The following is a 243,793-nucleotide window of genomic DNA, read 5'->3' on the forward strand; positions in this document are numbered from 1 at the left end:
ACGAGAGCAATGTGACGTTTTGATCGGCGATCGGTGCTGGAGTCATCATTGCCGGCGTCATCGTCGTTGTCGCCTTCGTCGTCGCTGGTTGATTCGATCGATCGTGTACGGATTTTTTTTTCTCGCGCACTCATTCTAAAAGCCCTTGAAACATCATTTTTTGATAGCATGGTTCTGGACTGAGATAGAAGCAAGTGAGTATCACTCTTGCAAGTGAGTATTCCCAACACTGGCTACCCGGTGATTGACCTGAACAATTGAAATTGCACAGGGAACCAACAAATGGAGCTTGGGAGTAGGTTACCGTTACAAACCTCAACAAGTATCAAATCAATAACGGTGCCGGCTTCATCCTAACGGTCATCGAGGAAGGGAAGTTATGTTAGACGCGCGTTGCTATTAGATATTAGGAAATGATTTTTTGTTAGTGAGAAGAGAGAAAAGCCACATGATCGCGATTCATCATGCTCAGCGGTGTGATATATGCAATATCTTTTTCAAACAAAACTCAACATCATTGAGCTCAACAAAAACGCTTACACCTAGTTTAGGTATTCTTGTTAATACTTAAACAGCTGCATTTAAACATTATTTTTCTGACAATACTTACATGGAACGAGCTCACCAATTTGCATCCACCGTAGGTCCACCGGAGAATATGCAACTGGACAATGATGCCACGGAAACTGAACACGACACTACAAAGCAGTGTGCTGCGCTGCCATCTAAACGACCGAACCTTGAAAAACTGAGCTCCTTTTCGACCGGGGAGGTCATTTGACCCCAAATGACGAGGAATGGCTGTATAAAATTACACACTTGATACAGGGTATGTAGTCTTAGTAACTGGCCCTGTTCCTGACAGGCTAATGTACCTGAGACCAGTAACAAGAAGAAGAATATGGATACTGTATTCAACAAAGCTGTTACAAATTTACACTTCGAGATGTTTTTAGGTTATATTAGATCAACCAAACTACCCTGGAATTCAGAAGTATCGTAAACTGGACCCAAATTGATCGCTGAGTTGAAATTGATCAGAAGAAGATCAACTCACACGTCTAAGGCCGGGTTGTAGATGTCAATCAGTGCAGGAGATAGAAACAGCCATCCGTAGCATGAAATCGAACAGGGTCCAGGGGTCGATCGCATATGAGCTAAGATGCTCAAAGCTGACCCCGTAGTATCCGCACAACTACTGCATCAATTATTCTGCAACATATGGGAAACCGCGACATTTCCGGCCGACTGGATGCAAGGTGTCTTAGTAAAGGTACCCAAAAAGGGTGACCTGATTGTATGCGATAATTGGCGGGGCATCATGTTACTGTGTACCGTTCTCAAAGTCCTCTGCAAAGTGATCCTTAACCGGATATAGGAGAAGATTGCCGCAACTCTACGACGGCAGCAAGCAGAATTCCGTGCCGGATGATCCTGTGTGGACCATATTGTCACGCTCCGTATCATTCTGGAGCAAATCAATGAATTCCAAGAGTCTCTCTACCTAATGTTCATTGATTACGAAAAAGCTTTCGACCGTCTCAATCACGAAAACTTTTAAGAAGCCCTCCGGCGCAAGGGTCTCCCTGAGAAAATCATCGGCCTCATTGAAGCACAGTCCAGGGCATTTTCGTGCAGAGTACTGCACAACGGTGTTCTATTCGATCCCATCCGGGTCGTTGCTGGAGGCAAGGATGCATACTATCACCGGTACTGTTCCTCATCGTAATCGACGAGATACTGGTAGATGCGATTGACCGTGAACCAAATCGTGGATTGCTGTGGCAGCCCATTAGCATGAAGCATCTAAATGACTTCGAACTGGCTGATGACGTTGCTCTCCTAGCTCAACGGCGCTCTGATATGCAGAGCAAGTTTAATGATCTTGCCAATCGCTTCTCAGCGGCAGGTCTTACCATCAACGTCAAAAATACCAAATCGTTGGATGTAAACATGATCAACCTTTTCAGCTTTACGGTAGCTGGGCAATCAGTGGAGAATAAATAAAAGAAAATCGCGTTAAGTACTGTTCCTTTGAATTCTACTAAGAATTTGCATCCTTTGACAGATACGTATTTCGACCTCAACTGTAAGGTCGTCTTCAGTGTCTTGTACTTGACTCGACTCTAAAATGTACAAGACACTGAAGACGACCTTGCAGTTGAGGTCGATATACGTATCTGTCAAAGGATGCAAATTCTTAGTGGAATTCAAAGGAACAGTACTTAACACGATTTTCTTTTATTTACAGATATTCCCCTAACAAGCCCAGGTTAATCATCATCAGTGGAGAATGTTGAAAGCTTCCAATATCTTGGTAGCCAAATGGCGGCCGATGGCGGCACCAAGATCGACATAGGTGCACGGATCAAGAAGGCGAGGGCTGCTTTTGCGAGTTTAAGAAATGTATGGAAAAACAATCAGATCATTCGACGCACCAAAACCCGAATTTTCAACTTGAACGTGAAATCTGTGTTGCTATACGTTAGTGAAACCTGGTGTGTATCAGTGGAGAACACGCAACGGCTGCAGGTCTTCATCAATAGATGCCTTCGGTATATAATTCGTGCATGGTGGCCTCACAATTGGATCTCCAACGTGGAGCTCTATCGTCGATGTCATCAAAAGCCGATAGCGACAGAAATTCGGGAGCGAAAGTGGAGGTGGGTCGGCCACACTCTACGCAGGGGCGGAAACGAAATCTGCAAACAAGCGTTAGACTGGAACCCAGCAGGACATCGCAGCAGAGGCAGACCCAGAAGCTCAGAGCGGCGCACCCTCAACAACGAAATCAAGCAAGTCGACAGCAATTTGACCTGGCCACAGGTCAAGGCGATGGCTGGCAATCGCTCTGGATGGAAATCTTTCAATTCGGCCCTCTGCAACACCGTGGGTGCCCAGGACTGAAAGTAGTAAGTAAGTACTCTATATAAACCATTGAAGTTGAATTGAATTGGGAAGTTGTCCCACTATTGTTGAATTACGCGTATACCAGGTGTTCCGTGCGGAACGTACCGCAAGCGAGTGCGACTTAAATTGAATAGAACGCCCGACGCCGATACCGCCCATCGCGTCATGTTGCAGGAAACGCTGTCTTTTCTAACCATCTTCATGCTATTTTCGTCCACCAATACACCGCACTCACCAGAATGCAACTCCCGAGACGACCCACCCTGTCAACGCCACTGTGACCGTGACTTCCCACCGCAACCGCAAGTGTCACCTGTGAGTGGCAGTGAGAGGCTCCCACTATCGTCATTGTCACCAGTGTGGTAACTCACTCAAAACTCACCACAGCAGTGTGGTGAGTTCAGCCTGCGCTAATTCGAGAAGTTTCCTCCCACGTCTGGAACACGTGCTGCGATATTGCGAGAATGTTCTAGACTCCGAATATGGCGATTGGTCCGCCGCAAAAGTTAGTCTGGTTTCAACCATCCGCGAACTTCGAACTTCAAACAGGATTTAATTTTTCTGCAAAATCACTTTTAATAACACAACAAAGTATTAAACTTACAAAGTATTTAGTTCAATCAGAATCATTCCCCTTTGTTTTGAATTACGGCCCGCAGACGCTTCTCGAAGTTATTACAAGTCGCACGCACCTCTTCGCCCGGTATTTCATCCCAAATTTTTACCAAACGGTTTTTGAAGGTATCCAAAATCAAGTTCTTTGCGTCGCCCAGGTTCCCTAGCATGTATTCCCATGTACAAACGTCCAGTAGGTTCAAATCTGGAGACGAAACCAGCTATTCCGATGAGCTGATGAAGCACGGTAAATTTTGCTTGCATCACTGTTCAACAACCACTACCTTATGCGTCGGTACTGAGTCCTACTGGAAACAAAAACTTTCTTTTCCAAACAGTTTCTTGGCACTGGGGAATGGGTGATCTTTGATGACGTGTTGTAAAAAGTATTCTTTGTTGATTTTTATGCCCCTGTTGATGAACAACAATGGTAATTGACCACCAAACCGGACTTCGCACAATCAAGTCGCGACGCGACCCAACTCGCGACGTTTTTTAATCATGTCAAAAGTAGTGCGCATCCTTCCCGTTGTTGTCAGCCACCCAGCGCACTAGATGCGAAACAGTTGCGACACTTGTGGACCAAGAAAATGGCAATTTTTGATTGAATGTCGATCTTGATTCCAGCCGGATAGACAATATCGTTGAACCTCTCGTTGTCGGCAGGAATTTCACGAAGACTTGCTTTATACACACGATCATTTTGTTTATTCAGAGACGCTTCCAAAGTAAAAAAAATCGTCCGAAAAAAAAATGTGAGCAGCGTGCGTCTTGAGCAGAACGCGAGATCAGGCAACCCTGTCGGAAATATTCTTCAGAGTCAATCCGTGAATCCTTTGTTTCTCAAAAGCCCCGTATCTAAGATCCCGTTTCCCCAAACACACTTGTTTTCAATGCAATAGCATGAATGCAACGTATGGCTCCCAAACTAGAGTATCACTTTCACGTTGCCACCCTGTACAGTCCACCCGACCCGACCGGAGTTGGCCACGGTTAACGCGCCAACACCAGGAATCAGAGTCGGAAAAAGTGAGTTTGTCGCAGGAGAAAGACTTCGGAATATAATTCCAGGTAATCGTGTGTGGCCAACGACGGTCCAACTTTCCGTGCGCCAGTTTCTGTCGAAGAAGCTTCCGACAATCACGTAGTGATTCGAGGAATAGCCTATGTTCATCAGCGCCTACGAAACGTACACAGGGGCGTGCAGATTTTCTAACGTCGAGAATCTAGCCCTACTGCAAAATTGTTTAAAGCGGTAAAATGCAGGCTCCTACTTCAGAGTTGTATACCGCAAATTATCAGAATGTTGTGGATGCTGTAAGGTAGGGCTGAATAGTTGCTATGTTGCTGTCGAACGTCCGAAAGTCTGCGTCTCTAAGAGCGGACAAATTGGCATCGTGCATCCAGTTCGGTGTGTTAGGGAGCTTACCGATCATTTGTAGTTGACAGAACTGATAACGAAGAAATTGCCGGTCAGCACGTAGCTGGTCGTTTCAGATCAAGCATTCCGGAAGAAAAAGGTGCATAGTGCCGAATCCAGCGGAGTTCCCCGTCAGGTTCCGAATCAGAAGAAGAAGCCCTGCAGGATCTGCGGCCGCTGCGATCAACGTATCCGTAACTGCTAGAGCTTCAAAAGAATGCGGTTGCTGGTGAGGTAGGAGATGATACGGAAGTGGAGTCACGGAAGCGCACGAATCAGTGCGAGCTCCACAATCCGCTGCTGAATATAGAGCATGGTATGAGCACCAACTGCAGCGTGCACCTCCATCGGCAGTCGATGATTTTCCTGATGATACGGATCACATTGTACAACGGGAAGCACAGTGTGGACGCGATATGCGTAGACTTTACCCGGGGTTCAATGGTAGTATGTACGCATATGACCTCCTCTTTAGCATCCTATTCATCGTCATACACGACTTCTAGTTTTGATGGGCATTTACGCTACTGGAGAAGTCGCTGGCGATCGCGTTGTAAATCCAAGGTGTAATGCAGCCATACTATAAGACCTGGGAAGCGTGTGTATCCATAGTGGTGTAGCAGTCCCAAAGTGTGAAGATCTTCGTATTAGTCAGAACAGCGGACAACGTGGACAGCCTGAAGTTGCCGCATTCAACGGTATTCATATCGGTCATTGGAGGACACTCCAACCTGCGAGGACTTTTATTGACTTTTTTTTTCAACTGTATTAACGAGATTTTTAGCCCTAGGCTAGTTCATCTCGGGGCCCACGCTTTACTTCCCTTCCGAAGGAAGAACTCTCATTTGTGAGTTTGTCGGGAGTGGGATTCGATCCCAGGTCCTCGGCGTAATAGTCAAGTGTTCTAAGCATCACACCAGGTCTGCTCCGCTATTCATTGGCTTAATTCCTGCGTAGAGACCCGCATATCCCCATCGGCCTTTGGTACGCTCCTTTGGAATTCGGGAAAGGAAAGTCTGACGAAACGACCGCCGTCCGATCTGAGCTAAGCTGGAAGATCATCGGGCTAAAGTACACAGATCGAGCTGAACCAGGTATAGTCAGTCATCGCAATTTCCAAGCGGTTGCGAATCAAGATTTGCACGACATGCTGCGAATCCATTACAGCCTGGAGGAGTCGGATTGGATGTTGAGCATCGAACATTGTTGTTTCCATCGAACTTGTAACACTGTGCAACTGTGGTGTGACCTACAAAAACCCCAAAATACGTCAATGACGTACATATTCGCTAACGTCAATCACATTCTTTCTAAGAAGATAGGTGACATCCAAAAAACTGCTTCATGAATCAATGACGACCACCAAGCATCGCGATTGGATCACCACAGCATCGTCCATAACTCGTTCTGCCGTCGGCCGTGTGATATTGGACTTGGTTGACCATAAAGTGTATACAGATGAGATTGACTTCCTCCGCTCACTCTCGGCTTGAACGAATAAGTGTTTATGAACTGCATCATCACCAACAGCACCAGAACCACCAGGTAGGTAGGTAGGCGTCCACCAAGGCACGTTCCGCTCTTCTGATGGTGGTGGGCTTTATGGTGCCGTTGCGTTGCGTTGGGGTGTTGTGAATGCGTAGTGAAATAATTTTTTGTTGATGATGGCGCTCATATGATGGCGATGACGACGACGACGACGACGATGATGATGCGTTAAATATTCATCGGAATCGGTGGCGAAGGAGTCGGAACTTTGCCCTTGTTGTTGTTCTTGCGATGGTCAGGGACGCCGGTTTTGCATGCTAACATCGTAAATTTTTGAAACGGCAATGGGAAGTTTTTCAATTAGTTTCCCTTTTTTTGTCGGTAGGTTGACGAGAACTGTGGACAGTATGTTGGAGTTCCTGGCTTGGTGAGGGTATTCTAAAGAATCGAGAATGAATGTCAACCAAGACCCAATTCAGTACATTAATTTGAATTCCGACAGCAATGTTCGGACCGTTTTTCTGGACGTGAAACCGATTTATCACGATGAAAACCGCGTACTGACTAATGGATTTAACAATCGAGTTGGATTTCCGCCAACGTCTCCCAAGAGAGCGTTCGGTTTGGAAAGTGAATTCAACACTCGATCGGTGAGTATGACGCACCACCAGACATACGGTTGGAACTTCCTTCCAGTAACGATTTCGCCATACCATACGCAGGATATAGTTTACGGCACCACGAAGCCAATCTACAACGTTCTTCGGATGCTGGGAGTGTTTCCTTTCTCGAGACCTTCACCCGGTGTGACATTGTTCGCTTGTGCGAGCCCGGCGATGGCGTACTGCGGTGTGTTCTTCATGGCACTTATGGTAATTTCCGCATTCATGACTAAGTTTGGGTGATATTTTACGCGGCGCTAACGTTTTTGGTCATATCCGTAGTCTTACGTCATCTACATCACCATCCTGAGGATCGACATCGTCCGCACGTTGGAAGGTCGCTTCGAGGAAGCGGTGATCGCATATCTCTTCATCGTTAACATCCTGCCGGTGCTGATCATTCCGTTGATGTGGTACGAGACCCGTAAAGTTTCCAGTTTGCTCAACCAATGGGTCGATTTTGAAGCGATTTATCGAAAAACAGCTGGGAGGGAACTGGAGTTGTCGTTTCGGACTAAGGCACTGTTGATTGCTATATTACTGCCGGTTTTGTCTTGTCTGGCGGTCATAATAACCCACGTAACAATGGTCGAATTTCAGCTGATTCACGTTATCCCTTATTGCATTCTGGACACGCTTACGTATATGATGGGAGGTTACTGGTATATGACCTGTGAATCACTTAGCATAACTGCAAACATTCTAGCTGAAGACTTTCAAAGGGTACTTTATATCCTTATCTATAGATTACCACCATAACCAACCACGTATCTTCCAGGCTTTGAGGCACGTTGGACCTGCTGTTATGGTATCGGAGTACCGTTCACTGTGGCTGCGTTTGAGCAAGCTGGCCCGGGAGACGGGATCGTCAACGTGCTACACTTTCACCTTTCTGTGTCTCTATCTGTTCTTCATCATTACCCTTTCGATCTATGGTCTGATGTCGCAGATTTCCGAAGGTTTCGGCATCAAAGATATCGGCCTGGCCGTAACTGCCTTCTGTAGCGTTGGATTGCTGTTCTTCATCTGCGACGAAGCTCACTATGCATCGTTTAACGTGCGAACGAAGTTCCAAAAGAAGCTGCTGATGGCAGAACTTAGCTGGATGAATTCGGATGCACAAACCGAAATCAGCATGTTTCTGAGGGCCACCGAGATGAACCCGTCTAGCATAAATTTGGGCGGGTTCTTCGATGTTAATCGGAATTTGTTTAAATCGGTAAGTGAAACTTTTAAAGGCAAAACGTTATTCTATCAAGGTGTCCTAATTTTAGCTTCTGGCAACAATGGTGACTTATTTGGTGGTGCTGCTGCAGTTCCAAATCAGCATTCCGGATGACTCAAGCATGATAGTTATGCATAATATGACGTTATCCTATCGAGAGTAATTTTTTTCAGTTAACTAAAAAATTGAGTTGATAAAGAGTAAAACTTCATTGACCATTGACGTAACTAGATTACGTTAAGTAAATTTGATATTGTAAAATAAGATTCGGAAATCGGAGAGATGAGAGAAAAAGATACACAATCGAAACTAGGAACAAAAAACAACTTAGAAAAATATAGAAAAAAAAAAACAAATATCACCTTCTCTAGAAATACCTTCATCATCGACAAAGACGCCTTTGTAGTCATCCCTCCGAAAAGACTCATTTCTCATGATATGTGCTGCGGTTATTAATTCTAAGTCATCTGCCCCCAGTCATTCATCTTCGATAATTTCCCATAAGTGCATCACGTTTCCAGTCGACGGCGGCCTCATTCTACGCCGCAACTCGTTGATTGCACCCGCACTTATTAGTCCACCACCACCACTGACTGTGTACTGTACCAACTAAATAGCCTCGCACTGCCCCCCTTCACTAACAGGGTCTCCGGTCACCTCGCGTTGATAAGTTGGGGATAATGACTGGCATTCTCGCTAATTGAAATCGATAGTGTATAAAATATCTCAATTAATTTACTCTGTCATTAGATCCGCACCAGCCAGCCTAGTTGACGAACGACGACGATGACGGCGGTTTCAGTTGTTGCAACTCTATATCAACTTGTGTATCACTCTTGAGTCCAGCAGGAGGGACACTTGTGTGCATCTGCACCACTAGGAGACCACGATCGAGTGCCACCACTTGCATGGGGTGTCTGTTTATTCAACCTCACGCTTCAGCTGCGCGTCCGGAATGGCCAAAATTTTACAACCATCATCAGGAAGTGTCCGTTGAAGTGGCTGCATCGAGCAAATCCACCATCCACGTTTGGAGGAGTGCTTAACCGTTGTTGTGGCTGGTTGAAACTTTGCGAGCAAGGGTGGTTTAAGCCCATATCGGAAAAGACAAAATGGATGCAGATGATCAATACTTTGTCCATGATTGATCAGAACCAGTGCAAATAATTGTTTTTGAGAAATGTTTCAGGCAAAACTTTCCGAGGAAAACATAAAGAGGAAGCTTTTCTGATTAACCCTTTGGGCCTAAGTTTTCCCAAGCTTCAACTTGAAGTATTCCGAATGTTTCGGTACCCCACTTTACAGAAAAGACAAAAGAACGTATAACCGGGGATGGAATCACTCACTTGTACTCAGATAAAATCATTTGCTATTCTCTCAGCTCAGAAGCCTGCAATCAAAAAACAGTGTATGGACTATGGAGGAGTTTTACTTTGTAGTTTTATCTCTCTTACGGCTTCAATATGCGTTTGCGATCCTTACTCTATTCGGCGAACTTTAAGATAAAACTGCAAGGTAACACTCCATAACACTGTTCCATTACACTGTTTTGTTTTCAGGCTTGGGAGCTGAGATTATAGCAAGTGAGTGTATCTTATTACAAGTGAGTGTTTTCATCGTGCCTATGCACAATACATCAACTGAATAGTTGGCTGGGAATGGTCAACATTCTCACTGTGCACGTTTCAGGGGTTATCTTTAACGGTACAATAATGGCGCCGGCCACGTCCTTCGCAGTCAGGTTGGGAGAGGGAAGGAATGTTAGTAGCAACCTTTGTTGTAAAGGACCGCGTTTACCGCTGCGTCTTCACCAAAGGCTGCAGGGAGGAATGCTTGTTAGTCGGGAGGGTATCGTTGGGTCTGGCTTGACTTTGATAAGTAATACATATGACCTTTTGAAGTTGAATCATGCCATGCAAACTGCAGCGTTGTTGCTTATTTCACGCAGGAAGCAAACAATCCACCACACGTCAGGTGATCACTCTATGTTTATTTATAAAAAAACACAGCAAATACACATAAACATTGGGTCTCCAGGTAGCCTCGTGGTTAAGGCTACGGATCGCCAATCTGGAGACAACGGGTTCGATTTCCGTTCCGGTCGAGAACATTTTTTCGACTTCCTGGGCATAGTGTACGTATCATTGTACTTGCCACACAATGTAAAAATTCATGCAATGGCAGGCAAAGAAAGCCCTTCAATTAATAACTGTGGGAGTGCTCTAAGTTGAAGAGAGGCATGCCAAGTTCCAATGCGAACGTCGAGCCATAAAGAAGTAAAAGAATATAAACAGATGCATAGAAAAACAGTATGTGAGATATTATCTGTCAGATTGCACAAAAAAGAGAAATTCAAGAAATAAGCAGAAGAGAATTTGTAAGATGCATTCATTAACAGTGACAAAATGAGATAAAAATCCAAGTAGACACTCATAATGACGAACTATACAAAATCAATGAAAAGATATTTCTAAAGAGAACAGCACAAATATGAGAATACAAACTATGATCTATGGTATAAGACTGAAATAATAAAATAATTGAAATAGAATCCACAGAAAGAGAATGACAAGGAACAGGGTAAGAAAAACGGATCACGCTGAAAAACAAACGCTTTGTCCTAAGCGGTGCATGTTGGTAACAAATGCGCTCCGCAACAAACGCATGTCAGGCGATGAGAGCAATAAATGGTACGTTCTCCAAGCAACCGAACGGTTCTGGCCGGAGTGAACCTTGCACTGACTTGCTTCCAGCTACTCAAAAAAAAGTGCAACATATGTTTGTGCTATATCAATCAAAGTGCTCTTGTCCTCCAAAATAATTTCTTTCACTATGGCACCAAATCTACAATGGATGCAACATCCTCTTTCTTTATTTAGATTTTCTTTCCAGTATTAATTCACCTACCTACTATGAACGTTGTTTCGTTCAAGGTTTCGTTAGATGCAGGATGATGCGGACATACCCGGGTAGAGGTAAAATACTGACGATCAAAACATGATATTGGTTTGATTGATATAAGAGATAAAAGATCTGAAAATAATATCTGAAAAATGTTCTTGGAACATCTGAACAATATCAAAATTTGATATTTCAAGATCATTCGAATAGCTCGCTGCTATTGGTTAGATCTTACAAAATCTAAATATGATTTTATGATGATGTTCCAGGAGTAAATTTTTGATTTTATTTTTAGATCTTTTATCTCTTATGTCAATCAAACTCATATCACTTTTTGATCTCCATATCAAAACATGCTATTATTGAGCACTTTTCCTCTACTCGGGTACCCTCTCTTCGGGATTTTGAGGGGATACTCGCTACCAGCCGCCGCAACTCTCTCTCTTTACTGTCTTTATCAAAGCTTGCAGGATTCCATCAGCTCCAGCTCCAGGTTATACTTCGCTCACCATGCCACGCGTCCAATTCTTCGTCACTGCTTCATCCAAAATGTAGGCTGAATCTTCCTGGCTGTCGGGCTGGTTTAAGACGCTCCGTCGTGGTACGTTTGGTTGATCGCCGTCGAAATATGCTCTATCGCTAGCTTTGGAACATTCACAAAGCGCTTCAGCGTCAACGCATCGCTGGCTTCCGAACCTGCACCGGTGTAAGCCAACGGACACGAATTTAAGTCCTCCGCTTCTGTCAACGTAATGAGCCATTTTACGAAGTGACAACAATGTTGATGATGATATTGATTTTCACGGGTTATTGGACGCTACCTCCTGTCAAAATTCATTCATAAAATCGGCTCGTAAAATGGACTATTAGCAGCACCTCATCTTTCCATTCCGTCCTGTAGCACCGCCACGACTACTTTCACGAACCGGGCCAGTCGCTCCCAAACGCCTCCCAACGCTGTTCCACCTCTTAACTGTCATCGCTTCACGTAAAGAAGCAGATCCAGCAGCTTTTCACCTATCCATACAATACCATTCCATTCCCTCTTCGTCCAATAAGATGTGTTGCTGCATAGACCGCTGCACTTATCAATCGGGTTTCACACGCTGCGTGGAAGCTCACGGTTAATCGTCATGATCTCTTCTTCATAGATATCGGCTTACGCCGATTGCGCAGACACATGCACTTCCGCTAGCTGAAACTTTTCTCACTCAGGGGCAGCATGGATTACAGTCCCGGGGCCTTCAGGAATCACAGGGCTGTGATACCAAATTGCCTACGAAAAATGTAAATAGTTAATTCGGCCCCGTTAAGCTTTTGGACGTATGGGCCTACAAAATAAAGAATTTGAAAAAAAAAAAATACTCGGACGTCTTGAAGGTGATGCGAAGCAACGCCAAGCTCGTGGATCTGGGAGCCGACGTGCGCAGTATTAGACGTACTCGCACGGGTGAAATGATCCTAGAGCTAAAGCGCGACAAGGAGAGAAAGGGCGCCGCCTACAAAAGTCTGGCGGAAGAGGTCCTTGGTGAAGGGGTCGAGATAAGGGCTCCTACAGCCACAGCTGAGGCGACTCTAAAGGTGAAGAACCTAGACGAGATCACTGAAGCGATAGAGATCATCACGGCACTTGGTAACAGTGCGAAATGCAGGAGGCCACCGCAGCCGGTCGGATACGGAAGGGGCTGGCAGGGACCTGTGCCGGACGTAAATAAGTCCGTTAAAGTAGGGAAGCTGTGGGTATCAGAAGGCCGGCTCTAGAGGTACGTTATCCTTCATTTGGGACATTTGTGCCATTAAGATGAAGGTGGGCTGGTTAGTATGCCAACTGACCTTTCATGAGCCACCGGTGGTTTGGTTCAGGTGTCTGGAACCTGGACACAAGTCATGGGACTGCAAAGGTACTGACACGAGTCCACCCATTTGTCTGATTTGTTCCGGGAAATGCGAGAACAACGGGCACCGAACGGGTGGTCCAAGGTGCCCGGCGTTCAAGAAAGCTGCAGTTAACAAATACCAGTGCAGGTAACGCACCTGAACTTGAACCACTGTGACGCAGCTCAGAAACTGTCCGGCAGTTTCTGTGTAGGGAACGGATATCGCCATCATAGCGGACCCATGCCGAGATAACTATAAACAAGGATGTGATCATTCATTTGCAATCAGTTACATTCACTTGCGAATAACTCGCTTCAGAAACGTCGGGGCAAAAACTAATGTATGGAGCACTTTTTCATTTTTGTTTTACCTGAAACTTTGTAGAACAATGTACTAGTGTAGCGCCAATAATAAAGTCAACAGAAGGCAGCAAACACAACTCTCCACGGCGTGAATGTAATTTACATTCACCGCGTGGAGAATTGCCTTCACAGCTCGTTCACGAATTTGGAATGCGTGTGCGATCCTAATGCTATTCGGCGAACTTCCAGATAAAACTAAAAGGTTCAATTCATCCATACATAGTTTTTTGATAGAATGCTTCTGAACTGAGATGGTATCAAGTGAATGTAACTCTTTGCAAATGAATGATCCCATCCCTGACTATAAGTTTAAAAAAATTGAATAATATTTAAAAATGGACTATGCCCGTACAATTTTTACATAAATGTAGAAAGTCAAACAAAATATCAAACTTGTTGAAAGGTTGATGGTAGCAGCAGTTTGCACGAACAAGCTAACGCGTTTTGCCGGTTTCCATTGTAATTCAGTACTTAGAGATACACTCAGCATTGTCTGTCGAAGTGTTCAGATTACGAAAATGGAAATCGGCTCGTAAAATATGGTCAAGTGCATTCGGGATTTGTCACCGAAGTGGGTCCACTTGATTGAAGCGTCTTCATCGTCATCGCTGCCGTTGCTGGAAGACAGTTTAGATTTGAGTGGCATTACTGGGCAACTGCCTTTACATTCCAGATGGAAGTGGGCAAGTTTTGGTTATGCTTTCAATTGCAACCCTTCTACACTTTTTATTGCAACCGACTCATGGACTCAGTTCTCGAATTGCAGTTCTTGATCTATGGTAAACCTAAGGAGTAACCAAAATGAATGTGTTGCACCTTTGGAATTTGCTGATGACTGGCCGCAACTGAAACGTTCTACTCAACAGCATTGGTTCCACTCATCCATCCGCTACGGCGCTTATGGAAATGCAATGTAATAAACCGTTCTGGGAATAACGATGTCGAGGCCCACTTCCAGCTGGCTTAAGTGACCGCACTGTGTGACGTCATGGATCGATCATTGTATGTACCGACCAGGCCGTTTGTACAAGCTGCAAGCGGTAAAACCGTGATTGTGCTAAATCAATAATGGAGGGGATTTGATAAACGGGGACGCGGATGGACATCAATTGCACTGTGTGCAATATGGGCCGCCAATCACCGAAACGGTTGATTCATATGCCGCGGTTAAACTACAGGCTTATCGGAACGTGTACATTGGCGTAGCTAGGATTTTTTTCTGGAGGGGCCCGATATGTGAATATGCAAATCGGCATTGCAGTTTTTAGGAATCGAATTATAGATTCGTAAACTATATGAATGTCAATAGGGTCTCCAGTTAGCCTAGTGGTTAAGGCTATGGATCGCCAATCCGGAGACGGCGGGTTCGATTCCCGTTCTGATCGAGACAATTTTCTCGACTCCCTGGTTGTTCTTGCCTCACAATATACAAATTCATGCAATGGCAGGCAAAGAAAGCACTTCAATTAATAACTGTGGAAGTGCTCAAAGAACACTAAGTTGTAGCGAGGCAGGCCAAGTCCCAGTGAGGACGTCGAGCCAGAAAGAAGAAGAAGAAGATGAATGTCAATAATTCCTCCAGGATTTTTTTCCATAGCCACCCAGACATATCATCGGGATATCTTTAGTGGTTCCTCCTCTTTGAGGTTTCCTTACAACTCCCATATTACGTGTCTACGTGTCGTACCGTTTATCCCGAAGCTGCTTTTGCCCCTCAACTAATTGCTTTTTTCGGTTGTTTTTAACGTTGGTTGAAGTTACGTTTAGATCGGACAACCGTGATTTAACATAATTGTGCCCAGTTTAGTGCCGTGGACATCGTTGCGATTCAGGAAATTACGAAAATACAAAATTATTTTGCTACGTATCTCTTTAGCAGTAACTGCCATTCCTGATCGGCAATGGAAAGAGATAGAACTTGCCGAAAATGCTCCAAAAGTGTGGACTCTACTACTGAACTATTCACAGTTTGCGGAGGAGATTGCGTGGGACTTTATCACGCTAACTGTGTTGGACTAAGCGAAGAAGATGTGTGCACCCTCTCCTTGAACATCATTTGGATGTGCGATATCTGCATCGATAAGTTCCGGAGAGTGAGAGACGGTATCTCATCCGATCCTACAAGCAAACCAACGAACGCAAAAACGATTGCAGAAGAAGTGAAAGAGTTAAAATCAACTGTGGCGGGAATTCTCGAAATGCTGTCGAAAGCTACACCACCGGCTCCAGCAGTCTTCTCGAGTCGTGTTTCGCTGCTTCATTCGACACCCATCGCATCGTCCGAACTATACAACGAAACCGATATGAATGCCCCACACACGCAGAGTAATGAGAAGCTGCGCACTGCAGATGACGACGACGACTTCTCATTGTTCGTCACAAATATTGATGAAAGTGTAACCGAACGGGATATACATGTGATGGTCTCTCGAGCAATAGGTACTCCGCAACCCGAGCGCATCGATGTAGTGAAATTGACTTCCAAATGGAATCGTTGCAGAAAACCCGATTTTATTTCTTTCAAAGTTGTCATTGATAAGGGATGGAAAACACGAGCTATGGATCCGGGTATATGGCCAAAGAATGTCAAAATAAGAGAATTTGTTAATCATCACAATGAAACGTGGAAGCCTCATTGTCAATGAATTTGAATGTTACTAGTTATATTGTCACAGATAGTTTTGTCTCTTCTGAATGTAAATGAAATTTGATGATGTTAACTGTGTAGAATATGATTTGTATGTGTAGGTTTGAATTTTATTTCTGAAAATTGGAAAATTTATGATGATTTTTAAATGTAATAGTTTTTTTTTGCAATAATTGTTTGTTGTTCGTATGCTTTAAATGTAGTTTTGTATCCATAGTTTTAAGTTATTCAATAAGACTTCAAAAGTCAGTTGAATTATGAGTAAATAAACAAATAAACAAATAAACAAAAATTTCTCCAGAGATCCATCAAGGTATTTCTTCAGAGATATCTTCAGGGATTTCTCCATATATTCCTTCCAGAATTCGGCTAGAGATTGCTCCAATAATTCCATCTGGAATGATTCGAAGTATTTTTACTGGAATTTATTTAAAAAATGCTTTCAGAAAATTATACCAGCGGTTATTTAAAAATAATCCAGGAGTTGCTTAAAACATTTGTACAAAAAAACTTTAGGGTTCCTAACAAGTATTCCTTCAATAATTCGTCCAGAAATTACTACAGGCACGGATTTCTTCAGATTTTTTCCAGGGATTCCTACAAAAATGCTTCCAGAAATTCACTAAGAATGCTTTCCCGAGATTCCCTAAGGAATTCCTCATGGGGTTTCTTCAGAAATTTCTCCAAGAATTCCTGCAGGGAATCACCAGCAAATTCATTCTATAATTTTTTCAGGAACAACTTCCAGGATTATTGCAAGAACTCTTCTTGGGATTTTTTCAGAAACTCCTTCAGGAATTAATCCAGGATTTCAGGATTTCCTCAGGAATTTCAGAAATTCCTTCAGTACGGAGATTTCCTCAGAAACTCCTTCTGGAATTCCCTACAGGAATTCCTTCAGAAATAATTATCGCAGTTCCTCCAGAAAATCCTCCAGGGATTCCTTAAGAAACTTCCTCAGGAATTTGTCACAGAGTTAGTCCAGTAATTACTCTAAGAATTCCTCCAGGGATTCCTGCATATATTCCTCAAGAAATTTCTTCAGGGATTTCTTCAGGAATTATTCCAGGTATTCCTCCAGACATTCCTTAAGGATTTCATCCAAGCATGTCTCCGTGAACTCCTCCAGGAATTCCACCGAGAATTTCTCCAGGAATTACCCCAGGTAAATCCAGAAATTTCTTCAGGAAATTTTCCAGGGATTTATCAGGAAATTTTATCAAGAATTTGTTCTCCAGGAATTTTTTTCATGGACCCTCCAAAAATTGCCCCAGGAATACACCAGGAGTTCTTCAGGGATTCCTCTGAGGATTCTTCCAGAGATTCCTCCAGGAATTCTTCCGATGGTAGTATTTCCTCCAGAAATTCCTCCAAGAATTCCTCCTGGAATTCCTCCAGAAATTGCTCTAGCGATTTCTCCTGGAATTTCTCAGGAAATTCCTTATGGAATTCCTCCAGATATTCATCTGGAAATTCCTCTAGGAAGATTTTGAAGATTCCTCCAGGAACTCATCAAGTGGTTTCTTCAGTATTACCCCAGGAATTTCTTTAAAAATTCCTCCAGACATTGATCCTGGAGTTCCTCCTGGAATTTCTACAGATATTGCTACCGCAATTTCCTTCAGAAATTCCCCCAGAAATTCCTCCCGGATTCCAGGAATAACTCCAAGAATTCCTCCAGGGATTCCTGCATGAACTCCTCCTGAGATTCCTCCAGGAAATCCTCCAGGGATTCTTTCAGGAATTACCCCAGAAATTTCACCTGAAATTATTTCAGATATTTCTCCAACATTTCTCGAGGAACTTCTCCAAAAATTTCACCAAGAATTCCTTCAAGAATTTCCAGGAATTCCCCTGCGATTTTTTTTTTTAGAAATTCCTACAGCAATTCATCTACGAATTTCTGCAGGAAATCCTCCAAGGATCTCTCTAGGAATTCTTCCTAGGGAATTCTCTACGGATTTCTCCAGGAATTCTTCCTAGGTTTCCGACAGGAATTTGTCCAGAAGTTCCTCCAGGCACTCTTCCTGAGGATTCTCTAGAAATTGCTCCAGGGATTCCTCCAGCGATTTTTCCAAGAGTTTCTCTAGAAATTTCTCTAAGGTTTCCTCCAGGAAAGAGGTTTTTTTTTTCAGAATTAGTCCAGAAATTTCTTTAGAAATGCCTCCAGGAATTCCTTTAGGTGTTGATTCAGGAATTTCTTCCGAAATTCCTACAGCAATTCCTCCAGGAATTCCCCCAAGAATTCCTAAAGGAATGTATCCAGGAATTCTTCCTGGGTTTCCGACAGGAATTGGTCCAGAAGTTCCTTCAGGCATTTATTCTGAGGTTCCTCCAAAAAATTTCTTCAGGAATTTTTTCCAAGAATTCCCAAAGGGATTCTTCCAAGAATTTCTGTAGAAATATCTCTAAGAATTCCTTCTGGAATTTCCCAAAAGGGTTCTTCTGAAATTTCTCCAGAGAGTCCTCCTAGAATTCATCTAAGGAATTATCCAGGAATTCCATCAGGATATCCTCCAGGGTTTACTCCAGGAATTTCTCCAGGGAGTCCTCAAGGAATTTCTCCTGGAATTTTTCCAGGGATTCTTCCAGATATTCCTGCATGAATTTCTCCAGAAATTCCTTTGGGAATTCCTCCTGGATTAATACAGGAATTCTTCCAGGGGTTTTTATAGGAATTCATCCGGAAATTCCTGGATTGCTATAGGAATTCATCTAGGGATTGCTCCGGGAATTTTTCTAGAGGTCGTTCCCAGAATTCCTCTAAAAATTTCCTCAAGAATTCATCTAGGAATTTATCCAGGGATTGTCCAAGGCATTCTTCCAGGAATTTCTCCAAGAATGCCTCCAAGAAATTCTTCAATTATTACTTCAGAAATTCATCCAAGAATTTCTCCAAGGTTTCCACCAGGGATTTGTCTAGAAGATTCTCCAGGATTTCCTCCAGAGATTCATCTAGGAATTGCTTCAGGGATTTCTCCAGGTATTCCTTCTGTGATTTCTCAAAGAATTTTTCTTGGGATTCCTCCAGAAATTCGTTCAGAAATTTCTCAAAGAATCCATCCAGGAATTTTTCTAGTAATTCTTACAGAGATTCCTGATGCGGTTTCAAAGGATTCCTCCAGGAAATCATCCAAGGATTCCTCGACTCATACTTTCAGAAATTCCTCCAGGGATTCCTACAGTATGTACTCCAGACTTACCTACAGGAATTCCTTTGGGGAATTTGCCACGAATTCCTTCAGGAATTACTCCGGGAATTCCTGTAGTGATTTCTTCAGAAATTCCTCTTGGGATCTTTTCAAAAATGTATTCAGGGATTCGTTCAAAAATTTCAGTAACCCGTCAATCATTTTTTCCAGGGAATCACCCAAGATTTTTTTCAAGTATTTCCTGAAGAGTTTTTCAATTACTTGAAGGTTTTCTAGAGGAATTGCTCCAGCGATTTGTATTGCAATTCTTCAATATAATTTTAGAGGAATACTACAAGAAGTCTACAAGAAGTCATCCAGGTATTCTTTCAAATTTATCTCCGAGAAATCTTTAAGGAGTTCATGCACAGATTTATTCAGGAATCCATCAATGAATTTCTTCAAGAATAATCCCTGCAATTCCTGCACAGAAGTTTCCTCATTAAGTGGTACTGCGATTCTTTCGGAAATATATCCTGTGATTCTTCAATGTAACTAATTTTTAATATACATATAAGTACTTACATGCTAGAAGCGCTTTCGGACATTTGTCCAGGTAATCCTTCAGGAATTCATCCAGAGAAGATTATTTCGGAATTCTCCCAGAAACTGTCCAGAAATCCTCCAGGGGAATTCCAGGTTTTTTCTCCGGAAATACTTCCAAGAAATTCTTCAAGAATTTCTCCATGGATTCTTTGCAGAGATTCTTACTAGGATACCTCAAACTTATATGGGAAAAACACGTATCAATAAGTTCGATGGGCACCCTTTTCAGTTCGTTCTGATTTTCAGCTTAATTCATTCACAGTTGAGCGGTGCTGGTGAGGTTTTTTTAACGTAAGGTACAAAATACAACAGCGTGAATGCTGAAGAATGCACGCAGTAATGCTTTTCAAGAACATAATGTTATTATTTTCAATTACATCGTGTTACGTTTAGTTATAAAATCAATTTGTTGAGGCTGCTCAAACCACCTAACCACGAAATTATCTAATTTTAGGCGTTATACGCAGTTAGATGCATTTTGCTTAACAAATAAATCCTATGAGGTACATGCTTTGTAAGAATTTAAACAACATATTCCTGATTCAAATGGTTATCCACCACTAACGAAAGAACCTTTACCTTCCTCTGATAACTGTGGAGATGCAGAGGCGATCAAGTCTAACAGTACTTCCCCAGGTTGCTGCATTGGAAATGTTGAAGTGCATCAATATAGTATCTCTATCTATAGCTTCATTAGTCTTCTGAAGGAGCCACCTTTCTTGCCGCTGAATGATTGACTTCCCAGTCATTTGAGACACCTCGCACATCACTTAGCAGCCACCATGTCTCTATTTTCTACACCCCACATCATTATTGCCCATTATTATTTGAATTTGATTAGGTAGGTATGCGGTGGTCTTCGGCTGCGATGCAAAGCATTTTTCCTTCTCCATCCATCTATCCATCCGTCCCAAAACGGACAAACAAGCAAATAGAGGTTAAGGTTAATTGTGTCGCTTTATAAACATGTCATCTGGCCGAATCGACCGATTGCCACTGAATCTACTACTGCTGCGGATGGATGTGTGTTTTCGGACGTTGTCCGCTCTTTGATTATGTGTGATATAAAAGGGATGACGGACGGCAATGACCGTCAACCATCAGCGACAGTTTATGCTACTGCAGCTCAAAGGCGAGATACCTATACCTAGCCTAGGTGCGGAGAGAAAACAGGTATGCATTAAAAATGCTTATATGCAAACTGAAACGAGTCGCCGCCACCGCCCCGAAAAAGTGTCAGTTGCTTGTTATGCTATTATTTATATGAACGTGTGATGCTGCGCTCCGAGATGTTGAGCTGCAAGACCGGATCCGCGGCTGTCGGCCACCGACCGCCTTACGGTTATGGACGTCGTTTTCACGGTCACTTTGGATTTCGGGTGGCTTTTGTGGCACACGGTTGAGGACATTCAAACTTCATCACCTCATGATTTATGGATCGGGGCATAGCGGACGGAAGACGGCATTACAAAGGGTACAGGCTGCAAGGGTTTATTTGAACGTTTTGAATAATTGGGCTCTATCTGAGGCGGTAACGGTTAGTATAATGAATATCAATTAGCCATGGTTAACCGAAAATGTTTTTTGTAGGTATCATGGCTCTCATAAATTCAATAGAGGATGGTACATGGAAGATGTAAAACGGTGAGTCGATAAGAAGAGCGTCCAACATAGCTAGCTCTGGTCATCACAAGTTCCTACCTCATTTTCCACGGGTCAAGCGATGACGAAGACCGCCAGCTAAGAGTTGTGTACTTAGCTGGTAGTGCAGTCTGGGCACTGTTGTCCTTCTGACTTCAGCTAGATTGAGGAGTTACGACCCGAGTTGTTGTTCACCAAGGAGGTGCGGCTCAAACAATGTCTGTTCTGGCATCCAGCTGGACGCTCGTCTTTCTGGCATCCAGCGGCTGTATCACACCCAGCTAGATCCAAGGTGGTAGCCCCATCCGTGTGGTCGTCCCGGTATTGGTTAGGACGTTAAACAGAACTGGCACGATGGCCCTCCGGCGAGACAGGAGTGTTGGCGTAGGCCCAATAAGCCACCCACAATCGGCAAAGACCCACGCGACGAAATAAGGACTACGATTGGAAACTTGGATCATGGAATTGCAAGTCACTTGGTTTCGCAGGATGTGACAGGATAATCTACGACAAACTACATCCCCGCAACTTCGACATCGTGGCGTTGCAGGAACTTTGTTTGACTAGACAGAAAGTGTGGAAAAGCGGGCATCGAGCGGCTACCTTCTACCAAAGCTGTGGCACCATCAAATAACTGGGAACAGGATTTACAGTGTTGGGCAAGGTGCGTAAACGTGTGATCGGGTGGCAGCCAATCAACGCTAGGATTTGCATGTTGAGAGTTAAGGACCGTTCCTTCTACTACAGCATCATTAACGTGCACTGCCTACACGAATGGAGAATTGACGATGAGAAAGAAGCGTTCTACGCGCAGCTAGAGAAAATATGCGATGGTTGCTCGCCACGTGACGTGAAAATCGTTGTCGGCGACATGAACGCACAGGTAGGAAGCGACAAAATGTACAGATCGACCAGCGATGCGTAAACTTTGCAGCCTGCCGTAGAATGGTAGTCCGACGCACCTTCTTTCGCCGCAAAGATATCCACAAAGCCACCTGGAGATCACCCGATCATCAAACATAAACCAAATCGACCACGTTCTAATCGACGGCAAGTTCTTCTCGGATATAACTAAATGTCCGCACATACCGCACTGCGATTACAGATTCGGTTCACTACTTAGTCGCTGTATGTATTCGCTCAGAACTTTCGACAGTTCGACCACGCGTCGAAGTCGAACGCCGCGGCGCATCATCGAGCAGCTGCGTAACGTAGAAGTGGCTCAAGACTACGCGCAGCAGCTAGCAGTGGCCCTACCAACGGAAGAGCAGCTTAGCGCAGCTACGCTTGAAGATGGCTGGAGGGACATCCGATCTGCCATAGGTAGTAATGTACCTCGGCTACAGCACTAGGCTTGGCGACTCCGAATCACAGAAACGACTGGTACGACAGCGAATGCGAACAGTTGATAAACGAGAAGAATGCAGCAAGGGCGAGAATGCTCCAACGCCGTGCGAGAGCGAATGAGGCACGTTACAGACAGGCGCGGAACTGGCAGAACTCAGCCTTCCGGAGAAGCGCCAGCAGGAAGAACGAGATCGCGAAGCGATGGAAGAGCTGTACCGTGCTGAGGACACACGGAAGTTCTACGAGAAGCTGAACCGCTCGCGCAGAGGCTTTGTGCCACAAGCCGACATGTGCCGAGACAATCACGGGAATACTCTCACGAGCGAGCGTGAGGTGGTCGAGAGGTGGCGGCAGCATTACGATGAGCACCTCAATGGCGTCGTTGCAAGTACCGAAGGTGGCGTGGTAACAGATCTAGGAGTACGTGCGCAGGACGACAACCTTCAAGAGATTGAGGAGGAGGATTTCCGGTTGAAAAAACAACAAAGCCGCTGGATCAGATCAACTACCAAGCGAGGAGCTTCTAAAATACGGGAGAGAAGCTCTGGTGAAAGCACTACACTGGGTTATTACCAGGATTTGTGAGGAGGAAGTATAACCGGAGAAATGGATGGAAGGTATCGTGTTTCCCATCTAAAAAAGGACTACAAGCGGGTACTATCGCGCGATCATACTACTGAGCACCGCCTACAAGATACTGTTTGAAATTTTATGCCGCCGTCTATCACCGATTGCAAGAGAGTTCGTGGGGTATCAGGCTGGATTCATGGGTGAACGCGCTACAACGAACCAGATGTTTGCCTTCCGACAGGTGTTGCAGAAATGCCGTGAACACAACGTGCCCACACATCACTTGTTCGTAGATTTCAAATCGGCGTATGATACAATCGATGGAGAACAGCTATGGCAGATTATGCACGAATACGGATTCCCGGATAAACTGATACGATTGATCAAGGCGACGATGGATCGAGTGATGTGCGTAGTTCGAGTATCAGGGACACTCTCGAGTCCCTTCGAATCTGGCAGAGGGTTACGGCAAGGTGATGGTCTTTCGTGCTTGCTGTTCAACATTGCTTTAGAGGGTGTAATAAGGAGAGCGGGGATAAACACGAGTGGGACGATTTTCACGAAGTCCATTCAGCTGCTTGGTTTCGCCGAAGATATCGATATTATTGCTCGTAAATTTGAGACGATGACGGAAACGTACATCCGACTAAAGAGTGAAGCCAGGCGAATCGGATTAGTCATTAATGTGTCGAAGACAAAGTACATGATGGCAAAGGGCTCCAGGGAGGAATCACCGCGCCCGCCGCCCCGAATTTATATCGACGGTGATGAAATCGAGGCGGTTGAAGAATTCGTGTACTTGGGCTCACTGGTGACCGCCGACAACGACACCAGCAGAGAAATTCAGAGGCGCATTGTGGCAGGAAATCGTTCTTACTTTGGACTCCGCAGAACTCTACGATCGAATAAAGTTCGCCGTAACACGAAGTTAACCATCTACAAAACGCTGATTAGACCGGTCGTCCTCTATGGGCGCGAAACATGGACCCTACGTGCAGAGGATCAACGCGCCCTTGGAGTTTTCGAACGGAAGGTGCTGCGTACCATCTACGGCGGAGTTAATTAAAATGGGCGATTAAAATGGTTCTCGAGAGTCATCCGACCGGTACAAGAAGACGTGGAGCGCAGCGTGCTAGGTGGGTCGACCAAGTGGAGGACGATCTGCGGACCCTATGCAGAGTGCGGAACTGGAGACAAACAGCCATGGACCGAGTGGAATGGAGGCGGCTACTATGTACAGCAGAGGCCACCCCGGCCTTAGCCTGATCGGTAAGGTAAGGTAAGTAAGGTAAGTAAGGAACACGGAGGAAGACGGCTATAACCGAAGGTCATCGACAGTCATCGGGGATGGCTGATCCTATGCTTTGATCTAGTCGGAACCTTAACGTTGAACAATTCGTCATTGAAATCATCGTCATCATCAAATATTTGAAAGCAGTTTTTTCGTTCAAAACAAAAGTCTTTGCTATGAAAATATATTCACTGTACTCCACATGAGGAATAGAATGCAGTGAATATATTTTCATGGTCGATATTTTGATTTACAGCGAGAAAACTGCTTTTTATTTTCCGAAAAATGATGACGGATGCTTGAGCCTTAAGCCGAGCATGCGACGCCGCAATGCCAATGCGATCCCTACCCAGCAATGAACGCAAACTGGTATACTGGTGGCGGTGTACAGATATCGTAGAACTCCGCGCATCCTGCCTAAGATCTAGGAGGAGGATGCAAAGAGCTCACACCGACTAGGGTAGAATGGCGCGAAGTGAGGCCTACTGGGCACTGAACAAAGAGGCCAACACGAGCCTCTGGGGTGATACCTACGGAGTAGTCATGGCCAAAACGAAGGGCGCATCAGCACTCCCAGAGCGCTCCCCCGAGATGCTGCAGAAGGTCGTGGAAACGTTGTTCTCGCACCACGATACAAGACCATGGGCATTGGGCACCCGTCTGCTATGGCCAAACCGGCCAAAGCGCGGTCGACCCAGTGACGAACGACGAGCTTATCGCAAAAGTGAAGTCGCTCAAGTTGAACATGGCTTCGGGTTCGGATGGTATCCCGACATGTTCAGAATGGTTATGCAGATGTGCCTAGACAGAGGCGAATTTCCGAAGTGGTGGAAAAAGCAAGGATTGGTTCTACTGCCCAAACCCGGGAAGCCACCTGGCGACCCGTTGGTATACAGACATATCTGCCTGCTGGACAACACCGGGAAACTTTTGGAGCGCTCCAGGGCGTCGTGGATAATGGCAATGGTAAGATGGCATATTGAGGCACGCATTTCCACTGGGCGTAGAACTGCTTGGTTTTGCCCTCATGGTATACGGTGACTGGAGAGTCAATAGAGGAAGTGGAGCTCACAGCAGTGCGAGCGTTAGGCTTAGTGAAAAACTGGATGAGGTCAAGACCGCTGGCACTCGTGCACCACAAAACAGAGGTGATGGTGATGAGATACCGTAAGTCTAAACGGCAGGCAGTGGTCATAACGGGCGGATGCACGATTAAATCCAAGCGCTCACTGAAGAAATTGGGGGTCATAATCGATGACAAGCTGAAATTCTGAAGCCACGTGGAATATGCTAGCAAATGGGCAAGCATTATCGCCATGGCACTGTCGAAGATGATGTCAAATTGCTCGGCAATAGCCTCGATCAAGCGTAAGCTGCTCGCGACAGTAGCGTTCTCCATACTACAATACGACGCCGCTGCGTGGTCGAGTGCGCAAATGGTAGTGATGGTTGATTTTATCCTATGAATCAACCCAGATTGAGGTACTTTGGGCAAACGTCGTTAACCCTAAATGAAGACTCGTCGTCCTGGACAAATGCGAATCTAAACACTAAACTACGAGATCAAAGTAATGGTCGTAGTGGATCAAATTTCAACAAAAAAGTGAATGCTTCCCCAAAATACCAAAATGATGAAAAAACAAAGTCAACACTGAAGCAAGAAATGGTTTTGACTGAACTACTGGTTTTTAATGAAGCATGGGCGAAAACCAGAACTTACCATAATCATCAATTTCCGATCCCGTCGACGTGTGTGGGTTCTTGCTCGGGTTCTTGTTCCCATCCGTGCGGGTCGTTTGCATATTTTTTTTATCTTAATTTAATTAATTTTTATAATCACTCCGCTGTAACACTAATTAATCAAGTTTACGCCAGGCGAGGTCTGTCTTTGCTTGTCTTACCTGATGCCCCAGCGAACTTGATTCAACACGGCCAACCGGCGTGGCAGAGCAAAGATCGTGTGCGCCGGCTTTAGTGACTTGGAAGCTCTGTCTGTGAGTGAGTTTGATCTGACATCGAAATTATGCGCTTTATTCTCCTTCGCAATTCCCCCGAGGGGACGAAATCGCGTTGCGTTGCCCAACGTGCCCCTATACCGGAGAGGTGAGGAAAACCTGGGTAATTTGCGCCACGGCAAAGGCAAAGGCTTGATTTCGACCAAGAAATAATTCAGGCATGATCGTTGTGATGTTCTGAATATGATTTTTTTTTTGTTTTTCAATTCTATATGTGGAAATACTTTACTACTGCACATTTTACCCCACTGTTCCCAATTCAGCTCTCCAAGATCAATGATCATTTAGGGGGTAGTTAGTTGGAACAGAATTTAGTTGCATTGCTCAGCACACTTGTACCTATCGGCGCGTCGTCGTCGTAGTCATCGTCGCGGGGGGTAAAGAGTCAAACCTAGAGCTCAGCCAACCAACCAGCCAAACAACCAATCGTTATCGTCAATCGATGCCTGGTGAGCGAGCTTTGTGGGTGATGAATATATCATTTCCAGAGCCATTATCCGCAACGTGAAATTAATGCAATCAAACGCAAAATCTGATGCCGAGAGTCCAAATATCATCAAGAGATCGCGCCCGGGCCCTCCTTCGAATGCTGACACCTTTTCTATTTAGCGAGACCCGAGCGAGCAGGCAGCCGCGGTATCGCAGGTATGCACGCGAGATCACATAATTACAGGTTGTAAATCCTCTGCGCTGCACTGCTGCTGCTACTGCTGCAAGTGAGGTGGTTTTGCACTCGCATGGCACTGGTGGTGCTACTGTGGTTGTTTGTTGAATTGAGTTGTTGAGTTGAACTCTGGGTCGAAGGATGGAACATTTATGAGGTTTCCACATCATATTTGGCGGTGGAAGAGTGGTACACGCTGGCGGTTACTTGTTCTACATTGCCACACATCATTCCCACAAGTGTGTCCTTAGCTTTCACACTCCGACTGCTACTTGATCCTTCTCGAGCATGGTGTTTGTAGGACTTGTGCTGCTTCACGTTTCAGGCGGAAGTGTCTGCAGCTCTGTCAGCGTTTCAAATGTTCTAGTAATAATTTCCAAATAGTCAGCAAAACAGACAAACTGACCGAATTTCGAATGTGCAGGTTGAAGATCAAGGACCGATTCTTCAACTGCAATATAATGAACGTGCACAGTTCACACTCCGTACTGATGATGAAGATCGGAGCGCCTTTTACGCGCAGCGTACTACGGTTCTCTAAATCTCGACGTCAAGATCATCATCGGAGACCCTTAGGGAACGCTTAGGAAGGACAGGAGGAGAAATTCAGACCGACGATTGGAAAGTTCAGCGCCTCATCTGATCAACGGCTGCATAATGTTCCACGGCAGAGTAGTAGTTCCAGGCAAGTTTCGACATCAAATTTTGAAACAATTTCATCGTGGACATTGTAACCGGTTGGTTCCAATTCTTAGGTTTTCTTGTGTATGGACACATTCTACCGTGACGTTACAACGTTTTGACGCATTCGTAGTCAGATTTTCCACTATAACTCATGAAAACGATTGTAAACCTAAAAATATTTTTTCATATTCGGATTCCTTGTAAAATTTCTGATATATTTGACCTATTGAACATTTAGTTTGCATTAGAAAAACGTGTTTAAAATGCGTATTTCTAGCGTGACGTTACAACGCGCTAGAATCCGTCCCTCTCTACCGCGCTACCAACATCTTAAAAAATCTGCTCGGATTTTTATGATATTCTATTTTTTTTCTCTACCATTGAAATTTATTGGTTGGCTCTTCAATTCAATGAAATAAAACATATAAATTTCGGATTTGTTTTTGGATAATCGACTTTTACATTTCGTGACGTTACAACGCCCGTTCAGTGTCAAACAGGGTTCTGCTCGCGTTGTAACGTCACGAGAATGCACATTATGTTAGAATCAGAATAATCAGCCAAATTTGCCCGAATTTGTGATTATGTTATTGCATTATCTTCACTGCTTCAAGGGGAACTTTATACTATTGAAAATCCGTTTTGTGATAAATGGCTCGGAGGGCCAAGTTATTGCTATCAGTAGTATGAATATTCCTTCATAAAGGTTAATGACAACGACACCCATCTTCAGTTTAGTACCATCCATATTCTTATAGTTTTGTCCCAAAGACTAGCGCGCTGAGATCCATTACTTCACACCGCCAGACATGTATATTTTTCAGCATATAACTCATCACGCCGTCGAGATAAACATTTTTTCAATAATCTATGCAATGTCATCTATTCAAGTGAAAATGCTTTAATTTGTTTGAGAGAATTTGTTGAATCAAAAGCATACCAGAGGATCTGCATACCACTTAGGACCCTAAGATCAACTTCTGTGATCTCAGAGACAAATAGACCTAACAGTGATAAAAAAAATCTTAATTACTTAGAGAGTTGGTGTCTTTGGAAAAGTTGTTTGATAAATCAAAGACTTACAGCTAATTTACCATTTGAGTGAGATTTCGCCACTGGGCGATGCAAATTAAAAGTTTGTAATAGTTTGCAAATGATTTCTCAAAAAGTTTCCTACAAGTTTTGACTAATTGAGAAACTAGCAGTCAAAATTTGTAAATTTTTGGGCACCTTTTAAAAAGTTCCAACTTTTCTTTTATAAATAAATAAATATAATTTCAACTACCACTAGGCAAGTACAACCTTAAACCAAACGACTTTTAAACTGAAGATACTTAAAAAGTTAAATAACTCTCTAAGTAATCAGGGTCCTGAGATATATGAGTCGGTGATTCTTGTGATATCAAAGACAGACGTAACACTGACATAATTTCCATTCCATAGGGGAGACTGGGTAGACTTGATCCCTTTTTCTTGATTTGCCTGTAACTTTAATTAAAACAAAAACTAGATCCGATTTTCGTACAGAGTACAGGTGAGCATCTATTGCAACTTAATACACAACATAAAGGCTTAAATTTATTGTTGAAGTTTTCAAAACTATGTTTTTGGGACATGTCTTATGATGTATTTTACAAAAATGGGTGAAACTTGATCCCCTTTTAAACACATGGTTAATCTTAAGGGAAAATAACTTCAGAGGCTTCCTATTTATTTTCTTTTCAAGTTTTCTTATTGATGATAAACCTGGGCTTGTTAGGGGAATACCCGCAAAGAAATTTACCGCACATAAAACGGTTCAAACCTTAACATTACCATTATTTCTGTTTTCACCCATTAACCATACGTTCCACGTATAGTGCGTTTGTTATGGTAGAACGATATTGGGAGTCGTTAATATTTATGTTACATTAAAAACTATTGTCCATTTATTGTCGCGAATGATCCCACTGTGTAGAGAGCTTATCGAACATTAGCAGTACCATATATACTTATAAGTACTGATGTTCGTCCCTGTTTCGAGTCTGGCAGTCTGGCGTCTGGTGGCCATATTTGTTTTGGAAATTTTTTTAGAGCTTTGCCGCAGCGATTGCTTTCCTAATTTTTCAAGTAGTTATTCCTGAAGTTTCCAGTTTTAATAAGTTTAAAGATCAGTGGAAAAGGTGATTGGATCGAGGATAGGACCAGGATCAGCATTCCGCTGAAATCTACAATTCCATCGGAGGTTGGCAGACGACAATACGGGAGGAAAAAACATACCCACTCAAAATGCATACCGTAAAACGGGGTATCATTGATCAGCGGGGTAACATTGATCGGCTTGACCGACCTCATGAAATGTTCGAACAAGCATTTTTCATTGAATCAGTTTCTGCTGTCGAATGGTATATCGTAATCTGCTGTTATTTAGCTATTAAATGACATGTAATTCTTTAAAATTCAATTTTATAAACACTGAAGTAAATTGATTTTTCCATAACTGTTGTTCGCGAAGATGCGCTTCCAACGTAGGCAGCAGCATGCTGAGATGCGCAACCAACACCAACCGTCGCATCGGAACTGTCATCGATGACCGTCACGAAGCACGCGCACTCACCCGAGCCGACGGGACAGCAGCGACCAGCAGCGAGAGAGTGAGTGCCGTGAGATCCAACCGTGAGAGCAGCAGCGAACGCCGCCGCCGTAGCCATCATCATCATCATCGCCCTGCAGCCAATGTGGTGATGGTTTGTTCCATACAGGTCGCGTGGGTTCTACGCGCGCGTAGAACCTTCCACGTGGTTCTGGAACGTTAGATTTTTGGTATATATATGCGACCCGTTTGCGGTCGCAAGTCAGTTCAATTTCGAAAGTGATAAGTGACAAGCGTACGCGTGGCTTGGACAACGCGAAGTGAAATTACCCACGTGTAAATAGTTAGCAGTAGAGAATAAAGTAGTGAAAGTGAAAGTGCTCAAGTGATTATTTCCTCCAAATCCGAAATCCAATTCTCTATCTGCCGTGCCAATACAGTCCAGTGGTTTCGCCTAAAATTTCTTGTGTTCATTGCCGAACAACTGTGTTTCGTAACGCAATGAGATACATTGTCAAACATTCATGCTTGGCATGAATACTGGATACAATATGAGGATAGAAATCACTGTATTACTTCAATTTGATATCCTAGAGTTGGATTTAATGAACGAAACTTTTATGATAATGCTCTTTTGCAATAAAATATAGGATTTATTAAAAGTAGCCTAGCAATTCCTTAAGCCATTGCCTACCTTTAGGCGTTATACGCGGTTTGGAGGATTTTAATCTTAAAATAACTCAAAAAGTACATAACTTGTAAGAATTTGGACAACATATTCGAAATCAGCGACCCCGAATTCAGTAAGTAAGGGTATTTTCAACACAAACGAACATTGATCACTGACATGATCAATGTTACCCCAAATCAACAAAATCAAAAATTAGATTAAAAAGCCTCTTTAACCATGTTTAAAAGTTTTACAATACTTTTTCGAGTAGCTTAACACATGATCAGAGGTCCAGTACTTGTTTTAAAAATATAAAACATGTAACATTTGCTTTAACAAGAGAATTATTTAAGAAAGATCGAAAATTCTGATCAATGTTACCCCGGATTACGGTACCGTAAGTTTTTCATCGATCGTGTAAATATATTGAATTGAAAAACAGTATTATTTTCTAGTGCCATCGAATTGCGGGAACGATTCGCAGTAGGTTCTGGGAACCTTCCACCCGTATTCGCCGGAGTGACTGAGCTCAACACCTGCAGTAGCACCGCGACTTGTAGGATCCGGCCGGAGTCACAAAACCTACAACTTCCGATAACTTCCACACAGGAGGAATATATACATTTATAACTACTTTATCTTATCGGGGCCCGTGGCGTAGTTGGTCACACGTTCGCTTCATATGCGGATGGTCATGGGTTTGATTCCCAGCCCCGGCACTTGCAATTTTTCGTCAGTTGCTTTTCCCCCGAGAGCAACTGACACTGACCCTCTTCTGAGCCCCATGGCTCAAACGAACCCGGATACCTGGACATCGGCGAACTGCTGCTACTCATAATGGACCCCCCAATCGGACTGGAAAGGAACAACGGCTATCCATCATCATCCATGTGCTCATCATTCTACTAGGTATAAAGTAGAAAAAGTGAAAGCAGCAGAAAGGCACCAGTTCGATAAAGTAGAATAAGATTCTAGGCGCTGTACAAAATGTAAGTACAGTTGTCAATTGAAATTGCTCACGTAGTGCCCCAGTGGACAATAGAGCTGTAAATTAGGTTAAGTGATTAAGAATAAAAAAAAAACTACTTTATCGGCGCTGCAGTCTTGGGGAATCAAAACGACTGTTTTAGATTTGTCCCGACGTTTCGACTCTGTTTCGAGTCTTCTTCAAAGGGAAAATTCTGACTAGTCGCTCTTTGTTCGAATGGAACAAAAAGCGACTAGTCAGAATTTTCCCTTTGAAGAAGACTCGAAACAGAGTCGAAACGTCGGGACAAATCTAAAACAGTCGTTTTGATTCCCCAAGACTGCAGCGCCGATAAAGTAGCTAGATCACACATATCAGTCGAACTCTCTTAAGTACCGCTATACATTTATAAATTCATCTGGTGCAAATCGCTTCCCCTTCCATTCTGTACTGCTGGATGATTTCGCGAGTTCCGGAACATGATTTATCGTCGAAGTTGTTGTTGCAAGGCAGAGGTAATGATTTGGATGTAATACATTGTCAATTTTAATTTAAAATTATACCTTTATATTTTGCATCGAGAAATGATAATAAAATATGTAAAATGAAAATTATTAGAATTTTTTTTTTAGATTTTTGTATAGGAAGAAAAACATTTATCGAGAACCATACCAACAATTATACCATCCTATGGTGAAACCATAACACGCAGGTTATTTCTGTACTATGCATTGAGTTTTGCAAACCATATATAATGTTTCAAGCATGGTCGCCTTTCAAATTTTGTATGGGGAAATCTCGATTTTGAAACGGTAAACATTCTTAACGACCCGTTCCTGATATGGTCGGATCACGAAAAACATCAATCATTACGGTCGAAACCTTACCCACGTATTGTTGATCTATGGTCGTAAGAACCATTTTAGGTATGGTTTTAAATGGAATGTACACCGTGTAACGATTTTGTACTTAAATTCAACCAATGTAATCATTTGCCATCTGATTGGCTGCAGTTTTAATTAACCGGCATCAGATTGGCTGAAAATGATGTCATATGTTAAAGTTTTCTAGCCATTCACAATCTATTGCGTAGTAGATTAGTAGGGAAGCCTCCGCGCAAGTAATATAAATAGAGGCTTTAGACGCGCAAACGAGATCAGTTTCTGTGCAAACCTTTGGACCTGACGACAACGACCCAACAAGCAGTCTCCACAGTGGATAGCAGTTCCTCTACCTTCGAGATGAACCCTACTGTGCTTGTGTGTCCAGCAACACAGTACTATTCGACGGATGTTGCGCACAGCCTAACCCGAGAGCCACAACTTTTCGAAGCCGACGGCACCTAGCAAAAAGAGTTATTTTATATTTTCCTATATCGAGCTGGTGCCCGTCGAGCAACCTATTGTTTTCTGCCGGCTCAGTGAGATGTGTAATGGATCGAACCGACTGCTCAACAGCAGTCGGTTTTATTGCCAAGCCTATGAAGATCTCTTCATCTAGTGGTCCCGGACACCGTAGTTCCTGACGCATGCATGAAAATTGGTGAAACTACTAGTGTTTGCACGAAGATTAGAATGATTTTACATTTCTAGTATTTGCGCGTCAGTAGGTTATCAAATTGAACAATAGCCTTAAGGAATCAAGTAATGTGCTGAAATGGCCAAAATACATTACCTATGTGTTAACATAGCAAAAGCATGTGATGGTGTGAACACTTAGCGAAGATTAAAGTTTTATGTTTGTGTGTCGATTTTGTTATTTATCATTTGTTTATTTTTCTTTTATTTTTTTTTTTAACTTTTTTTTTATTTTTTTCAACATAGTGCTTCCAACAATATCTTCTATTGAAAAGTGTTGGGATCGGCCTCACGACTGACCGACAGCAAGCTGGGCAACCTAAATTGGATTCTTGGCATTCCTAATTTGGGAATGGCGCATAAGCTGAGAGTATTAGAACGAAGAATTGTTGGAAACATTTTTGTGATTTTTTTTTATTGGCACACCGAGAGAAAACGTTACAACCGTTGCAGGTGATGTTTCCTTACGGTTTGGATCTATGCGGGTATCTGGAATAAAAAGAAAATCTGAACAGTACCCTTTGAATTCCACTAAGAATTCTTAGTGGAATTCAAAGGAACAGTACTTAACGCGATTTTCTTTTTACTTAAGTTTCCTTGTATTTTCTATGAAAGTGCATTTCAAATTGAACGATTTCCTTAAATTTTCAAGCATACGCCGCATTTTCAAAATGGGGAGACTTGATAATCATGATGTGTATTAAAATAATAATTATTTGACACATTTTATCATTGAATATACTAGAATTCCAAGTAAATCGTGGGTTCCAAATAGAATTTTATTTTTCATACATATAATGTGTGTGTAATCCTCGAAGGATCAAGTCTCCCCATATCAATATTGTATATACTAAGCTAAATTAAATAAGGCATGTTTATAAAAATCTTAGTTGGATAAATAAGTTTGATAGTACTTTATTTCAACTATGTGTTGTGGAACTTTGACACGATTTGGTTCATTTTTCACAAAGTTAATGAGACTTTTTGGAATCTTTTAAAATATTTCTGAAGGACTGAAAACAAACTGTCAGTCGTTAAAAAATAGTGGAATGATCAATTTAAATCACTTGTAGCGAAAAAAAAAATCTTTTGTATAGACGTAGTTTTGGAAAAACAAATATGTTGGAAGAAAACTGTTTTTGATTCCAAGAAAACATGGGGAACAAGTCTCCCCAGGGATCAAGTCTCCTCAGCCTCTCCTGTATTTTAAGATCCTTATTATTTAGACAGTTGGTGTCCTCGACAAAGTTGTTTGGCTAGTCAAGAACTTTCAATTGATGGGCCGTATGATTTCAAATCCTTCCACTAGAAGCGGTAGAGGGTATACACATTTTTAGTCTTGTTTATCTCAGGATCCTGAATAATTAGAAATATTGTTGCTTCGGTAAAGTTGTTTGGTAGATCAAGAACTTTCAGTTTAATAGCCGTTTGGTTTTGATTTCTGCCGCACCGTGGCGCTAGTTGCAAATTTAAAAAAGCATACCAATTTTATTAATTATCTTGAAAACATTCAACTAGCCGTAACTTAAAAAAAATACCAAGAATTTTCTAATTTTGACTGATAGTTCCTCATCTAGTTATCTGTAAATGCTACAAACTTGGACTTGTTTGGTTAGCTCTACACAAAGATGGAGTGCATTAAGCAGAATCAAATTTTTGACTATTGTTCTATTAACTCTTATATCTAAGGAATAAGTGAATCAAATCAAATTAAATTTTTAAAGTTAAGAATTATATACAGGCATACCTCGATAGTACGTACACCACCGCTTCGTTTAGTGTACGTACTATCGAAACGTGCGTACTATCGAATCACAATTTTTTATTTCAAATTTCATTTTCAAATCGAAGAATATTATTTCTAGAACGTCAGGATTGCCAAAAAATTACATGTGGCCTAAGGGTCCGTTTATTAATTACGTAATTTTGCTTGTTTAGGATCCTATCATTATTGGAAAAATCTTCTTGTGCTCTGGGGATTCTTCGTGGAGGCATCTCGTCTCTGGGAACTTATATTGATTTTATTTGAATTATCTTTTAGAACCATCCAAACTGGTCTAGATATAATTAAATCAATCTAGATCAGTTATATCTTGTTATAGAAACGTTCTAGAAATATTTTCTCCTGCAATATTTATTGCCGTAATATTTTCAAAATCTTCTGAACATTGCTCCAACACCTCCAAGACTTTAAATTTTTAGAGAAGGGATTCCTAGAGATATCCCGGAGCTCTTGGAGGAATCCCGGAATTATTGGAGGAATTCAAGGAAAAATTATTTGATGAATCTTAGAAAGAATTTCTGTAGGAATCCTGGAAGTCCCAAAAGTATTACAGAAGAAACTCTTGGTGAAGTTTCGGAAGGAATCTCTGAAAGAGAACCTGGATCCTCATAAGGAATCGCAGAAGAAACTCCTGGAAGAATCCCTAAGGAATCCCAGAAAGAACTCCTGGAGAAATTTCGGAACCAACGCCTAGAGGAACTTATGAACTGAAAGGAACATGAAACTTGAAGAAATCCTTAAAGTAAGCGAGAATGCGAAATGTCTTTCTCTGAATCCCACAATTCGGGTTCACCCAGGAACTATTGAATTGGTACAGCCTATTGGACAATACAAACCACGGTTTCTTAAGAATTTGTTTCTAAGTTTTTGATGTTTTGTGACCTTTTTGTTTACGTTCGGACTTCAAGAGATTTCTTCTAGAATTTCTCTAGAAGTCCCTGGAATCCTCCAGGAATTTCATCCGAGATTCTCCGAATAGTTTCGGTTGGGCTTCCAGATGGTATTCCTGGAAATTCTAGCAACTTCACCCAGAATTTCTCTAGGAGTTCTTCCGGAAATTGTATCAGAAATTCTTACCGAGATTCCTTCAAAAACTCCTTGCAATAATCCGTAAGGATTTATTCCTGGAATTTCATACGGGATTCTTCCCGGAGTATCTTCTTGAACTCTTCAGAAATTCCTACTGAAACCCTTCCAGAAATCTTACAAGATCCCTGACAATAACTTCATTCAGTATTCCTCTAAAAGCATCTCCGAGATGCCTCCAGGAACTTCTTCTGTTTTTTTTTTCGGGAGCTATTTCTAATACAAGTATTCCTTCTGGGATTCCTACAATAATTTCACTAGGTAATCTTTCTGGGATTTTTTCCAGGATTCTTGCGGAAATTCCTTCCGGGATTCCTCCGGGAATTTCTTCTGGGTGACTGTCAGGAATTATTTTTCAGGAACTTCTTCCGGGATTCTTCTTAGAGCTTCTTCTAGGAATTCTTTCAGAAACTGATTCCGGGATTTCTTTGAGAACTTTTTCCAGGAATCATCTAGGGACTGTTTTTTGGTTTCTACCAAGAGCTCCGTAAGGAACTTCTGCAGACCCTTCTGGAATTTTTTCAGATGTTTGTAATGGAAATCCTCCTGGAGTTCATTATGATTTTTTTCGGAGTATTTTGTTTATGGAATTCTTCGTGTAGTTTCTGTAGCATTTTCTTGAATAAAAAGAGGAAAAAGCAACTAAGTTATAGCTCTCTGAAGAATTACATAAATCCTAGAGGAATTCTAGAATAAGTTTGTGAAGAAACCATGGAAGGAATACGTGGAAGAGTTTCAGGAAAAATTGCTAAGGTAATCCTAGAAGGAGTAATGCTGAAGGAATCTCTAAATAAATTTCTTCAGAAATCCAGGAATCTTCGGAAGAATCTCGGGAACAATCCTGGCAAGAGCTTTTGACGGAACCCCAGGCAGAAACTCTTAAGGTATCTCAGAAAAAAAAATACTTCTGGGAAAACCCCAGAGGGAACTTCTGCAGGAATCCTACATAAACTTCCACAAGAATTCCATTAAAAGCTTACCGAATCCCAGAAGAAAGTTCTGGAACAAATTTGAGGACAAACCACGAGGGGAGTCCTGGATGGAATTATTGTGGAATCCCAGAAGAAACTCCATGAGGTGAGCCACCAAGCCATCATCAAGTTATAAAACAGCACACGCACGCATACCCCCATTTTGAATTAAATCCAACCACCCAGGATAAGCTGGCGTTTTTTTTTAATGCGAGAGCTGACGATTTTCCTAAGTCCAAATCGTAAACAACAAAGCCACGAAACGTCAAAAACTAAGAATATTTTCCTTAGCAACTGCGGCTTGCAGTGCCCTACAGTACTCAAAGTTGATTAAGTTTCCAAACTCATGGAAAATTGTCAAATATTTTATATGTATCGCAAAAAAAAACGTTAATTGTTGGAAAACGAAAAAAACAAGTAAGTGAATTGAAATCAATGGTTTGGATAAGTAACTTGATGGGTTTGATTCATATTTTGGAAAGCAATCTTCGCCGAGAAATTTAGTTTTTTTTTATTACCGCATTGGTAAAAAAAGCGTTTAGTTAATAACTGTACAAGTGCTTATAGACCACTAAGCTGAGAAGCAGTCCTCCCAGTTGGGATGTAACACCAGAATGATGATGCCAGATATTATGACTGGCAGAAAATATCTCTGTAAAGCGAAGAATACTGAAATCATTACATCAAACGTATTTGTTCATGCCTTTCATTTCGCTAAGTTTTAAAACTGTTTAATGTTTAATGAAAATCCGAGTTACTCCAGTTACTGCATAACACAAATTCATAGTATCGGAGTCTCTGCTATACGTCTAGGGTATGTGCTCCACCAGTAATCTCATGCTCCCATTTTAATCCTATTCGAAAACAAGCGATTACGGCATCGATTGATTCCGTTCTTTGTGTTTTCATGCGTGCTCACTCCTAACAAAAAATACAAAAATAAGAAACAAAACCAACAACGCTTCAATCCTTTGTTTTTCGTAGGATGAAAATGGGAGCCACATGCTTAATAAGGGAACCAGTACCCTATTAGTGATTCAAACTCATTTTTGTAGATTAAAAATTAACTTAATTTTGGTGTACGTACTATCGAGGCAAAATGTACGTACTATCGAGGGTACGCACTATCGAGGGTACGTACTATCGAGGTACGCCTGTATTGATCTTTGATTACAATTTGATTTGAATACAATATGTCCAAAGTGAAAAAAGTTCCAGCTTGTATAATACTTTTCAAGAAATTCTAATCCCTTGCCTGCAAAATGGAAACTAACGTCTTCTAGTGGCGAAATCTCGCATCTATTGGTAAATCAACTGCAAGTCCTTTACTTACCAAACAACCGAAGAAATCGTATTTCTTTGTAATTTCGTCAGTGTTTCGTCTGTTGGCCACTGATATCACAGAAATTTCCGGTTTGAGTGGTATGTGATTACGATTAAAAAATTTTACAATATCGCAGTTCAATTACATCGTAGATTTTGGCCAAACACCATCTCCCCCGTCCTTCAAAAGTCTACTTAGTTTATTAACCGGCAATGGTACGCAATTTATAAACGATATCTCGAAGAAAAGCTCATACACAATGAGAACGAAACTGTTTTGAATATAGAACTATGTTTGCCAGAAAGATTTGGTCTTTTCTACAAAACTTTTTTTCGTGACGTTACAACGCAAACTTCAACCAGGTTAAACTCAGGCTTCCGTGAACCGATTTTCTTTCTTTTAGTCTCATTGGAAAGATCTTTTCGAGTACAAAGAGCATACTAAATTTCATATTTGTAACGTTTTCCGGATTTGAATAAAATTTAAAAATGTTGATTTTCCGTGACGTTACAACGCAATAAAAACCCATACAGGTCGGACTCGATTATCCGGGTGACTCCAAAATTATTTCACCCCGGATAACTTCGTAACGTAGAAGTGGCTCAAGACTACGCGCAGCAGTTAGCAGTGGCCCTACCAACGGAAGAGCAGCTTGGCGCTGCTACACTTGAAGATGGCTGGAGGGACATCCGATCCGCCATAGGTAGTACCTCGGTTACAAAACTAGGCTTCGCGACTCCGAATCACAGAAACGACTGGTACGACGGCGAATGTGAACAGTTGAAAAACGAGAAGAATGCAGCATGGGCGAGAATGCTGCAACACCGTACGAGAGCGAATGAGGCACGTTACAAACAGGCGCGGAACAGGCAGAACTCAGTCTTTCGGATGAAGAAGCGCCAGCAGGAAGAACGAGATCGCGAAGCGATGGAAGAGCTGTACCGCGTTAAGGACACACGAAAGTTCTACGAGAAGCTGAACCACTCGCGCAGAGGCTATGTGCCACAAGCCGACATGTGCCGAGATAATCACGGGAATATTCTCACGAGCGAGCGTGAGGTGGTCGAGAGGTGACGGCAGCATTACGATGAGCACCTCAATGGCGACGTTGCAAGTACCGAAGGTGGCGTGGTAACAGATCTAGGAGTATGTGCACAGGACGAAAGACTTCCGGCCCCTGACCTTCAAGAGATTGAGGAGGAGGTTGGCCGGTTGAAAAACAACAAAGCCGCTGGAGCAGATCAACTACCAAGCGAGCTTCTAAAATACGGTGGAGAAGCACTGGTGAGAGCACACCAGGTCATTACCAAAATTTGGGAGGAGGAAGTATTACCGGAGGAATGGATGGAAGGTATCGTGTGTCCCATCTACAAAAAGGGCGACAAGTTGGATTGCGGGAACTACCGCGCGATCACACTACAGTAGACGTTCGCTCGGTGCAAACGCTTTAACTGCAATGCTTTTTAACTGCAAGTCCGCTAAGTGCAACAATTTTGCAGTTGCGGAGCGGACCTGGTGTGATGGTTAGGACACTTGACTATCACGCCGAGGACCTGGGATCGAATCCCACTCCCGACAAACTCACAAAATGTGGGTTCTTCCTTCGGAAGGGAAGTAAAGCGTGGGTCCCGAGATGAACTAGCTTAGGGCTAAAAATCTCGTTAATACAGATAAAAAAAAAAAAAAAATTTTGCAGTTATCGCACCGCTATCCGTCAAAACGAAACGTCAACAGCGATGCGATGTTTTTCGCATGCACTTTTGTTGCAGTGCGATGTTTTTCGTATGCACATTGGCTGCATTCTGCATCAACTGACAGTTCTTTGACGTCTGTCAGTCGTTGCAGTTATCGAATTTTATTCGCTAAGTGAAACGTAAACATGTTGCAGTTATCGAACGTCTACTGTACTGAGCGCTGCCTACAAGATACTCCCTCAAATTTTATGCCGCCGTCTATCACCGATTGCAAGAGAGTTCGTGGGGCAATATCAGGCTGGATCTATGGGTGAACGCGTTACAACGGACCAGATGGTCGCCATCCGCCAGGTGTTGCAGAAATGTCGCGAATACAACGTGCCCACACATCACTTGTTCATCGATATCAAATCGGCGTATGATACAATCGATCGAGAACAGCTATGGCAGATTATGCACGAATACGGATTCCCGGATAAACTGATACGGTTGATCAAGGCGACGATGGATCGAGTGATGTACGTAGTTCGAGTATCAGGGACACTCTCGAGTCCCTTCGAATCTCACAGAGGGTTACGGCCGAGGTTACGGCAAGGTGATGGTCTTTCGTGCTTGCTGTTCAACATTGCTTTAGAGGGTGTAATACGAAGAGCGGGGATAAACACGAGTTGGACGATTTTCACGAAGTCCGTTCAGCTGCTTGGTTTCGCCGATGATATTGATATTATTGCTCGTAAATTTGAGACGATGGCGGAAACGTACATCCGACTAAAGAGTGAAGCCAGGCGAATCGGATTAGTCATTAATGTGTCGAAGACAAAGTACATGATGGCAAAGGGCTCCAGGGAGGAATCACCGCGCCCGCCACCCCGAATTCATATCGACGGTGATGAAATCGAGGCGGTTGAAGAATTCGTGTACTTGGGCTCACTGGAGACCGACGACAACAACACCAGCAGAGAAATTCAGAGGCGCATTGTGGCAGGAAATCGTGCCTACTTTGGACTCCGCAGAACTCTACGATCGAATAAAGTTCGCCGTAACACGAAGTTAACCATCTACAAAACGTTGATTAGACCGGTCGTCCTCTATGTGCACAAAACATGGACCCTACGTGCAGAGGACCAACGCGCCCTTGGAGTTTTCGAACGGAAGGTGTTGCGTACCATCTACGGCGGAGTGCAGATGGAAGACGGGACTTGGAGAAGGCGAATGAACCACGAGCTGCATCAGCTGCTGGGAGAACCAACCATCGTCCATACCGCGAAAATCGGGAGGCTACGGTGGGCGGGTCACGTCATCAGGATGTCGGATAGCAACCCGACTAAAATGGTTCTCGAGAGTCATCCGACCGGTACCAGAAGACGTGGAGCGCAGCGAGCTAGGTGGGTCGACCAAGTGGAGGACGATCTGCGGACCCTACGCAGAGTGCGGAACTGGAGACAAACAGCCATGGACCGAGTGGAATGGAGGCGGTTACTATGTACAGCAGAGGCCACCCCGGCCTTAGCCTGACCGGTAAGGTAAGGTAACGGATAATCGAATCATGCTTTTTTTCTTTTATTTTTGATGTTTTTCAATCAAAAACTGTTCGTTCAACATAGAAGCTAACAAACATGACATTGTAGTGCCTAAACTGAACGTCTGGTATTATAAGGGGTCATTCAAATATGACGTCCATCGTTTAGGGAGGAGGGGGGGTCTGAGAAAGTGTGACACTCCATGTATAAGGTATACAAAATAGCGTGACAGAGGGGGGATGGTGGGTCCAAAATTCCCGAAAAATTATGGACGTCATATTTGAATATTAATGACCATGTTTTTTGAAAATGAAATTTTGACTGAAAAATGTGAAAACTAAAACAATTTTCAAATAGGCTAAATCCTATTTACAGATGTTGTATTTGATGTTCATCACATTTTTAGACATATTTTAATCTAAAAATTAGTAAACAAATCAAAAACAAAGTTTTCCCCGGATAATCGAGCCATTTTTTCCGGATAATCGAGCCCCGGATAACCGGGCCCCGGTTAATTGAATCCCCGGATAATCGAGTCCGACCTGTACTATGATCAGCCATATTTCATAGTTGTAAAGTCTTCCGATTAAAAATCTTTTTATGCTTTTATCTTTTTATCTTTTTATCTACAAATGATGGAAGACTTTTGAAAAATTAGTGTGTTGGTGCTTTAAATACGATAGTTTGGATTAAAAGTGTGCCTAAAAGACTTAAAATCACGATTTCAATGTTAATTTTAGTCGTCGTTCATTTTATATTTATTGTCACACTAATATCTTGTCGAATACATTTTTGGATGACAAAAGTAATGTAGAATGTGATAAAAATGTCAAATATGCCATGACTCAACTTTGAAAAATTGGTATTGATGATACGGGGGCCCGTAGAATGTGTCTTGACCGTTTTCAGATAGAGCAAACATCGATCTTTCGGATAACGGTGTTCATTTGCGTGGGCGATCTGCTGTTATGCCCTACGGAGCATTTTCGAAAAAAGACACAAGACCTCTTGGGCCCTTTTCAAATGTTGCTTCAAAATTGAGTCAGTCCGCGAGACCCAGGTTTAGACTCCTGCGCGAAAATTAGTTGCGTGGATTTTTATTGCGTGGGCCCACAGATATAAAAACAGACCACGTTCTGGTGAATATTTTACGTTGCGTTGTAATGTACACATTTGGCGATAGATTTGCATTGTAAACAAACATTTGCGCTGAAAATGAGCCTAATATTTTTTGCGTCGGAATCTATAAATCTCTGCATCGGGCAATATTTAGCAGACCTGATCACCCTAGCTGTTTCAAAAATATTAAATACGGTCCTGCAGTGCGGCCCTGATCACAGACGCTGTGAAATTCACCACGTGGGTTCATGTTTGACGTTGGATTTTCACACTGAGAAACCAAACTACTCTTTAAAGGGTAGAAAAGTACTCTCTTTGAGAGTAACTAGGTGAACTCATAAAAAGAGTAAAAGGCCTGTACTCTTTAAAGAGTACAGGCCTCGTACGTCAAACCAACGGATAAATTTTACCCTTTTTTCCAAATCGAAACGCATAGGAAAAAGGGTAAATTTCACTCTTTTTTCATTTTTATAGAAACATTTCTTGAATTTAGGTTTTGAAGAATTAGAAAACAAGAAACAACGAGAACATACACTTATGTGAAACATAAATTTTTATTTACATATCAACATTAAAATCCTTTATCTAGTGATTTTTCTGTAAAGTCCCGTCTGATGCCTTGCCGCTGCAACATGAGGTGATGAAATCCTTCGGGGTAGAATGTTGCAATGGCCGGAAGGAATACCTCTCGCCAACCTGGATCATAATTTGACGAGATGCTTCGCTCTGAAACATCCTGAAACAGGTGTCTGGAACTTTCCGGGATCCCTGCAAAAGGAGTATATAATTAATTAATAATAAATCCGTTTGAAAAGCTGGTGAAATAATATTTCAATGCAAACTTACATTTTAATTGTGTCCATCTTGCTATCTCCTGTTGCTGAGCGCGAGAAAAATATTATAACTCGATTTTCACCCATTAATGGGAATGTGATCGAAACATGCAAAAGAGCAAAAAATACCCTTTATTGAAAATTTTGAAGTACCCTCTATTTTGACAGTTTCATATATTTGTCGAAAGAGGGTATTTTTTACTCCTTAAAGAGTAGAGCTGGGTTCGCAGTGCACAGTGCACGGAAATCCAAAAAGGTCCTTATTTTAGTAATGTTAAGGGCGGACGGGACGGTCGAGGAAATATCCGCCATTGCTCTGTTGCTACTAAGATGGTAATCTCAGATTCTACTTCATATAATGGAACAAAAGTCTATCATTGTGGATGCTCACTTGCAGTGCATATGCTGATTGTTTTTCAGCCTCATCTGTGCGATAGAAATCGAGATTACCATCTTCAAAATCGCGAGGCAAATTGTTAGAAAGAGAGGGAAGATAGGAAAAATAACACAGCGTCCCGATTCACCTTAACATAATAATGTTATTTTACGTTTTTTATAAATTTTATATAATGTTATGTCCTCTGGACAGTTACTATCAATATAAACTTTCGTATAAAAAATTGCCATTTTTTTACCGATGAAAATATATCAGCGCTCAATTGCCTTCCGCCAACATTGATTTCTCGCGCATCTTTTTTTTTTTAATTACGCACTCTAGAGTACATACGTACATACCTACTACCATTTTTGCGTGTACGGGGAGGCGGTTTTGTTTTTTCCTCTCCCCCAGGAGGAGTCTTCTCAGGCTGTGAACCATTTCGCTTGTTCGTTTAACTTTTAGTTAAAATTTGACACTTTGATAGTTATTTTGAAAATAATCCTACTCCCGAGCAAGGTTAGTCTTGTTTTTTGTTCGCAATTATTTGGCTGCGTACTGTATTTTGTTCCAAATTACTACTCGTCTGTCAAATTTCAAATGGGCCGCCGTCGTGGTTATTTTTTAACAAACTTTTCGATTGCAAATAACTATCAAAGTGTCAAATTTTAACTAAAAGTTAAACGAACAAGCGAAATGGTTCACAGCCTCAAACTTCATCTGTCAACCGCGCAACATAAAGCTGCTGCGTGCCGTAACATTCTAGAAGGATTTTACGAAGGGGATAAACATCTGAACGGATAATTCGTGCAAATTGTTTGAAATTGTGCAGTTAACGAGTGTAAAAGTGGTAGCGGAACGGTAATTAACCATGGTCGATTACAGCAAGTGGAAAGACATCGAGGTAAGTGCGTTGAAAAGTGATGGAAAATGCATGTTATGATGTTTTCTTCCGGTTCAGATTTCCGATGATGAAGATGACACCCATCCGAACATCGACACTCCGTCGTTGTTCCGCTGGCGGCACCAGGCCCGTGTCGAGCGGATGGAGGAACACAAACGGGAAAAGGAAAAGCTCGATGAGAAGAAACGGACCACGGAGAAGAAGGTGAAGGAAGTCAAGGAGAAGCTGCAGAAGAGCGACGGAAATATGGATGAGTTGAAGAAGAGTTTGGAGGAGCTGGAAAAGGAGCAGGCTAGAATGCGGAAGGAGGAAGATGAGTGGAAGAAGAAGGATAAGCTGCAGCCGTGGAATGTGGACACCATCAGCAAGGAGGGTTTCCAGAAGACCGTCATCAACAAAAGCGCCATCAATAAGAAGCAGGAACTGACGGAGGATCAGAAGGAGATGAATCTGAAGGAGTTCATCAAGGCAAACGAGAAGCAACTGAAGCAATACGGAATGTTGCGGAAGTACGAGGATTCTAAAAAGTTCCTGCGTGACAATCACAAGTTGGTGTGCGAGGACACGGCGAACTATTTGGTGATCTGGTGCATCGAGCTGGAGATGCAGGATAAGCACGAACTGATGGCGCACGTTGCTCATCAGTGCATCTGTATGCAGTACATTCTGGATATTGCAAAGCAGGTGCGTTTTTCGAATTTGAGAGTTTTTGAGTGCGAATTTTAAAGTGTATTTCTCTTTTTGGGTTTCAGTTAGACGTAGATCCCCGTGCCTGCCTGGAGTCATTCTTCCAGCGCATCCAGGTGGCAGAAGCTGAGTACAAAAATAAATTCCAAGAGGAAATTGAATCCTTCAAGGAGCGCATTCGAAAGCGAGCTCAAGAAAAAGTACAGAAAGCAATCGAAGAGGCGGAAGAAGAGGAGCGAAAAGCTCGCTTGGGCCCCGGCGGTCTCGATCCGGTGGAGGTGTTTGAGTCGCTGCCGGAAGTGCTGCAGAAGTGCTTCGAGACGCGCGACATCGGTATGCTGCAGGAAGCGATTAGTCAAATGCCGGAGAAAGACGCTCGGTATCACTTGAAACGCTGCGTAGATTCGGGCATGTGGGTGCCGGATGGTAACACGGGCATGTTGGACGTTAAAGCTGAGACCGAAGCGACTGAGGATGGTGGAGAAAAATCGGAAGAAGCAAAGAGCGAAGATAAGAAAGATGCTGAATAGTGATCTTACTGATAGTACGGGTAGAAAGCTGTGTAGTCGTTGTGATGTGAAGCAAGAACCTTAAACACTAATCTACCTTCGGCAGAACAAGCTTTCAATGATGTTTGGGTTTATTTTTCGATTATAGTGAGACAGACGACCTCTTTACCTTACCTGGTGAAACTGAGCCGCCTCACCGCACTTCAAAAATAGTCCCAAATCACCTTCATCTATCAGGCTGCATACTCAATTGCAAATCTTCCGTTAAAACTATATGCTAAACCGACTATTCTTTTGTCCAAATGTCAGTGTAACCATTTTATATCTATATTCTACTATCGTATGTTAAATAAACACGTGTCCATAAAAATGCTGCGACGTGCCGCTTTTCTTTCCATTACCCGACTAAAAATGTCCGAACTAGAAAATTCCGAACTCGAGACAAATTTCAGAAAAAAAACTCCGTAAAACTACAGGAAACATTTACTTTCATTAATTCACTCTTCGGTACAACAAATGCGCTATACTTTATTGGCCATACGTGTTACAGAAGATGTCATATATTAGTAATGATTCCACTTTTGAAAAGCAAACAAAAATAATAACTGGAAAAATCCCCATTATAGTAATACCAAAACCCTTTCTACTTTCCAGCACTGCCACCCCAGCCGAACAGTCCCTTGACGAATCCGGACATTCCGGCAGCTTGCTTGCCGCCGGCACCCTTCTGTTCCACCTTGTCCTCCAACGAGGGAAACTCCACAAAGTTCAGCGCCAGATCGAAAAACAGCGGCTTGGCGGGAATCGGCTGCATCTCCGGCGTCAGCTTGAACACGTTCGGATTGCGGGAGTTGAGCGAGGCGTCCTCCTTGTAGAGCGAGAGGCGCTCGAAGAGGGGCTTGGAGGATTTGGTGGCCTTGCCGTAGAGAACCGATTCCTCGGCGGTGTCTTCCTCGAGGACGCTGTTGGCGTGCGCGGAGAATTTGCATCCCTCGATGGTCTGGATCAGTTGCTTCAGTTCGTTGCGGAGGTCGAAATCCTTGGAAATGGCTTTGGAGGCAATTGCTTCCGAGGCATACTTTGTGGACCGCTCGTACAAGGCCACGGCTTCGCGCCATCGCTTCAGCGCTACCAAGGTTATGGCAATGTAGTAACAGCGGAATGACTTAAAGGTGAGTGTCAAAGTTTCGATTTCCGACTGATAGGCCGAATCGGTTTCCATTCCTGGCAGCTGCTGCATTTCCGACACATTTTGGAGAATGATTTCATACAACCGTGACAAGTCCTGTGGCTTGGTCTTTTTGCATTCGATCTGGACCTTCTCCGGAGCGTTCGGGTCATCAAGACTCAGCTTTCCTTGAGCTACCATAAACAGGTTCCTCTCCAATGTCAACTTCAATCTGGTGTAAGACAAGTAAGTCAACAAGTACTGAGTGGCAGTCATTGTTCCGGACTCGCTGCTCGTTCTCAACTTGGGATCCTGCTTAATTTCATCTTTAATAGCCGAAATGGCATCCTTACAGTCCAAAAGAACATTCTCCAGCAGCTCAATCTTGCTCGGATAATCCTTCGCTTTCTCGATGCTCTTCTCCAAATCCTGAATGCTCAACAAGAACAAGCGGACCTTTTCCGGACGAACCGTAACCTTTCGGCCGCGCCATTCCGTAGTCTGGAACGCCTCCATGCTCTCGGTTTTCGTCTGCGCCACCAAAGTGCTCAAATTGTCCAGCATTCCCTGTCCACGCATCTCCAGCAAATCATTCATCGAGGCATTCTCCCCAACATTGTAGGCGCAGTAGCGCAGACTCGGCGTCAATTCGTCCACCTTAGCCTTGTAAACGACCTGCTCCTCCTCCGGAAGCGTCTGCGCCAAATTCTCGTAAATGATCTGCGCCTTCTTCAAATTCTCCGCAGCACTCTTCCACAGGGACAGCTCAAAATGCAACGAGCCATGGATCCAAGCCGAGTAGGCCTCCGCTTCCAACTTGGTCCTGGCATCGCAATATTCCGAGTTGCACAGTTCCTGCAGCTGCAGCGCATAGACCGTAGCCTTCCTCAGCTTGCCCACCAAATGGAACCGCTTTCTCGGTTCCGTATTAGACTCCTGCCTCAGCTGCATCGCATAAGCCCAGGCCCTTTCGGCCAACATTAGCGGAATATGGATCAACCTCTCGTCGGAATTCTCCTTCTCCAGGTTGGCCATCGTGACGTCCCTCTTCTTGTAGTGCCGCTTATCACCCTGGGGCAAATTCAATGTCTTCCTCAAACGCTTGACCCTTCGCGAGCAGTATCCACGATAGCGTTGAAAATCTCCGTGGCGGAGACCATGCTGCTGCTGCAAATCCTTGATCACCCGCAGAACTGTGGATGGAATCAACAAACACCCGTCGTCATCAGTCAAGAAAACCAAGAAGAAGAAATGCCACCCATCCACTTACTTTCGATCGTGAAAACCTTCGTCGGAACGTCTTCCTCCTCGTCGATTTCCATCTCCTTGGATGGATCGACGTTCTCCTTGTTCACGTCAGGTTTTTCCGATTTGGATTCGACCATTTTTCCGGTGCAGAAACACGATTTTCACTTGAGTGTTGGCAGTTTTAGCCCTTCTCCGTTGAATCGTTTGACAGATGGATGTCGTGTTGACGAAATTACGGAACGGATGGGAAATGAAACATGAGATAGTGTTGGTGACGAATCTGGATGCATTTTTATATGCCGCATCGGTCAAAATTCAATTGACCCACACTCAAAGAAAAATCTGTTGATCGATGCATATTTAAAACCAATGAGGTACACACTAAAAGATCAGCTCGGTATTTTCCCCATCTTTTTACTGAGTTCTCAACAGCAGATTTAACTCGGTACGCTCGGTTATCCCTTTTGATGAATACTCTGTAAATAAGTTAACGAGTTCTGCAAATGAACTGTCAAAAATTACAGATGAACGGTAAATATCGTTACTGATGAATGGTAAATGTTGGGTTCGGATATCTTTTTGCCACGCTCGAACACCTATTGATAGCAGCTTTTGGTGTAGCAGCTTCAATGCTGTAAAACATAATTTATTATCAAATTGTTAATACTATTTCTATGAACTTACATCTTAGTGTTGTTCGCGGCCTGCAAACGATCCTACTTCCAATCATTAACTGATTCTTTTTACCAATTCTCTTCTTTACTTTTCCACTCAGTGTTGCCAGTTTCACAGACCTAAATCTACCACAACAGTCTCCCCCCCGTGAAACTGGTAATTCTCATAGTTATTTGCTAAATCATCCATCCTATTGTAAACCAGTGTGTATGTCTCTATAAGGCCTGAAGAGACGATGTTTTGTTAGAGGGAATTTTGTGCATCCCTAGATTGGCTAGTCGGGCTCTGTAGTCTGTGTGACAAGTCAACGTACAGACTACTACCGCTCTTGAGATGTGGTATTCATTCGTGTGGAATCTGCCCAGAAATCAAGACGCGGTTGGAAAAGGCCGGAGCTCGGCTAGTTTGATCAATTAGTTTGGAGTAAATAGTGCGAATACTGTTTCACATTTCAGAAGTGGGATATTAGCACGTGAAGAAGGCTACGGTTCGCAATTGGTATAAATTATCGTAAGTTGGGAATATCATCCATTATTGGTGAGTATTATTGAACAGTAATCGCTTTAACTGAACATGAGAAAATTCTTGGTGACGTGTTCGCGACAATCGCGTTGTACCGTATATGTGCACATGTATGTGTGAGAGGATTACAGGCAACAGCAGAGCCTGTATTGATTTCCGGTGCACATACGAGGAAAACAACGCATGAACACAAGTAAAGTTTTTGTACCCATATTCCCAGTTATTTTGATCTTATATTGTTGACGAGTGTGCGTGTGTGAGTGGGCGCCCATGAATGTCAAAGAGTGTACATATTAGAATGTGATGTCGAGTTTGTGAATGAAGGTTGTGTGCGTGACTGGCGGGACGAGTTGCTGCAACTGCAGAAAAGGCCGCCATTGCTAAAGTTTTCCTGCCGTCGCACGGACGCCACGATAGACGCTCTGCGATTAAATAGAACATTTTGATCGTAAAAAGAACATTTACAGTGCTAGTGGAGCCAGAAAGAAATCTCCGTGCAAAATTCACTGTAAGTTCCAAAAATAAACAACCTAATGTGCACGTCCGAAAGAAATTTGTGTGTTAACTTTTTCAGCATTTTGTTGGTATTCCCAGCTACAGCTTCTTCGTTCAATTGATCCAAAACTCGCTTCTGGTTATTGGTAAGTGCTTTATCCGATCTAGTGGGGCATGAATGTATATTTCGACAACTTTCAACAGCAAACAGTCACTATGAATCGATTGCGTGTTGATTATGATCGTCGTCCGGGACGTGCCGCTAATGGAGACGATAATGATGCAGGTCTCGCGATGCGGTCGAATGAGGTGGAGGCCGTCATATCCGAATTTGATCCTGACACCAATCGCGGTCAGTCTGCCGAAGACTGGCTCAACGAAATTGACTCGATGGCCGAAATTTTCGGCTGGGACCAACGACGAACTCTATTGTACGCCTGCATGCGGCTCAAAGGCCCTGCAAAGTTTTGGTTTGATGGTTGCAAGCACGAGCTGCGCAACTGGCAGATTTTCCGAGAGAGATTGTTGGAAAATTTCCCGACCGTCGTCGACACCGCTGGAATTCACAAAAGACTTCTCAACCTGAAACGAAAAGCGGACCAATCGGTGGAATCATATTTCCACGAAACAGTGGCTCTGGGTCGAAAGATCAGACTGTCGGATGATTTGATCAAGCATTACCTGATTAAGGGCCTACCATATGCATCGACTCGAGCCGTTATGGCACAGGACCCTGCTGTAACCTTGCCGCAGTTCTTGAACGCGCTCATCCGGGTGGAGCGAGCGACGAAGGATATCGAGAAGCGAGATACTGAAGTTGCTGGGCGATATGGATCCAACAAAACTCCAGGACGGAAATCACTCGATGCCAGGAAGTCGATGGACACCAATCGAGCTGACGCTGCTGTACGCAACGCAACTCCAGCACGAGCGGAACCGCAGCCCGGTCCGTCGAAGACAACCCCATTAAACCAGAAACGCCAATGTTTCATCTGCCGGTCTGAAGAGCATCTAGCACGCAAGTGTCCGCAACGCAAGGATTTTCGTTCCGAGGTGGTATGCAACCGCGCCACCATGTAAATAAAGTGGTTTATTCAAAGATTGCTACTATTAAAGGCGTACAGGTCACTGCTTTCGTGGATTTAGGTAGTGAGAGAACTCTTTTGAAAGAACAAACTGCGAAAATGTTGGCGTTGGATATAGAAAACGAGAAGTCATTGCTGAAGGGATTCGCCGGTGGAGTATGCACAACAATTGGAGCAGTAACAGAAAAAATTGAAATGGACGGATACGTGAATAAGCTCAGGATTTTGGTAGTTCCCGATAGCGCGATGCAGTATGACTTGCTGGTGGGGGACGATTTCTTTGGTAGAGAAGGAGTGAGTGTAGTGAAGACCGCAGACGCGCTCGCCATCCAATGTGACAAGCCAGCAGTCCTGAGTGTAGAAGCATCGAGGAACCATATCACTACAGTGCCATTAAAAATCGACGATTTGAATGTTGGACCGTCTTCGGAAAACGCGAAAATGCAACTGGTGACCCTTGTGAATCGATATCGCTCCTGTTTCGCAGTAAACCTGAAGGAGATTGGTTATACGGATATTGAAACAATGCACATTTCGCTTAAAGAGGATAAGGTGGTTAGACATGTCCCTTACAGGGTGGCATACGGACAACGAAAATATTTGCAGGATGAAATAAAAGACCTGCTGGAGAATGACATTATAGAGGTTTCAACATCCGAGTATGCTAGCCCAGTAGTAATCGTACCAAAACGGACTGGTGGCCATCGAATGTGCGTGGATTACCGTATGCTCAACTCTGTCATCCAAAAGGAATATTTCCCCACCAACCTCGTTGAGGAAGAGATCAACAACTTGAGTGGTAAGCGTGTGTTCACTTTATTGGATATGATGAACGGCTATTTCCAAATCGGCGTTGCTGAAGATTCACGGAAATACACTGCCTTTGTTACGCCGGATGGACAATACCAATTCAAGCGTGTACCTTTTGGCCTTTCCAACTCTGTCAGCGTATTTTGTCGAACGATGAGCAAAATTATTGAACCGTTGAAAGAAGAGGGCATTTCATTTTACTTCGACGATGTACTGATTGCCACTGAGACGGAGCAGGAAAATTTGGATCTGCTGGAACGATTTCTCATCGAAGTGTCAAAGTCCGGGATGACGCTCAAGGTCGGTAAGTGTGAATTTTTCAAAACATCTTTGGAATACTTGGGCCATGTCGTCACGGAAGGATGCGTGTCACCTGGACAAAGCAAAACTGAGGCTGTAGATAAGTTTCCTGTCCCCGAAGATGCACGAGGTGTTAGGCAGTTTTTAGGCCTTACGGGATATTTCCGCCGTTTTGTACAAAATTACGGTCAAATAGCGGCTCCACTCACGAGGCTTACAGGAAAGGTTCCTTTTGTTTGGGGAAAAGCTGAACAGATTGCATTTGAAAGCCTTAAATTTGCCTTGACTAGACGACCAGTATTAGCTCTTTATGACCCTTCTCTCGAACACGAAGTTCACTGTGACGCAAGCAGTTTCGGGTTGGCAGGGATTCTCATACAAGTCAACGAGAGAAGTGAGGCTCAGCCCGTAATGTATTACAGCAGAGCTACGTCAGACCCAGAATCTCGATACCACAGCTACGAGTTGGAGGTTTTGGCAGTGGTTGAAAGTTTGAAAAAGTTTCGCTACTACTTGCTCAATAAGCACTTCACCGTTTATACCGACTGCCAGTCCTTGGCTTTAACGCGTGCCAAGAAGGAACTTAATCCTCGCATTGCTCGTTGGTGGCTGACTATTCAAGAGTTCTCCTTTGATTTGAAGTTCCGATCTGGTCGGCAAATGAATCATGTCGATAGTCTTAGCCGTAATGTAATACGTCGTGCTGGAGAAGTTGAACGCGTTATGGCAATAGCTGTCGATAGCTTCGATTGGGTAGCAGCACTGCAACTCCAAGATGGTAAAATCTGTAAGGTGAAAAAAATGCTTGAGGGATTATTAACGCCAGAAAAGGATATAATCAAGAGCTACAAAGAAGCTAACGGTCGCATTTTTCGTGTAACACCAAATGGCCTGAAATTCGTTGTTCCAACGAAGGTGCGTTTTCATGTCGTCAAGTCATTGCACGACGATATGGGGCATCCCGGAATAGATAAAACAACCGAGTTAGTGAATCAGGACTTCTGGTTCGAGAATATGAACGCTTTCATCAGGCAGTATGTGAAATGTTGTATTGAGTGCGCAGCAAACAAGCGAGGACTCGACGAAACTCGGATTACAATACACACTCACCTAAAGCAGCCTATTCCTTTCTGGGTAATGCATGCTGACTACTGTGGTCCTTTTCCGAAAAGTAAGAGGCAGAACACGCAGGTTCTCGGTATCATCGATGCTTTCACAAGATTCATTATTTTGCGCCCTACGAAGACTTGCAGTACGTCTGGAGTAATTTCGGTTCTGAAGGAAATTTCACAGTACTTCGGAACCCCGAAGGTACTTGTGACCGACAGAGGAGCTGCTTTCATGGCGAAAACGTTTGCTGAATTTTGTGAGGAAAGGGATATTAAGCACTCACCAGTAGCAGCCAAAACACCAAGAGGAAACGGACAGATAGAAAGGTGCTTTCAGTACGTCACCAACGCGTTGAAATGTTTTTCCATGGATACGGACGAGCGTGATTGGGATTTGAATCTACCAGCTGTTCAGTGGGCCATGAACACAATGAAAAACCGAACTACTGGGGAGAGTCCGCAAGTTCTACTGTTCGGATACCGCCCGAGAAATGTATTGAGCAACAAACTCCTCAATGCATTACATGATGAAGCAGATCTTGTTGAAGAAAAGGAGCTTCTTCCGGAATTAAGACAAAAGGCTCTTGAGAGAATGACCCGCAACTCTGAACAACAAGCTGAACGTTATAACGCTACTCACAAGGCCCCCCAATCCTACAACGTAGGCGACTTGGTACTTTTGCGATACGAACCTCCAGCAGATGGTGGTTCTAGGAAGCTGATGCCACGATATCGTGGACCATACGTGATTGATAAGGTTCTAGATGCCGACCGGTACGTGGTCAAGGATACGCCAGCTACTCAAGTAACGCAAAAACCGTTCGAATCCGTATATGCAGCCGACAAGATTAAGTTGTGGGGCCAGCCCCCGGAAGACAATTTCCCTGATGTCGAGGAAGACGATGACGAAATCAACGAACATTGAATCAGGTATGTTCCGGCTAAAAAAAAAAACGAATAATATGATTGAAATGTAATCGTTTATTATTTTTTTTAGTTTACAGATTTGAAACAATTCTTGAGAACCTCCCGAACAATTGAATTGAATTAGACGTTTTGGAAGGATGTCAATAAATAAAATCGTTTCTGTGAAAGTAAATGTAATGTGTCTTTAATAATTCCATGCCTGCTTTGACTAGAAATTTATCGTGCCGTGTGAGAAATGTGATACTCGAGATTAAAAAGGTTTAATAATGATTATGGAACAGATTTCTTAGTAAATGTCATGCGTGGAAGAGAGTGGTTTCCAATGTTATCATTAAGTGGTTCAAACATTCTGCATACAACGACTCTTTAGTATCGGTTCTTTGAGAGTTATTAAAAAGTTGTTGACAAAAACTACTTAAGTAAACAGTAACGGTTCTTTGAGAGTTACTTATAAACGTTGCTTATAATGGTCATGCTATTTATGACCCAATAAAGTCAATTAGTAACGGTGCTTTGAGAGTTACTAAGTTTACAGATAACGGAGCATGATGAGTTGTCTGTTAGATATAAAATCCTTTAAGCTGATTAAGGCTTTAGTAGGGCCTATCTCCGGGGCGGAGATAAGCAGGATGGCCGAATGTAAACCAGTGTGTATGTCTCTATAAGGCCTGAAGAGACGATGTTTTGTTAGAGGGAATTTTGTGCATCCCTAGATTGGCTAGTCGGGCTCTGTAGTCTGTGTGACAAGTCAACGTACAGACTACTACCGCTCTTGAGATGTGGTATTCATTCGTGTGGAATCTGCCCAGAAATCAAGACGCGGTTGGAAAAGGCCGGAGCTCGGCTAGTTTGATCAATTAGTTTGGAGTAAATAGTGCGAATACTGTTTCACACTATTTAGGCCCTAATTAACAAAATTTTGAAAACCTTTTTTTTTTCAATTTAACCACTAACCAACTGTCTAAACATCACTGTTTCTGCACCACATGGATGAACCCTCGTAAAAATCCCACCGGGATCGTAAGCTACGAGCAGTATCGCTATTATTGTGTAATTCACACCGCTGTATTGTTTCAACCCGATATACATTTCAGGTCTGTGGTCAGTGCTGGAATACGATTTCGTTGATTGCAGAGCTTGAATGACATTGCTGATCGTACTGCGCTGGTCGGTGGAGCAATACCACCATCCGATACTATCTTTTTCGTCGTTTTCGTCTCCCTTGCTGTGAGCTCTTCCAACTGCGCGCGAAACGTACACGGTATCGGTCGTTCGGTTCAAAACATGTTTGGATTGTATTGTTGAGGTTGGCTTTTGAGTGAACACGGCTTCTGATGGGCAAGAAGTGCAGACAGAGAGTGGTTTGCTAGGACCAGTAGTAGTTATAATAGAACTGCAGATTGATTCCTCACTAACATTTTCGTCACTAAACTGCCTTTTAACTTCATCCCTTCGAATAGAAAACTCCAACCTGATTGCTGTAATGGCTTTTCGATGGGCCTCTTTAATTTCTGCTAAACCACGTTGATATTCATCTTCTATTCGTTGCTCCTCGTCTTCATAATATTTTCTCCACATCTCACCTTGCTTCTCCAGCAATTCCAGTCTACGTGCTGCCGACTCCATTGCAGCAAACTGTTCAGTAGGTGATTAAGATCATTGAAGTTTGTTGGGTTCGGATATCTTTTTGCCACGCTCGAACACCTATTGATAGCAGCTTTTGTGGAAGTAGGCGATGGTGACGCGTAGCAGCAAGCAACCCTAGCAACCTTAGCAACCCTATTTTGTTATCTGTTATCAATAAAGAGAAAACTTGTTCATTACTATTCTGAGAGCCAAACCGATTAGTTCATTTTATTAATGCTCTACGGCCAACCCCCCCCCAATAGGTTATGGGCCTATAGAAGTAGTTCACGAAGATTATTTTCAAGTAGTGGGAGTTCTTTACGATAATTGGATTTACCGGAAGAATTCGAAGAGGTCTACGCTGTAATTGGATTTACCGGAGGACCGCAACATGGACGGGAACAAGTTCGCCGTCGAGAAGCTGAGCAACAGCAATTTCGAAAGCTGGAAGTTCAACGTTCAAATGCTCCTGATTCGAGAAGAGTTATGGAAGTATGTAGAAGAAGATGTCCCGATTCCGCTAACTGATGCCTGGAAGAAAGGTGACCAGAAGACGCGGGCTACCATTGCTCTACTGGTCGGAACGACCCAGCGAAGATTGATCCAGAAATGTACAACCGCGAAGCAAACCTGGGAAGCTTTGGTCAATCACCATCAAAAATCAAGCATCACTTCAGTTCTGGCAATGCTGCGCCGGGTGATCAACATGCAGTACACGGAGGGCGACGACCTGGAACGACACCTGATGGAGATGGAAGACCTGTTCGAACGGATCGCAAACGCCGGGTACGAGTTGCCGCCCAAGATAACGATGCTGATGGTGTTACGAAGCATGCCGGAGTCCTACGACAATTTGGGAATCGCATTGGAGAATCGCCCCGACACCGAACTGACGATGGAACTGATTCGCGGAAAGTTAATCGATGAAGCCCTGAAGCGACGAGACAACGCTCGAGGTGAGTCATTGCTGAAAGTACAATCCGGATCGAAGCAGGTGGTGTGCCATCACTGCCACAAACCGGGACACAAGAAACAAGATTGCCGACAACTGAACCAGAAGAGAGAAGTGTTCCCTGCCAAGGATCGCAAACCGTTCAAACCAAAGGCTCGTGTTGTGAAGGAAGAAAGCAACAACGCTGAATTCGCTTTTGCAACCGAATCGAAGAAGACGTTCAGGCCCAACGGATGGATAGTCGATTCTGGTGCGTCAAGTCATATGTGTGGAAACGAAGATTTTTTCGATGAGATGACACCGCTTTCTGGAACAACCGTTACACTCGCAGATGGGAATGTTGCAGAAGTGAAGGCCAAAGGAAGCGGACGATTGTTTTGCGAAGCCAAGGATGGGATGCCGAAGAAAATAAACCTGTCGGAAGTTCTGCTGGTTCCGGAGTTGGAAACGAACCTGGTTTCTGTTAGCAAGCTGACCGAGAAAGGAGCTGAAGTCGTATTTGCCGGAAACAACTGTGAAATTTCGCACAACGGGATGCCTGCAGCTACAGCCGTGAAGTCTGGAGGATTGTACTACGTCAAGCTGATGAAACCTGAAACCGCAGCAGCAGTTCACACCAACGAATGTCTGCATCACTGGCACAGGAAATTGGGACACCGAGATCCAAACGCTATTCGTCAAATGATCAACAGCAAGCTTGCCACAGGAATACATATTGAAGATTGTCCGGTAGAAGAAACGTGCGAGTGCTGCCTGGAAGGAAAAATGGCTCGTTTACCCTTTCCCAAGGAGGCAACAGGATCATCTCGGAGCATTCTGGAGCTGGTTCACACGGATATTTGTGGTCCGATGAAGACACCCACACCTGGAGGATCAAGATACTTCATGACCATGATAGATGACAGATCAAGATTCACGGTGGTGTATTTTTTGCAACGGAAGTCAGAAGCGGTTGACAAGATAATTCAGTACGTCAGGATGGTAGAAACGCGTTTTTGGAAGGAAGCCTTCAATCATACGATCGGACCAGGGCGGTGAATACAAGTCCAAGGCACTCGGAAGATTCTACCGTGCAGAAGGGATTACTCCGCAATACACTGCTGCCTATTCCCCGCAGCAGAATGGAGTCGCCGAAAGGAAAAATCGCAGTCTCGTGGAAATGGCCAGATGTCTCCTAATTGATGCGAAGCTCGGATACCGATATTGGGCGGAAGCAGTAAACACAGCAGCTCATTTGCAGAACGTTCTTCCGTCAAGATCAGTTCAGAAAACGCCGTACGAACACTGGTATGGAACGGTTCCTGATTTGAAGCACTTGCAGATATTTGGAAGTTCAGCATATGTTCACGTTCCGGATCAAAAACGAACCAAGTTGGAGCCGAAAGCAGTCAAGATGATTTTCATCGGATACTCGGACCATCATAAGGCGTACAAGTTCATTGATCCTGATACCGACAAAGTTGTGATCAGCAGAGATGCTCGTTTTCTCAAAGAGGATGACCGTACGAAAGAGGCTACCAATCCTGAAGTTGTTGAATTTGAATGCGATCCAGAAACACCGGATGAAACACCAGATGAAATACCAACCCAAGTCGAATTCGAAGAGGACCTGTCGGAAGCGGAATCTACACTCGTTCAGGAGGAGGAGGAGCAGTCCGAGTCAGGCGATAGCAGCATCGAGTTTCTCAGCAGCACCGAAGAAGTTCCTGATTCACCACTGCCACGGCGATCGGAAAGAAGTACCAAAAGTAAACCACCCGCACGATACTTTGAGTCGCTGAACATCATCTACAAGCAGCAATCCGAGCCGCGAACGTATGAAGAGGCGGTAACTGGTCCTGAGAGCGAGATGTGGATAGCAGCTATCGAGGACGAACTCAAGTCTCAAAAGGAGAATCACACTTGGGATTTAGTGAAGCTTCCTGCCGGGAGAAAAGCAATTGGATGCAAATGGATATTTAAAAGGAAACTGGACGAACAAGGCAACGTGGTGCGGTATAAGGCAAGACTTGTAGCTCAAGGATTCACACAAAAGTTTGGAATTGACTACGATGAAGTTTTTGCACCGGTTGTCAAACCCGTTACCTTCAAGATTCTTGCTACAGTTGCTGCCCAAAGGAAGCTGTTATTGAAACACGCTGATGTCAAGACAGCCTACTTACACGGAGAACTTCAAGAAACTGTCTACATGAAACAACCTGCAGGAATAGCCTCAACCGACAAGAACGCAGTTTGCCACCTTCGCAAGAGTCTCTATGGTTTGAAGCAGGCTGCTCGAGTCTGGAACACCACGTTTGATGCTGCGTTGAAGAAGATGGGATTTACGCAATCGAAGAACGATTCCTGCCTCTATTACCGTGGGACAGGCGAGAACACCGTTTATTTGGCTGTTTACGTTGATGACATCGTTGTGGCCTGTCGGACTGAGGAGGAGTATTCCGGAATCATCAAAGGACTAAACAAACATTTCACTGTAACGTCATTGGGCAACATTCGCTATTTCCTTGGAGTTGAAGTGAAACGAACTGATGACCGTATTTCGTTGAATCAAGCCGGATACATCAAGAAGCTGCTGAGTCGTTTCGGAATGGAGGAAGCGAAGCCATCCAAGATTCCGTTGGATCCCGGATATTTGCAAACCAAGGAGGAGACGAGTGAGATGCTACCAAACAACACGCAGTATGCCAGCCTAGTCGGTGGTTTGCTTTATGTTTCTGTAAATACCCGACCCGACATAGCTGCTAGCGTTTCGATCCTGGGACGAAAAGTGAGTTGCCCATCCCAAGCTGACTGGGTAGAAGCGAAACGGGTTCTACGTTATTTGAAGCACACGTTGGACCATGAGCTGATACTGGGCATCAAATCAGATCCACTAACCGTATACGTTGACGCGGATTGGGCCGGAGACGCGAAAGACAGGAAATCGACATCTGGATATTTGCTGCAACTGAATGGCGGTTCAATATTCTGGAGTTCCAAGAAGCAAACATGTGTTTCACTGAGCAGCACGGAAGCTGAGTTCATAGCGCTTGCAGTATGCTGTCAGGAAGTCCAATGGATTTTGCGGATTCTGGAAGATTTCTCTGTGCCAGTCAACCTGCCCATTACAATTTTTGAAGATAATCAATCATGCATTAAGCAACTATCATCACCAAATGTAAGTCGCAGATCCAAACACGTCGAAACCAAGAACCATTATATTCGAGAGATGCAGGCCAACGGAGAAATTCAAGCGGTATACTGTTCAACCGAAGAAATGGTTGCCGACATGTTAACTAAGCCACTTCATGCGGTGAAGCTACGTAAGTTCCGAGAAGCAGCTGGAATATTACCATCGAGGAGGAGTGTGGAAGTAGGCGATGGTGACGCGTAGCAGCAAGCAACCCTAGCAACCTTAGCAACCCTATTTTGTTATCTGTTATCAATAAAGAGAAAACTTGTTCATTACTATTCTGAGAGCCAAACCGATTAGTTCATTTTATTAATGCTCTACGGCCAACCCCCCCCCCCCAATAGCTTTTGGTGTAGCAGCTTCAATGCTGTAAAACATAATTTATTATCAAATTGTTAATACTATTTCTATGAACTTACATCTTAGTGTTGTTCGCGGCCTGCAAACGATCCTACTTCCAATCATTAACTGATTCTTTTTACCAATTCTCTTCTTTACTTTTCCACTCAGTGTTGCCAGTTTCACAGACCTAAATCTACCACAACAGTAAATATTGATTACCGAGTGTACCGAGTTAAAACTGCTGTTGAAAACTCAGTAAAAAGATGAAAAAATTACAGAACTCAGCGAAAATTTTACTGAGCTGGAAAATCAGGATCTTAGTGTGTACAGATTACAGGTGGCGCAGATAAACATTGCGAACCACTTTGTCTCTTTTGTTCTACCGCTGATCTAATGCAACTCAATTAGTGACGTCATTAATTGAGTTGCATAAGAACAGCGGTAGAACGAAAAAGACAACTAGTGGTTCGCAATGTTTATCTGCGCCACCTGTATCTGTACCTCATTGGCATAAAACCTTGCCTGAATAGAAACATAATAATATACATTGAATCCCCGCATAAACGATAACCATAAGATGTGCTTAACCACCCATTCGGGATACAATTCGAACAGTATGCGGTATTGTTGAACCGTTTGTATTACGGTCCGTGTATGGTGTTGGTTTATTAGGGTCGTTCGTATTATAGAGTGGTTATTCGTGGAATAATAATGATACAAGTATTATATAATAGTTTTGCAATCAAATTATTAGAATTGAAAAAATGTGATTATTTAATACTTTGCAAGTATTATAACATATATGATAATGATACATGCTATGATACTGGAATAATTTTGAATAGTTCAATTTCCTCCAAATGTATTCTCCAAAATTAATGTTCGTATTTTTACTCTGAATTATGGGTGTTGATGCATGAGGAAAACATGCTAAAGATAGTGTGTGTAGCTTATAGCTTGTAATTTTAACGAAAATCAAGCACTATTTCTACGGCGGCTGCTCTCTCTCAGTAGGTGCGACCCGTCGATTGTATGTTGAATGATTTCAAGCAAACTGCTTTGCCTACCTTCAATAGTCAATTTCATTGTAACGACTCCGACTCGGACTCCGCATGCTAGGCCTGTGGTGGAATCCATAGAAGATTCTTTACTCGGTTCTGGTCGGTGTTCTCTCGAGAGTTCTTTCTTATACTTCTTCCAGACACCAGATTTTTTTCTTACAGCTCACATCAATGCACTTCAAGAACATCATTGTCTTCAAACCACCCGCGAGCACTAATTGAATATGGTCTATGCAGTACATACACCGCGCGAAGATTGGTGCAGCAACTCCGGCTATCACACAGTTTGAATCCCGATTTTCCGAAGCATGACAAAAAACAAGCGAAAAAATAAAGAACGATTCACTCAATAATACACATAGTTGACAGGTTCAGAGAAATCCCGCAGGTGTGTGCACTTTTTTCGGGTCAAAAGCAGATCTGTGAAATGTTTATTATTCACTGTATCATAAAGTTTATGATACAGTAATCATACCACTAATCTTTCCACAAAATTTTTGTTCGAGAAAGTGAGCATTTTTGAATGGTAACGATACTTAACAACCGATTCAGTCTATCATTGAAACTCTGTAAACGATAACTGCTATCATTAATACGATTCGTTGAATCGTCGGTTTATAATCCAGTTCATGATAACACGGATAATTAAAAAATGATATCCTGTACAATTTCTGTATCATACCGTTTTATTCGGGAACTAGCTTGATGGAGAGCTTGAACAGGAATGAAAAAAACTAGCTCCGTTGTTTATTTAAGAAAACTAAGGTTGCTAAGTTTCATGTCCGGGGAAATGTAACTATGTGGGCGAATAAAACACTTCACACCCGGACATTACGATAATAAAATCATGCACATTTATTTACAGACTATGTACACAATTTACACAACATTACAATTAATCACAACATATTAAAAGTAACACCGCGGAGAGCGCGCGCGGGCAACATCTGGCTGCTGCTGCAGATGATGGCGTTCTGCTGTTCTGCTGTATGTCCGGCCGTCGTCGTCTATCCATCGTTGTGATAGACACGAGCCGAGCCGATCATGGGGTACACAAAAGCTCGTTCACAACATCTCCTCCTTTTAAGATGACGAACATGGAATCAAGAAACACTTCTTCATGCGACGAAGAAAGTCTTGACCAAACAGGATGCATCCGGTTACTCTGTACACATTCGCAATCCAAACCGGGCTGATGCAGAAGGACGCTGGCTGTGTGGCATCCGACTTCTGCATGGCTGCTTGATCCGAATGGTGTTGACGGATAACGGGGAGCAAACGACTTCAGGAACGAATCGTGCTGCCCTTGGAGGACACGCCCAACAGTGTACCACTCCTGATGGACGTTGATTGCCAATTCCTTTGGTCAATGCTGAAGGGAATATCCATCCTCCGAATCGAACCGTGCTGCCATGGGAGGACGCTGACTGTGCGTTCGGACTCCCACTGGACTTACACTGGGTTGCCAAATTCGGTGATGGCGTTGGATGATGGGGATGAATGACCATCATTCGGAAGCAAACCCGTGCTCCTGCAGGAACATTAGCGTTGTCCGACTCCTGCCAGGTTTTGCTGTGCGACGATGATCACTAGCGTGCGCAGGGTTCTTGCTTAGGGGGGGGGGGGCGGTGCAATACAATGATGGTGCAATATACAATCATGGTGTTACACGCAATATGAATTCCCAAGAAAGGTTTTCAACATGATGTGGTGCTAACATCGCCAAGTACTTCATATTGGGATTCTGTAGAAGGCTCCGGATGGTGATGATTTCAAGGCAATGCGAAGCTTTATTTTAAAGTCATCGACAAAATTATTATTTATAAAAAATAATGTCGTTGTGAGAAAATTTCAATCTTGGACAATTAGTGATGCTAGAAGTGGAGAAGACTTCATAGATTGAGTCAGAGTTCCTAGATCAAAAATTTCGATCGGAATCCTTGTTGCAATCTATAGAGATTCCTCCAAAGATTCGTGCATGAATTCCTCCACGGATTCCTCCAGAAAATCCTAAAGGAATTTCTCCCGGGACTTTTTCAGGAATTCCGCGAGGAGTTCCTCCAGGGAACCCTCCATAGATTTCTCTAAGAATTTCTCCAGGATAGTTTCCAGGAATTCCACCATGGATTCATTATTGAATTTCTTCAGAAAATCCTCTTAAAACTATTTTAAAAATTTCTCCAAAAATTCTTTCAGGAATTCCTTCATATATTTCTCCTGAATTACCTCCAGGAATTCCTCCAGAGATTCCTCCTGAAATTTCTTTCAGGAAAAATCCTCAAGAATGTCTGCCAGAATTCTCCTAAAATTTCCTCAAGGAATTGCTACACGGATACCTTCAGAAAATCTTAAAGGATTTTATCACGGATGTCTCCAGAAAATTATCCAGAAAATTCTCAAGAAATTTCATAAGGAATTCATCAATGAATTTCTTCAGTTGTTTGTTTTGTTTTATCTGTATTAACGAAATTTTTAGCCCTAGGCTAGTTCATCTCGGGACCCACATTTTACCAAGGGGAATGACATATCTTTTTCTAACCGGAATATCCGCCTTTATCCGTCTCTAACCGTCGTTAACCGCGTCTAACTGTTGCTCACTTAGCAGCTCGCTTAGCAACGGTTAGCGACGGTTAGAAACGGATAAATGCGGATATTCCGGTTAGAAAAGGATATGTCATTACCCTTGCATTTTACTTCCCTTCCGAAGGAAGAACCCACATTTTGTGAGTATGTCGGGAGTGGGATTCGATCCCAGGACCTCGGCGTGATAGTCAAGTGTTCTAACCTAGGGGCAGGACAGATCTAACGAGAGCAAATCTGTGTACGAAGTGTTGCTCGGAATTCCTCACAGTTCCTCAGAATTTCTCCCATTTATGCCAAAGTGTGATCTGGCACCAATGTCAAACTGCAAAGTGTTGCTTGTGCTGAATTGAAATTGCAGTTTTGGGGATGTCTTTCAACAGATTTCGTCGATCATCGACAGAAAGAGTTACTCAGAAATTCTCAGAGTTGCTCTCGTTTGCACAGTGTCTTGCCCCTAGGTTCTAACCACCACACCAGGTCCGCTTCACAATTTCTTCAGAAAGTCCTTCAAAAATTCCTCCACAAATTCCTCCAGAAACTCTTTCAGACATTTCTCGCCAGAAATTACACCAGGAATTCCTCCAAAAAATCATCTAAGTATTAATCCAGAAAGTCCTAAAAGAATTTCTCACGGATGTCTCCAGAAAATTATCAATGAATTTCTTCAGGAATTACTCGAAATTCATCCAATAATTTCTTCAGAAAATCCTTCTAAAATTCCCCCAGAAATTCTTTTAGAACCTTTTGAGGAAGTACGCCAGAAATTCCTCCAGGACTCTCTTCAGAAAATCCTAAATGAATTTCTCACGGATGTTTTTTTTGTCTGTATTAACGAGATTTCATCTTGGGCTGGTTCATCTTGGGACCCACGCTTTACTTCCCTTTCGAAGGAAGAACCCACATTTCTCACGGATGTCTTCAGAAAATTATCCAGGAAATTCTCAAGAAATTTCTTCTGGAATTCCTCGAGGAATTCATCCATGAATTTCTTCAGAAATTTCTTCTGAAATTCCGCCACAAATTCTTTAAGAAATTTCTCGAGGAAGTACGCCAGAAATTCCTCCAGGGATTTCTCCAGAAAATCCTTAAGGAATCTTGCCAGAATTCGTCCAGAGAATCCTAAAGGAATGGCTCCCGGAACTCTTCCAGGTATTCCGCGAGGAATTCCTCCTGGAAATCCTCCACGGATTCCTCCAAGTATTTCTCCAGGAATTTTTTCAGTAATTTCTTCAGCAATTCCTCCAGGGATTCAATAATGAATTTCTTCAGCAATTCCTAAAAAAAATCCTTCAGATATTCCTTCTGGAATTCCTTCGTAAATTCCTCGACGAGTCCCTTCAGAATTTCTCCAAAAATTCCTCAAATAATTTCTTGAGGAATTCCTGCAGTGAATACTCCAAGAATTCTTTCTGAGATCCCTTCTGAAATTTATTCTAGGAAAAACCCACTAGGAATGTCTGCCAAAACTCCTCAAATATTTCCTCCAGGGATTCCTCTAGGAATTGCTCCATGGATTCCTCCATAAAATCATAAAAAAATTCTCAGGGAACTCTTCCAGAAAGTCCTCAAGAAATTCCTCCAAGGATTCCTCCAGGAAACTTATGAAATTTCTCCAGAAACTCTTCTAGGAATTCTACACGAAATTCTCAAGGATTTCTTCCAGGGAGTGCCGCACTAGGGGCAGGACAGATCTAACGAGAGCAAATCAGTGCTCGAGGTGTTGTTCAGATTTCCTCACAGTTCCTCAGAATTTCTCCCGTTTATGCCAAAGTGTGATCTGGCACCAATGTCAAACTGCAAAGTGTTGCGTGTGCTGAATGAAAATTGCAGTTTTAGGGATGTTTTTCAACAAATTTCGTCGATCATCTATAAAAAGAGTAACTCAGAATCTCTCAGAGTTGCTCTCGTTTGCACAGTGTCTTGCCCCTAGGTGCCGCAGGAATTCCTTCAGGACTCCTCCAGGAATTTCTACAGAGATTAGATGAATTAGATGCCTAGATGATATGATAAACGCTGAAATGGTGCTTGAAAAGCTTTGATGGTGCATGCAATTTCATGATGGTGCATATCAGAATGATGTACACTGAAGTTTTTTTTTACGACGGTAATGGTCCCGCGTAAAAAAAAACCGCGTAAAAAAAACCGCGTTATTTCAAGACCCGTCGTAAAAAAAAACCGCGTTATTTCAAGACCCGTCGTAAAAAAAAACCGCGTTATTTCAAAAAACGTCGTAAAAAAAGTCAAGTCACGTTAGATGTGGTGCTGACTATTTTACGCGTGTTTTTGAAAAAACGCGGATTTTTTTTACGACGGTTTTTGAAATAACGCGGTTTTTTTTTACGACGGGTCTTGAAATAACGCGGTTTTTTTTTTAGGACGGACCGCGTAAAAAAAACCGCGTAAAAAAAAACCGCGTAAAAAAAAAACTTCAGTGTATTTGATACCTAATTGATTAAAAGATTAAAAGACATTGCTTGAGATCAGCATTATGCGCGGATACCTAGATCATTGTGTGGACATCATGATGGTGCATTGACAGCTTTGAAAAAGGTGCATGATGTTAGTGTCCTGTATTAGTCGTCACCGTTATTCAGTGATACACGTTATTTTGTATGGTTAGGTGCACGACCTGCAAAAATAGTGCTAAGAATCCCGAGATGAACTAGCCTAGGGTTAAAAATCTCGTTAATACAGACAAAAAAAAAAGTGTTAAGAATTCAATGTGGTGCTGAAGTCACCATGGTTCACGTACATCGAATACAGTTTTGGTGCATGTTATTCAAATGTGGTGCTGACATCACTAATTAGTTAAAAGATGGTGCGTGAGATCAGCCTAGATGATTCTGAGATCATTATGGTTGTGCATGGGGTACTAAGAAATTGTATGTGTCAGTGGTGCATTACATAGTTGCCATCATGATTCAGTGATTCTCAACATTGCATGCCCCCCCCCCCCCTGTGCACGCTAGTGACGATGACGATGCCAATTCGTCCATCTTCCCTCCCGCGTAGGATCCGTTGAGTCGGTAGTGCGCTTTCACAACCGACTGCTAAAACCTCGTCGCCACTTTCATGTCCGGGGAAATGTAACTATGTGGCCGAATAAAACACTTCACACCCGGACATTACGATAATAAAAACATGCACATTTATTTACAGACTATGTACACAATTTACACAACATTACAATTAATCACAACATATTAAAAGTAACACCGCGGAGAGCGCGCGCGGGCAACATCTGGCTGCTTCTGCAGATGATGTCGTTCTGCTGTTCTGCTGTATTTTCGTCATCGTCGTCGGCGGCGGCGGCCGTCGTCGTCTATCCATCGTTGTGATAGACACGAGCCGAGCCGATCATGGGGTACACGAAAGCTCGTTCACAACACTAAGGAAACCTTCGGTTTACAAGGAGGCAGTCAGTACACTGCGATGCCGATTTACTCCAACATAGAACTAGATAACTCGTTTTGGAAAGTGCAGATAAAAATGGCTGATAAAACTTATCCTCCCGAATGAAAAATACAGTAGAAAAACCGAACGTTGTATTGTAACAGTACTATTTAAAATCATATCAGGCCAAACATGTCTAAAGGTCCTATCTGCAGAAGAGAGGCTCTCTTTGGTTTCCCTCTCTTTCGTTAATATCTCAGCTGTTTATTTGTATTATGATTGTCTCGTTGCATTGAACGATGGTCAAAACAATCGTCTTTTGATTTGTACTGCAAAAATAGTTGAAAAGTGTACCATTACATTGCAATAATTGAAAGCTTGGGGCAAGACACTGTGCTGGAGAGTACATTTTCCTTCACAGAGTTGCTCAGAATTCCTCCGGATTGCTCCCGTTTTTGCTTGGATGTTGCCTGATTCATCGCAAAATCAAAACAATATTGCCCGATATCTTGCCTTTCTTGCAGTTTTAGGGGTGTTTTCTAACAAATTTCATCGATCATTGGTGAAAAGTGTTAATCAGAATTTCTCAGAGTTACTCTTGTTTGTACAGTGTCTTGCCCCTAGATTGAAAGAGAAATTGAACAAAGAGAGCCTCTCAAATGCAGATAGGACTAATTGAAATGTTTGGCCTGATATTTTTACAATATAGATATTGCGATTTTTTTTTTCACTTAGACTTCAGTGCAATAAATTTCGTCGTTCTCCTATTTCGCTTTCGATTTCGCTGTCGCTCTCTGCTGCCGGTCTTTAGCAACTCGCCCGATATAATGACAGATTTCGCCGGCCATCTCAATGTTTACACATTTCTCTCATTGTTCTCGGTCCACCAGCTGATCATGTTTACACAACAAAATCAGCTGGACATCCGATGTTTACGTTCATCGTCATTGTTCGGCAACCACCAGCTGATCTTGTTGCCATAACAAACTGCACTGATTTCGCCTGAATCATGGGTCGAAAGCGAAAAGCTGTCGGAGATGACAGATTTGTACGATTTTCGGGCGATTTCAATTTCGTCACGAAAGTCTGACTATTCGTAAAAAATACAATACCACTGTAAAAATAAAAAATACAAAAACAATAAAATGTAATGTAGACACCATACAGTAAATTGTAAATAAGATTTTCACAATATACTATACGGGTTGTTAAGTATCGTAACAATATAAAAAAATATTTTTCTCCATATATATTTTTTTGCAAAACCACACATTATATTGTAAATGAATTGTTATGAATACTGCTTGGAATACTGATACGTGGGATACTTAACAACCTATACAATTCAATGTGAAATGCTCATTCCCAATTGATTCTATTGTTAGAAACGTTTGATTCTATTGTTTGTCAATTGTTATTTTAACATTGAATTCTATTGTGAAAGCATGGTTTTCAATGTTACTGCTACATTGGAATCCTTTATATGTTTGCGGGGGATGACACCGGAAGAAAGTAAAGAATGCGAGCGTTTATAACTATAAAACTTGATTTACTCTCTCGAATAAATACAGCGTGTTTTCCTCGAGTCGCGAACGATGACAATGTTGACGACAACAACTTTCTCTGTAGGGTGGCTCTTCAAACTAGGGTGCGTCCATTTGATACCCATATGTTTTTCTATTGTATTTTATTCGGGAAAGGCAGCGGAAGTAATAGAAAAAACCCGATTTAATCCACCTATGGTGCACAGAACCCTTCTTACACTTATTAAAATTATTGTTGTATTATTTGTATTTAACATATTTGTTTTGTGGAATTGACCAAAAGTTCTAGAAAATATTGTGGATTTGGCATCTAGTGGATTGGTTTCCAAAATAGCATCATGGACCATGGACTAAACTACCAGAAATGCCAGACACTTCTTAGAGTCTCGTATGGAATGTTTAAAAAATAGCTTACATATTCTGGAATTTTGTATCTTTTATTAACTGCTAAAAGATCTTGAATCGAATAACAAATGGGTAAGAAAATCAGCGAGATACACTTTGTCTAAATCAGTCAATTAAATTAGCTCCGAAGTACTTGGTATTCATGGTTATGGTGTAAAAACGACAAAAATGATATATCTACTAATTTAATCAGTTTTGGCATTAGCTAGTTATTTTGGCTGTCTGGTTCTTCAAAGCTTTCATTTAACATATTGTTAGTTTCCATAAAATTCCTGTGTATTTGTAATTTGTTATTTATAATTTTGTTGATAACAATAACCTGCTAGTATACACTTTGTATGGGGTCAGCATCATTTATTGAAAAATAATTTCCCATGGACTGGTCAAAAACAAATGCACGATAACAAGTGAATATAATAAAAAAAAACCCGATTTAATCCACCTATGGTGAACAGAACCCTTCTTACACTTATTAAAAATATTGTTGTATTATGCGTATTTAGCAAATTTATTTTGTGAGATTGACCAAAAGTTCTAGAAAATATTGTGGATTTGACAACTAGTGAATTGGTCCCCAAAATAGCATCAGACCATGGACTTACCAGAAATGCCAGACACCTCCTAGAATCTTATATGGAATGTTTAAAAAATAGCTTTCATATTCTGGAATATTGTATCTTTTGTTAACTGCCAAATAATCTTGAATCGATTAACAAATGGATAAGAAAATCAGCGAGATGCACTTTGTCTAATATCTCTTAATCAGTCGAATAAATTAGCTCCGAAGTACTTGGTATTCATGGTTATGGTGTAAAAAGGACAAAAATGACATATCTACTAAGTTAATTAGTTTTGGCATTAACTAGTTATTTTGGCTGTCCGGTTCTTGCATTTTTCCCACAATATATAAATTCAAAGCTTTATTTAACATATTGTTAGTTTTCATAAAATTCCTGTGTATTTGTAATTTGTTAATTATAAATTTGTTGAAAACAATAACCTGCTAGACTACACTTTGTATGAGATCAGCATTATTTATTGAAAAATAATTTCCCATAGACTGGTGAAAAACTAATGCAAGTTAACAAGTGAATATAATAATAAAAAGAATTTATTGAAATACTCTTCGTAAGATATCTCAGTAATCAAATGTCAAATCGAAATAGAATTTCAGGGCCTTATACAAGGTAATTGTAGCTTTCATTTGGTGCTTAGAGAACCCAAATCGGTTGACAGATGGCTGAGATATTTATTATGGTACCCTTGGTCCAAAATCTTTCAAAAAGTTAACCTGTATTACTCCCAAGTACTCTTTGAAAGATATCTCGGTAATCAAATGTCCAATCCTAATGAAATTGTATAGGGTTCTACTAGAATGTTGTAGCTTTCATTTGGTGCCAGGGTAACCGAAATCGGTTGACAGACGGCTAAGATATTTATTATTATACAATTGGTCAAAAATCTCAAAAAGTTTAGTTGTATAAATCCTAAGTACTCTTCGAAAGATATCTCTGTAACCAAATGTCCAATCGAAATAAAATTTCTGGGTGATCTACTAGGATGCTGTAGCTTTCATTTGGTGCCAAGAGAACTTAAATCGATTGACAAACGGCCGAAATATTTATTATGATACACTTGGTCAAAAATCTTAAAAAGTTTAGAAGTATGACTCATAAGTACTCTTCGAGAGATATCTCGGTAACCAAACGTCCAATCGAAAAAAAATTCAATAGCGTTCTACTAGGATGTAGTAGCTTTCATTTGCTTCCAAGAGAACTCAAATCGGTTGACAGACGGCTGAGAAACGTGCGTGACTTTTTTTTGTAACGCACATACACACACACACATACACACATACACACATACACACACACACACACACACACACACACACACACACACACACACACACACACACACACACACACACACACACACACACATACAGACATTTGCTCAGTTCGTCGAGCTGAGTTCATTGGTATATGAGACTCGGCCCTCCGGGCCTCGGATCGAAAGTCGGTTTTTCGAGCGATATTTATACCCTTCTTATGGGTGTAAGAAGGGTAAAAAGAATTTATTGAAATACTCTTCGTAAGATATCTCAGTAATCAAATGTCAAATCGAAATAAAATTTCAGGGCCTTATACAAGGATATTGTAGCTTTCATTTGGTGCTTAGAGAACCCTAATCGGTTGACAGACAGCTGAGATATTTATTATGGTGCCCTTGGTCAAAAATCTCTCAAAAAGTTAACCTTACTCCCAAGTACTCTTTGAAAGATATCTCGGTAACCAAATGTCCAATCCTGATAAAATTGTATAGGGTTCTACTAGAATGTTGTAGCTTTCATTTGGTGCCAGGATAACCGAAATCGGTTGACAGACGGCCAGAACATTTATTATGATACACTTGGTCAAAAATCTCAAAAGGTTTAGTTGTATAAATCCTAAGTACTCTTCGAAAGATATCTCTGTAACCAAATGTCCAATCAAAATAAAATTTCTGGGCGATCTACTAGGATGCTGTAGCTTTCATTTGGTGCCAAGAGAACCCAAATCGATCGACAAACGACCAAAATATTTATTATGATACACTTGGTCAAAAATCTTAAAAAGTTTAGATGTATGACTCATAAGTACTCTTCGAGAGATATCTCGGTAACCAAACGTCCAATCGAAAAAAAATTCAATAGCGTTCTACTAGGATGTAGTAGCTTTCATTTGCTTCCAAGAGAACTCAAATCGGTTGACAGACGGCTGAGAAACGTGCGTGACTTTTTTTTTGTAACGCACATACACACACACACACATACACACACACACACACATACAGACATTTGCTCAGTTCGTCGAGCTGAGTTCATTGGTATATGAGACTCGGCCCTCCGGGCCTCGGATCGAAAGTCGGTTTTTCGAGCGATATTTATACCCTTCTTATGGGTGTAAGAAGGGTAAAAAGAATTTATTGAAAAACTCTTCGTAAGATATCTCAGTAATCAAATGTCGAATCGAAATAAAATTTCGGTTTTTACAAGCATATTGTAGCTTTCATTTGGTGCTTAGAGAACCCAAATCGGTTGACAGGCGGCTGAGATATTTTTTATGGTACCCTTACCCTTGGTCAAACATCTCTCAAAAAGTTAACCTGTATTACTCCCAAGTACTCTTTGAAAGATATCTCGGTAACCAAATGTCCAATCCTAATGAAATTGTATAGGGTTCTACTAGAATGTTGTAGCTTTTATTTGGTGCCAGGATAACCGAAATCGGTTGACAGACGGCTAAGATATTTATTATGATACTTTTGGTCAAAAATCTCAAAAGGTTTAGTTGTATAAATCTGAAGTACTCTTCGAAAGATATCTCTGTAATCAAATGTCCAATCGAAATAAAATTTCTGGGCGATCTACTAGGATGCTGTAGCTTTCATTTGGTGCCAAGAGAACCCAAATCGATTGACAAACGGTCGAAATATTTATTATGATACACTTGGTCAAAAATCTTAAAAAGTTTAGAAGTATGACTCATAAGTACTCTTCGAGAGATATCTCGGTAACCAAACGTCCAATCGAAAAAAAATTCAATAGCGTTCTACTAGGATGTAGTAGCTTTCATTTGCTTCCAAGAGAACTCAAATCGGTTGACAGACGGCTGAGAAACGTGCGTGACTTTTTTTTGTAACGCACATACACACACACACACACATACACACATACACACATACACACACACACATACAGACATTTGCTCAGTTCGTCGAGCTGAGTTCATTGGTATATGAGACTCGGCCCTCCGGGCCTCGGATCGAAAGTCGGTTTTTCGAGCGATATTTATACCCTTCTTATGGGTGTAAGAAGGGTAAAAAGGCTTTTCCTACATACATTCCGTGATATTTTTGCTACTGTTTATTAAGCTCAAATATTACAAAGAGATAGTAGCTTTTATGTATTTGTTGCAATTGCATTTTCATGCAGAGCTCCTTGAGAAACCAAATATGATCATAAAAAATCTGTTGAATCTGTTGAAATGTATTATGATACATTTTATCAAAAATCTCTCAAAAGCGTAAATTTAATTACTCCTTAGTACTCGTGGAAAGATATCTCGGAAACAAAATGTCCAAACGGCATGAAATTTAATAGCATACTACTTGGATGCTGTAGCTTTCATTTGATGCTGAGAGAACTCAAATCGATTGCACACGGCTGATTCATTTATTATGAAGCATTTTGTCAAAGACCTCTTAAAAAGTTAAGTTGTATTACTCCAAAGTACTCTCCGAAAGATATCTCGGTTACAAAATGTCCAATCGGAATGAAATTCAAAAGCGTTCTTCTAAGGTGCAGTAGCTTTCGTTTCGGGCCTTAAGAACCCGAATCGGTTGATAGACGGCTGAGAAATTTATGGTGATACACTTTGTCAAAAATATCTAAAATAATTAAGTTGTACTACTCCCTAGCACTCTTTGAAAGATATCTCGGTAACCGAACGTCCAATCAAAAAAAAATCAATAGCGTTCTACTAGGATGTAGTAGCTTTCGTTTGGGGCCTTAAGAACCCAAATCGGTTGATAGACGGCTGAGAAATTTATGGTGATACACTTTGTCAAAAATATCTAAAATAATTAAGTTGTACTACTCCCTAGCACTCTTTGAAAGATATCTCGGTAACCGAACGTCCAATCAAAATAAAATTCAATAGCGTTCTACTAGGATGTAGTAGCTTTCGTTTGGGGCCTTAAGAACCCAAATCGGTTGATAGACGGCTGAGAAATTTATGGTGATACACTTTGTCAAAAATATCTAAAATAATTAAGTTGTACTACTCCCTAGCACTCTTTGAAAGATATCTCGGTAACCGAACGTCCAATCAAAATAAAATTCAATAGCGTTCTACTAGGATGTAGTAGCTTTCATTTGCTTCCAAGAGAACTCAAATCGGTCAACAGATGGCTGAGAACCGTGAGTGACATTTTTTTGTAACATACATACACACACACACATACACACACACACATACACACACACACGCACATACAGACATTTGCTCAATTCGTCGAGCTGAGTTGATTGGTATATGTGACTCGGCCCTGCGGGCCTCGGATCGAAAGTCGGTTTTCCAAGCGGTATTTATACCCTTCTTATGGGTGTAAGAAGGGTAAAAAGGCTTTTCCTACATACATTCCGTGATATTTTTGCTACTGTTTATTAAGCTCAAATATTACAAAGAGATAGTAGCTTTTATGTATTTGTTGCAATTGCATTTTCATGCAGAGCTCCTTGAGAAACCAAATATGATCATAAAAAATCTGTTGACAAACGTCTGAGAAATGTATTATGATACATTTTATCAAAAATCTCTCAAAAGCGTAAATTTCATTACTCCTTAGTACTCGTGGAAAGATATCTCGGAAACAAAATGTCCAAACGGCATGAAATTTAATGGCATACTACTTGGATGCTGTAGCTTTCATTTGATGCTGAGAGAACTCAAATCGATTGCACACGGCTGATTCATTTATTATGAAGCATTTTGTCAAAGACCTCTTAAAAAGTTAAGTTGTATTACTCCAAAGTACTCCCCGAAAGATATCTCGGTTACAAAATGTCCAATCGGAATGAAATTCAAAAGCGTTCTTCTAGGGTGCAGTAGCTTTCGTTTCGGGCCTTAAGAACCCGAATCGGTTGATAGACGGCTGAGAAATTTATGGTGATACACTTTGTCAAAAATATCTAAAATAATTAAGTTGTACTACTCCCTAGCACTCTTTGAAAGATATCTCGGTAACCGAACGTCCAATCAAAAAAAAAAATCAATAGCGTTCTACTAGGATGTAGTAGCTTTCGTTTGGGGCCTTAAGAACCCAAATCGGTTGATAGACGGCTGAGAAATTTATGGTGATACACTTTGTCAAAAATATCTAAAATAATTAAGTTGTACTACTCCCTAGCACTCTTTGAAAGATATCTCGGTAATCGAACGTCCAATCAAAATAAAATTCAATAGCGTTCTACTAGGATGTAGTAGCTTTCATTTGCTTCCAAGAGAACTCAAATCGGTCAACAGATGGCTGAGAACCGTGAGTGACATTTTTTTGTAACATACATACACACACACACACACATACACACACACACACATACACACACACGCACATACAGACATTTGCTCAATTCGTCGAGCTGAGTTGATTGGTATATGTGACTCGGCCCTGCGGGCCTCGGATCGAAAGTCGGTTTTCCAAGCGGTATTTATACCCTTCTTATGGGTGTAAGAAGGGTAAAAAGGCTTTTCCTACATACATTCCGTGATATTTTTGCTACTGTTTATTAAGCTCAAATATTACAAAGAGATAGTAGCTTTTATGTATTTGTTGCAATTGCATTTTCATGCAGAGCTCCTTGAGAAACCAAATATGATCATAAAAAATCTGTTGACAAACGTCTGAGAAATGTATTATGATACATTTTATCAAAAATCTCTCAAAAGCGTAAATTTCATTACTCCTTAGTACTCGTGGAAAGATATCTCGGAAACAAAATGTCCAAACGGCATGAAATTTAATGGCATACTACTTGGATGCTGTAGCTTTCATTTGATGCTGAGAGAACTCAAATCGATTGCACATGGCTGATTCATTTATTATGAAGCATTTTGTCAAAGACCTCTTAAAAAGTTAAGTTGTATTACTCCAAAGTACTCCCCGAAAGATATCTCGGTTACAAAATGTCCAATCGGAATGAAATTCAAAAGCGTTCTTCTAGGGTGCAGTAGCTTTCGTTTCGGGCCTTAAGAACCCGAATCGGTTGATAGACGGCTGAGAAATTTATGGTGATACACTTTGTCAAAAATATCTAAAATAATTAAGTTGTACTACTCCCTAGCACTCTTTGAAAGATATCTCGGTAACCGAACGTCCAATCAAAATAAAATTCAATAGCGTTCTACTAGGATGTAGTAGCTTTCATTTGCTTCCAAGAGAACTCAAATCGGTCAACAGATGGCTGAGAACCATGAGTGACATTTTTTTGTAACATACATACACACACACACATACACACACACACACATACACACACACGCACATACAGACATTTGCTCAATTCGTCGAGCTGAGTTGATTGGTATATGTGACTCGGCCCTGCGGGCCTCGGATCGAAAGTCGGTTTTCCAAGCGGTATTTATACCCTTCTTATGGGTGTAAGAAGGGTAAAAATGTCGCTATTGGGTTTTTAAATTAAGAAAAATTCAATGATTTTCTATTTTTAAACGAAAGAGCACCTTTTTCTGAGCCGCTATGATTTTTTTCAGATTTTTAGAACTTAATTTTGGTATCTAAAATCAATTTCAAAGAGATTTTTTGAAATCACCTTTTGACAGCTGGGCAACTGCTTGACAGCTCCGCTCAGTACAAAATGCGACGAGGGGTGATTCGACAAATCGCTCCCATACAAATTTCAAATTGATTTTTAAATAGGTTCCCGGGCACCAAAATAGATGAAAATTTGGATTTCGGCTCAGTTTTGCATGCAGATTCAGAATATGGAATTATCTCAACACCACTAAAGAAGCCAATTGGGTTCTGAACTGAAAACATAGTACGACGGATTCACTCGGTTTTCGATCAGTGTAATTTCATCAATATTTTGGTCGATTGGGCCAATGATTTACTTTCTTGCTGCGCATGTATGCGTGAAACAAAATGTGCATCCCTCGTGCACGCGTGCGAGTGCACGCTGGCTGCAGCCGAAACGTCAACTGAGTTGTCATTGTATTTTGCTTTGATCTTTTTCGTCGCGAAAATCTCGTCTGACACGCACGAACTTTCGATTCTGTCCGAAATCCGTGAATTTCGACAGGTAAGTTGGTGAAATTAATAGATTTGTGATGTTTATTACGTAGTTTGATAATAGTATTGCGAGGATTTGATGAAATTCACTTGAAAATTCAATCAGAAGAGTGGTAAACAATCGATCGTAGGGGAGCCCTCCGAAGTGAGGTTATAACGTTTTGCCCAGCTGGCTGGTACAGTGAAGTGAAATTTATTTTGCGTTCTCCTTTCTCTTCCGCAGAATGTCGCGAAACCGAGCAGCTGAGGAGACTGACAAGCAAACGCGTATCGCCATCGTCAGCTCCGACAAGTGTAAACCGAAACGATGCCGTCAGGAGTGCAAGAAGTCCTGTCCGGTGGTCCGGATGGGCAAGTTGTGTATCGAGGTGGCGATGGACTCGAAAATTGCGTCCCTCTCGGAGGAGCTTTGCATTGGGTGCGGTATTTGTGTGAAGGTAAGGATGACCTTCAAAGAGTTTCTTTACAGTATTTTACTCAAATTCATGCTATTTATTCATAAGACTTTCCCAAAGATGTTGTATTTCCAATCAATTTTAAGCTAATGCTTTGTTTATGATTTCAGAAATGCCCCTTCGAAGCAATCACCATCATCAACATCCCGAGTAACTTGGACAAGCACACGACCCACCGTTACTCGAAGAACTCGTTCAAGCTGCATCGCTTGCCGATTCCTCGCCCGGGAGAAGTGCTGGGGTTGGTCGGTCAGAACGGTATCGGCAAATCTACCGCGCTGAAGATCTTGGCCGGCAAGTTGAAGCCCAATCTGGGACGTTACTCCGACCCTCCGGATTGGAGCGAGATCCTGGCTCACTTCCGTGGCAACGAATTGCAGAACTATTTTACCAAGATTCTTGAGGACAGTCTACGAGCGTTGATCAAGCCCCAGTACGTGGACCAGATCCCAAAGGCCGTCAAGGGCACAGTGGCAGCTTTGTTGGACAAAAAGGACGAACGGAACAATCAGAAGGAAATTTGCGCTATGTTGGATCTGACCAACATTCGGGATCGCGAGATTCAGGCATTGTCCGGTGGAGAACTGCAGCGTTTTGCCTGCGCCATGGTTTGCATCCAGGATGGCGACATTTTCATGTTCGATGAGCCGTCCTCGTACTTGGATGTGAAGCAACGTTTGAACTGTGCGTTGACCATTCGGTCGCTGATCCACCCGGACAAGTTCATCATCGTGGTAGAGCACGATCTGTCGGTTCTGGACTATCTGTCCGATTTCATCTGCTGTCTGTACGGAGTTCCAGGATGTTACGGTGTAGTTACTATGCCTTTCTCCGTTCGCGAAGGCATCAACATTTTCCTAGACGGTTACGTTCACACTGAAAACATGCGTTTCCGAACGGAATCGCTGACCTTCAAGGTCTCGGAATCGGCCTCGGAAGAGGAAATCAAACGAACTTGCCACTACGTTTACCCATCGATGAAGAAGAAGCTCGGAGGCTTCACTCTTACCGTCAACGATGGCCAGTTCAGCGATTCAGAAATCATCGTCCTCCTGGGTGAGAACGGAACCGGCAAGACCACCTTCATTCGAATGCTCGCTGGTAATCTGGAACCGGATGAGGAGTCCGAAAAGCTACCTTGTTTGAACATTTCCTATAAGCCGCAGAAGATCTCACCCAAGAGCCAGGGAACGGTTCGTTGGTTGCTGCACGAGAAAATCCGGGACGCCTACGTCCATCCGCAGTTCATCGCCGACGTCATGAAACCAATGAAGATCGAGGAAATCATGGACCAGGAGGTGCAGAACTTGTCTGGAGGTGAATTGCAACGTGTGGCTCTGGTTCTGTGCTTGGGTAAACCTGCCGACGTGTATCTGATCGATGAACCTTCGGCCTACCTGGACTCCGAGCAACGTCTTATCGCCGCTAAGGTGATCAAGAGGTAAGTGTTCTATAGCACAAGGAGAGATCCCTGGGCTGGTTGCGCCCTCATTGTCTTAACACATTGGGAAAAACTGACTAAATGTTGAAACCCCTCTCTCATTTCTCTCCACACAGATATATCCTCCACGCCAAGAAGACCGGCTTCGTGGTGGAGCACGATTTCATCATGGCAACCTATCTGGCCGACCGGGTCATCGTGTTCGAGGGTAAACCGTCCGTGGACACCACCGCGCACACGCCCCAGTCGCTGCTGAACGGAATGAACCGCTTCCTGGAACTGCTGGAGATCACATTCCGACGGGACCCGAACAACTTCCGGCCCCGCATCAACAAGACGAACTCGGTTAAGGTATGTACGGTTGGGTGGAATGGTTTCGTTGTTGGGATCGTAATTAAAATTGTAACTTCTGTCGAAATTTCACAGGACACGGAACAGAAGCGCGCCGGCCAATACTTCTTCTACGAAGAGTCCTAAATCGGTCGCGAGCGCCCACAGCAACCCATCATCTGGTATTAGTCTGAATCAGAAGAACCTGTCTCGTTTTACACCGTGGAAGAAAAATTGTATTCATTTTTTAACAATCCTACAATCAGCAATCGTGCTTGTATTCTTTTTTTGATGGAATAAACAGAGAGGAGAAAATGTTGCCTCTGTATCGACACGTTGGAAGGATGGACTGAATTTGGTACGTGGTGGTAAAACATCGGGCCCTTTTTACCACGGAATGACAAGAAACATTCGGTTCAATTAACGGGAAACATGTTCTTAATATTACGCATCAAGTGAGTCATGCTCTTGAAAAAAAAGTTAGGGAAAATAGTGTTTTACTAATGATAAAAAGTGGAGTTCATTATAATTATTGTTTATGCTTCTTATTATTTGTACAATAAATTAAGTAAAAACACAAACCTATACGTTGAACTTTCTTCACGTGCTTAGATGGCCTTGGCGTATGCGAGTTTCAGAAGGCATCTAAAACTGCCTCTTGGGTAGCATTAAGAACAAACGGAATTTATGATTGCTATAAAAATAGAACCAGAACTGGAACACTGCTAGAAATGTTATTCGCAGCCGCTGAATGCCAGAACAAACGCTGTCTGAGCCGCACCTCCTAGGCGAATAGACGCTCAGGACGTTCCTCCTCAATCTAGCTGAAGTCAGAAGGACAACAGTTTCCAGGCCGCACTACCAGCTAATCACGCAACTCTTAACTAGCGGTCTTGGTCGTCGATTGACCCGTGGAAGCAGGAGGTAGGAACTTGTGAGGACCAGAGCTATGTTGGACGCTCCCCCTATCGACTTGCCGTTTTGCAGCCCAACGCTCTACCGTTTCCTCTAAATCAGCACAATCCGGACTTTCGGGAGATTGATTAATTTAACTTTATAGAGACTTTCAGTCCTTGGCTGGACTTTCGGGAGAACCCACACTGCCGTTCTACGTCTTATGTCCCATTAGACTGAAGAACCCGATTATTCCCGAAGAACTTTGTTGAAGATGACACGTTTCTATTTCTATCTATGCACTCTGGATCCCGAGATAGCGGAGTTTGAAGCTTTACTTGACAACTAGCGCCACCTAGCAGCGAAATCACCAACTAATTGTTGAGTCACCAAATTGTTCTTGACCTACTGAACAACTTTGCCGAAGACAGCATTGTCCCAAATAAAGTAGATCTTGAGATATCGCATGTGATAACTTATGAGTGTTACTACTGGCGAGTGTTCAGTTCATAGCAATCACTTTTACATAGCGCATCTATCCAGCGCACTTTGCCCGACGAACGGTTTAGGAGAAATATCGATTTTCGCGTGTCAAAAATTCCGATTTTCAACTGCACGAACAATAGTGCTGAGCTGGGGAGCCAGAAAGTGAAATTAGAAGTGATTTAAGAAAAAGGTGTGTCGCACTCGTGGTAGCAAATAGTAATGTGCAGGCTGCATTTTTGCACAAAGTGGAGAAATTATTGCAAATCTTCGAAAGGAATACTTCACGAAGTGCATGGAAATCAATAATCTATCAGGGAGTAGCAATCACAGAGTATTTTGTGCAGGTAAGACAGCATAATTCAAAGTTTTTTTTTCTTGATCCTGCGTTGCCGGCAATTACTGGATACGGGAAGAGAGACATAGGGAACGGGTGGCTGCCATACCAGCTGCCATTTTGCCACTCCAGCAACTATGAACCAACCTTAAGAAGCTGTTATTCTACTAGCTCTGTTACTTGTGAGTAGTAAAATAGAGGGATGCTCATCTTGCCTCGGGGTGCCATCTTGCACCGTCCTATCCTTAATCATTGGCAAATCTGGAACTGGGCGGCGCTAGTGTGCATACAATACAAACTGCATGCAAAAGTATAAACGTATATGTGTGTATCTCAATAACGTGATAATTTAAGTAGGTGGTGTCTTCGACAGAGTTGTTGCCTGGGCCACGGGCTATCCAGTGACGAACCCAATACAGTCTAGACTCTTACTACACGGATGCCGTCTACACGGTCATCTATTGCACGGATTCCTGTTACACGGCAATCCGTGTTGTTATTGTAGGAATCCTAGAGCTTATGGGATTTCGCCTAATTGGCTTCTTTAGCGGTGTTGAGATAATTCCATATTCAGAATCTGCATGCAAAACTGAGCCGAAATCCAAATTTTCATGAATTTTGGTGCCCCGGAACCTATTTAAAAATCAATTTGAAGTTTGTATGGGAGCGATTTGACGAATTACCCCTCGTCGCATTTTGTACTGGGCGGAGCTGTCAAGCAGTTGGCCAGCTGTCAAAAGGTGATTTCGAAAAATCTTTTCGAAAGCGATTTTAGGTACCAAAATGAAGTTCTAAAAATCTGAAAAAAATCATGGTGGTTCAGAAAAAAGTACTCTTTCGTATAAAATCAATAAATTAATACATTTTTCTTAATTTAAAAACCCAATTGGGGGTGTGAGCGAATATCTCAGGCATAACCTAACTAACAATCGCATATACCAGGAACCGGCATATTATCGAACTTGAATGAACCTAAAATCTTCTCTCACAGAGTTTCAGTTTATGGTTTAACCTTTCAGAAAAGCCTTGGTTCAAAATATTCTATCGGTGAAAAATGAAATAAATCATATTTGAAGATTTTCTATCGAATTGTAGTACATTAGAGCATTTTTTTTGATGATCAATTTAGCTTTGACCAAATCTTTAGTGTATGATGGCCATAAAATTTGTGAGAAACATCTTACAATAGTATACTTTATTATTTACTTGCTACTTTTGAACTCGAATTCATCCCGGTCATCAATGCCTTATGGAGAATTAATATCCACTCACCGAGAAAATTTTCTACTCAATGACTGAGTTGGCCTTACTCAGAAATCCAAAAATCCTTTGTTTTCTTACTCAGTTTCGGCTAAAAGTGGGACAACCCATTGGCAATGGGTTGTCCCACTTTTAACGAAAACTGAGTAAGAAAACAAAAGATTTTTGGATTTCTGAGTAAGGCCAACTCAGCCACTGAGTAGAATTTTTTCTCTGTGCTGTACCGGTTATGGGTCAGACACCTTTTATCATCCGTTAAACCCTACCCAACTACAAATAATTCAATACCGTTTTCGAAACCAAATATAATCCCTATATCTTCTTCCCTTGTATTATGTTCATATTTCGTTTTGCGGTAGCCGTGTGAAGTGACCAGCCCATGAAAGTCTGCCGTGTATTAAGCTCATCAATTGTGTTAGTGAATTGCAGTTGAACAACATTACACGACTCAAGATGTGGTAGTCCTTGAATAATTATCTAGTCTCTGTGAAAGATCACTAGTTCAGATCATGTAAAGAATATGACAAGATAAGTTTAAATAAAAATAATACTGGAGTTCGATTTGAATAGGTCGTATGTGCTTTTGTCGATTAAAAATTCGATCAGTTGGATTCGCTTATTATAGCGAAAACCGTTGAAATTGAGCAAAGTTGATACATACAGCAGAATCCTCACAAAACAGGCTTTCTGTTCCATCATTAAAAGTTTGACAAATATCTGCCATATTGCTACAATGACTAAAATAAACTGATCGAATTTTATATCGACAAAAGCACATACGACCTATTCAAATCGAGCTCCAGAATAGTTTTTCATGCAATCATAATAATTTTCAATAAAAAGGGACTTAACAGTTTGAAAATCCCATACCGAACATACTTGAATAATGACAATTTTGCAATTCAAAAAATATTTAATAAAATAATCACATTGCAGTTTTAGCATATGTTTGCAATGCATTATATTCAAACTCATCGTAATTTAGTAAATATTCGTGGATATATTTAAGCTTTCTTGATGTCTACACCATTTTTGAATAAAATTGATAAAATAATACTTACTGTTAAACTGTAAATATGCATGTTAGTTCAGTGTGGTTGTATGTATTCTGCAGGCCAGAATATGTGAAATATATGCTTTTGTAGCTTTAGAGGGTCAAAAATGCCTTCGAAACGTATATTCGAAACTTGAAAGTTATCTAAATCGGTTATCACATAACGGTTGTTATCGAGCACCTTCTTCACCACATATGGTCCCCGAAACTTCGGCTTTAGCTTGTTTCTTTCACCTGCTGTATTCATCCTCCGTAACATTACCAGATCTCCTTCCTTATACTGGGTATTTCTCTTACAATGGCTATCGTGTACGCGTTTGTTATATAGATGCTGTTTACGCATATTCTGAATCGCCTCTTCCCTCAAACCATCGAGATCCCTACTGCTGTGGTCGTCCTGATCTTGTAAATATTGGGTTAGGTCATACTCGATGCGTCTCCTTTGATTAACCCCAAACAAAAGAGTTGAGGCCGTCTTGCCAGTGGACCGATTCACCGTGTTGTTCAACAAAAATTCCGCATTGCACATCATAACCCAAATATTCCAGACGCGTTTTGAAGAACTGGCACTTCCCGAATTGTAGCACCAAATGATTGTCTGCTAGTGTCTCGAGCACTTCTTCCAAGGTCTGGAAATGCTCACTTAATGTGTCTGATGCAATAAGCATGTCGTCAATAAAGACTATAACCCTTTCCTCTTTGATGAACGGCTCCAATACCTTCGAAATGTACTTCACAAAAATCGCAGGGGAATTAGCATAACCAAAAGGCAAACGGTTGAATTCATACTGTCCGCTATCAGTCACAAACGACGTGTACTTTCTCGATTGTTCGGTTAAACTCACATGATAGAACCCGTTTTTCAGGTCCAATGAAGTAAAGTACCTTTTCCCCTGAAGCTTCGCTACTTGATCCTCAATAACCGGCATAGGGAAATGGTTCCGTTCCACGATTTTATTCAAAGGCTTATAGTTCACACACATTCGAAAAGTATTGTTCCTTTTCCTTGTCAGAACCACCCGGGACGTATAAGGAGAATCACTTTCACGAATTATGCCTTGCTGTAACAAATCAGAGATAATCTTGTCCAGTTCCTTCCTCTCAAACACACTAAGACGCTGTGGAGAAGCAGAATAGATCTTGTCCTCTTTCAACCGAATTTCCGCATCAAACGACACCAAAGGCTTATCGGGTCTTGCACGTTTCAAATAACTCCGCTCCACTAGACTTTCCAATTGAACACGGCAAGACAACGTTTCTTTATCATCCCCCACGTCTAAGTCTATACCCAACGCAGAACTCTCGACCGACATACACTTCTCGTCAATGTTACCCAGCATGAACCACTCATATTCTGTCGAACGAACCATTTTGTCTGGTATGAGGTGCAACCGTGTAATGCGATTATCTATCAAAAAGCTTCGTCCCAAAATAACATCAACTTGCATGGTATCATTACATACAACCAGAAAGCGCACTTGGAACTTTCTACCCGTCACAAACAGCGGTGCGTCAAATTGGCCTAAGATTTTTACTTTTGAGCCGTTTACCCCCACAACCTCCTCATTGTTTACATTAAGTAGCAAACCCATGGGTAGCAAGTTCAATTTAATTAAATTTGTATAGCTACCTGTGTCGAACAAGGCCATCGCTCTGAAACGTTCGCCCGCTGCCTCGATTTCAATTTCCTGCTGAGAAGCCTGGTTCACCGTGATGTGGTCGTCAGGTCCGACTGCTTCGAATAAGGCATTGGTAGCCGATCGCTTCCCTCCGTCGAACTTGTTGATGACAACTGGTTGCTGTGTTGGCTGCTGCGAAGCTGTAGAACGATCCATACAAACGTCGGCTGCGTGACCCACACGAAGACATTTCTTGCATCTTTCTTTGCGCTGCGGCTTTGGACAGTCCAACGAGCGATGCCCAGGCTCACGACAGTTGTAACAAACCACACCTGTAGCCGGCGATGGAGCCGCCCGAGGGCCCGCCGAAGTTACCGCCGCATTTACTTTCGGTTGTCGGAAGGCGTTAGATGGAAGCATCTCCATGTTCGAGGCAATCCACTTTATGTGCCGCAGTAGCTCTAGCGTAGAGGTATACTGATTCGTCAGCAAGCTGCAGTACACTTTATCGTAGCGCAATCCTTTGATTATGTATTTGATGGTGGCTGACACACTGAAATCGCCCTTCTGTGCGATTGCATCCACACGGTACACATACGCTTCATAGGATTCTCCTTTCTCAATTTTTACTGCTTCCAGCTCACGATGAATATCAGCCTCGTCATACGTTTCCGGAAAAGCAACAATAATGCGATCCTTGAACTGCCGCCAATTGAAAATCCACTCCTCATGTCGTCTGTACCAATTTGCTGCCGCACCGGCCAGTCGTGTTGATGCGTACAACAGACACATTTGTTCCGACCAACCATATATCGCCCGGAAGTGGTCGATCCGCCGCAGCCACTTACCAACGCCGTCTCCTTCTGCATATTCCGGAATAAGTCGTCCCACGTCATACGGATGCAAGTTCACAATTTGCATTTCGTTTCGAGAAGTCCCACCGCTCACCGTCTGCGTCGGGAGCTGGCTACCGCTATCCGTTTCGTCGTTCTCTTTTTCCTGCACGTTTTCCGTCGGCTCGTTCTCGGCGTCGAAAAATGGCGGATCGGTTTGCTTTTCGGCCATTTCTTCCTTCGTCTTCGCTGCCATTCGTCTCGTCAATGGCATCGTCGCGAAAATCGTCGAATACCGAAAAACTCGAATTCACTGTTCCGGAGAGCACTTTCGGGACACCGGGATCCCACTTCTGAAGTTGAGGGCTCTTTTTCCGGTGACAAAAATAAAAAAAACGTCGACTGTTTTCAGGTGACAACTTTTATTACCACACCGTGGCGCCACTTAACTCGAACTAAACTTTCTGCTCTCGTTTTGGAGGGAAGTACAATAACCAAGGGGTTTTACAATTGTATAGAACATGTTTCGTTAAAATTCAAGGGGCTATTCAATGTTGTTTCACTAACGCTTACAATTCTATTCTTAAAAAGTGGTTTGGAGTGCCCGCCTGGCATACACGCACCAATGTGTGAACCTTCTGCCAAGCCAACCATATCCCATCAACACTCCAACATTCGCATGAATTTGAGTAGAGGCAGAGGTATTGCTAATTTAGAGAAAACGGTAGTACGAAAAGCTACCGCAGCTGTCAGATTACTGATTTTCACTGGGGTATTATCGATCTACCCTAGCGGTACCTAGGGTAGCCTTGGATACGACGCCGATGATCATTATTTGTTGTTTTCAATGCAATTAACTTTGCAAATTGCAATTATACTTTGATTTGGCCTACAGAGTGTAACATCCATTAAAAGTTGCTGTGGAGGCATTCTTTAGTGGTAAATAAAGAAGACGACTGAGGACGTTTGTGGTCAAACATAAACTGAATCTTTATTTCGTTTTCCTTTACATTGTGCGTAACTCTCTAATCGCATGAGAACCCTCTCAGAGGGTTCGCCGATTTTACCGAACACAACAACTCCTTCCTGCTTAAGTTGATTTTTACAAAAATCTATAGATACCGATCAACTAAAGTATTTCAGAAAATTCATAGCAAAAATATCCGTTTAAGGACAAGGTATTTGGAGTACATTGCTCAAAATTTCTAGAGCACCGTTTTTTAGAACCGTTGAACGGATTTGGATTAAAATGCATCACACTGTTGACAACCACTGAACAATTAGCGTGATGCATTTTCATCCAAATCCGTTCAGCGGTTCTAAAAAACGGTGCTCTAGAAATTTTGAGCTATGTACTCCAAATACCTTGTCCTTAAGTGAAAATCGAAATTTCAATCTTTAATCGAAAATCGTTAATTCGAACCTAACTGAAAGTATCATATTAAAATACAACATAAAATTAGCCAAAAACTATTATTCACATCCTGTCACTATGAATAAAAAATAAATTTAAAAAATCACTGCGCATCATTGATATTTTTTTTTAATGCACTAAAGTTTGCAGGCGTTTATCGCAAAAAAAAATGTACGCAAAGAACACAATTTCACTGGCACAGTTAACCATCTTTCACTACAAAAAATCACGCCAAAAGCTATAAAATGCTGGGGTCGTGATAAAAATAAAGCGGAGAAAAAGATTTAAAAAATCCACTAGGGTAGAAGCTTCAGTTTTGGCCAGCCCGGAGTTTTGGCCATAGTGCGGTATTCAGCCTGTTACGATCTAAATCGGCATAAATTTATTTTTTACTTAGTAGATTCTAATATAATATGATGATTACAGCTGTGAAAACCATACATTTTGATTAAAAAATGGAAGAAAAAAAATATGTTTTCTTAAAAAATTAGCTCCCATATATCTATTTTGGCCAGGGTGCTTCTAATTTGGCCACTCCCATAAGAAAAACACGCGATTGGCCAAAATAGAAACCAAAGCTGAGAATATGGCCAAAACTGCGGCAATGCTTCTATTTTGGCCAGCGCCACTTTTAATACGAAAATCATGTATTAACTTGATTTCTGCATTTTTCTAATGAAATATAGATTGAAACCTTTCATTTAACACATTGGTAGTTTTCATTGGATTATTGGTTATTTTTATAAAAATGATTTCCCTTAGACTGGCCAAAACCGGTGCCCGCACCCTACCTCGCACTTTAAACTCAGTTACTATCGAAAAGGGAAAAAATTCGCGCCATTACAACAGAACAAAACAAAACGGTGAGAAGCAGGCAAAAGAAAAATGCATTTACACAAAAAGAATCACTAGCGATTCAAAATGGCCTGTTCTTAAATGTGTTCTACTTGATTATCTTAGCAAATCAAAGTGAAAATTGTATATTTTAGCAGCGTAAATACAAATGTGTCAGGGCAAAATAAACTGTCGATTTGAATCAACCTCCTGACCGCCTAAAAATATTGTAAAAACACACACACAAAAGGATGCCACCGTGCAAAGTACGTTATACCGTACACCTTATGACAAAAATTAGCAAACACCATAATACAAAAAATTACAGGAAAAATATGGGCACAAAATTGAAAAAAAAAACACTACGCAAACTAGCACTCATTTCTTAAATGAAAAAGTTTCACTAAACATAGGCTATTGTGTTTGAAAAATATGCCACAGCACAATGGTTTGGAAAAAAAAACTCAAACACAAATTCTCGCCACACAAAGTAAAACAAAAGCACAAAATTGTTCTTCACACTAGTTGCACAAAATAAAGCACGCTATCCAAACGAATAAAAAATAAAAACTTGGTGGCCAAGCCACATTTTGATGGCAAAACTTTATCCTCGTACGCCACTGTAACATCCATTAAAAGTTGCTGTGGAGGCATTCTTTAGTGGTAAATAAAGAAGACGACTGAGGACGTTTGTGGTCAAACATAAACTGAATCTTTATTTCGTTTTCCTTTACATTGTGCGTAACTCTCTAATCGCATGAGAACCCTCTCAGAGGGTTCGCCGATTTTACCGAACACAACACAGAGTACTCGTCGTCCCTCCACAGCGCGTCGTCGGTCTTAGTATTAGTGTGGAATTAAAAGTGATTTTTTCAGCGGGAATCCGAACCGAGTGTGTTTTGGGAGGCAAAGTGGAAGTGCCGCTTTTTTTTTCTCGTTCGGGGTGCCCGCGTCGTCGTCGTCGATTTGACTGTGCGCAGTGTCGTAATCGGAGCGGTTGAGTGTTATTTCGGAGACGAAGCCAGTTAGTGGAAGATGCTGCAGGCGTTGGACACTTGGATGGATATTTATCGGTGAGCTCGTTCCAATTTATTTTTATTTTAATAGTTAATGCAGATGTATAAATTTGACCATTATGACATAAAATTTTGCTATTTTTTTGTGTATTTAATTAGCAAATATTGGAAAGTTCGTGACGTCATGTTTCGGCGCTAGTTCCCAGAGCACTTTTTGTTGATAATAAATATTTTTATTTCATTTTTTGCACTCACATAATAATTTGAATGGTTCGTCATCTTCGGTGTCGATATTTGTAATATTTCAGCTAAAATGAATAAATGTTTTAATTCAAATAAAGTGTCGCCAACAGTACCACCAGGTAAGCATTTTTGCTCGGGTATCGTTGGCGTCCCGACGTCGCACGTGGTTGCCATGCCAACGGGGTGCAACCCATCGCAGCGATCGCAGCAAGCGGCGATTCAAATTTATATATGTGAAAATTTTCCACCTGCGAGCACGCGTGCAACTGAACGCTCTGAATTGAAAAATCAAACAATTAATGTAAATCTAGACCTAAATTAGTGAATAAATCTTAAATTATAGTTAAAACTAGTGTGTTATTTTTTAATTAAACATAAGTGACTTTGGCGAAATAAACAGGAGAAAAGCAGGTGAGTGTGACCGAGGCCCCCGTATAGTGGCCTTTCGGGACTGCCAGCTGAATTTTATATTGGCCCTTCTTCCCCGGCAGGTGAGTGTGACCGAGGCCCCCGTATAGTGGCCTTTCGGGACTGCCAGCTGAATTTTATATTGGCCCTTCTTCCCCGGCAGGTGAGTGTGACCGAGGCCCCCGTATAGTGGCCTTTCGGGACTGCCAGCTGAATTTTATATTGGTCCTTCGAATACCAGGCGACAGTTTATATGGAGCAACAGTTGCGCCGCTCTGAAAGAGAAAACAAAGGTACAGTACCAAAGCGTTTCGAACATTTTCTAATAGGACTTCCGCGACCGTCGACCATGCTTCGCACACCTGTTAGTCAACAGCAGCAGGCGAAATCGAATCAGCAAAATGTCCCAGCTCCGACTCCGAATGACACGGAGAACAACTTTGTTCCTGGTTCCCGTGTATCGATCGATGCTGCCCTATCTGGTAGGCGTTCGAACAAAAGCCGATCTTCCCGTATCAGCGAAACCGACAGCCAACTGAAGGCCCTGTTGTTGGAGGAGCAGATCGAGGAGGATGAACTGAAGGCTTCAATCTGTTGGGCAGAGGTGGACAAAACACAACGGAAACGAAATAACCGAAGAAAGGGAACCGGACTCGGAATGAAACACTTCGTGTGAATTAAACTAGAAAATACTTTAATGCACGTCTGAACGGGTTTAACGTAGGGGACTGAATGAAATGCCATTCATTGATGCGCGCGTGGCGCGCTCGCTCGGCTCTGCTGTGGAGAGTTTTCGCAGGGTTGATCTCGCCTTCAATCTCGCCGAATGCCACACTGAGAGGAAACAGTATTGCATACTCCAACACAATCGAACGAGACAAAATCCTGGCTGAAAAACGATTAGCTGCGCCTCAGATTGAACAAGACCTGGTGCTGAAGACGGAAGAGAGGAAGGCTGAGTTTCTCAGGCGAAAACGTGAGCGTGAACTCAAGAAGGAAGAACTGAAGGCTGGTTCAAGTTACGGCTCGAGCATCTGCAGTAGCAGGGGTAGCAACTCGAGTGCGTACACCAGTGTATCCCAACGTGTCACCCAATGGGTCACCGAGACCACAAATGTGGAACCAACAAACCCGAACGATCTACGCCATGTAAACCTGGAACCATCAAATCACGTGGTTCGACAACCCCGTCGCGAGCCTGTGGAGAACGATTTGCGTGTGCCCGAGCCAGGAGTGAATGCGATCCTGCTCGAAGCGTTCAAGGCACTGCAAGGCAGAAACGTGAAGGATTTGCCACCATTTTCTGGCGACATCATGGAGTGGACGATTTTCGAGAACGAGTTCAACGCGTCCACTGAGGAGTTTCAACTGACCGATCGTGATAACTTGAGACGGTTAAACAAGGCGTTACAAGGTAAGGCACGAAAAACCGTGGAATCATTGTTGTCTTCCCCGGACAACGTTACTCAGATTATGAGGATGCTGAAATCGAATTTCGGGCGCACGGAATGGGTCGTGGCCAATCGATTGGAAGCGCTGAGGAACCTCGATGTCGTGAAAGAAGGTAACATCGAATCGTTTAGGGCCTTCTACAATGCTGTTGTCGGTACTATGGTCGCGATGCAGAACGCCAAGGCGAGTAATTATCTGCTCAATCCCGAACTCATTTCACACCTGGCTGAAAAATTACCTGTCTTCAGTAAGCAAATGTGGGTTCGACACAAGGCAGCACTAATGAAGCAAGATATCGTCGTGGATTTCGCCATTTTCGCTCGCTGGTTGGAGGATGAGATGGACAACCAGCTGGCAAGCCTGAATCCTGCGTTCGGGACGAAGAAACTGATCAACTCAGCGAAGCCGAAACCCGTCGTATTCCATGTCGATGATCGTGACGAAGAGGCAGCAAAGAAATGTCCGCTATGCTCGGTGGGATCGCATTTTAGTCTGGACAAGTGCGGTCAGTTTCGAGGACTCTCTGTTGCCCAACGTCGAACCACCGCTAAGTCGTGTAAAGTGTGCTACATTTGCCTGAAATCGGATTATGCTAGACGAAACTGTAAGTCTACGAAGAAGTGTTCGGTTTGTGGAAAGAATCATCACGAACTGGTCCACAACGATGAGCCACCACGTGAGTCACCTAGGAGCAACCAGTCTGCTATGCCGAATGTCTGCAACGTGAATGGCAGGAACGTCAACACACTGCTACGTGTAGGAAAGGTGAAGATCCTGGGTCCAAATGGCGCTGAGGAAGTTTTCGCTTTGTTTGACGAAGGTTCTTCTCTATCAATGATCGATGCAAACGTTGCTGCGATGATTGGGCTGCAGGGACCGGCATCTTCTGTGACTTATCGATGGACGAACGGTATTTCTCACAAGGAGGAACAATCGATGATGCTGTCCTTCGACATCTCTGGACCTTCAGCTCAAGCGAAATGGTTTAAGGCAAGTCACGTCCGCTCCGTTCAAAACCTCGATTTGCCACCCGTGAACTTCGACATCGAAAAGGTGAAGAGAATGTACCCGATGCTTGACGAGGATAAGCTGGTCGCAGTTCACGGCACTCGTCCTTGTATGCTTCTCGGCTCCAACAACGCTGGATTGATTGTGCCACTGAAAACAGTCCAATATTCGTTGCATGGCCTGCAGTTAACTCGTTGTCATCTAGGTTGGACCGTTCATGGTTTGATCGAACCAAGCGATGCAGGATCAGAGGACTGTCATGCGCTAATATGCACGGAAGATGACGACGTCGAGCTAACGAATCTGGTGAAGCAGGCGTATAAGGTAGAAGATTTCGGAATAACCGGACAGTCTCCGAAGATGTCTGATGAAGATCAACGCGCCGTTGACATCATGAACCGCACCGTCACTCGACGTGGAGAACGCTTCGAAGTAGGACAAATTTACAAGTATGGCAACTTTTCGTTTCCGGACAGCAAGCCTCAAGCGTTGCAGCGGCTACAGATGATCGAGAAGAAGATGGATTCTGATCCGGAGTTTGCTGAGAAGTATTGCAGCAAAATTCAAGATTATGTCGACAAGGGATATGCACGAAAGCTGGAGCCTCATGAAGTTGAAGAAACACCGAATACGTGGTACCTGCCGCATTTTAGCGTGGAAACGACCGGAAAATTCCGTCTAGTCATGGATGCTAAAGCGAAATCTCACGGTTTCTCTCTCAACGATTTGTTACTGAAAGGTCCTGATTTCGTACCCGCCCTGATCGCGATCCTAATGCGCGCTAGGAAGAAGAAGTTTGCGTTTGTGGCGGACATAAAGGAGATGTTCCACCAAATCCTTATCCGTAGAGAGGACCAGGACTCTCAACGCTTCTTTTTTCGTGGCATGGATCGCTCTGCTGACCCTAGCGTGTACATCATGATGGTCATGATTTTCGGAGCTGTGTCATCTCCTTCCATGGCTCAATTCATCAAGAATTTTAATGCAAAGGAATTGGAAGAAGAGTACCCTGGTGTAGAATGCGCTGTGGTGAATCAACATTACGTTGACGATTATTTTGATTGTGCCGACACTGAAGAAGAAGCAATTCGACTGGTGCAGCATGTGGTCAAGACGCACGAGCATGGTGGATTCCGGCTGGTCAAATTTGCATCGAACTCTGGAGCGCTCCTAGACTCCCTGGATCCTACGTTGGTTGCCGATCGAACAGGAAATGAAACACGTGTACTGGGTATCAGATGGGATCTACACTCCGATGAATTTGTCTTTTCGCTTGAATTTCCGAAGTTGGTCGAAGAGTTTCGAACCGGCGAAAGTGTGCCTACAAAACGACAACTGTTAAAGTTCATGATGGGCATTTTCGATCCTTTAGGCTTGCTTAGTCCCATCACTATACAACTAAAAATCATCTTCCAAGAACTGTGGCGGTTACAGTCCGACTGGGATGACGAGATTCCAGATGGATTGGTTCCAAGATGGAGAGAATGGTTGGATCAAACTGCGAAACTGAACGAAATCCGACTGCCGAGGTATTATTTTCCAGAGATTCCATCGTTCGCTAATGCTGAGCTGCATGCCTTTTGTGACGCTAGTGATAAGGCCTTCGCTTGCGTCGTTTATATAGTCCATCGTCATGAAGATAGGTCGCATGTCGCATTAGTCTACGCCAAGGCTAGGGTCGCTCCTCTGAAGAATTCGACAGTGCCACGTCTGGAGCTCCAAGGCTGTGTTCTTGCGAGTCAAATGATAAAAACGCTCCAAGAAGAAATGAAGATAGAGGTCACTAAGGTGTACTTCTGGACCGACTCCAAGATTTGCCTAAGTTGGTTGAAGACGAGTCAGAAGCTGACTGCATACATCGGGTCTCGTGTTATGAAGATCAAGGAGAATGGTCACAGCGTTGATTTGTGGCATTGGGTACCATCGCAGTTGAACATTGCTGATCTGGCAACAAAGTCAAGCAAATTCGGCAGTATGCAAGAATGGCTCAAGGGTCCGGATTTCCTGCCACATGTCAGCACCCGCTGGCCGATCGACGCGCCGGTAGAACTGTCGCCTGCTGAGTTTGTAAATTTCCACGCCGAGCTGATCGTCGATACTTCCGTTGATTCGTTGTGCTGCACTGTATCTGAAGATTGCTTAATGGACCTTCCCGAGATCGAGCGATTCTCCGACTTCAACCGCCTAATCAGGACGACAGCATATTACCTGAAGATGAGAAAAATATTAGTATTGCCGAAAACTGAGAAACCGAAACGTTTGAACATCACTGTTCACGATATGGAGGACGCGAGGAATGTATGGTACAGGAAGGTACAATCGGAGGTCTTCGGTGAAGAAATGCGAAGTCTGGTGCACACCGGTTTTGTGAAAAGCAGTAGCCGCTTGAAAAACTATTCACCGTTCATCTGTAATGGCATCATCCGTATGCGGGGACGTGTGCAAGAGAGTAGTAAACCGTTTGATGTCAACAACCCCGTCATTCTTCCCGATAACCATCCCTTTTCGAATCTCCTGATTCGCATGTTCCATATCGCCAACGGTCACCAGGGTCTTGAAACGGTCGTCAACAACATTAAACAGCGTCATCGAATTCTCAAGATCCGTTCACAGGTGAAAAAATACACGGTGTCGTGCATCAAGTGCCGAGAGCTCCGGGCAAAACCAACCGTTCCACAAATGGGTAATCTCCCCCCAGAACGAACGACTCCGTTCGTATTTCCGTTTTCGAATACCGGAATAGATTATTTTGGCCCGTTGTCAGTTAAAGTTGGTCGCCGTGTCGAAAAGAGGTGGGTGGTGCTCTTCACCTGCATGACTTCCAGGGCTGTTCATCTTGAAGTTGTGCCATCTTTGGACACGAATGCCTGCATAATGGCCATCCGATGTTTTATGTCCATTAGAGGATTGCCGCAACGTATCATCACAGACAATGGTACAAATTTTACTGGCGCAGACCAAGAGTTGAGAAGGCTTGTAAAAACACTAGATCATCCACAGATCGAAGATTCGTTGTCTGTCAGAGGCATAGAATGGAAGTTTATTCCCCCTGGTGCTCCACACTTTGGCGGTTGTTGGGAGCGATTAGTTCGCTCCGTGAAAGGTGCTCTCCGTGCGATGTTGCGAGAAAGACACCCGACAGATTTGGTACTGCGCACTGCTCTGTGCGAAGCAATGAACATCGTTAATAACAGGCCGCTAACTCACGTTCCAAACGATCCTCAAGATGCTGAACCATTAACACCAAACATGTTACTGCTTGGGCGAAACAACACTGTTCAGTTTGACCACGACTTCGATGAAAGAGATCTCGATTGTCGTGCAGCGTACAAGCATGCTCAAATCTACGCAGATCGCTTCTGGCGCAAATGGATTGTGTCGTATCGTCCAGAGTTACTGAAAAGCTGCAAGTGGCCTGATAACCGAAACTATTATGAGTACCACGTTGGAGATTTGGTTATGTTAGTTGATGAAACCCTACATCGAGGAAACTGGCCAAAAGGAATAATCGAAAAAACGTATAAGGGTCCAGATGGTAAGGTCAGAACCGTTTCGATCAAGACTTCAAGATCAACGTATACGAGGCCCGTCAGCAAGATCGTGCTACTACAACCCATCAGCTTTTCTTCGGGCTCGGAGAATGTCGCCAACAGTACCACCAGGTAAGCATTTTTGCTCGGGTATCGTTGGCGTCCCGACGTCGCACGTGGTTGCCATGCCAACGGGGTGCAACCCATCGCAGCGATCGCAGCAAGCGGCGATTCAAATTTATATATGTGAAAATTTTCCACCTGCGAGCACGCGTGCAACTGAACGCTCTGAATTGAAAAATCAAACAATTAATGTAAATCTAGACCTAAATTAGTGAATAAATCTTAAATTATAGTTAAAACTAGTGTGTTATTTTTTAATTAAACATAAGTGACTTTGGCGAAATAAACAGGAGAAAAGCAGGTGAGTGTGACCGAGGCCCCCGTATAGTGGCCTTTCGGGACTGCCAGCTGAATTTTATATTGGCCCTTCTTCCCCGGCAGGTGAGTGTGACCGAGGCCCCCGTATAGTGGCCTTTCGGGACTGCCAGCTGAATTTTATATAAAGGTTGCATGAATCACATCACTTACCAAAGTGAATCCAGATCATGTGACTCTCCTTCCCCACTAACAAATACTACTTCCTGTGACAGTCGTGGAGAAGATGAGGTGATCTCGGTCTCTAGTAGCAACGTACGTCACACTACCATTCCTCTCCTTCCTCGATGACCGTAAGGACGTGGCCGGCGCCGTTATTGACCTAATAAAGTTTGGAATTCTCGAACTGTGCACACTGAGAGCGGTAGCTACTCCCAAGCTCCGTTTGTTGGTTCCTTGTGCAATTTCGATTGTTCCGGTCAATCACGGAGTAGCAACTACGAAATGTACGGTCATCTATGCTCATGCTCAAGCTCATGCTCAATTATACTTCGATTTGGCCTACATTTTCGATGATAGGATGATTTTGATGGCTGCGGTAGGACATTAACAGCTGCGGTAGAACTCGACGGCTATCGCAGAGTGGAAATTTTTCTAAAAATTCGCAATATATCTGTCTGATGTGGATACATATGATTGCAATCATTACTTCCATTCCCTTCCCCACATTGACCGGCAACCAGACGTCGCAGGCGCCATTCTCGCCCAAAAATAGAAGATCACCAACGCTCACACACTGAAGATGACTGCTAGTCCCCGGCAGATCTCATTGGTTCCTTATGTGAGTGGTGATACTGGAGTAGCATCCACGGTTGGCCAATGAAGCTCAAGCTCTTAAAAAGTGGTTTAAGCGCAGTTTCGAGTTCGAAAGGAATCGCTCAAGAAACTTCTTGTGTGATTTCTGGCAGAAACTTTCTTCGGTGACTGCCATTTGAACTGTCATTTCTTCGCTACTGCGTACTGCGATCGAAGTAAAACCAGTTTCTTGAGCGATTCAGGCAAGGAATTTCCCATGCATCAAGATAGGCTGAGAAATTCCTTCTGATCTGCAAACAACGCTTTAAGCACTGTTTGCAGTTCAGAAGGAATTTCTCAGCCTATCTTGATGCAAGGGAAATTCCTTGCCTGAATCGCTCAAGAAACCCGTTTTTCTTCGATCGCAGTACGCAGTAGCGAAGAAATGACAGTTCAAATGGCAGTCACCGAAGAAAGTTTCTGCCAGGAATCACTCAAGAAGTTTCTTGAGCGATTCCTTTCGAACTCGAAACTGCGCTTTAGAGTGAAAATATATTAGTACCACAACAACTGCGCAGAAATCTCGCCTAATGTCCCAAAAAGAATAAGATTCCTTTAAACTTTTACGATTAATTCTGGGGGACTTTGTTTGGTATTATTCTGATCTTATCTAGTCTAGCCTATATACATACCATACCATACCATACCATACCATACCATACCATACCATACCATACCATACCATACCATACCATAGCAGTTCTTTTTTTCCAATCCAAAATATAGATCAGGATATAATTAGACAAAAAGATGTCAAATTGACTTTCTGGAAATTTCGGCTTTCAGTCTAACAAATTGCGTTGATTAATCTATTATCATCGCTGACGTTACTGTTTACTGTAACAACAAATGGACAAAATATGCGACACCCAGTGGCCCAATGGAGTTTTTTTGTTGGAGTGGGAATCGAACTCACACTCCATTGCTTACAATATGTCTAAACGATTGGCACCGCTAACCGTAGCTATTACGATGTTATATAAGGAATATTGTTTATTTGATCCTTAATATGGAAATCGCGCAGGTTGATTTATATGTTACTAAGAATAAATAGAAATTATTGAGGTAAAAATACGGTAGACTACCTTGGGCTGGTCATAACACACAAATACCGGTTGTTCGCACATAGACCAAAGAGAAAACCCGTAACATGTTAGTTAGTAAGTATTAGTGATGTACCGAATATTCGGCTAGCCGAATATTCGGGCCGAATATCAGCTTATTTTCGATTTTGCCGAATATTCGTTTAGCCGAATATTAAATGTATTATTCGGCCGAATATACCGAATAGGCCGAATAATGACTAAACATAGCAACAACACACTAAATCAAGAATTTAGTAAATTGTGAAGTGGATTTTCGAAGCATTTTATTTGCAAAAAGTTACTTTTTCTGTGATGTTAAAACTTTTCTGAAGATGCTGGCTTTCAAATTCTACTTTCTTGAAAACAAAGATGCCCTTTACAATAACTTCACGAGATTTTTAACAAGAAAATCGGCCGAATAATCGGTCAGATATTATTCGGCCGAATATACGGCCGAATATTCGTTTCGCCGAATAATAAAATTCGAATTATTCGGTATTGTACTATTCGGTACATCACTAGTAAGTATAGTATTATTAGATTATTGACATAAATTTCATGGTTAAAAGACACTAAAGACCTGGTCTAAGCCAAATTAACCCTAAAAGGGATACCTTCATGGCCTCAGTTTCGTCACCTCGCTGAGTGTGTTCCATCAAAGACGAGCTCTGAAAGGCGCCTGGGGTCCAATGGACCCCAGGTATCCCTTTTAGGGTTAATCATCACCACAATAATGCTTTGAAATACTGCAAAATAGTGGAAAATCTTCAAACATGATTTATTTCATTTTTCGCCGAAAGAATATTTTGAATCATGACTTTTCTGAAAGGTTAGACCATAAACTTAAACCCTGTGAAATAAGATTTTAGGTTCATTCAAGTTCGATAATAAGTCCGTTCCTGGTATGCGTGAATCACTCATTTTACAGGCACCATTATGACGAATTAATTCCGCATAATGTTGAATAACATTTGAATTATTTTCACGTACAGGTCGGACTCGATTATCCGGAGACTCGATTATCCGGGATTCGATTATCCGGAATTTTAGACTCGATTATCGGGAGTATTTTTTATTGAGATTTTTTTAATATTTTAATGCAGAAATTCGAATACGTTTAATATTATAATACTATGCTGCCCCGAATTTGGAAGGCCTCGATTGCGTTTTCCCCAGACATTGTCGGTTTTCTGATCCAATTGTGTTAGCTTTTTTTAAAAAAAGTTGGTTTTACAATCAATCCTATTATGTTGATATATTTTGGAATCATATACAATTTACGTAACGAACAAATATCCCGTTTTATTTGAAAAGGTCAAACAATTTAAAATTTCGTTTCAGCGAAAAAATGTTAAATTTGCAACTGTTTTCAAAATATAATTTACGGTATCCTTTGAAAACAGACGATAATCCAGGAATTTCCCGAACAATGCCTGTAGAGATTCCTTCGAATATTACTGCTGGGATTCCTCTAGAATTTCCAAGCAAAAAATCGCCAGATTAATTTATTTAAGAATTCCTGGTACAGACTTCCAGCAGTTGGAAGCATTCAAATAAGATGAATTCCTCTTGGTATCAATTGGTATTCCTCCAAGAATTCCGTATGGAATCCTTCAGTCCGCCTGGGATTTCTTCAGAATTACTGCTGAAGATTCATCCTTACCTTCATTTACCTACAATACCAGCAGGGTTTTCTCTATAAATTTCCTAAGAATTAGTCTTGCGATTCTTGGAAAGATTTCTCCAAGTTTTTTTTTTTTAAAGTTTCCTCCAGAATTTTCTGTTGGGGGAACATAAGAAGTCCTTTAGGGAGGAAGTCCCAAAAGTACTGCTGGAATTTCACCAAGGATTATTCCAGGTGCTACTTTTCCTTGAATTTCTGCAGAAACTTGTGCTTGGATTTCTTCAGAGATTATTCCACATATTCCTCAGGACATAGGCGCCAACTTGTGACGTAGTTGGGGGGGCGAAGCTCTCCAAAATTAGACAAAATTCAACTTTTTCCAGCTCATTGCACCAGTTTTCACGTAAATATGCCTAAACTAGGGGAACTGCGTCGAAATTTTCCGAATTCGATTGATTTTGAGAGGCCTCGCCCCCCCAACTACGTCACAAGTTGGCGCGTATGCCTCAGGATATTTTAGGGATTTCTCCAGGAACTCCCAGATACCCGAGCAGGAGAGAATAGGTGTACAATATTAAACTGAGGTATGCAAAACCTATAACAATAAATGGTGCGTGTTCTATAAGTCAATAATACCTCAAGCAGTCCTCAATATCAAACCAATAACTCGTTGAGGTATTTTTGTTGATGACTCAATACCTTGTCTTGGTATGATATCTAGTTCGTTCCTGCTCGGGTACCTTCAGGATGTTGTCCATGAATTTCTCTGGGAATTTTTCAAGATTTTTTTTACAGAAATCTTCTATCAATCACAGTAATTTCCGTAGTGAGTCAGGAACTTCTTTCAAACTTCTCTAAGCTCCAGTGATTTTTTCCAGGGGCAAATCAAGGAATTCCTTTAAAGATTTCTACAATGATTCCTTTAGCGAGATTGTGATCGTTTTTGAATTAAGCGTGTTTTTGCGGAATTGGCATCACCACTCTCAGTTCTACGTGTGTATCATAGACTTAGCGCAGAGCTCTCTCTGGGTTAGAATATTTGTAATATAACCCGGAAAGGCAACGAAAATGGATCCACTCGTTGATCTGAAATGGGAAATGTTATTTGTGATGTTTATTTTTCTTTGCCGCTCAATTATGATTTATGATTCAAGCTGTCTACACCTGTTCTTCTCAGTAGGTTCTACTGTCTCCTGTTTGTCAGGACACAATTGGGTTTTTCAATTTAAAAATTAGAATTTTTTTTTATTTATACGAAAGAGCACCATTTTCTGAGCCACTTACATTTTTTTTTCAGAGTGTTTAGAACTTTATTTTGGTACCTAAAATCATTTTTTAATCACCTTTTGACAGCTGGGCAACTGACAGATTCGCCCAGTACAAACTGCGACATGGGGTGATTCGACAAATCGCTCCCATGCAAACTTCAAATTGATTTTTAAATATTGTCGTCGCGGTTGAAACCCGAAGCGGATCTGGACCTCTATCCAGCGCACTTTGCCCGACGTACGTCTGACACGATTTTAAAGAAAAATTGACTTTCGCGTGTCAAAAATTCCGATTTTCAACTGCACGAACAATAGGCTCCCGGGCACCAGAATTCATGAAAATTTGAATTTTGGCCCTGTTTGACATGCAGATTCGGAATATCGAATTATCTCAACATCGTCTAAGAAGGAAATTTTATTATAAGCTCCGAGAAGATTGTGTTACAGTAGGCATATCATGCAAACAAAAATTAGAAGAAAAAATTGTTCCGCTATAAATAGCAAAAGTACATTTCTAATACTGCAGCTCCATTCATTCCATGTTTTTTCTCGTTCATCAAAACTGACAAAAATTAACATAAACCACACCTCTTCACCATTCCCCTTTAACTGTATTGTTTCCTTTGATAGAATCAGAACCTTTTTATGAACTTGTACCGACTTTTCGAACCCTCTAAGCAGAATACCCTCTCCGAACGAGTATAATCAGTTTCGTACCTTTTAATTCCGCCGTATTTCCCAATTAGGGCGGAATTAAAATGTACGAAACTGATTACACTCATTCTTTATATGAAGTTCAAAATTCACAAAAAAAACTATGCCGATTTTGTCAGCCTAAAATACAATCAAGGTCCCACCGTATACAATATTCTAAAGGAACGTCTATAACTTACGTCACGCTTTTCGAGGAGAGTGATGATGACCAATGCAAAAACTTCAGGGGTCTCATTAAAGCAATATGACTAGGAGGGAAGAAAACAATGAAAAAATACGTAATTTATGGACGTCCCCTAATTCAAATTTCTGGCTACGTCACTGCTTAATGCACATAAAATAACAAAAACAAACTTTTCCATACGTTTTTCAATTAAAATTTAATATTTTTTTTGTGATTCGATTATCCGGAGTGAAATAAAAATCAATACTCCGGATAATCGAGTCCGACCTGTATTACCTATGTTCGGGTTTTGTTCACACAAATTTGGAGAAGTTATAAAGCATCATGTTGTGCACCAACTTAATTTTTTGTTGTTCAAAACGTTTTACAAAATTATTAATAAAATGCAAAAATGTTGAACTCTCACGAGAGTAATTATTTGCTCTCATGTTGAGAGCACATATTATGAAATAAGAATTAACATTACCTTCATCCGGATTAGAACTCGAGACTTGTCGATTGCCAGCCGCATGCCTGCCTATCTGCACCATCCTAGAAATGGTGAGATGCAAAACCCAAAGCAAAACATAATCTTCCCATGACTCAAAAATAATCACTCCTGACCTTGTGTTCAGCAGTGGTGAATTAGCACAGCACGTGGTAATCAACAGAACAACGCCTTATACTTCAATAGCTGTTCAGCCCAAAACACGTGTTTTCCATTCTGATTTCGCTGTCAGTATTTGTATCGCACGGTGAGAAAACTTGTATCGAATGCGGCCAAAAAGTGTTGGTCCTTATTGAAGATATTGTTTCCAATCGTACTAATTGCGATATGAATATGTTTTTATTTTTATTATTAAATATCGATCTTTGAAAATGTATGACAATATGTGGTGCGATATGGTCTTGGACATGGTGCATTCATAGCATTTGTTCAGGTAATCTACTCATGCTCAGTCGAAGATCCGTTAAGCATTTTTTTTATTTATCCTTTTGTCATGGAATCTTTATATTATGTTCAATAAATAGTGCACAAAGATGTTTAGGGATACTTGAAATGTGTTGATTTCTGCGAAAGACGAATTCTTCAACCTTAAGTGTCGCGTTCAGTGTATTTCTGTGTGGAATAAACTTAAGATTTGTGCTCCCTAGTTGAGTGGAGACGCGCGATAGAATTTTGTTTTTGCGTGGAAAAGTGGTCGGTTGTTGTTTACGGCGGTTGTGTATATTGATCCATTGTCAAATCATATCACCAACCATAGGTGACTCCCAGACTGACAATGTACCCAACCCTACTAACAAAAATTCCTTCCTGAGACAAACGTGGAGATGCAGCGATTCGCGGTCTTTATAACAACGTTTGTCTCACTAACATTCCCTTCCATCCTCGATGACCGCAAGGACGTGGCCGGTGCCGTTATTTACCTTACTAAAGTTGAGAGCTCTCGAACTGTGCACATTGAGAATACTAAGCTAGTCCCAAGCCCTATTCATTGATTCTTTGTGCAATTTTGATTGCTCAGGTCAATCACGGAGTAGCAACTACGAATTGTGCGGTCATCTATACTCATGCTCATGCTCATGTACATATGGACGGAAGTTTCTATGCAAGCCTTATACCAATGAATCTGGCGAACTTAATCCACATGTATATGCTGTATAGCAGCTTCTATGCCACCAAGTCATAGCTCTTTTCTCAGCTCCTATGTAACCACTAACTGAATAACATCTTGAGAAGGCGCTTTTTCAGCCTTTTCGTTAAATGATAGTTATACGGCATCCCCAAATTATTCGATTAAATATAATTAGGTTACGGATCCCGTGACGCAATGCATGTAGAACTGGAACTATCGCTTTTAAAATTGAATAATTAAAGTACTTGCCACTACTTGGAATCGAACTCCCGATCTCCGTATTCACTAATCTCGATGATGTTCTCGCTGCCGCACTGCTGTGGATTTTTTTTAATATCGTACAAATTGGCACGTTCTCAGAATTCAATGATTTTTTTTTCACATGTAGGGTTTTTATACCTATACATGAACAAAAACAAAATTGAAAAAAAAAATCAGGGTCGCCTAATTTCCCGGAAAACTCCAGTGGAAAACCAACATTTTCCACAGACACCACCTACTTCGAAAAATCATAACTCAAGAACGAAGCATTGTAGACACAATGTTTTTTTTTTTGTGAAATCATAAGCAAATTTACTCAGAAATTGGAAAAAAAATACAAAATGAAAATAGTTTTCCACAAAATTTTCCACTGTTGAGGAAAATCGGTTGGAAAAGTCGGAAATAGTTATTTATGTAACGAGTTGCAAAAAGTTGATTTTTTTCAGCACGAGTCGTACATTTATCCAACGAGGCTTGCCGAGTTGGATAATACGAAGAGTGCTGAAAAAATCGAGTTTTGCAACGATTTCCATACAAAATTTTATGCAATGTTTTTTTTCATAATGCAACTCATTTGGGTTGCGTAATATTCATAATGCAACTCAAACGAGTTGCATTATGAACATTATACAACTATTTTTCATTATGCAACTCATTTCAGTTGCATAATGAACTGGTACGAAAAGTAGGTCATTATCATACTGAAATCAATATTATAAAATAAAATTTATACTAATGATACTGAATTGCATAAAACTATTTTCGAAGTCCGGAAAAATTCTAAAAAAATCAATTTTGGAAGGAAATTACATAAGCTATTTATATTCTGTAAAATTTTTAAGATGTGGTTTTTTCCGTTCCTGAGTTATGACCAATTTTGTGCAAATTAATAATCAAGATGGTAGAAAATCAACCAACATCTGGACCATTTCCACATTTGTGGCTATATAATTCCCGCCCATTTCTTAGTCGGCCGAGAGTTTCAAGCGATTCCAGACACCTCATATGAGAAGATCCCTGCTGGTCGGCTTTCGAAGTGGCAGTTTCTACAAGATCTAAAACAGAAATTCTGGAATCTCTGGATGACCCACTATCTCCATGAACTGCAACAGCGCTAGAAAGATTTCAATTCCAGAGGTGTTCCTCGGGTTTCAGGGCTTACCATGAGTGCTCTAACTACTCCAGGGAATCTCAGGGAGTATCAGAAGGGTTGAGGAAGTTCCAAAGGGTTTCAAGCGCTTTCAGAAGACTTCCAGAAGCGTTTCTTGGAGTTTCGGGAAGTTTGAGATCCTCATGAAATTGTCCGAAAAGCTCACATACGCCTCTGAAACTACTTGAACCCCCTTAGAAACTCCTTGGGAACTCATCCGAAACTAAAATCTGACATATTTGTAATACATAAAGTAAAATTTCAACTACCAGTGTAAACTGTCCAACAATATTAAAATCAGAACAATACGAAAATCTGCCAAATGGACTTTAAGGGAACACAAATTCATTGGGAAGTTTTTTTTTCTGCTACCGTAGAATAATGCACGGAAAAACAAATTAATAAAAAAACAAAACTATAACTGTTAAACAATTCGAGAATTACCTTAGGCAGCGTCCATTTATTATGTAACGGTAAAATCGAAATTTTTCGTCTTCCCACTTCGTAACGCTTTTTTGTATAAAAAGCCGACAATTTTTCTATGAACCGTAAAGCTTAGCCATCCTCCCCCTCCCTCATGAGCGTTACGTAATTTGTAGACGGCGCCTTGCATAAGCTGCAAAATCGCGATAATGCCTGAAATCTACGGGTAATTGTAGGGTTCTGATCCTAGACCGCCTTAGATAGAGGAGATAGGTCGGTTGGAGAAAGACAAAGCCGATGGAGCAGAACAGCTACCAAATGAGCATATTGTGACGATGCATTGACTTTTTTTGGGCATTGGGTATCTTCGGACCCGTACAGAAAATAAGTATGTATGAGTTGTCTTACAGTACGCTGTGTAATTGACGCAATATCTATTTGGAATTACCTACAACACATGTGACCCGAGATATATTTGCAAGTTAAAAATTCTGTCATGAGCCCATCGTTAAGGGTTAATCTGGTTTATGACATTGGTTTAAATATGCTTAAATATTTAACAGAAGAACTTTGACTACGATATACTTTTAAATTGAAAGGTAGAGGTAGCATTATGATGAACACAAAATGTGGACACGGACAATCAAGCCAGTGAACATGGTCTAACTTTCTAAGGCGTAAATGGCCATTACACTTTGTACCAACACCAAGCCGTACAACTTTTATAGCTCACACGTGTCGCCGAGAAAGTTCATTGTAATCCTTGCTGCTATCTGCCAGACGACCAACCTGACCTTCGGGCGATCAAAATCCAGAATAAGCCGGAGGGATGTGGAATTATCATTACACTAGCTATCTACAGAATTCAAAACAGGCTGTGTTCGCTTGGCGTTTCCTACTGGCTAGCTTCTATGCACTATCGCTGATGGTATAGTAGCTCGAGATAGCGTCTTTCCTAGTTTATTTGCTGACTTGACTATATGACATCCATACTACTCGGCAAAAAATACAACTATGCAGTTTTTTTTATTAGTTTATATTTTATAAGCTTCTCTATTTACCCGATAACGCTTCCGTAAAGAGATTACTCTATCAACAGTTGTGGTACGCGCACCTTTCGACGAACATAAGGCGTCATTTACTTTCCTGTTTAGTGTTTGTGTTAAACTAACTTTGTGTTACTTTGTTGTTTATTTCATATTATGCAATATTTCGAGTTGCGCTGTTGCATTCAGCTTGATAACATCTGTTTGTGCTCCGATGAAATTATTTGCTTAATTTCAGTTAACTAGCGAAAGGTGTAATGCGATAATCTATATTCAACATCTTGAACCGGTAAAACTTTTATTCTTGTAGATAAATATATACATTTAGTTTATTGCACCATTTGGTTAAAGTTTGAAAGCTATTTCCTTGCATGTGTGATCACTATTAAGATAACTATTCTAGAGTAGTTCCAATATCTGATTTGACTAGCTATTTTGTGTACTGCTATATGTTGGCAAAAAAACCTTTTAAGACTAAAAAATATACGACCCTGTTTTAAAATCGAAACAAATGGAATGGCATTCGAGTGTGGCTATTTCGACTATTAATACTAAAATGTTAAAACAATCTCCTGCTAGATCTCCCCCTTAAACCTAAACACTATCCAAAAATCCCTTCCGGTAGAACTCCAGAACGGTGTCCTTCATGCGAGTGTGATAATCGGCTGACAGCATTTGGGCGATGGTTTTTTCGTGGTTTTTGGTCTTGAAATCGTTCATGGTAACCTGGTCCAGGTCGGGAATGTGATCTGGATGGAAAGTGACGGCCGGCAGGAGCCACATGGCAATACCCAACCCGTACAGAATCCGGTCGTCGTACTCGGCCCGGATGTTCTCGTAGCTGAAGGTGGCCTCCAGTGCCGGGAGGACAAAGCTTTTGCTGGCAGGTACGTATGATCGCAAAGCTGTGACTAGCGCTTCCTGGTAGTTACGGATAAGTTCATCTCCGTAGGTGCTCCTTATCTCCACACCGGTGCTAGTATAGAGAAGATGAAGAATATCAATGACAGGAGAGGTGTATCGCATGGTTTGCAGATCAATCAGTTTGACTCGATCGTGACCTTCGTTGAACATGAGATTATTGACCCAGGTGTCCCCGTGACAGAGAACTCTCCACGGTTCGTGACTGTTGCGCACCGCCGAGGACATGATCTGGTACAATCGACCGCTGAGCTTTTCTATTGCTTTGATGGGTGCATCGAGGCTGCCGTCCCTATTGCTGTAGTGTAGGCTGTCCAGCGTGCCACGGAGTGAAGTTTCGAGCGAGTGGGTGTAGAACTCGGCTGCAGCGTCGTTGTACACAATTTCGGTAACTTTTTCTTTCATGGTGTGAAACTGAACCGGTTTGACTAATTTCATCGCGAGCGAAACGGCGTGGAAGCTGGCCAGTTCCTGTAAGAGTGGAAGAAATAAAATAATGTTTTAGCAAAAATTGACGAAACATTCAGAGGGTTATGAACGGTACTTTTCTGTTTAATTGTACAAATAGGGAACCACTATGACGATTACTGGTACACTCAGCCTGGGTAGAAGATTCTCTTTGGGCTCTTATGGGCTTCGTGGCCGTGCGGCTAGAGGCGTCAGTCATCTAGACGTTTCGTAAGCCTCGGAGTGTGGGTTCGATTCCCGCTCCAGTCGGGGAAAACTTTTCGTCAAACGGAAAATTCTCCACTGGGCCACTGGGTGTTATGTGTGTTGTCCGTTGTCATATGTTAGTGCTTGTTCAGTCTGTACAACCTCTGGTTGAAGACGGTGTAGTGTCTTTTTTAAGATATACTGTTGATATTCAAAATAAATTACTGCAAATTTTCCAAGGCGAATCTCTTCAAAGATCTAAATTTCAGACCTGGAAATTGTAGTGGAAGTCAGGAACGAATGTTTGGTCAAATTAGGTAGTCACGAAACAAAATAATAAAATTGATCTATTTTTAAAATGAAGTTTCGCCGGAACTAGCTAGCTTTTGTTTAAATCTCTGTAAATTTTCTAGATAGAAATAATTCAAAAAACCACAATCACACCCTTAAGAGTGGAACTCCCATAAACAATCAATTTCAAGTACTTATTCATGCTGTTTCAAATAGACAAACCATTTTGAATGTTTGATGTTACCATAAAACCTCTTTTATGCAGGTTATTTTTATGCACTCCTAATTTGTGCACCATTTTTTTACCCTGCCTAAAAGAGGGAGCGCTATTCAGAATCAAATTGTGAATAAGAAAATGTAATAATGACGATACCAACGGCAACGGTAGCCAGGGGTGTTTATAAGCTGAGACGAGACTCGCGAAGAGGAAAAAAAGCAACGTCAAGTGCAGCCCAACTGAGCTGTCAGTTGTAGCCCGTTTGATTACGTTAACTAAAACGAGGAAAGTATTGCTATCCGAGATAAATTGTGAAGCCAAAATTCACTCCGAGCAGCATTTTCTTCTCCTGTACTGTCAAAAATAAATTGAAAACAAAATATTCCAATGATTACTTTGCTTGGCGATTGTTGGCGATGCAAAATTTCACCTCAACATGATTTTGTGCGTGAATGGGATTCAGTCACACTGCACGTGAGGTGATGCGGTCACGTACGTGTTTGAACCACCAGCCCAAAACATAATGTCAACACAGATAGGAAGAAGAAAAAAATAAAAAAGTGGAGAAAAAGAAGACCGTCTTCGCGAGTCTCGTCTCAGTTTATAAGTAAGCACGATTTCCTGCCACAATGCGCCTCTGAATTTCTCTGCTGGTGTCGTTGTCGGCGGTCACCAGTGAGCCCAAGTACACGAATTCTTCAACCGCCTCGATTTCATCACCGTCGATATAAATTCGGGGTGGCGGGCGCGGTGATTTTTCTCTGGAGCCCTTTGCCATCATGTACTTTGTCTTCGACACATTAAAGACTAATCCGATTCGCCTGGCTTCACTCTTTAGTCGGATGTACGTTTTCGCCATCGTCTTAAATTTTGCAAGCTATTATATCCATTTCATCAGCGAAACCAAGCAGCTGAACCACAGAGAACAGACGTCTATCTGCGCTTTCTGCCTTGTGTAAAACTTTGTAACGGCCATATCAGAGTACAGTAGACGTTCGCTCGGTGCAAACGGTTTAACTGCAATGCTTTTTAACTGCAACTCCGCTAAGTGCAACAATTTTGCAGTTATCGCACCGCTATCTGTCAAAAACAAAACGTCAACAGAGTTGCGATGTTTTTCGGATGCACTACAGCTGCATTGCGATGTTTTTGAGTGCATTCTGGCTGCGTCCAACAGCAATTGGCAACTGTTTGACGGCTGTCAGTCGTTGCAGTTAGCGAATTTTATTCGGTAACTGAAACGTAAACATGTTGCACTTATCGAACGTCTACTGTATGTGGTTATGCTCCCGCCCGTTGCTTGGCGCCAGCGTCCCATCACTTACATTGTTGTGTTGTCATTTTTGTTTCCAGTGCTCACCGTTTTTAGTCGTTTGGCACTCGTGTCGCTTTGTGGCCTAGCGTGTTTTAACGATGAACACTGCCATCGTGGGGTCAAATCGACTTTATATGTGGGGCAGTCTCCGTTGGTGGCGTTGAATCCTTTACACACGATTTCGACGTATTTTTGTTCGAGCTTAAACGTCTGTTCTCTGTGGCTGAACGGACTTCGTGAAAATCGTTCCACTCGTGTTTATCCCCGCTCTCCTTATTACACCCTCTAGAGCAAGCACAATAGACCATCACCTTACCGTAACCCTCTGCGAGATTCGAAGGGGCTCGAGAGTGTCCCTGATACTCGAACTACGCACTTCACTCGATCCATCGTCGCCTTGATTAATCGTATCAGTTTATCCGGGAATCCGTATTCGTGCATAATCTGCCATAGCTGTTCTCGATTGATTGTATCATACGCCGATTTGAAATCGATGAACAAGAGATGTGTGGACACGTTGTATTCGCAGCATTTCTGCAACACCGGGGGGATGGCAAACATCTGGTCCGTTGCAGCGCGTTCACCCATAAATCCAGCCTGATATTGCCCCACGAACTCTCTTGCAATCGGTGATAGACGGCGGTAAAACATTTGAGAGAGTACCTTGTAGGCAGCGCTCAGTAGTAGACCGCGCGATAGTTCCCGCAATCCAACTTGTCGACCTTTTTGTAGATGGGACACACGATACCTTCCATCCACTCCTCCGGTAATACTTCCCCTCAGTGTAGTGCTCTCACCAGTGCTTCTCCACCGTGTTTTAGTAACTCGTTTGGTAGTTGATCTGTTCCAGCGGCTTTGTTGTTTTTGAACTGGCTAACCACCTCTTCAATCTCTTAGAGGTTAGGGGCTGGAAATTTTTCGTCCTGCGCACGTACTCCTAGATCTGTTACCACGCCACCTTCGGTGCTAGTAACGTCGTCATTGAGGTGCTCACACCCCTGCAAGCCCTATTTGGACTCCGCAGAACTCTACGATCGGAAAAAGTTCGCCGAGTTGTCAGCCACCATTCAACCGCTACGGTTGCCTTTGGCCTTTACCTCTTTTTCGTTATACGTGCTGTACTATTGTGCATCAACAATGGATACCAATCGCAAAAATACGCTGGTAGTGGATTTCAACGTATTGCCTTCGCATCCAAATACTGCAGAAGTGCACAAATTTCTTGTGAATCAAATAAAACTTGGCATGTGCCAAGTGAAAACTCTTCAACTCCACACGATACGAAAATAAGCTCTTATCGAGCTAAACAACTTAGAGGTGTGGTCTTTGGCGGATACAAAGGGGGGCAAGAGGGGGCACTTGACCCCCCTAACTATAAATTTCTGTTTAAATACGCCAAAAAATGTTTCAGAAAAATTAACAAAATAAATTGAATCAATTTGGCGCCAGCAAATTTCACTAGATACGCCAAAAAATGTTTCAGAAAGATCACTTCACTTCACTGAACTGAACTGAAGATATTTATATATAGGGACTCTGACTTTCCTAGTACTTACTCTGGTAAGGCATGTTTCTCTAGCGATAGCATGATCGCATTTGCAATTTTGCATAGGGTAATAGAAGTTTCAGTTTTTCGCGTTGGTATTTGATTGAGAACACTATAACGGACGTTTTAGGTTGGAGTATAATTTCTTTTGAGTGAAACTTTGCCTACTATTTGGCGTTTTCTGATCAGGTTTTTGCTGCACTCTAGGCCATGCTGTATTTTAGTAGAAGCATTGTGCTAAAAAGTAAAACGATTTTTTGCTCAAAATCATAAAACCGATCATGCTAGTGCATTTCTTTCTCTATTCAATGCACAGTTTATACCATTTCTCTTGAATAATAAGAGAAGAAAAATTACAGTTGTGAATTAGGAAACTTCTTTCGATTGGTACTTCACCGATAGTTCAACATTCAAAACAAATTGATGCCCGAAAGCATGTAACTTGCATGTAACATTTCGCTACCGTAGAACAGGGTATTTTTGATAATGCGGGTAACGTTGATTGTGCGGGAGGTATTGTATTTTGGATTTTATAACATAGATTCTGTCAATCAGTTAAGCAAAAGGCACACGTAGGTCAAAATAATACATATGAAGAGCCATCTCAGGTGATTTTATTAATTGGAAGCAATTTTGTGAATTGGGACAGAAACCCCCAAACGCCGATAAACGCGCAAAAGTATGCAATGCCCTTGGATTTTCATCTAGTTTAAACTGTTGTGATCAAAATTTGTTACAACAATCCAATCAATGTGAGTACAAATTTGTGATTTATTGATGCACTTAACGAAAAGTTTTTTAAATGAGAAAATTTTGCCTGTCCAGATAGTTTCATTTTTCCCTGTATACTTATGTACGTTTGCGGAGTACTGAGTAAAACTCCGTGAACTGAGCTATCAAGATTCATTGTCTGAGAAATAATATAATATTTACAGTTCATAAACATTTGATCATGCTACGCATAGTAAGTTCGAATTGATTGGATTGTTGCAACAAATTTTGATCATAACAGTTTAACCTTACTTTAGCATCACGTTGGCAGCAGCTCGCTGATGTAGTGTATGGGGTGAGTCAAAATGACCCTAATGCCAAAGGAGGTTTAAACTAGATGAAAATCCAAGGGCATTGCATACTTTTAGGCGTTTATCGGTGTATGGGAGTTTCTGTCCCAATTCACAAAAATGTTGATCATCTAGTTGTCTATCAGTGGTTCAAATTGGGGAAAGATCGGGCTATTTTACATGAAGCTTTATTGACTTAACCCGGGAGCGGTCGCGTCGTGTACTGAGTACACGCACCATGAAAAATGCACGCTTGAGGTACACAGCGTGAGCGTGACGTCGCTGCAGATAGTCAAAGACGCGACTGCTCGAGGGTTAATGAGCTTTGAAAAACGTTTGACTTAACCTAAAACTGTTTGTAGAAAAAAAAGTTATAGCGATTTAATTTATTTTATGAATTTTAAGTAAATTGGTGTATTTATTAACGAATGTATATTAAACCCAAGTAACCACGGACCTGAAGCCGTATTGCATGCAAATTTACGGTATATGTAAAGCAATTACTACTTTACATGAACACTTAAAGTTGATTTAAAGTGTAAAAAGGCAATAGGAAGCATACAGTAGGGGAGACTGAGGAGACTTGATCCCTGGGGAGACTTGTTCCCCCCATATTTGCTCGGAATCAAAAACATTTTTCTTCTAGCATAATTTTTCCAAAACTACTCCTGGACAAATGACTATGTTTTGGCTACAAGTGATTTCGATTGTACGTTGCATTATTTTTTAAAGGCTGATGGTTTGTTTTCAGTCCTTCAGAAATCTTTTAGGCGATTCCGAAAAATCTTAATAACTTTGTGAATATTAAACCAAATCATGTCAAAATTTCACTGCACATAGTTTAAATAGGATACTTTCAAACTTATTTATCCAAATAAGGCTGTTGTTAACATATTTCAATTAATTCAGCTTAGTATACACAACAGTGACATGGGGAGACTTGATCCCTCGAGGATTACACACACATTATACATGTGAAAAATAAAATTCTATTCTGAAGCCTCTATTTACTTGGAATTCTAGTCAATTCAACGATAAAATGTGTCAGATAATTATAACTTTAGTACAAACCAAGAAAAGGGGGATCAAGTCTCCCCATTTTGAAAATACGGCATATCCTTAAAAATTTAAGGAAATCTTACAATTTCAAACACTCCAAATTCATCGAAAATACAAGAAAACTCGAAAAGAAAATGAATAGGAAGACTCTGGAATTATTTTCCCTTTAAATGAACCATGTGCTCAAAGGGGGATCAAGTGTCACCCATTTTTAAAAAATACATCATAAGACATGTCTCCATAAAAACACAGTTTTGAAAACTTTAACAATAATTTGAAGGCCTTCTGTTGTGTATTAACTAACTATAGATGTTTACCTGCCATTTTGTTCGGAAAACGGATCTAGTTTTGTGTTTTTTCTTAAAGTTTCAGGTAAATTAAGAAAAAGGGATCAAGTCTCCCCAGTCTCCCCTACTAGATTGAAAGTAGTGAGCTGGATTTTTGTATGGTGAGATGCTAAATTCTCCGTTTCTTCAATTAAATGGTGCAAGCAGCGTGGGTTAATTGCATAATTTGATGTTGTTTGAGTAAAACCTTGGATTATTGTGTTGTTGACTTGGCAAGAAATGGAAACACAGTGATCTAAAATTTTGCTCAATCATCATCATATTAGGCAATTAATCATAATACCCACGCAGCGTGAGCGCGGCGTCCCTGCAGGTAGTCAAAGACGCGACTGCTCGAGGGTTAAGAAACGCTACACGGTTTTTGTACCACTACACACAAACACTTTTCACCAAGCAGAGACAAACCCGATTGCGGCTAAAAATAACTTTCGCTTTGCTTTACCCCACGTCTCCACTAGACAGAAATGTCTTGCCATTTTGCTGCCAGAAAGAGAAAACGTAACATAAATGATCAACATCGCTGATTTCCATGCAAACATTGAGAGAACATTACTGTCATGACCAGGGTACGAAAAACGGATCACGCCGAAAAACAAACGCTTTGTCCTAAGCGGTGCATGTCGGTAACAAAGCCGCTCCGCAACAAACGCATGTCAGGTAGACGTGTGCGCCGAATATTCGGCGTAAAATCGGCGTGCATCGGCGTGGGGCTTCTCAAACAATTATGAACAAAGTAAACTACTTTCTAATGATTGGATTGCAACAAATGGACATCTAGCTATGTGCTGCTGCAGAAATTTTTTGGTTTTGATGATGGTAGCCTTTCTGAGAAGGGATACGCCGATCGGCGTGCGGTTTTCACGCCGCCGCCGCCGCCGTTTGCCACGCCGACACGCCGATGCTTCCTGGATCGGCTTCAAACAACATAACCGTAAAGTTTTTCCACCAGTGCATGGGTATAACCCCCCTTTACCTATCCCCGTTTAAAAAATATTGTATTTTTGATTCTTGTTGGCTTGGGGAGCCGCACGCCGATTCACGCCGATTTCTCATCGGCGCGGCGCGGCGCGGCGGCGCACACCTCTAATGTCAGGCGATGAGAGCAATAAAACAAACATCACTTGCCGTGCGTGTGCCAATATTCCGGTTTTACTGTTGAAATTTTCAACCCACATCATCGAATACATAAGCATTTGAACGAATTAAGACTCTTGCAAATCTCAGAGTCGAGTTTCAGTTGTAAAACAATGCGAAAATCACGATGTGAATAGAACGAGACAAATATTCCTACCATTTTTGTTGTGAACAAACTCTGAAGAGATTTTGTCATTATCTGCTAAAGAAAAAACAAAGCGTTGTTGCCGTGCCTTCTTTGTTGCCTATTTTTTGCTTGCGGTGCCATATTCTGCGTACACTGGTCATGACATATCTGTTCGGATAAAAGGCAAGACATTTCTGTCTAGTGGAGACGTCGGGTTAGGAACGACGCGCTGATCTTCATGTGCAATTGTCTGCTGGTATTTTTCTTGTAGGATTACACCTAGAAATTCTATCAGAAAATCCACTAGAGATTTCTGCAGAAAACCTTTCGCAGATTCTTTCAGCGATTCCTGTAGGAATCACTCTAAGTATGGATGCCTTCAGATTTTTTTTGAGGAAATCTCTCAGTAATTCTTGGTGGAATTCCTCCAGAGATTCTTTCAGGTATTCGGGAGGGTTGGGGGATTGATACAATCCAGAATTGCTCCACAGAGATTCCCTCAGGCATTTCTTCCAAAATTCCTCCACGAGTTATTCTTCTACAAGTTCCTCGAGGGATTTCTCCAAAAGTTTCTCCAGGTATTCATTCAAAGACTGCTTCGTAAATTCATTTGAGGATTTATTCAAACCTTTGTTTAGGAAATCTTCAGAAGTTTTTACAGAGCTTTATTCCTTGGCATTGGTTCAAGAAATATTTCTTGGAGTACCTGCAGAAAGCTCTTCAGTTCTTCCAAGATTTTTTTGAGAGTTTCCTTCAAAACATTCTTTTCCTTCAGAAATTTTCATAGTGATTCCTTGAAGAATTCCACCAGGGCTTTTGTTTTCAGAAATTTCAGCAGGATTTTCACTCATCTAGAGAAATTGTACAAGAAATCCTTCGAAGCATTTCTCCTGAGGTGTCTCCACAAGTTCTTTAATTACTTCAGAAATTTCTCCAAGGATTCCTTCAGAAATCCATCGAAATTGTCCTTTTTGGAAGAAACTCCTCCAGAAATTCCTTAAGAAATATCTTCAGAAATTTCTTCATAAACTCCACCAAGAGTGTTTTTTTTTTATTTTTTTTCCAGAATTCCTCCATAAGTTTCTCATGATTTTTTTAGGGATTTCTTCAAAGATACAGGATCCTTAAGGGATTCCTTAAGAAATTCAAAAACTCCTTCAGTATTTTTTTTGTGAAATTTCTGAATGAACAGCTGAAAAAAATCTCTGGAGGAATCTTTGAAGGAATCACAGGAGATATTTCTGATGGAATAAGAAAACAATTTTAAAAAGAATCATTGTAGGGGTTTCTACAAGAATCCCTGAAGCAATTTCTCAAGGATTTGCTGGAGGAACACTTGGAGGAATTTCTTCAGGATTTTTTAAAGGTATTTCTAGGAGAATGCTACGAAGAAAAATCCAAGGAACATCTTTTGCTGATAATCATAAAGAAATTCTTAAAACTGAAAGAGTCCCTGGAGATATTTCCAAAGAAATTCCTGAAGAAATCCATGGAGGAATTATTTAAAAAAAGGTTCTCCAGTCTAATTCCTGTAAAAATCCCTGAAGGTATTTTTGAAGGAATTCCAGGAAAATTTCTGAAGGAATCTCAGGAGGAATGTCTGAAGAAATTTCTGACGGAATAATAAGGAAAACGTCCTGGAAAAACGCTTGGTGGAACTCCAAGAAGAATTTATTGAGAAACTCTAGATGAGTTCTTGGAGAAATCCTTCAATAGAGAACCAGGAGGCTTTTTTTAATATTCCTGGGGAAATCCAAAAAACCTTATGAGAAATTTCCAATTCAATTTGTGTAGAAATGGCTAGTAAAAATTTCTGGAAATTTTCTGAATCCGTGGAAAAATTTCTAGAGGTATCCTTGGAGGAAACGCTGGAGGAATTTCTGAGGAAATATTCAGAGGAATGCTACTGGAACACAAGAATCTCTGTATGAATTTCTGCAGGAATCCCTGGATCAATTCTCGCTAGAATCACTGGAGTTAATAATGCAAGAATCTCTGCGGGAATTCTTGTTTGATTTTCTGGATGAACCCCTGAAGTAATTTCTGGAGACTTTACTGCGGGTGTTTCCAATGGAATCCTTGGGGAAATTCCCGAGGAAATCTCTGGAGGTGTTCGTGAAGAAATCCTGTATGAGTTCCTATAGAAATCACCGGAATATTTTCTAAACAAAAACGGCTAGCTTACAGAATTTCTGAAACAATCTTTAAAAGAACGTCAGAATGCGAAGATGAACCAGCCTAGGGCTAGAAATCTCAATAAAGAAATTTAAAACTTATGGTTTCCCTGAACAAACTTCTGATTCCTTCAGAGGGATTTTCTAAAAGACACTCTAGAAGACTTTCTGAAGTAATCCCCGGCGAAGTTTCAGAAGGAATCCATGGAAAATTTCCTAAACGAATTCTTGGATTAATTTCTGAAGAAATTTTTAAGGGCTTATCTGAAAATTTTCTTAAAGATTCCTCTCAGCTGGAAGAATTTCTGGAAGGATCCATTGATTTTTTATTGATGAATACTGGAGTAATTTCTGAAGATATCCATAGTGAAATTTTGGAAGGAATTCATATAGGGTTTTCTAAAGAATCCCTGAAAGAATTTCTAAAGAAATCTTTGGTGGAGCTTTATTATGAATCTTGGAAAAAAAATTAAAGGGAACTCAGAAGGATGTTCTAAAGAAATTCTTCGTGAAATTTCTGGAGGAATTCTGAGCTTTATAATTTCTGAAAGAAATTACTTGAAATATGTTTGAAGTAATCCGTGGGTGATTGTCCGAAAGAATCTCAGGAGAGATTTTTGAAAGAATCCATTGAGCATTTCTTTCAGAAGCTTATGGAGCTCTGGAGGAATTTCTGTACAAGTCCATGGATGAATTTTTAAAAGAATCCCCGGAGAATTTTATAACGGAATCTATGCAAGATTTTTTGAACGAAATCATTGGAGGATTTTTAAAGCAATCCATGGAATGATTTCGAATGGAAGCCATTCTTTATAGAAGAGTTCTTTTTTTAGTTCTTAATTTCTGGATAAATCTTTAGGGTATTTCAGAGAAATTTCTGAATGAATCTATGGATTTACTAAAAGAATCCCTGAAACAATTCTTAAAGAAATTCTCAGAGAAATGATTTCATGGAAAACTTTCTAAAGGAATCACTAGAGGAATTTTTGTAGGAATCCGTGAATGGTTTTTTAAATGAATTATTTGAGAAATTTCTGGAGAAAGCTCTCGAAGAGTTTCTGAAAAAAATCTGATGAAGTTCATGGACGAATGTTTGAAACAATCCTGCAAGATTTTCTAAAATAAACCGTTAAGATTTTTTTTGCAGTTTCTAATTGAATTTCCGAATAAATTTCCGAATGATTGCTTGATAGATTTCTTGGAAGAATTATTAAAGGAATCCCTTGAGGAATCCCTGAAGACGTTTTCGAAGGAATCCCTGAAAGAATTTCCAAAGAAATATCTAGAAGAATTTCTGAAGACAAGTGCGCAAAAATAATCAATAATCAATTCAGCGGTTTTCTTATATTCAGGAGAAGCAATGTCTAAAATCATAGAGGATATTTTTTAACGTATTGAGGCATTGTAATATTCACAGGCGCAGAATATTTCGAAAAATCATTTTATTAAATTTAAAAAGACGAAATAAAATTTTCTTCAAACTGGAAAAAAAATTTTACTTACAATATGGGAAGCAAAGGATCACAAAGGATTTTTTTCTTCCTCCAATGGGGGCGTGAAAAAAATATCAAAAGGGAAATTTTTCCATGTGGACGCAGAAATATAAATCAAATAGGCGATTTTCTTGCAGCAACAAGAAGGGAAGAAAAATTCTTTAAAAAAAGTATAGGCGACTTTTCAACAATAAATAAGTAGGTAAGGTATAGTGATAATAATGATAATGATAAATGAAGAAATTTCTCCATAAAGGCTTTTTATGTTTTTAAGAGAACACAAAATCTTAAAGTTTGAGTAAAATTATGTTTGGACGAAAACAGGATTGGTTATCATTTTACAAGAAGCGTATTCTCATTCTTGACTATTTTTTAATTTCCTGAAGAGCTGGTTACTCAGTGATTGACTTGGTGTAAACTTGATGACACGTGGTGCCACTGGTAATGCAAATCATATTTGTTTCTTATAAACTAAATTGTCAGTTGCATATTGATATATAAAATCTCCTGGATGCACTGATATGAAACATTATTGAATATAACAAAAAAATATTTTAGTGACGCGATCGAAAATAACATTAATTTGGAAAGTTTCGAAACTTGGATATTAAATTAACAAATACCAGTCAAATAAAACGCATAGAAAGGAAACATTCTAGAAAAATATGGTATTGCAAAAAATTTGCTGTCTGCGCAAAATAGTCTATGAAACTTTTGATCAACATTGTTGCACACTGAGAATATTTTTTGGTCATGTAAAAAACAAGTCGGAATGTTAAACGTCTTAAGCGCCGCCATGATGCGATAGTATTTTAAAAAGCGCAATTTGTACCAACTTATGACCATGACCAACATTGTGCCACCGCCAAATTATGAACCGAATTCCATGATTTAAGCTCTTTTAATATGTACATATGTCTCTTGCCGCCAAATTACTATAACACTGGATACGCCAAATAATCGCTGCCCCCCCATTATCAGGATCCTGGCTCCGCTACTGGGTGTGGTGTATACCACCCTTACACCGACCACTGTATTGATAGATAGCTAAATAAAGCATTCGAGCAAAGGCTCGATCTCTTTGTATGTTAACTCATGAACGAACAACAACTGTTTTATTTAGTCTCCTCCAGAAGATAATTTATTTATATTTAAGAAACAAAACATAAATATAAAAAGAGGCAGCACATGATTTGGCTGCTTCACACAATCTGAAGCATACAATGCGAGCAGAAAACAAGAAATTTCTTATTCCGGTCTTTTTGGAAAACACAGCCACTACTGTAAGGGTTCATGATTTCCCACCTGATATGCCTAACATAGAGGTCGCGAATCACATGAAGCAGTATGGAGTTGTAAAATCGGTCGTACGAGAACTTTGGAAAAAGTACTTTCCGGGAACACCGCATGGAGTACGAGTCGTGGAAATCGAGCTACAGAAGGATATTCCATCGTATATTAAAATACATAATTAAATGAGCATGGTGAGCTACCGAAACCAGCCGACCACTTGTCGCAACTTCGGCCAACGATCACACCCGAAAACTAAATGCTCCGGAGTAACGAAAACTACGAAACAAAATACCGCCACTGAATCATTGCAACCGAAAAGTACAACTGGACCAACTGGACCTACTCAGTCGAGCCGACCCAACAACAACAACAATCGTGAAGCTGGCAACAAAAATGAGACAAAGAGAAAACGGGATCATTCTATCGATACGCAGTCGACTGGTATAGATACCCAGGAACGCGCAGCAGAGGAGCCTAAAAGAGATGAGATGCAGGCGGAAGAATGGATCGTCTATGTAGTGATATAGGTTGATTAAAGAAAATGTTTCGATTTAAATTCAAATAGTTTACACAATCTAATTTTTCTGAGTGTACCTGTGTACCGTTGCACCTGAGATTTAGGTTTTGAAGTACACGATGACGAGGCGTGATCGGAAAGCTCTTTCGCGCTGCGTTGACGCCGGACGGACAACTGGATACAAAGAAAAAAGAGGCGAGAATGAATGACAAGCGAATGGGTGAACGAGAAGGCGTGAACGGGCATGCACACCACGGCGGTCGAATGAAGTCAGTTTATGAACGATGTTTGCGACGAACGGACGGAGGAGTAGTGATGGTGGCAAATCGTGAAAAGTAATTTGTGGTTTTTTTCTGAATAAATATTCTTTAATGAAGAAAGTGAAAGTAGGTTTTGATTTTCTGATGGCTTGAGAGTGAAGGAATGCAGAATGTGTGACTGGAAGCAGGGTAAGTTTATTGAATTTTCCTGATTTGTTGGTGTCGCTGAAAATGATAGTATTTTTTGAGGTGAAAAGTTAGATCCCCGTGCTTTTATACACGACCAAACTTGCATCGATTTTTCTTGACTGCTCCGAAAGGCGTATGAACACTACATGGCGCAGTTGGTATGAGTTTATTTAATTTAGAATTTCCATTTGGTGGTGGCCCATACTGCTCGGGATTACAAATTGTAAGTTGAATGTCAAACAAGAAAATGCGGAATTACTTGTTTAATTATGCTGAGAATTTAGAATAAAATTGATGTTGAAAAGTAAGGGACACCGGGGCACCGCGATAGCTCTGATGGTAAAATTGATGGATTAACAATGCAGAGATCCTTTGTTTGATGTGAGATTATGAATTGTGAGTGGAATGTCAATCAAGAAAATGCGAAACGGTTAATTTTATGGGCCGATTTTATGAATGAAAGTTTGACAGGAGGTGGTGGTACAAGTAAATCAACCTATATCACTACAGTCTATACTAATAGGAAGCTTGACCGAGTCATAGAAAATAACAAAAAAAACTGTTAGAAAAATGTGAATCTGTAACAAAGTTGAAACAAAGTTAGTTTAGAGATGAATGCCCTAGTAGGGTAAAATCTCTTTAATTAGAAAAAAAGGTCGCCGTAGCACGAAGTTAACTATCTACAAAACGCTGATGAGACCGGTAGTCCTCTATGGACACGAAACATGGACCCTACATGCAGAGGACCAACGCGCCCTTGGAATTTTCGGACGGAAGGTATTGCGTACCATCTACAGCGGAGTGCAGATGAAAGACGGGACTTGGAGAAGGCGAATGAACCCAGGATGCATCAGCTGCTGAGAGAACCAGCCATCGTCCATATCGCGAAAATCCAGAGGCATCGGTGGGCGGGTCAAGTCATCAGGATGTCGGATAGCAACCCGACTAAAATGGTTCTCGAGGGTTATCCAACCGGTACAAGAAGACGTGGAGCGCAGCGAGCTAGGTGGGTCGACCAAGTGGAGGACGATCTGCGGACCCTACGCAGAGTGCGGAACTGGAGACAAACAGCCATGGACCGAGTGGAATGGAGACGGCTACTATGTACAGCAGAGGCCACCCCGGCCTTGGCCTGATCGGTAAGGTAAGTAAGGGAAGCTCCTGGAAACCCTATTGGCCCCATCTCAAATGCCCAGGAGCAAGACCTGTTCTCGCGAACTAGATTCCATTATTTTAAAGCCCTGACTTTATTTTATGTACAAAATTTCCTTTATGACTTTTTTACCCTCTAATGGATACCTGAGGTCCATTAGTCCCAAGAGCCACGTTGAAGTGGTCGCAAAAAAGTTCATATTGACATATTGGTTCCATTTTAACAGTACCTTTAACAGTACCCAGTAAAGCTACACCGCGATGAATTATTTGTGCAAACAATAGTAAAAGTTTCAGAGTGTACTTTGGATTTTTTTTATGTCAAGTTTGAACCGCGCGATGTTGTACCCCTGGGTTTTACAACACGAATGATTGTTTCTTTTGATTGTGACTTCCTAGTGCTGTGCTGTCTTCGCCAAAATTGTTCAATATACCAAGGAAAATCTAATGGCGAACAATCGGGACTAGCCCAGTAGATGGCGCTAGTGTGTTCAAGTTATGGATTGTAAGTTATATATAGCTTGTATAACTTGAGATATTGAACCTTATAAAAAGTTTGAGTTTTCGACACAAGCTATTTTATAATGAAAATATTTTTTTTTTGGAAAATGCCGCTAATCAGCACATGTCCAGCATTCCAAATCCCCGAGCGACAAGCGTCCTTAAATAATGACACTTCTTTTGCGGTGAATATCTTGAGAACAGCACAATATGTTAAGATTCAGTAGTTCTCATTGGCTCACCGAGAAACATCAATAAAACCGATAAATATTAACATTCTGTTCACAATTGAGTGACCGTGAGCTCCTAATCGGGTGTCCGTTGTCTAGTGTTAAGTTTCATTCAGACTGTACAGTCCCTGGCTGAAGACGATGTTCGTTTCTCTCTTTTTTTAATACCAATACTTCCTATTGGGTAGATTATTTACTTAAAAATTGAGCCACTAGCTGCCGTTCTACGCCCAATTATCCCATGCTATCTTTTAAAACATTCCATCTAAAAATTATAGCCAAAATACTAGCATTCAGGGACATTCAGGAGTGTTGCAAGGAGTTTCAGAGGCATTTAAGGGAGTCCTGGGGGTCTCAGGGAGGTTTCATGGGATCTCTTAGGGTCACTGATGGTATCGGGTGTCCAAGAGGGACTCCAAGTCATTTTAGGAGCGTTTAAGAGGGTCTCAGGCATACCCTGAAACGCTTTAAACCTAAAAGGGCTTTAAACCTCATAAATGGAAGTTCTTATGTCTTTTAACTTCAACCTCTGGTTGGATAGCTGTTCCTTCTCAAATAGCATTCCATAAGCAATTAGAATAAGAGTATTAAAGTTTTAACATGACAACTTTCAGTATGCAATCTACGAATTACTCCGTTACCACGCAACGCAAATTCTGCTCATCTGGTTACAACAGAAGATTTGCTCAAGATGTATAGATAAATCACAGACAAACAGACGTATCACTTTGAACAAAATGCGATAGAAATCATCGTCACGAAAGCATAATCGCCCAATGGTGATAACACTGTGGTTCGCAAAACCACTGAGTAGATGGCGGTAGTGAACAAACGTCAAACAGGAACGAAAACGAGGCGAGCGCCATGAGCGAGAGATTTGCGAACTACAGAATATTTGAATAATCCGTTAAAAAGTGAAACAATGGGAAGTGAGTAGAGTGAGACGTCTGTTTGTCTGTGGATAAATCAATAATAATACTGGTCGAAAGAATCAAACAATCAATTAAGGACAAGCTTGTTAGGATCCCAAGTTGACTTCCGCACCGACTAACGATTTATTGTGCACAAATCTCATTAAAAACTAAACCAGCGCACCGGATCTTCTTAATGCCTTTTACAAGTGACTAAGAACAAAATAAAAAACCCGGATTAATCCACCTAGTGGTGATAGTGCCTTTCTCGTCGAGTATGTACTCATGATCTTTCCGTCAACGTAAGCATCTTGAATCCTGTGAATGCTTTATTAATAAAAAAGCAAGAATTTTATCCAAGCCATTATCGTTGGGAAACTTATTGATGGCACATATTTCCAACGTTATGTTCAATGTATAGACAGCTGAAACATATCAGACCTCTTAGTTGACTGCGTGACCACCTTTACTATTACTGAAGGCCGATCAATATCAAGACTAAAATATAATTTATTTCACAAAAAAAATCACTTTACAGTCTTCGATAAACTTTTTCCTATACACTTTACTGGTTACTAGATTCATAAAATTTGATAAAAAAATTGAAGCAAGTGAAATTTTTCATACTGAATCCAATTCAAATTTAAACCATATCACAGAGCGCGAGGAGCAACCAGTCGGATCTAAATTTTGCGCAGTAATTTTAGACGCCAAAGGGGTTTGAAAAATGTTGTGCGCAGTCTTGTATTGCGATTTTTTTTTCGACTTAGACTTTGATGCAATAAATTTCGTCGTACTCATATTTCGCTTTCGATTTCGCTGTCAATCTCAGTCGCAGGGTTTTTGCAACTCGCCCGATAATGTGACAGTTTTCGCCGGCCGTCTCAATGTTTACCATTAAGGTCTTTTGTTCTCGGTCCACCAGCTGGTCATGTTTACACAACAAAAACAGCTGGTTCACCGATGTTTACGTTCATCCTTATTGTTCTCGGCTACCAGCTGTTTATGTTTTCATAACAAAATCAGCTGGTTTCGCCTGAATCGGGGAAAGAAGGCGAAAATGTGTCATAAATGTTAGGTTAGTACCATATTAGGGCGAGTTCAATTTCGTCGCCAAAGTCTGATTATTCGTAAAAAATACAATAAACATTCGACACTTTTCACTACCCAAGTAACCACGAAGCCGTATATAAGTGCATCAATTTTGCCGTATATTTATATTTAAAATTGTGTAAATAATGCTGCATTACTTTAAATACCTCATTGAAGCAATATTAAAGTCGAAAAGGGCCCCACTAAAATTAAATTAGTGCCACATATTGCTGCACGTTGGCAGCCATTGCTAAAGTGACATAAATGCATGTGCTGTACATTTGCATTTGCACATGCTTAATACGTGCAACACGAAAAACCAAAACAAAAATCTATTTTTAGCACCGTTACGTTATCGACGGTACTAATGCCCCCCACATGAATGTTTTAACCATTTTTTTTGTTGCCAGGTCGGGAGTCGAACCAGAAGTGTTGAAGACCGCTTGATGAGTTCCATTCGCGCTGGTGCTGTGGACCGTTTCTGCTGCTGTGATAACAGCGGATATTTCATTAACTAAAAGAAAACTGTTCTTCTGCCTCAACCATTTCAGTAGAGGGCAAAACGACTATGGCATATGTAATTACAGGGATTCGTAATCACATTCTGATAAATGCATAATGCATTCTATAGAAGATATTCAATCAATATAAGAAAAATAAAACACCTTTCGTACAATGCTCATAATATTATGCTAATTGTGGTTTCCATCATAATTGGCATGCGATAGCAGTCAACAGAAAAGAGAAAAGGTCATCTCTAAAAAGGGTTTTCTGAAGAAAGTCGTCGATCGGTGGTTCAAACGAGGATTAAGTTGGTCGGGAGTCGAACCAGAAGTGTTGAAGACCGCTATAGTTGACCATGAAGTTGTTAACTTTTCTTGATTTCATTTGTTTACCATTAGAGTCAAGCTTTTATAATTGTATTGTTAGAGCAACCTTTGCTAGTTTGTACATTGCATTTATACAGTTTTTGCAGTGTTGAATTATTGAATTATCGTATATCACCTTTTAATGCACCCTAATGTAAAGAAAAAATGTAATGCATCAATACATTGATAATGCCAATCTAAAGGTATATTGCATGAGAAGTGTGGAATTACTGCATTTCGCATTGCAAAGGTTGATATTCAGTCTAATTCGTGCAATGATATAATGCTTGTGGTTACTTGGGTACCTTCATTTCGTTGCCGCAGTCGGGTGTCAGCTTGCTTTGTTACATTCGTACGCTACCGTTACCTCTTATACACAGCACGAGCGGTAAAACGAAGATCAATAAACATAAGAAAGGGTCAAATCATGACATTTGTCTAATTATAGCTTTTCGCATAGATTTTCAGCCAATTACGATTATAAATGTTGATATTGCTTTATTCTTGCATGTTGTATTGAATACGACACACATATGGCCAACATAGCTCTTATTATGGAAGAAGACAACTGTCTCCCGAAGCCGCTATCGTGGTGAAGTGCATTCGTTTGACATTTTTTTTTCGTACAGTAGTTTGATTGTTTGTGTTGCGAATGTCGGAAACAAAGGAGGCCGAATGTCGACGAAAAAATTCAAATGACTGTGATCTCTAACAAGACTGGTTGTGCGAGGTTGATGCGATTAAAACCGGAATTTAAAAAAGATGTGATTTGATGAGCCTGCTTCAGTTTTGTAAAGATTTTGTTCTCTTACACATATTTATCGCTGTTTTCACCACTTCCTATGAGATATCTGGAACCGGTTCCAAGACTGTACCTATTGTTTCAAATACTTATGGTCTGAGACTAGTTTCTTGCTAACTGTTCAACAGGTTTTCTGAAAAGCCGAAAATTGAAGTGTATGCATGGATTTGATTCATTTTACATTTTGGTTATTCTGGCGGAACATACAAAACGGGTTCTGGAACACTACCGGTAGTCTCTAATGTGATCTGAGACTATTTTCTTGTAAACCGTTCATCAGGTTATCGAAAAAGCCGTGGTTTGATGTGAACTGGTTCAACAGCACTACGGTAGTCTCTGATGTGATCAAAGGCTGTGTTCCTGAAACCGTTCATCAGGTTATCAAAATAGCCGCGATTTAATATGTCGCATGCATGGGTTTGGCTCTCATATGCATTTGACCACTTCCAGCGGGACAACCGGAAGCAATTCCGGAATACTGCTGGTTGTACCAAATATGGTCTGAAACCATTTTCTTGCTATCCGTTCATCAGGTTATCTAAAGAGTCGCGATTTGATGTGTCGCATGCATGGGTTTGGTTTACTTTTATATTTGACCACTTCCGGAGGGACATCCGGAACCGGTTCCAGAGCACTACCGGTAGTCTCGCTGTGATCTAAGGCTATGCTCATGCTTACTGTTCTTCAGGATATCAAAAAAGCTGCTATTTAATGTGTCGCACGCATGGGTTTGGTTACCATCTACATTTGACCACTTCCGGCGGGACACACGGAACCGGTTCCGGGATACTACTGGTTTTCCTAAATATAGTCTGATTTCATTTTATTGCTAACCGTTCATCAGGTTATCCAAAGAGCCGCGATTTGATGTGTCGCATGCATGGGTTTGGTTCAATTTTATATTAGGCCACTTCCGGCGGGGCACCCGGAACCGGTTCCGGAACACTACCGGTAGTCTCTGCTTGATCACAGGCTATTTTCCTGCTCACTGTTAATCAGGTTATCGAAAAAGCTGCTATTTGATGTGTCGCATGCATGGATTTGGCTCACTTTTTTATTTTGCCATTTCCGGCGGACATCTGGAACCGATTCCGGAACACTACCGGTTCAGATATAGCCTGATACTATTTTTCTGCTTACCGTTCGTCAGGTTATCGAAAAAGCCGCGGTCTGATGTGTCGCATGCATGGTTTTGTAGCATTTTCATATCTGGCCCCTTCCTGGGGTACCTGTCCGGAACACCTAAATGGCCATAACTCCGGAACGGCTGAACCGATTCGAACCATTTTCAATAGGAAACAATGGGACCAGATTCCGCGTCGAATGAACCGTTGGTCATTAAAATCGGTTGAGGTTTACTGCCAAAAAGTGATGTGAGTTTTTTTGTACACACACATACTCACACACACACATACACACACACATACATACACACACAGACATCACCTCAATTCGTCGAGCTGAGTTGATTGGTATATGTGACTTGACCCTCCGGGCCTTCTATCAAAAAGTCATTTTTGGAGTGAACATATAGCCTTTCCAGTACACTTAGTGTACGAGAAAGGCAAAAATCACTATCGTTAGATGTTTACTTCTTGAGATTTGTGCCTCTGAAGTTCTGGACAATGTTGAACTGGGATTCCAAGACCTTTGTCCTTAAGTTTTTAAAGTTTTTGATGATAGAATATCCCAATTTAGCTAGGTCACAGGTACCATGCAAACAATTTGTATGATACTGAACTCTACTTTTCTGATTCATCATCTTCCTTACCTCCAATATACCTAAATATATGTTCAACAAACCTACCTCAAGAACCATCCGACACTGCCGGTAGCTGAGATTCCTCCTCCGGTCCACCATGTAGAACCCGCTGCAGGTAAGATCTTCCATCACAATCAGGTCCCCCTCGGTGTCCTTGCCGGCGTAATGGCACACCGGAAACGGCAGCCGGTCCTGGGAAAATCGCCTCATCACCGGCACCAGCTGGGCGTAGGCGTTGATCTCATTGGCAAAGGCTTCGTCCGCCCGGAACAGCTTTCGCCGCTGGAGATTTACAATTTGCCGCTTGAAGATGAGCGAAATGTCGAAGACTGAAAATGAGAGGCGGGAAAGATTGGGATGAATGTTTTTATCAATCACTCGAATAATATTACAAACACGTAGGTGGTATAGTGCTGTATTGAATCGGGTTTCGAACAAAAGAAAATGCTAAACTAAGTTCAAGCTGAAATAGTAGTTTACGCAACAAGGTGCAGAATGAAGATTTTTACAGCACGAGTCGTACATTTATCAAACGAGGCTTGCCGAGTTGAATAATTACGACGAGTGCTGTAAAAATCGAGTTCTGCATCGAGTTGGGTACAACGTTTTTTGCAATTTCATAAATTACCGCTTGAGGATAGTTTTTAACAAAACTTTCTCATCAAACTGCACACTGATGTTCATAGCCATGTTTAAGGTTGAAGAATTCGTCATTGAAATCACCGTGATCATTGACATTTCGAAAGCAGTTTTCTCGTTCAAAACACAAATGTTTGTTATACCCCGGACAGACATGTGATACGAGTGTGATTCCTGTACAACGGTACGCAGTGTCAAGAAAATTCTAACAAGACTGACTTGAACTGAGAGAATTTTCAGTATGGCACTTATTTCAAGCGCAATTGTACAGTGATTCCTGTATCACTGTATCCTGTAGCAGAATCGATTCACCGATTTAATCGAATGCTTTGAATTGATGTTTTCACATTGATTCGATATTATAAAATATGTATATGACAAAACTATAAAACGATTCGTTTGCTGCATTTAGTTCAAGTTCAGGGCATGTTTTAATTGTCTAATTAAATTCAATATCAAAATTTGAGATTGCACATCGAACATTTCGCGACTCTGTTTCGAAAATGGATATAACGTTGAGACGTGCATTCTAAAAAAAATAAATAAATATTTTTGAAACGGAAACAAATTCTTGAGATAGGTTTTTTGAAACCTATTGAACTCAGAGTTGGTCTCAAATTCTTCCCAACAAAACTGAATTATATGGCCAAATTTCAGGAAATTTGGCTGACGAAAACCCTCCATGACGAAGAGAACAAACCTGCCGATAATACCCATTGTCACCCTAGTACTGGGAAAAATTACCGCGGACTGCTGATTGAAATTCCCCCAGAATCTCCAGAATTCTGAAAGGAGTTCCTCTAGAATTATGAATGAGTGAGATTTCTTAAAAATGCTGAAATTGATTACACCAGAATCCTGAGCGATATTACCTAGTAAAGAAAGCAAGACTCTTCCGGTATCTTAGTAGGAATTCTCTCTGAATTCCATTAAGGATTTTCCTAGCATCCTAAGAGAGATTACTATATGTATACATATTAGGGTGGCCCACACTTATATGAAAAACAAAAATTTTGAAAAATGCCAAGTCTTACCTCCTAAATCAGTTGTTTTGGACTCCCAAAAGCTACGTTCAAAATTTGAGTAAAATCGGTTAAGCCTAAGGGGGCGCTCAAATCGCTTGAAGTTTGTATGGGAAAACTTGGCCAAATGTATGCAGAAATTCTAAGTTTTCGAATTTTGCCGCTAGGTCTCGCTGTAAGCGTTCAATAAATAAACCCTTTGGTATTATTGTAGGTGACTATATACCAAAGAACTTTGTCGAAGACCGCGAAGTGATCCGATGGCTGTGAAAAAAGTTATACCCTAGGCAAAGTGAGGCAAAGTATTGAGATTTCATTATTGATATTATTCCTTTACATGTATTGGAAAAACAACAATAAAGTTTATCCTCACTTTACCTAGGGTATAACTTTTTTCACAGACGTTGGATCACTTTGCGGTCTTCGACAAAGTTGTTTGGCATATAGTCACCTACACTAATACTAAAGGGTTTGATTATTGAACGCATACAGCACCATCTAGCGGCAAAATTCGAAAACTTAAAATTTCTGCATACATTTGATCAAGTTTTCCCATACAAATTTCAAGCGATTTGAGCGCCCCCTTAGACTCAACCAATTTTGCTCAAATTTTAAACGTAGCTTCTGGGAGTCCAAAACAACTGATTCAGGAGGTAAGACTTGGCATTTTTCATCATTTTTGTTTTTCATATAAGTGTGGGCCACCTTAATACATATCTATGAGACGGATTGTCTCAGAGTCCCGAGAGGAATTCTCCCAGAATCCTGTGATAGATTGTCTCAGAATCCTAAGAGAAGCTTTCCCTTGAGATTCTCCCAAAATGTTCCAGCATCCTAAGAGGGATTATCCCAGAATCCTGAATACGATTACCCCAGATTCCTAAGGTGAATTCTCCCAGAATCCTGAGAGGAATTCCAAGAGCGGTTCTTCCACATTCTTGAAATAAATTCATCTAGAATAGTGAGAGGGATTCTCACAAAAAAAAGATCTTCGGAACTCTAAGATGAAATCCCCAAGAAACTTAAAAGAAATGACCCAGAATCCTGAAAAGGATAGCTTAGAACCCTAAGAAGGATTACTCCAGAATCCTGAGAAAGGTTCCTTCAAAATACTGGGCGAGATTGCCAAAAAAACCTGAGATATACTATCACATATTTCTGGAAGATAGGATTCCCCCCGAATCCTGAGAAGAATTCCACCAGAATCCTTTTAAGTATTCTCCCAGAATTCCCCTAAAATCCTGGGTGGAATCCTTTAGAATGGTGAGAAAAATTCTGCCAGAATCCCGAAAGGTATTCCCCCAGAATCCTGAGAGGGATCATAAGAGGGTTTCTTCCAGATTCTTGAGAGAAAAATATCTAGAAACCTAAGAGGCATTTTTCCGGAAATCTGATAAGGATACTCCACGGGATACTCCCTGGAAGGGATTACGAAAACTTCTAGAACGGACTTCCCCAGCATCCTGAGAAAGATTCTCTGAAATTCAAAGAGGTATTCCCACATAAAACAGAAAAAAATACCGCAGATTCCTGAAAAACATTCCCCCAGAATCGTTGAAAGGACTCCCCTAAACTCCTGAAACGGGTTGTCTCAGAACTCTGAGAGTGATTCCTCTAGAATACTTTAAACATACAGAAATACAGAAAACAGAATTCTACTGGGATTCTCGTAGAATGCTGAGAAGGATTTCTTCCGAACCCTAAGAGGAATTACAAAATCCAAATTTCTCTAGAGAATTCTGCCCTGAATTTCGTGAGAGATTCTTCAATAATTAATAATTCTGAAAGGAAGAGCCCTAGAATCTTGAAAAATAAAGCCCCAGAATCCCAAGGGTTTCTCCGGAATCATGAGACAAATTCCCCAGAATCTTGACGGGGATTACCCCAGAAAGCCGTATTTTCAGAGAATCTAAGGAAGAGTACCCGCAGAATACTTTGTGATATTCTCCCAAAATCTTTAAAGCATCTTACGCAGAATCCTGAGAAGGATACCACTAGAATCCTCACACAGGATTCCCCCAGAATTCTGAGAGGAATTTCGCCACAATTCTGAGAATGCTAAATATGATTCTCCAAGAAGTCTGAGAAGAGTTCTTGAGAATGCTGATAAAGATTTCCTCAGAATTCTGAGTGGGATCCTAAGTGAGGATCTACCAGAATCCTTAGAGGAATCAACCCAGATCACCAAGAAATTTCATAGAATCCTGAGAGGGATTTGAACCGAGGTAGGGAATACCTCAAAATCCTGAAATGCATTTTCTTAGAATTCAGGATCGCTACAATTCTTATAGGTATTCTCAGATAATACTGCTGAGAAAAACTCCTCCAGAATTTTTAAAAGAGCTCTGAGGATTCCTCTGAAATTGTGTGAGAGATTCCTTCGAAATGCTGAAAATTATCACACCAGCATCGTGAAAGACCTTATCCTAGAAAGACTCTTCCAATAGGAATTCTCCTTGAAATCTATTAAGGATTTCCCTAGAATCCTGGGAGAGATAACTCCGGTTTTCTGAGATGGATTCCCTCAGAATTTAGGTGGAATTCTTCCAGAATCCTGTTGGATTTCCGAAGATCCCCGAGATGGATACTCCCTGAATCCTGTGATCGATTGCCTCAGAATCCTGAAAGAAGTTTTTCCTCGGGATTCTCTCAGAATGCTTAGACGGATATCCTCAGAACTCCCTGGCGGATTCTTCCAGAATCCCGAAAGGGATTCTCCTAGCCTTTTCTTTTTCCTCGCTCGTTCATTTTGTTGAACGCAAGAAAGAGCGAGATAGAAGAGGGGGCAAAGTGCCCCCTCTATTATCTGTTTCTTTCGCGTGTTGTTTACGAGAGTGAGTGAGAAAAAAGAAAAAGCTGCGCACGCTAGAGCCTAGAATCCTGAGAGAAATTCTCCTGCAGTATTGAAAGCCATCTCATTAGAATCCTGAAAGAGATTGCCTTAGAACCTTGAGAGAGGATCTTCCACATTATTAAGGGAAATTCTTCTAGAACCCTGAAAGGGACTTTCTCGACCATAAGAAGAATTGCTCCAGAATCGAGTGTGATTTTGGAGGCAAAGTGGAAATGCCGCTTTTTTCATTCGGATCGGCCGCGTCGTCGTCGTCAATTTGAATGTGCACATCGTCGTACCCGTGTGTAGTTGTAGTGGTTCAGTGTGATTTCGGAGAAGAGGCCAGTTAGTGGAAGATGCTGCAGCACATACGCACTGGACACTTCGAAGGATGTTTATTGGTGAGCTCGTTCCATTTTATCATAATAATTAATGCTAAAGGATGTATAAAGTTCTGCTCTGGTTTTTGTGTATTTATCTTCTTCTTCTTCTTTATGGCTCGACGTTCGCATTGGAACTTGGCCTGCCTGTCTTCAACTTAGTGTTCTCAGAGCACTTCCACAGTTATTAATTGGAGGGCTTTCTTTGCCTGCCATTGCATGAATTTGTACATTGTGTGGCAAGTACAATGATACACTATACCCAGGGAGTCGAGAAAAGTTTCCCGACTGGAACGGGAATCGAACCCGCCATCTCCGGATTGGCGATCCATAGTCCTAACCACTAGGCTAACTGGAGACCCTTTTGTGTATTTATCTAACAAATATTGAAAAGTTCGTCACGTCATGTGTCGGCGCTAGTTCCCAATGCACATTTAGTTGATAATAAATATTTTTCTTTCATTTTTTGCATTTACACAAAAATTTGAATGGTTCGTCATCTTCGGTGTTGACATTTGTAATACATATTTTAGTCAAAATGAATAAATGTTTTGATTCAAATAAAGGTTGCATGAATCACACCACTTACCAAAGTGAATCCAAATCATGTGACTCTCCCCCTCCCCACTAACAAAAACTCCTTCCCGTGACAGTCGTGGAGAAAATGAGGTGATCTCGGTCTCTAGTAGCAACGTACGTCACACTAACATTCCTTTCCTTCCTCGATGACCGGACGGACGTGGCCGGCGCCGTTATTGACTAATAAAGTTTGGAATTCTCGAACTATGCACATTGAGAGCGGTAGCTACTCCCAAGCTCCGTTTGTTGGTTCGTTGTGCAATTTCGATTGTTCAGGTCAATCACGGAGTAGCAAATACGAAATGTACGGTCATCTATGCTCATGCTCATGACACATTCCAGCGTAACGGGACACCGCGAGGAACTAACTTTCGTGAACAAATGACGTCTGCAATCGAATGCAATGTTCAGGATCATATGGGTTATCAGGTTTTATAACAAGCTTATTAGATGTACTTCCAGATGCAATACTTGTTCTATGGGGTTTTGGTTCCAATTTACATAATATAACATGTTACATTTCGTAACGGAACACCATCATAGAAATCTTCTTTTTAAAATTTTCAAACTGAAATGCGTATATCTGCTCTGTTATGAGGTTTTGAATAATAGAGGCTTCTAGACATTTCTTCTTTGGATTGATGTGAACACCCAAGTAACAATTCCATGGCTGATTGGTTTTGTTTGATTTTTATTAAGGTTTTATTACAGCAATAATTAAAACTCACAGTTTTATGACTGCTTTTATGAAAACCATTGATAAAATGTTTTATAGTATACTTGAAGATATTCATAAAGACAGATTTTAAGAGTAAACAAAACTTTCCGATATGTAAACCTTCTGGCAATCATTATTACCACAATAAAACTGTTAAAACTCTCAACAGATGGCGATCCGTTCGATTAGTAACGACATCTGTTGGTGGAAAAGTAGAAACTGCGACACTGCTAGGTTTATTGCGGTCATCATAAAAGCAAACTTGCTTTCGTTTTATTTTCGCTGATTATGGTCGACGCCATTGAAGAATTTGCTTACGTGAATGGAAAATAGTTAATTTTGCTTAAATTAGCAATGAATTGATAGTTTGCCACCATTTTCATAACATGCTCACATATATAAGCCCTCTCTGCTGAGTTTTCTTGTGATTCGAGATAATTTTACTAAATTCACAAATTGATTTATTTCATTCCAAGATGATAATATTCACTATTTTCGAAGCGCATTAATTTTATGATTCTGCAACCCCAATATTCACGGTAAATTCGAATGCGCATAAGCCTACCAGCATAAAAACTACTAAAATATTACTTTGAAATGATCGCTTTCTACTTACGAATGATGTATCCTCCTGAACTTTACGTGCCATCGAAGAAGCTTCTCTGCATCTTGGGTTGTCATAGTTTTTGTTGTAATAAAAAAAAAACAACAACAATCGAGAAAGGAAATTTTTTCGACTAGGTTTTAAAACGGGCTTATTGCTACTCTTAAGGGAGCGTCCATAAATTACGTCACGCAAAAATTGTCCATTTTCAACCCCCCTCCCCCCTATGTCACACTTTTTGTATGAGACCTCTGAAATTTTTGTATGGGCCGTCACACTTTGCTGAACCCCCCCTCCCCCCTCAAAGCGTGACGTAATTTATGGACGTTCCCTAATGCGGTTTGCAAAATCTCTCCGAGAGTAGTCCACTTAGCCGGAAGATGCTCTTAAAGAGGTTATCAGGAGGTTTTGATGTATGATTCAGTTTTATTGCAAGTTTTATGAAATTGGTCATGAAGATCTCTTGTAGAGACGAACAAAACTTAAAATGTTACTTGGGCGAGATTGCCGAAGTGAGTTTTACTGAGAAATGTATAGTTTCGGAAATATTCTTGATTTAGTTTTGGGAGCGCAGCGCTACGCTCGCGTGAAAACAGTGTTTTGCCAATGGTGTCCCGTTACGGCTAAAGACATCTAGTTGTAGATCAAATGCTTTGCTAGATAGAATGTTGGTGTCTTCGGCAATGTTTTTCAGACAGATGGTAGCTGTCCGACAGGACACAAATAGGCCTTCAAACCCGCTCTAGCCCTATGATGGCCATCGGAATGGGCCCTGGGGAACCTGTTTCGAGGTTTAATAAACCTTCACGTACCCGATTCCCGACAATTCATTTTCAAAATGCTGGCATTTTGTCAATTTTCATCCGATTTTTTTAAGTCGCCCTCAATTGATCATAAATTGATGCGAGTTTATTATACTCAAGTGGCCGTTAAATATTCGGAACCATTCCGGCGATATTCCGGATTGTGCAGGGGTCAGGGGGTTGTCAAAATGGCTAAAAGTGATTATTTCGAGTGTTGTTGTGTTTGAACCATCGACTTTCAGCGAAATTTTTGTTGCAAACAGTGAAACACAGCTGCTGTAACCAGATTGGAATAAGTTGGCCCATCCGAATCCCCGTGACAGGTTCCGCGGGGCCTCATTGGTCACACTTCTGGTTTTCAACCTAAACATGCCGTGCGACATATCAATCTTCGTGATTTCGAATGACTGAGTCAGAAACGATAAACTGAAGTATGTATCACCTAATTTGGCCACCCCGGAACATATAGCACAGGTTCTACAGGGATGTCATCGGGGACATTTCTAGTTGGCAACCAAAACATGGTGAGCGACGTGTCAATCTTCATGATTTCGAAAGAATGGGATAGAAAAAAAAAAGACTTAAGTATGTACCAACTAATATGGCCGCTCCGTTACACCTGGAGCAGGTTTCGCGGGGGCCTCTAAAACACAATAACACACACGAAATAATCACTTTTAGCCATTTGGCAAAACAGATCCCTTCCCCACCCCCTGACCACAGTACAACCCGGAATATCTCCCATATGGTTCCGGATAATACATGGCCACTTGAGTGTGATAAATAAGACCAATATATGATCGATCGAGAGCGACTTAAAAAAAATCGGATGAAAATTGACGAAATGCCAGTATTTTGAAAATGAGTTATCGGGGGTCGGGTACGTGAAGTTTAATTGTATCTCCAAATCTATGGTTGTGCGACGTATCTATCTTCGCGGTTATTCCACATTCTACAATATAATGATCCGAAGAAGATTTGATGATATCTATAGTACATTCTTCCAAAACAGTATTTTCAAGCATATGTTGCATGTTGCTTTAATCCTTTATTTGAAGGCTCATGCGCCTCGGGAATTAAAAAAAAGACACTACACCGTCTTCAGCCAGAGGCTGCACAGACTGAACATTACACATACACGAGACAACGGACAACATACATAACACCCAGTGGCCCAATGGAGAATTTTGTTGGGCAGAGGTGGACAAAGCACAACGGAAACGAAATAACCGAAGAAAGGGAACCGGACTCGGAATGAAACACTTCGTGTGAATGAAACTAGAAAAACTTTAATACACGTCTGAACGGGTTTAACGTAGGGGACTGAATGAATAAAGTTCACATTGATGCGCGCGTGGCGCGCTCGCTCGGCTCTGCTGTGGAAAGTTTTCGCAGGGTTGATCTCGCCTTCGATCTCGCCGAATGCCACACTGAGAGGAAACAGTATTGCATGCCCCAACAAATTTTCCGTTTGACGAAAAGTTTTCCCCGACTGGAACTTTTTCTTGTTCGAATGATTTTTTTTCAGTGTATTTTGTTATCAACAATAAAACCAGTGAAGGCCATAACAATCCCAGAATCCAATGAAACTCAATTTTCTAGGAGATTTTGTGTTATTTATTCAATCATTTGGAAGGGTTTTCCTATACATAAAAAACTGAAAATATTACAAATGTATTTTCTTAGGAAATGTAATGTTTGATCGCAATATGTATTGAAGTGCACTTTTAAATATACAATTATTTATAATTATGAATTTTTCAAATATATATATATATATGTGTCTTAGAGCCAATTTCAAACATGTTCTTTTCTATTTTTTTCCGATCATACTAAATATTTTTGGTTCATCTTCTAATATTAGGTAAGAACATGGGGTAGAAACGTTTGGGTAGAAATTACAGCAGCACGTATGAAATGCGTGTTCTAATTGTATATTGTTTCGTACTTCTAGAGTGCTGCTGCGTGAATATGGGTGCATTGCATTGTCGCATATGACATAATAAGTTTCATTGCATTTTGAGATTACTAGATAACCTTCACTGGTTTAGTTTGTTTTAAAAAAAGACACTGAAAAAATAATAATTTGGACATGAAAAAGTTTTTGTTAGAAAAACTTTTTTTCCTTAAAAGTGCCTATCTTGTGATGTATGGACGGTTGGTAGGGAACATAATTACCTGTCTTGAGACAAAATTTCATCAAAATCAAAAATGGTGTTTTTTTTTAAATCAACTTTGAATTTTTAGAAATGATTTTTTCCAGTGTAGGGCTCATTTTGGATTTTTTTCAGTATTTTTTTCTTAAAATTTGACTTATTTTGTGATAATCACCCATACAACACTTTTTTGTAGGAGTAGTCATTTTTTGATTAAAAACATTTTTAAAAAATCCATAAAAAAAGTTTAGCCCTTTTCAAAAGTCAGTCCAGATAAATTTTGAAGAAACTAAGTATGCAAAGTGGCTTATCTAGTCTTGGTGTACATACCCAGAAAGTTTCATTGTAATCTGAGAGGGTGCTGCCAACTCCGAATACGATTTGGGGCGAAATTCGTCTATGTTAGTTTTGGGGAACCGTTAAACTCGCGGCTTGGTTGAGGTTAGAGAAAACCATGTTTTATTTTGGAAGCGATGGGATTATGGGGACTTTCCGTTGATATTTAGCTAACGATAACCAGTAACAATACAAACAAACGGATTTCGAGAAGAAAAAAAGGTTGACATACAAAACGACAAGAGGGAGGTCGCTAGACTTTTAATCAATGGTTACTAATTTATGGAGTCACAAAAAGTAATGCAATGCCATTTTCGTGATGCATTTTACATTTTTTTTTTATTTTCAATAAGAATATAAGCTTCAAAATATGTTTGTCGTCATAAAAGTAAATTATACGGTGATTAATGGGGTAAAAAAGGTAAGCCAACCATTACTTCGGGATTTTCATGTTTTGAACGTTGTGTGATTCTATAAGCCTTTTTATACATCATGGTGGTAATTCATAGGACATGTTGAAAAGATTATAGCATTCAAAGAGTATGCTGTCACAACAAAACTTAATAAAATATCACTTGTTATACTGATCCATCAGAATACCTGCCCTTTCTTTACGTAGTTTTCGTAGAGCTGAGAAGCGGGCTTTGTTCCAGTAGGGCCGTTACACCAAGAAGGATAATGTAAATATATACCACCTACAATATCAATTCATCATGGTTACAGTTTTTTGGTTAAATATTTGATCAAATCAAACTTATTTATCCACTTATGAACGTCTTTAAAATTTTCGTAACGGGATACCATGTCTACGTACCCATTGTAACGCCTAAGATAAAGCGTCGATCAAGGTAACCCATATGTTGGAAGAAAGGTCTCCACGAGTACTAAGAGAATCCTGAAAATCATTTTTCTAAAGTTCGTAATAAATTAGTTATTACAACAAATGTGCTATTTTCGTAACGGGACACCATTAAATTGCGGCTATAGCAAAAAGTGCTTAAAACATATCTAAACCCATTTTTATGAAAAGTTGCCTTTGGGTGTATTTTTTTTTCCTCCCCTGTTGGGGAAATTAAGCCACTGCGTCCAATAAGCTGAACTTTTGTGGCATGTCCCGTTTTGATATTCGCATCTAGCCAGCTAATTACCATGTGTCAAGTAATCAGCTTCTGCCACGACGCGTCGTCTCCCAGTCAGGTGCAATGGAATTAATAAACCCCAAGACCTTCCCAGGTTCTGCAGACCAGATCTCACTGGGTTGCAAGCAACCACTATTTAGAAATCTTTGCCTGCGCATGTATAAAGCACCACAACTGTAAAGCAGATGTTCCAAGGTTTCACGTTCCGTATTACAGAAACGACAGATATCACTCTGAATCTGGCCAATATTTTTCAAGTGATACCTGATCGGGCAGTGTCCAGTTACTAGGCCAGTGTATGTACATAGAGCTCTCTTGTTGAGCTCTAAGAGCTTTTTGGTTTTATAAGCATTTGGTGTTATAGATCGTTTTGACTGATTGCAATTTTTGACATCCATCCAATTGGATATCACCCTCTGCTCAGCCCAGCATTTCAGGTCCATTTTAATTGTACAGTTTGATATACCGCAGAATGGTTCTGGACCAACAAATTGTAAATTGGAACCACTTTTAGCAAGCTCGTCTGCCATTTCATTCCCTTCAATGCCGCAGTGACCTGGAACCCAGTATAAGTTTACTGAGTTCCCTTGGCACAGCCTGCGCAGTGAAAGAATGCATTCCCAGACAAGCTTTGAAGTACATTTGTAAGCGCACAAGGCTTTTAGTGCAGCTTGACTATCTGAGAAAATACAAATATTTGCATATCTGTATTTTCTCTCAAGGCAGATATTTGCGCATTTCAAAATAGCAAGAATCTCCGCTTGAAACACCGTAGGATAGTGTCCCATCGCCACTGCTTTTTGTATTCCAGGGCCGTAGATTCCTGCTCCCGTTTTCATTCCAACTTTAGAGCCATCTGTAAAGAATTTGATTGATCCTTGACGAACAGTGCACAGTGGTTGAAATCGCGAAAAACACGATCGTGGGCATTTTGAGTGTGATAATGTGAAAATAATATAATGTGATGTTCTGCAAAGTTATTACATATTTTAAGGAGCAACTTTTGATAACTTTTGATTTTTGATAAATTTACCCAAAAGTTAGATGAAAAATCTATTTTCTACAAAAGCAAAGAAAACTAAATGGTGTCTTCGGCAAAGTTATAGATAATATCATGCAGAAAAATATTGCCGAAGAGACTTTTGCTCTATCTTTTGAAATGAGTGATATATAATAAATTTAGTATAAAAAACCCCTTAAAACCTTGAAAAGCCACTAAATGCTTTATATCTCTTTTGGATTAGGTTTTCGAGGCTTCCGATGTTCTGAAGACTTTTTCATTATGTTATTGTGCATCTTTTTTCTTAAGACAGTGTTGCCATGTTTTCATTGTTTCTATGTGATTTTTTAATTTTCCTATAAAAAATGACTGTTTTTAATAATGAGATATCTCGAAAAGTTGCAAAAAGTTGCAAAAAATTCAAAGCATGATGAAAAGTTGAATAAAATTGCTATCTTATACAGGTCAACTGATGAGTTGCTCTCTGTCTCTTCGATGCTTAAAATCTGTTTGAAAATTGTCACTTTCACACTTTTTAATGTTGAAATAAATACTTTTTCCATGTGATAATCTAAAAATTGTGCTATACAATGTTCAGCAAAGTTGTTGCATATTTTTAGAGCAAACTTTTGACAAAATTACTTTTTTTTTAAAAATTGCCTTAAAGTTAGATAAAAAAATATTTTTCTTAGGAATTCGCAAATCAAAATGGCGTCTTCAGGAAAGTTGTTCTAAATGTTAAATGGAAAAACTTTGTCGAAGACACCATGACTCTATCTTCAAAAATGACCATTTTAGAGCTGATTTTATGAAAAAACCCCTTAAAAGTTTAGAAAAACATGAAAATTTCACTTAACTTTTTTATATTTGATTTCCTTGACATGGAATGTTTCAGGAACTTTTTTGTATTCAATAAATGCACAATTTTGTCGAAGACACCAAGAAGTTATCTTTAATATATCTCTTGATAACATGCGTTTTCAAAGAAAAAAAGCACATTTTGGAACCAAAATATTTTTTTATCTAACTTTAAGGCAATTTTTGAAAAAAGTAATTTTGTCAAAATTTTGTTCTAAAAATATGCAACAACTTTGCTCAACATTGTATAGCACAGTTTTTAGATTATCACATGGAAAAAGTATTTATTTCAACATTAAAAAGTGTGAAAGTGACAATTTTCAAACAGATTTTAAGCATCGAAGAGACAGAGAGCAACTCATCAGTTGACCTGTATAAGATAGCAATTTTATTCAACTTTTCATCATGCTTTGATTTTTTTTGCAACTTTTTGCAACTTTTCGAGATATCTCATTATTAAAAACAGTCATTTTTTATAGGAAAATTAAAAAATTACATAGAAACAATGAAAATATGGCAAAACTGTCTTAAGAAAAAAGATGCACAATAACATAATGAAAAAGTCTTCAGAACATCGGAAGCCTCGAAAACCTAATCCAGAAGAGATATAAAGCATTTAGTGGCTTTTCAAGGTTTTAAGGGGTTTTTTATACTAAATTTATTATATATCGCTCATTTCAAAAGATAGAGCAAAAGTCTCTTCAGCAATATTTTTCTGCATGATATTATCTATAACTTTGCCGAAGACACTATTTAGTTTTCTTTGCTTTTGTAGAAAATAGATTTTTCATCTAACTTTTGGGTAAATTTATCAAAAAACAAAAGTTATCAAAAGTTGCTCCTTGAAATATGTAACAACTTTGCAGAACATCACATTATATTATTTTCACATTATCGCACTCAAAATGCCCACGATCGTGTTTTTCGCGATTTCAACCACTGTGCAGTGGGACCTCCGACTTCCCAATCTGCACGAGTTGTTTCGTGCAACTTGTAAGGAACATCATGGTTCTCCACAGGTTTCATCCAGTCTTTAATCATTTTCATTACTGGCCTATTTTGGAAGTATTGCGAAATGCTCAGGTGACCTACAAGATCACCTGGCATAAACTTTTCAACTCGTTTAAGTCGCAGCAATTCCTTTTCTGCTTCTAATTGCACGTACTCGTGCAAAGGTAGCAGATTGAGAATCGCATCTAAAGCTTTTGATGGAGTGCTGCGCATCGCTCCTGTAACAGCAATGGACGCAAGACGTTGAATTTTTGCAAGCTTTGATTGCGTGGTAGCCTCTTTTGTTTTTGGCCACCAAACAAACGAAGCATACGTCACTTTTGGGCGGATTATGGCAGTATAAATCCACATTATAATTTTTGGTTTCAACCCCCACTTTCTGCCAATAGTTTTGGAGCATAACCAAAACGCACTTTTTGCCTTACCGATCACGGATTCAATTTGAGCATTCCAGTTCAGTTTGGCATCCAGAATCAAACCTAAGTATTTGACTCGATCACTAGGATGAATTTGTATCCCTCCAAGCCGAAAACTATTTAAATAAGTTACCATTCAAATTTTATGTAAAACAAATGGTTTTCCTAAGATTGAATCTACCCTTTTTCATATGCTGGAAAGCTTGGGGCAAAACAATCACTTTGAAATTTCACACCCTTGGCGTAGAAGTGCGTGGAATGTGTCTCATGCTCATGCTTCATAAGAAGGATTTCTCCAGAATCCTGAGAGAGATTCTCTTAGACTCCTGGGAGGAATTGCCCAAGAAACCTGAGATATACAGGTATACCTCGATTTAGTAGACCCTAGATTACAAAGACCCTCGATTTTATGTACATTTTACCTCCATTTTATGTAAAATTTGTTTAATGGTAAAATTCAACAGTACATTCTGAAAAAAAAAATTAAATAATTTAATATTTTTGAATCGGAAGAAATATCGAATGTAAAAAATCGATTCGGTAGATTTCGTGGGGCTTCAACATCGATTCAAAAAATCGATTAATCGGAACAAAAACATCGATGTTGCGAACATCGATTCAAAATTGCCCAACGCTACAGTGAATACATTTCCATTGTAAACATGTATGCCTTGAAAGAGAAAACTGCTTTCGATATTTCAATGACGACGATAATATCAATGACGAATCCTTCAACCTTAAGAAAGTCTGATCATAGCAGGTTATGTGCAGTTGTCACAATTTTTCAAAACTGCGTCCAGAAAGCATCAAGAAGTTGATTAAAACTGAAAACAGTTGTTGCATCGCCAATCAGTGCTATAATGAACCCTTGCAGCACTGTTATTTTGGTGTGGGAAAGCAGGCCTTTTTCAGGTAGATTTGCGTGAGATAAAACAGCCTATTACGATGAGAAATTGCAAAAAAAAAAAATAAATTCGAATGCACCAACTTCTAAGTGATAGTCAGACGCCTTTTCTGGCAACTAAGTAAAAACAATAAAATGATTTCTGTAATAGTAGTTCAATGTCAACTTGGCGAAAACAGGAAGCGAAAACAGAGTATAGGACATTATTTTTAAAATTTAGATAACACGAATCCTTGAAGAAATCGGAATCTGCATAAAGCCATAAAAGATACATAAAACGCGAGCCCCGGGCCCGGAGGGAGAACAAAAAACGTATCGACCATTTCCGCCCCAATGCCAAACGACGACGTCAGCGACCATAGAAATGGGGTTTGCTGCACTTACAGCAGTTGCAAGCAAGTCCAAACTCAACGGATGTACAGTAGGCCTGTCCACCTTTTCAAAAATGTTCTCTGATTCTCAAGTCCACCCCCATATTTTGATTGGCATCCTGAAAGAAGTAACTGGTCAAAATTTCAGCCCAATCCATTGAAATTAAGAGGTGCATCAAATCAATTTTGTGTTTTTCGACTATTTTTGAACTTCAAAAAATCATAACATCGCTAAAACTTGTCAAAATTTAATTCTTTCGGCAGAAATTGAAAGCTATACTTGTTTGCTACAACTTCTTCGAACAATGTGTGCCAATAAAATTGAAGGAAAAATGTGTAATTATCACATTTGTAATAAGAAAAACCTTAAAAAGTTGACTTTTTGATATATTTTGTTCTGGAACACCCTAATATACGTAATAAGTTGGATTTTTCAAAACAGCATCATATTCTCCAATGTTTTTTGGTTATTTGCTTCTTTGACACCAATGCTGTAGGAGTTGAGCAAAAATTACTAAAATTCGTGAAAGCCAAATGTGGTATAAAAACTAGCTTTTCGGGTGCAATCGCGCTTTGGCGCGCAAAAAGTGGCATCGCGTCAGCACTGATATGATAGCCAACACCTGTCATCACGCTTGTTTGTTATCACCCGTGGTAGGGGGTAGCCAAGGCAAACTACAAGGAAGCAAAGCTACTACGTTCAGTACAATTTCGCGCCACAACGTGATTGTCTCCAAAAAGCTAGTTTTTAGGCCACATTTGGCTTTCCCGAATTTTAATATTTTTTGCTCAACTCCTACAGCATTGGAGTCAAAGAAGCGAATAACCAAACAACATGAGAGAATATGATGCCGTTTTAAAATATCAAACTTATTACGTATATTAGGATGTTCCAGAACAAAATCTATCAAAAAATCAACTTTTTAAGGTTTTTCTGATTACAAATGTGATAATTACACATGTTTCCTTCAACTTTATTGGCACACGTTGTTCGGAGAAAATGTAGCAAACTAGTATAGCTTTCAGTTTCTGCCAAAAGAATTAAATTTTGACAAGTTTAAGTGAAGTTATGATTTTTTGAAGTTCAAAAATAGTCGAAAAACACAAAATTGATTTGATGCACCTCTTAATTTCAATGGATTTGGCTGAAATTTTGACCAGTTACTTCTTTTAGGATGCCAATCAAAATATGGGGGTGGACTTAAAAATCAGAGAACATTTTTGAAAAGGTGGACAGGCCTAATGTACAGCCAACTTCCTCGTTCTCAACCAGCGATCATGGGAGAAAAGTCGCCACGGAAGGGGGCTGCTTCTTCGTCCAAACGCGATAGAAACCTTTCATTCATTCATACGTATATGGCGTCGTCGGGCTTGGCTCGGTGTTGAACTTGACAATGCACTTGCTGCACTGCTTCTGTATGCACCACATAGCACAAACTTTCCAGTCCAGAGGCGAACGAACGAACGGACGGGTAAGGGGCTGGTCGACGCTCTATGTGCTATAGTTTCGGTTCAGTACGGCGCTCGTGGAGAAGGAAGTCAGTCGAACCAAAGCGCATGCAAAGGTACCTCTCCACATTGCAAGGAACCCAAGGCCAGGCTACATACCTAGGGCATATAGTTAGCTAGCTGGCGAACAAAGAAGGGGTTTTCCATTTTTCATGGTATGAAGCTTTACCGAGATTTTCCAAGAGAATGACGTATCATTACACCATTGGTGGTGATTTATTGAGTTGCATTGCCTATTGGATCCATTAGTGGCCCGATGCAACTCGATAAAATAATAATCATCCCAGATACAACAAACGCAACGGTTCAGGATAATGCCCTGTTAGACTCATCATGCAACACGATCGGGGGCTATTAAAATGTCAAGGCCGGTCAGGCTCTTTCACTTATTGCCACTCCTATACTACATAATACTCGGAACTCGAAATGGGAGCTCCAGTCAGGAATCTAGGTCAAGAGTGCACTTGCACCAAAACATCACACCCGTCGTCGTCGTCGCCCCGGTTGGATGTGCATGGACTTGTAGTTGTATGAATGCATAGTGTAGTACATAGCGCGGTGAAGGTCGACACCGGATGATGATGTGCTCCCATTCTAGCACGATGGAAAGCGGAACACGGAATTCCGTAGTTCTAGGTAGGTACATACAAGCAGTCACTACTGGCTATGTAGCTATAGTTGACGTAATCGGAAAAAGGATATGGTTTGCGAAATTTATCGTTCGTTCTGTATTTACTGCTTTCACAGAAAGGAAGCGACGTGCTAGAGTTCTAGCGCTTAATGGTTGGGCATGGTTGGGGTGGCTGTTGGATGCAGTGAAAGCTTTCACAATTTTGAATCTCATGAGAGGGTTTTGATGCTAGTAATTACCCTTTTCCTATGTATAGAGCATTTCTTGTTCAACGTACAAATAGCAAAGATGCGATATTTTTCAATTCAAATAAAATTTTGCTAATGTATGGGCTTCTTTTTATCGGTAGGGGAGACTGAGGAGACTTGATCCCTGGGGAGACTTGTTCCCCCCATATTTTCTCGGAATCAAAAACATTTTTCTTCTAGCATATTTTTTCCAAAACTACTCCTGGACAAACGACTATGTTTTGGCTACAAGTGATTTTGATTGTACATTGCATTATTTTTTAACGGCTGATGGTTTGTTTTCAGTCCTTCAGAAATCTTTTAGGCGATTCCGAAAAATCTCAATAACTTCGTGAAAATTGAACCAAATCGTGTCAAAATTTCACAGGACATAGTTTAAATAGAATACTTTCACACTTATTTATCCAAATAAGGCTGTTGTTAACATATTTTAATTAATTCGGCTTTGTATACACAACAGTGACATGGGGAGACTTGATCCCTTGAGGATAACACGCACATTATATATGTGAAAAATAAAATTCTATTCGGAAGCCTCTATTTACTTGGAATTCTAGTCTATTCAACGATAAAATGTGTCAGATAATTATAACTTTAGTACAAACCAAGAAAAGGGGGATCAAGTCTCCCCATTTTGAAAATACGGCATATCTTTAAAAATTTAAGGAAATCTTACAATTTCAAACACTCCATGTTCATCGAAAATACAAGAAAACTCGAAAAGAAATTGAAAAGGAAGACTCTGGAATTATTTTCCCTTTAAATAAACCATCTGCTCAAAGGGGGGTCAAGTGTCACCCATTTTTGAAAAATACATCATAAAACATGCCTCCATAAAAACACAGTTTTGGAAACTTTAACAATGATTTAAAGGCCTTCTGTTGTGTATTAACTTGCAATAGATGTTTACCTGCTATTTTGAACGGAAATCGGATCTAGTTTTGTGATTTTTTATAAAGTTTCAGGTGAATTAAGAAAAAGGGATCAAGTCTCCCCAGTCTCCCCTAATTGTTTTTTTTGTCCGCAAAGTGTAAATCGAAAACTGTTATTGAATTGAAATGATGTCTTGAAGACGTATCTGCTACATCTCTTATAATATCAACTTTCCAAAAACCTTACACTTCGATTTTTTATTATTCTTCTATAGAAAGCTGAATTCCAGGCTCAAATGGTCAAATACATGCAGCTATAGTTTCTTGAAATTTTCTTTTTCATCGATTTTAAAAATCAGCAGGAGGAAACAATTTTTGATGTTTTTGATACCAAAATAGTATATACTTACGATTTCTAAAGAAAACACTTTTTGATTTTTTCCCTGCATCGCCGTTATTCAACATATTTAAGAAATGAAAAAAAATGACCTTTCAAAATGTTATTCAAACCTTACATCTTAAATTTTCAGTGTAATGGACTTTTTTATATTTACTCTGTTTCCAAATTTCAAGTAAAGGCTTTAAACAAAAACAATAAACATTTTACCATATTGAATAGCTTTAAAAGTACAAAGTTTTTGTAAGTTTTTAGTGTACAAAAAGTAATCGTTTTTTTTCAGATGTCACCTTGATTATTTGTTTTGTAAAAAGTATTATCTCTAAAACCATAAGTGATAGAAAAATGGTTCCTTCGGCAAAGCTGTTCAGAATTATCCCGCGAGCGGTCGCGTCGTGTACTGAGTACACGCACCACGAAAAATGCACGCTTGTGGTGCACAGCGTGAGTGTGGCGTCGTTGCAGGTAGCAGGGCGCAAAATTTTCATAGTCATTGACTGAAAACAGCACAAATTTGAATGATTCTGCACTGAATATTCAAAACAAACAAATTCATTTTCGCTCTCCCTCTTCACACAGTCAGTCAATTCGTAGTCATTGAATATGAAGCCGATCGTGAAACATCTTCATAATTACCTACGTTTATGGCTACGATTCCTTCCAAAAGCACTCCACAATAATCAAATGGGAAAAGATCTGTGTAAAGCACCGTTAAATGTAATCGAAACTTTGATATTTTATCAGCAATTTAACACTTTGTATGATGTTTACAAATATTCATTGACTTTCATTCAGTTGACAAACGAGTATCGAGCGGACTGAATATGAATATGCAGGCAAGCGAATGAAAATTGCCGCACGGTGAACTTCAGCTCGTCTGCTCGCCCTGACAGGTAGTGAAAGACGCGACTGTTCGAGGTTTAAGTGCTTTTTAACTTTGTTGAACATTTCATTGCTATATACGGGAAAACCAAAAATGTTAGCATTGTGATGTTGAAAACTATTCGGACCACCTTAATTTAACATTTTAAAAAACATTCAAAATATTAGGAAAAACATATAACATATAGCTAAAACTAATAGTTAAGAAATAAAACTGTATTTTTTTTATCTTTCAGGGGGTACATACACGGAAAAACGTCAGTTTGTATGCATTCGAGTCATTTCGATCGGTTTACCCTAGCAATGAGTGAATCGATCGAACAGCCTTCAATGCGTACAAATTACAGTGGAAGAAGCTATGATAGAAAAGTATGCAAATGTGTTTTTCTCCGTGTACATTGAAAATATTCTTAAATTAAAACAGGGCTATAAGGAGGAAATTTTAAACCTTCCAGCAGTCGCGTGCTTGGACACCATTATTGCCAGCACCACGTTAATGCTGAATACAAAAAGCGACGTACTGGAAAAACTTGTAATTAGAAGGCACGAAATGTTGCTAATTGACAAATTGAGTTCTGGTGGGATTCGAACCCACGACTCCGTATTCGCTAGACCGGCGCTTTAACCAACTAAGCCACACAACAAGTAATGATCCTGCGGAATAGAAAGCCATACTGACTCAAAAGCCGCACCGTAAACACTTCTATTTCACAAACTCGTCTCTTTTTCGGCTTAGATGCCAATCCACAACACACTCCTGTTTGTGACCACTAACTACAAGTGAGAGCGATTTTTTTATGAATCCGAGACTTACTCTCGCACTCCGCATACCTAGGGAAACTGGCTAAGCACCAGCATGTTACCGTGATGTACTCTCCAGAACGAGTCATCGATGTTCGTTGCTGCTAGTCTACGCAGCTAACCTTGAGGGTGCAATGTGCACTAGCCCCTCTCTGAAGCAATACCTTTTTGGTGGTTCCGGAGAGACGTAGGGTTTGGCGACCATAGGAATGTGTTTTAGTGGGTCGAGGAGAGAGTAGTCCTGGCTTTTACTAGTGTTGTAGAAGACGGCCTTAACCCCACATTACCCTAACCTTCCTGTTAGGGTGTCTGTTGAGCAGATTTCCCCCCCTATGGTTTAGAAGGAAAAAAAGATACCTAACCACAAGGCAGTTTGTTTTGCTGGTGTCTAATTAGTATGCGTCGAGAGCGACTTGTTATAAATAATAAAACAGCGCCATCACTCGAAGGTTAAATGAGGCAACTTAGTTCTCAACAAAAGGTTTTGCTCCAGAAGGATTAAAGGGGATTTAAGGGGTTTCCTGTGGTTTCAGAGGTTCCCGAGGGTTTCAAGGGTGTTCCGGGGGCATCCGAGGGAATTTAGGTGGTTTCAGGGAGTTTTAGATGCACTTCAGGGGCATTCCAGGGGGATCTTAGGAAGTTTGAGATTTGTTTTGTTTGTGGGTTCAAAGTTCTTTCAGAGGCGTTACACACCTCTTAATCTACATTAAGCTTCCTAAAACGACCCTAAGACCTTCTGAAATAACTCTGAATCCACCGGAAACTCCCTGAAATGTCTCTGGGACTCCTTGGTATCCTCTTGAAACCCTCTGAGACTACTTCAAATGTTGGAAGATCGCACAGTGGACAACTTCAACAGCGGACGGATTTCACGGACCGGGACGAAAGCAAAACACCGGTGTACTTCTGAACAGTACTAGAACGTCTAATTTATTCACAGTATTTACATAACAATAATGACAACATTCGACAACACATACTCAAAGTGCGTCTGCATTACATGAAGTTTGTCTCGAAACGAGGGTTGACCGATTGCAACATTTCATACACACTCAACAAAATGCCTCTGAATCCTCCTGAAATCCTCCAAGGCCTCTATATCTTTTTCTTCTTCTTCTTTATGACTCTACGTTCCCACCGGAACTTGGCCTGCCTCTCTTAAACTTTTTTTTCACCCTCCACTGACCCCCACACCAAAAAGCTCACGTGGTGGGGAGCTTCAGGGAGCGGTTGCGGACTCAACTAACAAAGTGAAAGTACAAATACGCGGAGATTAACTAAAAATTAAAAAAAAAACCTAATGTGAAATCCCAGTGGAGCTCCTTTGAATGGATTCACGTATAAAAACAATAATAACTAAGGCTTAAGAATCAAGTAACTTAGTAATCTTTGAGTCTATAAAATATTCTGAAACGCCTCTGAGACCCCTTAAAACGCCGCAGTAGCTCTCTTGAGATCTTTTAAGACCTCCCTGGAACCGCTGTCAGATCCTGAGACTCCCTAAGACAACCCTGAGACCTTCAGAAACTTCCCCCCCGAAACCCTCTGTAATCCCTCAAAACGCCATTGGAATGCCCCTGAGATCTCCTGAAACTCTCTGAAACATCCCTTAAGCCCTGTAAATTCTCTGATAATGAAGGGAGCCTGCTGATGGGCAAACGTGAGGTGATGAGCACTTGAATGGTGAAGAGAATGAAGGCACAGGTGATCAATGCAGTCGAGGAAATGACTGTGTTAGTGCAGCAGATTACTGGAACGAACCAACTCCCACACTGATGAAAGTTAAGGATGCCATCCATTAGCTCAAATACTACAAAGTAGCTGGTAAGGACGGTATCGCAGAAGAGAAATCATCAACCTGTCTGCACCGGTTAGTAGCTAAAATCTGGGAAACCGTAAAGCTACAGATGGAAATCTTTCACTTCTGATTGGAAGCGGCCCCGCTCTAGTGTCAAAATTCTCGGACCGCGATGAATTCAGTTCATCGGTGCACTCGTATATAGTGGGCATTCAATATTCACAGTATGCCGCTAAATGTGTCCTTCGTGAGGTTTGAACGTTTATGAACGTTTTAGGGAGTGATAATTGTATATTCATGTTCATTGATTCATTCAGCCATGCCCTCCCAAGTAACATTCTTGATTCTATTTGGTTTTATTTGTTTTTATGACAGTTTTATCGGAACATTGCATATTCTAGTTGATTTTATCGGAGTTTCAGCAGAGCATAACTATTCTTCGTCAATATGTGGTTTTAAAATCACCTCCAAGAATACTTGTGGTTTAGCTCATAAAACCATAAACACAACCAGAACTGTTGAACTTATTTTCGGTTTTATAAGGCTCTTGTAGTCATCTTCAATCATCCGTTCTTGATCAAGAGCAACTGTTCTCGCATGAGAACAGTTTGATACATGAAAAATACAAGAAAAAACTCAAGCATCAGTTTTTGATTCTCATTGTTCCATTTTGCTGCTAATCAAGAACACCTACCCGGAAACCCAACCGCGAGGCGGTGCATTGCCAAGTTTCTCCGGTTGCAGCAATGCAATGCAGCATCCGAAATGAGGTGGGTTTGGTCATCCAGGACGTCGACTTCCGTGCAATCGGGGTTCCAATCAACGATCTTCAAAATCAACAACACGGCATTGCCTGGTTGGCAACGGCCCCGGGGTGATAATTAAATTCATCGGACGAGATTCACAAAATCCACCGCGGTGGGATAATTTATTGTTTGTTTACAATTTGGCGTACATGATTTATTACGTCCCGGCGGAGTTTGCATAAACCTACATCAAGAATGTTATAAACCTGAGTACTCTTGAGAAATACTTATCGCCCTGGCAGATGAAATAAATTTAAGACGTTCTTGATGGAGGCCAACCAGGCTGCATTGAGAACGTTATAAATCCTAGTATTCTTGAGTTATGCTTTTAGTTCTGGCATGAGTTGAAAGAAGTTTAAGACGATCTTATGGTGATGTTGATTCAAACCATCGATAATGGACCGACCACTGGCCTAGATTTCAATGGAAGCCATGTTGAGGAAACTCATGAACAATGTTCTTATGACCAGGAATAATATGTCTAAATATTTTATTAGTGTATTATAATGGAAGCGCGTTGTAATTTTTGGAAGTATGTATCTTGCAACATATATACGGTGAATTTTGCTTGGCAGTTGGCATCCTTGTTACACCACGGAAATATTTCCAATTTGTGTAATACATTAATTCCAATTACAAAAATGTGTCATTTTCATTGAGTTATTTTAATTTTTTTTTCAAAAAACTTTTCTGTCGACATAAAAGCTGCATCAGCAACAACACTGACAAATTTATTATCGTTTTATCGTACACTTGAAGAATTCTACAAGAAGAGAGCAATTCGTCTTGAGGACAACTTGGGAAGTACAACAAGTTTTAAGAGAAATTTAAAAACAACTCTCCAAGAGCATCTTAGGATGGGCCTCTTTGGTCTTATGGTGGGTTTATGGTTGAGTTGATGTTGTTTTGCAGAGCCATTCGGTTTATGCATGGTTTTAAAGCACAGGTGTTGAAGAATACTTCAAAGGCATTATAAAATTAATTTTGTTACTTGGGATATCATAATTTAGTATGAATAACACCAAGAAAATAACAAGTAATGTTATTTCAATATCTAATGAACGCATACCTTACATTTTAGTGCTATGTTTGTTATCCAAAAGGTATTGAATAACAAAGTTATAACATTTCTTACTATCAATATATGCATTAAATGCAAATTTTGTTCGATAGCTCCATGATGTAATAACAAAACATGTTCTTTGATTATTTCACTGCTAAATAAATAAATACCTCATCAATACTAAAGTTTGCCCAAATACCTCCAATTATTATTGAGATGTTCTGATAACATTTTTAAGAAAAACATAATAATAACACAATTTTTGGTTTGGCATGCTGTCATTCAAATCAGAAGGAAACAGATTTTGTCTATTTTTCGACGTTTCGGCGCAATGTATTTTGCCTTCTTCTTGGTATCGTAGAGTTCTGTTTTTTTTTGTCATGGGGTGGTTTGATCTAATATTAAACAGAAATGGAAACAGAATACCGAAGTAGTGCACTCTAGTTTAAACAACGTGATGCGTAAACAAAAAGTACAACAATTTAAAATTAGATCAAATCATGCCATGACAAAAAACAGAACTCTATGATCCCAAGAACAAGGCAAAATACATTGCGCCGAAACGTTGGCAAATAGACAAAATCTGTTTCCTTCTGATTTGAATAACTGCATGCCAAACCCAGAATGGTGTGAATTCTAACAGTCGATAAACCAAGCATAATAATAATAATCTTAGGTATTAGAACACAGGTTGTTCTTTGCATATCCCGTAACGTGGGTAGATCACCTTAGAATGGAGCGTTGCAGCGTAAGATCTACCAAATCAAATTTTGATCTTGAAATTTTCCTGCCCAAAGTAATCATGCAGTAGTTTACAACTACTCCAAAATCAAAGTTTGATGCACTTTTTTGATGTTTATGTAATATTTTTGTTTCAATTTTGCTGCTAATCAACGTTTTATTTCAGCAGGATGCAGGTAAAACGTATTGTATGATACAATGATTATTGTAAAGATATATAACTGTAGCGAGCGTATCACTAATATCGCAGACAGACGTTCAAGTTTGACTCAGCAGCTTGTGTAAAAAACATGGCCGCTACAAATTGCCAAGTGGCAATCAGCGAACAGATGGCGTTAGCGACGTTCATATTCAATCGCTGCCTTACATGTGCGTTGCGACCAACAACTGTCACCACGGTCGTCTTCCAGCCGGATGGCGGGAAAGACCGCACGTGTTGCACGCTAATAATGTTTCCACATAATTTGTGCAGAGTAAATGACTTTTATTTAATGTCTAAAATCTTTTGCACAAATTAGCGCAGGACTCTATTTTACACATTATTACTTTTATTTTACATAGATTTGTTTGAATAAAACTGCATTTGGATGAACTTCACTTGCATTAGGAAATCTTTGTGAATTTGACGCACATGTAGGAATGATTTTGACAGTGTTTGTTTTGATTTTATTTTTCGGTGGGTGGTGAATTGGGTGGTAAGTAAGCGGCTGGAAGCACGTGGTTTCTCAAACTGTCAACTGCACACGACTGTACTGTGGCAATCGGTTGCGTAGGTGTCGCTAGTGAAAATTTACATAGAAAATTTGAATAAATTTGTTCGAGCTAGAACGTCTGTCTGCGCTAATATGTAGCTTATTCGACGTCAAGGTTAATATTATCTAATATTTCAGATTCTCAACCGAAAAATCAATTAACTCAAATAAATGCCATTAAGATGACGAGGAAACCAGGACGTATTGGGCAGATAAATAATTCGAAGCAGTCTAATAACGGTGTGTCTGAGCGTTGGAGGATGGACTTATCCACCGATGAACCGAATTCATCGCGGTCCGAGAATTTTGACACTAGAGCGGGGCCGTTCCAATCAGAATTGGACGATTCTGATTGGAACAGACCCCGCTCTAGTGTCAAAATTCTCGAACCGCGATGAATTTGGTTCATCGGTGGATAAGTCCATTGCGTCAGTCTTGACGAGAAGTCAGGGATAAGTCTCAAATCTTTGTGTTTTGGTATCCGACGGGAAGGAAGCAATCCTCATAGCTGTGGTCTAGGGCTGTACTACCTACAAAATCTTTGCGATTTGCGACTGTGTGATCTTGCGACAGTTTCTCATACGCTTTTTCGCCAAGGAAAGTTCCCCATTATGGTAAATTACGGCTACGGTACTGATAATCTGCAGTATTTGCAGGTACGTAAGGGGACTCAATTGTGATACCACGATGAACTGACTCAACGGTTGAAATGGTAATGATTTATTGCTCTATCGTTAAGTTCAACCGACCAGCGCGCAAGGTAGAGTGTTGCTACCAGTTATGTCGCGTAAGCTCAACATGCATTATGAGTACCATAACAAAGGTGACACAATTTATTAAAACGAAGTGTGAAACATCCGGGTGGATGTTTAATTTGGCCTTTCGTAAGAATGCATAATTGGCACACCACACCATTAAGCCCTATCCCATTTCCAACTCCAGATATCTATGAAGTTGGCCAAGTTCTTGGACATATTCTGAGTAGATATCTAATCAACATTTCCTCCCCATCCCCGCTGATCGTAAGGACATGGCCAGGTGTCGAGAGTTCGTTAAATGAAAGGTTTGTCAAGCCCCAGGCAACTTTTCTGGCGCATTAAACGCCTCTATCGACAGCCACCCCAGGATGTGTACGGTCGGCTATGCTATGCTATGCTAGAATACATGCATGGCATTTGTAGGGCATTCCCTTCTGCTCGGGATGCTTATTCAAAAAACTGACCTAAATATTTCAAATAACCACCCTCGTTCAAGGGCACCACTTCTCACACCCACCCACATCCATCTACATAGAGCGAGACATTGCTATTTCACACCTACCTTTGCTTTTCCCATTGCACAGCCTCCGTTTGCCGCGCACCTGGATGCGCTTGATGATCGACATGTAGTTATCGCCTTGCTGGCTTCCGGGCGAGCACTCGATGTTGGCCACCGAAAGGTGCGTCCCATTCTTGACCAGCTTCAGCACATTCTCCACACTGTCCTGCTGCTCGTGGGAAAAATCTTCGTCGGCATTTTCCGGCAGCGCACTAATGTCAGCGACTTTCTTCATGGCGTGTTTCTTCAACAAATTGCTTCTGTACACATTGCTTACTTGTTTCGCTCGTTGTTGGGAAAGTATCGCACTTTTGAGTATTGATTCGCCACTATTGCATTTATTGATTTGGGCGTTGTATTTTGATTTCACTTATTCTTACTGTGAAAACTATTTTCTTCCGGGTAACTGATGCACTAACTGTCGACACCAAATCCATTGAATATTGCTTTTAGGTTTCACTTATCTCACACTGCTGGAGATAAACCTCTGCCGGTCTGCTGTTGATAGAAAGTACACCCATATGTATAGGAAAGCGCCGAACAGCAGAAGAAAACGGTGCAACGGTGCTGAATCTACGAAACTAGGATTGGTTTTGCTCACGGTCGCGGTGCAACTGGAAATGCAACTGAAAATGTTTTTACTCTAGCTTCTCTAGTCCCGTAACGCTCGGTGGGTTGTATGACTATGTATTTACTATCGGAGCAAAAGAGGGTGGAAGAGACGATGCACTTGACAATGCACGCTGAATTCGATTTGAGCTGTTTTGCTATTAGGTATTTTTAATTAAATTTCATGTATCCCCTTATTAAGTAATGTGACATTTATTTTATGTTGATTGCGGAATGTATACCTAATAATAGATTTTTCCCACATCAATCAATTAACACTGTATGAATGCCCTTCAAGAGCGAACTAGGTTCTTGCGAGCAGGGAAAATGCACTCGTCACAAGTCAAACAACCCACCACCAACGACGATAGAACGAACGTGCGCGCCAAACTTTGCACTAGTGTGGGTTGCAGTGCACGCGGTAATCACTACAGCAGCACATGGCATGCCATGCCATTTTCTCCCTCTCTTGTTTCTACCGTGAAGCTTTTGTGGGGATTCTTTCCAGTCATCCGCTTGCGCCGTTCATTGGGTAGGACGGCAGTTTGGCGCCAAATTTTAAATCGTGCATCAAAGAGCATGCAAGACCTCGCAATTGTGATCATTTTGTATGAGTTCATCGGTAAAGAGAGAGAAAGCTGCGGAGAGCTTTTTTGAGCGTTCCGATTTGGTCCGCTAGGGGCGGCATTCACATCAGTCTAAAGCTTTTGGGTTAGTGTAAACTACCATGCTGCTCCTTTCACCTCGACGTCGACTATGATCAACCTCGGTAGCATAATTCTGAAGGGATGGAAGCACAGGTCGCATTCATAAAAAAAATACAGTGGGGTTCCGATTTTGGCAACAAAGTTTTTATTTCCTGTTGCCAAAAACGGAACCGTGCTAAAATCGGAATCTTTTTTCGTCACCTTTTTTAAAAAACATTTCTCCGTTTGACGAATTTCGCTCCACATCGTATTCGGAGTTGGCAGCACCCTCTCAAATTACAATCTGGGAGGGAGAAACCGACACGAAAAATGTGTGTGTCAAGGCAAGCCGAGATTTCGCTGTCATGAGCTATCAATGCGAGCCCAAAACATTGGAAGGCCGGCTACAGAAGCACGTTATCTTCCATTTGAGGCATTTGACTAATACAGGTATGTTCCGTTTTTGTCACTATTCGTTTTTATCACTATCCGTTTTTGTTACTATCCGATTTCGTCAAAATTCCATTCCGTTTTTGTCAACACTAAAATTTTTGTCAAATTTGTTCAACACATTTCAAATTCAGCTGTAAATAATGTTCATACATGCTTTCTCTCACGCATAATTTTACTTCTTATTTGAACATGAGAAAAATTAAACCAATAGTCCAATAGAAAAATGAAACCTAGCCAATGTAATTAATGAAAATCTTACAGGAGGTGGCAGGAGGTAACACGTGAATATCAATGTCATCATCAACGATTTTGTCGTTTTGTAAAATGGCACAATTATTTTCCAAGTGTAACATAAGTAGCTAATCATGGTAGATCAATAATAGATGGGATGTACATATACAGCCATCAAAGGAAGGATTTTGTTATCCGGCAATAGGAAAATTCACCATGATAATTGAACATTTTTTTTTATTTCATTAGCCTATTGTGTTAGGGCACAATTGGTGTCCTTTCCATAGATTGCTCCATGATGTCCATCTGGGTATTCTTCCAAGAACTTTCTTCTGAAGATCCTTCTTCTCCTTTCTTCTTCTTCTTCTTTACGGCTCTACGTACCAACTCGAACTTGGCCTGCCTCTTCAAGTGTTCTTCAAGAACTTAAAGTTTAAGGCATTCTTTTCCTGTCCTTACCTGAATTTTTACACTACAATCTTTTTTACAAGACTTTTTTTTGTGAAATAAATTTCACGCATTTTTTTACACGATTTTCTTGAACTTATGCGATGTGCCTAAATTCTTCTCTCGCTATTTCTTTCCAACGGGGCTCAAATTTCTACCAGAGATCTCTCTTGTCATCCTTGATATCCTGTCCAAATTTTCCACACCAAAACAGCTATATTAACTGGAGATTCCTATAGAATTTAATCCTAAATTTCATCTCTTTTTGCTCCAAAAAATGCAATCTTGGGTTTCTTCAGTCATTCCTACTAGCAATTCTACCTTGTATTCCTCCAGATTCCTTAATGATTTTTTTTGAGACATCGTCAGGAAATAATTCAGCAGTTCCTTTTGGTGAATTAGGAGTTAAGTCTTTCAGAAATAAGTTTCTCTAAGAAGGAGCAGTCTAGAATCTTGGAAAACAATCTGTGGATTTCTCCAGCAACTCCTAAAGGGTTCCAAGAAGAAACTAAAGATTCCCAAAAAACCTACAGAAATCCCATCAATTCTAAAAGTATCCCTCGAGGAACAATTGGATGATTTCTCGGATACTTATTCAAAACGACGTATCAACATAGGATTTGCGTGTATTATACGTCGTTTTGAAAAAGTATCCGAGATTTCTTGAACAAACTTATACAGGATTCCTAGGAGGATTTTCTCAAGGATTCCCACAAGGAACTTCTGGAGGATTCTCAGAAATAAATCCCCGGAGATTTCTATACGGAACATCAGGAGGACCCCATAAAGGAACTTCTGGAGGATTTGAGGAAAGAATTCCTGGAAGATTACTAGATTAAACTTCTGGGAGATTCCCAAGAAACGCAGTAAGAAATCGGGGACAGTTATTATTGCTATATTAGCTTTATTAACGAGATTTTCAGCGGGTTCATCTAGTAATCATGGGGAAATAACAAAGATGAAAGATAGAATCCTCTTGGAAAACCTTTTGGAACTATTCATAATAAAAGCGCAGAGAAACAGACGTAACACTTAGAACATATTCCATTGAAAGCATCGTCACGAAAACGTAATCGCCCAATGTTAAACGTACTGTGTTTGGCCGGGCCGCCACTAGATGGCAGTAGTGAGCAAACGTCAAACAGGAGCCAAACCGATACCAATGCCGCGAGTGGTCAATCGACCTACTACTGAATATTTGAATCAACCGTTAAAAAGGTGATCGATGGGAAGCGGTGAGAGTGTGACGTCTGTTTTTCTGTGATAAAAGTTCCAGTACACTCAGCGAAAAAAACTAGCGAAATTCATCGAAATACCTTATGAAAATTTACTATAACTAATTCTTATGGATGTCATAAGAATACCTTATGAAAATTGATCGTGCTTGCTATGACACATTTCATAAGATAGACTTATGAAAAGAACAAAAAATCTTAAAATGATGCAGACTGGATTCGATCCATGAACGTCGGGATCACCGAGCCCGTGTTTTATCCACACGGCTACCGACGCTTGAGAATACCATGTTGTTAAACATGAATAAAAGCCGAGCAGTGAGACGATTTTACGTCATAGAGTGACCTTATGAAATTCATCCGAATCATTATGAATTATTTAAAGTCCGTTTCATAAGTTGGGCCTAATGGAAATCCTAAGGTTATTTGGCTGAGTGTAGGTGTAGATGTTTCTACTGCGCATAAATACCAAAACAAAGTCAATAAATATCATAAGAAAATCTTTAAAGGATCCAAGAAAGAACTTCTGATGAAATTCTAGAAAAACTGTTGAAGGAATCCCAGAAAGAAGTATTGGAGAAACCCTAGAAAGAACCCCTGGAGAAATGTCAGGTAAAAATTCTGGAGGGATTTCAGAAAACAATCTTGGTAGAATTCCCGTAGAAAATTTAAAAGAAATGGTGAAACTCCTATATTTCAAAAGTGAAATTTTGGCGAATCTCCAAAGCAACCCTTGGATGAATTTCAACAGGATGTCTAGGACCTAGGTTAAATTCCAGAATGATTTTCTTGGCCCACCTTGTGCATTAGGGTCATTCTAGACCCAAACCGTACACTACGTTAGCGAGCTATTCCCAACATAATGCATAAGGATGGGTAATAAATTCCAATTCCTGGTGGAATATTTGAAGGGATCCTCAAAGAAGCTCTAAGAGAAATTTAAAAAGAGACATCTAGGTTGATCCGAGAAGAAATTTCTCAAGAAATCATAAGGGGCAGAACCTCTTTTCTCTAATTTTTTTTATCGAATTCCAAAAGATAAACAAGCGACATGGTACAAAGTAACCTAGAAGAATTCTGGAGGAACTTCTTGGAGAATCCACTATTCTGGAGAAAAAAAAAATGATTGCTTAGAAAAATTTCTGGAAATTTCCTTAAAGTATCCTAGACGAAACTTTCATAGGAATCTGTTAAGATGATAATCGTGGTGAAATGCCTTCCGAAAGGAAGTAAACATAGCCTTTTTTGTACCGAAATTACTTTCCTGGAGATTAATCATTCCTGGAAGTATGTCATATTTTAAAACGTCGATCCGGGTACAGCAGCTGTAATATGTGTCATTCTTGGGTTCAACAAAAATAAATTTCCAAAAATGTGGTCACAAATGTAGTGAAAATCTCCTGGGGGCTGTCCATTAATTACGTAAGGGAATTTTGACGATTTTTCGACACCCCCACCCCCCCTTGTAAGATTTTTTGTATGAGAGCCCAAATATTTTTGTATGTCGCGTAAGATTTTTCAAACCCCCCCTCCCCCCATAAACGCTTACGTAATTAATGGACAGCCCCCTGTCGACGTCACAGTCAAAAAACTGTAATTTGAACTATGCAACCAAGATGTGCTAAAAGACATCAAAAAACAATTATATTTCATAATAAGCTGCATATTTTTTCTTTTGGAATGTGTTCTACAGTAAATCTTCCAATTCATTTAAAAATGTTGCAACATATTTTGTCAAAGAAACTTATTCTGTTTTTATCACTATTCCGTTTTTGTCAACTGAAAATCACGGACCGTGTTGATTAAAACGGAACATACCTGTAATAAGTTCAAACTTCTATTAGAACATACTTCTTGATTGAGAAAGAAAGTTCGTGTATTATTTTCCTTAATTATTTTAATCTTTTGATGTTTTTTGGCTACGCAGTCTTTAATAAACTAACGACGTTTGTTGTTATTCCATCGTTTCGACGCTTGGTGGGCGTCTTCTTCATGGGGTAATACAATTTTAATTTATTATTTGTTTGAATTAATTATAAGTGAGAATGTTTGGTTTGTGTGACTTACAATACTTGTATCGGGTATGTTGAATTTTGGTACATGCTGTGAATTTAAACTGTGTTACATTATAAAATCGTTCACATTAATCTGCTATTGAAATCTTACACTTTAAAATCTTTCACTTTTTTCACCGCACAACTTGTACCACAGGCAATGGCGCAATTTTTCTATTTTTCGGTCCCGACAGCGTCGAAACGTTGGGATAACAACAAAAGTCGTTATTTTATTAAAGATTGCGTAGCCGAAAAACTTTAAATTAACGCAGTCGTTCAATTACCAGTTTTAATCTATTGTTGATTTTTTATGCGAAGGTCCACTCTTTCGTAACAGTGTAATACAAAAGAACAGTGTATTTTTCAAAGAAGGAAAAATCTCAGATGAACTATGCAGTTTGGTTGCTAATCAACTCATTATCAGTGTAACTTAAAAAGAAAAAATTGCCATAGAGTTAACAGTTCTACTGCCATCAACTACACAACATTGCCACTTGAAAGAAAAACTTATGAATAAAAGGAGGAAACATTTCTGTTCTCATTTTCAGCAGTTGAACCTTAAACATTTTAAAAGTTTGACTTGAAAGAACAGCCAATTACTAAAAGAAGGAAGTATCTCAGATGGATTGAGCGGTATAAGCAGCAGGAAGAACAACCTGTGTGATAATGAGGGCATGATGATCTTTCCGCCTGATGACCTTTTGGTCCAATGGCCATTCTACCTAATGTTCATTAGGGATAATGTGCATTCGGTTTATGTGCCTTTTATTACTTTTCTTCTTCAAAAACCTCCAGATGCTAAATTTAGTTTCATTTGCTCAGGGATCTCACGATAACATAGAAAGATCGCTTGCCTTGCTATTCGCCTTGACGGAGGCTCTCTGAGAGAATTGCGCTGTGCGTGAAAACAATTTTTTTTAACATGGGAAAGGATAGGAGCTGCATTTTCAAATGCTTCTAATTCTTTATAGACATTTTTTAAGCAAAACGTTCTTAATGTTATCGTATGAGATTTTGATACGCTATATTATAGACATCCTCTCCTCTCCTCTTCTTGGCGTAACGTCCTCACTGGGACAAAGCCTGCTTCTCAGCTTAGTGTTCTATGAGCACTTCCACAGTTATTAACTGAGAGCTTCCTCTGCCAATGACCATTTTGCATGTGTATATCGTGTGGCAGGCACGAAGATACTCTATGCCCAAGGAAGTCAAGGAAATTTCCATTACGAAAAGATCCTGGACCGACCGGGAATCGAACCCGTCACCCTCAGCATGGTCATGCTGAATACCCGTGCGTTTACCGCCTCGGCTATAGGGGCCCTAATATTATAGACATAACATTGTGATTTAAAAACTTTTTGTCTAAAACCAGTTATAATGTAGCTAATTGAAAGTATATTGCAAAACATGAACACTTTTTTCAATCTGAAGTCCCTAAAATATTTTAGAAGCATTTGAAAATGCAGCTCCTATCCTTTCCCATGTTAAAAAAAATGTTTTCACGCACAGCGCAATTCTCTCAGAGAGCCTCCGTCAAGGCGAATTGGATTTATTTGTTCTAATAGTATTTAGTAATGTTTTGATTCGTTTGTATAGGAGCCTTTCCAAAGAGGGGAAAGTCTCAAAGCCATCATAAAATATTTCTTGCTCTCTTGAATCTCCACATTCCAAATTTGGTTCCGTTTGTTTGATAATATACACAATTTGTGCTTCCTCATAGCTCCATATGTCACATTTGGTTCGATTTGATTGATTGATTCTCATGTTATACAGAATTGTTCGTTTTATTTGTATGGTAGCTCCACAGATAATAGATGTTTTTCCTAGAACAAAATTTGACTCAAAACGTGTAAAAACCGTTTACCTTGGTCACTGCTTCCATCTATACAATAAATTACTATCTGACAGGGACTGCTTGCGCTTGTCATTTACACTCAAGCGCTATGAATGCGATAGTTGTGCCTTCTCTCAATGGTTGCAAGTTAGGTTTCCTCATCGAAATGACCGGTGAAAGGGTTTACACACATTTCATATGTTAGCATAAACGTCTGTTATCTGTGGTAGTCCCCTTTTTCTGAGGGTGGAGCGGTCTCAAGCCATCATGAAAACATTTTTTGCTTTCTCCACATGCCAAATTTGGTTGATTGGTTCTCAAGTTATGCAGAAATTTCTGTTTAATTTGTATAAGTTCCCCTTATTCCAAGGGGGGTAAGTGTTGGATCTCACACATTCTGCCACCATAGAAACATTTCATACCTTACCTTCTAAACCCTCCACATGTCAAATTTGGTTCCATTTGCTCGATTGATTCTCGAGTTGTGCATAAATTTCCGTTCCATTTGTATGGAAGCCCCTCTTTCCAAAGGGGGAGGGGTCTCACACTACCATAGTCATAGGAATATTGTTTGCCTTTTAAAACCTCCGAATGACAAATTTGGTAACAATTGCTTAATTAGTTCTCGAGTTATGCAGAAATTTCCGTTGCATTTGTATGGGAGTCCTCCTTTTCAGAGAGGGAGGGATCTCACACACCATAGGAACACTTTTTGCCTTCTGAAACCTCCACATAGCTAATTTGTTTGCATATGCTTGGTTCATGCATAGAATGCATAGAAACATTCGTTACCTTCTGAATCCTCCTCATGGCAAATTTGGTTCCAAGTTGCTTGATTTGTTCTAAAGTTATGCGAGGTATGCTCTTCAAACGGAATCGCTCAAGTAATTTTCGTTCAGTGCATTATTTTTCCGTGACCGGAATGGTCAAGAAATTTAACACAGAAAGCCCCATTTGATTTGACGTTTCGTTTCAGCTCCGTACTAGGATCCGGAATAAAGCGACGCTTTATTATTTCTTGAGCGATTCCTTGCCTGAATTTTCCACGCATCGATAGGCCAAGAAATTTCTTGCGATCTGCGTACTACCCATTATACAGAAATTTTTATTTCCATAAGCCCAGTTTCGTGTTCAAAAGGAATCGCTCAAGAAAGTTCTTGACCGATTCCTGCCAGAAACTTTCCACAGTGACTGCCATTTGAATTGTCATTCCTTAGCAACTGCGTACTGCGATCGAAGAAAAACGGTTTCTTGGGCGATTCAGGCAAGGAATTTCCCATGCATCAAGATAGGCCAAAAAATTCCTTCTGAACTGCAAATAGCCCTATACAGCCGTAATTCTGCAAAGTGACGTAACACAGTGTTCGAAATCGATGATTTTGCGATCAAAATTGAATAACTTTTTTTAGGTTGGTTCTAGAGGTTTGGCGTGTTCTACAAAGTTTTTCTGCATGTCAAAAGGCATCTTTTGATAAAATGTTTTTAATAATTAATCCCCCTAGAAGTGAGATAAAAAATTTATTTTTTCAAAAAATTTTTTTAGAGGTTTGACGTCTTTGGCAAAGTTATAGCCCATAATAAGAGAAAAACTTTCGTAGAACATGTCAAAGCTCCACCTCTTACGGTTTTCGAGATATGGAGCGTTTTGTGCGAAGTACCCCTAAAACTAGTTTTTCCGGTGTAGCTTCAACAGATAAAATCCTACAGTTTTGTAATCTTCTACAAACTTGTTCACGACGTCAAAATACACATTTCTTCCGAAGATGTCAAGTCATTAGGTCTTAAAACAAAAAAGTTATAGGCAAATTTGTCATTTTTTAAGGTGTACTTTCACCTTAAGTAACTATTTCCGGCGCAAAATGGCGCAGATGGCTCAGTCGGTAGTTGAAAGATTAGACTTTTTGCTATCACTTGGAGGTGGAAACCCTCGTGGGCAGTAGTGGGAAAGGTAGTTTAAATACAAGGCAAAAACTTATAATTTTGCTTGTAATACAAGAAAAATAAATAAAAATAATAATTTAGAAGCCCGCAGTAAATTTTACTGCATCGCGTAATTTCCGGCAATATTTTACAACATTTTTGTGCATTGTTTTTACCAAACAGAATATTTTATTGATGATTTTGAATTCATATTGTTTACTATCAGATTGTCAGGCAATTTCTTATAAAGTTACTTTAAAATTGAGTGTTTGTTTTTTTTTCGGGGCAATATTCAAGTTATGTAGCACTAGGAATAGGGAAGAGGAAATATTAAACAGTTCAATATGTGCATCAAAACACAGAGTAGATTTTTTTATTTTTTCATGTATTTATATTTTTATTGGTTGTTTGACTTTTCAACTACGGACTCAGTATCGGAAAATATCAGGAGAAGCTTTGATTCGTCCGATAGCAGATTAACAGCTTTCTCGGTAATCCACGAGTTTGACTTACAACTGGGAAGCAATTGAAATACATATATCAGACTTAAATCAATAAAATACAAGGTGTGCCAAGAAATAATGCGAAAGTTTTTTTTTATTTCAAACATTATTTTTAATCTCTTGACGTTAACCAATTACATGTTTTAATGTCCCATCGTCTGTCTCATGAGTTACTTGAAGTATTTTTCATATTTATAACAGTACTTTTCACAAAAATCGGGTTGAAAATAAAATTTTATATCAAATTGCACATTTGAAACAATTTACTTTATTTTCACCAGAAAATCATTTTGCCGATTTGATTTGAAAAATGTAAAATTACAACTACAGGTCGGACTCGATTATCCGGAGTCAGGTTCTGGCGCTTCCTAAAATAATATCTCGGAAACGGAATGCTCTAAGAAGCTGAAAATTTGACTAATCAATAATGGAAGCTGGCATGACAAATTGTCAAAATTTCAGCTTTATAAAGCATTCCGTTCTCCAGATATATGTCTGAGAAGCATCAGAACCTTACTCCGGATAATCGAGTCCGACCTGTATCTTAATTAGAACTGCGAAACGCATTTAATATTCTAACCATTGTAGCCATTTAATTGTATGACTATTGGGTAGGTAGTCAATCGTTTGGGCATATGTTGTCATAAGTTTGAAGAAATTCAATACTATTATTTAGAACTAGCTATAGTTATAACTCTCGGGTTATACCAATAATTTCTTCTGATTTTTTCATTTTAAGTGATAAAAACTCACTGTTTTATGTAAAAACTGTGTAAAGATAAAGCCGAAAGTAACACAGTGCAGTAAAGAATACTGTGGTCTTCTAATATATATATTTTTTTAAATTTTTTTTCTTGTATTATAGACAAAATAATAAATTTTTGCCTTGTATTTAAACCACCTTTCCCACTACTGCCCACGAGGGTTTCCACCTCCAAGTGATAGCAAAAAGTCTAATCTTTCAACTACCGACTGAGCCATCCGCGCCATTTTGCGCCGGAAATAGTTACTTAAGGTGAAAGTACACCTTAAAAAATGACAAATTTGCCTATAACTTTTTTGTTTTAAGACCTAATGACTTGACATCTCCGGAAAAAATGTGTATTTTGACGTCCTGAACAAGTTTGTAGAAGGTCACAAAACTGTAGGATTTTATCTGTTGAAGCTACACTGAAAAAACTAGTTTTAGGGGTATTTCGCGCAAAACGCTCCATATCTCGAAAACCGTAAGAGGTGGAGTTTTGACATGTTCTACGAAAGTTTTTCTCTTATTATGGGCTACAACTTTGCCGAATACGTCAAACCTCTAAAAATTTTTTTTGAATAAATAAATTTTTATCTCACTTCTAGGGGGATTAATCATTGAAAACATTTTATCAAAAGATGCCTTTTAACATGCAGAAAAACTTTGTAGAACACGCCAAACCTCTAGAACCAACCTAAAAAAAGTTATTCAATTTTGATCGCAAAATCATCGATTTCGAACACTGTGCGTAAGCGCCATTCAAAATGTCGATATTTGTTGGTATATTATTTGTAATATCTGGTGTAAAAATAACACTGTGGTATGCCTGTTGTATTAGAATGCAAGATCTAGTCGTAATCTATCATCTATGGAAAGAAACGTAGAGGATAAGCAAGAGTTTTATGCATAATAACCAAAAAATGGGCCAAAACTATCAATGTCGCTTACGTCACTTTGCAGAATTTGGGCAGTATACTGCCCAAATTCTGCAAAGTGACGTAAGCGACATTGATAGTTTTGGCCCATTTTTTGGTTATTATTCATAAAACTCTTGCTCATCCTCTAAGTTTCTTTCCATAGATGATAGATTACGACTAGATCTTGCATTTTTATACAACAGGCATACTAAAGACCGGTCCAGAAAGTATGGACGCAGTAAGAAAATGCTGGCATTTCAAAACTATTGATGACTAGTTTTTTTAAGGGTACATCCTATTCGTTAACCTATTTTCTCAGCATTTGTATAACGGTTTTTGCGATTCCAACAGTTCGTTTCAAAATACATGAACTTTCAGCGGAACATCATCGAAAAAATGTGCACAAACGACGTACAGAGTTTGAAAGGTCACTTAGGAAATGAGCAAAATATAATGGGAGTAAGTGAGAAAATCGTGCAAGCAGCAATCAGTAACCACGGTGGGGATAACACGTTTAAGCATAGGCAAAAATTGGATAAAAAATAAATATCATGCTAAACCTCGATAGGATAAACAAATAAATGAAGGTGTTTGAGCACTAGAAAAAACCTTCTGACTTACACAGAGCGGGGTATGACAAAAAAAGTTACCTTTTCGTATTCCAATGTTCATCGTGGCAAATTACGTTTGAATTTTCGATCCTATAGTAAGCAGAAACAGTCAAAACGAAGCCTGAAACAAAAACCATCGATCAGGCACAGACAACTGAAGACTAGGTGCGTCCATACTTTCTGGGGCAGTCTTTACAGTGTTATTTTTACACCAGATATTACATATAATATACCAACAAATATCGAAATTTTGAATGGCGCTTACGTCACTTTGCAGAATTACGGCAGTATAGGAAGCCCTTTTTCGGAGGGAGAGGGGTCTGAAACCATCATAGGAACCTTCCCCGTTAAAAAAATACTCTGCATGCAAATTTCCATACCAATAGGTCCAGTAGTTTCCGAATCCATCTGAATCAATCTGAAATCGAGCCGAGAGAGCCGGGGCCAAAAATTAGTGTCTAATACGATGAACCTTCGCGTGGGCAAACATTGTATTGCCAATTCAAATTTGACAATTGTTGAGCTCACTGGAGCACCGCACTCTAGATTGGTTTTGTTTCGATCGCATTGAACTGTTCCCTCGCTGTCAACATAAGGCCACCAGATGGATGTCAGAAACATCATTTCTCAATCAACGGATCCGCGGATGAACAAACTTTATTTGGTGAGAACGTTCCATGCTTCTATTTAATATTTCATTATTACATACCTCTATTTATACAACCATATAATTAAACAAATCTCGGAGCGTTTGGTACGGTATGTCATCGCATCCTTCCTCCCCCGTAGATTCGAGAGGTGATCCGATTTTTAACAAAAGCTTAAAGAAATCGATTCATTTCAAAGAATCATCTCCGCGGTAAACGCTACGCAGTAGGCCTGGCCGCTTTGACGCTTGTGTCATATCTTCGATATGGGAACGTCCATAAATTACGTCACGCTTTTAGGGGGGAGGGGGGTTCAGTAAAGTGTGACAACCCATACAACAATTTCAGTGGTCTCATACAAAAAGTGTGACATAGGGGGGAGGGGGGGTTGAAAATGGACAATTTTTGCGTGACGTAATTTATGGACGCTCCCTATGCTGCAAGCATCAACATTGACAAGAAAAATATTCGGGCGTAATCAAACCCAAATATTTTCCAGGATGCATTCTTGTACTGGCTGCGTATGTGTTAGATTAGATTAGATTAGATTAGATTAGATCGCGTTGAACTGTTCCCTCAGCTCATTTCGGTTTCATTTGTATGGGATCCCTCCTTTCCAGTGGGGGAGGGGTCTTACACTATGCTAAGAACCTTCCCCGACCCCAAGAGCATCCACATACAAAATTTCACGCCAATCGGTCCAGTAGTTTCCAAATGTATAACGGTCAGACAGACAGATACAGACTATATACTAGCTGTCCCGGCAAACGTCGTTCTGCCTGCCTACTGTGTTTTTTGACATGCAGCTCCATAGGGACGTCCCCGGCGAAGTCATCTGTATGGGAGCCCCCCGTTCCAGAGACCGGAGAGATCCCGCACCAAGCTAAGAACCTTCCCCGGCCCCAAAAATACCCACATACAAAATTACACACCGATCGGTCCAGTAGTTTTCGAATCCATAGCGGTCAGACAGACAGACAGACAGACAGACAGACAGACAGACAGACAGAAATTCATTTTTATATATATAGACTAGCTGTCCCGGCAAACGTCATTCTGCCTGCCTACTGTGTTTTTGACATGCAGCTCCATAGGGACGTCCCCGGCGAAGTCATCTATATGGGAGCCCCCCGTTCCAGAGACCGGAGAGGTCCCGCACCAAGCTAAGAACCTTCCCCGGCCCAAAAAATACTCACATACAAAATTTCACACCGATCGGTCCAGTAGTTTTCGAATCCATAACGGTCAGACAGACAGACAGACAGACAGACAGACAGAAATTCATTTTTATATATATATATAGATAGATATAGATATAGATAAGATAAATACTTTATTACAAATGTTTTCTCTTAGGAAATGTCGAATTTCGTCCCAAATCATATACAAAGTAAGCAGCTCCCTCTCAGATAACAATGAAACTTTCTGAATGTGTGGAATTTGACTAGATAAGCCACTTTGCATACTTAGTTTCTCCAAAATTTATCTAGACTGTCTTTTGAGAAAGCTAACTTTTTTTTTATCGATTTTTTTCCAAATGTATTTAGTAAGAAATGACTACTACTACAAAAAAGATTAGTAATTCGTAACACAAAATAAGTCAAGTCAAGCCAAGTCAAGAAAAAATATTGGGAAACTCCAAATTGAACCCTAGACTAAAAAAAAGTCATTTTTAAAATTCAAAGTCAATTCAAAAGGAAAAGCACCATTTTTGTGGTGTATAGACGGATGATATCTATATATCTATATATATCTATATATCTATATATATAAAAATGAATTTCCGTCTGTCTGTCTGTCTGTCTGTCTGTCTGACCGCTATGCATTCGGAAACTACTGAACCGATCGGCGTGAAACTTTGTAAGTGGGTATTTATGGGGCCGAGGAAGGTTCTTAGCTTGGTGCGGGACCTCTCCGGTCTCTGGTACGGGGGGCTTCCATACAGATGACTTCGCCGGGGACGTCCCAATGGAGCTGCATGTCAGAAAACACAGTAGGCAGGCAGTACGACGTTTACCGGGATCATGTCAAAATTTGCATCTTTTAGCAACGAACATCGATCTCGGAACCAAAAACAATATCATTGCAGGACTGCAAGTGTTCAAAAACTCCTGTGCCGTATGTGGAGGTGAACTGAACACTGGACAGGCTGCCATTGACAGTAAGTAAAATGCTTAGATTGGCATTAACGTACCGTGATAGGATGTTTCTTTTCGAAAGGGTAACATATGAAACACTGTTGACGTGAATGACAGGACCGGCAGGACACTCAGTCGAGGTATAAAGATGATGACCCAAATCGAGGAAGGAGATCATACGAAGATCCTGATCTATGGCAAGTTAAGATGATAGAGGATCCAATCTTCACCACGACTGACGTTCTTGATCAAGCAAGTTCCTACGCTGATGAAGCTTTTTGATAATGCCACGTGATAATAAGACGACTAAGCCTATACTATTTCTTTTTCGTTAAAGTCACATAAATAGTCATCAATTCCTGAAAAAGGATGGGGGGGGGGGGGGTGAGCAAATAACTCCTCCGGGAATTTCAGTATCCCCGTTCACCTTCTGTCACACTTTTTGTACACTCATAGAACAATCATGGATCACCCTCAATTATGGGTTAATTTCATTTGAATGGCGTGGTGAATTGACTTACTCAGCAATTCCAGAAACTTTAAGGAACAGTCGCCTAAAACATAAAAGTTTTCTTGAAAACATATTCTACAGTCGCCCTATTTTGATAATAATAAAAACCTTTACTGAGAGTGGTAGATTTTGATATATAAAGTAAATAAGATCCCTGAAAATTTACACCATTTGTTTGAAAAGATAATTATTAGAGACCAGTGAAGAGAATTGTCAGACAAAAGAGGCACAAAACAAGCAACAAAGAAGGTGCGACGATTACTCTTTATCCCTACTGGTAAAAGATAATGACATGATCTCGAAATTTTTTGTTGCAGACAAAACGGAAGCTGAATTTGTTGCGTACTTTTCAACTCGTGAATAATCAATTATTGCTAACCCAAAGTCGAAACTGTTTGATGATAGAGCTTCACCAGAGTTGCAGTGTTTACCGAATCGAAGTTACCGTTCGAAAATCGCAATGCAAGGCTTAAAATCTCTAAACTCGTCGTGTACGATGTTAATCCCATTATTTTCAAGTTGGGACAAACTTATGTCGCATGGGTTTGTTTGTCGCAACAAATACAGGTTGCGACATTGTCATTATTGTTGCGCGATGGTTGAATTTTGATTCACTGTTAGAGACAATACAACGTTTACTGGGACAATTGAAATAAAAGTTTGTGCATAATAAGAGCAGTACATAATTTCGGAAATGGAATTACGTTTGGCATGGTGAAGTGTTTGAAGGCAAACAATTTTCTATGATAGTTTAATACCTCCCCTTCTCTGAAAGGGGGAGCACTTTTACGAATGAAACAGCCAAATCTGTATACATAACTCGGGAATGGTGTCTTACCGAAGGCCATTAGACCAAACGTCGTAAGACCGAATGATCATCATGTCCTTTTAGTCACCCAGGTCGTACTTCCTGCTGCTTTTACTTCTCACATAGTTTGAACAAATCACCGACTTCGGTAATATTTTACCGAAATCTCAACCGATAAGTTTTGTTGACTGAAATATATCGATAAAGCTGGCAACTTCGTTAGAGTTTGACAGAAAAACGATAACATTTTACCGACATTTTGTAGTTTTTTAAAGAATTACGGTAAAAATCCATTACCGAACGCCTTTCAAGTAGAGATTTCGATAAAAATTACCGAACGCGTTTAGCTGTGCACTCTACCAGAAATTTCTCCTTCTTTTAATAGCAGATTGTTTTTACAAGTCATACTGTATCCAACATATATTTACGGCAGCCAGGCTGCCAAAACTTCCATCATATTTTTTCCTACTTTTCATCGAAGGCTTTTATTTCGAATGGCGTTGTTGTGTAGTTTGTGGTGGACGAGCTGCTAGCTCCATACGATATCGGTCCTTTTTTTAAGCTTCACTGATTAAGAGTTGATTGACAACCATCTACATTTTTTTTTGTTTGTATTAATGTGTATTTTAACTTAGGAGCTAATTCTACACTACCATCTACATCTTAATTTTTTCCTTCTTTTAGTAATTGGTTGTGATGATTATGATTGCGGTCTGAGGCCAACGTTAGAAAAATTGTGAAAATATGTACTAAAGTGTCTACATATTGTCATGCCACAAAAGTTCAGCTTATTGGACGCAGTGGCTTAATTTCCCCAACAAAGGAGAAAACAAAATGTGTATGAGCTGAGAAGGAATTCAACATGATCACAGTAAAACCAATCTAAAGTGCGGTAGTGTAATTACTTAGCTTAGTTTAGACTGACTGTTACATGTAAATGAGTGCTCCTCCGTGATTGATCTTTTGAATTGAATGATTGAATAAGAGCTAGGACACTCAATAATTCTCAAAGAGCAATTTAAGCAGCTCATACATTTTGGATTATGGTGTTCCTCCAGGGATTTTCATAGGGATTCCTCCAGGGATTCATCCAGGTAACTCGGGCACCAATTTTTACCATTCATACGCGATGCACTCCATGGTCACCCATGTCATTTTTTTAGGCCCATTTCTCCGCCAATTTGCGTCCGATTTGAAAACCCTAGGTTTCATTCAAAAGATAATAAGTCAAAGAAACTTTGAACATGATTTAAAAGAAACTTTTTCAAAAAAAATTATTAAGTAAATTAAACCTTGATGTCATCGACCAAAAGTTTGGGGTCACCCCTCAAAATGCTGTATCGGCCAAAAGTTTGGGGTCACTATCGTAAAACATGGAAAAGTGATTTGTTGATATCTTTGTCATCTTTCATTCAATTTTAATTCAAATCATGTTCAAAGTTTCTTTGACTTATTATCTTTTGAATGAAACCTAGGGTTTTGAAATCGGACGCAAATTGGCGGAGATATGGGCCTAAAAAAATGACATGTTTTTGAGGGGGTGACCCCAAACTTTGTGTATGTGCAAAACGAACTAAATTTGGCATCTGGACATTTTTGAAGGCATGAAATGTCTGTGTTATTGTGAGTCCTTCCAGAGGGTGGAGGAGGTTCTCATACAAATGAAATATAATTTTTTGCATAACTAAGAAAAAGTGTACGGCCGGCGGTTATTAAGCCGAAGTTCATAGAGTCGAATGAAGAATAGCTCGAATGGACATCAGGCCGAATGTTCATTGAATCCACGGGCATAATGATCACCATGCCATCTTTGTCACACAGGTTGGACTTCCTGCTGCTTATAATGCTCACTCCATCACAAGTTTTTCCTTCTTTTAGTAATAGGCTGTTCTTTCAAGTCCCGCATTCTTTACGGACCAACTGCTAAAATTTACTGCATATCTAAATGTTTCCTTCTTTTTATCGAAGGTTTTTCTTTCGAGTGGTTTCGAGTGTTGAGTAAGTTTATGGCAGTTGAACTGTTACGGTCATATATGATTTGTCCCTTTAAGTCACATTGATAAAGAATTGATTAGCAATCAAACCACCAAACGGCATTCTTATTCTGAGATTTTTCCTTCTTTTAAAATAGACTGTTCTTTTGCACTTTTATGAATGATTGGGCCTTCACATAAAAAATCAGCCAAAACGGATGGGGAAAATGTAGCAAATGGAAGATAACGTGCCTCTGGGCCCGGCATTCCAATGTGTATACAAATTAATTTACATACCCTTTGATACCATACAACTAATTCATGAATGAAATGATCAACATGATTTTTGAACAATTAAATTTTTCCTCATGGTGGCTATGTTCATATGTAGAACAAGTTCATAAAATAAACAAAAACCTGAGACGTAGTGCATGAGTCAAACTTAAAATGGGCAATACAAGGTTTGCCGGGTCAGCTAGTATATATATATATAAATGAATTTCTGTCTAGACAGACGGACAGTCTGTCTGTCTGACCGCTATGGACTCGGAAACTACTGTACCGATCGGTGTGAAATTTTATGTGTGGGTATTTTTGGGACCGGGGAAGGCTCTTAGCTTGGTGTGAGACCTCTCCGGTCCCTGGAACGGGGGGCTCCCATGCAAATGACCTTGCGGGGAACGTTCCTAAGGAGCTGCACGTCAAAAAACACAGTAGGCAGGCAATACAACGTTTGCCGGGACAGCTAGTGGAACATAATTATCTATCTTGAGACGAAATTTCATCGATACCAAAAATGTGTTTTTTTATTCGACCTTGGATTATTTTTAAATGTTTTTTTTTCAGTGTAGGGCACAATCAAGATGTTTTCAATACTATATCTTAAAGCTATTTTGTGATAATCACCCATCCAAAATTTATTTGTAGGAGTTGTCCTACGAGGATACATTTGTAATAAAGTATTTAAATAAAAGAAAACCTTTCCAAATAACGGAATAAATGAGACAAAATCTATAACAAAGTGTGTTTTATTGGATTCTGGGATGATTATAACCTTCACTGATTTAGTTTTCAATAACAAAAGGCACTAAAAAACTCATTTGGACACGAAAAAATTTTTGTTAGAAAAACTGCTTTTACTTAAAAGTGCCCATCTGGTCGAGTAGGGATGGTTGGTAGGGAACATAATTATTGCGAATCTTTTCTGAAATCCGCATACCGGCCAACAACTGGTGCGCCGACAGCCCATGCGCCGGGCTGTGCGCCATACAAAATGTAAATAAACAAGTGTCAAAATGGTTCGCGCCAAGAGCTCTATCTCTCTTAGGGTTCGGTTCCATTTTTTGTCTAAAACATTGAACGTCTTTATGTCTGGAAATAATGTACAACAAAGATATTATTGACGGTAACAACGCTTTTACTTCATTAAACCACTGATTAATAGTTATTTGGCTAGTGAAAAACTTGGCGCATAGGCAATCGGCGCGCAAATTGTGCGCTGGTGTGCGGATTTGAGTTAATCGTCGCAAAGTGCCCAACACACATTATACCCTGGCGCGCAACCTAGAGGTCGAAGAGAAACTTGTCGAAATGCTAAAAATTCTCGAGAAGCTCAATACCTACTTATCTTGGAACAAATTTTCATCAAAATTATATAGGAGTTTTTTTTTTGTAAATCGACTTCGAATTTTTTTACGATTTTTACAGATTGTGTTTTTTCAATTTTTTTTTGAATTTTTACTTATTTTGTGAAAATTACCCATATTTGTAGGAGCAGTCATTTTTTACTAAACGCATTTGAAAAAAAAAATCGGAAAAAGAATTTTGCCCTTTTCAAAAGACAGTCTAGATAACTTTTCAAGAAACTAAATATGCAAAGTGACTTATCTAGTCAAGGTCTACATACCCAGAAAGTTTCATTGTAATCTGTGAGAGTACTGCCAACATTTGTTCGAGTTGGCGCGAAAACCGTCGTTTGTAAATGATAACAGAATATGCCCAGTTACCGTTATAGAACTATACGACGATCTAACCCCGGAACAACTAATTCAGGGCTGCCAACGTACGGCCCGCGGGCCACATCCGACCCGCGAAGGCATTTTGTGCGGCCCGCGGAACGCATGGAGAAAAAATAGTATAATTTGTCCCGAGGAATAATATTTTAGAATATTTTTCTATTTCCAGTGAAATGTAATTAAACAGATATAATTAGATATTTTAAGAGTGTATTTTTAATTATTGTAATTTATAAATATTAAAATATTTCTTTTAAGGAGATTATAGAACTAAGTCATACTTTGAATTTTCAAAAGCACAAATCTGAATAACCAAATGTTGCAAAGCGCTGAAAAGTTGATCGATTGGTCAGCCAATCGATCAATTTTTCAATGCAATCCGTCATTTGGTTCTTCAGATTTGTGCTCTTGAAGGTTCGAGGTGTGGCTTCGTCATATCTTCACCTTAAATTACAAATTTCAAGAAAGCATCAAATTAGGTCAATGTGAGAGTTTTTGTGAAACTTTGAGAATAAAAATAAATAAAAATATTTAAACAAGAAATTCGAGTAGCTTTTGGAATAAATAATATCAAATTAATCATAATTCTGCAAGCGCTCGGAGATTTTATTTTTGCGTATAATTTCAGCAAGCTCTGGTACAGTAAACCCTGTAAAAGAATTCTGCACTATGAACGCCATTGCATCTTTCTTTATACTGACTCCAATATTCGGCAAGAATTTTCGTGTATGTAATAAGCAACGAATTCTAATAGAATTTCAGTACTTATTGAATATATTTAAATTCTGAAAAGTATTGAAACGGAAGCTTCATTTTCATCCATAGAATCCTAACATTTCTTTCGGGTTGAAGCCATTATTTCGCTGGTTAGCTAAAAAAACTGCATTATTATCGAATTTCAATTTTTGGCCCGTCGACTGGTATGGAATGTCACCCGCGACTGCAACAGGTAGGATTTTTCAAATGAACTCAACATATACATGAAAAGATGGATAAATTATTAGTGAAATTCCGAAAAAAAAACCCACAGCTCAGGTGAGATTTGAACTCACGACCTTTATTTGCTATACAAGTGCTTTTCCAACTAAGCTACCGAGCCAATTAATAACACGGCATTTTAGTTTTCATAAGGTAATTCAAATCTCACCGATCATGCTTCATTTTTCCCTTAACTTGCACCGCAAATATATCCATCTCTTATGACTATATATATGAAGAGCGAGAACAATTTGTTTAGTGTTGAAATTGTTGCCTATCTTACAGACGTCTCTTCATCATCATTCAGATGGAAAGTTGGAAAAGCACTTGTCTAGCGAATAAGGGTCGTGAGTTGAAATCTCACCTGAGCTGTGATTTTTTTCGGAATTTCACTAATAATTAATCCATCTTTTCATGTATATGTTGATTTGAAAAATCATTAATTGACCACACGGGTTGGTATACCGAAGACTTTGCCCTTAAGTCATCGGAATCGTTTGTTCCCAAATTCGGGGGGTGTCAAAAACGGAACATGCTAAAAATGAAGCATGCCAAAACCGAGCCCCACTGTAAATAACTAGGGTCAGGGACCATTTGGGGGGGAGGGGGGTGTACCTATTTTGGGCACTTGCTGCTATAACTCAGTCAATTTTGAACCAATAGGACACGATCGGTGAAGTACTAGATTTGTAGTAATGAGCTGAATTTTTGTATGGTGAGAAGGTAAATTCTCCGTTTCTGCGAGAAAAGTCGTGCAAAGGCGTGGGTATTAAGGCGAAACTGGATCCATTTCCTCACTTTTTGGTTTCTGATTTTTTATAAAATTTTTCCATTTTTGCAGAAACCGTTTTTTTGTGAAATTTTATTCAAAAATGGTTTCTGCGAAAACGAAAAACATTTTCCACCACGAAAAAAAAATCAGGAGATACCTTGATCCATGTGTATGAAAACCGATTTTGAAAATATTGCTTCGTTATTTTATAAAAAATCAAAAACCAAAAAAAATGAGGAAATGCTTCCAGTTTCGCCTTAAGATTGTTTGTCTAATTTGATGCTGTTTGAGCAAAACACGGGAAACTGTGTTGTTGTTTTCCCCATTTCTTGTCATTTCAACAGCACAGTTTTCCAAAGTTTTTCTCAACCAGCATCAAATTGGGAAAAGAATCATAATATCCACGCTTTTTGTACCATTTCCTTGCAGAAACGGAGAATTCACCTTCTTACCATACAAAAATTCAGCGCATTACTACAAACCTAGTACTTCACCGATTGTGCCGTATTGATTAGATTTTTGGGACACGGTGTGATACGTACAGTATCTACCCGACTAGAAAAATATATCTAGTTTATAACACATTGTGTTATGACGATATGAAATTTTTCTATTTATTTTGTTATAAACTAGATGCGGGATGATATTAAAATAACTAAAATTGTAACAAGAAGTACACCGGTCTAATCAAAATAATAACCTATTTTGTAATAATCAGAACAAAATTATAATACAATATGATATAAATTTTAGCTTCAAGAAAACTAGTTTCTATCATATTTTGATACAATTGTAAAAAATGATGATCTGAATGTCAAAGAATCAGAACTAAATTATTTTACAATGACTTATTGAACAACATTTATAACATAATATGATACAATTGAGCTATAATATTTTTTAACACCAATGATGTTAAACATGATTATATCACAATGAGTTATACATATCATAGTTTGTTATAATTATGTTATATTTTTGTTAGAATCTTCTAGTCGGGTAGCCATGTATAACTGAGATGAATAGGTGAGAAAGTGGCTAAGTTGTAGTAGCAAGTGCCTTAAATATGTAGGTCCTCCTGCCCAAATGGTCCCAGACCCGAAATCTTTAAGTTTATTTACGAGTTTATAAGCATCCTACAGGGTGCGGCAGGAAAAATGCGAAAACTTCAAGGTGCTATCACAAGCTAAATACGGGATAAGGTAGAAGCTTCAGTTTTGGCCAGCCCGGAGTTTTGACCATAGTGCGGTATTTAGGCTGTTGCGATCTAAATCGACATAAATTTATTGTTCACTAGTGGATCCTAATATAATATGATGATTACAGCTGTGATTTTGATTGAGAACTGGGAGAAAAAAAAATTTCCTTCAAAAATCAGCTCCCATATGTCTATTTTGACCAGGGTGCTTCTAATTTGGCCACTCCCATAGGAAATACACGTGATTGGCCAAAATAAAAACGAAAGTTGAAAATATGGCCAAAACTGCGGCAGTGCTTCTATTTTGGCCAGTGCCACTTTTAATACAAAAATCAAGTAATAGCTTGATTTTTGCATTTTTCTAATAAATTATACATTGAAACCTTCCATTTCACACATTGGTAGTTTTCGTAGGATTATTGGTTATTTTTATAAAAATTATTTTCCATAGACATGCCAAAACCGGTGTCCGTACCCTATATATGAACCCTTATTCCTATGAAAAAAAAAATCATCAAATTCTGAGAACCTTCGTACCAATTTGTACGATAATAAAAAAAAATCCCCTTCAGTGTCAGGCGCCGACTTCTTCAGGTCAGTGACCAAAATGGATTTTTTAAAATATGTAACTTTTCAGAAAATTAACCTGTTAGAGATCATTGAACGTTAAAACATAGATTAGCTAACGTCAAATGGACGAAAATGAAGTTTGAAGTTGAAAAACACTTTCGCATTTTTATTTCCTGCCGCATACTGTACAGACAGCATGCTCGGTATCGCTGAATCAATTTCGAGTTATCGCGCGACAATAATGACATTGTCGCAATCCGCATTTGTTGTGACAATCCTTCCAGTGCGACATAACTTTGTCTCACTTGAACAAAATATGATAAAGATCGTAATCCGCGCGTTTGAAGATTTTAAAACGTTGCATTGCGATTTCAGCGTAACAAAAACTAACTTTGGTCTGTCTCAAGAGCAAATTTATGTGTCTCTGACAGATTTTGGGCCGCTGAATCCGAATCCGGGCTCAGATTTGCTCCAGCACGTCACAATTTTGAGCTATACCTCAATTTATAGGGCAAAATATGCGATTTTGGACTTTTTTTGACTGCAAGCCATTAAGCATGGATATATATTTTTTAAGTAATCAAAAGGTAAATTGGTCAATTAACATCTATATTAACGACTCATGCAAAATATTTCGTTTTACAAAATCGAATTTGATAGTTTTAAAAGATTTCTGTAAGGTACAATATTTCCCATACAAGCCACCCTCCAAAAGTTGCATGCAAGTTTACATACTAACTTAAAATGCTTAAATCTATCAAATTTGATCAAATATACAATTCCTAATTGAGTCCTGATTCATTTTTATTTTCCATACTATCGCTTCAGTTTGCAAATTTTGGGTAGAAACTGTATTAATATTCTGCAATAGATCATTTATCATTGGGAAATCTGAAAAATACTGCTTAAGATCAAATTAGCTTTTCACATTTCCATCTGCGATATCCAGAAATCGAAAGATCTGAAAATTACTGCTCAAGATCAAAATCAGTTCTTTCACACATTCATCTATAACATCCAAAAATTGTAAGATCCTAAAACTACTATTCAAGATCAAAATTAGTTCTTTCACATACTCATCTACAACATGGCGGGACCAAACCAACACAACTACCATGAGTCGCAAACACCTTGGAAAACGTAGAACTTGATGCTCTTGTTCCCTCCTATTTTCAGATATGAGTCACTGCTCATAAATTCCAAGGTCATAAGTTCGATTTTGGTCGCGGCCATATGTATTTTTTTTCACTCTAATCCATCTGTCAGATCACTATTTGATATTGGTTTGATGTGCTACAGCCCAGATCTCCCCAGATATTAGTCTGATCTTATAATATCAAAATGAGATAGTATTCTGTTCTTCGCCATACTAATTTTTGATCTTAGTTTTGATCTTTTATCTCTTATGTCAAATAAACCAATTGCTAATTTTGATCTTGAGTACTTCACTGAGGAATATCAGATGATGATATTGTTATGATTTTTACTTCTACTCGGGTAGGGCGGGATCCAGATCCAGAGCTTGATGTGGCGAATTCGTCTCGCCGTTGGTTTGCCTGTGGGTTTCTCATCGCTTCCTGTATCGCTTCGGCTACCTTTCCAAGGGTCTCCATACCTTGTTTCCAACGCTTCTCCTTTTCGGATTCCGCTTCAGACTTACGTTGAGCACATAGTGGGTGAGGTGCGATGCAAAGAGATAAGAGATCGGATAAGCGTCGAAGCACACTGCCCATGATCGCATATCAGTCCCATATTTGCTGGGTTTCCTATTCATATGGGACAATTATGCGATCATAGGCAGCACACTCTGTGGAAACTATATGCAGAACGCATGAACCGTACATAGTAGATGAGTTGCGATGAGTGCGGAGATGCGATGGAGCTGCTTCGACGCATGCGAACGCAAGAGAACGCTTGTCGGGTATGGATTTTATGATTGCGCTCGTTGTGTATGTAAAGTAATGCGGATTTAATGTTTTGGGAATGCTAGTAGGTAATATAAAATGCGTTAATATGTTGTTGTTTCTAAACATAACTCAATGCTTTTCACATGACTTGCATTTTGATGGACCAGACGTAATAAAAATTTATCATACTGTCTATCGATCGCCATGTAAAATAACATATTCTTTGCATATAAAATAATATTCCATCAAATCGTTTAAGTTTTTTTTACAGCATAATTTTGTTATTATATGTGTTTAAAAAAACATTTTATTTTCTCTGTTCGGGATTTAAATCAAGTGATCAATGTTTGATATGGTCGTTTGTTCAGTGCATGTTATTCATGTGCAAGTTAGAAAGTTTAAGGTTTTATGGTATTCAACTTAATTGCAAAAAGGATTCTGGTTGAAAGGTTCTGTTTTTTTCTTTGTCAGGCAAAACTAGATCCCTTAACGAAAAGAGTGTGACATCGATTTCGATTGATACTCTTTTACCTAATACATATAGGGTGCGTGTACCAATTATGGCACTACTTAAGGAAAGCTATTTATATAAAAATAACGAGAACTCCAACGAATGTCATCAACAAGTTAAAAGACAGTTTAGTTTCCATACTTTACAGGAAAAATATAGAAATGGAGCCAAAACTACTTTTAGTATTTATTACAGCGTGTGCCAATGATAGGAACCCTGTACCAGTTATGGTTACATTTTTTAACTTCGGTTCCTTTTCGCACTATTTGTATGCATTCCTTATGGGGTTAGCCATGATACCCAAGCAACAGACATGTTATATAAAAGTTACGACAGCGCAAGTTTTGGTTGTATAGAAGTTTATTTTACGTTATTCCAACACAATGTTAGAATTACGTAAAATAAACTTCTATACAACCAAAACTTGCGCTGTCGTAACTGTATTATAACATGTGTGTTGCTTGGGTAGGTACACTATGGCGAAAAAGGGTGCAAGGAAGTCGAAATTTTAAGGAAAATGATTTATTTCTACCATGATTTGAGGAAAATGTGAAGTTTAAATGAGTGCGACTGTCTTTTGTGAACGTGATCTATTGTTCACAAATTTTTTCTTGTTGATTTACATTGTTAAAGGGTGAATTTTAACTATGGCGAATAATTGGTACTATAGCCATAATTGGTACACTTACCCAATGATGAATATTGTGTACTTATTAGAGATATCTTTTCTCGTAGATATCGCCGAAAATTTTGTAATAAAAAAACCTATACCCCTAAATAATACATACTTGCCGAATTTTTGTTTTTTTTTGCCGAGGTCAGCACAATCAAGTAATTTTTTAATACCGAAAATCAGTATAACAGTCTCATATTGATTTAAATTGAAATCAACACTCAGATAGCCCAGTCCGGAAAGTAAAAATATGTGTATTAGACCTGTTCACTTTTTTTGACCCACCCGTGTCACATCAAATTATCAATCCACATGCAAAAACAAGCCTTCAGTTCAAAAATGAGCCAAATTGATAAAAGTTTAAAGGTGTATCAAATCGATTTTATGTTTTGTCGAGCATTTCCACGAAAATGTACTCCAATACCCAGAAAATTGCTCCGAAACGGTACCGAAAATACCGTTAAAATATAGTTAGAACAATACTCTACAACTTTGCCTAACACACTACGGTGTTTAAATTGCGTATTTCAAAGTTATTCAACAATTTTCGTTAAAAAATCACGAAAAAATGCAATATTTTTACGATTTCTCATGTAAAAGTCATGTAATTTTACATTGTTTTACGTGACTAATTTAATGAGCTATTGCTCCTATGTGTTACGAACATTTCGTCCATACATCATTTTCATTGACTAATTATCAAAAGTTTGCCACGTTGATACTAAAAATTGTACAGAGTTGCCAGCACAAAATAAAACAAAGTTACCCATGATTAAAACGTCATTACACTTCTTTGTCTCATCTGCATCAGTTTCAAATTGGTGCAGATGGTTGAGCATGAGATTGTCGATTCGAAGATTCAAGGTTCCAGTCCTCGATCCTGCTATAAGTTAATGAAACTACGCACTGCATCTCATTGCAATTTAGCATCATAGCCTTGTTTCGAAACCGTAGAGTGCATAGTAAGAATGAAGTTTCCCTTCATCGTGTAGTTGTGTTGATTTGTGGGTAGATAGATAACAAGTAAGCTCCTCCCACAGTTGTCAAAAAAATGTTGCATCCAGAAGCAGTTCCATCATCGTATTGAATTGGTTTAGCTAAATTGATCGTTATCAAACAGATGCTCAATATTTCGCCCAGCTCATCTCGTCGACACGATTTGTTGTCAACAAGTAAACTAAATATCTAGCTAGTCCTGGAATGGGCTTATTTGGCAGGTCCCGATAATTATTATTTGGGAGATTGCGTGTAAGTCATGGCAGATTCATTCGAAAGAAATAAAGTTTATTATGAACTTGAGCTTGAACCTGGGACCTTCTGATACGCAGGCTCGAGCCTTATCATCTGCACCATTTCTGATACTTTAATCGAAAGACATTAGAATACGATGGCATGACGTCGTAAACATGGGTAACTTTGTTTTAATTCGTGCTGGTAACTTTGTCAATGAAAACGAATTCCTACACAAAAACGATGTATGGACGAAATGTTCGTTACACAAATGAATAATAGCTAATTAAGTTAGTCACGTAAAATAATGTAAAATTACATGAAAATTACAAAAAATATAAAAAATTACATGACTTTTATATTTTTTCGTGATTTTTTAACTAAAATTGTTGAATAACTTCGAAATACGCAATTTAAACACCGTAGTGTCTTCGGCAAAGTTGTAGAGTATTGTTCTAACTATATCCTAACGGTATCTCTGGCAGCTTTTCGGAGCAATATTGTGAATTTCTGAGTAAATTTCTCTGAAATCGGCTAAAAAAACACAAAATCGATTTGATACACCTTTAAATCTTTATCAATTTGGCTCAATTTTGGACTGAAGACTTGTTTGTGGATTGATAATTTGATGTGACACGGAGAATCGGAGAAAAAAAGTTTCATAGTGAGCAGGTCTAATGTGTATACATAAAGGCATCGCTCACTCGGGTATAATTACATTTTATACATTCTTTTCTCAAATAAATAATTCAATCATCTTAATATTGTACAGTTACACCAGATTTTTTTTTGAACTGGTCGGTTTTTGCTATTGCAACAGGATCAAAACTGACTAAGTTATAGCAAAAAAACAACGGCCCGCGCAAAACAAAAAGCGGGTGCATTTTATCTTTCCGCTCTTATAGATGAAGCGATCATTTCACTATCATCCAAAGAAGCGCTTCAACATACAAGCGACTTCATCGATCAAATCACGCGAGTCGTTGATGCGCACGAAATAGGCGAAAAAGGATGTGAAAACAACATGCGCACCCTCATTGAAAACCTCATGCACTATGGCCTATCAAACATCCCTCTTCTCATCTCATAACTGATCGCATCCGATCGCATCTCACCTTACCCACTATGGTCACAGCCTTACGTTGCTCCACTTTTGTTCATTCCGTGGGCTGTTCATCTAATTCTTCCTCCTCTAGTTCGTCCTCCGGTGGTTGCTGAACTTCCGATACCGTTCTTTCTCCAGCCACGATTGCAGCATATGAACTTGACTTGTTCTCCTTCTTCTTTTTTTTTTTTTTTGCCTTTCTCGTACACCAAGGTGTACCGAAAGGCTATATGTTCACTCCAAAAACGAAAATTTGATAGAGCCTCCGGAGGGGTCAAGTCTTATATACCAATCGACTCAGCTCGACGAATTGAGGTGATGTCTGTGTGTGTGTATGTGTGTGTGTATGTGTGTGTGTGTGTGTGTGTATGTGTGTGTACAAAAAAACTCACATCACTTTTTGGCAGTAAACCTTAACCGATTTTATTGACCGACGGTTCATTCGACGCGGAATCTGGTCCCATTGTTTCCTATTGAAAATGGTTCAGATCGGTCCAGCCGTTCCGGAGTTATGGCCATTTAGGTGTTCCGGACCGGTACCCCAGGAAGGGGCCAGATATGAAAACGTTACAAACCCATCCATGCGGCACATCAAACTACGGCATTTTCGATAACTTGATGAATGGTAAGCAGAAAAATAGTCTCAGACCATATCTGAACCGGTAGTGTCCCGGAACCGGTTCCGGGTGTCCCGCCGGAAGTGACCAAACATAAAAGTGAACTAAACCCATGCATGCGACATATCAAACCGCGGCTTTTTCGATAACGTGGTGAACAGTAAGCAGGAAAACATTCTCAGACCATATCGGAACCGGTAGTGTTCCGGAACCGGTTGCAAATGTTCCGCCGGAAGTGGCCAAGTATTAAAGTTAACCAAACCCATGCATGCAACATATCAAATAGTGTCTTTTTTGATATCCTGATGAACAGTAAGCAGGATAATATTCTCAGACCATATCTGAACCAGTTGTGTCCCGGAACCGGTTCCAGGTGTCCCGTCGGAAGTGGCCAAATATAAAATTGAAATAAAACCATGCATGTGACATATCAAACCACAGCATTTTCGATAACCTGATGAACAGTTAGCAGGAAAGCATTCTCAGACCATATCGGAACCGGTTCCAGATGTTCCGCCGGAAGTGGCATAGTATAAAAGTTAATCAAACCCATGCAAGGGACATATCAAATCGTGGCTATTTTGATATCCTGATGAACAGTAAGCAGGAAAATATTTTCAGAACATATCTGAATCGGTTGTGATCCAGAACCGGTTCCGAGTGTCCCGCCGGAAATGGCCAAATATAAAAGGGAACCAAACCCATGCAAGCGACACATCAAATCGCGGATTTTAAAGCATCTTGATTCAACAAAAAAAAAGTTTCCGGCCATATTGGGGACAACCGGTAGTGTTCCGCAACCGATTACGGTTGCCCCATCGGAAGTGGTCAAATGTAAAGGAGAACCAAACCCATAAATTCGACACATTTAATTACTCTTTAGGAAAGCTGATGAACGGTTAACAAAAAAAAATCATAGACCATACTTTGGAAAACCAATAGTGTGCCGAAACCGGTTCCAGGTGCCCCGACGGAAGTGGTCAAATGTAGAAAAAAAAACCCAAATTAATCCACCTAGAGGTGATAGTGCCTTTCTCGTCGTATATGTTCTCACGATCTTTCCGTCGACGTAAGTCAAAGTGTTCCTGATATTTTTTTTTTTAATACAAACATTTTATCAAAGCCATCATTGAATTGACTTAAAACTTATTGATGGCACATACTCCGACGTTGTGTTCAGTGTAAAAGCAGAGCTGAATAATATCAGATTTCTCAGTTGACTGCTTGAGTACCTTCACTAACATTGGGAGCTGATCAATATCAAGACGATGCTAACAAGCTAAGATATAACTTTTTACACATTCACAGATCACTTTGCGGTCTTCGATAAAGTTTTTTTTTTTTGCACATTCTAGGTTATATTTTATTGACCGTTAAAAACAAGAACGTAGTGAGTATAGTGAGACGTCTGTTTGTATGTGGGTTTGATATGTCAATATTTTGTTCTCTTACACATATTTATCGCTTGCATTGATTTTATTTACTTTCGTAGTTCCGGCGAAGCATCAAACGCTGGTTGTGCAACCCTACCAATAGTCTCTAATGTGGTATGAGCCTATTTTCTAGTTAACCGTTCCTCAGGTTATTAAAAAAGCCGTGATGTGATGTGTCGCATGGTACATTTGGTTACTTTCCGGAACTGGTCCGGAGCACCACCGGTTCTCCCAAATATAGTCTGAGGCAATATCATTAGGTTACCCAAAAAAAAAAACACGATTTGATTTATCTTATGCATGGGTACAAATCACTTTTACATTTGACCACTTCCAGTGGGACACTCAGAACTAGTTTCGGGACACTACCGGTTGTCTAAAATATGGTCTGAGGCTATGTTCTTACGAATCGATCATCGTGTTATCAAAAAAGGGTCTCCAGTTGGCCTAGTGGTTAAGGCTATGAATCGCCAATCCGGAAACGGCGGGTTTGATTCCCGTTCCGGTCGGGAACATTTTCTCGACTTCCTGAGCATAGTGTATCATTGAACTTGCCTCACAATATAAAAATTCATACAATGGCGGGCAAAGAAAACCCTTCAATTACTAACTGTGGAAGTGCTCTAAAGAACACTAAGTAGCTGATGAACGGTTAACAAAAAAAAATCATAGACCATACTTTGGAAAACCAATAGTGTGCCGAAACCGGTTCCAGGTGCCCCGACGGAAGTGGTCAAATGTAGAAAAAAAAAAACCAAACGCATACACGCAGCACACTAAATAACGGCTTCTTCGATAACGCGAAGAACGGTCAGCAAGAAAATAGTCTCAGGTCAGTAGTGTTCCGGAACCAGATTCGAGTGCCTCGCCGGAACTGGCGAAATGCACGAATGAACCAAACCCATACATGCATTACATCAATTTGCGACTTTTTAGGAGAACTGATTAATAATTTGCATGAAACAAGTCTAAGACCATATCAGGGACAATCAGTAAGTGATAAAATGTGAACCGAAAGTTGTAAATGTGAAATTGAATCAAATCCATGCGTGTCGTACCATAAAACCACGCTGATTCGACAATGATTGCTGTCAAATTACCTGTGTAAACTTTCAATTCGATAAACTAACTCTATTTTAGTTTTGTTTAGATTGTATGATTTGTTTTTGAACACAAATCTTACAGATATTGTGGTGGTGCTTGTACATTTTACGATTGTTGGCTTCCGAGGTTCACTGCGGTTGATCACCAAACGGATCAGGTGTCGGAATGCACCAAATTAGAACTTTCGGAAGTAGCAGCTGCACGAGGAGCCGCTGCGGGTGTATGTAACATCACAATATCGTATTATTCGTATTTACAGTGTATTACACTGAGACATTTGATCATTTTTTTAATTCAACAAATTTCGAATGAGCGGGGTACAAGTTAAAAAGTGTCTTATTAAAGAGTGATGAATACGCGGGGTTTGACAGTACATCAAATAGCAGCTTTTTGATAACTTCTTCTTCTTCTTTATAGCTCGACGTTCGCATTGGAACTTGGCCTGCCTCTCTTCTACTTAGTGTTCTTTAGAGCACTTCCACAGTTAGTAATTGAAGGGTTTTCTTTGCCCGCCATTGTATGAATTTTTATATTGTGAGGCAAGTTCAATGATACACTATGCTCAGGAAGTCGAGAAAATGTTCCCGACCGGAACGGGAATCAAACCCGCCGTTTCCGGATTGGCGATTCATAGCCTTAACCACTAGGCCAACTGGAGACCCTTTTTTGATAACACGATGATCGATTCGTAAGAACATAGCCTCAGACCATATTTTAGACAACCGGTAGTGTCCCGAAACTAGTTCTGAGTGTCCCACTGGAAGTGGTCAAATGTAAAAGTGATTTGTACCCATGCATAAGATAAATCAAATCGTGGTTTTTTTTTTTGGGTAACCTAATGATATTGCCTCAGACTATATTTGGGAGAACCGGTGGTGCTCCGGACCTGTTCCGGAAAGTAACCAAATGTACCATGCGACACATCACATCACGGCTTTTTTAATAACCTGAGGAACGGTTAACTAGAAAATAGGCTCATACCACATTAGAGACTATTGGTAGGGTTGCACAACCAGCGTTTGATGCTTCGCCGGAACTACGAAATACATACATACATTTATTTGTTCAACATCATTAAGACAAGACATAATCAACAATAGTACGCCACAATACTCGGTTTGTGGCTGCCGCTCTCCATCCTCGGTCGCGCCCAATGCTCGCCAAGTCACGCTCCACCTGGTCCGCCCATCGTGCTCTCTGCGCTCCACGCCTTCTTGTGCCAACCGGATCCGTTGCAAACACCAGCTTTGCAGGGTTGTTGTCCGGCATTCTTGCAACATGCCCTGCCCACCGTATCCTTCCGGCTTTGGCCACCTTCTGAATGCTGGGTTCGCCGTAAAGTGCAGCGAGCTCGTGGTTCATCCTTCTCCGCCACACACCGTTCTCCTGCACACCGCCGAAGATCGTTCTTAGCACGCGTCGCTCGAAAACTCCGAGTGCTTGTAGGTCCTCCTCGAGCATGGTCCATGTCTCGTGCCCGTAGAGGATCACCGGTCTTATTAGCGTTTTGTACATGGTGCATTTGGTGCGTGGGTGAATCTTTTTCGACCGCAGTTTCTTCTGGAGCCCGTAGTAGGCCCGACTTCCGCTGATGATGCGCCTCCGAATTTCACGGCTCACGTTGTTGTCAGCCGTCAGTAAGGATCCGAGGTAGACGAATTCCTCCACCACCTCGAAACTATCCCCGTCTATCGTAACATTACTACCCAGACGGATCCGGTCGTGTTCGGTTCCGCCTACCAGCATGTACTTTGTTTTTGAAGCATTCACCACCAGTCCGACCTTTGCTGCTTCGCGTTTCAGGCGGGTGTACAGTTCTGCCACCGTTCCAAATGTTCTAGCGATAATGTCCATGTCGTCCGCAAAGCACACAAATTGACCGGATTTTGTGAAAATCGTTCCCCGGCTGTTGAGCCCGGCTCGTCGCATCACACCTTCCAGCGCGATGTTGAAGAGTAGACATGAGAGTCCGTCACCTTGTCGCAGTCCCCGGCGAGATACGAATGAACTGGATAGTTCACCCGAAACTCTTACGCAGTTTTGCACACCGTCCATCGTTGCTTTAATCAGTCTAGTCAGCTTCCCAGGAAAGCCGTTTTCGTCCATGATTCTCCATAGCTCTGCGCGGTCGATACTATCGTATGCCGCTTTGAAGTCGATGAACAGGTGGTGCGATGGGACCTGGTATTCACGGCATTTCTGGAGGATTTGCCGTACGGTAAAGATCTGGTCCGTTGTCGACCGGCCGTCGATGAAGCCGGCTTGATAACTTCCCACGAACTCATTTGTTTTAGGTGACAGACGGCGGAAGATGATCTGGGATAGCACTTTGTAGGCAGCATTCAAAATAGTGATCGCCCTGAAGTTCTCACATTCCAAATGGTCGCCTTTCTTGTGAATGGGGCAGATTACCCCTTCCTTCCACTCCTCCGGTAGCTGTTCGGTTTCCCAGATCCTGACTATTAGCCGATGCAGACAGGCGGCCAACTTTTCTGGGCCCATCTTGATGAGTTCAGCTGCGATACCATCCTTACCAGCTGCTTTGTTGGTTTTGAGCTGGTGAATGGCATCCTTAACTTCCCTCAGCGTGGGAGTTGGATCATTTCCGTCCTCCGCTGCACTGGCGTCGTCGTTCCTTCCGTTGCCGTGGGCTCCCGTGCCTACGTTCTCCACGCCGTTCAGGTGCTGATCGAAGTGCTGCTTCCACCTTTCGATCACCTGACGTCCGTCCGTCAAGAGGCCTCCGTCTTTATCCCTGCATATTTCGGCTCGCGGCACGAAGCCGTTGCGGGATGCGTTGAGCTTCTGATAGAACTTCCGTGTTTCTTGGGAACGGCACAGCAGTTCCATTTCTTCACACTCCGCTTCTTCCAGGGGGCGCTTTTTCTCCCGAAAGAGGCGGGTCTGCTGTTTCCGCTTCTGTTTGTAACGTTCCACGTTCTGTCGAGTCCCTTGCTGCAGCATTACCGCCCTCGCTGCGTTCTTCTCCTCCAGAACCGTTCTGCACTCTTCGTCGAACCATTCGTTCCGTCGATTCCGTTCCACGTACCCGATGGTGCTCTCGGCTGCGTCGTTGATGGCTGCTTTCACTGTACTCCAGCAGTCCTCTAGAGGGGCCTCATCGAGCTCGCCCTCGTCTGGCAACGCGGCTTCGAGATTCTGCGCGTATGCTGAGGCGACATCCGGTTGCTTCAGTCGCTCTAGGTTGTACCGTGGCGGTCGCCGGTACCGTACATTGTTGATGACGGAGAGTTTTGGGCGCAGTTTGACCATCACCAGATAGTGGTCGGAGTCGATGTTGGCGCCACGATAGGTCCTGACGTCGATAATGTCGGAGAAGTGCCGTCCGTCAATCAGAACGTGGTCGATTTGAGATTCCGTCTGCTGTGGTGATCTCCAGGTGTAACGATAAGGGAGGCTGTGTTGGAAAAAGGTGCTACGTATGGCCATATTTTTGGAGGCGGCGAAATCAATGAGTCGTAGGCCGTTTTCGTTCGTTTGCTGGTGGGCGCTAAACTTACCAATCGTCGGTCTGAATTCCTCCTCCTGGCCTACCTGAGCGTTCAAATCTCCTATGATGATCTTGACGTCGTGGCTTGGGCAGCGGTCGTACTCGCGTTCGAGCTGCGCGTAAAATGCGTCCTTGTCATCATCAGTACTTCCGGAGTGTGGGCTGTGCACGTTTATTATGCTAAAGTTGAAGAATCGGCCCTTGATCCTCAACCTGCACATTCTTTCGTCGATCGGCCACCAACCGATCACGCGCCTCTGCATATCACCCATCACGATGAAAGCTGTTCCCAGCTACGAAACTACGGAACTACGAAAGTAAATAAAATCAATGCAAGCGATAAATATGTGTAAGAGAACAAAATATTGACATATCAAACCCACATACAAACAGGCGTCTCACTATACTCACTACGTTCTTGTTTTTAACGGTCAATAAAATATAACCTAGAATGTGCAAAAAAAAAACTTTATCGAAGACCGCAAAGTGATCTGTGAATGTGTAAAAAGTTATATCTTAGCTTGTTAGTATCGTCTTGATATTGATCAGCTCCCAATGTTAGTGAAGGTACTCAAGCAGTCAACTGAGAAATCTGATATTATTCAGCTCTGCTTTTACACTGAACACAACGTCGGAGTATGTGCCATCAATAAGTTTTAAGTCAATTCAATGATGGCTTTGATAAAATGTTTGTATTAAAAAAAAAAATATCAGGAACACTTTGACTTACGTCGACGGAAAGATCGTGAGAACATATACGACGAGAAAGGCACTATCACCTCTAGGTGGATTAATTTGGGTTTTTCTTTGTTGTTCCGGGGCTGTCGCTGAGGCAAAACGTCTCGTCGATGTCCAACTCCGTGACACAAAAAGCACGTGTCTTTTAAACCTTCGTAAAATATCCTTCCTTTGTAGTTACCGACAAAAACAATCTTAAAAAATCGTAATATAAACTAGACCAACATGAGAAAAGGGCGCAACAACCATTGCACGCCTCAGCTTGTTCTGTCCCTCTTGGGCGTATTTCAATTTATTCATGCAAACTTCTCCCGTTATCAGGTAGAAGAGAGTGTGGTCTACCTGTTACTGGCCAGAGATTTAATGAATAATGGGATATACGCTCAGGAGAAACAGGAGAAACAGAAATTCGCAATGGCTGTTACGCCCTTTTAAAATGTTAGTCTTTCTAGAGCACTGAGAATTATTCTCAGAGCTCTAGAAATTCAAAAAATAGGTGAAGACCCAAATGTTTTAAGAGGATACCGAAAAATGTCATAGCACGTTTGAAGATTTTAGGAAAGATTCTGAAAAATGCCGTAAATACACTAATTTTACTAAACAATAAAAAAAACCAAAAAAGACGTTCCATAGAGGTTGCTGATGATTGAAATCTGTCTCCTGATGAAAACATATGTGAGCCAGAAAGAAACAGATTTCAATCATCAGCAACCTCTATGTTTTGACCTACATAAATATGAGCTTTTTCCTTTTGTTTCGGCTCAAGGGCCTGCGGAGCACATCAGAAAAGTTCACGGCACTCCAGGGCCGGGGCTAGTTCATAATCGGGATCCACAGCTTTACCACTTCACTTCCAAAGGAAGAACTCCAGGGTTGTTACGAGAAGGGTGGAAAAAAATCCGCGCCAAATCCGCGCGAGCTAAATTTGAATCCGCGCCAAATCCGCGCGATACTGGAAATAAATTCGCGCCAAATCCGCGAGAGCGTGAAGGTATTTTTTTTCTTTCTTCACGTTATTGAAGAAATCCATTAAATCCATTAAACTGGAATGGACTGCTGGATGAAGAATAAACTTTTGATTCGTAAATCAACGCAACTCATGCTTTCTGAAAGTGAGTTTGAAGACGTTTCGGCAAAACTTTCGTTATTTTTTTTTCAAAAACATTTCTTAACCCTAAAAGGGATACCTTCATGGCCTCAGTTTCGTCACCTCGCTGAGTGTGTTCCATCAAAGACGAGCTCTGAAAGACGCCTGGGGTCCAATGGACCCCAGGTATCCCTTTTAGGGTTAAAGATCCATTGGGCGATTTTTGAAAAGAATTTTCTATACAAAATCTCAGGAGAAACATCCCAAGAACTAGGAAAAGAATTCCAAAAAAAAAAAAAATTATAAGAAACTGAAAAAAAAATCTTTGAAATAAACAGAATATAACTTTCTTGGCTTTCTTTAAGTATTACTGAATATTTTTGGAGACAGTAACCCGAACAATTTTTTTAAATAATTTTTTGAAACCAGTATGAATTTGAGAAGGATACTCATGAAAAATTCTCATAAGATCACTTCGAATATTTTTTGAGTAATGTCTTAGTAGTTCTTGAATGAATCTTCAGTGAGGAATTTTCCAAGGAGAATACTTGGCAAAACCTGAGAAAACGTCCCTTAAAATGAGTAATCTTATTTTATTTTATTGATGCACAAGGGGGTCATGGGGCCAAGTCTCCAATGCAAGTCCAAGAACTCACATCGTCCATAATATACCGTGGAATTTGGGAGTAGGTATTGCAACCTCTTTAGCCATGTGGCTTTAAAGTTTTGCGTGGCCTTAAGGATGAGGAAAGGTGGGAGATTGATTTTGCGAATTGAGCTGTAAAAGAATGTGTGAACTAGCATAAACAGCTCTTCTTGTGATTCTTGATCTTGTGTCTTCAATATTAGAAGCTTGGTTAATAATAATTTTAAAAAATAGAAGGGTAAATTGTGTAACAACCTCCTTCCTTATGGAAATAGAAATCAAATATATCAAAAACAACAAAAAAGAGCCGTGACGCTTCTTCGTTTGATCACGAAAAGTATCGGTTCTTTTTGACACCACGAGTGTGCATCTTTCTCTGTAGAGTAAAGATACATTTAAGCCCCGAGACCTGACAGCAATCAAGCTGATCACAAGGTTGTGCTTCTGCCCAGAGGAAAACGTCCCTTAAAATGGATAATCACTGGAAAAATCCTAGAAGGACAATGTTGACAATTTTCAAGATTTACTTGCTGGAGTCCTTTGAAATTCCTACAGGATTTTCCTGGATTTTTTAGGAGTTTCTCCAAGAACTCCTGCAGTAATATATCCAGGAATACCGACAGAGATCCCCCAGAGTTTTTCGCCAAAGTTTTTACTAGCAGTTTTCTCTAGGATACCCTTCAAAAGATTTTTTCCCGAAATAATCTAGGGATTTATCTAGAAATGTCTTCAAAATATATACACTGTGGTGCATAATTGATCGGACAAACGTCGATTTTCAAACAAAATGGCCAAGTTTGAGATGCTGTAACTATGGTTTGCTTTGGTGGGTTGAGCTCAATTTTTGACACGGAACTACGAATATGCTGAATTTTGTGTATACAAAGTATAAAATGTTTTCGTTCACAGGTCTGGGCGTGGCAAGGCGTTGAAAATATTGCAAAAGTGATCGGACAGCGGCACGCGTGTAAATCAAAGGGGTACCGCTGTCCGATCACTTTTGCAATATTTTCAACGCCTTGCCACGCCCAGACCTGTGAACGAAAACATTTTATACTTTGTATAGGGTAGAAGCTTCAGTTTTGGCCAGCCCGGAGTTTTGGCCATAGTGCGGTATTCAGCCTGCTACGACCTAAATCGGTATAATTTTATTTTTTAGTAGATTCTAAAGTAATATGATGATTAAAGTTTTGAAAACCATACATTTTGATAAAAAACTGAAGTAAAAAATAATTTTCCCTAAAAAAATCAGCTCCCATATGTCTATTTTGGCCAGGGTGCTTCTAATTTGGCCACTCCCATAAGAAATACACGTGATTGGCCAAAATAGAAACCAAAGTTTATTTATTTATTTATTTGTCGTCAATCAATACGTAGACCAAATTTTACAGTAAAATTTATAATAAATAACGTCTGTAACAATGAAATTCTTAATTTCTATTTTCACCTGTCTTATTGCCTTGTGTATCTTGAAAAGAAAACATGTTTAAGTTTCGATCTATTCATTGTTATATCAATTGCTTCACAATAACTATTATAGCACGACATCATTCTATTAATAGGCCCATTAATGCCATAATCAGTTCTTTGGTATTTAATATAAAATAGATTCCTATTTCTTAGTTGACGAGTGGGAGCGTAAAAATTTAGATTTTCTAGCATAACTGCGCTGTCGACTTTCTGTGATATGTATAACATCGTTGATGAAGGCTATCATGGCAAATTCTCTTCTTTTTTTGAGACCAACCAAATTTATTAGCAAACATCGCGATTCATAAGAGGGCAAAGGTAGTGTCGTCCAGCCAAGCTTACGAAGCGCAAAAAGCAAAAACTGTTTTTGAACAGACTCTATACGATTTATATGCGTTTCATGATATGGAGCCCAAACAATACTACAATATTCAAGAAGTGGTCTAACATATGTAACATACAATGCCTTGATTGTGTAAGGGTCATTGAAATGGTAACTGAATCTCTTTATGAATCCTAGCTTGTTACTTGCTTTGTATATGATGTTGTTGTAGTGATCATTAAAACACAATTAAGAGTCAAGAATTATACCTAAATCTCTAACCTGCTTACATCGTTCAACTGGTATTTTATTAAGGTAAATAGCTGTTGGCTCAACCGTATATTTTCTTGTACATAAATGAAATAGAAACGCATTTTTTAACATTGATTTCAAGCATGTTTTTCTGACACCAGTTATGGAAAACATCTATTTCGTTTTGAAATACATCAAGATCTGCTGAATTACATATCTCAAGAAACAGTTTCATATCATCAGCATATATTAGAACATTGAGGCGATTCAAGACACGTTCTTCATCATTGACAAATAAAATGAACAATAGAGGACCAAGATGAGATCCTTGTGGTACCCCGGATGTAACCTCAATTATTTTTGTGGATATACTATGTTCAAATCTCACTCTTTGGGTTCTATCGGATAGGTACGATTGTATCCACTTTAACAATCCAGGATTGAAACCAAGCCTACCTAATTTAAATAGTAATAAAGCAATATCAACTCTATCGAATGCCTTACTGAAATCAGTGTACAGTGTTTCAACATAATGCTCTCTATCCATGGCGTTAATTGAAAATGTTACAAATTGCAATAGATTAGTGGTCGTTGATCGTCCTTTGAAAAAACCATGTTGATTACAAGTTATTAGACATTTGACTTGAGAGAATATCTTGTCATTGATTATTGATTCAAATAATTTAGGGATACAGGATAAAATGGCTATTCCGCGATAGTTTTTGATATCAGATTTTTTACCTGATTTAAAAATTGGGACTAAAAAAGATTCTTTCCAAATATGCGGAAGATAGTTGGACTTAAGAGATGAGTTAAATAGCCAGAAAAGTGGTTTAACTAGCTCTTTCGAAAGTGACTTCAGAAGGACTGGTGGTAGACCATCTGGTCCAGCACTCTTAGAGGGATCTAAGGTTTCAAGGCGCTGTAAAATCTCAATAGGAGATATATTATCTACTGCAATGTCTTTGGTCGGTTCTGGAAGGAAAGAGAAATAATCGTAATCTCTTATATTATTTTCATGAGTTGTATAAATGTTCTGGAAGAAATCGGCGAACAAATTACTTATATCATCTGAATTATTTCCTACCTTTTCATTTAATTGCATATTTGATGGAAAGTTGTTGGATTTTTGTTTGTCTTTTACGTATTCATAAAACGATTTAGGGTCTGACTTGATATTGCTTTCAATTTTGTTGATATGGCTTTCATGTGCTCTTTTAATCTCTAAGTTTAACTGATCGCATATAGACAAGTAGAACGCAAGGTTTGAATCGTTCCTATTGCGTTTGTAGGCTTTATGAGCCTTTTGTTTTCTATTCTTAAGATTTACTATGTCATGATTGTACCATACAGGTACTCTATGTATGTTCACTTTCTTCCGCTTTTTAGGAACAGTCTGTTCAATTATATCGAAGATAGTACGATAGAATATATCGACACCCTGATCAATGTTTGAGTCACGAATAAGAGTCTGCCAATCTATACAGTTCAGTTTTCTTTTAATGAGTTCAAAGTTAGCATTTTTGTAATCGAAGCTTGGTTCGAAAAAATTGTCATCAGGCCTCACCGAGGTACTATGTACGAAAATGGAAAATTCAATTGCGGTATGAAATTTTTCATTTTTCCATAACGGGCTTAATGATTCTGTCACACAAAAATCATCAGTCATATTAGTAAAAAGTAAATCTAAATAGGAATTACTCTCATTTCTAATATGATTGACTTGATTGAGACCAATTTCAGAACTGTTTTCGAAAAGGCATTGGAGTGTTTCATTGTCTCCCACAATTGGTATCAATAGAGAGTCATTTTCGTCATCAATAACAAAATTTACAGAGCGTTGATTGAAATCGCCATATACGTGAATATTTGTCTCTGGACTGAACTTTGAAATAATTTGCTCAGCAATAGTGAAAAATTTTAAGTATGACTCTTTTTTAGCATATTCAGGTGGAAAATATACCGTTGCAAATATATGAACCTGATTCCCTATTGATGATTTGACCCAAACATGATCAAATTCTTTACACTTGCTGGTTGAAATTTGCTCCGACTCGTAATTGGCACTAATTGCGATTAATACTCCTCCGCCAGATTTCTTATTAGCTACTGCTTTGTCACGATCATCTCTAAAAACGTTAAATCGACTTCCAAAAACTTCCTCGCTACTTATGCTTTCGTCCCAGCTCGTTTCTGTACCTAATATGACAGAGAAATTACTAGCGGCAACCTGCCTATATATTTCATTAACTTTTTTGGCGCCTTTCATTCGGTTAAAATTTTGGCAATATACGATAACCTCTTTACTAGAAAAACATATTTCTGACTTACTATTATCCTCTTGCGAGTATTGCGTCCTTAGTATAGAAAAATCGGGTCCCTCTGTGATGTCCTGGATGATAACGGTTGCATCATGCTCCAAGACTCGTCTGCTGTATGTCGGGAGCCACTCGTCTGAATTGAAGGGTTGAGAGTCTCACCCTGTCTGAATCGTATAAACTGGCTGTTGGTTAAAACTGCAGGAGCGAATTGACGCTTAGCTGCTTCCAAAAGTGCTTTGTCAGGTGGTGTACTACCGCCTTTCGTCCAAATGGTACTGCGCTTATTATTGATGTTGTTGTCCACGTTTTTGTTATAGTTGAAATATACATTATTATAGTTATTGTCGAAATCCTGGTTGACTTTCTCGAATGGCCTTCTCCTATTACGGTTCGAACGATGTTTGACTGTTTTATGCTGTGAGTCATCATTCCAGTCAGCTTAAGAATATGGCCAAAACTGCGGCGAAGCTTCTATTTTGGCCAGTGGCACTTTTAATACAAAAATCAAGTATTAGCTTGATTTCTGCATTTTTTATAAAGTGTAGATATAAACCTTTCATTTGACGCATTGGTTGTTTCCATAGGATTATTGGCTATTTTTATAATAATGATTTCTCTTAGACTGGCCAAAACCGGTGCTCGCACCCTACACAAAATTCAGCATATTCGTAGTTCCGTGTCAAAAATTTAGCTCAATCCACCAAAGCAAACCATAGTTACAGCATCTCAAACTTGGTTATTTTGTATGAAAATCGGCGTTTGTCCGATCAATTATGCACCACAGTGTAGCTGGTGCCTTTCAAAATTGTACCAGTAACTCGGGCAGATTACTATTACCCTTTCGGCTTCCGATAAACGGATATCTTTCGGATATTACATTCAAAGGAACACCGCCGCCGGCGGCGGACGATACGTTACGTCTGGGACGAATGTGGACTATGCAGTCTGCTCATACTTACGATAAAACGGAGCATAGATAATTCCCAGAAAAGGCCCAATATAGCGACCGAAACGTCGGATGAAAACTTAAGAATCCATTTTTGAGTTATTCCTCCAAAGACTGAACGCCATACCTCCCAACATAACCAACAGTCGAAATTCGAAGGAATTGCTAGAAACAAATTTAATTTTTTTTTTTGAGAAACGAGAACTCGAAAGTTGAATAAAGATGCACATCATACCCGCAATGGAATTGGAAGAATCGTTGCACAATTTCTTCAAAGAAATATTTTGAAGAGCTGATGAAATTCGTAAACGAGTGCCGCAAACCAAAACGAAAACTTGCTCCAAATTCTTCACTAGTAGGATGTTAAGGTCAACATGACTCAGTAAGGCACGCTGAACGTACACTACGCTATCGTGGTGCAAAAATTCTAACATCTTAGGAGGGCTAAACAAATGTTTACTTTTCATAATTTCTAATTCAAGTGCCGATACTCATTCAAATATTTCGCTGTACACACTACAAAAATCATTTCCGCGCTAAATCCGCGCGAGGGCCGAATTCCATGGGTAAATCCGCGCCAAATCCGCGAAAATCGCGAAATCCGCGGAATTCGCGAAATCCGCGCTGTTGTAACAACCCTGGAACTCACATTTTATGAGTATGGCGGGAGTGGAATTCGATCCCAGGTCCTCGGCGTGATAGCCACGGACTTCAACCATCACACCAGGTCTGCTTCACTGTCCAGAAATGTTACCTGTATAAAAATGATTCAATTAGAATCCATCCTTTGTTTTCTTCTCATTGTTCTGAATTGATTAACAAAAGCGTCACAAATTGCATCTAATGGCACGTACCGTTGACTAACCTTGAACCAGACCGGTTTCAGTCACGTTTACTACCGTCCACTATCGGCGTCGAAAACATTCCGCACACACACGGCATATAAACGATTGGTATTTTTACACTTTGCTGCAGATTGCACGTATAAATAGTTCAACGCAGCTCTAACAGTGAAAATGCATCTTGCCCACACAAGTTCATGAACCAGCTTGGCTAATCTCGTCCGCACAGAAGGTTGCTTTGCGGTGATGTTTGATTAACCACCGGTTTGAACAAGCTTCTCTTATACTGACACTAGACAGCAAACCGCGACAAGTCCCATGTTTGAGGTTTAAAGGTGTGCATAGGTGTATGCTTCAGTTTCATAGTGGTTTGGCCTTTTGCGAGCTAACCCAAACTCGAATAGCAACAACCAACGCCGCACACACCTGCTAACGGTTTAGATGCGATGCAAAGTGATGCTGCTGCAGTGCATTTGAAACGGGCAGCCAGGCGCACTATGGGGCGGCTCCATACAAACAGGTGGCCAAAATTATTTTCGCGTCAATTTCATAATGTCTTGCTCCTATTCGTAGGGTTTATGCCTGAAAAATATGAAAAACATGTTGAACAGGTTGTTTTAATGCGACAGTTTCAAACAGCATGAAATTATTAGTGCATTGCATACTTTTAGGCGTTTAAGGATTTCTGTTACTATTTACAAAATGCATTCCAATTCGTAAAAACGCGCTTCGCTAAGAAATCCAAGACCAGATTTAGACTGCGCTATGATTGATCTACCGAGAAAAGTGGCCAAGACGACCAAATGTTTCCTCAGAGGTTTTTAATGGCCAATAGGGAGATTTTATATAGCAATATCTCAGTCATCGCCGACAACTTGATTGGAATTGCATAATAGCAGCCAAATTTGATTTCATTGTCTCCCAGGGATCCTAAACAAAGACATAGAAGCAGTCCCGAAGCGAAACTTTTTTTTGTATGGAACTGTTTGTATGGGGAAAATTTGATTTTTTTAATGTAGCACCATTTAATACTTTTACAATCAACCTTTCAACGTCTGATATATCATTCGACAGGTTTATAAACAACCTTCAAGAATCTGCTTTCAAAGTTCAACTTTTTTCATTTAAGCCATAGATATGCGAAGTTGACCATTTCATTCATTTTATCAAAAAATGCCAATTGCCCGTTTGATATAGGGATTAGCAAACTAATATTCTGGGGTTTACTGGTCCAAGTGGTCTACTTTCAACTACCGAACCTAAATCTCAAATTGAATAAAGTCGATTTTCGATTTTTGGCCGCCTGAATCCCCTTAGTGAGGCGGGCGGGCGAATTGCGAAAGACCACCTCGATAGATGTCATTCAACTTGGCCACCTCTGCCTTTACTAATAGGTACATTGGTAGCTCTATGAAACACTCGAAGAGCTACGATATGCTGCTCACTTCTCACCCACCATACAACGCTAGACAAACCAGGCGAATGCGATTCGCAAATCGCGGCTTATCTTACACTGGGTGACGTAAATTTCGCTTGGATTAGAGTTAGCGAACACATTTCTTGGAAGATTCAACCTGGCTTTATTCTACTGACAGGGGCGACCAACATTTTATTTATACACCGTGTCCAATAAGTTCTCATACAAAATACAAATTTAGAAAATATAGAGGCTTTCCACGGACCAGCACGAATCCATTTTAATCGATGTTTTTTAATCTACTTGATATTTTTGTATACTATTCCTTTTTATGTGAGAAACCATTTTTTCATATCAAAAGTTCATATTTTGTCTCGACTAACTTTCAAATAGGGCCTATGAAAAAATGGAACACAAGCAAATACAAAATTATAACACGGAAACGGCTTGTTCGATCGGAAAGGTGTCTTTAGCGAAGTTGTAGAATAATATATGGCGGATCTCAGAAAAATTCACATTGAAAAATTTATTTAGTTTTTCTTCTGAAAAAACTGAATTTTGTTACTAAAAATTAAATATCTCAAAAAGCTATTTTTCTACCTTCGTGTTTTTTTGTGAGAATAAAGTTCATTCTGTTAACTATCATCTGTAAAATTTTTATAATGGTAAAAAAATGTACAAAAAAGTTATGGCACTTTGAACATTTTTGGTTGCGTGTTTTTTTTAGAGTGCATGGCGAATTTCCCGCAAACTAGATTTTGGGGTTGGCAGCACCCTCTCAGATTTCAATGAAATTGTGTAGGTATGAAGACTATGTACTTTAAAGCAACGTTGCATACTTTGTCGTTTTTTTTTCTTTATCTACACTAATATTTGAAAAGGGCTTAAGTTTTTGACCATTTCTTTTATACCAATGTAACTTAAAAATAACATGACCTACAATAAAGTGTGGTATGTGTGACTTTAAGGAATTTGTGTGAACTTACAAGTGAAAAATTGAAATATTGAAAAAACGATCACGCTAAAAAAAAGTTAATAAATAAATTGAAGTCAATTTGGAATACATGCTCATTTGGGAAATTAAATTAATCCTATTTCGGAGAACCAAACCAACCATTAAGAATAGAATTCAAAATGGATCAAAGTAATTAAATTGCTATTATCTAAATCTAACCCAACACAAAATGGTTTTTTTTGAGTCAAACCAATTTTTGGGTATTTTTATACGTGGATTTTCACATATTAATATTGAACATAGCTTTATATGTTTTAATTATAAATCTATCCAATACAAAGAATATAATTTAGGATTCTCTTTTGAATCAGAATACCAGATCTGTTACACAGAAATTTAGAATATCAACCAGAAGTCGAATTTCTACTTAAAAGTTTCCTTATTCATAGGAGAATGAAATAAATACTTTGCATTAGATAGACTTGTGAATCAAACATATGGAGCTATGTTTAATTTAATATATGAAAATATCTGTAAAGAACGCCCTGGATAAAAACTTTTGATTTCACCTGAAGAGAAACACGCAAAATGATGACATGAAGTATTTGTTGTTAGGAACCGTCTATTAAAGACGTAGCATTTTAGGGGAAGTTTATGATATTGCTAGGAGCCTTCTATTTGGTATGGGTACTTTAAGATGGGAGGAGCTGTCAAAAAAGTTCCACTAATGCTACCGTGATTTCGGATGCAGCGATATGGTCAAACTCAAACATTACAGAATCCTTGAAAAAGGTCCAATAAGGACCGAAACGTCGGGTTAAGAAAACATATAGTTGTTTTGATTGACCAAATTAGACTGAAATGCCAATTAAAGATATCATCCAACGTACAGTCGATCACCCAAAGAAAGTCAAACTAAAAGCAATAAAACAAGTACGACCACGATTCTCATCAGTCAACGAGATTGATACTTTAACTACAAATCATTTTATTGCAATAGGTAAATATCATTTAAAATAAAAAATCAATAATTTTGCTTTCGGGATGAAATTGGTCAGTAAATGAAATACCTTTGCATGTGCCAAAAATATGTTTTCCACCTGAATTAACCACCCCAGAATGCGAAATGCTACGCAAAAATTTTACGAGTTTTCTCAATTTTTAATTATTCAAGTTTAAAAATTTAAGAAATTTCATGAAAACGCCGCATACTTTAAGCACTTTTCATACTGAAAAAGTGATTACTTCCGGAAAAGTGCAATTTTATGTATAAATTTGAATATCTATAAAATTTTTGATGATGAAATCGTGTTTAGCAAATACTTGGCAGCTAAAACATCCATTCGTATATTCATTACAGCCACGGTAACAAAAGTTTGAAAGGGTATTTGAGATTCTCCAAACACGCAATTACGGAAAATATTGAATTTAATACAGAAATATGTGACTAATTGACTGTAAAACATGTAAATCATCATTCAATAATCCTTTAGCCGGATGATGGTCATTTTCTACAAATTGTTTTAAATTTAAAGCAATATTTTTAACAAATGAAAATGACCCTCACGTCGATCAATTTCACCCCACTGATCAATTTCACCCGTAATCACGGTACCTCAGAGATGCTTTTCTTCAAAAGTGCCCATCTTGCGATATATGGCAAAATTTTCAATAATTACAAAAATGTCATGTTTTGCAAATTGAAATAATTTTTCTTATTTGCATTTTTTTGACTTTTAAAGCGTATTGACATTTTTCAATGTTATGAAAGTTCACATGATTATCTAAAAGTCACCCATACATAACTTTTTTGTAGGTAATGTCATTTTTAAGTTATATTGAGTAAAAAACGGTCAAATACTTTAGCCCTTTTCAAATATTAGTCTAGATAAATAAAAAAAAAAACAACGTATGCAATCTTGTTTTAAAATACATAGTCTTTAAACCTAAGAAATTCCATCGGATTCTGAGACAGTTTTGCCAAACCCCTACGGCGAGTTTGCGTGAATTCGTCATACACTCTAAAAAACACATAACCGAAAATGTTCAAAGTGCCATAACTTTTTTGTACATTTTTTTACCATTATGAAATTTTTACAGATGGTAGCCAACAGAATGAACTTTACAAAATATCACGAAGGTAAAAAATAGCTTTTTGAGATATTTAATTTTTAGTAACAAAATTCAGTTTTTTAGAAGAAAAACTAAATAAATTTTTCAATGTGTATTTTTCTAAGAGCCACCATTTATTAATCTACAACTTTGCCGAAGACAGTTTTCCGATCAAACAAGCAGTTTCAGAGATATGATTTTTCATTTGCATGTGTTCAATTTTTTCATAGGCCCTATTTGAAAGTTAGTCGAGACTCCATAAAAAGTTTAAATATGAAAAAATGGTTATTTATAATGATTAGAACAGCTGTGCAAAATTATATGCAAATCAAAAATGCAAAATTTAAAAAAATGGTTTTTTCTCGTGCTGCTTCGTGGAAAGCCTCTATAATTTTATTTCACAACTGTTATTCATATTTTCAAAATGAATGCATGTATTGAACCTACTGATTAAATAAAGCATACCGTTTAGAATAACGTTATTTTCTATATGTTTTTTATAAGCCTAGCAGTACACTTCCGCTTTCTGAAATCCGTTTGCTCCGGCACGCAAGAAAAATGTTCGAAAAGTTTTTCATTCTACGGTAGCTAAATAGAGTCCATAAGGTTAAATTTTGAGTTATTATCCCAAGTATTGTACCGAATCGATATACTAAGGCTTAAACAAAACAATTTTAGTGATGATGATGTGGTAAGAAATTTGCAAGTAAGCTCAACTTGGACTGATTTCCTTGAAAATGACCGTTATATCAAAGATAAACATCATAAAACGTAAATTTTGGACAAAATTTACCACAATAGGGACACACGCATGTTTTAGAAGTGAGAATGGTGTGAAACAACAAGATAAGATGCAGCCATGCTTCTTTAACACAACAAATCTAATTATAAAAGGTAAATGGACATTTTTGTTTGATTAAGGTTTTATTTTGTAAAAAATATAACGGCTTCGTACTTTACCAAAACAGACCCTAATAAACCAACACCGTACACGGACCGTAACACAGACTGTTCAACAATACCGCATACTGTTCGAATTGTATCCCAAATGGGTGGTTAAGCACATCTTATGGTTATCGTTTATGCGGGGAGTCTCATATTTCTCTTCTCTTCTGGTCATAGTTGCTACTAGCAAAGGTGAGGACAGGAACCTAATTCGCTTCAACTTTAAGCCATTACTCGTTAAAATGTGACGAAATACCGATGAAATGGCGTGCGTGCCAGTTGAAATGGACTTACGACTCATAAGCGATCAGCAGAGAAGGATAAAGGACAGTGTGCCGACAACACCCCTCGGTTCAGCGGCGTAGTCACCGACGAAGATCGCTTTCCGACAGGCCATGTTGGAACGTTGTGTCAACAGCTGAAGTACGAGTGACAGAATCATCGTCTGAGTTTTGGTGAATACAATAGCATTACTGCATCTAGCACGTCGCTGTGACTCGGCAAATTTAATTAAAAACAAACCGTTTCATTTCCAAATTTATTAGTTACCGTGTATTTCAAACTGAATTGTCATTGAATTGTAAAAGTATTTCTTATTGTTAAACACCGTGGAATACTATATGTGAGTTAGTTACATCTGTAGAAACACTAACATAACCCTAATCAATACCTTACCAATTTTAGTCAATACTAAATTAAAGCGGAGCGTCCGATACGATTCCTACACAATCCATAGTCGTACACTAAAATTGTAAGTACAAATAAGTATAGCGTTTAGAATTCCTTCGAATAAAATGAAATCGTTCTAGCTTGAAGCTAACACCGTTAAACAACGAGTTTGCTGTCGAGATTTGGTGACACTACCACCACCCCCACAAAATCTTCAAGAATTTTATCACACGGGGTCACGGAATGGAGGAACATCGGAAGCCCGCCGGATACAGTTGCAAGTCCTGCACTAGGCCAGACTCCGACGACGAGAAGTGGGTCTCCTGCGACGGCTGTAAGCTCTGGGAGCATTTCAACTGCGCAGGGGTAGACGAATCAGTGACTAACCAATCCTACCTTTGCAAGGAGTGCACAGCCAAGGCCACTATCTCCGGTACATCGTCAGGTCGTGTTCATAAACCACCACCATCGGAAGGAAGATCCCTGCGCTCATCAACAGCTAAATCTGGACTCCAACCGGTGAACAAAGTGACTCGTCTGGCATCGAAGTTTTCTCGAAGCGCGAATAGCTCGACTTCGAGCCTTCGAGCTGCCCGTCTGCAGGCCGAAATGAAGTTGGTCGAAGAAGAGCAATGTCTGAAGGAGCAGGAATTAGAGGCACGAGAAGCGATGAGGAAGAAAGAGATGGAGGAAGAAGAACGTCGATTGGAAGAAAGAAAGGCACTTTTGGAGGAAGAAGCAAAGCTGCGGCAACGCAAACTGCAGGAAGAAAAAGAGTTTCACAAAAAGCAGCAAACGATTAGGAAAGAGTCGCTAGAGAAGAAAAACACAATCGCACGGCAGTTAAGTGAATGTAGCAGTAGAGGCGGATCGGTTCCCGATTCTGATCAGCAGGTCGCCCTCTGGCTGCAACAATGTTCCCCCGACCGAATTGTAGACGAGCTCGGTTCTTTGAGAATTGGTGCCGAAGAGGCCCCAGCCATGATTAGATCGAATCCTTCATTAGCAGCATTAGGCCATCGTCACGCGCCGGCTCGTCAGTCGCAAACTCCCTTTATTCTGCCACCAGGAGATCGCCCAATCTCCAGCAAAGCACCTGAGTACCACCGATCCGAGACACTTCCAAACCCTTACTCTCGACCAGAAGCCCTACTGGAAAGCTGTAATGGCAACGGAAACCAGGAAAGTCGAAACTTCAATCGGGATTCCCACTCACGCCTCGTCGACAATCTATTGCAACCGAACGACAACCATTCGCCATTAGAATCCAATCAACAACCTACAGCGCAGACGACTGTCCCGGAACCGTTGCCGGGATACAGGGCCCCGGAGCCAGTAGGATTCTCCGCGGCACTTAGTGCGAATCAATTTGCTGCTAGGCAGGTGATGGGCAAAGAACTGCCTAACTTCTCTGGGAGCCCCGAAGATTGGCCGATTTTCATCTGCAGTTTTGAACAGTCAACGACAGCCTGCGGATATACCAATGCCGAAAATTTGATTCGGCTACAGCGCAGTTTAAAGGGGCATGCACTCGAGTCTGTCCGAAGCCGATTACTACTACCTGCGAGCGTCCCACAGGTCATTAATACCCTCCGCACACTCTATGGCAGGCCAGAACTGCTCATAAGGACACTCATCGAAAAGGTTCATCGTGTTCCAGCCCCGAGGCATGACCGCCTCGAGACGGTGGTTGAGTTCGGACTCGTCGTGCAAAACCTTGTGGACCATCTGAAGGCAGCAAAGCAGTACACGCATTTAGCGAATCCGGTGCTGATGCAAGAATTGGTGGAGAAGCTTCCCGGTTCTCTAAAAATGGATTGGGCAATATACAAAAACAGGCAGCCATATGCAACGCTCGCAACGTTTGGTGATTTCATGACTGGATTAGTGGATGCAGCAAGCCAGGTGACTTTCGAGTTACCAACCTCCAGTCGTAACTTGAGGCATGATCAACGACGTGTCAATGCACATTCATCTATGCCAGTCTCAAGCATGGACGCGATGAATTCAACAATGAGCAATAGAAGACCAGGTAAGCCATGCGCAGCGTGCGATCGAGAAGGCCATCGTGTAGCAGATTGTCAAAAGTTCAAGTTACTGAAGCTCGATGAACGTTGGCAAATTGTCTACCAAAAAGGGTTGTGCTGTACATGCCTGAATGGCCACGGCAAATGGCCTTGCAAGTCTTGGCAAGGATGTGGGATCGAAGGTTGTCTTCAGAAGCACCACACACTTCTGCATGCCTTCTCCGTTCCACCCTCCCTAAATGTCCCCGTTAACCATCTTACGCAGAACAATGGCTTTTCCTCCATGTTTCGAGTGCTTCCTGTAGAACTGTATGCTGGGGAACGAAAGAAAATCGTTTTTGCGTTCATCGATGAGGGATCATCGACGACATTCTTGGAGGAGACCGTCGCTGATCGCTTAGGAATATCCGGACCCATAGAACCTCTTACCCTGCAGTGGACGGGTAACATAACAAGGGAAGAACGAAATTCTCGACGAGTCAAGCTGGACATTTCCGGTGAAGGAAGCCCAAATCGGCATAAGCTGCGCGAGGTCAGAACAGTTAGTTGTTTGGTCTTGCCTTCCCAAACGATGAAGTACAACGAACTCTGCAATCGTTACCCACACTTGCGGGGGCTTCCATTAAATGATTACGAGTCGGTTCAACCAAAGCTTCTTATTGGTTTGGACAATCTTCGCCTGGCTGTTCCGTTAAAGATTCGAGAAGGTGGAGCCAAGGACCCGATAGCAGCCAAATGCCGTCTGGGATGGAGTGTCTACGGATCAGTGGCGGGAGGATCCTCGCCACGAGCTGTCGTACAGTTTCACGCTGCGCAGCTGTCGACAATGACCGCCTGATAAACGATCAGCTTGCGGATTACTTCGCGCTGGAGGATGCTGGCACAAATGGGCTGAACCACCCGCTGGAGACGAACGAAGAACATCGTGCGAAAGATATACTGCAACAAACTACACGGCGTACAGAACGTGGGTTCGAAGTCGGACTTTTGTGGAAAGAGGATAATCCCGAATTTCCGGAAAGCTACGCAATGGCAGTTCGTCGACTGCAGTCCTTGGAGCGTAAGCTAGCAAGGAGACCTTCGTTGCAGGAACGAGTTCGAGAACAAATTGGTGACTATTTGCAGAAAGGCTATGCCCACATGGCAACGCATGCAGAATTGGAGGGTGCGGATCGTAAACGTACGTGGTTCTTGCCGCTAGGAGTCGTCGTTCATCCCAAAAAACCCAATAAAGTGAGACTGGTGTGGGACGCAGCCGCGACGGTAAATGGAGTCTCCTTTAACTCTAAACTTTTGAAGGGTCCCGACCTACTTACTCCATTGCCGGCAGTCCTTAGCAGCTTCCGTCAATTTCCCGTTGCAGTTTGTGGTGACATCAAAGAGATGTTTCACCAGCTCACAATTCGCGAACAAGATCGTTTGGCGCAGTGTTTTCTTTGGCGGAACAGTCCTGCAGAACCTATTCGGATATATATCATGGACGTAGCTACATTTGGGGCAACTTGTTCTCCTGCTGCTGCGCAATACGTCAAAAACCTCAACGCGCAAGAGTTCGCCGAAGTCTATCCACGTGGGGCTACTGCTATTCAAAAAAAACATTATGTCGACGACTATTTGGATAGTTTCCCGAGCGTCGAAGAGGCTACAGCTGTAGTGAAAGAGGTAAAACTAATTCATTCGCAAGGGGGTTTCGAAATTCGTGGCTTCAGATCAAATTCGTTGGAACTTCTGCGCCTAATAGGGGAATCAACTGCGGGTGTACCGAAAAACTTGGCGTTAGAAAGAAATGCCACCACCGAGTCTGTGCTTGGAATGACCTGGAACCCTGACGATGACTGTTTCTCCTATTCATTCAATCTGCGGGACGATTTAGGATTTATACTCGACGCAACGCACAATCCTACTAAACGAGAGGTTCTCAAGGTAGTGATGAGTCTTTTCGATCCACTCGGACTTGTCTCACACTTTCTCGTCCATGGGAAAGTAATCATCCAAGGAACCTGGGCAGCTGGAACTGGATGGGACGAGCCTCTCAACGAAGATCTCATCATAAAACAGCGTCGATGGGTAGCTCTCTTCTCGAAGCTCAACGATTTGAAGATTCCCCGCTGCTACTTTAGGCATTTTCCGTTGAATTTCGGTGATCTGCAAGTCCATACATTCGTGGACGCCAGCGATATCGCCTATGCTTGTGCGGTGTATTTTCGATTAGTACATGGTGATCGTGTACAAGTAGCACTGGTAGGCGCTAAGAGCAAGGTGGCTCCCTTGAAGACGTTGTCCACTCCCCGACTCGAACTGAAGGCCGCGCTACTTGGAGTACGATTCGCTGCAGCGGTTCTTGAATATCACTCGCTTCCTGTGTCTAAACGGTTCTTCTGGAGTGATTCAACAACAACTTTGGCTTGGATTCGATCAGACCATCGTAGATTTCACAAGTTTGTATCGGTACGAGTTGGCGAAATCTTAACATTGAGTGAACCACATGAATGGAGATGGGTACAATCTAAGCTTAATGTTTCCGACGACGCGACGAAGTGGAAGGATGGTCCAAATCTTGATTCTAGTAGTCTTTGGTTTAAAGGACCTGGATTTCTACAACAGGAAGAAACGCTTTGGCCAGAGCAAAGGATTACAACTACAACTCACGAAGAAGTCCGGCGTGTACAAACACACTGGAATCCTGTACCATTGATAGATTACTCTCGATTCAACAAATGGATCAAGCTGCAGCGTACAACTGCGTATATCTTTCGGTTCATCGACAGCGCACGTCGGAATAATGTCGGTCAGAAGTTGCAGCGGGAGATTCTGTCTCAAGAAGAGCTGGCACGAGCGGAAGTAGCCCTGTGGAAAATGGCGCAAACGGAGGCGTTTCCAGAAGAACGAATCAAACTGGCAAAAACGAGTGGTTCACCAGACGCCAAACATGCCACTGTACTCAAGTCCAGCTTAATCTACAAAACTTGGCCATACATGGATGTCCAGGGAATCCTACGAATGCGAGGCCGCATAGGAGCAGCGGATTACCTACCATTCCAAGCGAGATATCCAGTGATCCTGCCTAAACTGCACGCAGTAACGACCTTGATCGTGTCTTGGTTTCATGGCCATTATCGTCACGCCAATCGAGAAACCGTGGTCAACGAACTGCGACAACGTTTCGAGATTTCAAAGCTGAGATCTCTAGTGCAACGAGTGACAAAGACCTGCGTATGGTGTCGACTTAATAAAGCCACTCCAAAACCACCGGTAATGGCTCCTCTCCCTGAAGAAAGATTGCAACCCTTTGTCCGCCCCTTCACATACGTCGGCCTGGATTATTTTGGACCGGTATTCGTCAAAGTGGGTCGAAGTCAAGCAAAACGTTGGATCGCTCTTTTCACGTGCTTTTCCACTCGAGCCGTACACATGGAAGTAGTCCACGGTCTGTCCACAGAATCGTGCATCATGGCGATCAGAAGATTCGTTTCGCGCCGCGGTTCACCTGCCGTGTTCTATTCGGACAATGGTACCTGTTTTCAAGGTGCCAACAAGCAGTTAGAGGAAGAGATTAAGTCCAGAAACGACAAAATTGCCACGACGTTCACGAATTCCGATACCAAATGGAAGTTCATTCCGCCTGCCACTCCCCATATGGGTGGCGTGTGGGAGCGCTTGGTGAAGTCGGTGAAGACAGCTATTGGTTCAGCCTTAGATCATCCACGTAAACCTAATGACGAAACTCTGGAAACTATTATCTTCGAGGCCGAGGCGTTAGTGAACTCTAGACCACTGACATACATTCCTTTGGAGTCCGCGGACCAAGAGTCGCTGACACCGAATCACTTCCTTTTGGGAAGTTCAACGGGAAACAAGATCGAACCAGCCGACGTTGACGAACGCTCTACACTTCGTAACAGTTGGAAGATGGCTCAGCATATTACTGGAGAGTTTTGGAAGAGATGGATTAAGGAGTTTCTGCCGATTCTAACACGACGAAGCAAGTGGTTCGAGGATACCAAGGACCTGGTTGAAGGAGACTTGGTTCTCGTCGTGAACGGGACCAAACGAAATCAATGGATCAGGGGACGAGTGGTAACAACCTATGCCGGACGCGATGGGCGTGTCCGCCAAGCGTTGGTACGAACGGCAAATGGGCTTCTGCGGCGGCCTGCTGTAAGGCTTGCGGTGTTGAACGTCGGAGAAGAGCGCAAACCTACGAATCCACAAGAGAATCTAGGGTGTCACCTAGGTTTACGGGAGGGGGCATGTGCCGACAACACCCCTCGGTTCAGCGGCGTAGTCACCGACGAAGATCGCTTTCCGACAGGCCATGTTGGAACGTTGTGTCAACAGCTGAAGTACGAGTGACAGAATCATCGTCTGAGTTTTGGTGAATACAATAGCATTACTGCATCTAGCACGTCGCTGTGACTCGGCAAATTTAATTAAAAACAAACCGTTTCATTTCCAAATTTATTAGTTACCGTGTATTTCAAACTGAATTGTCATTGAATTGTAAAAGTATTTCTTATTGTTAAACACCGTGGAATACTATATGTGAGTTAGTTACATCTGTAGAAACACTAACATAACCCTAATCAATACCTTACCAATTTTAGTCAATACTAAATTAAAGCGGAGCGTCCGATACGATTCCTACACAATCCATAGTCGTACACTAAAATTGTAAGTACAAATAAGTATAGCGTTTAGAATTCCTTCGAATAAAATGAAATCGTTCTAGCTTGAAGCTAACACCGTTAAACAACGAGTTTGCTGTCGAGATTTGGTGACACTACCACCACCCCCACAGACAGTTTATTCTAAAACATATGCTGTATATGGCCTTTCAATAAATACATTTACTTTGAAAATCCTAATTACAGATGAGAAATGAGTTCAATTTGATTTTGTATGAGAACTTATTGGACACGGTGTAGGTACATGCAGGCCCGGATTTAAGGGGGGGTTGACAAGTTCCCCGGGCCCCCCGATTAGAGGCCCCAAGATTCCTGAAGCACTATATATTTTCTTCAACAAAGCCATATAAAATTCACTTCAATAGACGATTATAGTTCCTAGAGTAGTTATAATTGGGTTCTTTAAGGGTATCCAGGTATCCGCCCAGGGCTGCAAAACGGTGAGTCGATAAGGAGCGCGTCCAACATAGCTCTGGTCCTCACAAGATCCTACCTCATGCTTCCATGGGTCAAGCGATGACAAAGACCGCCAGCTAAGAGTTGTGCGCTTAGCTGGTAGTACAGCCTGGGCACTGTTGTCCTTCTGACTTCAGCTAGATTGAGGAGGTACGACCCGAGCGTCTGTTCACCAAGGAGGTGCGGCCCAAACAGCGTCTGTTCTGGCATCCAACGGCTGAGTAAGAAACGCTGCACCACGCCCAGCTAGATCGAAGGTGGTAGCCCCATCAGCGTGGTCGTCCCAGTGTCGGCTGGGACGAAGTAAAGCGTGGGTTGAGAAGTCCCAAAAAAATGACCACGTGGTTTATGGACAGCCCCCAAAGCCACCTGGAGATCACCCGACCATCAAACAGAAAATCAAATCGACCACGTTCTAATCGACGGTAAATTCTTCTCGGATATAACCAATGTCCGCACATACCGCAGTGCGAATATAGATTCGGATCACTACTTAGTCGCTGTATGCATGCGCTCAAAACTTTCGACAGTTATCACCACGCATCGAAGTCGAACGCCACGGCTCAACATTGAGCAACTTCGTAACGTAGAAGTGGCTCAAGACTACGCGCAGCAGTTAGCAGTGGCCCCACCAACGGAAGAGCAGCTTGGCGCAGCTACACTTGAAGATGGCTGGAGCGACATCCGATCCGCCATAGGTAGTACCTCGGCTACAGCACTAGGCTTCGTGACTCCGAATCACAGAAACGACTGATACGACGGCGAATGAGAACAGTTGAAAAACGAGAAGAATGCAGCATGTGCTAGAATGCTGCAACACCGTACGAGAGCGAATGAGGCACGTTACAGACAGGCGCGGAACAGGCAGAACTCAGTCTTTCGGATGAAGAAGCGCCAGCAGGAGAACGAGATCGCGAAGCGATGGAAGAGCTGTACCGCGCTAAGGACACACGAAAGATCTACGAGAAGCTGAACCGCTCGCGCAGAGGCTTTGTGCCACAAGCCGATATGTGCCGAGATAATCACGGGAATATTTTCACAAGCGAGCGTGAGGTGGCCGAGAGGTGGCGGCAGCATTACGATGAGCACCTCAATGGCGACGTTGCAAGTACCGAAGGTGGCGTGGTAACAGATTTAGGAGTATGTGCACAGGACGAAAGACTTCCGGCCCCTGACCTTCAAAGATTGAGGAGGAGGTTGGTCGGTTGAAAAACAACAAAGCCGCTGGGGCAGATCAACTACCAAGCGAGCTTCTAAAAGACGGTGGAGAAGCACTGGTGAGAGCACTACACTGGGTCATTACCAAAATTTGGAAGTAGGAAGTATTACCGGAGGAATGGATGGAAGGTATCGTGTGCCCCATCTACAAAAAGGGCGACAAGTTGGATTGCGGGAACTATCGCGCGATCACACTACTGAGCGCTGCCTATAAGATACTCTCTCAAATTTTATGCCACCGTCTATCACCGATTGCAAGAGAGTTCGTGGGGCAATATCAGGCTGGATTTATGGGTGAACGCGCTACAACGGACCAGATGTTGCAGAAATGCCGCAAATACAACGTGCCCACACATCACTTGTTCATCGATTTTAAATCGGCGTATGATACGATCGATCGAGAACAGCTATAGCAGATTATGCACGAATACGGATTCCCGGATAAACAGATACGATTGATCAAGGCGACGATGGATCCAGTGATGTGCGTAGTTCGAGGAAGTAGGAAGTATTACCGGAGGAATGGATGGAAGGTATCGTGTGCCCCATCTACAAAAAGGGCGACAAGTTGGATTGCGGGAACTATCGCGCGATCACACTACTGAGCGCTGCCTACAAGATACTCTCTCAAATTTTATGCCACCGTCTATCACCGATTGCAAGAGAGTTCGTGGGGCAATATCAGGCTGGATTTATGGGTGAACGCGCTACAACGGACCAGATGTTGCAGAAATGCCGCAAATACAACGTGCCCACACATCACTTGTTCATCGATTTTAAATCGGCGTATGATACGATCGATCGAGAACAGCTATAGCAGATTATGCACGAATACGGATTCCCGGATAAACAGATACGATTGATCAAGGCGACGATGGATCCAGTGATGTGCGTAGTTCGAGGAAGTAGGAAGTATTACCGGAGGAATGGATGGAAGGTATCGTGTGCCCCATCTACAAAAAGGGCGACAAGTTGGATTGCGGGAACTATCGCGCGATCACACTACTGAGCGCTGCCTACAAGATACTCTCTCAAATTTTATGCCACCGTCTATCACCGATTGCAAGAGAGTTCGTGGGGCAATATCAGGCTGGATTTATGGGTGAACGCGCTACAACGGACCAGATGTTGCAGAAATGCCGCAAATACAACGTGCCCACACATCACTTGTTCATCGATTTTAAATCGGCGTATGATACGATCGATCGAGAACAGCTATAGCAGATTATGCACGAATACGGATTCCCGGATAAACAGATACGATTGATCAAGGCGACGATGGATCCAGTGATGTGCGTAGTTCGAGTATCAGGGACACTCTCGAGTCCCTTCGAATCTCGCAGAGGGTTACGGCAAGGTGATGGTCTTTCGTGCTTGCTGTTCAACATTGCTTTAGAGGGTGTAATTAGGAGAGCGGAGATAAACACGAGTGGAACGATTTCCACGAAGTCCGTTCAGCTGCTTGGTTTTGCTGATGATATTGATATTATTGCTCGTAAATTTGAGACGATGGCGGAAACGTACATCCGACTAAAGAGTGAAGCCAGACGAATCGGATTAGTCATTAATGTGTCGAAGACAAAGTACATGATGGCAAAGGGCTCCAGGGAGGAATCATCGCGCCCGCCACCCCGAATTTATATCGACGGTGATGAAATCGAGGCGGTTGAAGAATTCGTGTACTTGGTGACCGCCGACAACGACACCAGCAGAGAAATTCAGAGGCGCATTGTGGCAGGAAATCGTGCTTACTTTGGACTCCGCAGAACTCTACGATCGAATAAAGTTCGCCGTAACACGAAGTTAACTATCTACAAAACGCTGATTAGACCGGTCGTCCTCTATGGGCACGAAGCATAGACCCTACGTGCAGAGGACCAACGCGCTCTTGGAGTTTCGAACGGAAGGTGTTGCGTACCATCTACGGCGGAGTGCAGATGGAAGACGGGACTTGGAGAAGGCGAATGAACCACGAGCTGCATCAGCTGCTGAGAGAATCAACCATCGTCCATACCGCGAAAATCGGGAGGCTACGGAGGGCGGGTCACGTCATCAGGATGTCGGATAGCAACCCGACTAAAATGGTTCTCGAGAGTCATCCGACCGGTACAAGAAGACGTGGAGCGCAGCGAGCTAGGTGGGTCGACCAAGTGGAGGACGACCTGCGGACCCTACGCAGAGTGCGGAACTGGAGACAAACAGCCATGGACCGAGTGGAATGGAGACGGCTACTATGTACAGCGGAGGCCACCCCGGCCTTAGCCTGATCGGTAAGGTAAGTAAGCAAGGGAGCCGAGAAATTTTTCACGACCGGCACGGGAATCGAACCCGCCGTTTCAGGATTGGCGATCCATAGCCTTAACCACTAGGCAAACTGGAGACTTGTATTTCCCATAATTACTATTTTGAGGGATCGGTTTTAATGCTTGGTTGCAGCAAATTCGTATCTAGAAAGGTATTACAGTATTTAATAATCAGGTAAAACGATTTTTTTTAAATTTTGGTATACGCGAGTGTCTATAACACACAACCCGTAACGTGGGTAGATCACCTTAGAAAGGTGCGTTGCGGTGTAAGATCTACCAAATCAAATTTTGATCTTGATATTTACCCCATTTAGAAATATTCCAAGATCAAAGTTTGATGCACTTTTATGTTTATATATTTTTTTTTTGTTTTAAAGTTACTGCTAATTAACATTTTATTTCAGCAGAATTCAGGTAAATTTATAGAATGATACAAAGGATATTGTAAAAAATATGTAACTTGCGAGCGTATCACTTATATGTAGCTTATTCGATGTACGATGTTGACATTATTTTATAGACTGTTTCAGAAATTATAAATACACTTTGTTTATTAAATAAAATGAACTGTTCTAATGATTTTTACCATCTTCTTTCAGAATATAGCATATTGTACTCCATGAGTTTGTATTTTCTTTCAATTGTTCTGATATTTTGAAGAACAGTCGAGTTCTCTAACAATTAACTCCATTCTCCAAATTTGCATTTGCACAAAGGTGTTTTTTAATGTTTTCAACATTACTTATCACTAACTTAAGGGTGATACGGTCAAAATTTGGTCACACAATTTGTTTCATAATTTGAGACTGCGTACACCAAAACAGCTGATTTTTGGACCAGTAATGGTACATTATATGTAGCTTATACAATAAAGTTTTCATCAAAATCGGTTTAGTATTTGCGGAGATATTGTGAATCCTGAAAACTGCAATTTTAAAATTTTGTACAAAGAGCTTTAAAAAATAAGACACATTTTTACTCTTTTATTTATAGAGCCAGAAATACTGAACCAATTTCAATGAAAATTTTTCTGTATGTAAAGTTTATATATCAAAATGTTGTGTAAAAATTTCATTCAATTTGATCCAGTCGTTACAAAGTTATATTTGTTTAGGTGGTCAAATTTTGTCAAATTTTGTCAAGTCAAGTCAAATTTTGGTCACACATTTTTTTTCATAACTCTAGACTGCGTACACCAAAACAGCTGATTTTTGGACCAGTAATGGTACATTATATGTAGCTTGTACCATAAAATTTTCATCGAAATCGGTCTAGTATTTGCGGAGATATTGTTGATCCCTGAGATCTGCAATTTTAAAATTTTGTGCAAAGAGGATTCACAAATAAGAACACATTTTTACTGTTTTATTTATAGAGTCAGAGATACTTAACCGATTTCAAAGAAAAATTTTCTGTATGTGAAGTATGCATATCAAAATGTTGTGTAAAAATTTCATTCAATTTGATCCAGCCGTTACAAAGTTATATTTGCTTAAGTGGCACCCGGTCAGTTTTTTTCATATTCAAACTGCTACAAATTTGAAAGTATTCATACAAAATGGCTCAAAATTTTACTAAGAACATATTTTCATAATAGTAATATACTGTAAAATTTTGATAAAAATCGGAGCAGTATTGGTAGTTCTATAATCAAAATTGTGCTTTACTGATCTTAAATTTCCAAAAATTTACTATGGAGCGCCTTAGTACAAAATTTTAAAAAGGTGGGTCGATGGTTTTATCTATATATCAACCAATACTTAATCGATTTTGATGAAAATTTTATGGTATAAGCTACATATAATGTAGCATTACTGGTCCAAAAATCAGCTGTTTTGGTGTACGCAGTCTAAAGTTATGAAAAAAAATTGTGTGACCAAATTTTGATCGTATCACCCTTTATCAAAAATATCTAAATATTTATCACATTCGCTTTCTTAACAAGTTGTCTAAGGAATGCCTTGATAAAAATCTGGGAAAAATCAATAAAGGCATTTCCACAAAAATTTTTCTGATAAGTTTCTTATTTTTTAAGGTTTTCTACGGAACATAAGAACTAAAACACATTTTCTTAGCTTTCCTGAAAGCATTTAATTTAAACAATTTTTTTTTTCAGCTCATTCGATCCTTCAGACGGCAAGGCTTGTTATACCATAAAAACGAATGCAGTAAGCAGTAATTAGGACATTCGCTTGCTTAACGTTTGTTGCTACTGGTGTTGTTGAGAAATGAAACAAAAATGTTTGCATTGAGAAGGCCCGTAATGGTGGCTCTTGATCAAATATTCCAGTAAAAATTGCTCTTACCAATCGAGAAATATCTGTTCTTATCGATACAGTAATTTTTATTGTGTTTGGAAATTATATTTTATTTGTGAGATTTTTTCTTTTCTACTATGCTACATTTTTTGACCACTTTGTGCAACTTCAAATTTTAGTCATCTAGTTTACAGAACCCCATTTTTAAACTTTTACCAGAAACATCAACAAAATTGGTATTATTTGCTTCGTTAGCATGTTTACTATAAGAGCAGTCTATAGCTTAAATAGTAGATTCTGTATAACAATATTACAATAAGAGAGTTTTAAGAAGTTGAAAACACTTTTATTGATGAAAATATGATAAAATTCCAAATGATACTCTGAACATATACATATTTTTCATTTTTTTTTGTAGTGAATATAAGTTGTAACACATAAACAAATGAAAATGTTTTATCGAGTACATATTGTTTAAAATGTTTTAAAAATTTGTTCAAAAACCTGTCTAAAAATTCGATAACTTTTAGAATTTTTATCTAATTTTACTCAAAATTTTTAGCAAATAATCTTTAATATATAGGTAGCTCAGGATTACATTTGCAGCGAATTTGATTCACGCATTTAAAAGTTGTAAGTTGTAATTAAATAAAAATATGACGAAAAATTCACTGTACGGACTATTGTTTGATACACTGTATGCACTCCAAATACCTTGTCCTTCTTTAAGTTAGATTACTCCAAAGCAAAGAAATTTAAAAATGCTACTTTGGGGCGAAATTGATTAATAAATAATCGGTAGAAATGAAAAACACAAACACGTTAAAAGGGTTTTGATCTTCAGAACCCGGATAATTCTTACAACTAGTAAATTCGACTGTCAAAAGGCAAAATTGAAGCTTGAAATTGCCGCTTGGGCCTTCTGCCGCCTCAGTTCTTCAATCCACAATGTAGCTATGAATCGGAAGACATTTTTGCTAAAATTGCATTTCATTTGATTGCTATTTTGAAATTTTAGTTATTTTTACTGCATTTTTCTTTTTAAATATTCTATAGTGTTTTCGATATTTTTGTAATGTAAATTTTATTCTTTTTTGTATTTTTAATGAAACATTTTAACTATTTGATGGGAGATACAGGGGGTGGTCAAAATGTTCGGGATAGGCAACTTTGTTTTCTCTCACAAAAATATTCAACATGCTGTAACTTTTCATAGAGTGCATAAAAAAATCTCAAATTTTGACTGTTTGTCAACATATAATATGTGCATCATTGGCGCAAATTTGAACTCGATTGGATAATCTGATAAACTGTTCTGGTAAAAGAAAAATTTTTGACAACTGATTTTTGATCTGTCATATCTCGGAAACCAGATATCCGAATTCAATGAAATTCTCAACGTTTATCAACAAAATATTGCGCATTTTTTTTTAATTATTGTACAAATTGGGCCGAAGGGTCTCAGGTTTTCATGAAACATTTTCCACAGGCAGGGCTCATGGATATATGAACAAAAAAAAATGAGGAAAATTCAGGGTCGCCTATTTTCCCGGAAAACTCTGGTGGAAACTTTTTGTTTTCCCCTGCCACTACTTACTTTGAAAAATCATAACTCAAGAAACAAAGTTTTTTTTAGAAAATGAAAGCTAATTTTCTCAGAAATCCAAAAAAAAAATATGAACTGGAAAAAGTTTCCCACAAAATTTTCCACAGTTGAGAAAATTCGTTAAGAAAAGCCGGAAAAACTATGCCCGAACTCGCGAAAAATTTTCGAAAAAATATTTTTGAGAAGGTTATTTTATAAGCTTTAATCGCTGAAATTTTTGGAATGCACTTTTTTCGTTTTTGAGCTATGGCCAATTTTGTTGAAAAATGTCCAAATGTGCCATAAAAGCCTTTTCTTTGAAAAATCATAACTCAAGAACGAAGCTTTGTAGAAACAAAGTTTTTTAATGAAAATGAAAGCAAATTTTCTCAGGAATAAAAAAAAAAATATGAAGTGGAAAAAGTTTTCCACAAAATTTTCCACTGTTGAGAAAATTCATAAAGAAAAGCCGGAAAAACTATGCCCAAACTCGTGGAAAATTTTTAAAAAAATATTTTTGAGAAGTTAATTTCATAAGCTTTGATCGCTGAAATTTTTGGAATACACTTAATTTTCGTTCCTAAGTTATGGCAAATTTTATGAAAAATGACCATATAATATAGGCTTACATGGTCATTTTCACATAATTGACCATAACTCAGTAACGGGAAAAAAGTTCATTCCGAGATGTGACAGTTCAAAAATTAGTTGTCATGTTAGTGATCTGCTCGAAATCTCAAATTTTAAGGCCCCATTTTCCAAATTTGCTGACTTATTTTCACAGTTATCATTTTCGTTCGTGAATGTTCTTAATAACGTACACTTCTGATACTAAATGAAGTAATTTACACAATTATCATTTTTAGTTTAATTATGCGCAATTCAAAATTCATGAAATTTGATTTTTTTCACTCATTATAGAATATATTTTCGTGATTCGATAAATTTTTGAGAATTCACAACGATACTTCAAAACATGAACATGTTTCGTTTGAGAGAGGGTGATGCTTCTCCAACTTGGCAATATTTGGTCCTAGATATTCATATTTTTGTCATTTCATCTCTGGTTTACGTGGCATGCAAAAAATCTCGTAATTTTTCTTTGTTTATGTGCGAAAAATCTTGTCAATCCTGCTCGTTGTTGCAAAAACGGCTTTAGGACAGAAGGTCAAAGGACAAAAGGTCGAAGGGACAAAAGGTCTAATGGGACAAATTTCGAATGGGACAAAAGGTCGAATGAACAAAAAATTTAGTAGACCAAGTTACCAGCTGGTGTGTCTCACTTATAAGAATTAAAAATTGATGAGTCTGTGTTGTTACTCATTGAGAGAACATTATATGTAGCCACTAACATTTCCATAGGAAATTTTTCCTTCTTTCGTTTATAGGCTGTTCTTTCAAGTTGTGTTGATGTAGTATTTAATGGAAATTTAGTTAGATATTTTGTTTAGGATTTTTTCCTTCTTTAATTTATAGGCTGTTCTTTTAAGTTTTGTTGCTGAAATAATTATTGACTCTTTGGGTGCTTATATTTCAATCAGACATTTTGCCTTCTTTTATTCAATAGCTGTTCATCCTAGCTTTACTGCAGAAATGTTCATTGACTATTTGTGCTTAGTGATCATCCTTTCTTGGAATAATAGGTAGTTCCTATGAATTGCACTGTATAAGCAAATAATTTCATTTTGTTTGCTCATATAATACCCAGAGATTTGTCCTTTTTTAATTCATAGACTGTTTGGCTTTATTAACCCTAGTAGAATGTTGGGGTCGATATGACCCAGCCCAGATAGGCACGCTGAACGTGCACAACGCTATCGTGGTGCGAAAAACCTAGCTTCTTCGGGGGGTTAAGGTTCAGAATTTTGACAAATCTGTCAAATTTTGATCACTTTTTCATGTCTTCAAATTTGTCTTTTGTCTATTTAACCTTTTGTCCCATTCGACCTTTTGTCCCATTCGACCTTTTGTCCCATTCGACCTTTTGTCCTTCGTTCTTATGTCTTTCGACCTTTTGTCACAGATTCGCAAAAACAATCATCTTCTATCTCGTAAGTAATTCGGCAGGACTAGCACGTCAAAATAAACCCACTTCAGGAATGGTTGGTGAAGCAATGCAGTTTATTTTTGATGATAGAGGACCGCACTTTCTTATATTTTTAGTGCATTTTAACAAAATCAATTTTATTACATTTTTTGAAAACGTCATAACATCGCTGAATATGAACACATTTGAATGAACTAAATTTTGTTTTCGAGGTTAAGGGCTAAAGTAAACAGGAAGCACCGACGTTTGCATGTTTTGTCACTGGATTGTCACTGTGAATCGTTGATATTACAGATTTGGTGTCCGAAATTTAACGTGGACAGACTTTATGATAGGTGGACAAACAGTCAAAGTTTGAGAATTTTCCATGCACTCTATGAAAAGTTACAGCATGTTGAACATTTTTATGAGAGAAAAAAAAGTTGCCTATCCGAAACATTTTGACCACCTCCTGTATATGTACTTTTTTATGGCAATTGTTGAATTATTTATTGCATTTTCGACTCACAAATCAGTTTATATTTTTTTTTCATCTTTATTAACGTGTTTTTTTAACAGATGTTAGTTCAACACAGCGTCAGTTTATGAAAAAATTCAATTCGTTTGTACATTTTATGATTTCTTCATGCAATATTTGCTGTTTTATATTGCTTTCATTCCTATTTATTTATTGGTAGTTTTTTTTTAAATTTATGGAATATAATAACTTTTTTGTATGTGTGTCGGTAATAATTTAGTCTTTGATGAAATCTTCTGCTCTTATGCAAAGAGCAAAAATAAGATGTTTTAAATTTTTCGTGACTTACATTTTGATAGTCGGCTTCTGCCAATAAGCCAAACTCTGAGAAACTTATTGGAAACATTGTTTTACTGCATGTTTTTTAATATAACAAAAATTTCATATATTTGCAATATTTGAGTGCAATTAACTCAAAAATGTATATTTTTGGTTTGATTTTATGAATACCAATGCAATGGGTGCCAAGCGTTGTGATATTTTTCGTAGCCCAATGTTACTCGTTGGCAAGCTGCCACAAGCGACAACCACTGCCAAATTGGCGTCAAAGGTGGTCATGCTTGAAATTAGATCAACACGCACTTTCTATGGCTTGACCGAACAAATTTACCCATTTCGAGTTATCAGCACACACTTTTGACCGACTAGAGCAGCACGTTCGGCAGGCAGTCAGTCCCTTCATTCTAGGTCAGTAGAACACGGCGGCAATCAATCTTCGCTCCAGATATTGCGCTATTACGTTACGCCACAATCACATCTCCTGCGTAATGAACGAGGAGCATCGAATCAATCATAATAAGCAAAATATGTACACACCACACGAGATAGACGGACGCCGCAAGAAAGAAGTCAAGTATCAAGTGCAAACCGTCGATTACGACAGAAGATCTATCACTATAAAGAGTCGCCCACCGCTATGATTACCGAGTCGTGCACCCGCGAGTAACACTATTTGCTGTGTTGCAAACAACGCGACAACCGACAACGACCGCTGGACATCAACTGACGCGACTTGAGCCGTTTCGGACGAGAAAAGTTGCGCGCGCGTGCCAAGCTGCCGCCGCGAGTGCAGTCTTAGTGCGAGCTACTAGGCTCTGGTAGTAGGTAGGTACCTGCTATGTTTGTGCTGTGCTGGGCCGGCCCGGCAACTCTCTCTTTAGTCTCTTTCTCTCGCTCCAGGAGATAGTGGATTTCTTGCGCGCGAAGATTTTTTTCACTAAGCTGTGGCTTTACAACGTACTGCTACCGTTGTCGTTACTATCGGCGCATTTAGCGTGTTGTCGGTGCGTCGTTGGCAGACAGACAGACAGACAGACAGACAGACAGACAGACAGACAGACAGACAGACAGACAGACAGACAGACAGACAGACAGACAGACAGACAGACAGACAGACAGACAGACAGACAGACAGACAGACAGACAGACAGACAGACAGACAGACAGACAGACAGACAGACAGACAGACAGACAGACAGACAGACAGACAGACAGACAGACAGACAGACAGACAGACAGACAGACAGACAGACAGACAGACAGACAGACAGACAGACAGACAGACAGACAGACAGACAGACAGACAGACAGACAGACAGACAGACAGACAGACAGACAGACAGACAGACAGACAGACAGACAGACAGACAGACAGACAGACAGACAGACAGACAGACAGACAGACAGACAGACAGACAGACAGACAGACAGACAGACAGACAGACAGACAGACAGACAGACAGACAGACAGACAGACAGACAGACAGACAGACAGACAGACAGACAGACAGACAGACAGACAGACAGACAGACAGACAGACAGACAGACAGACAGACAGACAGACAGACAGACAGACAGACAGACAGACAGACAGACAGACAGACAGACAGACAGACAGACAGACAGACAGACAGACAGACAGACAGACAGACAGACAGACAGACAGACAGACAGACAGACAGACAGACAGACAGACAGACAGACAGACAGACAGACAGACAGACAGACAGACAGACAGACAGACAGACAGACAGACAGACAGACAGACAGACAGACAGACAGACAGACAGACAGACAGACAGACAGACAGACAGACAGACAGACAGACAGACAGACAGACAGACAGACAGACAGACAGACAGACAGACAGACAGACAGACAGACAGACAGACAGACAGACAGACAGACAGACAGACAGACAGACAGACAGACAGACAGACAGACAGACAGACAGACAGACAGACAGACAGACAGACAGACAGACAGACAGACAGACAGACAGACAGACAGACAGACAGACAGACAGACAGACAGACAGACAGACAGACAGACAGACAGACAGACAGACAGACAGACAGACAGACAGACAGACAGACAGACAGACAGACAGACAGACAGACAGACAGACAGACAGACAGACAGACAGACAGACAGACAGACAGACAGACAGACAGACAGACAGACAGACAGACAGACAGACAGACAGACAGACAGACAGACAGACAGACAGACAGACAGACAGACAGACAGACAGACAGACAGACAGACAGACAGACAGACAGACAGACAGACAGACAGACAGACAGACAGACAGACAGACAGACAGACAGACAGACAGACAGACAGACAGACAGACAGACAGACAGACAGACAGACAGACAGACAGACAGACAGACAGACAGACAGACAGACAGACAGACAGACAGACAGACAGACAGACAGACAGACAGACAGACAGACAGACAGACAGACAGACAGACAGACAGACAGACAGACAGACAGACAGACAGACAGACAGACAGACAGACAGACAGACAGACAGACAGACAGACAGACAGACAGACAGACAGACAGACAGACAGACAGACAGACAGACAGACAGACAGACAGACAGACAGACAGACAGACAGACAGACAGACAGACAGACAGACAGACAGACAGACAGACAGACAGACAGACAGACAGACAGACAGACAGACAGACAGACAGACAGACAGACAGACAGACAGACAGACAGACAGACAGACAGACAGACAGACAGACAGACAGACAGACAGACAGACTTCTTTTTTTTTTGTTTGAAAGCTATTGAATTGGAAAAATACGTTAAAGGGGCTAAAATGTAAAGAGTACTATAAAATATGCAAATATATTAGTTTTTTTCAGGTTTTCATGGTCTCGGAACCCTGGTTTTATATTTTTATCAGAAAATTCAGGAAATTTGGCGTAACATATAAAAAAATCAGAGATGTATGTTTTTTAGTTTTTGAGATATGATTTTTTGAAAATAAAAGGTCAAATTTTCCCATACAAGACACTTTTTAAATTTGATTATATTTTGATTCCTTATAATATTATGGATACCAAAACCACCAGGAATCACTTTAAAAAGCAATACTATGCATAGTTTTATGAGAATTTGCAATTTCAAGCAATTTTAGAGTAGCTAGTAGTAAAATATATGACTCTCTATATTCAAAAAATCATATCTCAAAACCAAAACAACATATTTTTCTGATTTTTTGATATGTTACGCCAAATTTCCTGAATTTTCTGATAAAAATATAAAACCAGGGTACTTCTTTGGTCCCGAGACCATGAAAACGTGAAAAAACTAATATATTTGCATAATTTATAGTACTCTTTACATTTTAGCCCCTTTAACTTTTTTCCTTAAAACTACAATTCAATATCTTTCAAACAAAAAATAGAAGTTTAAAATCGGTCAAATGGTTCAAAAGTTACGATTTTTTGAAAATTTTTAGTTTTGAAAAACCTTGAATTTTTGAACCACCCTATATGAAAATTGGTCACCCTAATGACGAAATAAAAAAATACGGGTCTAATTATTTCCGAAGAACTACAAGCCCACCAAGTTTCACGACAATTGGAGATGCACTATATCGTTTTTCTATGGAATGGCTGTATATACATATATATATAGATTTGATAGACAGTTAAATGTGAACTATTATATCACAAAACCTTAATGCTCTAGCAATATGGTGTCTTCGGCAAAGTTACTTGAGCTATCACGAGGTGACCAGCAGGGATGGCATACTCCTCAGTGTGAGTGTAAGTGTGCGCGGTTTTAATATGAAAATGAGCTGCACTGTGCACATTTTCAGTGCGGAATGCCACCCCTGGTGACCAGAGTAATTTATATTTCAACCGATAGGCGGCGCTAATGAGCATGTAAGATTTATATCTCAGATAACTCAGGATCCTGAGTACTTAGAAAGATGATGTCTTTGACAAAGTTTTTTGGTAGGTCATATTAATAAATCTGATTAAGATACGTATGGTTCGGAGCTCCACATCTAGGTGGCGCTAGTGAGCATTAAAATTTTATTGCTCATATATCGCAGGATCCTAATTTCGTAGAAAGATGGTTTCTTCGGCAAAGTTATTTGGTCTGTCAAAGGCCTATAGATGAATGGCCGTCTGATCCGGAATTCCAGCACTAGGCGGCGCTAGTGAGCATGTACATTTTATATGTCCTACATCTCAGGATCCTGATTACTTAGGAAAATTGTGTGTTTGGCAAAGTTGTTTGGAAATTCAAAGACTAAATGGTGGAGAGCCGTATGGATAGGACCTCCACATCTAGGGGCCGCTATTGAGTATTCAAATTTTAAAAACTCTTATATCTCAGTGTATTAATTACTCAGAAAGATGGTGTCTTCGATAAAGTTGTGTGGTAGGTCAAAGACTTACCGATAGAGAGACGTATGGCTCGGAACTGCACATATAGGTTTATATTTTATAACTCATATATCTCAGGGTTCTGGTTACTTGGAAAAATGATGTCTTCGGCATAGTTGCTTAGTACATGAAAAGCTTACAGTTTATGTGCTGTGTCATGCAAGATTCCACTACAAGGTAACGCATAATATAAATTTGCTAAAATATGCAAATGGCAGAATTTCACAGAATGTTTTCAACAAGCTGTATTTTTTTCAGGCGGTCATATATCAACCGAATCATAAAAAAATTGAAGACTAATAGATAACATGCTCACTACGACCATTCAACTGAATTCACTTGACCTACTAAACCGCTTTGTCAAAGGTACCATCTCTAAGTAACCACGATCCAGAGATTTATTACGTATAAAATTGACATGCTCACTAGCGCTGCCTTGTGGTGAAATTCCGAATCAAACGATCAGTCATCTATATGTGTTTGACCTACGAAACAACTTTGCCGAAGACACCATATTTCTAAGCAATCAGGATCCTAAGTTACATAAGACGCTTACTAGTGCCGCCTGATGGTAGAATTTCAAACTAAATGGCCAAACATCTGAAAGACCTTGAATTACTGAACAACTTCACCGATGATACCATATTTAGCAGTATTAAGGATCCTGAAATAAATAAGATATAAAATTTACATGCTCACTAGCGCCAGCTAGTGGTGGAATTTAAAATTTAACGATCAACCATCTTTTAGCCCTTGATTTACCAAACAACTTTGCCGAAGACAGCATCATTCTAAGTCATCAGTCATCCTGAGATACATAAGATATAAAATTTACGTGCTCAATAGCGCCGCCGAGTGATAGCATTTCAAATTAAATGACCAATCATCTATAAGCCGAAGAGAGCATTTTTCTAAGTCATCAGGACCCTGAGATATTAAATACCAGATTTGTATGCCCACTAGCGCCGCCTAGTGGACGCATTGCGAATCAACTTTATCTGTAGCAAGTAGCCCATGACATTTATAACAACTTTGCCGAAGACAGTTTTGCTCTAAACAATCAGGATCCTAAGATATTGCAGAACGTATGGGTGTTGTACTGAAAGGTTAAAAGCAATTGGAAGTGTAATTTAGGTAGATGTAGCTGGGATTTTTTTTTCTGGAAAGGGACTGAGTCTAAATGAATAAAGTTGCGTGAAAGCCAAATGAGTATGAATATACGATCATTCTTTTCAATCGATAAAAGAAATCGATATCTCAAAGACATTTGTTTGTGTAAAGGCAATTGGAAACATTCAGGGATATTTAAAAACTTTAAAAATAAGTACTCGTATTTTTGCGAAATAAGTTATATTGGACTATTAGGTCACATTTTCCTGATCAAAGTTTTTCGGCAAAACTTGTAAACATAAAACATTTCAGACATGGAACGCAGGTCATCTTCTTCTTCTCTCCTTCTTATTTTTCTTCTACTCAGTGTTTGGAAACCAAAGTGATGAATGAACCACTCAGCAGTTTCTCTTCCATTCTGTTGGTTCTGTTCCAGTTACCAGGCACGTCTGTGTTCTCTCATCGAGTCGCATGTTGCACGAAGGAATACAAAGACGATACAGGTCGGACTCGATTATCCGGGTGACTCCAAAATTATTTCACCCCGGATAATCGAATCACCCGGATAATCGAGCCATGGTTTTCTTTTATTTTCGATGTTTTTCAATCAAAAACTGTTCGTTAAACATAGAAGCTATCATACATGACGTTGTAGTGCCTAAACTCAACATCTGGTATTATTATAACCATGTTTTTTATAAATGAAATTTTTGCTGAAAAATTTGAAAAAATAAAAACAATTTTCAAATAGGCCTAATCCTATTTACAGGTGCTGTATTTGATGTTTATCACATTGTTTGACATATTGTAATCTAAAAATTTGTAAACAAAGCAAAAACAAACTTTTTCCCGGATGATCGAGCCGTTTTTGCCGGATAATTGGGCCCCCGGTTAATTGAATCCCCGGGTAATCGAGTCCGACCTGTACTCCGATATACACAAGATGCGGGTGCACAGTGGCTGATTTCGTCATTTTAGCGCGCTTAATTAATAACTTTTTTATTATGAAGTTCAGCGTCATGGTGTATTCGAGAAAGTTTTTCACTATAATAAGGAGCTTCTTTTGAACTTCTGTGAAAAATGATCAATCCCCCTAACAGTGAGATAGAAAATTTATTTTTTGAATTTTTCAAGATACGAGGTTGGTGTCTTCACAAAAGTTGTAGAAAATGTTGTTTGGAGCAACTTTGCCGAAGACACCGAGTTTAGACCTCCGTTACTTTTCAAGATACGTTACGTTTTTTATCATCAGCCCCTTGAAAAAGGTTTTTGCGCAATAACTTTCTTAAAATTGATTCTACATTTTTCTCATGTTCTACAAAGTTATAGATAATAGTAAAACACACAACTTTGCTGAACATGACATCCCGCTAATTCCAAAATAAATAGTCCAAAAATAGTTATAACGGTTTTTATAGTTTTTTGGGCTATATTTCAAGCATATATAACTTAGCTATAGGCAATTATATGCAAATTTCCTTTTACGCATCTGAAAGTACAAGTAATTGTCTCTCTTAGAAAGCCAAAATCATCAAACTATAAGAGACTGAAGATGGTTTTTGTATAGCAACTTACATCCATTTATTTTATACTTATACGAAAAAACGCATAAAGTGTTACTTATTTCGTCATATCTCGATTTAACAGCAGCTTTCTTTGAAGTGCAATAAGATTTATAATTTACTATAACCACTGTAGACATATGTAGACATGTACTAGTGGGAACATTCACAGAATATGTCACGCGCATGTTTGGAATTTTATAAGAAATGGCGCTTCGTTCGCCCTTTTCGTGGACTACGTGGAGCACTGTGAGTTAGTTAGAAAATAGAAGTAGATGGTGAGTTTTTATGTAACGTACTTCATGAATGATCCAGAATACTCCACAAACCTTTCTTTATATGAACACACACTTACAATAACAAAAGAATGCTAGCTGTCATGAACTGTCAAATAAATATGTTGAAAATATAAATAAATCCCATATAAGAGTAAAATAAATGTATGTAAGTTTCTATACAAAAACCATCTTACAGTCTCTTACAGTTTGATGATTTTGGCTTTCTAAGAGAAACAATTACTTGTACTTACACATGCGTAAAAGGAAATTTGCATATAATTGCCTATAGCTAAGTTATATATGCTTGAAATATGGCCCAAAAAACTATTAAAACCGTTATAACTATTTTAACTTTGGAATTAGCGGGATGTCATGTTAAGCAAAGTTGTGTGTTTTACCATTATCTATAACTTTGTAGAACATGAGAAAAATGAAGAATCAATTTTAAGAAAGTTATTGCGCAAAAACCTTTTTCAAGGGGCTGATGATAGAAAACGTAACGTATCTTGAAAAGTAACGGAGTTACAAACTTGGTGTGTTCGACAAAGTTGCTCCAAACAACATTTTCTACTACTTTTGTAAAGACACCAACCTCGTATTCTGAAAAATTCAAAAAATAAATTTTCTATCTCACTGTTAGGGGGATTGATCATTTTTCACAGAAGTTCAAAAGAAGCTCCTTATTATAGTGAAAAACTTTCTCGAAGACACCATGACGCTGAACTTCATAATAAAAAAGTTATTAATTAAGCGCGCTAAAATGACGAAATCAGCCACTGTGGGGTGGCGAGAAGCGGAAATCGCTAAGTGTAGGGTATTTTTTTTTTATTATCGTACAAATTGGGCCGAAGGGTATCAGATTTTCATGAAACTTTTTCCACAGGCAGGGCTCATGGATATATGAACAAAAAAAAAATTGAGGAAAATTCAGGGTCGCCTATTTTCCCGGAAAACTCAGGTGGAAATTTTTTGTTTTCCCCTGACACTACTTACTTTGAAAAATCATAACTCAAGAACGAAGCATCGTAGAAACAAAGTTTTTTTAGAAAATGAAAGCAAATCTCAGAAATCCAAAAAAAATATGAACTGGAAAAAGTTTCCCACAAAATTTTTCACAGTTGAGAAAATTCGTAAAGAAAAGCCGGAAAAACTATGCTCGAACTAGTGGAAAATTTTCCAAAAAATATTTTTGAGAAGGATATTTCATAAGCTTTAATCGCTGAAATTTTTGGAATTCACTTTTTTTCGTTACTGAGTTATGGCCAATTTTGTTGAAAAATGTCCAAATGTGCTGTAAAAGCCTTTTCTTTGAAAAATCATAACTCAAGAACGAAGCATCGTAGAAACAAAGTTTTTTTTTTTAATGAAAATGAAAGCAAATTTTCTCAGGAATCCAAAAAAAAAATATGAAGTGGAAAAAGTTTTCCACAAACTTTTCCACCGTTGAGAAAATTCATAAAGAAAAGCCGGAAAAACTATGTCCGACGTCGTGGAAAATTTTCAAAAAAATATTTTTGGGAATGAAAGCTTCGATCGCTGAAATTTTTGAAATGTGCTTTTTTCTCGTTACTGAGTTATGGTCAATTATGTGAAAATGACCATGTAAGCCTATATTATATGATCATTTTCCACAAAATTTGCCCTAACTCAGGAACGAAAATAAGGTGCATTCCAAAAATTTCAGCGATCAAAGCTTATGAAATTACCTTCTCAAATTTTTTTTTTTAAATTTTCCACCAGTTCGGACATAGTTTTTCCGGCTTTTCTTTACAAATTTTCTCAACGGTGAAAAATTTTGTGAAAATCTTTTTCCATTTCGTATTTTTTTTGGATTCCTGAGAAAATTTGCTTTCATTTTCATTAAAAAACTTTGTTTCTACGATGCTTCGTTCTTGAGTTATGATTTTTCAATGAAAAGACTTTTACGGCACATTTGGACATTTTTCAACAAAATTGACCATAACTCAAAAACGAAAAAAAGTGCATTCCAAAAATTTCAGCGATTAAAGCTTATAAAATAACCTTCTCAAAAATATTTTTTCGAAAATTTTCCATGAGTTCGGGCATAGTTTTTCCGGCTTTTCTTTACGAATTTTCTCAACTGTGAAAAATTTTGTGGGAAACTTATTCCAGTTCATATTTTTTTTGGATTTCTGAGATTTGCTTTCATTTTCTAAAAAAACTTTGTTTCTACGATGCTTCGTTCTTGAGTTATGATTTTTCAAAGTAAGTAGTGTCAGGGGAAAACAAAAAAAAAATCCACCTGAGTTTTCCGGGAAAATAGGCGACCCTGAATTTTCCTCATTTTTTTTTTGTTCATATATCCATGAGCCCTGCCTGTGGAAAAAGTTTCATGAAAATCTGAGACCCTTCGGCCCAAACCCGTACGGTAATAAAAAAATCCCCTGTAGCCCTTTCTGATGCTCTCTCATCGTTGTCTTGGAACAACTGTGAATATACGCTATTTTTATCATTATTTATCGCATTTTTGCTCTAAAGGCGTAGCATACTATTTAAATATTATTTTTCATACATTTTTACGAGATTTTAGCGCTAGGCTATTTCATCTCGGGGCCCACACTGTACTTCCCTTCCGAAGGAAGAACTCACGTTAAAGGGGTTAGACCTCTTTCTTGTGCACGGGCTTGTCTTGGATAGTATTAATAAGTTAATTTTTTTATGAGAGAGATAAATTTGTATAATCTAATGTAACCAAAAAAGCAAAAATTATTGGAAAATAAAGTTAAAATAAATTTATTAATGTACGTACAATTAAGGATACTACTATATTTGATATTTGAATATTTTTTTTGAAAATTGTAAATTCTTACTTAGAAACCTCCGACCCATATAGCCCAAGTAATTCTCAGTGGCAAACTTAGAAATGGTGTGGGATGCAGACGCATGAATCACGAGCTGTATCATGTGCACAAGAAAGCGTCCACTTTAAATCACGTAGTGTGTGGGTCCGATTAAAGAATTGCGAAAACAATATTCAACAAGGAACCTGATAGAGGTCGGTGAAACTGGAGGATCACCGCACAGTACCATCGAAGATGGTACTCAACTATATGCTCGGTGTTGGGGTGAAGCTGCACTGTAGCCATCAAGGTAAAATTTGACCGTGCATAAGATTTCGTTATGTCAAACATTTTTTTTATCAACAACCTAACGAAAAACAACATAACCCAGTCAAAACAATTGATGAATCACCTTCATCGTTGATCAACAGATCAACCATCTACGTGAGACAAATATGTTTTTTAACCTTCACCTGAATTGCTGGGTTTTTCCACTCATCATGTCAGTTTTATTTTTCAAAGACAAGACAAATCTGACCGTCGACTGCACCGGATTGCCATCACCGCCCTTTAAAATTAAACGCCATTTGTTGTTGATCGTGTCAATGCCAAATGGTTATCGGTTTACCCTAATCTGTATTTTGTTCAACTTTCTCAATGATTGGAAGTGGAATGACGACTCCAATTGGCCAAGTGGATAAGGACTTGGATCGCCAATCCTGAGCCGCCGGATTCGATTCCGATTCCAGTAGAGAAATTTGCATGAAATCCCTGGGCGGGCATAGCGTGTCATTGTTCTTGGTACACAATATACAAATTCATGAAATGGAAGACAAAGCCCTACAATTAATAACTGTGGAAGTGCTCAAAGTCAAAGGACAAAAAGTTGAAGTGAGGCAGACCAAGTTCCAGTGGGTACGTAGAGCCATGTTGTGATCGGAGGTTCTCCAAGGTCCTCTTCCAGTCTTCATTCTTCATTGGAATAGCAGACGTTGTGGCAGCTCTTCGCATTCGTATGTCTTCACTGTTTAACGTTCGTTGAAGAACTGAAATGCGTTTTCATTTTTCTGACATTTATCCATAATCAATGCCTTCTATGATGGTTTCCGTAGCTCATCGCCACCTAAGATCATCATGCTGTAGTCTATACAACAAGCCACACGAAGAAAACTATTGTTTGGAAAAGTAGAGTATTTCCATTCTTTCATGTAGAGGAACCTGTGTATTTTCGGCAGTATTGTTCTTTTCGTCAAAAACCTGTTGATCTCAAAATTGGTTTCAAAACTATCACTAACAAACTGAAATAGACGACCCAGGTTTTAGGAAAAATACCGAAAATTCCCAAAGTCACCCTATATACTCTCATCAATTTATTTTCATTCAGATTTTCTGTTAGACTGAACTTGGCCTTGAATTCAAGGGTAGCTTGGAGAGTGTAGGACATCTGATAAACGGTTCTGGGTAATTTGGCCGATTGATATTTGGCTGAATGTCGTTTGGTGGAACGCCATTTTACCGAATGTTAATGGTCACGAAGGAAACATTTTCGACGATCCCAGTAGCAGTCAGAATGCCATAATGTTCTTTATCGATGAATCTAGAAAGAACAACCTATATTTAAAGAAGGAAAATACTTATTGTTGCATTACTTTATCGTAATAGACAAGTTTACACCTCGTGATAGTGATCCTCAATGACCTACATTTCCTCCTTTCATTATGCAACCGAAAAGTGTTGCATAATGTAGCACATTATGTAACACTTTTCGGTTGTATAATGTCCAGTACGGAGCCGTAAAAATACAAAAAGACGAAGACTTTAGTTTGACCCTTTACCCTCACCCCTGCCCTGTGAAGTCTACGTGGCTTATGGTCCCTAATGGTAATAGCAGCGGTTTTAGTCGACTAGCTCACAGCTTTCCAAACTTCATTTCGCGACCACAACCGCTTGCAGATGCGCTTAGATCATTCTACGAAAAACGAGGTATCAACAGACTGTCATCTCCTCGCTTTTTGTAGAATAATAAAAGCGAGCCTACAAGCGGTTGAGGGGTCGCTAAACGAAGTTTGGGAAACTATGCACTAGCCTATTCTTCTCCATACAAAATAGGGGAACTGTTGTATTTTCGGCTATTTTGTTCTCTTCGTCATGGATTTTTCTATAAACCTGTAGAACTCAAAGTTGGCCTCAAATCTTTCTCAACCCAGCTGATATATACTAATTCCAAGACCAGAAAGTACTGAAGAAAAACATTGAATTCGTGTGTCCAATAATATTCATTACCGTGAATTTTTCCGTGTAATTTGCCGTTTGTGTAAATTATTTTTAGCATGTTATACTGATCTGACAGTAGAGTACCAATAAAAATTATCAACCAAAGTCCGAACTGGGTACCGAAGATCGTTCACAATCTGCGAACTTGATTGCCGAAAAAATCGCTACTTTGACTCTGTGGTACCTTGTGGTATGCACATAATAAATTATTGTATTACTCTATTACGTTTAGCGTGTATGTTTACATTGAGTATCTGTCATATGTGGAGATGTTGTTATTGTTGTCTGGAGTGTGAATCATTGTATGTAATATTGAAGTATCGGTAATAAAGTGTATACAAATAATGAATACAGTTGTTGAATAATCATTACAGAGAAAGATTCTCACATTGGCGACGAGAACGGTGAACAGTGCATGTGAAATTAGTTTAATTTCGGTACGGGAAGTGTTGTCTTTGGGAAAAGAAAGAGATGAATGGTGTGTGTGGTGCATGCAGAGTGGTGTTGACCTTCAGGTGATGACTTGTGATTGAATTTCAACATTGGAATCAAAAAGGTAAATATTGTGTACTAACTGTTCAATATGAATCAAACAATCTATTTGTACCTTCGACTAATGACAATGATCAACCTGTGAGAGATTTTGATGGTGATCGGTATTGTCTAGTTCAAATCGATGGCAATCACTATTGTCAGATAAAGAAATAAAGAACTGTGAAGAAAATCTAAGTTTTGTTGATTGTGATATTGATACTCGTTGAATGGGGCTGTTGTCCTAAATCTAGACTTAAATGCTGAATGATGAATGAAGTATTGATTTGTTAACCGGATGGCCGAGGAAGGCGTAGAGGCGAAACAATATTTTGAAATCAAATTTTGCCTTGCTGTTAAAAGGCAGTGAAGGCGATGAAACCCAATGAAGGCAATAACAGCTAATGAAGGCGACATTCTTGAAATAGCCGTAAAAGGCGGAAAGGATTACAGATAGAATAGCCGTTGAAGGCGGAAAGCAGGAAAAATGCTGTAGGCAGAAGAGCCGACTAAGGCGAAAAACTGTCGATGGCGGAAAGATCCGTCGGAGAGTGAAAAGCTGTTGAAGGCGGAAAAAGCCGTTGAAGGTGGAAATGCCGTTGAAGGCGATAAGACCTGCAAGGCAGATATAGTCGATTCTTTGTAGAGCCGTATAAGGCGAATTGTGTTATTAAAAGTTAAAGTAAAAAAAAAATTCGTAAGAAACAGATTACCAGCCAACGCAGATTTAAGGGCTGTTTGCAGATCAGAAGGAATTTCTCGGCCTATCTTGATGCATGGGAAATTCCTTGGCTGAATCGCTTAAGAAACCGTTTTTTCTTCGATCGCAGTAGGCAGTTGCAAAGAAATGACAGTTCAAATGGCAGTCACCGTAGAAAGTTTCTGCCAGGAATCGTTCTAGAAGTTTCTTGAGCGATTTCTCTTGAACTCTAAATGAAATTACACACCAATTAAGTGGCAGCTGGGAAGGCGAAAGACAAAACTAAACTTTAGGCTGACCGTGACTAGAAAAACAGGAACGAATAGTATTTGAATATGTTCCGAATGCGAATATAACTGAGCACATACTGAGATTGTTGTTGACCCACCTCAGGTGATATATATTGAAGTTATCATTGCTCAGTAAAGTATAATAAGTCTACGAGACGTAAAAAGGGTTGGCTCTTGAAACCAAATTAACATGAAGACATGGTTTAACTAATGCTTTGCCCTCTCTTACAAGACTAAAAATGTAACTTCAAGAAAATTAACATCAATGTGTGAGTATAATTAAACTGTCTTGGTAGTTTGCAAGATAGGAAGTCAAAACGACAGTTAAAGCATTCGTTGAAGCTAGACGACATATTCAGAGCAGTTGCTAACCACTAACCTGTTAAGTATCATGCTAGTCAAATGGCTAGTTGAATTGGATATTTAAAAAAAATCGAACAATAAAAAATGAAACTTTTCGGCTTAACTAGAAGTCTCAGGAATTCGAGTAAAAGGCGCTTTATAACCTATTGAATGCCACTAAATGTTTATGCGATTCAAGTGAGTTCTTGAGTAATCACTTCTGAAGTCTTTGAATATAAAATGTATCGGGTGTGGTCAGGAGGGGCATTTTGACTTATAATTGCCTAACACTGGATATAGTGCCATTCTTGCTAATGAGTGGGCCATCTTGCCAAGAACTGTGGAACAAGTTAGAGAACAAGGTACAGCAGTACGCTCAACAACAAATTCTGCACAATAATTTCCTTACAAGAAGAGACAAATTTTGATAAGTTAAAGAAGTATTGAAACGATTATTGAGGAGAATAACGTACAGTATATCAAAAGCACAAGATATTGGAATAAAAAAAGATAATCATTTCTGTAACTACAGGAATAGATATATCTAATGAAAGCTGGATTATGAGGTTTGTTTTTCAGTCGAGCTTATTAATGCAAACAGGTACGATTTACTAACATGTTACCTTGTTTGAATTTTTAGATTTCATACACTGCAGAAACTGCAAATATTGTATGCATGTGTCGCACACATAGATTTTTGCAATTTGTCATAGATAACCCTTTTCATGTGTAGATACACATAGTTTATATAAGGTCCATCGATTTTATGTGTGATCCAGCGTGGAAAACAAGTATGTGTGTGCAAATAAAATTTATATCCATGGATTTTTACCAATAAAAATGTGTGTACATGTATAAGTGATATTTGTGTTAATAAGTTCATTAAAAATTTGAATAAAAACGTGCTTTAAATTGTTTCAGTACATAAAAATGAATCGTAGAGGCAAGCGTAAAGGCCATGACACAGACAATCATGGTCAGTGTGCACTAAATACGTCAGACTTGTAAGCGTTAACAAAAAAAATGAGGATGTATTTCATCGAAAAGATGTGAAATAAGTGATATGATAGACAGATGATTGGGCTTTGTAATAATGCAGAATATTCTAGTACGATCCAACGAACTGAGAATATTATCAATATGATGAGCATATGTAGAAAATCAGAGTTACTTTAAGATAAAAAGTTCTAAATTTTGACGGTACATTGAATGCGAATAATTTGGAAAAGGCTTGCTGAAATAGCTTCATTACACGCTAAGAAAATGTTACTCTAAAATGAGTAAGATTCACACAAAACTGAGCTTAACTGGAACAGCTCAAAAAATGAGTAAATTGTATTTCCAGCGATAGCGCTTGCCCAAGTGTAAAAATCCAACCAATTTAGGCCGTATAATATTCTTTACATCAGCAAGAATATTATACGACTTAAACTGATGAGATTTTCACACTTGGGCCAGCGCTATCGCTGGAAAATAAATTTACTCATTTTTGAGTTGTCCCACTTTAGCTCTAAAATGAGTGAATTTTCTGACCGTGTAGGTATCTAGAGTGAGAACCTAACATGTTGAGGGGCTTTTGCAATATTTTGGAGGTACACCATTAAAACAAGCCCTACAGTTGGTCGGGGTTCTGCTAAACAGAACCAAAGACCATTTTTTTGAAAAATTGAGTTTTCCGAACCATTGGATGAAGAAATTGGCGATCCTCCTTCCATGTAAAAATCCAGTAATTCTGACTGCTCTTCGGTGAGTAAATTCGAAATTTCTGTTTGGCAGAACATACAAAAACTGAAATTGCATCCAACCAGAGTGAACTGTAAACCATTCCATAGAATCAGCGAAATATTTCAGTTTATGTACAGATGATGAACATTTTAAATTCTTCTCACCACCGCCAGATTTCTACCTTCTAGCCGACCCATAGTAACAATCTGTGAGAGAATTGAACACGTTATTAGAAATACGGGTGTTGGAGGATCCAATTATGTTTCGATGGCGCTGATCACCATTTTTCCAAATCACATTCAACCAGACCGAACCAAATCCACTGCATTTTAAAACCAATTTAATCTCAACAATACAAAAATCAACTGGTTTTAAATACCTGCGTTATGTTGACACACCTCATACTGCTAATTTAACACAGGAGCCGTCATTGAACAACAAGGCTTATTAGAATAATAAAGCTTGAACAAAAAATCAAACACTTGGTTCGGTTTGGCTGATCGAAAAATGGCGTTTTCACGAAAATCATCCTTGAGAAGAATGTTTAGAACTTGATTCAGACTTAACGACTGACCTTCAGCTAGGTAAAGTGACCTAGAGGTAACGCGCTTGGTTATCACTTAAATGATCCAAGTTCGAATCTTTTTCATATTTTTGATTTTTTTTGTCTTAATTCACTTTGGCAGAACATTTTCATGGTTTTCTTCGACCAGCATAAATATGAAGTACACACATTGCTCCACTTTCACATCTGAGGACCTCAGGACATGCAAGGACATCATCACTCTTGTTCTGTGCCTGCATAATGCACATGCACCGCCTATGAAAAAAAAACATGGGTTGGAGGGGCTGAACTGGGAGGGCTTCCGCCGTTCATATTTCAAACTATTTTGAGACCTCCATGCGACCGTACTATACGCGTCCTCTTTGATTCATATAAAGGATTGTGAGTGATATCGATTTCAAACTTCATGGAGATATTTTTCACCATCCGACTGGTTTTCTGTGAAACAAAGAAACACAGTCAGCCACACTGAACTATCAACCATATTCCAATGTTTTTGTTCAGCCAGAGTGAACTGAGTGCAAAGTACTGAGAAATTAAATGCAATTCTATCAATGATTTCAATTAATTTTTATACATTCCTCATTTCTGATGGTTAATAAAGGCTTGTTAGTTACATGTGTGCGGAAAAGTTTCAAATAACCTTAGCTGTTGTTTATTTGTGAGTGGTTGAACTTTAACCTTAAATATCTCGGAATAAACTTTTTGGCTCTTAGTTCGGTTTAGCAGAACCCCGGCCAGTTCAGAACCCAAAAGATCGACATCAAAGGAACAAATTTTTGGTTTTGTAATGTTAAAATAGGTTTGATTGAGCACGAATCACCAGTTAATGCGGGAAAATATGCTTCGTAGAATGTAAACCTATTGAACGACCAAACCATAAAAATAAAGTCATTCAGTTTGAAAGGTAAATGGTAAATCATGAGAATTCCGAAATTATCGGAAACATGATTCCTAAAAACGTGGACACCTATAGGTATAGGTATAGGTGAACCGTTTCATTACGTTTTCGGTTGGAAGCCGAAGTGACTGGCGGTGCGAGTTTTGTGAACAATATGTTTTAAATATAATTTAAAAACTATATGTTTTCAAGTTTTCAAATTACTATTTAGCTAAAACTAGTATTACAAATATTGCTTTGGACAAGTGACGTTTTTCGAAATCGTGATTTGATTTAAAAAAAAGTATCAATCCCTTCGATATTTAGAAAACAAAATCTGTAAAGCCAAACTTCTGAATATATTCTGAACAAGAAACGAGTTTCAGCGAAGTTCGCTAAAAAACATAAAATTAAATAGTGTTTTTATGACACTTGGACACTTTGGATCGAAAACGAGTTAATGGATATTGATAATTTTTCCACTGCAACATTCGTGCAGTGTTCCGACATGTTAGTTAAAAAAAATGTCTGAATAATAATCTGAATATCCATACTTTTGTATGAGATTCTTCTATGAAGGGACATGTCAAAAAAAAAAATCAGTGGGCAGTATACAATGTTTGCATGCTAGCTGTCATTGAAAACATTGGAGAAGAAGAAAGCAATTCAATTAATTCATCAGCAAAGGTAATATTTAGCTTGACACTCAGTATTAAAAATATTTTGGGATTTGGGAAAATATTTGGGTCAAAATAATATTTCTTTTTAGGTACAACCATAAGTAACGGCCAAGTAATTTACCAAAATGCCGAGCAGAGATGGATGACCAAATGGATGACTGTACTACTAATTCTGATGTGAGACTGAAGCGAGACGTTCATAAACTGAGGAGACTATATAGTATATATATATATATATATATATATATATATATATATATATATATATATATATATATATATATATATATATATATATATATATATATATATATATATATATATATATATATATATATATATATATATATATAAGCGAAAACAACGTGGGGTGACCTTGCTGCGAATCTGGAGAAAAAACGAGATGTGGTACCTTGTGGTATGCACATAATAAATTTTTGTATTACTCTATTACGTTTAGCGTGTATGTTTACATTGAGTATCTGTCATATGTGGAGATGTTGTTATTGTTGTCTGGAGTGTGAATCATTGTATGTAATATTGAAGTATCGGTAATAAAGTGTATACAAATAATGAATACAGTTGTTGAATAATCATTACAGAGAAAGATTCTCACAGACTCCGTTGGTCTTACCCCGTGTTTTACCCCTACCACTGTTTGCTGATGATCAAGCTGCGCCTAATTTTTTTTCATCAACAATCTAAGGTACCGAGTACTGACGATCGCCACGATACAACCTAGAGCGACGGAAGCAACCGGGGGCGGATAGCACCTCAGCATACGCGCAGAGTCTCGAGGCAGCGTTGCCAGACGAAGATGCCTCGATGGGCCCCGTCTAGAGGACTGCTGGAGTCCAGTATGCGGCAGGAAAAAACGAGAAGGTATCCCGACTAGAGGATCATAACAAGAATATATCATAATTATATCTTATTGTGATATAACTATT

At 40.2% G+C, this 243,793-nt stretch overlaps 9 protein-coding genes across 14 annotated transcripts; 5 read left to right on the top strand and 4 right to left on the bottom strand.

The window, feature by feature from the left end:
• Positions 1 to 5,597: 5,597 nt before the first annotated feature.
• Positions 5,598 to 8,499, top strand: LOC115254441 (gustatory and odorant receptor 24). 2 transcript variants are annotated; one of them, XM_029851942.2, is made up of 5 exons: positions 5,599 to 7,083; positions 7,156 to 7,305; positions 7,378 to 7,818; positions 7,874 to 8,314; positions 8,370 to 8,499. In XM_029851942.2, exons 1-5 carry the CDS (start codon positions 6,886 to 6,888, stop codon positions 8,481 to 8,483), a joined length of 1,344 nt encoding a protein of 447 aa, XP_029707802.2. In that variant the 5' UTR covers positions 5,599 to 6,885; the 3' UTR covers positions 8,484 to 8,499. The 2 variants fall into 2 exon arrangements, with proteins under 2 accessions (XP_062712868.1, XP_029707802.2); XM_062856884.1 differs by having other exon boundaries at positions 5,598 to 7,305.
• Positions 8,500 to 45,273: 36,774 nt separating this feature from the next.
• Positions 45,274 to 47,024, top strand: LOC109425463 (hsp90 co-chaperone Cdc37). The gene is made up of 3 exons (XM_019700733.3): positions 45,274 to 45,453; positions 45,511 to 46,137; positions 46,206 to 47,024. The coding sequence occupies exons 1-3, from the start codon at positions 45,421 to 45,423 to the stop codon at positions 46,668 to 46,670; spliced, it is 1,125 nt and encodes a 374-aa protein (XP_019556278.2). The 5' UTR covers positions 45,274 to 45,420; the 3' UTR covers positions 46,671 to 47,024.
• Positions 47,025 to 47,152: 128 nt separating this feature from the next.
• LOC109425461 (signal recognition particle subunit SRP68) lies at positions 47,153 to 49,284 on the bottom strand. The gene is made up of 2 exons (XM_019700730.3): positions 49,088 to 49,284; positions 47,153 to 49,010 (listed from the first exon to the last, which is right to left on the bottom strand). The coding sequence occupies exons 1-2, from the start codon at positions 49,200 to 49,202 to the stop codon at positions 47,293 to 47,295; spliced, it is 1,833 nt and encodes a 610-aa protein (XP_019556275.2). The 5' UTR covers positions 49,203 to 49,284; the 3' UTR covers positions 47,153 to 47,292.
• A 28,487-nt stretch (positions 49,285 to 77,771) lies between these two features.
• On the top strand, positions 77,772 to 80,724 carry LOC109425462 (protein Pixie). Its single transcript, XM_019700731.3, has 5 exons — positions 77,772 to 77,927; positions 78,141 to 78,354; positions 78,483 to 79,813; positions 79,930 to 80,164; positions 80,240 to 80,724. Exons 2-5 carry the CDS (start codon positions 78,142 to 78,144, stop codon positions 80,288 to 80,290), a joined length of 1,830 nt encoding a protein of 609 aa, XP_019556276.1. The 5' UTR covers positions 77,772 to 77,927; position 78,141; the 3' UTR covers positions 80,291 to 80,724.
• Positions 80,725 to 84,617: 3,893 nt separating this feature from the next.
• LOC109417404 (uncharacterized) lies at positions 84,618 to 86,897 on the bottom strand. The gene is made up of 2 exons (XM_029858115.1): positions 85,802 to 86,897; positions 84,618 to 85,525 (listed from the first exon to the last, which is right to left on the bottom strand). Exons 1-2 carry the CDS (start codon positions 86,895 to 86,897, stop codon positions 84,618 to 84,620), a joined length of 2,004 nt encoding a protein of 667 aa, XP_029713975.1.
• A 1,194-nt stretch (positions 86,898 to 88,091) lies between these two features.
• LOC134290478 (uncharacterized) lies at positions 88,092 to 98,037 on the top strand. The gene is made up of 2 exons (XM_062857629.1): positions 88,092 to 90,541; positions 90,702 to 98,037. Exon 2 carries the CDS (start codon positions 91,271 to 91,273, stop codon positions 96,662 to 96,664), a length of 5,394 nt encoding a protein of 1,797 aa, XP_062713613.1. The 5' UTR covers positions 88,092 to 90,541; positions 90,702 to 91,270; the 3' UTR covers positions 96,665 to 98,037.
• An 8,929-nt stretch (positions 98,038 to 106,966) lies between these two features.
• LOC109421739 (uncharacterized) lies at positions 106,967 to 225,438 on the bottom strand. 5 transcript variants are annotated; one of them, XM_029851939.2, is made up of 4 exons: positions 225,219 to 225,438; positions 156,639 to 157,133; positions 129,095 to 129,378; positions 106,967 to 108,524 (listed from the first exon to the last, which is right to left on the bottom strand). In XM_029851939.2, exons 2-4 carry the CDS (start codon positions 156,868 to 156,870, stop codon positions 107,727 to 107,729), a joined length of 1,314 nt encoding a protein of 437 aa, XP_029707799.2. In that variant the 5' UTR covers positions 156,871 to 157,133; positions 225,219 to 225,438; the 3' UTR covers positions 106,967 to 107,726. The 5 variants fall into 5 exon arrangements, with proteins under 5 accessions (XP_029707799.2, XP_019551815.3, XP_019551814.3 ...); XM_019696270.3 differs by having other exon boundaries at positions 225,013 to 225,438; XM_019696269.3 differs by having other exon boundaries at positions 225,327 to 225,427.
• LOC134289790 (uncharacterized) lies at positions 196,073 to 199,365 on the bottom strand. The gene is made up of 2 exons (XM_062856302.1): positions 197,615 to 199,365; positions 196,073 to 197,552 (listed from the first exon to the last, which is right to left on the bottom strand). Exons 1-2 carry the CDS (start codon positions 199,363 to 199,365, stop codon positions 197,549 to 197,551), a joined length of 1,755 nt encoding a protein of 584 aa, XP_062712286.1. The 3' UTR covers positions 196,073 to 197,548.
• On the top strand, positions 210,360 to 213,683 carry LOC134290125 (uncharacterized). Its single transcript, XM_062857163.1, has one exon. It carries the CDS (start codon positions 210,360 to 210,362, stop codon positions 213,681 to 213,683), a length of 3,324 nt encoding a protein of 1,107 aa, XP_062713147.1.
• Positions 225,439 to 243,793: the final 18,355 nt, after the last annotated feature.

The sequence above is a fragment of the Aedes albopictus genome, chromosome 3, assembly GCF_035046485.1.
Source record: "Aedes albopictus strain Foshan chromosome 3, AalbF5, whole genome shotgun sequence".
Classification (NCBI taxonomy): Eukaryota; Metazoa; Arthropoda; class Insecta; order Diptera; family Culicidae; genus Aedes; species Aedes albopictus.

What these genes read in the sequence shown, in the direction of transcription:
- LOC134290478 (XM_062857629.1), top strand. Translation starts at nt 91,271, where the DNA reads ATGAAATGCCATTCATTGATGCGCGCGTGGCGCGCTCGCTCGGCTCTG.
- LOC109425462 (XM_019700731.3), top strand. Translation starts at nt 78,142, where the DNA reads ATGTCGCGAAACCGAGCAGCTGAGGAGACTGACAAGCAAACGCGTATC. An exon ending in GCCGCTAAGGTGATCAAGAG is followed by an intron (nt 79,814 to 79,929) that starts GTAAGTGTTCTA and finishes CTCTCCACACAG; the next exon opens with ATATATCCTCCACGCCAAGA. An exon ending in ACAAGACGAACTCGGTTAAG is followed by an intron (nt 80,165 to 80,239) that starts GTATGTACGGTT and finishes GAAATTTCACAG; the next exon opens with GACACGGAACAGAAGCGCGC.
- LOC109421739 (XM_029851939.2), bottom strand. Translation starts at nt 156,870, where the DNA reads ATGAAGAAAGTCGCTGACATTAGTGCGCTGCCGGAAAATGCCGACGAA. An exon ending in GTGCAATGGGAAAAGCAAAG is followed by an intron (nt 129,379 to 156,638) that starts GTAGGTGTGAAA and finishes TCTCATTTTCAG; the next exon opens with TCTTCGACATTTCGCTCATC. An exon ending in AGTGTCGGATGGTTCTTGAG is followed by an intron (nt 108,525 to 129,094) that starts GTAGGTTTGTTG and finishes CCACTCTTACAG; the next exon opens with GAACTGGCCAGCTTCCACGC.
- LOC109425461 (XM_019700730.3), bottom strand. Translation starts at nt 49,202, where the DNA reads ATGGTCGAATCCAAATCGGAAAAACCTGACGTGAACAAGGAGAACGTC. An exon ending in GAAGGTTTTCACGATCGAAA is followed by an intron (nt 49,011 to 49,087) that starts GTAAGTGGATGG and finishes TTCCATCCACAG; the next exon opens with TTCTGCGGGTGATCAAGGAT.
- LOC134290125 (XM_062857163.1), top strand. Translation starts at nt 210,360, where the DNA reads ATGGCAGTTCGTCGACTGCAGTCCTTGGAGCGTAAGCTAGCAAGGAGA.
- LOC109417404 (XM_029858115.1), bottom strand. Translation starts at nt 86,897, where the DNA reads ATGCCATTGACGAGACGAATGGCAGCGAAGACGAAGGAAGAAATGGCC. An exon ending in GATGGCCTTGTTCGACACAG is followed by an intron (nt 85,526 to 85,801) that starts GTAGCTATACAA and finishes TTCGTTCGACAG; the next exon opens with AATATGAGTGGTTCATGCTG.
- LOC134289790 (XM_062856302.1), bottom strand. Translation starts at nt 199,365, where the DNA reads ATGAAAGGCGCCAAAAAAGTTAATGAAATATATAGGCAGGTTGCCGCT.
- LOC115254441 (XM_062856884.1), top strand. Translation starts at nt 6,886, where the DNA reads ATGAATGTCAACCAAGACCCAATTCAGTACATTAATTTGAATTCCGAC. An exon ending in TAGCTGAAGACTTTCAAAGG is followed by an intron (nt 7,819 to 7,873) that starts GTACTTTATATC and finishes CGTATCTTCCAG; the next exon opens with GCTTTGAGGCACGTTGGACC. An exon ending in ATCGGAATTTGTTTAAATCG is followed by an intron (nt 8,315 to 8,369) that starts GTAAGTGAAACT and finishes TCCTAATTTTAG; the next exon opens with CTTCTGGCAACAATGGTGAC.
- LOC109425463 (XM_019700733.3), top strand. Translation starts at nt 45,421, where the DNA reads ATGGTCGATTACAGCAAGTGGAAAGACATCGAG. An exon ending in GCAAGTGGAAAGACATCGAG is followed by an intron (nt 45,454 to 45,510) that starts GTAAGTGCGTTG and finishes CTTCCGGTTCAG; the next exon opens with ATTTCCGATGATGAAGATGA. An exon ending in TTCTGGATATTGCAAAGCAG is followed by an intron (nt 46,138 to 46,205) that starts GTGCGTTTTTCG and finishes TTTGGGTTTCAG; the next exon opens with TTAGACGTAGATCCCCGTGC.